The sequence below is a fragment of the Myxocyprinus asiaticus genome, chromosome 30, assembly GCF_019703515.2.
Source record: "Myxocyprinus asiaticus isolate MX2 ecotype Aquarium Trade chromosome 30, UBuf_Myxa_2, whole genome shotgun sequence".
Taxonomy (NCBI): domain Eukaryota; kingdom Metazoa; phylum Chordata; class Actinopteri; order Cypriniformes; family Catostomidae; genus Myxocyprinus; species Myxocyprinus asiaticus.
In genome coordinates, this window is record NC_059373.1 from 28698686 (window position 1) to 28915280 (window position 216595).

Below are 216595 nucleotides of genomic sequence, written 5' to 3' on the forward strand. Positions count from 1 at the left end.
GCAAGAGGCAGCTTGAACTCCTCTCTCATGAACGTGCAAACCACATCTGGCCGGAAGTGAACATTTTTAGTAAAAAAAATTTAAAAAATGTTTTAAATATTTATCTTTTTCTTACACTCACCTATTACCACTGGAGTCATATTGATTACTTTTATGATGGCTTTATGTGCTTTTAGGAGTTTCAAAATGTTGGCACCCATTCACTTGCATTGTGAGGACCTACAGAGCTGAAATATTTTCCCAAAAATCTTTGTTTGTGTTCTGCAGAAGAAAGAATGTCATACACATCTGGGATGGCATGAGGGTGAGTAAATGATGAGAGAATTACATTTTTGGGTGAACTGTTCCTTTAACCCCCAGTGAGCTGTCTGTCTGCACTGGTCTCAGAACAGTTTGAAATGTACCTTATTTTCATCCTAACTCCATATAAAGCCTCTGAAAGCAAAAAAAAAAAAAATTTCAATATGAAAATGCACAGTAAATATAGGATTTCTAAGAGAAAATTAGGCCCACAGTATACGTCAGTAGTCATTGTGTTTAGCAGCGTGCCGTTTTGCGATAAAGCATTAAAATTTTCAAAATGACAAACTAGAGAATCTTTTGACTCCAACAGGTTTAAATGTTAATGTAAACGTAATGAGGTTTCTTACCAGATGTAGTTTTGTTGGCGTTTCTCCCAAAGACAAACTCTGCTGTGATCAGCACCATATCGTTTTGTGACATGACTCCGTACGTCAAAAGTTTAACCTTTTACTGACAGCCCAAAGTGTCCTTAACTGAGATCAGTCAGTTTAAATGAAATTGAATTATGCATAACATATAGCGAAGACAAAACACAATGTCCACACAGAAGGATGCAGGGTCGCACAAGGCTATAAATATCAATTAGTATCAACAATCAAAACGTTTTTAATAACTAAAGACAACTGCATTACAGACATTTTGCATTTAAATAATGTAAAGTATTGTTGTCATACAATTTGAAAGCAAACATGGATGTTTTACACATGCACAAGCACCTGGAAGTGTCACCTTGTGTGTTGTGAGATCATAAAATATCTCAAAGCACACAAGGATGTGGCAAGAACCTGTATTGGAATAAACACTCCAACAAGTTACCAGTCAGCAGCAGCACACTGGGCCCCTGGAGATGGAGGAGGATGGCCTAATGGGGTGTTCTGCTAAAGGATGTAATAAGTCTCCTCCTCTACAAAGTCATCAGGACATCCTCTTTTGCAGCTCCACGTTGACTTCGTCCACGCACATGGTCCACTCTCTCCATTGAAAACAGGTGAGATCTTGAGTGAGGGTAAACTATACTTGATGTTTCATATTCCAACTTCATCCGCTGTGTTAGCTAGTAGCTCGCAGTGTGACTATTGTGTGAAACAACTAGTACGACTTCTAGCTAACAACAGTGGATGTAGATAGAGTTTAAAGATGTTATTTATGTGGGGAAGAACTTAGTTTTGGCTTTAGGGTTAAATAATATTAAACTTATAACATTTGCAAGGAAATGGTGAGGTTCGTAATCTTTGTTTTGCGACTAAACCAGAACAACGTGTCACCTTCCTCGGACGTGTAAAGAAGCCGACCGTACTAGGCACAGTAACAAACAGATAGTTGAGAAATAGACGTGTTTTATCGACCAGATAAAGATAAAAAAAAAAAAACTTATTAAGCAACACGTAAATTAACATTGTTGTCCCTTTTGTCGCTTGGAGGATGCTGTTTTGTTTTGGCGTGCGCGAGTCGCACATTTAAACCCGCGCTCGTGACAGCACGTCGCGCGCTAAAACCCTTAATCTGAATTTATTCACAGAATATTTAAAAAACAAGCAAATAAAAAGCGCCTTATGTTAGTCGATGTTTATCTCACGTATAAATGCGAGGCATTTGTGAGCACATGTTGTGGCTCGTAAGTATTCTCTCAGTACTGGACTGGAATATCACGTAGCAATAAGGAAATGTGACTGTAACACATTGTGTTTTTATAACCAACAAGAAACTAATAGGAAGCAAAGTTGTATTTCAGACCCAGTATTTTTTATAACATTGTAAAACAGTATAACACTGAACGTGAAAGCAATTGTGGAATCTCTATTTGCTAAATCTGTTTGTCATATTTAAATGTGTCAGTTACTATAATGAATTCATTTAATGCATCTACAAAAAGCCTGTTTCCAAAAAGGTTTTGCATTTATCTTTTAGGTCAACTTAATGGAAAAATATTCCATATGGTTCAAATGAACAGTAAGAGCAGAATATCAAAACTAGCTGAAGTCTAGTGTAGGAGGACGTCCTCTTGTCATTTTATGACTAAATGGAGGACTTTATCTCTAGTAGATTTATCTCTAAAAGCAGTTGGTTCTGCAAGTTCATGTAGATGACTTCACACGCTCTGTGCTGGCTTTTATCCTACACTGAGCATACATTTGTTCAGTACTGATGTCACTGCAATAGCTCCGGGCATCAGGTGTCACTAAATAACTGAGGTTAAATTAAATAACTTGTTCTCCAAGAGGGCTTATTAACACTGATGAGAGATTAGGTTATGATTAATTTTTCCTTTTGTAAACCCTAATGTTGTCTTAATTAAACATTACTTGAAATGTCAAGTTTTGGGCTCATACCTCAAATATTTTTGTTCCTTGAACTTGTTTATCTCAAAAAGCTGTAGACGTAAGATTTTAAGTGTTTATAACTCACAAAATTGAGTACAAAATGTAGGCTAGTGGAATAACCATAATCCCTTGTGCTTGAATTAATTATGTATCCTTGGTCAAAGGGAAAATATGGGGGCATTTAATTGTTGTAAAGAATTCATAGAGGTTTTATCTCTTTAAGTATTATTTATGTTGTTTTGTTGCAAATAGTTGTTTCATGTGATGTCACCATTAGGGTGATCTGTGTCCCCTTTGGTCAAGTTGGACACTGTTAAAGGAATGTTCTGGGTTCAGTACAAGTTAAGCTCAATCAACAGTATTTGTGGCATAATGCTGGTTACCACAAAAATTTATTTTGACCTGTTCTTCCTTTTCTTTAAAAAAAGAAAAGGGAAAAAAAAAAAAGAAAAAATGGAGGTAACAGTGAGACACTTGCAATGGAATTGAATGGGACCAATTTCTGGAGGGTTTAAAGGCAGAAATGTGAAGCTGAAAAGTTTATAAAAGCACTTACATTAATTCTCATGTTAAAACTCGTGTATTGTTTGAGCTGGAAAGTTGTTTAAATCATCATATTTACAGTCATTTTAGAGTTTGTTGACATTACATTGTGATGGTAATGAAATTGTAAAATTGGCTGTAACTTTACACAGAAGCGGTTAGTATGTGATTGTATCACAATAAAATCATGTTTACATGCATATTGTTTGTCTTGTGGCTAAACTTTTGAAAAAGTTAATATTTTAACATTCAAAAATTCACTTCCATTGTAAGTGCCTCACTGTGTCCTTGATTTGTGCTTTTTTTTTTTTTAAGAAAAGGAGAAACATGTGGAAATTATTTTTTGTGGTAATCAACATTATGCCACAAATGCTGTCGACTGAGTTTAACTTGTACTGAATCCAGAATATTCCATGTAATGTCCACAAAACCTAAAATGATTGTAAAAATGATGATTTAAACAACAGCTCAAATAATGAGTTTTAACAGAAGAACTAATGCAAGTGCTATTATAAAATTATAAGCTTCACATTTCTGCTTTTAAACCCTCCAAAAATCAGCCCCCATTCACTTCCATTTTAAGTGCCTCAATGTAACCCAGATTTTTGCCACTTTTTTTTTTTTTAGAAAATGAGGGACAAGTCAAAATACATTTTTGTGGTAATCAACATTATGCCACACATGTTGTCGATTGATCTTAACTTGTATTAATCCCGGAACATTGTATATACTGTATGATTGACCTAGAATCAGTTATAATCTTTATTTGAGCTGTTATTGTATGATCTAAATTTGAATCAATACCATTAAAATTGTTGAACTGAAACAACAAATTTAAATAGCAAAACTGAGTTAAGTCTACTTGCATTTAGTTACCTCAACTTAAATAGTTAAGTTCATTCTATATAAGTTTTGGAAACACCATTACTCAATTTAATTGTGGGAACAAGTTTACTGAATCAATTGAGTTAAGTCAACTTTCAGTGTACAGTTTGTTTCCTCTGCTAAGTTCACAATGTTCCTGCTTTCCCTCTGAGATTAATGAAATCATCTTATCATCTAACCAATCAGGACCTTTGCACTTTTTAAACATTGCCTTACTAAAGATTGCATCACTGAATCTATTTGTTAAATACTTCACTTGTATTGCATGCTAAATTATATAGGCATATGTTCATGTAGGAGGATGGGCTTCCCCAGTTGAGTTTGGTTTCTCTCAGTTTAGTTTTTCCCCCTTCACCAACTAAACATCTTATGTTTTTTTTTTTTCCTTTCCATAATCGCCACTGGCTTGCTCACTGTGGCTTAAAGGCATTACAGTATCATTTCCTGTAAAGCTGCTTTGAATCTATATGTATTGTGAAAAGCGCTACACAAATAAAAATGAAATTTTTTACTAGTTCGGGTACACTGGTGTATGGTATTATGTTATGTTTGTACAGGACTACAGGTACCTCGATAATCTAAGGGATATAATTATAGCCGACTGTGAAAGGCTAATTTTTACAGTGACATCTGCAAATAGGAACTAACTTCTGTTTTTGCTTGATTCTGCATTGACGGCACTTGGTGTCACTGCAACATAAACAAAAATATGACTTTTGAAGTATTGTATTATGTTTAACCTGGAACATTCCATTTACTGTATTGCTTTTTAGATTTGTAGCAGGGAGGAAATGAAGATGAGATCCCGATAAAACTCCAGGCTTGAGGTGAACAGACTTCGACATATTCCTCCTTATCTCTGCACTTCTTCTCCCTGGATCCCTGTCTTCTGAGTTCCTCTCCTCTGTACCCTACCTGAGATCATCATGGGGGACTCTGGCTCCACCAACTCCATGCGTCTGAAGCAGGAGATATCCCTGCTGCACGGCGTCTGCCTCATCGTGGGGAACATGATTGGCTCGGGCATCTTTGTGTCCCCCATTGGTGTTCTACAGTACACAGGATCTTATGGTCTGTCGCTGGTGGTTTGGGTTATTGGAGGGATCTTCTCTGTGTTTGGTGCCTTGTGCTATGCTGAGCTGGGCACCACCATCCGCAAGTCAGGAGCCAGTTATGCCTACATCCTGGAGTCCTTTGGTGGCTTCCTGGCCTTTATTCGTCTGTGGACGTCCCTTATGATCGTGGAACCGGCCTGCCAGGCGGTCATTGCACTCACTTTTTCTAATTACTTAGTAAAACCCTTTTTCCCAACCTGCCCAGCACCAAATGAAGCAGTACGGCTCATTGCAGCTCTCATTATAGGTGAGTGCTCTTCCAGATTGTTTTGATAAAGATACATGTAACAGGATCAGCACAATAAACAATGTCCAGAGTGCCATAACAAAGGCCAGATTTATCAGGAAATCTCAACCGTTTACTGTTCACACAGCGCAGTGTTTATGAGATTACTCTGAAGAGGGCACTTGATGTCAAAATGTTGCAAGTTTAATGCCATCCAAACACATTATCACTCCAGGTTTTGCTGCTGCCAAGAAGTACTATTTTTGCATATTGTTCATGGAAAAGACTACATTCAGGCAACTTCTAAATCATGTGACTAGCAGACCCTTTATTCTTATTTGTTTGTTTAATTTCTACTTCACTTATTGTTCTTTTATTTCAATAAACAGCATTTTCTGGCTCACTCAAGATCAGAATATAGTTCATTTACTGAATATACAGAATATTTCTGAATGCTTGGAACTATTTCAGTACCTTTCATATCTGCAATAAACCTATGGTGCACATGGGTAGACATGAATTTCACATTGACTACAGTCACCTTCAGTGTGAGATGCTGTTTTTCATTTAAAACTATTTTATACAGCATTTTCCTAATGCTGATGTAATTGTCGTTTAGTTTTTATGACATCATATTACTGTAATTGAGAAACTACATACAAATATTTGTACTTTTAAAAATACATTTTTATACGACAGGACTGCTAAGAAGTTATTAAAATGGTGAAAAATTAAAAGAAATGGTGACCATTTATGGCACCTACTTATCTATTTCCCTTATACCACGGGTCTGTTGAATGCTTGATTCTGATTGGTTCATGGATGTTCTAAGGTGTGCAGTTATTTTTCAATTGTCTATGAAGTAGTTCCAGGTCACTTCGCCAAATTATTTCAGTTATTTCAAAGAGCCCTACAGGCTACCACAACAAAATAACCAATTAAAACAAAGACATTGGTTAAACTATATCAGTTACGAATGTACATTTATTTCAGTTTTGGTTAAAAAGAGCCCTCGCGCTCTCTCGTCTCACCGGCACTTACACACGCTCACACACTCAGTGTTGCCAACTTAGTGACTTTGTCGCTAGATTTAGCGACTTTTCAGACTCCTTTAGCTACTTTTTGGACAAACCGTATCTACTTTCCATGAAAGAGTCGCCAGTACTGCCGCGTGAGCGCAAGGTCTTGCTTTCCCGTCGTAAGCACACCTCTCTCTGCGTCTACTCTGTTCAGTGAGTGGCAGAGAGGAGCAGCACATTCAGTTGACTGCACGGCAGCTGACAGAGACGTGAATGAGCTGCGCATGTGCAAACAGAGTTGCCAAGGACCAATCAATAATCTGTATTGTTTGCTGCTCCTTTGTTTTAATTTAAACAATTTAATCTGACCATTATTTATCACTCACTGTTACCCAGACGGAGGTTGTGCGCTGTGTGAGAGAAAAAATAAGACATTGTCACTTCTTTCTCTCTGAGTGATAATTTTACATGTAAATATAGCTAAAATCACATGACAGCCATGTCTTTAACTTGTTATAAAATCAGGATTTTAGCAGTGCAGAGCAGCAGCTTGGAAATTGCTTGGAAGTGACTACTGGTTAACATGTAGTCATAATGGGCGCCATTTCAGTCACCATTTCATACTCGTTCAGTTGTCTGACAACAGAAACAGAACAAATATGTACATGAGAAAAGCTTTATTGGGAATTTGGCTGTATTAAAATACAGTATGTGAGCACAGAGAGTAGGAGAGAAGCAAACAAATGTAAAGGGCTGACACAAAGCAGGATGCAAATACAACATGATGATGTCATGAATATGCTTATTAATGCATGACATCATCTAGTGACATTTAGTCACTTTTTGAACAGGCTTTAGCTACTTTTCATTGAAAGTAGTTGGCAACAATGCACACACTGAGATTCAAGTCGCAACATAGAGCCGCATCCCTGCGACTTGATCAGTATAGTTTCTATTATCCGAAATAACTTTTAATGTTTCAGTGTATTTCGCCCTAATCAGCCTCGCATAGCTATAGTGGAAAAAAGCACCGTGCTACCCCTCCCCCTCTCTTTCGCTTTCACACAAACTCTCTTGGTAGCAAAGTCAGTGCTCCCCCACAACTCACTGCATTTGTAAACAGATGTTTAGCAATAGAAAATCTATTTACAAGAATGGCGACACTCGCCGCTGCTGAGACTTACACTTTGGCAATTTGAAGCGATGTTATTCCTGACGAGAGCAACTTTAAACACCGATAATTCAACTCGCGATCTCTCGGTTTCTCTCTTTTTCTCATGCGCACAGGCACACACACACAACCTTGTTATTCCAATGCCGAGAAGCAGCGCATCCTTTGTTGCTAGTTCTAAAGTGATGTTTTTGAACTAGCAACGAAGGCTTGAGCTGTATCAAAGCAAGATACACTTGATCAATACAACAGTTTCTATATTATCTGAAATATCTGTGGGAAACACCCTCGCGCCCCCCTCCCTCTCTCTCACACACACACACACACTCCCACATACATGGACACACAAATTATAAGCATACGCACACACTTTATTTAACCAGGAAATAAAACTCCCTGAGATTAAGAATCTCTTTTACAGAAGTGTCCTGCATTGCAAAGACAGGCAGCCACAGATGTTTACAGTCTTAAATAACATATAAAGATACAAATAAAAATACATTCTCAAAGAAGTTACGAGAATTTTTTTAAAAACATTTACAAATTGATACGTCTTTCTCAAATTCTCAAATAAGATATTTAAAAGTACACATTGACACCAGCCTTTTTATCTTTAAATCATTTTGTAGAGTGTTCCAATCACAGGGGGCAGCATACTGAAAAGCTTGTTTCCCTAATTCTGTTCGAACAATTGGAACCGAAAGGGAATAGAAATTCTGAGAATGTAAGTAATGCTTCACAGCAATTTTTTTTGTTGGGTAAGAGAACAGAGATATGGTGGCAATAAGTCCAAAATGTATAAATGAACAGATACCAATGCTTTAGTCTAGGTGTGGACAATGAGTGCCAAGTGACTCTATTATACAGCTTACAATGATGAGTAGTAAAGTTACAATTTGTTATAAATCTAAGTGCACCATGATAAATAGTGTCTAATGAACATAAGAGAGAGGGTGGTGCAGATTTATACAAAACATCTCCATAATCAAGCACAGGCAGAAAAGTAACTGAGACTAGTTTCTTTTTTGCATGAAATGAAAAACAAGACTTATTTCTGAAGAAAAAAAACTAGCTTTACCTTGAGTTTTGTGTCTAACTGATTTGCATGAGACTTAAAAGATAATGATTCAAGTACAAAACCAAGATATTTATATATCTTATATTGACTCTATCGTAGTACCCTGCAAAGTGTGAAGAGATGCTAGATTTGTTGTTGATTTGAGTTTGAGAAAAACATGGCTTTAGTTTTATCAGCATTTAAAACAAGTTTTAAGCTATAAAGCCTTTGTTGCACAACATTAAATGCAGACTGTAGCTGACACACAGCTTGATGTATAGTGGGAGCACAACAATAAATAACAGTGTCATCAGCATAGAAATGAAAACTACAATTTGTAATATGAAAATCAAGGCGATTAATATAAATAGTAAAAAGTAGTGGCCCCAGAACTGACCCCTGAGAACACCATTGGTGATCTGTAAAGGCGCAGATGAGTGACCTTCCGATCACACCCATTGTGTTCTGTTATTTAAATAGTTTGCAAACCAAGATATTGTGTTATCGGATAGTCCTATATTTTTACATACTCACGAGAAAAACAGTGTCTTCATGTCAGCCACACCTGCATCTCAGTAGGGTTGAAAACAGTTGTTAAGGTTTACAACAGAAATATGGCAACACTCGCTGCTGCTGAGAAGTGCTTAAACTCGCATCTTGCCGATTTTGAAGTGATGTTACTTCTGACGAGAGCTGCAACAAAAAAAAGAAGTAATCCCAGAAACAATCTCTCTCATTTTCTGAGTTTCTTTCTTTCAATCCCTCAAACAAAATCTCACACACAAAATCACACACACACATGCACAAACGCACTACCTCATTACTCCAGTAAGTCCTTGAGTAAAGCAGCGTGAGCCTCGCAATCCTCCGTTTTAGTTCTAAAGTGACGTTTTCGAACTAGCAACAAAGGCTCGGACTGTATTAAAGCAAGACGCTGAATCCATGGCGAAAGAAAGTAATTCCTCTCATAAGAGCGTTTTAGAGACAAAAACAAGAAAATGTCTTGAGATAAAACCCTGAATGATGTCTTAAGTTGTGGTAACTGTGGTATAAGCGGAATAATTGACTCCAGCCAGTTGAATTGTTTAAAAATAATGCACACCTGTGGTAGTAATGCGTTGTACCTCGTTGTGAATTATTTTTCAACAATTCAACGGTCCGTCATCAATTATTCCTTACATTAAGTTGTTTAAATCGTCATTTGTACTGTCATTTTAGGGCTTTAGGGTTTGTTGACATTACATCGTCATGGCAAAGTTGTTGTAAAATTGGCTATATCTTTACACAGAAAAGGTTAGTAAGTGATTTTATCACTAAAATCATGTTAACACACACATTGTTTGCGTCTTGTGGCTATACCTTTGAAACAGTGAGCATTTTAACATTCAAAAATTGGACCCCATTCACTTCCATTGTAAGTGCCTCACTGTACCCAGATTTTTGCTTTTTTTAAAGAAAAGAAGGGACGAGTCTAACTTAATTTTTGTGGTAATCAATATTATGCCACAGATGCTGTTGATTGACATTAACTTGTATTGAGCCCGAAATAGTCCTTTAATTTATGCATAGTCCTGGAATTTGTCTGTGTGTTTTGTCTAAATGGATTGAGTCATGTTGCCACAAGTCTGTAATTTATATGAAATACTTTTGGGAAGTGGACATGTCCTGCTGTACGACATGCTATTCTCTATCTAAAACTATTTCAGCCAAGATTTTTCTAATTCTTTTATAAATCCATTTATTATGGTTCCCTCATTAAATGAGAGACTACATGGAATATTTGTACTTTTCAAAATCCCTTTGTCACACCACAGGACCATTTATAATGAACTAGTGAAGGCAACAAGGCGATTACAATGATCAAAGTACCACAAATATACACTTACCTTAGACATTCATATACATTTTTACTTAAAATCTTGAAATCTTGATAAAAAAACAAACAAACAAAATAAGCTCATGGGCATGTAATGCATCAGCTACCCAATTAAGTGTTTTGTGTACAATACAACTGCTAAATTGCTTTCTAAATCTGAATTGGTTCGGATTATTCAGGAATTAAATTTGTCAAAGGAGTGCCTTCCCTTTGGCCTTGAGTATGTAATTTAACACACAAGCTTGATACCATGCCAACACTTCCACGAGACCCATATGAAGTAGTTGTTGAAGGTTGCCACACTCGGATCATGTGCAGTTTGTTTGAGTTTAAGGGAATTCTCGGACATTTGCCACCTGTGGCATGTTTTGTTTCTTACTGCATATGACAAAGTCCACTCACTCATGTATTTTGATAAACACCCAGCCTGAAACACAAAGCTACAATCCATCAAGCAAGCCCCTTTTGTGATCATAAACTTGCATAACAGTATAATCGTCAAGGGATTATTTTCCTTATTTGTGATTTGTAAGTCTTGTCACAAATAGCACTTTCTTCAGACTTCTAGACTTTAGCCAATGCCACCTTATTCAAATGGATTGTACAGACTAAGATAAAAATGGCACAGAAATATCTTTATCCACTTGATGGGTCGGTCTCCTGGGTAGTGTCCAGTCTTGAAGGCAGATGGAGACACACAAAATGACTTGGCTCTGTGGTTCTGTAGCAATAAATTCTCAGACCCAGAGACCACTGTTATTGCTGAGTGAGTTACTGTCAGACTCTTTCAGACCTGGTTTGCTGGTGGAATTAGATGCCAGTGGTTCCCAGTGCTTGCTCACTATAGTCAGACTTGATTTGCCAGTCAGTGACATAGCTGAGGCAATTTTAATGTAGCTTTACATGCAGACCATCATCCATTCTAAAAAAAAAAAATAATAATAATAAAAAATACAAATCACACATAGCCTATAATAAATTTATAGCCCTGGCCACCAAAATGTGAGCTCATACGGATGTGTTTGATGCATGTGCACTACGACTGCTTTTTTTAATGCTCTCTTAGCATGGTCAATGCCAGGCACATGCACCAAAGATGCAGACTGTCCACGTGCCTAGAAAAAATAGGCTTAGAATCCATGCAAACTGTACCGTTGACGAAATTTGCATCACGCACTCTTGTGCATTAGACGTGCCGGTGTTGTGCCAAAATCTGACTGCCCGCTACCTGATTGGCCCTGATCCCTAAAGCCCACCCCCGCACCTAACCTCATTGGTCACTACCCCTAAAGCCCCATCCCTACACCAACCTCTAAACATAACAATACTAGGGAGTCAAAATTTGGCACTACACCGGCATGCGGAAAACCGATGTATGCTTTGGCCTTACAGCCCTATCAGGTTTTTACTGTAGTAATATCTTTGTCTGTTTCTTCTGCAGGTCTTCTGACCTTTGTGAATTGTATGAAGGTGAAGTGGGGAGCTATTCTTCAGGTCATCTCTACTGTGGCTAAAGTCTTGGCTCTCATAGTCATCATTACTGCTGGAATGATAGTGTTGGCCCAAGGTATGAATACATTGACACTGAAAAATGTGCTTAGAATTTGGAACACACTTTGTGTCCTTGTCAGTCACAATTTCAATGTCTTTTATTGTGTTTTATAAAAAATTATTTTGAAATTGCTTTTGCATAGTTCTGGTTGGGAAGAATTTTAAGCAGTTCCAGGTCTGCTTTGTGTTTGAACTGAGCACACTAACTATGAGTGGGTTAGCTCCATACTAAAACAAACCATTTAATAGGGTAATTTAATTTTTGCTGTTCCTAGCTCTCTTGAGTTGAGTTATTTAAGACCAACTGTTTCATCTTGCTTTGTCTAAATTTTGAGTGATTACATTTTGTTTGTGATATTTAAATGCATTTGCATGATAATGCTACAGGGAAGACAAACAACTTCAGGGATTCATTTGAGAACTCTAAACTGAACGCAGGAGACATGGCTCTGGCTCTTTATGCTGCTCTTTACTCATACTCCGGCTGGGACACACTGAACTTCATCACTGAAGAGATCAAAAACCCAGAGAGGTATGAAAATGTACAGTTTTTGATTTCCTACAAAAATATTGTTCATCTCCTTGTTTGTTAGTAAGGATGCACCGATATAGAAATTTAGTCTGAAAATGATGGAAAATTATGTTAATGCATAGTTGTATAATGCAAAGATTTAAAGGATCATAGTCTAGTACTTTTGAAACCTGGCCTAGAAATAATATACTATTCGAATTAAGCGTGCATCAAAAATTAACCTCATATATGGATCCAGTGTTGGTCTAATTGTAACAAAATAAACTGTAGTATTGGCTAATAGCGATATGGTCATCAATATATCCCTGTTAATTAGTAATTGTACATTTACCCCCATAAAGCTGGACATAATAAAAAAAAAGTGACATTATTAAGATGACAGTTAATGCAAAGAACGTTAATGTTGATGCAAATGCAGGAAGATCAAATATTCAAGCAAAATTTATTTTTTTCTCCACTAAAGGAACCTGCCGCTGTCAATAGCAATCTCCATGCCCATTGTCACAGTTATCTACATCCTGACTAATGTTGCCTATTACGCCGTGTTGGACATAAATACAGTGCTGCAGAGTGAAGCCGTGGCTGTGGTGAGTATGACCTTTTGGTATCAGTAGTTTTAACACCGTTTGATGTTTCAATGGACTTGTTCAACAAAGAACCAAACTTCTATAAACAAGCTATGGGCATAATAATACCTTGTCTTTGATCAGGACACAAATCTCATTTTTAACCCTTATGGTCCTGCAAGTCAAACATGGCAGTTAACTGACAGTGTCTGTTTAGTGTAATTGCTCCAGATTTGATCATGTTTTCATCTCCTGTTACACTGATCTAGTTAAGCAGAGCAGCCTGAGGCAGCATCCTCTCTCTAGAGATGCTCTATAGCATGAGTCTGACACACTGTTGCCTGGTAATTAGGCTAGTGTGCTACTCTGGAAATATATTTTTGTCATATGTGCCTACAACATTTTGTGAGTGTTTGATGTGCTGACAGTTCTGTTTTATAATTTTTTATATATATATATATATATGAACTCAGCAAAAAAGAAACGTCCCTTTTTCAGGGCACTGTATTTTAAAGATAATTTTGTAAAAATCCAAATAACTTTACAGGTCTTTATTGTAAAGGGTTTAAACAATGTTTTCCATGCTTGTTCAATGAACCATAAACAATTAATGAACATGCACCTGTGGAACGGTCATTAAGACACTAACAGCTTACAGACGGTAGGCAATTATGGTCACAGTTATAAAAACTTAGGACACTAAAGAGACCTTTCTACTGACTCTGAAAAACACCAAAAGAAAGATGCCCAGGGTCCGCGCTCATCTGTGTGAACGTGCATTAGGCATGCTGCATGGAGGCATGAGGACTGCAGATGTGGCCAGGGCAATAAATTGCAATGTCCATACTGTGAGACGCCTAAGATAGCACTACAGGGAGACAGGAAGGACAGCTGATCGTCCTCGCAGTGGCAGACCACGTGTAACAACACCTGCACAGGATCGGTACATCCGAATATCACACCTGCGGGACAGGTACAGGATGGCAACAACAACTGCCTGAGTTACACCAGGAATGCACAATCCCTCCATCAGTGCTCAGACTGTCCGCAATAGGCTGAGAGAGACTGGACTGAGGGCTTGTAGGCCTGTTGTAAGGCAGGTCCTTACCAGACATCACCGGCAACAATGTCGCCTATGGGCACAAACCCACCATCGCTGGACCAGACAGGACTGGCAAAAAGTGCTCTTACCTGATGAGTCGCGGTTTTGTCTCACCAGGGGTGATGGTCGCTACACCGAGGCCTGTACTCTGGAGCGGGATCGATTTGGAGGTGGAGGGTCTGTCATGGTCTGGGGTGGTGTTTCACAGCATCATCGGACTGAGCTTGTTGTCATTGCAGGAAATCTCAACGCTGTACGTTACAGGGAAGACGTCCTCCTCCCTCATGTGGTACCCTTCCTGCAGGCTCATCCTGACATGAACCTCCAGCATTACAATGCCACCAGCCATACTGCTCGTTCTGTGCATGATTTCCTGCAAGATAGGAATGTCAGTGTTCTGCCATGGCCAGCGAAGAGCCCGGATCTCAATCCCATTGAGCTCTTCTGGGACCTGTTGGATTGGAGGATGAGGGCTAGGGCCATTTCCCCCAAGAAATGTCCAGGAACTTGTAAGTGCCTTGGTGGAAGAGTGGGGTAACATCTCACAGCAAGAACTGGCAAATCTGGTGCAGTCCATGAGGAGGAGATGCACTGCAGTACTTAATGCAGCTGGTGGGCACACCAGATACTGACTGTTACTTTTGATTTTGACCCCCTCTTTGTTCAGGGACACATTATTCCATTTCTGTTAGTCACATGTCTGTGAAACTTGTTCAGTTTATGTCTTAGTTGTTGAATCTTTTTATGTTCATACAAATATTTACACATGTTAAGTTTTCTGAAAATAAAAGCAGTTGAAAGTGAGAGGACGTTTCATTTTTTTGCTGAGTTTATATATATATATATATATATAATATTAGCTATAGTGGGCAGTGCAATGTATTTACAAATATATTCACAATGATTCTGTTGGCCATATAAAATTAAGCATAATATATTTAATATGAATTAAAAGTGAATGTTGCAGAGGGATTAAGGTGGTTTTAATTTAGCCAGTTATGTTTTCAAGGCTGTTCAAGTTGGCCAGTTTCACATCTTCTCCTTGTCTTACAACGAATGAACACTGAAGCAATGATTTGTTTGTCAACACTTATAAATGTCCACGGAAGTCCATCCCAATGTCCCTTTTTATATTTTTTAAATGTTTTAGTAAAAAATAACAATTTATTGTAAAGTTTTATGTGTTAATATTATTAGTTCACCTTAACTAATGCATTAACTAATGTTAACATATGCATCTTTTAATATAAAGAAATGTTAGTATTTGGGCTGTGGATTAAGCATGTTAATTCAGTAAGATTAATTAATTAAAAAAATTATTATTAAAAAAACTTAATTGCAATTAATCATGTCCCCGGAACGTAATAAGGAATATTCCTACCATCAGAGCAATATAAGCTTGTTTTCAGCAGGGGGCAGTAAGCAAAACATACAGAAAAATACAGACGGCAAACCACACTCAGGTTAGACACTAGCAACATCACAAGATGACGCATTCCTGCATTCAAACCACTGATATACAGTGTGTGTGTATATATATATAGAACTGGATCGCTGATGCAACAGTAAACAGCCAGTAGGAGGTGAAGCCACCGGAAGTGTTTGAGCGGCCATCTTGGTATGCCCAAACTCTCATAGAGCATCAATGACTGACAGGTGAAAACACCCCCGCTTCACCGTCTCTGACCTGCAGATCCAACAGTTGCATTTCGGCCTCTAGTGACAGTCATGATTAATTTATAATTTGCTCATTAGTCAAGTCAAGATTTATTTCTAGAGCACATTTATAAGCAACAGAGTTGCTATAAAACATACAAAACAGGAGCAAATACACAAGTGACTACATTAATAAACAACATGCGGCATACAAAATATACAGTGCATTAAACAGAATGCAGTCTGAGTAACTAAACCATAAAACACTTAAGCTAAAAATTATCAAAAGATAGAGAATACAGATAAGATTTAAGAACAGATTTAAAACTAGCTAGTGAAGAAGCAGACCTCACATGAAAGGGCAGGCTGTTCCAAAGTTTGGGAGCTGCAGCGGAGAAGGCCCGACCACCCTTAGTTTTACAGCGACAACGAGGGACAGATAAGAGAAGTTGATTACACGATCTAAGTGCTCTTTGGGGAGAGTAAGGAATCAAAATGTCACTGATGTACTTCGGTGCGACACCAGATAAAGCCTTGTACACATAGACAGCAATTTTAAAATCAGTTCTATAATGGACGGGAAGCCGATGTAAAGTTGCTAAAATGGGAGAAATGTGATCCCTCTTTTTTGAACCAGTAAGAAGTCTAGCTGCCGCGTTTTGAACAATTTGAAGACGAGAAATAGCAGTTTGAGGCAGACCGATGTACAGAGAATCACATTAATCCAAACTTGATGTTATAAGAGCATGGATTACAGTCTCCAGATCTTTTGGAGAAAGAAACTGTTTTAATTTAGCTACAGATCTTAGATGAAAGAAACTTCCATTTACCTCTGCACTAATTTGTGATTGAACGCTAGAGAAAAAAGAACCCAACTGCAAGGCAGATGGAGGCCTGGGGGAGCCTAAAATAAAAATGTCACTTTTACTTTTGTTTAATTGCAAAAAATGATTTGCCATCCAACATTTAATATCCTCAAAACAGTCACAGAGCACTTCAAAAGGACAACCACTGTCGGTTTTAACTGGTAGATAAAATTGTGTGTCATCAGCATAGCAATGATAAGAAATCTTATATTTCTGAAAAATAGCACCCAGGGGGAGCATGTATAGCGAAAAGAGAAGAGGGCCCAAAATGGACCCCTGAGGCACACCGCAAAAGAATACTTGTCGGGAGTCGACAAAGAATACTTCCCAATGCTCACTGAGAAGTCTTTGAGGTAGGAGGCCAACCACTTCAGGGCGACACCCCAAATGCCCACCACACTATCCAAACGATGTAACAGAATGTTATAATAAGTTGTATCGAATGTAGCGCTGAGATCCAACAAGACAAGCACAACATGCAATCCAGTATCGAGTGCTTGTAACAGGTTGTTACTGACCTTCAGCACTGCATTTTCAGTACTGTGATAAGATCTGAAACCAGACTGAAATGTATCTAAAATATTAAACGCACTAAGATAAGAATTAATCTGATAATACACAACTCTCTCCAAGAGCTTTGAGATAAAAAGGTAGTTTGGAAATAGGTCTAAAATTACTAAGGACCGATGGGTCAGAGAAGTTTAAGCAGAGGGTGAACAACAGCATGTTTAAAACTGGCAGGTACAACTCCATTTACTTGAGAGCTGTTAATAATAGCTGTTACAGCTGGGCTCACGGTTTCAAACATTTCCTTAACATGACGAGCTGGAATAACGTTTGTCTCACAGCTGGAACATTTAGCCTTAGAAACAAGATCAGCTAGCTGGGCAGGGATAAACATATCATAGGGAGATACAATCTTGATGGCTTAATAGAAGCCTTGATCTCCAAGATTTTATTGTCAAAAGTTTTTAGAAAGTTCTCACAGGTTTCCCGAGAAGGAACAGGACATGGAACTGATAGGGGATTTAGCACAGAGTCAATTGTCTTAAACAATACTCTAGGCCTGTTTGCATTTTCAGTGATAAGTTTGGAGAGGAAATTTGACTTGGCCTCTTTCACTGAACTTTGATAACTGGTTAAACATGCAATTAGTGATTCATACGAGACCTGTAGTTTATCTTTTTTCCACTTTCGCTCAGCCTTACGGCACTCTTGTCTGAGAGAACGGGTATAATCATTTAACCAAGGCTGAGCAATGCCCTTTCCCTTAACTTTCCTGGGCTTAAGGGGAGCAACAGTGTCTAAAGAAACAGAACATGATTTAGTAAAAACCTCCATCTCTTCAGTGTCCATACCGTTAAAAACAGCATCTGCAAAATTAGCTTGATAATACTGAGAATAAACTGGCAGTGGAAGAGTGACTAAAACGAGAATAGCTCACAGGCTGTGAACTAGTAGGAGTGGGAGAAGAACAGACAATTGGCAAATGGTCTGAAATAGCAGCAACAATCGCCCTCAGGTTGGTTACAGGAAAACCATGTGACAACATCAGATCTAGTGTATGCCCCAAATTATGATTCAGGCTAGAAACTAATTGTGAAATGTTCATGGATTCAATGAGGTATAAAAAATCTTTCATCAAAGGTTTGGATGGACAACAAAGGTGAATATTAAAGTCTCCAAGAATCAACAATCTATCACAGCAAGACACAATATTAGTTAGAAAATTGTTGAATAAAGTCCTTGTTAAATTTAGGAGGCCTGTATACCAGTGCACATAGTACAGGACCCCCAGTGTCGATCCTCATTAGCTGTACCTAAAAACTGGAATACACATCTGTGTGTAATATTTTGCTCTTAAAATTGTTTTTAAAAACAGTAGCAACACCACCACCATGTCCAGAATGTCTTGGAGTGCTAAGAAGGGGGGGGATTTCTCTAAGAGATGAAAAATCACCCAATTTCAGCCATGTTTCAGTCACAAATAAAAAAATCTAGTGAGTGTGAAATGAAAAAGTCATTTAAAATAAAGATTTAAAAGAGTCATCCTTACTGTCAGTGGCTCTGACTTTTCAGCAGAGGGAGATGAAATCTTCATTAAACAGTGATTTAACGGATTTACTGACCGTTTCTCAGCACCAGAATTTAAAAAAAGACGAGATGAAATTACTGGAATGTAGTCACTGTCCATTGATGGGATCAGTACTCTTTTACAGAAGTTGCGCCGAGATCCTCGGTGGACATATCGAGGACGGCGTAGGATTTCCAGGGAGGCACAGTGATTATATACATCCACAGGTAGACGATATGAAGAATTCAGTCTATGCAAACCCAAGGATGAGTAGATAAAAGCCATGTCGTGACAAATATTATATCCGAGACTGTAGCAGCACAGCGTGATTCCAGGTGCGGGGGGTAGAGTGCAATAATAAGACTGCAACATACAAGAGGAAAGGGCAAATGGCACTTCATCCTTAGCATCACCTCAAGAACCAGATCTTTTGTCCACGTTTGCCAGCATGCCCGCAAGCAGACGCGGCAGCAATATAGCAGGCAGTTGAGAGCAGTTTACCCCAAGCCACCGCAGGCACATCTGGCCACAAGCAAGCAAGTGCCGAGTTACTCACAGGGTAAACCGGCATTTTCATGAATGAAAGGCTGCAGGCAGGTAGTCAAGGCGCTCCACGCAACTAGCAACCAAACATCCAGATAGAGGCTGCTCCAGAGTAAACACATACGCAGCATAAAAATAAAGCATAAAATCATAAAATCCAAATCCAGAAGCTCCAGTTTAAAAGGATCGAGCCGGACAGCAGCGGCAGTCAAACACGCCAGCGTACGCTCTAACGGGAGCAAGTGGGAAAGCTGTCCACAAGTTGTAATGCAAGTAGGAAAAGCTGTAATATCTGCTTGTTTAGGGTGACAGTATGTCCTTAGTACTGAAAGGGACTTTAAAATTTCTAAATCACTTTAAATGCCCGGGATTTGCTTGTTTTTACATTTAAGTGCTCTCTGTAGTCAATTTAATTAATTGTCCTCCAGTCGAACCCGTATCAATTTAATTTGAACCAGTTTGCTTTGCGTGTCTCACTCTCTGCACGCCCGCTGCGCGTGTGATAGAGGGAGAGAGCGCTCTTATTCAAGTGACCGTGAGAAAAAGCCACTTTTTGATGAAAACATAAAACAAGTAACTCTGAACAAACACTTCGATGTTCACAATAAATAACTCTGAAAATGTCTGTTTGTATCTTACCTCAGTTTCAGTGAACTATTTCACATTCAGTTGATCTGTTCACTGATGAAGTTTGTTAGAGGTGGATACTGTTTAATATAGATACACATAACTTGCTCTGGCTTTCAAGAAACTGGAAAAATTCACGACTTAAAATAAATTATAATTACATGTGTAGGACGTTTGCGTTGTAGGAGTGTACATGCAGATTTCAGATATAAAATCGGTGATTAAATGACTAATATTTACTCACTGAAATGAGATGATTTCCTGTTAAGTCATTAGGAACATTGGAATGTTTGGACATAGCAATATGGCGGCTCAGTGGCTTCACTGTTATTACGTCATGAGTGGTTCAAACACAGCTGGATGGAGCGCAGTTCCGAATGCAGGAATCTCGAGATGTATTAAACTGTTTAATTTGACAAAGCAACCTAAAAACACGGTGTTTAAGACATGACACAACCAAAGTGAGACACTCCAAAGCATTCGTCTGACGCATGTGTACATTGATGTTGTGGCAGCGGGGGCATGGTCGAGCATCCGTCGAGGGAGGGAGAGAGCGGTAAGGGTACATACACCTGAGCCAAATTATGACTAACACCTGTCTCTAATTGTAGTGAGATTGGGGAGAGCGGCATAAAAGGACCATGCCAGCACCAGATCGGGAGAGAGAGCCAGAGATCTAGAGTCCTGCTGAGTAGTTGATGTGTTAATGTGAAGCTAAAGAGTTAATGGAAAGCTAATGAGTGATTGTGAAGCTGTAAGCTCAGAAAGTTGTCAATTAAAAAGCCTTACCTGAGACTGAAGAAACCCGGTTCCCTGTGTCCTCCTTCCCTCCCTGTGTGAAGCTTTGTTACAGATGTGTTTTTGGAAAAGCCCTTGTATAAATCTATCTCAGACTGATTGATGAATTCATTTGCAAAATTGATTGCTGTGGACTGAAGGCCAGTGATTAGCTTATGTTCAGTAATATGGAAATAAACAATATATTGACTTCTAAAGCCACTTTTTATACTATCGTATCAGTGCTTTACTTGTCTGCCACAATATAAATCATAATTTTAATAATTTTAATATAAGTAATTGTAGTTATTTGATCATTATATATTGAATAATGGTTATTTATGCATGCGATTAATTTGATTGATTAATCCACATATTATGTAAATAATTTGATTACAAAATTAATTAAATGACAGCCCTAGTTAGTATATGTATAAATAAACACTGACCAAGATTAATAAACGTTTGCAAATAGTTGTTGTTCATTGTTTGTTCATGTTAACTCATGCATAAACTTTAACAAATACATCCTTATTGTAAATTGTTACTAATATAGGAAGGTATACTCTTACTATGCATTACAATGTAAAAGTATTTTGTCTGGTGAACTAAAAACATCTAAATTAACTTTTTTTTTTTTTTTTTTATTGAGCTCAGTAATGCCAATTGTTATGATTATATACTATGAATTATACAGTATATACTGTTTATTGTATTATATATGAACATACTGTATGCAGTATATTGAATATTGTCAAATGGCTGAAAAATATTGAGAGAAAAATATTTTGGATGCTTTGCCCAAATTTAATAGCCTTCAGATTTCTTAAACAGGAATTTGTGGTACATTTAATCTTTAGTGCATTAGCATGAGGAAACTCAAGACAGGATGTAGTAATTACTCAGCACTTTTACACAGTTGTAAGTAACACTATCTATGCTTTCGTATCTCATACAGACGTTTGCTGACTATGTACTGGGTTATGCAAGCTGGCTCATCCCGCTGTCTGTGGCCATCTCCTGTTATGGAGGTTTAAACTCCTCCATCATAGCCGCCTCCAGGTAAGCACCTTGTTTTTCTTGTCTCCTGTTGTTTAATTATCAGTCACATGGTATTTTGCTGATAGATTTTCTGTAGTGGGAGGAATTCAGTTTTTCAAGTTAGACTTGTTTTTGTTCCAGGTTGTTCTTTGTGGGGTCACGTGAGGGTCATTTACCCAACGTTCTCTGCATGATTCATGTCAAGCGCTACACACCTATCCCAGCCCTGCTCTTTAACGTGAGGATCTTAGAACTGGCTCAAACATGCCCATGCTATGTAGCACAACGGTATATCTGCATTCTACACATAAAAACAGAGCGATCCTCATTGTGTGTCTGTTTTTTCTCTCCTCTACTTTAGGGTGGCATGTCTCTCATATTTCTGTGTGTGAAAGATGTGTTCCAGCTCATTAATTACTTTAGTTTTAATTACTGGCTGTTCATTGGCCTTTCCATTGGCAGTCAGATCTACCTGCGCATTAAAGCACCTGATCTGCCACGTCCTGTTAAGGTGAGTTAATCACTCTGTTCCAAAACCTAGTAAACTGCCTTGCTGTCTGCTGCCTACATAGGTAGTATCCTTACCATCATAGAACCTTATAAGTCACTGATTCCCTACCGGGGGTACCCCAGGGTGTACTTGAAAAGATTTAGATCTTGCTATGTTGAATTTATAAAACAAAATGTATGACTTACCAAAAAAAAACAAAGAATATAGATTTTCGAATTACTTCCAAATAAAAATTTTCATCTCAATATCTATTATTAAAATCCCAAGATAGATCTTTTAATGCAAAGTTAAGCACTGAGATCCTTTCACTGCGTGTTGAGTTTGGTTTGACTTCTTCCTGTCCAAAGACGAGATCCATGCAATAATTTGTCATCGAAAATGTCTCTCTTAATATCCTTTCTGTTCTTTACTGTCAAAAACAACAAAAAAGAGACATTTAATTATAATAAAGAACCCGTGCCACTCCACTCTCGCTCTACCAGAACAAAATGTGGTACTGCTTGTTTTCTTAATGAGACAGTACCGTTTTTGCATTTGTTCTACAAATCAGTTTAAATATCAACAGTCAGTCATACAGTATATAGTGCATTTCACAGCAGCTTATTTGGCTTGATTTTGTTGTTGCTGATAAATGGCATAAATTATATTTATAATGGACTAATGAACTTTTAAAAGAGAGGAGAAATGCTTTCCATATATTATTTGTGTTGTTGTTGACTTTAAAGACTGCGTGTTCAATCAAACACGGTTGTTTTGTCTAGGTAGGCAGCTCACTAGGTTCTGGAACAGAATTAATATCTCTCACTTGCAAAATAATTAAATTATTTTTAGTTGTTTTCTGAGTTTATAATGTGATTAATTGACTTACTCTTTGTCTGTTTGTGTAGCTGAGTCTGTTCTTCCCTATAGTGTACTGTCTATGCAGTGTGTTTCTGGTGGTTGTACCGCTCTACAGTGACACCATAAACTCTCTGGTGGGAATCACGGTTGCACTCTCCGGTGCTCCTGTGTATTACATATGTGTGCACCTCCCTCCCAGTGCCAGACCCGCCTTTCTTGGACACATGCTCAGTGAGTTATGCACCCAAACATGCATGAATCTTACATTTGTCTTGTCTCATTTGTATTAGTTCAGCTGGGTTTCTGCAGCACCTACATGGCTCAGATTTCTGCTGCAGCCAATAGAAACATTATTATTTTGAAACATTCTCTTATTGCCTACATCTATCTTCAGTTAGCCTTCTACATTTTTTTTTTTTTTTTTTTTTTACATATATAACATGGTTGTGGTGGTGTATAATGAATTTGATCCTAGGATGAACACACTGGGGAGGATTGTGAGCACATAATGATCCATATGTTCTGCATACTAAAAGCGCTTTACTGAACAATAACCTCACTGTTTTCATCCAAGGGTTAGGGTCCCATGTATAGGAATCGTTCATACAAAATGCGTTCTTGTTCAAAAACAGCTAGACAGAAGTTGGACAGAATAGTTTTGGAGAACAGCATGCAAGGGTCACGTTTTTAAAAGTCGGACTTCTTTCATTTGACATGCTCTCTTAAAAACTGTGAAAACAGTGTGTGAATGACCCCATATGGTTCCATGAATCCAGAGCGCAATACATAGGAAAAACTGAAATATCAGTCATATTTGACCTATTGTTGGTCACACTTTATATTACAGTGTTCGTGATTACATAATTGGTAAATAATAAAACTGACCTACAATATAAACTAAACTTAACTAGATTTTGCTTTTAAGGATACAACAGATGAAAAAATCCCATAGGTTTACATTAAAAGACTATTCTGAGCCAAATACAGGGACCAGAAAATCACAGAGACTTTCCGGTGGATGTTTTTGACTTGGGCCAGTAAGCAATGTCCTGGCAACTGCCCACAACACCCCATCCTCAAGGTGGAGAGTTTTTCACAGACAATCACCACTCACATTTGCTTCAGAAAATGTACTGTAAACATCTAGTTACTAGTTGAATTAATTTTATTAGCATTTTAATATGACATGGACATTGTAGTGTCATGACTTGTTTTTTAGAAATGTTGGTTGTTTGAATTAGTACTTCCTTTTAAATGGTTAATGACACTTTAGCCTCTAGGCAAATGAATCAATACCTTTGTTGTCTTGGACATAAGGACATATCAATAGGTTTCATGCAAGATGGGTAATTCCATGTCAAATCAACCAAATCTAAGAAACTTCTCTGGCTGAAATATTTTATTTTGTTAATACTTTTTCGAACATTGAAATTAGGAGAAAAGTTACGAATGGAGCCACATTGAGAGCCCCATATCTCTGGGATTTAACCATGTAGGACTTATAAGTGAATTTACAAAAAGTTTGTTTAGAACCAGAATATGAACTAATATTAAGATGTCTAGTAATACTTTTACAGTTATAGGCACTCCAACTTTGGAAAAAGACCACAAACACCCCTAGAATATAATGCAAAAAGTGGTGCTGAAGTCAACTGATTTTACGAATATCCCTGCCTATCTCTGTGTGAAAATGTAATAATGTTGCCAACTTTCAAAGGTTATTTTTTTACCTGTAGTTTTGCTCCAAAATCATAGGCGAAAATGGTAATTTTGACCATCCTCTACAAAATAATGGATTTCCCGGTAAATATCAATCCATGGCATTTTATGATTTTGGCTGTTGCATTATTTGTTATCTTTCACCAGCAAACAAAACAAAAATCAAAAACTAAATTTTGAGCTGAGGACCTCTGGTTGAGTTGACACTGAAATGGTTTTTGGTTCTCTTTTTTTTTTCTTCTTTTTTCATATTTTGAACAACAGTCATCATTAGTGTGTTACTCAGATATATTTATTACTGTGAGTGATATGATTTACATCATTTTTTTTATTTTTTAGATACAATGTCGTTGTGCACACAGAAGCTGTGTTTTTGCTGCGTAGCAGAACCTGGTTTGGACCTGGACAATCTGCCTGAGCTGGACAAAAAGAAATAAACACAGGCTCCAAAGGAAGCTAAACCAAGGAAGTTGGATTACAAAGGCTTCTTTGAGAATAAGGCAGAACCTCACGTCTACACTTTCCAGTCCAAGTGTGCATGAAATGGATAAATGAATATACAAGGAGATTATTAGGATTTAAATATTCAGCAGAGTAAACAACTGAAACCAGTGTTATTATAGTTTTGTATTTTTAATTTAGTTTTTATTTCTATTTCATGAGGTGAATATGGGTAAAGTGACACTTAAGGGCACTTAAGCTTCCATATGTATTTCCTTAAATGATTAGAAATCTTTTCTAAACTAATCTTTGGGGAGTAAACAATTAAAGGAATAATTCACCCAAAAATGAAAGTTTTCAAATAATTTACTAACCCTCATGCCATCCCAGATGTGTGTGACTTTCTTTCTTCTGGTTAACATAAATGAAGATTTTTAGAAGAATATTTCAGCTCTGTAGGTCCATACAATGCAAGTCAATAGTGGCCAAAACTTTGAAGCTCTAAAAAGCACATAAAGGTGGCATAAAAATAATGCACACGACACCAGTGGTTACAGTAAATCCATGTCTTTAGAAGTGATATGATAGGTGTGGGTGAGAAACAGATTAATATTTAAGTCCCTTTTTACTGTAAATCTTGACATCAGCAGACTTCTTGGCAATCAGGATTTCAAGTTTGATTATATTTCCCAGCACCATCTAGCACTCTGTGAGCTCTATTAGTAAGTGTAATCGAGCTTGAAATCATGATCATTTCTGTTGACAATTGCAAGATGTACAGTGAAAAAGGAGTTACATTTTGGTCTGTTCTCACCAAAAACAGATTAGATAACTTCAGAAGACTTGGATTAAACCAGTTATGGATTACTTTTATCCTACCTTTATGTGCTTTTTGGAGCATCAGAATTTTGGACCCTGTTGACTTGCATTAGATGGACCTACAGAGCTGAAATATTCTTCTAAAAATCTGTGTTTGTGTTTTGCAGCAGGAAGAACGTCATACACATCTGGGATAGCATGAGGGTGAATAAATGATAAGAGAGTTTTAATTTCTGGGTCAACTATCCCTTTATCTTTTTGAGGTTTAAAACTGATGATTTTACTTTGGGATGTGTGGCAGAGCTCATTTCATGACCACTGGTGGGAAAAGCAGTGGTAAAGAAAATGACAGAATTTGAGGTAAATCTTATGGTTATAAAAAAAAAAAGTAAAAGTTAACTTAATGTTATGATGTGAAAGTGTAGAAGAAAATATAAAAATGAATTACAAATACTTTGCAGATATTTCCTATAATTTTTCCTCTGTCCCACTTTACCATTAATGCTTTTAAAAAATCTGGGATTTGTTTAAAAGAGGATCTTCAAAGCTTCTACATCCCAGTATTGAAAATGTCTTAATTTTTGCATTTGACTAAGGTAGAAGACATCCTAAGCTTTCTTCAAAGGTATAATTAGATTATGTGGCGTTTGGATCATAATTCAATGTGTCAAGAAAAGTAAAATTTCCAGTAGTGTACCACTTTGCCCATATTCACCATATTATGTCAAAAACTAAAATGAATTCAAGATTTCATTTATTTTATTTTTGGAGTTATGAAAAAGCTTTTTATAGTTTCAGTTTTTTCCAATAATTTCAGTTTTAGTTAACAAAAATGATTTTAGTTTTCGTTAACTATAATAACACTGAACTGAATACACAAACATGCATACAAACCCCCGTGCCAATGACTGGGTCCTGTGGGCAGCAGTGGACCATTCGATGCAATGGACCAAATAGAGACTAATTCAGCATTTACAGTAGATGTAGATAAAGGCTATTGGGAATGTAGGGCTGCTAACTGAATACTGCAGCTGTAGAGATGGAATTGTTCCATTAAGATCCAATTGCTGCAATGAATTCTGAGTGTGTGCTTGGAGAGATGAAGAATTGGTACACCAGACTTGAAATGTATACAATCTGAATTGAACTTTACACAATAATATATATATATAATATAATATAATTTTTTTAACTTGTAACCCTATTTTGGAAAAGTTCAATTTAGATTGTGGAGCTAAGCTTGCCATTATATAAAGCTTTTTTCTTCGATTGAAAGTGTTATCGTAAGATAGCAAGAGCTTTGTTATTTCATGTAGACTATGTAAATGTGAGTGTTTTAAAGATAGCTTTTAGTTTTAGTGGCTTGTGTACTTGAACAGTAAGTCTTGTTGTTCTGTTCATTTTAATTACATTACATTTTATGCTGGATAAGTTTCCTTGGCCCCACTAATCACTTTAATTGCAGAAATGGCATGGGAAGCACTGTCATATGGGTAACCCACAGAGGACCTGTAATGGTAATAAACAGCATTTGTTTTTGTTTGTTTTTTTTAAGCACGGGAACAATGGAAATCTCAAAGTGGATGATGCTCCCTAAATGGGGTTTATTTTATATAATACATTCTTATTATGTACACACTGTCATAGTTGTATTAAATGTATGCAGGTTATATCTTCCATTCACCTTGCACAGACATCACTTTACAACCGCTGGGCAGTCGTGATATTTTCAGAGCTGTCATTCGCTAATGTTGCTTTCAATACTTGGACTCATTAGAATACACCAAAGACAATGGGAATGGTAGCTAATGTGTCTTAACTCTGCTGTATGCCATTCCTTTTTTTTAATATATAGATTTTCCACTGCAGCACTTGATTTCATGTACAGTTCATTATTCAGTCCAGCACAGTGACCAAAGCCATCTTTTAATCTGACCAGGATGTGTCCTGCCCTGTGTATCGTTCATCAGGTTCATTGTTTAGTCGCTAGGTTCCGAGATGTTTTAAAAACAAATTGTATAGGTGTTGATTGTCTCTTTGTTTTCTGTTGGGATAAATATTCCATCCAGCTTCTCTTGCATGGAAGTGTTGTATTGTTATTAAAAGTGCCTTAAGAAAATTTGAAATGTACTGCCAGAGATCAATATTTTGTGCAGAATAATCAAATATTCATGTCTGTCGAGCAATGTTGGAAACCTATGCTTTTATAAATGTTTATAAATGTTCTTCCATTTCTATGTGTTTTTATGTTTATGAGGCTGTATGTTACTGTGATAGTTCATTGGTTACTTTATTTATTTTACAGTGTACACACAAAATGACAATAAACACACTAGTAAGATACCTTTTGTCATTCCACTTGTTTGTGGTGTTTTTATAGCTATCCCCTATCATTTTCACAAACTTATTCCAGGTTCAAAACAAATACAGCTCAATCAGCACAAGGGGGCGTCATAGGTCTTCAACTACTTTAGTTAAGTCCTTTAGGGTCATTTGAATGATCAGAAAAAACTATTTTAAGACAATTTTACAATTGTGGAGCGAGTCCGATTTAGTTGTTTTTGGATATGTATATTTTTATATGAAAGGCTCTAATGTTTCTGTGCACATCATTGTTTGAGATTTTTCACTTTCATTCCATTTACTAATTCATAGTCAATTATACAAACAATTCTTATAACATCTTGTTTGTAATAGTGTCTTTAATTTGCAGTGAATTGTTATTTTACTGAAACATGGTCTCAAGCCGTTTTACTCTCCCAATTGTTAAGGTGGGCCACAACACAACAGAATTAACACACCAAAAAAAATTTCAATGTGTTGTGGCTTCAATTTGTTGTGCTGTGGTGCCTATTCCCATTGTGCTGTGGCTTATTTTCATTGTGTTGTGGATTTTCTGTTCTGTTGTGGCTTATCAGTTGTGTTGTGGCTTATTTTCATTGTGTTGTGGATTGTCTGTTGTGTTGTGGCTTATCAGTTGTGTTGTGGATTTTCTGTTGTGTTGTGGCTTATTTTCATTGTGTTGTGGATTTTCTGTTGTGTTGTGGCTTATCAGTTGTGTTGTGGCTTATTTTCATTGTGTTGTGGATTGTCTGTTGTGTTGTGGCTTATCAGTTGTGTTGTGGCTTATTTTCATTGTGTTGTGGATTGTCTGTTGTGTTGTGGATTTTCTGTTGTGTTGTGGCTATCAGTTGTGTTGTGGATTTTCTGTTCTGTTGTGGCTTATCAGTTGTGTTGTGGCTTATTTTCATTGTGTTGTGGATTGTCTGTTGTGTTGTGGCTTATCAGTTGTGTTGTGGCTTATTTTCATTGTGTTGTGGATTGTCTGTTGTGTTGTGGCTTATCAGTTGTGTTGTGGATTTTCTGTTGTGTTGTGGCTTATTTTCATTGTGTTGTGGATTTTCTGTTGTGTTGTGGCTTATCAGTTGTGTTGTGGCTTATTTTCATTGTGTTGTGGATTGTCTGTTGTGTTGTGGATTTTCTGTTGTGTTGTGGCTATCAGTTGTGTTGTGGCTTATTTTCATTGTGGATTTTCTGTTGTGTTGTGGCTTATCAGTTGTGTTGTGGCTTATTTTCATTGTGTTGTGGATTTTCTGTTGTGTTGTGGCTTATCAGTTGTGTTGTGGCTTATTTTCATTGTGTTGTGGATTTTCTGTTGTGTTGTGGCTATCAGTTGTGTTGTGGCTTATTTTCATTGTGGATTTTCTGTTGTGTTGTGGCTTATCAGTTGTGTTGTGGCTTATTTTCATTGTGTTGTGGATTTTCTGTTGTGTTGTGGCTTATCAGTTGTGTTGTGGCTTATTTTCATTGTGTTGTGGATTTTCTGTTGTGTTGTGGCTTATCAGTTGTGTTGTGGCTTATTTTCATTGTGTTGTGGATTGTCTGTTGTGTTGTGGCTTATCAGTTGTGTTGTGGATTTTCTGTTGTGTTGTGGCTTATCAGTTGTGTTGCGGCTTATTTTCCTTGTGTTGTGGATTTTCTGTTGTGTTGTGGCTTATCAGTTGTGTTGTGGCTTATTTTCATTGTGTTGTGGATTGTCTGTTGTGTTGTGGCTTATCAGTTGTGTTGTGGCTTATTTTCCTTGTGTTGTGGATTTTCTGTTGTGTTGCGGCTTATTTTCCTTGTGTTGTGGATTTTCTGTTGTGTTGTGGCTTATCAGTTGTGTTGTGGCTTATCAGTTGTGTTGTGGATTTTCTGTTGTGTTGTGGCTTATCAGTTGTGTTGTGGCTTATTTTCATTGTGTTGTGGCTTATCAGTTGTGTTGTGGCTTATTTTCATTGTGTTGTGGATTTTCTGTTGTGTTGTGGCTTACTTTCATTGCATATTTTTGTTTTTCTGTGGCTTTTCCATTGTATTGTGGCTTAATTTCCTTATGCTGTGGTTTATTTCCGCTGTGTTGTGGCTTATTTTCATTGTGTTGTGGATTTTCTGTTGTGTTGTGGCTTATCAGTTGTGTTGTGGCTTATTTTCATTGTGTTGTGGATTGTCTGTTGTGTTGTGGATTTTCTGTTGTGTTGTGGCTATCAGTTGTGTTGTGGCTTATTTTCATTGTGGATTTTCTGTTGTGTTGTGGCTTATCAGTTGTGTTGTGGCTTATTTTCATTGTGTTGTGGATTTTCTGTTGTGTTGTGGCTATCAGTTGTGTTGTGGCTTATTTTCATTGTGGATTTTCTGTTGTGTTGTGGCTTATCAGTTGTGTTGCGGCTTATTTTCATTGTGTTGTGGCTTATCAGTTGTGTTGTGGCTTATTTTCATTGTGTTGTGGCTTATCAGTTGTGTTGTGGCTTATTTTCATTGTGTTGTGGATTGTCTGTTGTGTTGTGGCTTATCAGTTGTGTTGTGGATTGTCTGTTGTGTTGTGGCTTATCAGTTGTGTTGTGGATTGTCTTAGTTGTGTTGTGGATTTTCTGTTGTGTTGTGGCTTATCAGTTGTGTTGTGGCTTATTTTCATTGTGTTGTGGATTTTCTGTTGTGTTGTGGCTTATCAGTTGTGTTGTGGCTTATTTTCATTGTGTTGTGGATTTTCTGTTGTGTTGTGGCTTATCAGTTGTGTTGTGGCTTATTTTCATTGTGTTGTGGATTTTCTGTTGTGTTGTGGCTTATCAGTTGTGTTGTGGATTTTCTGTTATGTTGTGGCTTATCAGTTGTGTTGTGGCTTATTTTCGTGGATTTCTGTTGTGTTGTGGCTTATCAGTTGTGTTGTGGCTTATTTTCATTGTGTTGTGGATTGTCTGTTGTGTTGTGGCTTATCAGTTGTGTTGTGGTTTCTTGTGTTGTGGCTTATCAGTTGTGTTGTGGATTTTCTGTTGTGTTGTGGCTTATCAGTTGTGTTGCGGCTTATTTTCCTTGTGTTGTGGATTTTCTGTTGTGTTGTGGCTTATCAGTTGTGTTGTGGCTTATCAGTTGTGTTGTGGCTTATTTTCATTGTGTTGTGGCTTATCAGTTGTGTTGTGGCTTATTTTCATTGTGTTGTGGATTTTCTGTTGTGTTGTGGCTTACTTTCATTGCATATTTTTGTTTTTCTGTGGCTTTTCCATTGTATTGTGGCTTAATTTCCTTATGCTGTGGTTTATTTCCGCTGTGTTGTGGCTTATTTTCATTGTGTTGTGGATTTTCTGTTGTGTTGTGGCTATCAGTTGTGTTGTGGCTTATTTTCATTGTGGATTTTCTGTTGTGCTGTGGCTTATCAGTTGTGTTGCGGCTTATTTTCATTGTGTTGTGGCTTATCAGTTGTGTTGTGGCTTATTTTCATTGTGTTGTGGCTTATCAGTTGTGTTGTGGCTTATTTTCATTGTGTTGTGGATTGTCTGTTGTGTTGTGGCTTATCAGTTGTGTTGTGGATTGTCTGTTGTGTTGTGGCTTATCAGTTGTGTTGTGGATTGTCTGTTGTGTTGTGGCTTATCAGTTGTGTTGTGGATTTTCTGTTGTGTTGTGGCTTATCAGTTGTGTTGTGGCTTATTTTCCTTGTGTTGTGGATTTTCTGTTGTGTTGTGGCTTATCAGTTGTGTTGCAGCTTATTTTCCTTGTGTTGTGGATTTTCTGTTGTGTTGTGGCTTATCAGTTGTGTTGCGGCTTATTTTCATTGTGTTGTGGATTTTCTGTTGTGTTGCGGCTTATCAGTTGTGTTGCGGCTTATTTTCATTGTGTTGTGGATTTTCTGTTGTGTTGTGGCTTACTTTCATTGCATATTTTTGTTTTTCTGTGGCTTTTCCATTGTATTGTGGCTTAATTTCCTTATGCTGTGGTTTATTTCCGCTGTGTTGTGGCTTATTTTCATTGTGTTGTGGATTTTCTGTTGTGTTGTGGCTATCAGTTGTGTTGTGGCTTATTTTCATTGTGGATTTTCTGTTATGTTGTGGCTTATCAGTTTTGTTGCGGCTTATTTTCATTGTGTTGTGGATTGTCTGTTGTGTTGTGGCTTATCAGTTGTGTTGTGGATTTTCTGTTGTGTTGTGGCTTATCAGTTGTGTTGTGGCTTATTTTCCTTGTGTTGTGGATTTTCTGTTGTGTTGTGGCTTATCAGTTTTGTTGCGGCTTATTTTCATTGTGTTGTGGATTGTCTGTTGTGTTGTGGCTTATCAGTTGTGTTGTGGATTTTCTGTTGTGTTGTGGCTTATTTTCATTGTGTTGTGGATTTTCTGTTGTGTTGTGGCTTATCAGTTGTGTTGTGGATTTTCTGTTGTGTTGTGGCTTATCAGTTGTGTTGTGGCTTATTTTCCTTGTGTTGTGGATTGTCAGTTGTGTTGTGGCTTATCAGTTGTGTTGTGGCTTATTTTCCTTGTGTTGTGGAGTTTCTGTTGTGTTGTGGCTTATCAGTTGTGTTGTGGCTTATCAGTTGTGTTGTGGCTTATTTTCATTGTGTTGTGGATTGTCTGTTGTGTTGTGGATTTTCTGTTGTGTTGTGGCTATCAGTTGTGTTGTGGCTTATTTTCATTGTGGATTTTCTGTTATGTTGTGGCTTATCAGTTGTGTTGCGGCTTATTTTCATTGTGTTGTGGCTTATCAGTTGTGTTGTGGCTTATTTTCATTGTGGATTTTCTGTTGTGTTGTGGCTTATCAGTTGTGTTGCGGCTTATTTTCATTGTGTTGTGGCTTATCAGTTGTGTTGTGGATTTTCTGTTGTGTTGTGGCTTATCAGTTGTGTTGTGGATTGTCTGTTGTGTTGTGGATTTTCTGTTGTGTTGTGGCTTATCAGTTGTGTTGTGGCTTATTTTCCTTGTGTTGTGGATTTTCTGTTGTGTTGTGGCTTATCAGTTGTGTTGCAGCTTATTTTCCTTGTGTTGTGGATTTTCTGTTCTGTTGTGGCTTATCAGTTGTGTTGCGGCTTATTTTCATTGTGTTGTGGATTTTCTGTTGTGTTGTGGCTTATCAGTTGTGTTGTGGATTTTCTGTTGTGTTGTGGATTTTCAGTTGTGTTGCGGCTTATTTTCATTGTGTTGTGGATTTTCTGTTGTGTTGTGGCTTATCAGTTGTGTTGTGGCTTATTTTCATTGTGTTGTGGATCTTCTGTTGTGTTGCGGCTGGTTTTTGTTTTTGCTGTGGCTTTTCCATTGTGTTGTGGCTTAATTTTGTAGTGTTATGGATCTTTTGTTGTGTTGCAGCTTATTTTCATTGTGTTATGGTTTAATTCCGTTGTGCTTTTTTTTTTTTTTTTCCGTTGTGTTTTCAGCTTTTATTTGCTTTTCTAATTTTGTTGTGTTGTGCACTCCTGGGCCACCGAAGGGTATAAGACCGCACAAACATGAATGAAAAACATTAGCAAAATGTACCTACAGGTACACAAATGAGGCAAAGATGTGGAAGGTTGTGAGTGTGTGTTTCTTTGTCTGGTATCCAGTCGCTCTCTTTGTCCAGGAGACAAGGAGTCACATTTCAGCCATGTATGTGTGTGTCCAGATACTGGCCATGGATAGGTGGTGCTCCTTGGATCAAGACATACTCAGTGCAGTCTGTGTCGCAGCAAAAGAGGGAGTTGGGTTCCATTGACTCATGCATAAAATATAGATCTTTGACAATGCAAACACACTTGTTGAGACGATGGATACTCAGCCTTAGTGAGCCTCACAGAGGAGAGTCCACTCAGAAACCTGGACAGGGACCCATAAAGGGTCAAATGCTTTGTCTGGATATGATCTCGTGGTTTGGGGACAAGAGGAAGAGTTTAGGCTGACACTGGTCGATGACTTCCTGTGGGCACGTTCTGGCGCACAGCCATGGAACTGTCACGAAAGTTGCACTGGATCCGCAACCAGCCCTGGAGGGCCCGGGCTCATCACAGGAAGTTCAGCAGTGAGTGTGATATGTGTGGAAAAAATGGGTGAAGAAATATAATAAGCGGAAAGGGTTAACCAATAGAGTGTTTTGGATTGTTATATTAGCTATAGCAGGGATTGTAAACCATTTTTAGGACCCATGGACCCTTTTGCATAATGTATAAAACTGAGTGTTGTATTTTAAAGGATTAGTTTACCCAAAAATGAAAATGTTCTCACTTTTTTGTTGTTTCAACCCCATATGACTTTCTTTCCTCCATGTAACACAAAATGTAAGTGTTCCACAAAAGAAAGAAAATCATATGGGTTTGGAACAACATAAGGGTGAAGAAATTATGACAGAATTTTGATTTTTGAGTGAATTATATATTATATATCTATATATTATATATATGCCTGGCCTATAACATGCGTATAGTATATTAATGTACTTACATTTAATCATTATTGATGCAAAGAGTAATTTATATATATTTTAATTTTTCTTCATAATACATTTAAATGTGGGAGGGACAAAGAAAATGTTTGATTCTTTAGATTCTTTAACTTTTGCTGGGGTTGATTTTAACATATATAGTATGGTGTATATATATATATATTTGTTAAACATATTTTGTTCCTACAAACAAATTATTAACAATTGATTATCAGTGTCCCATTTAAGACCCTTATGCTCATAATCATATTAGAAATAATGTTTCAAACCTTTTCTTCTGCATGACAGTGACTGACCTAAAATACTGACCAAATACTGTTGGTTTAAGCTTTGTGTAACAAGCTTCTCAATTCAAATGTGTCTGAAATTTTCCACAACATATTTTCTATCCACATTAGTCATGCTGTCTGTCGGTATGTGCCCCTCGTATCTGTGTGTTCACATTAGTGTGTGAAGAGAAGGAAAACATGAAGGGGGTGTGAAGGTACATCATGTTCACAGTAGCTCTTCTTCTAGTCGTGTTTTGCTCAGAGATAAACACCATGGGTGTCCAGGATCAAGTGTTGGTCACACTTTGAGTCATGCTGCGCTATGATTGGCTGAGGACCAGCACTGCTGATTGGTGATATGAGGAAGTGGCTCTAGATTTGTTCTTCAGATTAATGTCAGACATTTTAAGCCAGCGGTGTGAAATAACAAGGACTTTAAATGTGTCGCTGTAACAAGCCTTAGTTTTATATCCAACCGTTTTGAGCCAATGGCTATCAAAGGCTATCAAATTGCACAGATGAAATACAAGCATTTTGGATTTGACCCTATAGGCTAGGTTGTACAGTACTGAAAAAGTGCATCAGTGATTTGAATTTTTTTGCCTTGTTTAAATAGAGTGAAATGACCAATTATTTCATTTTTAATTGAAACAACTCCCATCTCTATTTCCATCTACTTTGTGGTCAGCATGTTTATCCATGATTATCATCATTGCAAGTGAACCCATATGTACTGCAGTCTGGAGTTAAATGCTCTTTTACCTCGTGTAGTTTTGGTCATGTTTTTTCAGGATGAGGGCATGCCACACAATGTCTTTGTTGGCGTTTTCCTAATTTGGCTAGCTTTTACCAAGTGACAGATCAATTTGCACCAGAATTCCAGAGTGTGACATACCGGAGACAGAGAGAGAGAGCGTGCAAAGACATCATGTGATAGCTAAAGATAGCCGAGCACTAAACACATGTGTGCTGAGTAAACTAATAAAGGATTTGAAAAGTGCTCAGAGTAAATCGATGCAGTTTACTCTGCCCTTAGTCATATTATATGCACAGGCAGGGGCGTAGCAATTTCAAAAGTGAGGGGGACAGAACGATTAGCGCAAGACAAACATAAATATATAAGATATATTTTTAAGGCTCTCAATCGATTACATTTTTTTTAATTAAATACATGATTGACCAGTGAATTTTTACTTTTGCATTTACACATTTAGACATTTGCTGTATGAAAGACACAGTATTAACACATTTTCCCTGTGAAAAAGCGCAGGGGACGAACTTTGGTTTTATTGAAAGTGAGGGGGACATGTCCTCTGCATCCCCAGCGTATTCTACGCCTATGTGCACAGGTTAAGGTGCATTTAAAGGTGCACCCAGAAACTTTTCCCCAGTTTTACTCCTATAGAAATAAATTTTAATTTTGAAACATGAATAAAATCATTACCACTCACATGAGATGAGGACTCTAGTCATATTAGTAACCTTATAAATGCTGTTTTTGTCATGGATGGGGTTTGAATGAAGGGAGTGTTTGAATGAAGGACCCAAGCACAGATAGGCAACAATGAGCATTTATTAAATAAAAACAGAAAACATACAAAACAAAACTCTCTCGATGGAGAAAAAACAAAACAACACAAAACTAGAATCAACACTAGAATTACAGAACTGACAGGGAATGCAGACAGCAAACATGAGCTCACAATGACAGGAATAACGAATGAAGTGAAACAATCCAGCAAAGGACAGCATACACGAGGAGCTAATATAGGGAGAGAACAAAAAAAGATTAACCAGGGACAGGTGAAATCAATAAACTAATAATGAGGAGATAAGGAGGCAGGGTGTGACACAAGACTGAGAGACAAGTGGCAATACAGAAACTAAACAAAGCCACGTGCTCTCACAGACACAAAAACCCGAATGACACGAGCACAAATCGCCAGAGACAAAGGCAACGTGTGCCCATGCCAAACGACAGACAAAACGGGACATTTGTGCGAGGGCTTGGCCACAGTTAAACAGGCACCAAGACCAAAGCAGCCGAACCCCAGCACAACATGACAACGGATCGCGACCAGGACGCGCAGCGCAATGCAAAGTGTGACCAAGGTCGCAAGAGACAAACACGAAACAACTGACATGATTGCGTGCCGCAAGGATTATATAAGAGCAATGCACTTGTGCCAATAAGCAACAAGGCGAGAATGCATGACAATGCCAAAAGGGCGAGCCATGCATTTTCAAATAGACTAGACATGACACTAAACATGGGTGTCAGAGCTCAGCCACAAAGACAACAAAAACACAACCAACATAAGTGGCTTAACTCTGACAGTTTTATTCTACATGGGGCAGGGGCGCCTCATGGGGGCTGCCATGTTAGAATCACATGACCAGCTGAATACTACTCACTTAATCTCAGTAACCATCTTGTTATTGGACACTCTCACTCTTGGATTAAATTAATCATGGCTGATTGTGAATAGTGAATTTCTACAATGGCATCTGTAACTGAAAACTATTGATTTTGAATTATGCTGTCTCCACACCACTAGGTGTCACTGCAAGTCCAAGATGACACGAGCAAAAAGTTACTGAGTGCACCTTTAAGCTTGGGAATGATAGTATCATCAAAATTGTTGAAGTATAGGTCTCTGCGGAACAATAATGGGCCTTTCTCAATCTGTGGGTGTTTTTAAATCAGAATGGCAGTTTTCCAACTATCCAATGAAAGTAGGGAATCTCAGTGTAGCAGGCAAATCATGTAAAGCGGTTGAAAAAGCCCATCCTGGTTTGAAAACGCCCACTGATTGGAATACGCCTATTTTTGTTCTGCAGAGACACAAGTCTCAAATTGTTTGTCTTGACCTGTCTTACAGCTATTTAACTGCAGTGGGCACTCTCCTCTTCCATTCTGGTATGCCATGACGCTCTGTTACTGAACAAACAAGCAGTCATGGATGGCTCAGAGGAGCACAACCTTGTGAAATTAATCAGATGCTTATTAAAAAGGACATGATGCTGATTTGCTGTTACTTTTGTCTGGATCTCATCACCGCCATGTCAAAATGAGTACACAGTTGAACATTACTGCCAACTTGCCAAGGAATGAGAGGAAGCAAAAAACAGAGAGACAAAATCCTGTTTTACGTGTGACAGAAAAGATTTAGTTTAGGCTCATCATCCAAATGCCCTGTTGCAGCAGAGGGAACCCATGGCCATCTGAATCCTTTTGCAAAGTTAATTAATGATGACACTGTTTTCATTTTGGAGCTAAGGTGCAAATCAGGCCTCTAAAAAAATAAATCATAATTTACAACTGCTGCTCCTTTGGGAATGTTGACCATATGCAATGAATTCCAGTTCAGTCACTCCCAGATCCGATCTCCAGACAGTGATACATTTATTTCCGCCTGTTTCTCATTTGACAAGCATCTGATCTTTGTAATTCTGTTTATCTCTGACATGCTGCATAATAGTTGGCTGCCACTTTCACAAATGTTTTCCACTAAAATGAGATCATGGTGGCTTTGTGATACAGAATTTTAAGGTCACATGCTTTAACTTGTATTTTACAGTGAGTAGAAGCCAAAAGAATTCTTAGGAACAAGTTTTTGCCTCTGTCAGCTCTGTTTTTCCATTGTTTGTCCATGTAAACATGCTCTAGACAGACATCTTTGACCGTTATCCTGCATCTCGCACAGGAGCTTAGAGTGTTTTAGACACTGTGTCAAGTTAAAAAGGACTTCACCTGTTAAAAACATGTCTTGAGACACCTGCGTTCTGCTCTGTTTGTGACGCTGTGTTTAACATTTTTTAGCGCAAGGACATGTTCGGAATGAACAGTCCCTTGTTGCTTTGTAAACAGTAAAGGCTCAGATACACTCAAGTTTTTTGCTTTTCACTCAGCAAAAAAGAGGGTCATAACAGCTGAGCAACGGTATAGTATTTGCAAACATTCAGACACCGGCCACGCCGCTTGGGGGAGGCATTTAGAGGAGCATTTAAATATGACACTACATGTAAAACATTAACAAATGTGACATGAAAATGTGTTATCAATATAATATATGTGTAATATATATGCAGTAGATAATGTTTAATTTGTCATGTTTACATTTTCCATTTATGTCGCTAATGCTAACATGCCATACGTTGTCATAATATGCAGTGGTTACCCTCTGTTTTTGTTTTTTATCATTAATTGTGAAAATAATTCAAGCAAGATCAAGAAAGTTTTTTTATACATGATTCTTTTATTTTAAAAAAAAAAAAAAAATCAACACTACTGCAAAGATGGGTTTATAAAAGAGCATAAAAACTCTGCACTTCATGTTGACTGATCTCAACTGAGTGAAGAAATTAACCGGGAAAAGATGTTTGAGTCAGATTAGATGGAGCACCGGGTCACACCTACTGATGATGTTGACCAATGGAAGTAAGAACGTGTTTAACAGCTGGTATGAAGTTTTGCTGAAAGCTCGCACTGACAAGCTTTTTCTAACCACCGCAATAAACTCAAAAACACTTTACTTTTGGGCAGATTTGGTTAGTAATATTGTCACACTTGTTGTTTCTTCAAATGAAATAAGGGCTCGACATTAAGGACTGCTCGATGGCTCAGGGCCAGCGTGAGAGAGATTCAGGCCAGTTGCTAGATATTGCCGCCTTAAATCTGAATTGTAGAAGGCAGTAGTTGATGCTAATGCCCGTTATACCGCCCCTTGTGGCAATGCTTAGAATGCAACACTTATGTTTTACATTCTGACACATTTCGGAAATCAATACTTACATAATTGCATAAAGTATATTATGGGCCTAAAGTGACACGATTGCTTATCCAAAACTAAAGAATTGAAGCATAAGCAATAAATGTGCACTCTATTCCAATGCTTTGGTTAAGTCTTGAAATAATTGCTGATCCTAGTGTGCAGCAGCAGCTGTGCGTCTGTATCCCCTTTGTGTCTGAGAAGAGGGTGAAGACTCTGTAGACTGTAGATAAAAAGATAATCTGTGTGAATTGAACTCCTCTCCACCCGTATTAAAACTAATTGTTAGAAACACCCCACAGTTTTTTTGTTTTGAAGAAGAAGAAGAAGAATGAAACACGCACACACAGCTCTGGGGTTGCCTCTTTTCATCTCTGTGAACACAGTAGATCTGGGTAGTCTGGACCATTATTTCAAGACTCACATATAAACATACTGGAGATGTGTTTTTGCCAGCCAGACAAAAGGCAGCGTGGCGTGGGGAGTGAGGACTCGATCCTCTCCACATGAGGGGCTTGAAGGTGTCTGAAGGGTGGGGAAGGACGCCAGAGCTCGAGACTGTACAGCCTGGGGAGTCTCTGGGGCAAGAGCTGTCTGCTGTCTAACAAGCAGACTTCCTGAGTGCCTTACCTGCTGAGACAGTCTTTGAAGAGAACAAGAGAATGGTGGAGGAGAAAAGGTGAAAAAGGATAATGGATGAAGCTCCAACAGAGCATCTGACTAGATGGAAGCTATTGTTGCTAGAGTTCAAATGAGAGTTGGTTGCCTTCAATTTCCTCTAAAGGCTCTTGCTAAAGATTTGGGGAGATGAATGTGGAGCATTGATTCAAGCTTGAGGGAAAGAGAGGTCTTTGTGAGCTGTAAAACCGTCTGACAAGGTACACTGGGTTCATCCTCGAAGAGATGCCTAATTACAGTGATTTATCGGATCTGCTCAACATTGATTTCTACTTTGGTTGCCCCCTGAGTCTTTTCAAGGTCTTGAACAGTCTTTAGAGAAAGTAAGATAGACATGCTCAGTGTTGACTTCCAATATGTTGGTTCAGCAGTGCCAGTTATTAACATAAGGGACATTGCAGACCCCATGAAATCAGAATTGGAGTTTGGTGTTTTTTAGTCCATGTTTGTTAGCTTTAAGGTCATCTACTGTATATGTTAGTGTACTCCTAAAACTTGGCAAAAGTATCCAGACTCATAACAATGTGAATTCGACAACAGTAGGTCAAAAGTTCTGCTGCTGAAATTGGTCTGTGCCTACCGAAATTCGAGCAACTGTGGCCGAAGCTAGAAGTGTTGTTTAACATTGTTTGACACACATACTTAAGTTTCTGGGTGAAATGTCCACAGAGTAGCCCAATAGCGAGTTGTAAAGTTAATTGTTTCAAGTTGTAAATTGTAAGTTGTAAGTTTAATTGTATTTTTTAGTTGTAAAGTTAAGAGGAATAATTTTTTTATTAACACCCCCAAAAAGCACAAACCTAAACCTAACTGTCAGTGCAGTAAAACCATTATTTTAGAGCAAAAATGCAACCTCTGAATCGTGATCACCTTTGTTTTTGTAACCGTGATTACTTCCTGTTTCCTGTGAATCAGAACCCGTGTCTCAGAGGTTGTTCATGCAAAGTACTGTCAGTAGTGGGAAATGTGAACATGCTTGAATTGATGCAAAGATGTCTGTTGGGGGATGGCGCTTGTCAGCAGTCCCGCCCAAACTCTTGACTGGACCCCTGAAACATTGTGGTCCTTTGACCACAGTGTGCCTGCTGGGATATGTTGGTGCGCCGGTATATACACGTGATCTTCGGACATCGTCACACTATTGGGGGTGTTGATCTACCTCTCTTGGCCTACCCTCGGATTACCAATATCAAGTAGTTTATCATTGGATTATGGCTTAGACATTAACTAAATGCTACTGGATATTTCAATATGTCCAGCTCCAACTTCTTATTTCAGTAGGAAATATTGTATGTCTGCACTGAAAAGACTGTGTTCATCAAGCCGTTTCATTGTGACATTGTGGCAAAGTGCAGTTCTAAACAGTTTTTACCCCTTGAAAAAGAACTTGTGCATTGGTCTTTTAGCAGTGACATCTGTGTTTCGTCAGAGGGGGGCTGTGACAAATAACTTAAAAATAGTCCTTTGATAACCCGGTACCCTTCTGAGGAGTCTGAATAAAGAAGCAGAAAACATTATTCTTAGAGTCTTATTTTACACATCTGCAATCAGACAGATTAGCTCTCCGATTAGTGTGTCCACCCACTGGGACTGGAGCTAGCCATAGTTTGATAGATGACAACATTCCCATTAGAGTAGATGTAGATTATCTTAATGGTAAACCTCTGTAGCTGCTGAACAGGAATTAGACTTCATGTTTTGCTAATGTTTTGTATGATTAGGGTCTGGTTCACCCATGTTTTGGTTGAAAAATCAGTTGATATTACCAGAATATCAGTGTGTTTAGGAGATACAGTCAAGCTTTTAGGCAACTACACACACACACACACACACACACACACACACACACACACAGGCATTCAGGCAGCCTAGCATACTGCCACATGGCAGCTGACTGTTTGACACTCAGTGAGTGTTACTTAATATTGCCATTTGAGAACCATGACAATGTGGCAAAAGACAAGTCAAGAGCCCAACCCCAAACCAAGATATTTGATCCCTCCCTCAGTGTAAGTTTATGGATTTTTTTCTCCAGTTTTTTCATCCACCAGGTGAAAATTGTACATTTGATTGCCTAGAAAAGTAATAGAACACCTCTCCTCACCAAGCCACACGATTTGAGGATGAGTTACACTGCAAAGTTTAATAATTGGAGTTAGGGTTAGGGTTAGGAGTTTGTTCAAAAAGTATGAGGAATAGAATTAGTGATGCCTGACTTAGCAAACACTACCAGTTGAACAATCAGCACTTGCTCTGTCTCGGTCAATTGACCTCCCTAAGCATCTGTCTTACTGTTTACAAGTATGAGTCATGCCATAGTATAGCATCTAACACACTGAGAACAACAACTTCAAAACACTGTCAATTTATGTACAATATTGGTTGAAATGAAAACATTTCAGGACGGAGGCCCTTCTACCATGAGGAATGACTGAGCAAGCAGTAAACAAGGTAAAGCTCCCAATGGCATGTTTCCCATGCTGGTCCTGCTGTGTTTGTAAATGGTTGTGAACCATTGGTGCACTTATGCTGTAAGTAGGCACATAAATTCCTTTCCAGCAGGGCCATTCAGAATTAGTGACATTATGATCAAAGACTGTTTGTAAATCCTGACAGCACTGCTACGGTTTATGGTAATTGCTGTGACCATGCATGTTCAAGAGCCCTGACCTGCATCAGCATGCAGGGGTGTAAAGTAATTGAGTAAAAATACTTAAGTATTATTTTTGGGATTTGTACTTTACTCAAGTGCAATTTAAACAGAATACTTGTACTTTTACTTAATTACATTTCCAAAGAAAAAAATAGTACTTTGTACTCATTACATTTTTGCAGATGATTTTTCGAAGTGAAGATATTTATAAGCACATTTCAGCTCTTTTTTCCATACAATGGAAGTATACAGGTGCCATCAGGCTGCTGGCTATTTGATGGTCCAAAAGGCATATTTAGGCAGCATAAAAGTAATCCACACAACTCCAGTCGATCAATTAATGTCTTCTGAAGCAAATCGATAGGTTTGTGTAAAAAATAAATCCATAATTAAAACTTTATCAACAAATAAGCCTGTGAATAAGGTATTTCTACATTGGCACTGGTGAAAAAAACTTTTAATGGTATAATTCACCCAAAAAAAAAAAAAAAATCTGTCATAATTTACTCAACTTCATTTTGTTCCAAACCCATTTGACTTTCTTTCCTCTGTGGAATACAAATGGAGATTTTTTAATTAATATCGTGGTTCGTCTTTTCAATACAATGGCAGTAGATTGTGACTCACTGTACAGCCATATCACCCTTTAGCTCAAGACCGGTTGCCCACTGAAGTTAAGCAGGGTTGAGCCTGGTCAGTACCTGGATGGGAGACCTCCTGGGGAAAACTAAGGTTGCTGCTGGAAGAGGTATTAGGGAGGCCAGCAGGGGTGCTCACACTGCGGTCTGTGTGGGTCCTAATGCCCCAGAATAATGATGGGGACACTACTGTAAAAAGGCACTTTGTCCTTCGGATGAGATGTTAAACTGAGGTCCTGACTCTGTGGTCATTAAAAAAATCTTTAAAAATGATCCAAAATTATCATAAGAAATAGTCCATGATCAGAATCAGAATGAGCTTTATTGACAAGTATGTTTACACACACGAGGAATTTGTCTTGGTGACAGAAGCTTCCAGTACACAACAATACAAAACAGCAACAAGACTTTAAAAAAATAATTAAAATTGAATAAAAAAATTAAAAGAAATAAATATTGAAAAGAAAAGAAAGTATATATAGAATACACAATACACAAATACATATACACACACACACACACACATATATATATATATATATATATATATATATATACACACATACACATGTAAATCTAAATACAAATCGGTTATATACAATGCAAGGGAATGTAATGGCAGAAGAGGTTGAATGTGTTGTTGGATAATATAAAAAGACTAAACTGTGTATTGCACATTAATTATTGCTCAATGGGGCAGTTTTAACTGTTCATGAGATGGATAGCCTGAGGGAAAAATCTGTTCCTGTGCCTGACGGTTCTGGTGCTAGTGCTGATTGTACAGGTGCTGGAAGTGAATTTCCCCTGTCTCACAAGGTGCTGCCTGTCTGTCAGAAAGCTGGTATTCCACTGACAGATAGACGTGGGAACAGAGAGTTGGTGTAATTTAGTTCAGAGAATAGCAGGGATGATGGTGTTGAAAGCCGAATTTAAGTCCACAAAAGGATCTTTGCATATGTCCCTGGTCTGTCCAGATATTGCAGGATATGATGCAATCCCATGTTGACTGCATCATCCACAGACCTAGAAATGGTCCAGTGATGTCCTTCAGGTGGGTCAACATCAGTCTCTCAAATGACTTAATGACCACAGACGTCAGGGCGACAGGTCAGTAGTCATTAAGTCCTGTGATTTTTGGTTTCTTTGGGATGGGGATGATAGTGGAGCATTTGAAGCAGCATGGGAATTCACACTGCTCCAGTGATCTATTGAAGATCTGTGTGAAGATGGGGGCCAGCTGGTTAGCACAGGATCTAAGACATGCAGGTGAAACGCCATCTGGGCCCTATGGTTTCCTTATCCTTTGTTTTCGAAAGACACGGCACAAATCATCTTCACAGATTTTAAGTGCTGTTGAGTAGCAGGAGGGGGGAGGAGGGGGGTTGCAGGATGTGTTGGTGTTTGTGTGAAGTGAAGGTCTGAGTGGGTGTGGGGTGTGAGATTGGGCCTTTCAAATCTACAGTAGAACACATTCAGGTCATCAGCCAGTTGTTGGTCCACCACAGGGTTGGGGGTAGGAGTCCTGTAATTCATAAGTTGTTTCATGCCACTCCACACTGATGCAGGGTTGTTAACTGAAAACTTGTTTTTCAGCTTCTCAGAGTATTTTCAGCCATTCTGATGTGTTCCTGGCCTGATTGTACAAGACTTTATCCCCACCCCTGTAAGCATCCTCTTTGGCCTGACAAAGCTGCCTGAGTTCCACTGTAAACCATGGTTTGTCGTTGTTAAATGTTACATAAGTCCTTGTAGGGCTTTACTGGTTGTTTAGATCAGTGTTACTATCAGAAATAATTAACACTATAATAATAATTAATAATTATTTCTGTAGTTACTAATTAACATTTAAATTAATCAATTGAATCTAACTCATTAAAACCTCATATGGGGCTCCAGTAAATGTAGTGTGCTACGTTTAGGAGCAAGTTTGGCTATTAGCAATAATTTAATAATTATCAAAGATAATTAGTAATTATTAAAATCAATAGAACATTGATGAGAATCAGTGTTAGCTTTTTTTAATCCTTTAAATCAACAATTATCAAAGATATTCGTTAATTGTTAACATCGATGAAACATTAAAATTAACACTAGCTTATTGATCATTCAAATTCAACAAAGATAATTATCAATTATCAAAAATCAATAGAATATTAATAAGGATTAACATTGATGGGGCACCACCCTGGAATTAGGGACTAATAACCAGATAGTAAAACAGTCTCAATATTAGATTGTTTTCTTAGGAAAATCGACATCCGAAGAATATCGATTTTCGGGGAAAAAAAACAATGAATTAAGGCTTGAATCCGAGCACTGACATCCCGTCAGCATGACACAGGTGTATGCAAAACAAACCAAAACACTTCTCTTTGAAGTATAACAAAGTTTATTTATGCAGTAATATCAATTAATAATTAATACAATGCAGTCAATAAACATCCGACTTACAACTACAAACTAAACAGTGATATGATTAGATATGGAAATAAAATAATCCTATAACACATAAGGTGTGTGTGTGTGTGTGTGTGTGTGTGTGTGGTTAGTATGAGAGAGAGAGAGATGATTAAGTGACGGCCCTAAAGCCGATTTCGCGATCGTGGGAGAGAAAGCAGCTGTGTTTATCACTCAGAGACGCGGTGGATGGCTCGCGTTATTTGACTCTTTAATGGATGAACTCCATCTCACCCGCGATGGCGAAATTCGTGATAATTAATACCGAGTATTAATAATGAGCGGACATGACGGTCCGTAAACTGTACAAGCAAAAACCTTGAAACACAAGAATAACACACTATAATATTCTATCTCTGCCCAGACGTAAACCTCTTACTTGAATAGCATGAGGACACAGGTAGAATGTGTTTTCCTCCGTCCTTTAACTCTGACCCGGTTCCTTGAGGCTCGGGTGATGACGGGAGGCCGTTTCCTCGCTCTGTCAGCAGGCGGTACGGCTGTTGATTCTCGGCGGGCTGGTGGAGAACTCAGAAATGTCGACTTGATTGAAGATGGAAGAGAAATCTCTAATCTCTTCACTTCTGTTGGCAAACGGATGAAGATGCGAATTGCTCGGCGGTCTCCTTCGAATCCGTTAGAGTGTTCGGTTGAACACAGAGTAATCTCAACTCGTCCAGCGAGATGGAGATTGTATGGCTACAGTTTCAAGTCGGACGTTACTTCCTTGTGCCACGAGGTTGCACCGGAGAGCAGCAAAGAGTTGCGTCCACACGCTGCAAACAAAGTCGCTGGAAGCGAATTCTGGAAGCATTTTTGAAGTATTTCAACTCCTGATGATGTCATGGTTTGAGGTGACGTTCTGTTGTGTGCCTCATCCAATAGGAGTTGAGAGTTCGATCCTTTAGTGAACAAGCTTCATGGATTTGTAGTCTGTTTTGGACTCCCTTTGTTTGATTTTGGCGCGATTTTTATCAGTAAGATTTATAACATGGAATGTGGGGGCTTGAGTTATGTTTTTACGACTGTGTTAGGCCTGCCTTTGTCTTCTATCTGAATACATGAGGCCCAACATTAGTAGGAATGCACATATCTTCACAGAAACTGATATATGATGTAACAGTATCTGTGAGCTCATCGAGATTGGTGTCTGCAGCCTCAAAAACACTCCAATCAGTGCAGTCAAAGCAGGCTTGTAGTTCCAGCTCTGCTTCATTGGTCCATCTTTTTACAGTCCTTACTACAGGCTTAGCAGATTTTAGTTTCTGTCTGTAGTTTGGAAGAAGATGAACCAGACAGTGATCAGATAGTCCCAAAGCTGCTCTAGGAACAGAGCGATATGCATCCTTTAATGTAGTGTAGCAGTGATCCAGTATATTTCTGTCTCTGGTTGGGCATGTAATGTGCTGTTTGTATTTGGGCAGTTCACGTGTGAGGTTTGTTTTGTTAAAATCCCCAAGAATAATAATAACTGAGTCCGGGTATTGTTGTTCTGTGTCTGTGATTTGATCTGCCAGCTGTTGCAGCGCGGCATTCAAACACGCATTTGGTGCGATATACACCCTCACCAGAATAAACGAGGAAAACTCCCGCGGCGAGTAGACAGTCTTACAGTTAATAAAGAACGCTTCCAAATTAGGACAGCACATCTTCTTTAATGTTGTTACATCTGTAAACCAACTTTCATTGATGTAAAAGCATGTTCCACGCCTCTCGTTTTCCCCGTTAACTCCGCGATGCGATCCGCTCTGAACAGCTGAAAGCCCGGCAGATGTAACGCGCTGTCCGGAATGGCTTCACTCAGCCAGGTTTCTGTGAAGCACAAGGCAGCAGAGGTTGAAAGTCCTTGTTTGTGTGAGTGAGGAGATGTAGTTCATCCGTTTTGTTAGGAAGAGAGCGGAGATTCGCTAGATGAATGCTCGGCAGCGCTGTTAGAAAGTTACGCTGACGGAGTTTGACCAGCGAACCTCCTCGTCTCCCTCGCCTGCATCTCTTGAACAACACAGCCGTGCCTCCAACTAAAATGTCCAGCAAAGCGTCTGAATATTCTAAAACCGAGAAAAGATTGACTGGTATATGCTGTCAAATGTTCAGCAGTTCGTCTCTGGTAAAACTGACTGGAAAAAGATTACTAAACACAGGACAACCAAACAAAAACAACAAAACAATAGGAGCGCTCCACATCAAGGCAGCCATCCATGGCGCCATCATGATGTATACTCTGTGATCTTGAACTTGCGTTGTTTATAGTGCCAAACACTACAAATTGAACGACTTTCTTTCATAGTACTCATGAAACAGTAACGGATGTCAAAATTTTTGCTGATTTGGAAAAACCTGTCCTGTGCCTTCAAAAGACTTGAAACGTGAAGCATGAATCTCAAGGACAATTTTTATGACACTTAATCCCAAGTGTACACCACATGACTCAAACTCGTCTTCTTTGATGTTTTGAGTCGGTGACTGGTCTGCGACGAGAAGTCTTAGATCTCATGACAAACGGTCTTGTTGTGGGCGTACTCCTGTGACATGCTGAGACTAGGAGCAGATGCTACGACAGTTTTCAAAACATCATTAGAAAATAAAACAAAATTTCACCCAAATCTCCCTACCTGCTGTCTTTATTATTTTCAACTGTTTTATTATTTTTTTACTTTGCATATTGGTGCAAATAAGCATAAAAACGGGTGTGAGCCATTCTTTCGTGTTTGTTGAAAAAGAAAAGCAAGGTATTGGGTAACAGGAGACAAAAATAATTAGAAAATAAAATAAAACCACTCACATCTCACTACTGTCACAGTCCGTGTCCATCATCAGCTTCAAGGACTCTTATTTTTAAGTTTTCCCCCGAACTTCATTTCCCATAGTGCACTGCCTTCATCACTTCCATCTGTTTCTTATTATCCTCACCTGTATTCCATTCACTCATTAGTTCCTTTTGTATAAATATTCTCTAGTTTTACTCACTCCTTTGTCAGTCCTTGAAGTGTCACATTGTGTTGATGAAGTGCTACTTTGTGTTTAATAAGTGTTACGTTTAACAGTTTGTTTCTCCTCCAACGATAATAATTAAAGGATTGAATGAATCTACTCCTGCGTCTCCTCTCTTCATCTTCCACTCCTAGACACCCAACTACTCGCTATTATTTTTCCTTTGCAAATGGTGCCATGGCATGAGCCGTTCTTTCATGTTTGACATGTTATAAAGAATAAACTGCGCAAGTTTTTGAATTAATTTCATTATCTTAATTTTAAGATGCATTTTGGGCGATGCGTTTGAAACAGGGCAACACTAAAGGCTGCTATAACGGCCGGTTTTTCACAGGAACATGCAGATTTAAAGGGAAATAAGCATAAGATCGGACAATTTAAAAAAGAGTGCATGAACATGTACAATAGGGACATAAATATGAGCAGCATGCACACTAGAAGCTCAGTTACAGGTACTGCACTAAAATAACTCAGAATTCTGCTCTAAACGTCACGTTTGCGAATAATTACTGAGTGCACCGTTAAAACAATTATTTTTCTCAAAAAGAACACTTTGTCTTAAGTTCTCTCTGAGAGTGACTAAATTAAAGAGATACTGCTAGAGGGTGGAAGATGGTGCAAATGAAGAGAAGGAAATGTACCAGAGAGAGGAGTGTGAATCACATCTCTGTAACCTAAACCTCTCTGAGGTCCATCACCTCCATATTAAGAATCCAGTATTAGCTTCAGAGAGGCGTGTTGCTATGTAGTAGGAAGATGATGTTCTGCCTGTAAAATTCATAGGATAGCACATTAAAGCATAAATGTTCAGACAGAAGGGAAGACAAGAGCAGCGGATAAAATGAGAGCAAATGTAGAGCACAGAGTAATGGTACTATATTAAGCATCATCTTTGTGGCTTAGGGTTAAAAAGCATGAAACATCCTCATTATCAGAGGTGCTAGCAAAAGAAAGCGTCACTTTTGCTATTGCTTATTAGGGAATTTGAACAAACATCTAACCACAAGTTTGATTTTTTTGGTGCACTTTTGTGCTACATGAATTATACCTCAAATCACACAACTTGTTAAGGAAAGATGTGCCATTTTTTTTCTCTCGAAGCAATCAGACTTATGTTTTTCCCTGTTGTACGATAAAATGTGCATATTTCATTGATTTACAATGAAGGAGGGACCCCATAGGGGATGCTCTTCTGACCTAGGCTAGTAAGCAACCACCCAGAACACTCTAGAAACCACCCAGAACTTCCTAGGAACCACCAAGCAATGTGCTAAAAACACTGTTGCCATCACATAGAGTAGCAACAACCTGGAAACCACCCACAACACCCTAGCATCATGATGGCGAGTTTTATCTGAGCGAATACCACTCACATCTTCTTCAAAAATGTACAAATATAGTTTAAACATTTAGAGTTTCATACAATGTTCAGTGGATGCATGGCTGATGAATATTTATCAGTGGTTACCTTATTAGCCAGACAACAGATGGGAGAAAGCTGAGTCTTTATCAGTTTCATTTTGTCTCCAAAAAGACGACAGAGTCAGAGATGAGTCACTCCAATAAATCCAGTCCCAGTCCAAAAGAAACCAACAACAGCCTACAGGCACAATTGCAAAACAACTTTCTGACATATCTGAAACATATAAATCATGCCTGAGCACCAATAGGGTGACGATACCTGGATGAACATTATGTTAAAAAAGTAGAATGGTAAATAGTGCTATTGAAACAGAGGGGACAAATACATTGTGCAATCCTAAGTGAGAGATTTCAAGGGGGCCAGGGTTTTCAAGAGCTCCCTGGTCTGTGTTTCAGAGGCCTTAGGTTTTTGGGAATGTAATTGTCATTGATGGATTCGGGGATGTTACCATGGTTCATAGTTGTTTAAGAGCAGGATGTGGGCCTATTGAGAAATGCCAGGATGCTTGGGTTGGCTGGGCTGAATGAGCAGAGGGTGACAAGCCTCGCCAGGCATGCTGGGAAAGAACATTCTCATGCAGACTGGAAAAGAGCCCCTTGTTTGGAGTTCTGGAACTCCATGTGAGAATCTCATACAGAACACTGGGATGAAAAACTAAAAGTCCAGTACTGGGCAGTTCTCAGCATGCTCAAGGGTAAAGAACATTCAGTTTTTCAAACTATTATACATCTCTTTCATACAAGTGACGTAATAGGTTTGGGGCTGAAAAGGTGTTATAGTTAGGCATTGTTTTGATGGATTTTTAGACTTTTTATTTCAAGGACAGTAGGGGCAGACAGGAACATAGGGCAGAAAGAGGGGGAACGGGACATGACCCAGGCTGAATTCGAACCCAGGTTTCCTTTGAGCCAACAGCTCTTATTTATGTCATAAGCGAGCACTGTTTCAACATGGAAGTAACTGTTTTTTTTATTTTTTATTTTTTTATGTATAAGCTGCTTAAAACAGCTTAAACCAACCTAAGATGATTGACTGGACTTTTTGCTGGTTTCAGCTGGTCTTGCTGGTCTCCCAACCTCACCAGGTGCCAGCTGCACCAGCTATATGTAAGTTACAACTTAGCCAAGTTGTGGCGTAAATGGGCACGTAAATCACAATTTACAAACGACTAAATATTGAGTGTTGTACCATTAAACTTAAGTAGAATGTAACCCTATGTATAAACTAAATATTTATGTAAGCTTCTCACCAGGAGTAATGGATGGAATAAAAAAGCAGACTCATTTAATTATATCAGTGACAGACTTCAATCCTTGATAAAAAATTTTTTTTAAAATCTTAGCGGCTCTTCAGCATGAAACTGAAACAGAGCACTTTCCTTTGTGTATCGTCCAGTGACAAGTATCAACACATAGGCCTACAAAATATATAAAATATTAAAATTAATAAATGTTTATATTTCCAGCCAGTTGTACTAGTATTTATAATTGCCCCTTATTTTAGATACAGTTCCTCAATGTTGTTATTTACATGGGCTAAATATGCCATTTATTAAATCTACTTTTATTACATATATTTCTTTGGGAATATTATTTATTACAGCTGACAGTTATGTGAGCAAACAAGGTTTGAACATGAACTGTAACAAGATCAACCTGAAATGCATGGCTTTTTAACACTTCTGTATGCAAATTTGAAGGCTGCTTATTGGATCAATACAGGTATACATTATATTATGCGAATACGCATTACTTTACAGAGAGCTTATGACCTATATTGACTAGCTAAGTCTTACCTTAAGAACAGTTGGTGCCATCAAATTAAGCACTAACTTAGTTACTAACTGGTAGTTATGAAGCCTTTAGTGTGAAATTTACGTCCCAACTTAAGTGAGACATTACACACCACTGGTGCAACCCTACCCTGCTGACAAGTGCCCAAAACTCCTCTAAAAGCAAACCAGACCAGCCTGGGAAACCAGCTAAGACCAGCAAACTAAAGCTGTTTTTTTATAAATGGTAGTTTTTTCCAGCCTGATCTCACATAAAATTCGGCAAGTGTGTGCTGATTTTTCTTTAGCAGAAATCAGTATACACTGACCGAATTTGAAAACACTGCCTCCAGAGGCTAAAGCAGTAAGTGTTTCAGAGCATATAAACAAGTGTGACATACATTTATATCCAGGAGAGGTCACCAGAAGCCAGTTGTAAAAATAATTGCTTTCAGCTGAACAGGGTGTGAAACAATGAAGAGAAATGCTTATTTTATTTAATCTACCCCACAACCAAAACCCAAATCTAACCCTAACCATTAGCAGAGACAAAATGCAATGTTAGGGATAAAAATGCAACTTCCTTATCACGCTCGTGATTGTTTATATAAATGTGAATACTTCCTCGTTTGAATGGGGATTGAACTATGATCTCCCATGCAACTGACGCAGCGTGCTAACAGTCATGCCACGAGGGAAAGTAATTGTTGTTGAGCCGTTCCAAATATGTCCGATGGGAGATAGGGCATGTCAGTGAGTTGGTATACTGTTGCCGATCCTAGGGTACCGGAACTTCCAGAAACACCATACCGACTTCCTATGTGATCATGTTGGTTTTTTCAGCAAAAGTAGTTTACCAGATTCACACAAATTACTTGCAGCTGGAATATTAACAACACTATTTAATTTACCTGTGCTTTGTTATTGTGTTTTGCAATGTAATATGAACAATAGTTATTTCAGATGCCATTCAACTGTCATCCTTTGCTAGTCAACAGAAAAGCCCCATTCACAAACTCTCCACCTCCCCCTTTCTTTCCCTCTCTTTCTCTCTCTCCAGTATGCACACAAAATACCAAACAAACCATACAAAGTACCACCAGCCATTCAGTACCACTAACACTGCCCTCATTTGTAAAAGCATAGAGACAGAGAGCATGTGTCAGTAGGTGTGTTGGAGTTATCACTGGTGTGACAGTCATTACTGTGATTCTGCTGCACTTGCAGTTTTTCCCTGCAGTTGCACTTTGGGCTGTGCCAGCATTCCTTATTTACCATTGCTTGAAGTGTGCAGGAAGTGACAAATTTGTGACCCTCTGGCACAACTAAGGCATGACCGATATTGGTCTTCTTAACCAACATCAACATGCTAAGAGTTGGATCTGGGTGGTGTGGCCCTTTTTCCTTCCCCTTTTCACCTGTTTATGTGAGAACGGATGTAATGCAAACCACAGAACCTCTCCACCCATACACTGCCCTGCTCATAAAAACTGTGTTGTATTGCTGTTTATGTATCCTTTAATTATCCGCTTGCCTCCAATTAATTGAAGAGCAACAAACTGCTGATTGAAAAACGGTATATATATAGTTGAGTGAATACTGAATCGTGTATTGAAAACCATGAGGATGTCAGCATTTTAAAACACCCCTTAAACATCTGATTATGTAGGGGTTGTTTCCCACAGGTTTTCAAAATAAATTAATCTTCTTCTGCTTGCATCCTTAAGTACACTAGCAAAAAAGTAGCAAAAAGTATCATGATGTTACCAATTTTGTCAACACTTTTTTGGACATGGTACTAAGGTCCATGGTTTTTAGAAATGTTTGTACCATGGTAATACCATGGTATTCTTTGAAGTATCTTGGAGTACCACGTAAATACCATCGTATATGAATATGTTAATTTTTCTAAATGACTAAGTACTGCCACATGTTAAGAAAATGTCCTGGTCCTATTTTACTCCTCACTCAATAAAATAAATAAAAAATAAAAATAAAAAATCAATCAGAAATTATAATTTGTATATAGAAAATTAAGTCTTTTTTAGACTGTTACTATTTTTTACACTGTGGCACAGATTTAACACTTCAATTCTCATTACCGCAACATGAAAAAAAGATGGTCATTATGATATTCTCATTAGCCTAATGAGAAAATAAAGGATATTATTTAAGTTGTGAATATTTATACACCGTAGTAGTGTCCCCTTAGTACTGCCGTTCATTTTCATTGATTTCAATTTTAAAAAATCATTGTACAACTGCCGCTTTTTTACAGTAATACAGTAAAACAAAGAAAAGAAAAAGTGACTGTGCTATGGTAATGAGGATCATCATTTAAAAAAATGGGAATAGGATAAGTAAAACATCCAAATGCATTAAAGTAATGAGAATCGGTACACTGTAAAAAATGTCTGTAATTTTAACAGTAAAAGACTGTAAAAATGCTACAGAAATAAAACGTTAATTGATTAACGAGTATTAACTGTAAAATATGCAGTAAAATTTTTTAATATATTTTAAAAGACAATACAGTCATTTTTACAATAAAATGTTGTAAAAATTAATTTTTTTAGATTGAAAAAGTATGATTTTCCTGTATAATTAATGGTAAAAAAAAAAATTTACATGTTAAACAAGAGAGTACATTTACTTTTTACAGCAAATTATTGTTCAAATTACAGGTATAAAGCAGTAATCGGGTGCTCCCACAATTCCCTGCATGACCCGTTACATTTCATTATATTTTATGGGAATAGTTATGTTTCTTCTTATTTTTAATATCAGTTACATACATTGGGATGTACTGTTTTATATTTGATGTACTTTAGTTAATGTTTACTGCATTATTTTAATTTCACATGTTACCCTGATGGTGTTTAGTATTTGTGTGAGAGACACTGAGCACTGTCTCTACATGTTTATTGGTCATTGCTCCAGAAAGGACCTCTGTTTATGAACTTCATGTCATCATGTGCTCTTCTGTAGGTACAACAAATACCTTATAAATTAAAAAGCAGGTTTTTACAGTTTCAGTAGGCTAATATCAAGTTTATGACTTTTTTTTTTTTTACTGTAAATTTAAAAGAATTATTTTTTTTTTTACATTGCTGTCTTGGTCATGTAAATTACAACAGTTTTAAACTGTAAAATTTACAGGTTGTTCTGTAAAGTTGTTTACATTTTTACTGTATTTTTTACATCATTATTCTGGCAACCACAGCTGCCAAATTTATTTTGTAAAAACAACAGGATTTTTTTTACAGTGTAGGTAAAATGTTCTTAAGTGTCTTGAAAACATATAAAAATGCAAAAATGTAATGGCCTAAATGTAGGCATCTTTTTCTTAATGTAATATATAATAATAAAAAATAAAAAAAAAGATTGATTCAGGATTAAATATGAACAGGACATTTTCTTGACTGGTTTTGTGAAAATTACCCCATACTTTTTCCATCAAATACATCATGGAGCTATTACGCAATAAAATGTTACTAATGTTTCTTGAAAATGACCCTTACTCTTGGCATTTGACCCTAAAAAGCCCCTAGGGAAATGAAAAACAGTTTAGTGGTAAAAACTAATTGATTGAAAACTGACTGAAACCTGGCATGGGTGTGGTACAGCAAAACTGAAACTGAAAGTCAACTGTTTGTCACATTGGTTGTGCCCTCTTTCTCAAATACCCAAGGGTTCTCAGGTTTGTTTGCCTTTGGGTCACTGAGAGTTTAAAATCCTAACAGAAATAAAAAAGACTCCCCCTGTTATGGTTGCATTGATAACATTGTCCTTGTATACAGTTTTAAATAGCTTTTTAGAAAGCATTATCTGGGTATTATCCTGCATATCGCTGTTATTTTGCACAAGTTTACTGTTTGTCAGTTATGGGTGCAACTACAGTAATGCCTTCCAAAACAGTCAGAAATCTAGGGGTAACCATCGATAACAAACTAAATTTCACAGACCACATCTCAAAGACCACAAGATCATGTAGATTTACACTTTACAATATCAGGAAGATAAGACCCTTCCTCTCTGAACACACCACACAACTTCTTGTTCAGTCACTTGTCATAACTAGACTGGACTACTGTAACGCTCTCATAGCAGGCCTCCCTGCATGTGCAATTAGACCCCTACAAATGATCCAGAATGCAGCAGCACGTCTGGTCTTTAATGAACCAAAGAGAGCACGTTACACCACTCCTTGTCTCTCTCCACTGGCTGCCGGTTGATGCACATATCAAATTCAAGACTCTGACGCTGGCATACAGAACAGTCACTGGGTCTGCTCCTGCATACCTAAAATCATTTCTGCAGAGCTTCGCGCCTACTAGAAGCCTGCGGTCGGCTAGTGAGCAGTGCCTTGTTGTACCAACACAAAGAGGCACCAAAACACTTTCCCGGACTTTCGGCTTCATTGTACCATGTTGATGGAATGACCTTCCCAACTCCATCCGTGAAGCTTCAAAAAATGACTAAAAACACATATTTTCCATGAGCACTTAAGTCACAAAATATAAAAAATAAACAAATTTAAAAATTCTTGTTGCACTTTATTCTGTTTTGAATACTATTCTGATGCTAGTGAAACTTTGTAATATGGCACTTTTTCATACCACTGTCTCCTTAAGATGATTCGCTTATATTTTCCTCTTTTGTAAGTCGCTTTGGATAAAAGCGTCTGCCAAATGAATAAATGTAAATGTCAAACTCTAGCTGCTCTTGCTTGGAAAGGTGCTTTATATCTTTTTATTATTACTTTATTACTATATTATTACTTTATTATTACTATATTATTAATATTGAATTGAGATATTGACATTCTGTAATTTACCCTCCCTGACCTTCCTCTAATTTCTCATTGAAATAAACCTCCAGCTAACAGACTCTACAAGGAGCTATTTAGGATGATTGACCATGTGCTAAAACAAGCTTACCTTGTACCTGGACCCCAAATTAGTGACTGAGAATAGCTACTACATAGTGTGGTAGATCCATCAAAATCAATAGTTTTCAACTCAGCTCTACTGCAGTATATTTATCGTTACTATGATGTGGATATTTTGAACTGTTGGTATACTTGGATACAGAAAAAATTATAATGTGACAAAGAAAGAGAACTTTTTCATATCATTTCAACTTCCTTCCTTGTTCTTATACCATCTCATTCAGTCTGAGCACAACCTGTGCTATCTAAAAGACGTTACACATTCTTGCATAAATACAGTAAAAACATAAAAAATACAGCAGAACAAATAAATAGTCTCTCTCTCTCTCTCTCTCTTATCCTGTTGGACAAATTGTAAATATCTGTGGATAGATAATGTGCAGATTAATGTCTCTCCCAAATGTTTCTGTTTGATATTTTTATGCAGTGTGTTGCTTGTTACCTAGGGCAGCCTGTGGTGCGTGGGATGTGTTGATAACAGCAGGTGTGTGTGTGTGTGTGTGTGTGTGTGTGTGTGTGTGTGTGTGTGTGTTTGAGTATGGTATGCACTAATTTTCAGTGATATGAATAACAGCTTACATAACTGGTAATCTCTGACAGCAAAACATAAATACATTAAAATACTTAATTTTTATATTTGTATGGACACAGAAAAGGAAAATGAATGCAATGCAATTATTTGTACCATTGATCATGAGTTGTGTGGCTGAGATGTCATTTGATTCCTTACTTATATCATTGGTAAATACATTTTAAAAAATCTTAAAATTATTTTTTTGAGTGTAGGTATTTAGGATTAGATTTGAGGCCTGCACTGGCATTAGCAATGTAACAGGTATTGTATATGGTCTCTGGTCCAGAGAGTGGTTACTCTTGGCTCCCTCAGGGGTCTTATTACTCTCCTGTCCTGTATTATTCATGCACACAGACCTCAGAAGCACCACCATGAGACTGCAGGCCAAGGGCGAGAGTCAGCCTACCTCCAACTGAACGCATTACACACAGTCGTGTAGATGTTTTACATAATAGCAGGGCATGTTGTTAGAATTGCTGTAGAATCTGAGAGACTCATGGGGATATCAGATGCTGGTGTTGAATTAGCCAGAGGTTTTAATCTCACTAAAGAATAAGCTTTTAATTGACAAGAAAACAGCATGTGAAATGACCCATCTTTTTATGAGTCATCATTATAAGAACCATGTAGAATTACATGAGTCATTCAGTGATATAATGCATTTTAACGTAAAATTGTTTCTATTTTTTTTATGTGTGTGCCAAAAAATAAATTTAGTTGAAATGTTGAAATTGTTATGCAAATACTGTATTAATCAGCATTCAAAAGAAGAAACCAGATTTTTGGATTTTATGAAGAAAATGTGAGTTATGCTTGCCTGAGCAAAGCTCGCCTCAACAAAGCTAGGGTGTTGTGGGTGGTTGCCAGGGCGTTGCTATAGGGTTGCTTTGGTTTTCTGGGTGTATTCTAGGGCATTTCTAGGTGGTTGCCAGGAGGTTGCTTACTGGTTCAGGGGGTATTTACGCTTGGTCACTTGATGTGTTTTTACTCTTACTGAATAAGCACAAGAATCAATTTACACTTGTCCACATCAATGTATCTGCAAAAGTTAACTTGCAAAGCACAGCCTTGAATATGCTAATGCAGGGCAGCGAATTTATGTGATTTATTATTTGATTCCAAGTTAATTTCCCAGCGGGCGGGTATCTGTGTGTTTGCGCACTGTGTATTTCCCCCTCGGGGCTTCTGGTAGGTAAGATGCGTCATGCACATCAGCTGTGCTCATTGTCAGTGTTTAGTGTCAGTTTCGTCAGCGATCTGTATTAAATAAATGAAGAAAAAAGCTCTGTCTCTCCTACAACGTACAATTGTTATTATTTATTGCGCAACGCAACCTCTATGCAAATACTCGGTAACAGTTATGTTTCACGTTATCCCATGCTCATAGCGCTGTTTGGGCAGAGTAAAGTTGACATATGTAGATTGAACAAGTCAAGTCATTTTTATTTGTATAGCGCTTTTCACAACACACATCGTTTCAAAGCAGCTTTACAGGAAATTATGCATTAACAAAAAACAAAAATTAAACTGTAATATCTATAAAGTCTTAGAGTGATCATTGTGTAGTTTGATTAAATATGATTGTAAATTGTATATGAATATATATCATTAAATAATTAAATATTAATTGTATTTAGAATCCCAGTGAGCAAGCTGAAGGCGACTGTGGCAAGGAGCACAAAACTCCAGAAGATGTTGGTTAATGAAGAAAAATAACCTTGGGAGAAACCAGGCTCACTGTGGGGGCCAGTTCCCCTCTGGCTAAACAGCATGAATATAATGCCAATATTAGTTATTTATGTGCAGTGCAAGTCATGGTTTTAATTTTGTAAATTAAGTAAGAGTTAAGGTCCATTTTTTTTACTTTAAGATTAATAACTAATGTCTTTGAAGTCCATCCTGGATTAACTGCAGAAGTTCAAATTGATGCAGTGTCCTTTGTTAGTTGGCTGATGGAGGCTTTTGTTGGCAATTAAATTATAGTCTATGTATTCCATTTCAAGAGTGAAGTCAGTCCATCAATAGACAAAGGTGATGCAGGCAGAGATCAATGAGGTGCATAGCAGTTCAACTGGCAGGTCATTTCAATGAGGTACGGTGGGGTCCATCCTAAACCAAGGTTCAGGCAGTGACATATGAAGTATCCCAAGTCTTACAGTTGGAGTTGGCATCAGTTCATCCTCTGAGGTCAAAAGACTGAAGTGATGTCCAGCTGGAACCGGCTGTAGTTTGTCATTAACTACATTAGTTTGACATTAGCTGATCGCAATAAACAAGAGACGAGGTAATGATCTGAGATGTCATCGCTCTGCGATAGAATTTCTATAGTATCAGCATAAACTCCATATGACAGAATTAAATCTAGCATGTGATTTTGGCGATGAGTTGGTCCTGTCACATTTTGTCTGACTCCAAGAGAGTTGTGAATATTGATAAATGCTAATCCCAATGTGTCATTTTCATTATCTGTGTGAATATTGAAGTCACCAACTATTAAAGCTCTATCTACATTAACTAGTAGATCGGATAGAAAATTAGCAAATTCAAAAAGGAAATCAGAATACGGCCCGGGTGATCTATATACTGTAGCTAGGGCAAAAGACAACAGAGATTTTTTTATTTATATCTGACGGTGTCATATTAAGCATTATTAGTTCAAAAGACTTAAACTTGCAGCCAGATGCATTTACACTTGACAGAGTTTCGAATGGAGGTCTAAGTGATCAAATTTATATCCATCTCGAATCCATCTTGGAGGGCATTAACACTTAGCCTTTTCATGATCGCATAGCAGTCCGATCAGTAAAACGTATGAAGTGACCAAGTGTGTAAATAGCCCATAAGTCTCTATGATATTGGGGTTCCTAGAAATGTCTCAGGTCCATCTTTCAATATAAGTTTATGGGATTTATTTGCAATTTTATCTTCAGCCACATTAAAATTGTAAGTCTGATTACTTAATATAGTAATAATACACCCCTCCACAACAAGCTGCACGAGTTGAGATATTATTTATTGTGTGTAGCTCAGATGAAGTGTGATGAGTTACTCGCTGAAGTTTACAGAAATAAAATACTCAAGGTCAGGCATTTAAAATGATCTTAGCAACCTCAAATAAATATTTTAAAAGATGAAGCAATCACAAAAAGAAAAAAAAAGCATTTCCTGAAAACGTGACGCTGTGGGTGGATCTATTTTGGTTCCTCTATTTAGGGCATATTTTAAAGGAGTTCTGAGGTGAATAATTGCTTTTATGTGACTGTGAATGTGTAAGATGGCCCCTCAGTTAATGAGATTGATGTTAGGTCTATTCCACAGAGCTTTGATCGGAAGCACACCAAAAAGAAAAGCTTTGGTTAAATCAAACCTTTGCAGCCTATTTACTATTTCAGCCTGTTTTAAGGAGTGTAGAATGAGTATAGAATGGCAGACAGATTTAAACACATATCAAATTGCCCTGTTTAAAGCCTTTCTGCATGTGTTACTTCATAAGATTACTCACCTTATGCACCTTAAATCAACTCTTTTCCAATACATACTGTATATTATTTAAAGGGGACCTATTATGCAAAATTCACTTTTAAATGGTGTATGAACATAAATGTGAGTCAGCAGTGTGTGTACACAACCACCCTACAATGTTAAAGTCCAGCCACTCCTCTTTCTTATATTTCTATTGGTTTTCGTTTCTGCTCTAACGTGATGTCACGTTAGAGCAGGCCTCGCCCAGGAGGACTCCACCCTATTATCATAGATCCTCCCGAGTGATCTACACACAGTCCGCCATTTCTTTCCGCGCTGGAGCAGCTATGGTGAGAAGAATAATGTCTCAGCTTCGTAAGTGTCATACGTGTTCTGTTGTTGGCTGAAATGTGAACATAAGATTCTTCATGTACTCCCAGCATCAGAGCCACTGAAGACGCAGTGGACACGTTTTGTTTTTGAAGCAAATGTGCCCCAAAACATACCAAAATTCGTGTATGTTTGTGCAAATAATTTTACACCGGACTGCTTTGTGAATGAGCATCAATATTGTGAAGTTTGCACGGGAAAGGATGAGTCGGGAAGCTCAGACACCGTCAAAGTAAGGTTTTTATTTTCTGCCCTCTGCACAGCCTGTACACTCTCTCTAGTGTTTTCCTGGGTTCACTCAGATAGCTACACCAATAACAAAAACTCTCCATAAATATAATAAACTTCTTAAAAGACATGCAGCTTTTTGACATTCAGGACACACGCCAACACTGGACCGACGTGTCGTTCTCTCTCCTTCTTCTGACGGTGGCGTGGCTGTTTATATGCCGCTCTCCCCAGCTCACTGGAATTAGAGACAGGTGTCAGACATAATTTAGCTCAGGTGTAAGCGCTCTTACCGCTTTCTCTCTCTCCGGACGGGCGCTCGACCACGCCCCCGCTGCTACAAATATAAAGCAGGATTTTCCAAAATTTCGATTTTCAAGCATGAATCAGTACCAACTGTTCATGTTCCAGCTTTAGTATCGCACTTTATATTTTGTGAATGTTTGCAAATCCCTTTGTCGAATGTGCTTGTTAGCTGATTCCACGGCTAATGCAGCTAAAGTTACCATTGTGATTGTATTCACGGAGACCAGAGCTATGTCATTATTTTTACACTTACTGTCTGTATAATAATATCAGCAGCTCATTTGCATTTAAAGAGACACACACGAAAACAGCCTGTTTTTTGATTCTACCCAAAAAGAGGCATTTACAACATGGTATAATAAATGATCCGTGGGGTATTTTGAGCTGAAACTTCACAGACACATTCTGGGGACACCTGAGACTTATATTACATCTTGTAAAAAGGGCAATAATAGGTCTCCTTTAATTTCCATGCGATTTGACATTGGCAGATTCAGACCTCTCACTTAATTCCTGCTGTCTGTGATACAGCTTGCTAATTTATCCCTTTAATCACCAGGGTTTGACTTATTTGGAGATTATTCTGCCTGACCTCTGCTCCACTCGACATAACACACTTAGCAAATTTACCACACACACACACACACACACACACACACACACACACACCATATCCCTCATTCTGACACTCACACAGGATATTATGAAATCAAACTGTTGATGAAACTTGGCCTGGATGGTGTGGGCTCCCACACACCCTCACACACTCACTCTCGCCTTGGTGCAGTCAGTAGAAGAGCGGTCCGTTGCCTTTCGTCTCTCTACTCAGGCTCAAGCTGACAGCGGGCTTAACATTCGCCCGGGAGGTAGAGAATACAAACATTAATTCAATTTTACAGTATAGTTACTGCTCAGATGCAAAGCAAGACAAGAGAGGAAAGGATGGCCTTTTCCAACAACGCGGAGGATGACCTAAATGTATTTATGCGTGAGGAGGCAGAAGACGCTTTTGATGATGGTAGGGTCATGCTGAAATCATGTGGAGAGTTTAGGCCATGACTGTGGCTGTGCCTGAATGAGTGAACGCTGTGGAGAGGGCCTGCTTTACAGGTTTGGGGAAAATGGGTTGTGATTATAATACTGTATGAGTTGGACAAAGATTTTTCAGTCATCATTTACTTAACTTCATGTTGTTCCAAACCCATATGACTTTCTTTTTCTGTGGAACACAAAGGAGATGTTAGGCAGAATGTTAGCCTCAGTCACCATTCACTTTCATTGCATCTTTTTTCCATACAATGGAAGTGAATGGTGACTGAGACCAAACATTCTGACAGTCATATGGGTTTGGAATATTTTTGGGTGAACAAACCCTGAGTTCAATATTCTGCTCGGAAAAATACGTATTTCACATGGAATATGAGATATGTGTCTCTTATCTAATCATAATACAGACTGCATTGAGTGGGTGTATAATTCCTGGTTGTCTTGGAAGTACAAGAGTAGATCTGTTTGATAATGCTGTTACATTATGATTAGAGCATGTCACTGTACAGCTATGCCAGTAAAACTAATACAATGCATCTGTTTGGCATTTTACGAACAAGTATTGAGCAAACATGTTCTCAGTGAGAGGGATATCTGCTGTTTGATTTGTCAAGTGCTGCATCTGCCAAGGCAGAGGAACATGATGCTGTTCGGTATACTGGAGGGCAGCAATTTCCCATTTTTGAAACAACATCGATGTAACAATTTTATGTATACTGTTCTGTTGAGAATCTTTATTCTCAGTTACAATTATTGTTCTATTGTTACTTCTAAGTGACACTGTCATATAAGACCAAGGAGCAGCACAAAATGTACAGTATGTATAATTATATATTTTTAAGAAGATTATAATGGAAATGCTCAAGGCACACTCTGAGGAATAAATATGGTGTGAAACATGCTCTAATGATCATTCCAATTTGGATTCTTTTGGCTTATTGTATATAAAAACTTTATATTCTCATTATGCAGTGAAAGTGTCTTGTTTAAGTCTAGCTGTCGAAGAAATGTTGTGATTCAGATCTGATGTTGCTGCAGAAGCTCTGTTACCCGCTGCCTCACCAGTTTGGGCAAGGCTAACAGATCAGGAAGGAGTGGGTGTCTCTGTGCATGTCAATAGATAGAGAAAAAGAATAGTCGGAAATTAGTTAATTTGAATCAATCTCTGACTATAAATTATGACAGAGGTCTTTGTCTTTTGCTTGGAGGGCTGGGACTGCTTTAATGCCACTGAGTTTATCTGGATTGAGAGGCAATAAATTGCAATGTGCTGTGTGTAATTTTGTGAAGGTGTTGGACATTACCCATCACATGATGAATTAGCTCTTAGTGATCAGTGTTTATCAATTAGAAAAGGTGGAGCGCAATATGGATGGATGGAAGCCATATACCTGAGCCTTCATGTGCCAAATATCACTCAGCAAAGTCATTCATTAATTTTATTTTCATAAACACAATTATATTTACACTACTTGGCCAAAAGTAAGTGGACACCCCCTCCTAATTAACAGGATTGGCTAAATTTCCAACTTTGCCACAAGATATTTAGGGAGGTCCTTTTTTTTTGTTCCAGCATGACAATGCCCCTTTGCACCAAGCCAAGTCCATAAAGAAATTATTTACTGAGTCTGGTGTGGGAGAACTTGACTGTCCTGCACCAAGCCCAGGCCTGAACCCCACTGAACACCTTTGGGGTGAATTGGAATGGCAATTTATCACAACATCTTGTAACCTCATAACGGCTCATAACTAGAGACTGCATTGGTTATTTTCATCTATAAATGCAATTACATTTAGTATTATAACCAAGGCTATATTGATTTTGCAGTATTGGTTGTTAATGTTCTCTTTAATTGTTTGCATACATAGCATAAATTGAATGAGTTGGACAATAACTTCAATTTGGATTTGGCATTTAGTACTTTCTGTATTTTAATTTAAAGGTCTTTGCAGATCTTTTCGAAGTGTTGAGGCAGCTAAGTCTCTAAGTGATATTGTGACAGAAAGAAGATGCATTTCTAAGAACAGCATTTGAGCTGGAATTTGATGAAGATGTTTTCTGTCAATCAAATCCAGTTGCTTGCAAAATCAGTGTCAGGTTTCAACAAACCATTTGTTCACCCCCTGATCTACTTGTATCACACTCAGGCTGGGGAAACTTTATCCTCTCAGGAGCTTTGGCAAAGCTCACCATGGTGGCATTGGATTTCAAAACTGAGCTGCTCCATGTATTGATTCATGCAGAATGGTGGTGCCGGTAGGACTGATTTACTGGTGTAGTCTGGTTTATCTGTGCCATTGGTAGAGATGTTATCAGGCCTGCGGATCAGAGCTGGCACTGTGATATGATGCACTTACTCAATACTACACAATGCGCTCTTCACACTGGACTACATGTCCAAGACTGCCAACAAATAACTATGATGTCAGTGTCTATGTCAGCAGGACATTTGCAGCTCTGAATGGCTGTATGATTTGCATCCATCAAGTGATGGCTTATCATTATCAGACACTGATTTCTTTAGGAGTCAGAAAGTGACGTAAAGTAGCACTGAGAATTTCATACAGCTGTTTAATTCACCACACCAGCTAGAGTCTGTCAGAACGTTAACTAGTTGAAAGTGCTTACTGTAGTTTATAAAACTGATACTTCCGAGACTGACTATGAAATCTGATTGGATAAGCCATGTTCAAAGTCATTGTAAAATGGCTTTGTAAATAAAAAATAAGCAGATCTGACCGCACATCAGTTGAATTCTATATTAAAGGAAAATTCCGGGTTCAATTCAAGTAAAGCGCAATCAACAGCATTTGTGGCGTAATACTGATTACCACAAAAATGTATTTAGACTTCGCCCTCCTTTTTTTAAGAGAAGCAAAAATTGAGGTTACAGTGAGGCACAACAATGGAAGTGAATGGGGCCAATTGTAAATGTTAAAATACTCACTGTTTTAAAAGTATAGTCATAAGATGCAATACATTTAATAAATTAAGATAAAATCACTAACCTTTTTTGTCTGAAGTTATATCCAATTTTATAACTTTGTTGCCATAAAGATTTAATGCATAACCCCTATAATCCTGGAAAATGACAATATAACAACTTTACCACTCAAATAATACATGAGTTTTAACAGAAGATTTAATGTAATTGAAATGATAAGTTTCCCATTCCTGCCTTTTTTTTTTTTTATTCGGCACCTAACTCGTCCGTTTGTCGTACACCCTTGAATGAGGTGTCAGATCGACCAGCTTATTGATGACACCTGTGCTATGACTTTTCTAAGCGATGGGGGGTACGATGTACCACTGGGGGACAAAAAACTGCCCCAATAAAATCCCATTAATTTAACATTGACAAGAAATTGGATCATATATCAGGGCCAGAATGTCCTAGAGACTTCAGGTTTGGCTTGTTTTACTCAGGTTAGCAAGGAGTCTTGGAAACTACTTAGCCACACCTTAGCAACCATTTAGAGCACCCTAGCAACCAAACCCATTGACTTCCTTTCAAAATAACTATCTCTGGATCAGAATGTCATAAAGATCTCAGGTTTGGCTCTTTTGACTCAGGACAGCAAGCAGCCTTTTTAGTATCACCCTGGTGACTGCCTAGCAACCATATGGGCTTACCCTAGCAACCATATAGCAAAACACATATTTCTGCATCAGAACATCATAGAGACTTCCAGGTTGGCTCATTTCAGGTTTACAAGCTTTTTTAGTATCACCCTGGCAACTCCCTAGCGACCACCCAAAACATCCTAGCAACCGCCTATCAACCATCTAGCAATGGTCTAGCAACCACCAAAAACACCCTAGCATCCGCCTAGCAACCACCTAGCATTGCCCTTGCGACCACCAAAAACACCCTAGCAATGCCCTAGCAACCACCCAGAAACCCTAGCAACCGCCTAGAATCCACCTAGCAACACCCTAGCAACCACCCATAATACCCTAACAACTGCCTAGCATCCACTTAGCAACACCCTAGTGACCATCAAGAACACTCTAGCAACCACCTAGCAACCACCTAGCAACGCACTAGTGACCACCCAGAACACCCTAGGAACCACCTGGTAAAGCCCTAGCCACCACCCAGAACACCCTAACAACCACCTATCAACGCCATACCGACCACCCAAAACACATTAGCAACCATCAAGCAATGCCCTAGAAACCACCATGAACACCCTAGCAACCACCAAGGACACCCTAGCAATGCCTTAGCGACCACCTAGAACACCCTAACAACCACATAGCAAAACACTAGCAACCACATAGCAAAACCCTAGCGACCACATAGAACACACTAGCAACCGCATAGCAATATGACCCAGCTATATCTTGGCACCAGAACATCGTGCAGACATGGAAGTGGGCACTTTCAAATTGGGGCAGTTGGTGGGAAATTGTGGTTCCTTCCAAAAAATGGACCCAGTCACTATTACTATTGTAACCTCAATTTTTGCTTTTTAAAATAAAATGAGGGACGAGTCAAAATTATTTTTAGTGTTAATCAACATTATGCCACAAATGTCGATTGAGCTTAACTTGTACTGAACCCAGAAAATTCCTTAAATGTGCTAAATCTACATACAGTGGCTCCAAAACTCAAGCACACTTTTCAAGAAAAATATTTCACAAAATAAGTTTGATAGGTTTTAAATGATACAAAATTAAGATAAAAATGATTTGGATATATGCAAATATGATGAGTAACTATGATGAACCTGCGGTTACACTGCAAAAAATGATTTTCAAGACAAATATTTTTGTCTTGTTTTCCTGTAAAATTATCTAAACTTTCTTAAAATGTGATTTATTTACTTGTCAAGCAAAATGGGATAAGATATTAAGTCTTGTTTTAAGATAAATCTGACCAAATTTAGTGAACTTTAGACTAAAAATAAATAAATAAATAAAATCTGCCAATGGGGTAAGGAAAATAAACTTGTTTTCTCTTTAAATTAAGTTTATTTTTCTTACTCCATTGGTAAACGTTTTAAGCATATTGCATTTGCATATTGCATATTGTAAGCATAAATCTCACTAAATTTGATTAGATTTCTCTCAAAACAAGACCTAAAATCTTATGCCAGTTTGCTCGTCAAGTAAATAAATCACATTTTAAGAATGTTTAGATATTTTTACTGGAAAACAAGACAAAAATACTTTTTTTGCAGTGTAATTTGCTTGGGCACCTGAATGAACTTAAGTAGAAGTGATTACAAACATATGGATGCACATGTAGTTTGAAGGCTGTTCTTTGATTTAGTACATGTTTAGGCTAGTGCGTGTTTGGGGGTTGTCCATAGTAGTATATGATACTCAGGGCAAATGTGTCAGAAGGAGGCAGTCATGACCTGCTCAAAGTGACTCAGGATACAAGTCTTGGGGCGCCCAGAACACATTGCTCTGCCTCAGGGTGGGAAGAGATAAGCAAACGTGGAAACGTCCAAACATGGAATTGTTGTTTTGTTTCAGTCCTGCTACTGAACATGTTCAGTCAGTGAAGAGATTTTTAAAAGGACAACTCCATGAGAGATTGAGGCGTCATATGCTGAAGCATTTGTTTTGATGTGTCGTGGGTGGCGGCTGTGTATTACGTGTGTTGTTGTCTCACCACTATATGATGGAGGCCTCCATTGACCTACTTTAGACCAAACAAGCAGAGCTTTCACAAACATGAGGCTACGACTGCACAGTGGGTGAGAACACACAATGTGGAGAGAAGAAACACTGGTGGGGCCATTGACAGATGAGCAGATCTGCTTGCTGGTTTGCGCTCAAGTCTTTATCTTCGGGTACACACTGCCACGATTTTGGAGTCTGAGACGAATTTCTGGAATCATGAAAGATCTTTCTTTCCTCGGTTTGATCGCTTAGCATGACATGCTCACTAACAGGTGATTTATTGCCTTTGCAATGTATATTAGCCTCCGACAAAGTTCTAACATTGTCCGAAATTTTTCATTGCAGGCCTGTAGTATGAGATAGAGAGAGTAGTTCAGTCAAAAATGTTTATAGTTTACTTTGAAGAACAAACAGTCCACACATTCCATCTTTGGCCCAAGTTAGACAAACTTCAGACACATTTTTTCCCAGCCTGACCTCATGAACATTACGTGACTGTGGTGACATTTTTGCAAAATGATATTATGTGGCTCCTTACATATATCGCAGCAGTTCCAAGGTGAATTGTCCACTTTGTGGCACTAAAATGTAGTTACATTTTCTCCAAAACAGAAGAGATTTTTAAGGTTAATGCTCTATTGAGTTTTCAATTAAATAAAACTCCCTACTCTAAACCTCAACATGACATGAAAAAATGCAATTGCTGAAGCAACCACATTATTTTGTGGTGTTTCTTTGACACTTTCGGCTTACTTGTCGACTTGCATGCTATTTAGGACACGTACCTGGATCGCAAGTGCAATGCTCGATCAGTTGAGCTAACGCAAAATTGCACTGCATTTGAACAAGCTTATAAATGTAGTTGGTTATGTAATGCAAATGCTCAAATGTATATCACCTTACAAGTCATACACTATAGTAAAAGTGTTTAGATTTCATAAGATAGCATTGTGTGAGGAACAGAATGAAACGTTAATGCTAGAAACTGAAACTATGCAGTTGTACTGGTCATTTGTGTGAAAGGAAAATAATGTCATTATTGTTTTAGCGCCTCAAGTATTTATTTGACCAGAACACTGCTGCAATATGTACAACGAGCCATGTAAAAAGCATTTAGCAAAAACAGTCTTATAGAATAATAACCTGATTCTATAAGACCAGGTAAGTTGTGCAGTCTGAATTAAAAGATCATTGATGTCACACAACTATGCAAAAAATATGCAAAATCTCACTGAAGTCATATCGTTACAATCTGACAAGCAATAATCGAAAAAATCAGTTTTAAAAAGAACCAGCATTGAGGTCAGGTTTTGTGTTGGAAAATGTGATCAATTGATCTGGGACCTGCACTCTCAGGCTGAGTCTTTATCTGTCTGTCATTTACTGTATGAGAACTGATCCCAGTCTTAAAGTGAACCTACAGTATTATGCTGATATCTTCATAGTGAACACCTGCAGGCCGGCGGTCCACAGACAGATGTGTGGGTTGGTGTTGTGGGCTGCTACCTGCATCAAGGCCTGTCATTAAAAACCAAGGCAGGAGATAAGCTACAGGGCATGGCACCCTATAATCTTAATCAGACTGACGAACTCTCTTCAAACAAACACTTTTTCTGTGCAGCAGTTTCAAAAAGTTTAAGGAAAAATGTACTGGCACCTGACAATTTACTTTGGGATCTCTAAAAAGAGCTTTTTAAAAGAGACATTTTCTCTTTAAATGTGTGTGGCAGATTTAAGCTAGGGTCATGTGTGTGGTTGCCAGGGGATTGCTACACAGCTGGTGTTCTGAGTGGTTTAATGTGTTGCCATGTGATTGCTAGGGGGTTGCTTGGGTGTTCAGGATGGTTGCCGTGTGGTTGCTTACTGGCTCAATTCAAAAGAACCCACAAGTCTCTATGATATTCTGGTTCCTGATCCCAATTTAAGTCTATGGGATTTTTTAGACATTTTATTGTGCTGCAGGTGAAAATGGAAAGTGTGATCACTTAAAATGCCTCTCTTCAATAATTTGAGATATAATACATGTTTGTTACACAAATGATGCAGGACGAGTTACATGCTGAAATTTAACAATTAGGGTTAGGGGTTTGTTCAATTTCCTTACCCCATGAGCAATAGTAATACTGTGGTGATGTTTGCCTAAGCAAGATTTGTATAATTACTCTGTTTTTTTTCTCCAAGTACACAAATTCAGACCCAAACTCTAATCAAAAAGTATTCTGACATGTTGGTATACTAAACACTTAAAAATGTATGAAGGTCCTTGCATTATGAAGCCAAGCGGCACCTGCAACAATTTACAAATGATGCTAGACCTTCTCTCAGAACTGTCATTTTTGCGATTTCTTTTGACCAACTGCTCACAAAGTCATTTTTAGATATACTATGTCTCTCCCTCAAGTTCATTCAGTTGTAGTTTATCACATTAACTATGAACATGATCCTCTAACATTTGACAGCTAGAATGTGTCCAATTACGTTTTGTACTATCTATCTTTAAAATGAATGCCACTTGGTTTGATATTTTGTTATATAATGTACAGTGATCGCAAATGCATGGAAATGTTTGTTGAACAGAAGTGTACAAACATGTGTGAATGATTCCCGCTTGGTATGTAAGTTTATAAGGCACGGGAAGAGGACAGCATGAAATACCTGGATTGAATACATTTAGAGGGGCATGAGAGGTTGGTGTTTTTAGGTAACAGTTACAAACAACTCATTACAATTTTCACTATCATCAGTTTTACTTAATCCTTCAATGTTTATTTCACTCAAAAAAATGCATGTAAAATCAATCAAAAAAATAATTTAGTTGTTTCAATGAGAAAAATTGTCTTATAAGCTTTACTTAACTTATTTGCATTGGGACAACATGAATATGTTTGCTTTGGTTAACGAAACTGGGCTGGGGATTTTGTAGTTCCTAGCATGTTTTGCATGAGACTCATTGAGGAAAGTAAATGTTTAAATTAATTAATGCGTTATTTAATGTGTCTTTGTGCAAAAATGAATACAAAGGGGGAGACTTATTCGTGTTTAATGTTTTGTTATGTTGAGATTTAGAAGAGTTTCTGTTGTTGTAGTTTTCTGTGGTGGTTACCATCATGGTGAAGAGTGGAGCTCAAGCCTAGGTTGAGGACCAACTCATTTTCAACATTTTAGGTATTGCTTTATCCATTTGAGCAACTGCTGTGCTAATAATAACATTGCCATTGTGACCAAATTGCACTCTGTAGTGCTTCCCAACAGTACTTTGCATGCTAACATTCACTGTCTCTAGCTAGCATGTGATTGAAAGAGAATCATTTGAGTTCCTTTAGTTTTGTTGGGTTTACTTAATTCTGTTAGGTTCTCTCTACTATTTAAGTTAATTTAAGTATTTAAGTTGAAATTACATGGTAATTTTAATTTAAGAAAATCATTTCAACAAAAAAGTTATTTTTTGAGTGTGCTAGTCAACTAGGGCTGAGCAACATATTGAATATTGACAATATAACCTTGATGATTTAGCTGATGATATAAACTAAGCAACACTGTGAATATTACAAAGATTTGAATGCGCTTTTAACTTGGCAATTAAGTTTCCTAAAGACTCACTAGACTAGTTTTGTGAGTATGAAAGCATTAAGAGCTGTTTTAATAGCATCTCTGATACAAAGTTCTGCAGCAGAAACTGCATTAGTGTTTGTAGGTTCATTTTCAATTCATTTCAATAAATCAGAAAATGTCTGTTTCAGTGAATCAATTCAAAACTCTGATTTAATTATTTGTTTACTTTCTCACTCAAAACTGTTCACTGTGTATTGTTCACTTATTAAAATGTTTTAGTAAAAATGTATGTAGGTAAATATTGCTGTTTATCATTATGTATTGTTATATGGCTGCATATTAATGAAAAGGAATAAACATTCTTCAGTTTTACGGTATTTTACTTATTGCATTTTTGTTTTTTTTTTCAACTATTTGGTACAATGGCTGTTTGGTTAAAATGATGGTTCCTCTTATTATTATTTTTTACAAATTTCAGAGCAAATACAGTACATATATTTATATTGATATACTGTATATTTAATATTGTCAATGCGGGTTAAAAATATCAAGATAACATTTATTTTCTGTGATTTGGCCAAGCCCTGGCCATCTGTGTTTGCATGTCCAATAGAAAAGTGCTGTTCCAGTCAAGCAGTCTGCCTCTACGTCAATGATGATTGTCTCTGGATGTGGATGTTGTAACATTCCTTAACTGAATATTAAGTCAGCTATTAGTTTGGTAGAATTTGTTTTCAGTTTTTTTTTTTTTTTTTTTTTGCCTGCTAACCTAGACTAGTCCAGAGTAAAGGAAAAGAGCTCTGCTTTTGCTGGGCTCCTTTCAGCCTGAGAACTGTTTGTGCAGGGCTCCAGTAAATATAGCTTCTCGTTGGGGGCTGCTGATGACAGTCATAATTACAGGATGAGCCGAGTGAGTATCCATGTGGAGGTGTCTGTTCTGCACTGTCCAAGCCTGCCTGGATGCATTCAGCCTGAGAACACCTCTTTTATACAACACATCACACTACATGAGAGTGCTGTACCAAGGTCAGGTTTAAGGACAATTGGCTCAGCAGGAAGACTGGTCTTTAAAGAGTGAGGCATAATGTAAAGTGGCTTTTGTGGTAAAAGTAACCAAATCAGGTGCTCAAACTTTAATGTGTTCTGATTCTGCTATAAAATGCAGTGCCTGCAAGGCACATTTCTTCAGCAAAGATTTTAAGCTGGTGAATAAACTTTTTTTTTTTTTTTTCTAAATATAAAAGAGAAAGAGGGAGAGAAGGGGGATATTTTATGCATAAACAAACTTGATTTAATCAATCGGGAACAAAAAACTGTTTCAGATGCGGAGCAATATTTTACATTTTGAAGATTACAAAGACAATTTGTATTTTATATTGCATTGGAATAGCATGCATCAATCAATCCTCCACATGCATACATTTTAAAACAATAAATAGTGGTGCATATATGCCAAGTAACTTCTTTATATATAAAAGACATAAAGCTAAAATAAATATGGCACATGATTTCATTCACTATAAGCATAATCATTCATAATCATTTGTCATTCATGGTCAGTGGGTATGAATTATCCAATTCTGTTAAGACTTTAAACGTTGGGATTCAATTGTGGGCAGTTTTTGCACTGGTTTCAGTGGTGTGCAGGTTTCACAGGCACACTGAGCTATTTTTGAATATGCAAAACCCCTGCTGACACAGAATAAGCAGCATTTGTTACAGTGTAGCGGCAAGAATATTCACTGTGACAGCTGAGCACATACCCTGTTAATGCCAGACTCTGATGTGCCACACCACAATGTGTTTTTAGACAAGCTTTGAGCCAGTCAAGTGTGAATATTTCATGTAGTTTGACTACACTAATTGGCCCCGCCCACTAGCTCAGCGCTGTCCGCTGATTGGTTCGTTGTGGCTTTGTGGGAGCGCTACAAATCTGTTCTAGTGGACTACATGATTTTGATCCGTTGCTGTCGTGCTGGATGGTATCACTCTGGGAGGTCTGGATTATTGTCATTCAACACTTTCGCTTGCGCTAGTTTTTCTTAATATAAGTAATCAATTTCCGAACCGCTAAAAGGTGAATGTGAGAGTTTGCTTGCATGGATGGAAGTGCACAACTCAAGTAAATAACGTTGACTTGGATAAAGTTTTCTCTCTCTGTTGGTGAGTATTGTCTGTATATTTGATGCAGTTTGCAAAACATTGCCATTAAATGTAGATATTAGGGTACAGTTCACTGTAGGCTACTGACGTGGTGTTTTGTAGGGTGTTTTTTGTTGTTGTTGTTGTTTTGTTTTTTTTGCTGTTGATCGTTAATTGTCACTTATTCGTGTGATAAACTGACTAATTACCACCATTTACAACTCAGCACCACCCAAGTCCAAGATTGCAATATTCCATTATTATATCCATGAAATTATATAATGAAAAAATATACAATGTTTCGATGCATTTGTAAGGAACAGTATGAGAAGCACTTATAATGCGGCAGCTGATCAGTGTTATAAAAGCGTGAAAGTTCTGCATGATGTTTTCGTTTTATACACGATTTAAACACCCGCACGCGCTCAGACACAGACGCTTCAGCGCGCGCTTCAGCTGCTGTTCATGCGGGTGCGATCAAATAAAACCGATTGTGACACGAGATAAGACAGAATGATATCCGTTTGAACATGCTGTGGTAAAGTATACTTTGGCAGCTATCAGTGAAATATTCCATCAGTTACAGTTCATATGACAGAGTCATATGTTAATTTCCATTTATATATATATATATATGTGTGTGTGTGTGTGTGTGTGTGTGTGTGTGTGTGTGTATATATATATATATATATATATATATATATATATATATAATATATATATATATACAATAATATATATTATTGGGTCAGGGTCATTGACAAATAAGGTTGTCAGAGGTGAAAAAAATGAGAAATGGTTTTAAAAATCTGGCTTAAAACAAATGTGTCAAGTTTGTAGACATGTAATCTTTGAGTTCATGTTGTTTTTACAAATTGTTTGAAAAACATTTATAGCATTTTGTATAAAAAATTGACTTAATGACTTTAAAAATGTCATGTAGTGCAACCATCAAGTAAAAGGAATAAAAATAGTTTCCTGGCACATTGAATACATGAGTGTACACAACTTTTCAAACATATTTTTCCAGGTGAAATATATATATATAATTTTTTTTTTTTTTTTTTTTTTGTACAAATATCACATTTTTTAAGTCAAGAATATCAAGAAGTTTTCTCATGGTTGCACTTTTCATTAAAATGTCAAAATATTAATATTTAATGATATGACAAAATTATGATTTGTTTTTAAATCTTTAAATCTTGTTTTTAGACCCATACAATCTTGTGGGTCTAAAGAGATCTGTGTTTTATGATTTTTGTCACATGACAACAAAATTACTACCTACATGTTGGTTGTGCCACTTGGCTTTGATTTGGTGGACAAAAGTTTTTTAAATATTAAATATTTTTTTAAATAAAAGTGTTTCACTGCATTTTTAAAAAAAAGAAATGATAATAAAAGATTAGTCAGAATCAGCACAACTCATGCCAAAATTTATTTTTTCAGGATTTTCAGCTTTTAATTAGACTTTGGATTTTTTTTTTTTACTGTCTCTGGACAGTTGCACCACGTGACATTTTTTTACTTTAAGCCCCAGAAGAAATATCAAAATGACATGTTCATCATAGAAGAGTTGTATTCAAGTAATTTTTTTTGTGTGAATTGCATTTTTTATGTATTTTTTAATAATCTTTAGACGCGGACAAAAAAATTAGCATCATGTCATTGATCCATATATCAAATGGGTCAATAGCCCACTATATCATGGTATACATATTTCAGGTTTCTTAGGAAGAGTGTACATGTGACAGCACAAGGGCCTGAGAGTGCAGCAACATTAGTGTCCCGAAAGTAAAAATCCTATTCATTTTCTCCATAGAGAAATGTATTGACATATAATGACGTATAAACCATTCAAACCATTCTGTGGCAAACCACAGTCACAAGTTATAAACCATTCGAGACAGACCTTCCTTGAGCTCCAAAATTAAGTAATAATAATTCTTTACATGTATATAGCACTTTTCTAGGCACTCAAAGCGCTTTACATAGTACAGGGGGAATTTCATCTACCACCACCAGTGTGCAGCATCCACCTGGATGATGCAACGGCAGCCATAGTGCATCAGTACGCCCAACACACCAGCTATTGATGGAGAGGGAAGAGTAGAGAGATGTAGCCAATTCAGGGATGGGGATTACTTGGAGGCCATGATTGATAAGGGCCAATGGGGGAATCTGGCCAGGACACCGGGGTAACTCTTTACAAAAAGTGCCTTTGGATTTTTAATGACCACAGAGAGTCAGGACCTCGGTTTAACGTCTCATCCGAAGGATGGTGCCTTTTCACAGTATAGTATCCCCATCAATATACAGGCGCATTAGGACCCACACAGACCACAGGGTGAGCACCCCCTGCTGGCATTCCATTAAGTGATGATGTATGATTCCTTAGAAGCCATATATCATTGATTTTCTTTTTTTCTCTTTTTATCATGTTTAACAGCCAAATTACTGGTGAAGAACTACAATACCCATTGTCCTGAAGAGAAATCCACTAAGGAGTGGTTCACACCGTAAGTGCTTTTGCATACATCTGCGCTGTTTAAAAAAAAAACAATTTAACCAAAAAAACTCTGTGTGAACACCCGCTGGACAGACGTCTTTGATAGTTGCACTTCATCCTGCCTTTTTTTCTGTTTTGGCAAAGATCCCCACTTTTTTTTTTAAGAAGCCATGTCGAGTTAAAAAGAACTTCAGCTTTTAAAACTGTGTTTTAAGACTCCTGTGTTCAGTTTCATATATTGCGCTGCGTCTAGATTTTTTAAGCACAAGAACGCGTTCTGGAATCGTCATGGTAATGGAAAAGCAGCAGAACGCTCACCCTAACCCACTTCTATAGTTCATTGCCATTGATGTAATCAGGTCGGACTCACTACACTCTCCTACTTATATATTTGCATATGTTTTAAATCTATTGTTTTTATATAATAATCTCAGTAACTATGATTAAGTAGTTTTATCTTGTCTTTTTTTTATTTGATTACGCCGTTCACAGTGCTTCATGGGATGAGTACATTCGTCATAAAAAATTTAATACAAAGTCTTGTACTTTTTCTTCATATACTTTTGTGCTTCAAATCAAAGTTTGCTTCTGTATGTTGTGATTCATCTCTGATGCTGGTTGGTTTGTTCATGTCTTTAAACTCTTTATTGGAAATGTGGGTGGTCATTGTTGCGCTCTACTGCAGGGGGCTGCCAGATTTTAGAGCTGCCAAATCAGTGAGAAAATAGCATTTCTCAGAACTCTTCTCTCATGATTTTTCTCTTTTGATTTTCTCTCCTTTTCTCCCCAGTATTTTGGAATGTCCAATTCCCAATGCGCAATGCTAAGTCCTCGTGGTGGCGTAGTGACTCGCCTCAATCTGGGTGGCGGACGACGAATCTCAGTTGCCTCCGCGTCTGAGACCGTCAATCCGCGCATTTTATCACATGGCTTGTTGAGCGCATTACCGCAGAGACGTAGCGCTTGTGGAGGCTTCACGCTATTCTCTGCGGCTTCGATGCACAACTCAACATGCGCCCCACTGAGAGCGAGAACCACACATTATAGCAACCACGAGGAGGTTACCCCATGTGACTCTACCCTCCCTAGCAACCGGGCCAATTTGGTTGCTTAGGAGACATGGCTGTAGTCACTCAGCATGCCCTGGATTCAAACTCATGACTCCAGGGGTGGTAGTCAGCGTCTTTACTCACTGAGCTACCCAGGCCCCTCTCATGATTTTTCTCTGAATAAAGCCACCCTTTTCCGTCCCTCTCACTCCAGCTCCCACCCATTCAGCTCCATCTCTTTTCTCTTACTCTTATCTCCATAATTGCAGCCTCTCAAAAATGTGATGTAGTGCAATGCATATCACAACAAGCAAAGATTCAACAGTTAATCAATTTTATCTAGGTCTGCTGAGCCAGTAGGTTTAAATTGTTTGAGTTAGGCAACGTTGTTTTGCATTGTTTTAATGTGATGCATTATGGCTTATTATTTGATACAATGGGTCATTAGAATTCAGACAGTTCTTGAGGAATATAATCTCTCACAGCAAGAATAATAATCGGTGATGTTATAAACTTTTATTTGTTCTCTATTGCATAGAAATGGGATATTTGCCTTCAGGACCTGAAGTCAAAGTTTGTGTCTTCACCAGTACGTGTTATTCCTTATCCAGCAATTTTTAGAATAAGGCAAAGCATGGTGAAACTTGGCATGCGTTCAGAAATGGGGCCACTTTACGGCTAGCTCTCAAAAACAACCAGCACTCTGGAACCACTATGTGCACATCAGCTTTTTGAGTGTAAGTTAAGCTGTTTACAGTAATGTTTAGTCTTACTGTTTGTCTTTAGACTTGAGTGTTTTGAGTTTTCACAGCTGATAGTCATTGACTGTTCCTCTCTTGGTGGTCATCAGTATAATCCCACTTAGGAGACCTTCACCCATTTACTAAACCTCTTGGTCAGCCAGTCTATTGAGATTTGCATTCCAAGCTAAAAGCTGCTCTTATTTGTCTCATATCGCATTCCCTCATTCTCATATTCAGTTGTTGAACTACAGTCAAGCTACCATTTTTAAAAAGTAGCTACACCACAAATGACATACCAACAAAAAGTAGCTTAGTACATTGAAAATATTTAAGGGGGAAATGTCTTTTTAGAGGGTGACAGCACGTACAGTCCTTGAATGTATAAATGTACACTAAATAGACCTAATAAAACTAAAACGCTGAATTAAAAACATAATTCAGTATATAACTATTTATTTTACTACAAAAAAAAAAATGCTGATAGGGCTACACTATTTTGAAAACAGCTTAGCCATTGACACACTACTTTGTTAAGCTTAGAAAAAATTTAAGTTAGAAGCGTCTCTGTTTTTAGTTGGTTAATTTCCTCAACAATGAACGTGTTGACATGCACAACGGTACACTGACTATGCTTAATAACCTGACAACATATAAGGTAATGTAAAGGCATAAGCAGCTTTCCTTTATCGGGGTAAGGTCATAAATGGTGTAAGCATAATCTGATCAGCACACACGTAGATTTTTCCCCAATACCACGAATTCAGCATATTGGTGCTCATGTAAACGCACTCCATGATAACCAGCAAGCAGTGATGTTCACCTAAAGTCAGATTCACCCATGGTTTTGTTCTGCTTCATACAGTTGTATGCAGAACTTGAAATTTACTAAAGGTAACAGGACACTTTAAAGGCATGCACTTGTTTTCACATTTTATTTGAACGAGTTTAGCAGGACACAGTCCTAATGTTTTAGGTCATCGCTTGGAATATCTGAAAGCAAACATGACCAGTTAGAACAGGAGTAGGATCAGGGGCGGACTGGCCATTGGGAGCACCGGGCATTTTCCCGGTGGGCCGCTGGGTAATCTGGTCCGACCTGCAGCTGCACAAGTACCGTCCTGTCCTACAGGCGATATAGGCGGCCACCCTAGGCTCCAACATGCCCGTGCAGACATTCAATAAACTCTGTAAGAGAAAGCCAATACATTAGCTTTCATTTTGAATGTCATTATGGCTTTTATTTTGAAATTGCTTATACAGTGGCACAGTTTCTGAATGTGCGACTTAGCTGTGTAACTCTAGTGGACCTCATTATTTGACATACAAATCACAATAATGGTGACAACCAAATACAATATAAAGTATAAGATGAGCTCTGAATAATCACAAAATGACAAATTACTGCAAGTTACAACAAATACAATAACAGCAGCCTAAATAAAATCGGCAAACAGCAAAGCTATGAGCATTACATAGTCATTTGCATAATTTATTCATACTGCAAAGCATTAGTGGGAGCTGAAGTGCGACTTGCTGAATAATGCTCATGCCTGATAAAAATTCTGAAAATAAGTCATGAAAAATATTACTTTGTGGCTGTTTGAGTCTTTGAGGTTTATTTTGTTTAAAGGACAGCAGAAACAGCACTTGTCAAAGAATAGGGCTTTTCACGTTTTCTCAGGAACAATCTGGGAAAGGAATTAAAACATTGCAGATATAAAGACGTAACAAACTCACATAGAGGGAAAATATGAGCAATTAATCTGCAAAGATATACACTTTAAGAGGTATGTTTATTTACATCTATTTATATTTGTTTATATTTACAGTTGAAGTCAGAAGTTTACATACACCTTAGCCAAATACATTTAAATTCAGTTTTTCACAATTCCTTACATTTAATTGTAGAAAACATTACCTGTCTTAGGTCAGTTAGGATCACTACTTTATTTAAAGAATGTGAAATGTCAGAATAATAGTAGAGAGTATGATTTATTTCAGCTTTTATTTCTTTCATCACATTCCCAGTGGGTCAGAAGTTTACATACACTTTGTTAGTATTTGGTAGCATTGCCTTTAAATTGTTTAACTTGGGTCAAAGTTTTGGGTAGCCTTCCACAAGATTCTCATAAGTTGCTGGAAGTTTGACCCATTCCTCCAGACAGAACTGGTGTAACTGAGTCAGGTTTGTAGTCCTCCTTGCTCGCACATGCATTTTCTGTTCTGCCCACACATTTTCTATTGGATTGAGGTCAGGGCTTTGTGATGGGCACTCCAATACCTTGACTTTGTTGTCCTTAAGCCATTTTGCCACAACTTTGGAGGTATGCTTAGGGTCATTGTCCATTTGGAAGACCATTTGTGTCCGAGCTTTAAGATTAAGTGGTTCTCGCTCTCAATGGGGCGCGTGGTAATTTGTGCGTGGATCGCGGAGAGTAGCATGAGCCTCCACATGCAGAGTCTCCGCGGTGTCATGAACAACGAGCCACGTGATAAGATGCGTGGATTGACTGTCTCAGAAGCGGAGGCAACTAAGACTTGTCCTCTGCCACCCGGACTGAGGTGAGTAACCGTGCCACCACGAGGACCTACTATGTAGTGGGAATTGGGCATACCAAATTGGAGAGAAAAGACGCAGACCCACTGGAGTTGTGATATAGTCAATTAAAAGTGAAATAATCTGTCTGTAACCAATTGTTGGAAAAATTGCTTGCGTCATGCACAAAGTAGATGTCCTAAACGACTTGCCAAAACTATAGTTTGCTAATATTAAATCTGTGGAGTGGTTACAAAATTAGTTTAAATGACTTCAACCAAAGTGTATGTAAACTTCTGACTTCAACTGTATATTCTGGCCAACTTTGTTTTCACTGATTTTTTTTCACTGTTATGTGGGTAATTAAAATGAAATTAAGCATTGTGTCCTGCTGTGCGATACTTTCTTCATCTAACTACTATCTAAGAACATTTTATGATCTTGTACAGCTATATATACATATATAATATATTATTATTATACTTGTTGTTTCCACAACCACATATTAATTAAGACAGTAGTTTATTTGCACTTCTAGAAAAAAGTTGAAAGGTGATTAAGATCTTTAAAAACTTTGAAGAAATGCTTACTTGTCACAGCACCTAAAATACACACTTTCCCTTGTACTTTCTTGTACATTTTAACTTAATATCTGTATGTTGAGAAAAAAAAGTTTCCGGACATGTTATTTGTCTGAGCTATAAAGTGCTTATTTTAGTGCTTTCTCTAAAAATTCCACTCACACTTACATTTACATTGGTTTTATATGTTTTAAAGTTATGACAATTTTTGCACTGGTGGGGCCGTTGTCATGACTAGCAGTCAATAGAAATGTATATTTTTCAAGACAAAAATTTGAAATTGAGCAGGAAAATCAAATCAATGAGCCAGAAATAACACCACCCTCGTGGAGAGAGTTCTCGCGGCCGAAGCTACAGAGGTTAGTTCACTCTCCGTCTCTGTAGCGGATATAATCCGCAAAGCCGCGGGTCCAGACGGCATTCCGGGCCACATCATCAGAGGGTGCGTGAACCAACTGGCTGGTGTTTTTACGGACATTTTCAACCTTTCCCTCTCTTTGTCTGTAGTCCCCTCATGCTTTAAAATGTGCTTAAAAAACATGCTTAAAAAGTGATTTTGGATTGCTTTGGAACAGGCACAATGGTGCCTGTACCAAAGCAATCCAAAATCACTTGCTTAAATGACTGGCGTCCTGTTGCTCTGACCCCCATCATCAGCAAATGCATTGAGAGACTAATCAGAGATTACATCTGCTCTGTGCTGCTTCCATCACTGGACCCATTGCAGTTTGCTTACCGCAACAACCTCTCCACTGATGATGCCATTGCATCTACACTACACACTGCTCTCTCCCACCTGGAAAAAAAAAGAACACTTATGTGAGAATGTTGTTTTGTAGACTTCAGCTCAGCATTCAACACCATAGTGCCCTCCAAGCTTGATGAGAAACTCCGGGCTCTTGGCTTAAACAGCTCACTGTGCAGCTGGATCCTGGACTTCCTGTCAAGCAGACACTAGGTGGTGAGAATGGGCAGCAACATCTCCTCATCACTGACCCTCAACACTGGAGCCCCGCAGGGCTGTTTTCTCAGCCCACTCCTGTATTCCCTGTACACACATGACTGTGTGGCAACACATAGCTCCAATGCCATCATTAAGTTTGCTGATGATATGACGGTGGTAGGTCTGATCACTGACAATGATGAAACAGCCTACAGAGAGGAGGTGCACACGCTGACACACTGGTGTCAGGAGCACAACCTCTCCCTCAACGTCAGTAAGACAAAGGAGCTTGTGGTGGACTTTAGGAGAAGAGATAGAGAACACAGTCCCATCACCATCAATGGAGCACCAGTGGAGAGAGTCAGCAGCTTCAAGTTCCTGGGTGTCCACATCACTGACGAACTCACATGGTCCGTCCACACTGAGGCCGTTGTGAAGAAGGCTCATCAGCACCTGTTCTTCCTGAGACGGCTGAGGAAGTTTGGAATGAACCGCCACATCCTCACACGGTTCTACACCAGCACTGTAGGGAGCATCCTGACTGGCTGCATCTCCGCCTGGTACGGCAATGGCACCGCCCACAACCACAAAGCCCTGAAAAGGGTGGTGCGAACTGCCAGACACATCATTGGAGGTGAGCTTCCCTCCCTCCAGGACATATATACCAGGCGGTGTGTGAAAAAAGCTCGGAGGATCATCAGAGACTCCAGCCACCCGGGCCATGGGCTGTTCTCACTGCTACCATCAGGCAGACGGTATCGCAGCATCAGGACCCGCACCAGCCGACTACATGACAGCTTCTTCCCCCAAGCAATCAGACTTTTGAACTCTTGATCTCCCACGATCAAAATACATCAGCACTGCACTTTATTACCCTTACTCTTATATCTCACACCGGACTGTCATAAATTATATTCTTAACTCTTAACAACACACTGGCAATTTACTATCAACCGACAGCCTGAATGTCAATACAGTACAATACAACCTACTGTACATTTTATACATACTATATATACTATTTTTATTTTATAATGTGTATTCTATATTGTGTGTATTGTATACTGTACAGTGTATGTTATTTGTATATTGTGTTATGTGTAATTATGTGTGTATTAGATTTTAAATTGTGTTGTGTAAATCTGATGTTTATTGTAAATTGGTATATGTCTCATCACTGTCACAACTACTATGTTGCTCGGAACTGCACCCAAGAATTTCACACATTATTGCACTTGTGTATATGATTGTGTGACAATAAAAGTGATTTGATTTGATTTGATTGGTGTGTTATTATATGGTGTGTTGCGGGCTGGGTTTGGTGGGCCGATCTGGACCAGAAAGTCCAGGGCCACATTTTAGTCACAGTCCACCCCTGAGTAGGATAGAACAGGAGAAAAACTTTGTCAATAATTTGTCCGTAATTCATGGAAGTTCAGACTTTATACCCCATTCATTCAAAACTGTACAAAGTTTGCCATTGTTCTTCCATTGTTTAACAGTAGCATTTGTAGTAATGAGGCTATTAGTACAGGTAAGACCATTGATGGCTCCTCATTACTGTGGTAAGGTCAATGTAGATAGTCTTACTAAAAAATAAACTGTAGGATTTGTTATTAAAAAAAAAACTAATAGCCTAAACACATTTAGACACTTTAACTACAACTTTTACAGTTGTAAAAAAATCAATCTAATCAATTCACCCTAATAGATTTAATATGTATCTAATACATTTCTGTTAAAATACCAGTTAGTGTTACTACAGTAAAAAAACATAAGTTTTAGTAAGGGTGATGATGTGTAGATTGAAAAGTCTTAATAATTTCTTTAATTTATGTTGGTACATGTCACAGTGTTGTTTCCCCCTTTTCTTCGTCAGTACTATTTATAATGCCGAGGCTGTCTAGCCGTTTGAAATGTTTGAAATGTTTGACTTTTATCAAAGTGCTGTAACGTAGAACAATCTGTGTAAAATTTTTAATTGGTTGCATAAGTTTTATGATCATTATCGAAGAAAGCCTGGTTGAATCCAACACGTGATCAGCTCTGCGCTATCCTATCTCTGGAGCGCGCAAAATTATAAAGCGTTGATAATAAGGGAAGCCTGCAGACAAGATATATATAATTTAGTTTGCTTTGGTGGCCTGACATTCACAGAATTTTCAGTTCACAAAAAGCCAAGTGGCTAGTAAGAGTGACGGAATGGACGGTTGTTAACGTCAAGCCCAGGTTGTATCTTCACACAGTCCATCATAGAGGTATCTCAGATTCACTACTGAGCACGTGAGGTTTATGTGAGTTTGAAGGTCTCTCTCTTTCTCTCTCTCTCTCACACACTCTCTCACTCTCCCCAGTGATCTTGTACAGACAGATCCCACTAAGATAGTCTGACCTCAAGGGCCTGATGAGAGGTATTTTAAGAAAGAGAGGAAGGCAGAAAAAGAGTGGGGGGGAAAAAAGAGACAGACATATCTTAGAATCTCTTTTAATTGAAGGATTTAGAGGGATAAAAGAGGTTCTGAAAGGCCTGGGTTTTATCTACTGTCGTTCTGTGGTTATGACAGGAGGCAGTGAGAGGCTTCAACCCACGTCACGGGGCGAGCTAAATCAAATCAGCACGGTCAGCAAGGGGCCACCTAAGCGTCAGTGTTACTATAGAATCAGTCTCCAATGAGCTGTGCCTTCCATTGGAATTGGAACCTTATAAGTGACTGTTTAGGAAAGCTCATCATCAGTGTTTCCCAATATTTTTTTTATCTTAAGTACACTCGCACCACGGTACAACTTCACCGACACAGAGCCAAAGATGTCTATCAAAGTCTAAATATCATTTAACGTAGAACACAGTACGGCATACTGTCTGTGTGCAGCCCTGTTTTCTAGACACGTGGACAGTCTACATCTGTGAGCATTGCTGGGGAAAATAGTGCATTTTAAGTAGACCGAACTGTTTTTAACAGTGCTTTCAGCATTGAATGAAATATAAGCACATTTGTAGTCAATTTGTCTCTCTAAATGTTCTGGGATTGCTTTATCTGCAAAGAATTCATGTGATGCTAACTTACAATTTGGCTTAAGTCAGATATCTTAAAGGGTAGCTTTTGTTCAGACAAAATTAAGTATTGAAGGGTTTCCGCGTACTGCTATGTCTTGTGCACAGTTCATGTGATGCAAATTTCATCATCAGAACAGTATGCATGCACTCAGCATGCAACCCAGTTTTTCTAGACATGCAAACAGTCCTTGTCTGTGCGCTTCGTCTGCACATGCACCTGCCATTGTCTGTGCTTAACAGTATCACAAAGAAATCGTAATGTTCATTTGCCGAACGCATACATACGTGCGAATATATATATATATATATATATATATATATATATATATATATATGTGTGTGTGTGTGTGTGTGTGTGTGTGTATATACACTATATTGCCAAAAGTATTCGCTCACCCATCCAAATAATTGAATTCAGGTGTTCCAATCACTTCCATGGCCACAGGTGTATAAAATGAAGCACCTAAGCATGCAGACTGCTTCTACAAACATTTGTGAAAGAATGGGCCGCTCTCAGGAGCTCAGTGAATTCCAGCGTGGTACTGTGATAGGATGCCACCTGTGCAACAAGTCCAGTCGTGAAATTTCCTCGCTACTAAATATTCCACAGTCAACTGTCAGTGGTATTATAATAAAGTGGAAGCGATTGGGAATGACAGCAACTCAGCCACGAAGTGGTAGGCCACGTAAAATGACGAATCACGCTTCTCCATCTGGCAATCTGATGGACGAGTCTGGGTTTGGCGGTTGCCAGGAGAACGGTACTTGTCTGACTGCATTGTGCCAGCTGTGAAGTTTGGTGGAGGGGGGATTATGGTGTGGGGTTGTTTTTCAGGAGCTGGGCTTGGCCCCTTAGTTCCAGTGAAAGGAACTCTGAATGCTTCAGCATACCAAGAGATTTTGGACAATTCCATGCTCCCAACTTTGTGGGAACAGTTTGGGGATGGCCCCTTCCTGTTCCAACATGACTGCGCACCAGTGCACAAAGCAAGGTCCATAAAGACATGGATGAGCGAGTTTGGTGTGGAAGAACTTGACTGGCCTGCACAGAGTCCTGACCTCAACCCGATAGAGCAACATTGGGATGAATTAGAGCGAAGACTGCGAGCCAGGCCTTCTCGTCCAATATCAGTGTCTGACCTCACAAATGCGCTTCTGAAAGAATGGTCAAAAATTCCCATAAACGCACTCCTAAACCTTGTGGAAAGCCTTCCCAAAAGAGTTGAAGCTGTTATAGCTGCAAAGGGTGGGCCGACGTCATATTAAACCCTATGGATTAAGAATGGGATGTCACTTAAATTCATATGCGTCTAAAGGCAGATGAGCGAATACTTTTGGCAATATAGTGTATGTAATATATATATATATATATATAATGTGTGTGTGTGTGTGTGTGTGTGTGTGTGTATATACACTATATTGCCAAAAGTATTCGCTCATCTGCCTTTAGACACATATGAACTTAAGTGACATCCCATTCTTAATCCATAGGGTTTAATATGACGTCGGCCCACCCTTTGCAGCTATAACAGCTTCAACTCTTCTGGGAAGGCTTTCCACAAGGTTTAGGAGTGTGTTTATGGGAATTTTTGACCATTCTTCCAGAAGCGCATTTGTGAGGTCAGACACTGATGTTGGACGAGAAGGCCTGGCTCGCAGTCTTCGCTCTAATTCATCCCAAAGGTGCTCTATCGGGTTGAGGTCAGGACTCTGTGCAGGCCAGTCAAGTTCTTCCACACCAAACTCGCTCATCCATGTCTTTATGGACCTTGCTTTGTGCACTGGTGCGCAGTCATGTTGGAACAGGAAGGGGCCATCCCCAAACTGTTCCCACAAAGTTGGGAGCATGGAATTGTCCAAAATCTCTTGGTATGCTGAAGCATTCAGAGTTCCTTTCACTGGAACTAAGGGGCCAAGCCCAGCCCCTGAAAAACAACCCCACACCATAATCCCCCCTCCACCAAACTTCACAGTTGGCACAATGCAGTCAGACAAGTACCGTTCTCCTGGCAACCGCCAAACCCAGACTCGTCCATCAGATTGCCAGATGGAGAAGCGTGATTTGTCACTCCAGAGAACGTGTCTCCACTGCTCTAGAGTCCAGTGGCGGCGTGCTTTAGACCACTGCATTCGACGCTTTGCATTGCACTTGATGTATGGCTTGGATGCAGCTGCTCGGCCATGGAAACCCATTCCATGAAGCTCTCTTCGCACTGTTCTTGAGCTAATCTGAAGGCCACATGAACTTTGGAGGTCTGTAGCGATTGACTCTGCAGAAAGTTGGCGACCTCTGCGCACTATGCGCCTCAGCATCCGCTGACCCCGCTCTGTCATTTTACATGGCCTACCACTTCGTGGCTGAGTTGCTGTCATTCCCAATCGCTTCCACTTTGTTATAATACCACTGACAGTTGACTGTGGAATATTTAGTAGCGAGGAAATTTCACGACTGGACTTGTTGCACAGGTGGCATCCTATCACAGTACCACGCTGGAATTCACTGAGCTCCTGAGAGCGGCCCATTCTTTCACAAATGTTTGTAGAAGCAGTCTGCATGCCTAGGTTCTTCATTTTATACACCTGTGGCCATGGAAGTGATTGGAACACCTGAATTCAATTATTTGGATGGGTGAGCGAATACTTTTGGCAATACAGTGTATGTGTGTATGTATGTATGTGTATATATGTATGTATGTGTGTGTGTGTGTGTGTATATATATATATATATATATATATATATATATATATATATATATATATATATATATATATATATATTATATACAGGTGCATCTCAATAAATTAGAATGTCGTGGAAAAGTTCATTTATTTCAGTAATTCAACTCAAATTGTGAAATTCGTGTATTAAATAAATTCAGTGCACACAGACTGAAGTAGTTTAAGTCTTTGGTTCTTTTAATTGTGATGATTTTGGCTCACATTTAACAAAAACCCACCAATTCACTATCTCAAAAAATTAGAATACATCATAAGACCAATAAAAAAAACATTTTTAGTGAATTGTTGGCCTTCTGGAAAGTATGTTCATTTACTGTATATGTACTCAATACTTGGTAGGGGCTCCTTTTGCTTTAATTACTAACTCAATTTGGCGTGGCATGGAGGTGATCAGTTTGTGGCACTGTCGAGGTGGTATGGAAGCCCAGGTTTCTTTGACAGTGGCCTTCAGCTCATCTGCATTTTTTGGTCTCTTGTTTCTCATTTTCCTCTTGACAATACCCCATAGATTCTCTATGGGGTTCAGGTCTGGCGAGTTTGCTGGCCAGTCAAGCACACCAACACCATGGTCATTTAACCAACTTTTGGTGCTTTTGGCAGTGTGGGCAGGTGCCAAATCCTGCTGGAAAATGAAATCAGCATCTTTAAAAAGCTGGTCAGCAGAAGGAAGCATGAAGTGCTCCAAAATTTCTTGGTAAACAGGTGCAGTGACTTTGGTTTTCAAAAAACACAATGGACCAACACCAGCAGATGACATTGCACCCCAAATCATCACAGACTGTGGAAACTTAACACTGGACTTCAAGCAACTTGGGCTATGAGCTTCTCCACCCTTCCTCCAGACTCTAGGACCTTGGTTTCCAAATGAAATACAAAACTTGCTCTCATCTGAAAAGAGGACTTAGGACCACTGGGCAACAGTCCAGTTCTTCTTCTCCTTAGCCCAGGTAAGACGCCTCTGACATTGTCTGTGGTTCAGGAGTGGCTTAACAAGAGGAATATGACAGCTGTAGCCAAATTCCTTGACACGTCTGTGTGTGGTGGCTCTCGATGCCTTGACCACAGCCTCAGTCCATTCCTTGTAAAGTTCACCCAAATTCTTGAATCGATTTTGCTTGACAATCCTCATAAGGCTACGGTTCTCTCGGTTGTTGTTCATCTTTTTCTTCCACACTTTTTCCTTCCACTCAACTTTCTGTTAACATGCTTGGATACAGCACTCTGTGAACAGCCAGCTTCTTTGCCAATGGATGTTTGTGGTTTACCCTCCTTGTGAAGGGTGTCAATTATTGTCTTCTGGACAACTGTCAGATCAGCAGTCTTCCCCATGATTGTGTAGCCTAGTGAACCAAACTGAGAGACCGTTTTGAAGGCTCAGGAAACCTTTGCAGGTGTTTTGAGTTGATTAGCTGATTGGCATGTCACCATATTCTAATTTTTTGAGATAGTGAATTGGTGGGTTTTTGTTAAATGTGAGCTAAAATCATCACAATTAAAAGAACCAAAGACTTAAACTACTTCAGTCTGTGTGCAGTGAATTTATTTAATACACGAGTTTCACAATTTGAGTTGAATTACTGAAATGAACTTTTCCAAGACATTCTAATTTATTGAGATGCACCTGTGTGTGTGTGTGTGTGTGTGTGTGTGTGTGTGTGTGTGTGTGTGTGTGTGTGTGCATATATATGAGTATACTTTGAATGGCTAAAAACTCGACCATGCACCAAGCGTAACGGAATACGGAAAAACAAAGTATACTGTAGCCTTTAGAAGGCAGCCTTTTGCTTCTGCCTGGGCAACCTTTTAAAACGGTCTTTGCTTCGGGAGTGTGCCTTTTGATGCCTTGAAAATGTTGTCTAGGTAGGCATCTCACTTGGTTTTGAAACAGGGCTTTTGGACTGTTCCTTTGCTGAGGAGAGATAAATTGATGGTTAAATAACCTGGCATCTCGTCCGAAGGATCTTTCTTTCTTGTTCACTCTCTCTCGTCCTGAACAGATGACATGCTTTTAGGTTTTATCAGTGGGGGTGCTATCCCATAATCCCCCCTGATTAACAGTCTGTGAATCCAGCCGCAGAGAGGACACCCCTCTTGCACCCATGGTTATCACATTGCCCATACGTTCCATAGTGATGAAATCACAAGCTTTCTGCTGTATTATAACCGTTTATCCCTCCAACATAATCTGGTGAAGTGGATGTTTTTGTTTTTCACTGTCTGTTTACTCAGTTGTTAGCAGGTGTGCAGGAAGATGATTGGTTGTTAGGGTTTCTGTCTGAAATTCCATTGGTTGATTGAATGAGGTCCTTGGATGTTGTCATGTATAGCATATTCTCTCTTAGATGATGGCTGTTTTCTTTAGATTTTAGATTAGATTTCCTTAGATGTAATCTGCTTTGTAAAGCCCAATCCTTATGCTTTTTAAAGGGTGCTGTGCTCCTTCAGGGTCTTTGCTGACATACAGACCCCATTTACACCTGGTATTAAGATGCGTATGTGATCGGATCACCCCATGTGGTCAGGTGAGACACATCGCTGTTTACACCTGGTCGTTTAAATGTGTCTCCTGTGACCACTTGTGATCGGATTTGGAAGGGAGGGACTCTGTTTCATGACGACACACATCAGTCACTATGTTAGTGTGTTACTGCATGACATTAAAGTGCAACAAAGTCAGAAAAGACAAGAAAGCTTGAAAAAAAAAACTGTGCAATATTTCTCACAGATGCAGCTGAAATGTAAGCACAAAAGCAACATTTCGAGCAGAATTGTCCATTATTTTAGTGGATTGCCTGTATTAACCTGAGCTGCAGATGTTCGTAATTCTCATATGTGTCCCTGCATGTTGGTATCAAACACACTGAAGAAGACTGAAGTTCTCATGCTTGTGTATGTATTCTGATAGGACGATTATTTCCTTTGAAAGCAGCTCGCAACTGACAAAGTTGAAACTCTTGTTTCTCGTTGATTGACTTGTGAGGGGAGGCGCTTTGCTGCTTCCGGGACACATTCAGGATGGAATAACATTTTTCACATCAAATGTGATGCAGTCACATTCGTATGTGGTTTTTGTGATCCGATCACAAAACGTTTTAGACCCTGTCTAGACCTGTATTTGGTGCTGTATTTTGCGTGAAGTGTGATCTGATCACCAAAAACACATCTTAATACCAATAAATGGGGTCATAGCTATACTTTAGCAGTTATGAAGTGTTCTCCCTTCTGTCAAACCCACAAACAATGTAGATAAGAAAGTGCCTTCATATACTGCTACTAGATTTTTACATTTTCTGAAGAAAATAAGAGTGGTGCTTGCCTGTGCAAAACTCACCTTAAAGAGCCCGCCTCCAGATGTTGTTACTATGGTCCCCAGATATTGCTCAGGTTTCTCCTTTGATGTAAATTTGTATGATTTTTCCTTTTTCTCTCCTCTCAACAAGCTGCATGATTTGTTATGAGTGATCAATTGAAGCTTAAAAAACACTTTCAAAGTATTTTTAGAACACAGTTTGGTTTCATCTTCAGTCTTTATGGATGTGAACTTGTGCATAAAGTGTGCTGTTCTTTTGTACACTCTTTTGAAACTGCAACATGCCATCACTAAATTAAAATGTCTTTTTCAGTCTTCAAGACAGTAAACGGCTTCAATGTTTCATCTGCACGAGTCTGGCACAAGTCAACTGGCATCTTTTTATAGAGACAGATGTTCTAGTTATGTCCAGCTGGCACACTGCAGGGGAGACAGAAATGAAGAGGCAACTCTTACTGCTCTCTCTCTGTCTTTCTCATGCATCTTGCATGGACACACACCCACACAGGTTATGCCAGTTCACTCTGATCTGAACTGCTGTATCATTCTGAAGATTCACCTGCTACAGTGCCCATTTCCTGTGATCTGTCAGCATGGGTCATTACTGGCAAAATTAATTCTGGTCTTTTTCTGTTCTTTAAAGCCAAGTATTATTGTGTGCCATTGGTCAGCTCTGTCTAAACAAAGAGAGCCCAAATTAAGTATAACATGGTTATACTTATTCAGGACTCTCAGTGACAATCCACATTTAATGTTGAATTTTAAAAATGCACAGGCTTTTTAGATGGCTGATCCTTGTTGTACAGTTACAGTTACCAAAAAATGAGAACTCTGTCATCATTTACCCTCATGTTGTTCCAGACTCCTAACTGTGTTATTTACTTTCTTCCGTGAAACACAAAACTAGATATTTTGCATAATGTTTGAGCTGCTCTTGGTCTCCTCCATAGAATAAAAGAATTGCGATGCAATGTTTTATATTGAATGTAAGAACATTTTCATTGAATTATGACTTAAATTTCAGTCTTTTCCTCACAGAAGACTTGAAATATAGCATGTGAGTCATATGGAGTACTTTTTTGATACTTTTATGCAGGTTTTTGTCAAAGTCAAAAACATCTGTGTAACCTGGACCAAGTAACATTCCCCACATGCTCAGACGCTCATCCACGTCCTTATGGGGATGAGTCTGAGATTACAAATGCCATATGTGTCTTTAAGAGGTTAACAGTGGTTAAGTATGATTCAGGCATCCTGAAATAGTTTATTTCTGTCTTCAGTCATGATGAAGATGAAAGTAGCTTGACATTTTAAGTATCTGCTGTTAGATAACTTTCAAGTGCTTTGCAATCTGCTGCCTGCGGAGTATGAAATAAATCCGTCATTAATGGCAAATGTGGGCCAAATGATCTTGCTTAACAGATTCTTGTTCAAATATTTACCTTTTAGCAATTAATTAACTTAAGTGTGTCTTTGTTTTAATGAGCTTCCAGTCAATAGCTTGCAGAATTTGGCGTAGTGTGTGATTTTTCAGTGTTAAAATACTTTGTCATATTCCAGCATAATAGGAAGAGCCAGCTCTTAAGTAAGCCATTAAAAGGTTGGCGGGACTATCTGTTTGACCAATGGAAGACAAGGGAGAGTTTTCAGGAAAACTTGATGAAGCCAACATACTATTATTCTACAGAATTTGTTTTAGATTTTTTTCAAAATCCCTAAACAAGGACCAAAATTGTAACTCCTCCTTCAGCTTTAAAACTACTTCCACTGAACTCAGCACAGACCTTCAGACTGTTCTGGAATAGTGTGCTATCTCTTTCTGATTGGGCTTACAGTTTTCACACAGTGGACAATAAAACATTTAAAAAATGGTCAAATGGGCCAACGGAATGCTCGTGAATTCAAACTCCAACTGTAAAAAATTCAAATGTAAACAACCCCACAAAAAGCCTTTTTATCTGCTTTAAGTTGCCCCCTCTCTCTCCCCCACCCTCTCCCTCTGACCTCCAGAACAGGTCATTTTTGTGCATCAGATAGCCTAAATCAAATGGATCAACCATCTGACAATTGTCACTGTTTCTGCGCTACCACACCTTCATGCTTTTGCTAAGGGGGATGTTGAATTTATAACAGCCTAACACATCAGCTGGATGTGTTGTCAACTACTTCTGTCAACATCCTTTGAATCCTCCAACCTTTACATTGACAGTTATATGTGGACTTTTGACCTTTAAGAAGAGGAAAAGGAAGAAAAGATGTTTCTTTTAAAGTCGAATGTGGAATACTCCTACTAGGGGTGTGCAAAACCACATATTTTCATGATCGACTAGTCAGTAGGTTGTCTGAACGACTAGTTGACTGGTCAGTCTTAAAGCCCTGTATAATTATACTGATTTAGGGTCCACCACACACCGGTGTGATTGTCTCTTAAGGGGCTGTTCACACAGAATGTGTTTTTTTGTATCTGTCGTTACTAAAATTATTTTTCTATGTAATCATGCGCTAGACGGACATTGTGCACTAGACTGCCATGTCTTGCTGCTGTTTTCAGAATATTGTTAATGAGCACCACGTTTTTAAGATGCTGTGTCAGGTTAAAAGAACTTGATATTTTATGCATGCATCTCAAGACACATGAATTCTGATCCATTCATTGCGCAGCATCTAGATTTGACTTAAGAACATGTGAACATTTTCGATCTGAATGGTCTCTGAAGGACCCCCAAGAATGGCAATGAATTTAGAGACTTTTAAAACACTGCTACTAAAACAATCTAGATAAACTAGTTGATCTCACTAATCGACTAATTGGTTGACTAGTCGACAATACAACCATCTTGACCCATCCTTAATTCCTGTGTGAGATAAATGTAGTATCATTCCAAATGGAACACTTCAGTTTTTACTACACGGAAGCATTCGCTGTTTAACAGCTGAAGGAAATGACGTTTCAAATGCATGCAGTGTGTTCCCGCACATTGCATGCTAGCTTTAGTGCATTAGCTAATCTCTGTTTAACACTTGAAATGACGTGTTTTTTTTTTTTGTGCAAAATATTCTCATAAACGGAATGGATATTATTCTTAAGTGGGCTGGAATGAAGATTGACATTGTAAAGCATATTTATCTGACTTTTTTGTAACAGAAATAGTTAAATTACATAGTAATTTAATTGGTATCAAACACACTGAAGAAGATTCGTGAAGTTCTCATGCTTGTGTATGTAACTGCGGAGACTATGAATCAGAATAAAGAAAAATGATTATCACAGTCACTTGAAAAGAGAAAAGTGTCATTTGATAGCGATTACACACCAGATAACATTAGTGTTAGTGAACAATACTGCTCATAACACTCATTTTTATGCTGTGAACTCTTTATTTACTATAGCTTTTACTATTAGATGAATCAATACATAAATTAATTAACGTTCAATTATTAGCTTTTAATTTGCCTTGGAGGAAATGTAGGTGTCCTCGCTGATGTTATACATGCTCATTTGGGAAAGAGGACTGACACAGTTTAATCCATTGTATGCTCTTCTTGACATTTATTTAAAGTTTTGTTTTTAAAGAAAGAAACACACTGCAGGTATCCTCTCTGGGTACCTCGTGTCACTATTTCAAATGACCTGGCAACATCGTGTTTGACATTTTTTGGATCATTTTGATAAAATCCCGCTTAAAACTACTCAAACACACATATCTCCCATAGGCTCTCATTGGAAAATAGCAAACGCATGTCGGCCCGGCAACAGTTGCTAAGACAAGATTGGTCAGAAATGCTTTTAAGGCGGGGCTTAGCAAAGAGTCAATTATTCCACTTGTTCCACGATTACCACACCTTAAGATATCGTTCAGGGTTTTAGTTGGTTACATTTTCATGCTTTCATGCTTTTTGCATCTCCTATATTCCAAAAACATCACCACTATTAAGAAACAGTTTTTCCAATTAGTTTATTAGTTTATTCATCAGCTGATAGACTTACCGTGCCTTCCAGCCTAAAGCAAAACTGTAATTTTTTTAGGACAGTGATAAACAATATCAGCCACTGTCATGACAACATGATCTTTCATCCAGAAAACAAGAACATCCATTCAGTTCTCGGGTGCCTGCCTTAGAATCATGTTTCACTGCGTTAATTATTTTTAGGCTGCTCATAAAAGAGTCCTTTTCTTTGCAGGGATGTGTGTCAGGCCTGCATAGTAGCTAGATGATGGTCCAGTAGATTTAAATTAATAGTTCACTCTTAAATAAAAATTCTGTCATCATTTACTCACCCTCATCCTCACAAAGCCGAATGGCATCTTTTTTTGTTCCACAGGAAAAAAAGAAGTATGATTTTCTTAAGAATTATAAGATTCTCTTTTTAAAGTTGTTATTCACTAAAAATCTTTCCATCCACTGTAGCTATCATTTTCGCACTTCAGTATGATTGGTTACAAGACACGTGAGAACTGATGCTGTTTGGCATCATTCAACCTTGTACGCTGCATTCTGAGTTGCAAGTTACTAATTTTGTTTTTGTGAATAACAGTTTCTTAAGACTTTAGTCTCTTTCTCACAAAAAGTCTGTCAGATTACTTCAGAGGACTTGGAATATAGTGTGTGCTAGGAGTCGTATGAACTTCTTTTACGATGCTTTTTTTTTTTTTTGGTGCTTTTTTGTGATTTTTGGAGCTCGGCAGACCCCGTCCTCATTCACTTTTTAGTGAAATGAGCAACATAAACATTCTATCTGACTTCTTCCTCTTGTGTTCCATGGAAGAAAGAAAGTCATACAAGTTTGGAAAAACATGACGGTCTGTAAATGATGACAGAATTAGAATTTTTCGGTGAGCTTTCCCTTTAAAGATGTGCTGCTCCACTCTCCTGGCCCATTGAGAGACGCTGCTCAAATGCACATTACTACATCATGACTGGACAGGGTCAGTCAGTCACTTCCACATGGTTGACATTAGTTCTCTGATCTGGCATGGAGGCCAGCAGTGAGGTCATTGCTATTCCAGGGCAAGTGTCAACTTGGACCAGGGCAATAGGCAAACTGGACACAAAGCTGCAGGGATGGAGGCTGGGCAGTTTGAACTCCTACCAAAATGCAGAGAGAAAGACAACAGAGTCTTAGATCAGAATAGTGGGAGGAGGCCTGCTGTGGAGGATCCATAATAGCAATGTTGTTGTACTGAACACAACTGTGTATTGTCTGTTGTTACTATAGAAACTATAATTTATACAGGCATTAGGAATCATGCTGCTGTTAACTTGCAGTGTGCTTGTGTGTGAAATTATAGCTCTGTTTTAAAAGCTAGTGGGCCGCCTTGCTGCCTACTGGATACATAGGCCTTCCCTTAACTGAAATGGTACCTCAGAAGTGACTGATGTAGAACGGCTAACAATCTGTCGGTCCACACTGAACGCGAAACACAGCCAATCAGAATATATTAATGCTTAACGTATTAGTTGCGAGATTTTAGACAAAGGAGTGTTCACACTAGACATGGCTACCTGCTGCAACACCACAGAAATAAAAACCAAACAATCAACCTAATGTTCTGATGCTTGGCACTTGTCACGCATGTGACTGGTGTCACATTGTTTGTCGCATTCGTGGCTGTCCACCGCTGTTTGTGCACGTTGAACATCTATCTGCTGTGCAGCGCAACACATTCACAGCCAAGGTTTGAAATTAACTTTTTGGCTCACCGGCCACTGTGGCTAGTAGTTTTCCAAGGTCACTAGCCTCTCAGAATTTTCACTAGCCAATATCCCCCACCTCGCAAAAAAGTGATAAAGGTAACTGGAGACTGTAACTGCATGCATTTGTTTGGACATTTTATTTAAACAAGAATGATATGAGTTCAGCGGGACACAAGCCTAATAGTTTAAGGAACCTATAAAAAAATCCAATGGCAAATGCCAGTTAGAACAGGAGTAGGATTGAACAGGATGAAAATTTTCAGTAATTTTTCCATAGTTCATGCAAGTTACAACCCCTTCAAATTGTGCTTGCCTATGAAAGTTTACTATTGTTCTACCATTGTGTAACAGTGGCATTTGTAGTGACAAGGTCATTAGCTAAGACCATGGGTGGCTTCACATTACTGTGGTTAGGTTAATGTTGATAGTCTTTTCTAAAAAATAAACTGTAGTGTGTGTTATGAAAAAGCTAATAGCCTAAACACATTTAGAAACCTTTAACTACAACTTTCACAGTTGAAGCCTAATAGATTCGCCCTAATAGATTTAATAGGAATCCTTCATGTCGGAGCACACATTTGATGCCTTAAAGGGGTCATGATATGAAGAATTAAATTCTCCTTGATATTGTCACATATTAGGTCATTGTACAATAAAAACATACTGTAAGTTTCAGAACTCAAAACTTCCTCCTCAATGCAAAAAGATAATTTGTTGAAACCAGGCTGCCAAAACGTCTCGTTCTCTACTTCCTCCGCATTGTAATGTCACATTTGCATCTCTCCACCTCCACAACAACACATCAACGCCTACTTTATTATTTCCATAGCCCCGCCCAGTAGTGGTGAGCAGTGAGATGGCAAGGAGAGAGCAGGTCAGTCAAGAGCAGAGGGCCAATCATAACAGTGGCCGTTTACAGTAAAGTCTTAAAGGAGAAGCAGCTCAGAATAAGGGTGAAAAATAATCATGTTTTACAAATATGACTTTTTTTGTGCAAAAAAACTTTCATAATATTATAAGTAAACCACAAGGAACATTAAAATAATAAAAAGGCATGTTATGACCCCTTTAAAATGCTGCTTGCAGAGACAGCTCACTAGATTTTCAAACAGAGAGAATATAAGAATTAATCCAAAGACCGAGGTGCAGAAAGGAAATTAATTGTACAAATCCCTGAGGTTATGTGTTTGATTTGAATCACATACCTCAATCAAAAGAGACTAAATGGATTCCTCTTCTATACAAATGCTTTCCAGATTTTTGGAAAAGAAAGGCACCATGTTGTATTCAATGTACCCATTTCACTCTTTGCAGTGTGTTAGGTTAGTCAGACAGCCAGAATTCATAATGTAGGCTACAGCCTGAGCGGAAACGAGGGACTTGTGCCTTTGCACACATACACACTTTTCATTCAGGACTTCTCCAGCCCTGCTTCGAGACCCCCTCACACCCTTAACAACAGGCCTGACAAACATGGTCCCTGCTGGAGGTGACAAATTAATGAAGCCCCCCTCCCTCGTTCTTTTCTCCCCATCATCTGTCTCCCATCGTGAAAAGTTCAGAGTTGGGTGCCAGGCAGCTGTACTCAGAATATTTATGAGGAGCTGTGCCCGGAGGGACAGGGTTGACGTCGCCCTCATGAGCAGCACTTGAGGAGTGTCTGTGAACCGAGACAGGCAGCCCTGAATAGAACGAGTGGAACAATCTCAGCATGCACTGGCTGGCACAGTGTTGCTTTGTGCTCTTGGAATGCTTCGGGAGACTGAAGTAGGACCTTTTGTTTGTTCAACGCACTGAATGGTTATATAGGTTTCCTTGTGTTGGTTTTGTTGTTTTGAAAAGAAACGACTTAAGCTTAATTACATGCACCCAGTGCTGCATGAACATTAGTTCTTTAGTATTATACTAAAGTATGAATAAAATGGATGCAAATTGGGATACTGAAAGGAAAAATAGTGAAATTGTTTTATAGTTTCTGTACTTAGTTCTCACTTTATCACAATTTTCATAATTGTCTCTTTAGTCAGTTTCAGATTTGTGTTGACTTCATGTTTAATGTGTTCTCCCTGGAATTTTCTCTGTTTTTAACAAATGACCTTTAATTAATGTCTTTGCATGTTATTTACTTCCTGTCAGGGATACATTTGCTTTCTGGGGAATACACATTTTCAAGGGAATGTGTGTAATTTCAGCACCACTAGCATCCCCAAATAAAATTACAAAACAATGTTTTCAAACAGGTTTCCTGAACACTCCAACAAATGTTATTCAAGTTATAACACTTGATTTAAGATCACAGAGATAAAAAATGGAATAAAGTGCACCAATTAATCATTAACAAAAAGACCAGAAACCTGTCTAAAGAAAAGCAAATGGGGTCCATTTTGATTTCATGTTCACTTAAAGGAAAGTATTGGTATTTGAGTTGGGATGCTTTTCGAGGTTAATAACAATGAACATTTGAACAACATGGAAATTTGATATCATTACCATTCTTTAGAGCATATTGCTTTTCTTTGATTGTGTTGGTTACATTTTATCCCTAATTTTGGCAGAATGAATTGAATGCTGCCGACTAAAATTCTTATATTATTCCAGTGTTTTACTTCCCCGGTTATGTGAATGATTAGAGTAATTGTCAGATGATCAAAATACAAAGTACAGAAGTCCACGTTCAAGAGTCAAAGCCAGTGTCTATAAATAGCCTAGCACACGTCATGCAAGGGTCTTTTGTCTTTTATCTGCAATACAAGATCCATCCCAGAACCCTGTTGCTTTCATGTAGCTCCATCTCTGCAGTGATGTATCTATTGCACTGTGCTCTGAGCAGAGACCCAGAGGTGTATGGTTACCCTCAACACACCACCCTTGCACGCAGTGTGTAACCTCAGCCTGGGCATACCATACCCCCAAGAGAGCTACACAAACACAGACCTAATGGGACAGTTTATATCTGTGTACTACAAATTACAGACTATTTAGAGTCATTTGTGCACCAGGGGTGTCTCTAGATTCTTTTAACTATGGCACAAACTAAAGTAACATTCTGCTGTGCCCCAGGAAAATTTTACTGATGAATCCTAATCATGCTAATAGGGATTAGAAGTGAAGAAAAGGTGAGAAAATAAAGTTTTAAAGCACCCTAATGAAGACAGACCAGGAGAGAGACGTAACTGAGGATTTGGGGAGAGAAACGAGAGATTGCAAGTGCAGTGCAGTAATTTATGGGATATTGTTGATTAAATGAGGTTACCAGATCGCAAGACCACAGTGTCTGTTGTGTTTTTCACATTACGAGAGTGGCGTAAAAAAGAAAATCTGAAAACCTGCAATTAGCTCTCGCCAAAGAAGTTCTAGTGATGTCAATGTCACGTTAATTATAACAAGTGTTACAATATTTTACTGAACAGTGACATGGTAACTTGAAGTTTGTTTTAGGAATGATTTTTTGCAATGATTTAAACTTTTCAAATACATTTTTTGTGTGACATTGTGGTCATTATAGACCAAAACTCTGTATAAGTTTCTGGAAAATTGCATCAACAGTGGATAAAAATTGAGCATGACAGTAAAGTTACAACTCGGTGTGTAGTTGTAGGCAGAGAATGAAAATGCATTAGCATTTAGACTTTTGTCAAATTAAGTCGGAATCCCTTCTTTTTTTTTAACCTTTATTTTGGTCTTTTAACGTGGTGTAGAGCTATCCAATTGTGATCCAATCACCAAAAACCCTTAATGGCAGGTGTAATGGGACCAGTACTTAAGAATATGTAATGAATGCTGCTTCAAAAGTCACCAGAATTCAACATATATTCTATTTATTTATATAAATAAAAAATAAAAATCTCCATGGGAACCACACCCCTGGACCCCCCAAGAAAATCACGGGACCCTTTATTACTCGATTGTACCCTTTTTTGGCCTTGGTGTGCACTTCTGCGGTTTGCGGCATAACCCAGATTTTTCCCTCTTTATGCTCTAGATCTCTGTGTCAAGCGTTGTTATCAGAATTGTGCACTAATCTTAAACCAGAATAAGTGTGTCTCTCACATCAATTACCTCACAGCTTCATTAGATCAGGGGTTTGCCTATGCTGTCATCATCCTGCTCTGCTTTGATGTATTATGAGAGATTGGAGATTCGCTATAAGGAGATGAGACTTTGAAGGTTCTTTCTTTACAAGGGAGATTTCCATGTCCTCCCTAGATGATTGCACTTGATTAAATTGAGTGATGCTTTCTGAGCTCCATTAGACCACCTCCTGTTTCAGGACAGCTTTTTTCCACGTCTTCAGCTATGGTGTGCTCCGATGGCTTTGAGCAGTTTATAAAACCCTCTAAATGTCGGCCGTATGGGGTCTTCTCACTCTGTAGTGCTATTTCCAGTAACTGTATACACAAGAGACTAAACGACTCATTGCTTCCTTTTCTGTGTGATTTTCTGCTGGATTTTCATGTACATTTATTCATTGCAGTGAAGACTGTCTTTTCATGAGTCTATGGTTGCATCCCAATTCACATCACTGGTGAGGGGAAAGTGCTTCTGAGTTTCAAGTCAGTGTGCCAATATTGGGACATACTACTGTAACTGCATCATACCATTTTGTTTTGATACCACAGAACTCTTTGATGTGTACTGTTTGTGTTTGCATGTAAGTGTTAGTGTAACAGGAGCAAGCTAGTATGTGATAGCTGTGCGGTATGTGTAAAAACTCACTCCCCTGGCCTCAAGAAGCACACAAGCTGTAGCCTTTAGACTCCTTATTAGTGTGCCTACTTTCAATGCCGGCTGACGCTGGTTCGAATCCCGCTCAGAGTGGATCGAGCAGGACTGGTTACAGTGGTGCCGTGACCCGGATGGGAGTGAGGTTTAGGGGGGTGAGTGTAACGGGAGCCAGCTGGTACGTGATAGATGTGCGGTATGTGTAAAACCTCACTCCCCTGGCCTCAAGAGGCCCAGTAGCGACTGACGCTTGAGGCTGTAGCTGTTAGCCTTCTTGTTAGCATGCCCGCCTCCCATGCCGGCTGACGCCAGTTCAAATACCGCACGGAGCGGTACATTAGCATCTAGCTAAATAGATTTAAATGCATTATTACTTAACTTTTAGGTTCATACATTTAAAAATTGCTATTTCAGCTTTGGCCTTGCAATCCTCACAATTATTTTAAAAGTTTATCTTTTTACAACAAAAAGGGAACCGTCACAAACTCTTCCATAAGTTATGGACAATATTAGCCAAAAAAGCATGCACGGATGCATACTTTAAAAATTTGGCACACTGTTTACAACGCACCATGATTACCATGTCCTAATTCTAATTTTGGATAATAAATAAATAAATAGTTGCCTATATCTTTCAAAAATTACCTGCTTGTCCAACAAATTTAATAATTTGTTCATATCATAGAACACACCCTGAATTTTTGCATTGTTATCTTAATGTAACAGTGTATTGTGAGCTGTTTAAATAGACTACTGGTTTAAAATTTAAATTTAACCAAATGTATTCAGTCATTTCCAACCTCACATCACCCTACACATGCAACCCTTCCCCCTTATCTGTACCACTGACCTCTCTCTTACCCAGAATCCTCCCTGCCCCTTGCAGGAGTGTCATCCCGCTCCCCAGACATCATGGCCACTGGCACTCACTCTCCTGGAGGACCCAATGGCATCATCAGGAGCCAGTCATTCGCTGGATTCAGCACGCTGCAGGAGAGACGCTCACGGTGAGGTCACTTACCCTGTCAGAGGATTAAACCCTTTTATCATTAGTTTTCTATGCATTTGCAAACAAAGTTATGAATAACCATAGTCATGCAAAGTATTGGAAAGCACATTAAAAGCCATATAAGTCAATTTTACAGAATTTTTATTTATTTATTTTTCTCTCCCCTTTTGGAATGCCTAATTCCCAATGTGCTCTAAGTCCTTGTGGTGGCATAGTGACTCGCCTCAGTCCGGGTGGCAGAGGTCGAATCTCAGTTGCCTCCGCATCTGAGACCGTCAATCCACGCATCTTATCACATGGTTTGTTGAGCGCATTACCACGGAGACTTAGAGCGTGTGGAGGCTTCACGCTATTCTCCGCGGCATCCACGCACAACTCGCCACGTGCCCCACCGAGAGCGAGAACCACATTATAGCGACCACGAGGAGGTTAACCCAACGTGACTCTACCCACCCTAGCAACCGGGCTAGTTGGTTGCTTAGGAAGCCTGGCTGGAGTCACTCAGCACGCCCTGGAATTGAACTTGCGACTCACTTTCACAGATTTAAGCCCACAGGAAAGTTGCCGAAAGCTCTGCCACTCTTTTCTATCTGCAAATAATATTGGGTGACTATAGATGCTTTAAAAACAACTGGCATACACGATAATCTCAGGAAGAGCTTTTGATAATTTGCTGTCATGTGGTGGTTTTTAATTCATGCTGCCTTTTCTGGGTGTTTACTCAAAAATGCACCTGATAACTTTAGGGACCAGTGGGCAAGTTCTCTATTATCTCAATTTTGCATTGGTTTCTTTTGGAGTTTCTATATAGAGAGATTCTGTATATGCCCACAGGTTACTAAAGTTGCTCTGTTCATGTTTATGTGAAAAATACACTTACAAATTGTAAAATAACTGCACAGTATGTTCATAGGAAAGATATGCAAATAATTTCCATTAAGACATCACTGGGAAGGTATAAGCAGTGGTTGCAGTAATAGCATTAAAGAATGTGCGTGTATTTGTGCAGTGCACGGTCGCTTATCTTAGCATGATGGAGTGCATCGCGAGTGGATGACCCTTAGGCAACAACATGTGCTAATTGTAAACAATGGCCTAGATTTACTGCAGCAGAACATCCAGTGCTCTTTTTGCTTGCGTGTGTGCGACACATTCAGACATGTCGAGCAACCAACTGCCATTGTGTCATTAAGAAACAGGAATGCAGGATGTTATTAGATGTGGGAGCACTGTCACATCAGAATATACTATAATAAGCACCCTGCTTTTTGACAGAAGTCTTAAATGTCAAGAAGCATTGAGGACGAAAGACATCAGAAATGGGGCATTACAAGCTTTATCCCTACATTTTGTGGTTTTACTGACATAATGACAGGAATTGTTGAAGCTTTAGAGAGCAGAGAAGGTGATTATTTGCATGCATATTGCATAGACAAGTGTTAAGGGCACTAAAATGCCAACATGGACCACTAGCCGACCGCATCTTATATTGTAATGAACCCAAAGTCCCTTTAGGTTCAGTCACTTGGTAGTCATATTCATATTCAAAACATTGATAAAATATCCATCCAAGAACATTCAGTATACAAAGAACTCCAGTCAACATGAGTTGTGGAAAATCAGATGTGATCTAGGAGCTTTGTACAGCTTTATACTGCTAACACGCATGCACATTCTCGAGTAAACAGACTAACAGGCGATTGACTCTTATAACTTTATAGCAGGACTACAGATGCCATATTTAGGCATACATATTTAAGCTTCTTGATAAAATTCTTTTTTTTATTTTTTTTTATACAAAACTAATTTCAAGCATTTAAACATATGCATTTAGATCAAAAGTTATTTACGATGAGATATGGCAAATAAATTCAGTCCATGTGTCTGAACTTTTGATAGGTAATGTATGCTTTGAAGTGAAGGGATTGCATATGTTTGTGTGTTTTCAGGTGTAACTCCTTCATGGGGAATTCAGCAGTGCAGAAGAAGCCTATCTCAAAGCCCAGGAAGCCCCATCTGTCCGGGCACAAGTCCAGCAGTAGCAGCAGCAGCTCACGAGAGCCGCAGCCCAGAAGAGTGGAAGAAGTTTACGGAGCCCTCAAACAAGGCCTGGAGTGAGTCTCCTCTGACTCACATTTCTCCCATCTGAAGTTTTCTCTATTGCTTGACAGTCACATAGATCTCTTTCAGCTCTCCACGCAGTCATACACACATCTTGTTTGAATAATTTTTCAGGTTGGATGTTGTAAAATCTTTGTCATTGTTCAGGCAGCTCTACAGAGTTCTGATGTTGTTCTTTGTCATATTTTCTCTCTTTCAGTGAGTATCTGGAGGTGCATCAAACAGAGCTGGATAAACTCACTTCACTCATGAAGGACATGAAGAGAAACTCCAGACTGGTGAGACAGGATATGACATTATCACCCAGCATTACTGTTATCCACAGTTTTCCTGACCAACCACAGTAATTGGTGCTGGACTGTTTTCTGGTTCCGGTCTCCATAGGTAGCAATGTAAAAACTACTGAAACGAGGGATCCAGACAGAGGACAACATCCATTTTAAGTGTTAGTTGGAGTAAAAATGAGTTCAGGCTCAACTTGTGCAGTTGTTAGCTATGATATCAACTAGAAGTAGTTCAAGATATCAAGGTAATTAACCTCAGGCCATCGCTTCATGTCATCTACCTTCTCTGTAAACTTTGATGGGTAAGACACTGTCAAAAGAAATTGCAACTCTGTAATTAAAAGCACTATGGAGCCACATGCCTTTTTTGGCAATCTAATACGCTAAACATCAAAATATCTGTTTATAACTGATGCGAGTGAAAACATTGGAGACCGGAAAACGAAAACAGGCTTCCGGTATGAATCTTCCGCGTTCAGGAAAAAGTGGATATGCTCTGCTGAAAAGATCAGTTTAGACCAGTGTTCATTTCCATGCTGGTCCATGCTCATTTATGCTGGTTAGTGCTGGTTTAGTTATCCTCTAGCTGGACAACCAGCATGATTCCTTTGTAAAGGTGGCTAACCAAGGAAGTATTGCTGTATAAGCCAGCTTAGAAGCCTGATGGGAACATAAGCACATAAGGGACACCCTCATTTTTAATTTAGAGAAAATAAGGGACACTCTCCAATACCATTTTTCCTATTTGATATTTAAGTAAACCATTGGTGGCAGGTGATGATTGACCACATGGTAAACAAAAATGAAATGCTACACAGTGCAAGTATTCAGCTATGTCTATTTATAATAAAGATTAAGCCACTGCTTGACAGAATCAAGTGCTAAAATGTAATTAATACAGTTTTCAATAACTTTGGTTTTGACTTACTGTTGTATAACTACTAGAGATCGACCGATAATGGATTTTACCGATAACTAAGTTGGGCAGTACCTGCCAATAACCGATTAATCAACCGATAGTTTTTAAAATTGATACTAAATGAAAAAATAACAATAAAATAGTGCTGAAATGTATTACAAAAATAAACAGTACTGACTGAACCGTGAAAATGTATTGTACTTTTTTAAATGAAATAAATATATAAATATTAATATATATGAACTAATATTCAAATTTTAAAGTCAGCTGATTTTTAAATCGACGTTGTTTCCTTAGTCCGCAAGAGGGCGCAATAAATACATAAACCATTCAGCACCATTATATTATTGCACAGAACATTCCTATCCCGGCTGTTAAAAAAGATCATTTCATTTTTAACTAATGTGCATAAAATAAATAAATAAATAATTTTAGTCGGTCCATATTCTCAAATGTTAAGTCAAAAGTAAAATTGAGGGAGGAAAACGCTTCAATAGACAGTTCTCATGGTGTTACACTTGCACTGATTCCTACTACTCCAGACTCAAGCTTCATAATAACAGCAAAATACCACATTGGTTTTTTATTCAGTACAGTTGTATGTAGAGTAGCAATATTCGTAGATAGCAGTGGTATTCGGCTGAACTCGGTGGTGAAGCGGCTCAGACTACAGTATATGCCCAGGCCAGGGGCTGTTCAAATAGACGGAACACAACAGACTGGAACCGAATGCGAGAATCTCAAGACATATATTTCCAAGTTGAACATCTTTCCTGACGAAGCATTTAAACAACTCATTGTTTAATCTGAGAAACGCTTAGAAGAGAGCAAGACGCAATGGCCAGATCCATGAAACTCCAGTGGTTTAGGCAGATCGTTTCAGCAGAGTTGTGATTTAAATTGTTAAAATGTGATTTCTTTGCATTTCCACTGATTTTACGTATTTATTTTTTCTTCAGGGTGTGCTGTATGATCTGGACAAGGTAGGGTCCCTAAACATGCTAAGGCTTTCTTAACCAGTCTTAACCTGTTTTAGAACTTTGGGGGGGGAAATGTGCACCTGGAAAAATAAGCAGCTTTGCATTAATGATGTGCTGCATTCCTGCAGCAGCGATCCGTTATTGCGACATTCTAATCGCTGCAGGTGTCAGTCCCCATGTTTTAAGATTGGGGACTGAACATTTGATTGATCCCTGTGTGAATAACTTATGCCTTTTCATTTTCATCAAGTTTGTAATGTTTTTGTCTTGTCTCCAACAGCAAATTAAGACTATTGAAAGATACATGCGACGACTGGAGTTCCACATCAGTAAGGTGAGGAGTGGTTTAAATCTTTTCTCTCTAATGTGTATGTATATATGACAGTGGCCCCAAAATGTAGATTGACATTTAAGCCACACTTAAAGCATTCACAAACAGTCGTTTGTTAGGATTTAAATGGTAAAGCAATATACTGTTCTATAGAAGTTTTTAGACACTTTCTGTTTGTCAGACGTCAGAAGGACATTTCTAGTTAATGTGATTAGTACACCGGTGTTTGCTTTGCAGGAGCAGCTGTGTGCACTTGAGGGGATCTGACTTCATAAAGTATATCAACTAAAGTGATCTTGGTTTAATATTTTTTTATATAATGCAATAACATTCGTACATTTTTAAATGTGGCTTAAGTGTCCAAATGCTTTTTGGTGCCATGGTGTATATACTGTACTGTACTGTATGTATACTGTCCTTTCATTGTCTGAGGAGTTTTTTTTTAAAAAGAGTAGAAAGATGAGGGCAGTTCACACTTTGAAATTGCAGTTGCATTGTACTGTAGCCAGTGGGTTAGTGTTTTCTAAGGACAGGAGCACTCTGTGTTTGCAATAAATGTCCTGACTTATGTCGAGTCCCCTGGTTTGGCATTCTCCACTCTTTGGAGTCCTGCTGTGTCCCCTTCCTCTTCAGTGTGTTTTAGTGACATACAGGTGGGTGTCTGCAACAAACTCGAGTGCTGATTGGCAACTCTGCAGCACATTTAGTCTCAAAGTAGCCATGGCAACCATGACGATGGGAGCTTTGAGGCTGTTGAAGAGCAATTCATAGCTCAAATTAGCCTTACACACTTGAAATTAGCCCCACATTCAGCTGGCCCACAGGAACACTTTGAACATTGTGATAACATACAGATCTCAGAGAGACAATCGAATCATTATTTTTCTGTTTACGTTCTTTGGGGTTCTAAAGAACATTTTGTGTCTGACTTGTGGTAATTTGAAGAAGTGTTTTGTTTTCCCTCGTGCTTTACGCTGTTTACGATTGACACTGGATCTGGGTCAAAGCAATTCTCTTGAGTGACGAACAAGCCTCTGATGGCTAAATCCAGGGTGTTAATGAGCGTGTGCATGGCTAATTAGGGGGGCAATGTATTTTTTGAGTAGGGAAAGTTCATGTTGTTTTAAACTCTTATGACTTTCTTTCTTCAGCGGAACACAAAGGAGATATTTTAAATGATGTCCTGTTCGCTGATTTCAAAACAATGGCAGTGCTAGTGACTCACATTAAAGGTTAAAAAGTGACATAAATGTAGTTCATGCGACTCGTGCATAATTTTCCAAGTCTTATGAAGGTATACAATAGGTTTTGGTAAGAAACAACCCAAAATGGAAGTTATTTTAAACACTTAATTGTGTAGTTGACCATGGCTAGATAAATGAAGGTACTGAATACAAGTTTTTGCTACAGGTTGAGCAAGTGTCTTCTCTGAGGAAGGGCAACATTGACAAGTTCGATCTTGCCGAAGAATTCAATCTAAACCCAACTAACCCTTTATCTGAACTGAGGTGACCTCATGGGAGACTAAACAAACACCTAAAGAAATATTGACTCATAGGCCTCAGCCTGCAGTCCAGTATCTGTGCTGTCATGGAGTACTATTAAATGGGCAGTTATATTCAAACTACCACAGATTTTTGCGTTGTCGAGCTACAGTCTTAATTTCCCAAGTATACATGACACTATGTGCAATTGAATCGCTGAAAAAGGATGTCAGCTGAGACGTAGACGTTTTCCGGTTGACCTTTTGCAACATAGTAGCGTGTTGAAGAAGTCAGCTAACTAGCTTGTCAACAGCGAGGCGCATGCAGCAGGCACAAAAACATGGAAAACTTTACAGCACATGCATTTCTTACATTCTTCACCCATTGATTTTGGTGCAGGTCAGATGTATGTTATCCGTTGTGTTTATGGTGATGTCCGAAGGCATTCTAACTGTACGATCTCTGCTTTGCTTCACTTTCATCCTTTTAAACTTAGTGTAAAGCATTATAATAACATGTAGACTGAGTAGAGATGTCATGAATAAATAGACGATTAAGAAAATATATGGTTTATCTATATTTTCCTTGCGATCACTGGTATTTAATAGGTTTGTTTTCTGTATACCTGAAACAGTTCTGTATCTGTAATTTGCTTCAGGCTGCATATTCAATAAAATCATGCTTTCTGCCTCATACTATGAATGGAATCCACATGAGAAAAGGAAAAGAAGCTGTTATAACCACTCTGATAATTGAAAGTAAGATATGTGCAGTAGATAATGTGTCATTTGTAATGTTTACATCCTGCATTCATGGCGCTAATGCGTGTGTGCTAACCTTGGCCATAGTATGCATCTGTTATACGCACTTTTATTGTATTTTATGATGGAATTTGTGAAATTAGTCCATGTTATATCCAGAAAAAAGTTTTTATAGTTGTTTTTTTTATAAAGAAAGACATTACTACTGCAAAGGGGAAAGGAGAAGGGAAAACAATCATAGTGCCCATGCTGTAAGATCGCTTCAAACTGAATTTCCAATAAAAATGACTGAAATGGTGATTTTCGAATAAATATAATTTTTTGTGCCCCACACCTTTCATCCCTCCAAAGCTCTCACAAAGTCTTTGAAGGGAACAGGGCATAGGAATAATCACTTCTGAATGAAACCAACCCTGTGTTGTTGTTGTTGTTGCTCTTCTTCTTCTCAGCTTTGTGTTGCGTTCACAAAAACCGGACTGGTACGATTTCAGTCAGACTAATGCATTTACATGACATTATAAAAGGACAAATTATAGCTTTAATCTGATGGAAATCGAAATTTTAAAGTGCATGCAAACACTCATAGTCAGAACTGTCTTGTGTTGGAGGAGGTGTGAATTAGTGGACATCTCTTCTCTGTTCTTCTCCCCCATGCTCTTTGATCTGGCTTTGGCCCCATAAATATGTGGGTGAACTGGAGGTTTTAATCGGTTTAATCTGGCTCTTGCCCCCCTTGTATTTTATAGTAGAGGGCCTAAATCCCTCTTATCACAGCTGATAAATTAGAGAATATTTCACCAGCCAGATTATTTAGTTGCCCTTTTAAAATATCCCCATCATACATGTAAATTTGAGTCATGTTTTGACTGATTGGTTGGGCTTTGCAGAGGATTGCTACCCAGATAGTACACATACATCTCCGAAATGTCTGTTTTTGATTTTTTCATCTGGAAAGCATTGATATCTAATTAACATCTGCTAAACATCTTAAAAAGATCACATATACAAACATTATAAATCATAAACATTTCAAAGACATCTGCTGAATGTCGTATTGACATCCGAGAGATGCCTATTGATATGTGTCTTAAAGATGTTTTGCAGATGAGCAAAAAAAAAAAAAAAAAGTCTTCCAATTGTAAACACACATCAAATAGACATCTGGATGATATTCGTGTGCTATCAGGGTAAGGTGTTCTGGTCGTTGCTTAATGGCACAAAAAGCCTCTTATGATATTCTGGTCCTTAGATATGGCTTGAGGTCCCTCCTTTAATTTAATTCTGTGGGATGTTTTTGCCCATTTTATTATCTATCAGGCAAACATTATCTGAGTCCTTAGAAAAGTAATAGGAACCCTCTCCTCAATAAGCCACACAATTTTGAGGTATCATTCCTGTTCAGTATAAGCAATAATACTAGTGATGCATGCTTAGCATGTATGTGTGCATTTGCAGTGTCTTCTATGGTTTTTTTCTTTATATGGGCCAGCTGCATACTCCTGGCTTGTTATTTGACTCAGTAGGCCTAATCTAATCTCCCACAATTGCGATGGACAGAGTGCTGCCAAACAGCTGTTCACATGCATGCATGGGTTGGTCGAGTCACGCCTTGGACCGCTGCTGTCAACTGAAAAGAGCTCATGCCCAAGTAGATCAGAAACACTCCCAGTGGGGATGACTGTTTGCAGAAATGTGTTCTGGGTGTGTGTCATTCAGTACGCCCTAAATGCATCATCTTTCCAAACGCACCACTAATATAGTAATACACACTTTTTCTATGACTTCAGCCATATTTTCTACAAAGGTTGGCAGCTCACTTGGCCTGTTATAAAGAAAAGTATAACTATATATGTAAGTATAAGTATAACGAAAAGTGAAGTATAATAAAAGCCAGCCTCTCTGCCAATCTAATGTGGCTCCAAACTTGATGGGAACTGACTTCATACACTAAAATTTACTTTAAGACAAGTTGGTTACAAGTAATTGCAGAAATGGCTCAGAAAAGTAAAGTCAGCTCTGAGAAAGTGATGCTACAGTGACCAAATACTTATATTGAGGCCATAGTATCTTCGTCAGAAGAAGTGGGCATACTGCTCAGTGACTGCAGGGCTGTCTGTCACCCCAAGCTCTGCCTCTGAGAACAATTGCTGTGGGCACAGCAGATGAGAGAGTAGTCAGTCATTGAGTGGACATGAATATTTAACTGTGGCAGTACAAGTCTGGCAAAGTGTCAGCTGAAAGTGGATTGTAATAGCTCAATGCCGTTTTTCTGCTGTGTCTATATCAAAAGGCTTCATATGCACTGTTCAAACAAACACAAAGCTTTGCCAAACGCCCAAGCTGAAACCAACGGCTAACCTGAGCCTGTTAGTTACGAGTCACTCCTGGTTCGACTCATTCCATGCATGCCTTTTGGTCAATTTGGGAAGCCATTAAGTATTGGTCTGAGGACATTTGTGTGAGTGCCCTGTGGATAACACAGTAACACATTCCTACATAATAAATTCATTGTTTTAAAGGGTTTGATTCTAAAGGGGGTCGCACACCGGACGTGTCAGGCAGACAACATACGCTGTCCTAAAATCAAAACCATTGTTTTCAATTAATGGTCGCACACTGGTGCTACTGTTTGGTGTCCATCGATGACGCTCAGCTACAACATCGGGGGCTGCTCAGAATGCTGTCGCTTACATAGTTTTCCATTAAATTCAACCCAAATCGTTGTCATGGGACAATAATAGATTATTTACTGTAGCCATGGCTAGAACATACATCGTGGATATGTGTATTTCATATAGCCTACACAATACATGTTTAGTATCAAGGATGTGTTTTTGTGGTTTGACAGTTTAAATAAAGCCTATTCAAGGCTACATACAGAGAAAAACCTTGATATGTAACTTGTGTGCACAATGACTAGATTTATTGTTTTGCACTTGCCACCTCTATGCACTCGACTTACGCATCCTATGTGCAGTACCTGTACCTTGTCCTACCTGTTACTTGATGCCGTGTGGCGCTTCTCATCCGATGTGCGACTCGCTTAAGGTTCAGAGAGAGCGAGAGAGGGTGGAAAATGGTCATGACCAACTAAAAAATTGTTTTACTTAAATTGTAAGTGGACCTCAGGGGGAACAGTGAAATTATAAAAATGTATGATGGGACTCATTTAAATGTAGGACTGATAGCTGGAGTTGTGTTTTTCCTTTGGCTTATTTATTGTCAAAATGCTGCTTATAAAAATTCACCCATCAGCCCACACTCGTCAGACAGAATGAAGCAGGCTTTGGGCAGTCATGGTGATTCATTTCCCATGTTGCTTAGCTGCTATGGCAGATGAGAGGAGTCAGACAAGGGGATTTTAGGGAGCCAAATAAACAGGCAGCTGTTGTACCACAGCAGGGCTACGATTGGTGAGTGTGTGCGTGTGTGCGTGTGTGTGGTACGGGGGGGATTATTGTGTATGGTGGAGTTCTCCAGACTTGGGTTGGGTCTTTCCTCTCAGTGTAATTAATCCCACAGGACCACCGTCCAGACACTCTCCACACACACACACACATTGCTTAACTATGTAAATTGGAACACACCACTGACTTCTATTTAAAAAAATAAATAAAATAATAATAATTATAATTAAAAACTATTATTTACTACCTCGTAACATTACTTTAATCTCGTAATGCTACAACTTTAATCTCATAATTCTACAAAAAACATAATTCATAATTCCACAACTTTGTTCTCATACATAATTTTGACTTTATTCTCAAAATATTACTACTTGAATCTTGCATTATGACTTTAATAATTTTAATAATTTTGACTTTATTCTATAAACTTTATGAATTTATCTCATTAAAGGCCAATAATGAGATTATTTCCTAAACATTTCAACTTTATTCTCAAAACATTTATGATTTTAATCTTGCAATACTACAACTTTAATCTTACATTTCTGCAACTTTATTCTTGTAATTTAGAATTTTCTTAAAATATTACTAATTTAATCTTGCATCGTTATGACTTTATTATAAAACTTTATGACTTTATTTTCATAAAAGGCCAATGAGTTTATTCCCTAAACATTACGACTTTATTCTTAAAACATAATGACTTTTAATCTTGGAATACTACAACCTGAATCTCATAATTCTACAATTTTATTCTCGTAATTTTTAGTTTATTCTCAAAATACTAATACTTTAATTCTGTAATGTTTTAATATTATTCTCAAAATCTTCAATTTTTATTTTTTATTTTAACGTGGCTCTAAAATGCTGTCATACTATAGACTGTTTTCTCCACCCATAATGGAGACTTTTGAAAACGATCTCCATAACTGCATACTTTGGACAACAATGACATAAACGGAGTTTTCAAACTTAAATGGATTAGTGTGGACGTAACCCTAAACCAACTTCTAAATGTTTTAAAAATATTTGCTTTATTTATTTAATATATTCCAAATTATTTTGCAATTGAGGATGTCCCTAAAGGGATGTTTTGTCAAATTTAGCTCACTTTAGGGGACAATCTGGATACCAAACTAAAGCTAAGTATGCGCGCGCACACACACACACACACACACACAGGCAAAACACAGCTAACTGTTTCTCTAGTGTATGCCAATTATCATTAACCACCCCCACACATTGTAATAGACACATCCACATCACATCCACATCCATCATACACACAGATAATATACCCACACAAATTGGATTAGATTGTCCCATTTCTCCCCCTCTCCCTCTAATGAAAGACATAAAAAATGCAGCACATCAATGTTTTACGTCTCTTCCCTGCATGTGTTTGAATATTTCCTATTGATTTATCATCTTCTTGACATGTTTTGTTTCCCCTTGCTATACAAGAAGAATGTGTACATTATTTAGGGACTGTATTGTAACCAAGGAATACTTGCAGAAAAGAGCTCGAGTGAGCACGTAGACGTAATCATGGCATCAAAGCAGGGTTCCCTGCAGCTGTGTGGGCAACTACTAAAAACCCTGAAATTGATTCTATCAGCCTGCTAAACAAAAACAATATTATTATTTTTTCCAAAATATAATTTTTGTTTTTAAAAATAACATGTATTACAATGGTATTTATAATATGATTTATTATATGCATCTTTAAAGGTGAAGTGTGTAATTATTGTGCCTCTAACGGAATTGCAAAGATAATGATAAACAGGTTTTCCAAACACTCTTGCCATTGGTCGACACAGATAGTTCCATCCAAAACTGGTACCATTAGTTGAGCCGGCGTTGCCTTGTCAGGCTGGTTGGGATGCTCAAACAAAAAGAGCAATGTTTTGAAAGGTTTTCAGGGGAATCAACATACAAATGGCTTAGTTATAGTTTCTTTGTAGTTATGATGAGTTGCATATATATAGTTGAGATAGGAGAATTGATTATAATAAAGAAAAAATAACACACCTCACCTTTAACTACATGTTGTCTAAGGCTGCAACTAACGATTATTTTGATAATCGATTAATCTATCGATTATTAGAACGATTATTCTGCGATTATTGCAATGATTAATCATTAGCTCTTAACCGATTATTCAGCTTGTGCCCCAACTTAAAAGGTTGTATTAAACGTGCTTACTAACAATAAATAGGACAAAATCATCTTTTAAAAATACCTCTAAATGACATTCACTGAATTAAAGGGAAAAAATAATTTTTATTAAGTTTAATTCAGTAAAGAAATTCATTGCAAAAAATCCTGTTGTTATCAAATGATTTTGTCTTGTTTTCCATTTTAAATAATCAAAAAATACTTAAAACAAGACACATTTACTTGAGAAGCAACATATAAGATATTTAGACTTGCATTAAGAGAATGTGTCTTAAATATGTGTATACTGCACTCGCAGAAGTATAACCAAGTGAAAAAAAGACAAAATATACTTATACTCAAGATCTATTCTGTAAAAGCAAGTCTAAATATCTTATATGCTGCTTCTCAGATGAATGCATCTTTTTTTTTTTTTTTAAAGGATTTTTAGATATTTTAAAATATTTGTATTTTTAATATTATATTCAACATTCTCAGATAACAATTTTTCTTCTGCAGTATAGCTGCTAATGTTGTTTTAAAGGAGATTTAGATATTTATATTGGAAAACAAGCAAAAAACAAACAAATCAAAAATGTATTTTGTTGCAGTGTATAATGGTGCGAAGACTACCTCTCTCACATTTCTTTCACTTCATTCCGACTCAGACAAACTCTCTCTTATTAATAAAGCTGCGTATTGCCAATTTTCTTCACGATAAGAAATGCACAGTGACATATATTATGATTCAATAAGTCGTGAGCAATCACGTTATAATCTAGCTGCATTAAGTGTGCGCGCACGAGGGATGAGCATCCCCGTGACTGAGTGTGCATCAGCAGTTTCAGTCTCTCCCCCTTAGATCGGGACATTCGCGCAACTCATAGAAGAGGCGCTGACTGCACAGAGAAATGCCAGTTTCGGAGTTTGTAGTTATTTACATGATCTGCTTCTATATTATTTGAACTTTAACAAAGCTATAACACATTAAATATAACTGCATTAAAGATGTAATGACAGGGTGTTTCCTTTAAAGACGCTCGACACGTAAGTTTTGCTTCAGCAGATCGGCAGCTCCAGCTCCACTTATTCCACAACGAGAGTGCTTCAGTATTTACTTATTTTGTATTTTTGCATTATAATTCCTTCATACTTTGCGATCTACATCACCTGAAGCTGTTTTGAAAGTTTAGAGTGTATCTGGACTGTGAGCTGTGTAATTCATCCTCTCCTCAGTCAGGCGTGAACTGCAGTGCTGCTCTCGTGCCTCATCATTAGAGTTTCATATGATCTCATGTTACATTAAATGAGATCAAACGACTATTCAACAATGAACATTTTTGTCAAAATGTTTTTGTTGACGTTGTCAAGAACGTTGAGTAATCATTTCAGCCCTAATGTTGTCGAAGAACTGATTTAAGTTTCTTTAACCTTACAGTTTTTATTGCTTAGAGAGCAAGTAAGGGGCTGTTCACACCAAGCATGTTTTAGTGTCCATCCACGCTGTTTTTCTATTGTTTTCCTATGTAAACATGCGCTAGAGAGATGTCTTTGAGCATTCTGCCATGTCTTGCTGTTTTTTCAGCGTCTCACGCAGGAGCGCCATGTTTTTTAGACTTCATGTTAAAAAAACGCATCTCGAGACACCTGTGTTTTGCTCTATTGGTGGTGCTGCGTTTAGCTTTTATTAGCACAAGTATGCATTCAGTGTGAACAGCCCCAGTGAAAAAGTCAGTTGCTCAGTCCATGATTCAGACCAATATCTCTGATTCGTCAGTCAGTTTTACTGATTTATGAAAGAGAAATGCACCAATTGAGTGATTTGTTTGTGTATTGAACACCAAGCATGTGTAATTAATTGCATGCAGTCATTGAGGACAACAGAATAGTAATGCAACATAAAGCTAAAATATGTTTTAGTGGTGCAGGAAACACAGCATCACCGAAAGTCACTACTGGATCTCGCATTTAGCTGCAGTCTCCATCTCTTCCTGTTTGTTCTATTTTTCTCTACCATCCTTCTCTAGTTGCCCCTTTCAGCTCAGTTGTTCTGTCACTTGCAGTCCATCTCCTCACCCCCATTTGCCTCTCTCTCTCTCTCTCTCTCTCTCTCTCTCTCTCTCTCTCTCTCTCTCTCTCTCTCCACCATTTGTAGGATTAGTATAGCTAATTTGAGCTGCCCAGTGTTCAGTGAGTTCAGTGAATGTGCTAAATGTGCATTTCCATGATAAAGGCTGTCGCTCCAAAGCCGCTCGTCCATCACAGAAGTATGGCATAAGCGCTTGTCCTGAGGGCCGTTGAGCCACATCATTGTGTGTTTGCTTTTGAAGTGTTCAAATTCATTTCTCAACACTCTGTACAGTATTCTTCTCCATTGTACTGCTGAATGTTACAGTAGATTGTAAAAGCCACGTTTCAGTGCTGAATGGGGTTCTGTAATAAAATATGCCAGCGTTTTAGACATCAAAGGTAGCATTTATGCAATCTTTAGTGAGCACTGCCATGTGTATACATGTGCTGCTTTTATGTAACAGAGTTCCCTGTGCCAATACTGTGTGTGTTTTCATAGGTTGATGAGCTGTATGAGGGGTTTTGTATTCAAAGGCGGTTACGTGATGGGGCCAGTAAGATGAAACAGGCCTTCACTGCTTCACCCTCCACTAAAGGCACACGTGAGAGCCTGGCCGAGGTCAACCGCCGATATAAAGAGTATACAGAGGTACACCATATACCTGTTTATGTCTGTTGATCTACCCATTTCATTTTGGCTTCATTCACACAGTAGCAGAATATGAGACCGGTTTGGAGTGCTAAGTAAGGCTATCTTTATACAATTCATTTGAATTGAGTTCAAAATGGCTTTATTGGCATGACAGTGTACCATACAATATTGCCAAAGCAATATGTTTATTAATAAATATGTTTATTTGAAAATTATTTAAACAGCTGATGACCAGTGTTGCTCTTTAAAGGCAAAACATGGTTAGGGCACAGATAATACACAAGGGTAAAGTCTACCCACTGACTTGCAGGCTGCTATATGTTAAAAGTATATAGCAAGGGGGCCTGGGTAGCTCAGTGGTAAAAGATGCTGGCTACCACCCCTGGAGTTCACTAGTTCGAATCCCAGGGCGTGCTGAGGGACTCCAGCCAGGTCTCCTAAGCAACCAAATTGGCCCGGTTGCTAGGGAGGGTAGAGTCCCATGGGGTAACCTCATGGTCACTATAATGGAGTTCGTTCGCGGTGGGGCACGTGGCGAGTTGAGCGTGGTTGCCGCGGTGGATGGCATGAAGCCTCCACACATTATGTCTCCGTGGCAACGCACTCAACAAGCCACGTGATAAGATGCGTGGGTTGACAGTCTCAGACGCGGGGGCAACTGGGATTCATCCTCCGCCACCTGGACCGAGGCGAATCACTACATGACCACGAGGACTTAAAAGCACATTGGGAATTCCAAATTGGGAGAAAAAGGGGAGAAAATCCCCCCCCCCGGCTCTCTGGAGTACTCGATTCTGATTGGTCAATGGTGCCATCTAGTGGTCTGATATCTCCAAGTAACAACCAGCCATCCACGTATCAGACCGCTCATCCGGGTATTTGCGAGCCTGTACGTACCTACAAGTAGCTAATAAAATAATTTAAACTCAAAATCAATGTTTCATGTGCATTTATTTATGTATTGACAAGTAGTCTTGTAATAAGATACATAATGAGCAGTCAGATGTTAATTTTTTAAACTATAAACACCAACAGAACTCTGTAGCAAACCAGAGGTGGATTTCAGCTGTTCGGCGATTTTATTTCTTCACACGTAATTACATAATTTCAGCGCAAATCAGTATTTTATGTCCTTGTATTTTCTGTAGTTATTTGGTTAGTAGCCGTGTAATAAGCAGGAAAATGTAGAGTCAGCTGGTTGTTATTGCAAAATAAACTCTGATACGGTAATAAGGATCCTGATGCGAAGAGACAGTTAGCTTATGAAAAAGAGTGACCGTTTTTAGGAGTCACAACCAAATTTTGAGTGCAAGTTTGGTTAGTTGCCATGCCATTTAACTTATGATGTGAACTACTGTATTCCTGCCAACTTTCATTTATTTATACTATTATTTTACAAATATTTTACTACTTTAGCTGAAAATGGTTTATTGCTATCGCGCAGTATTCAATCCGCTGCGGCCTTCTGTAGTATGCACAGGGCAAATTGAGTCACACCTGTTAGTAAATATTGTTGTCAATCCCAAAGACTAACTGTGTGAATGTAGCCTCTGTATTTAATTCCTTAACTTTTCAGAACCATTTCTCAATAGGCTCTTTGGAATGTCAGTGATTGTACTCCGGTCTTCCGAGTTAAAGTGGAGGTAATGTATATTTAGCTTGTAAATGTCTGTTCCCTTTTTCTCAGAACATGAGCACTTTTGAGGGTGAGCTGGAGAACCTGCTGGGAGAGTTTCATATCAAAATGAAAGGTATTGGAGTTCTGTATGAATCCTCTTTGTTTTAATGTTTGTGTAAAAAAACTAGGGCTGGCAATCGATTTTAATCTAATTAAAATACATGATGTGCTGATTAATTAATCAAATTAATCACACATCAATATTTACTGTAAAAACCCCCAAAATAAAATGATTTATTCTATTTCAAAATAGAAAATGATTAAAGTAATTATAAATGTATAATAAATATTATAATTCAGACAACTTAAAAACATGACATTGTATACATATTTTGTGGCAACAGACAAGTAAAGCACTCAGACAATACAATACATTTTTTAGGATGATGTGCCAATTTAAACGTAGTTTGAAACTTTGAAAAACAAGTCTTGAGATCCCAGCACGGTCCAGCTGTCCAGTACAAAAGCGTGTTTTGAAGGCTTTGCTGCCTGCTCTTGTTTGCCTGTACAGATGAAGCGCTAACTGCCCCCTACTGCATCAAGGTGGTACATCAAACTTAAACTGACCTGATAATAGGAACTTTCCTTATTATGTACATCGTATGCAAATTCGTACATGTCGGGGCCATTCATTAATCACACTACCTTTACACATTAAATTGACAGCCCTAGTAAAAACTATAAAAACATTTGAATTGGATTTCATTATCTTACTCACAAAAACAAACTTTTCCTCCTGTGCTTCCCGTCTCAGGATTGGCTGGCTTCGCCAGGCTTTGTTCCGGTGATCAGTATGAGGTGAGTTGTTTGGAAAGTCTGGCTATTTAATCCAAAGCTTCATTCAAAAGGTGCATTTTTCTTCCAGTAATAAATTCAAATGGATACATCTTTCTTGTACCAAATAAGTAAATGCTTGTAGTAATTGTCTGCCGTTCTGTCAAGTACTTGAAGGACATCAATAATAACAGTTCTTCTAGTAACATTTTCTCTTTTGTTCCACAAACATGTACACCCACTCAAACCAATTAGATAGATTTTGTAAAACTGTATGACACAAAAACTGAAAGCGTTCTCTTTTACTGTTGTGGCACAATGATTTATGAGTTTGTTCTGTCCCCCTCCAACTCTGTAATATTTCACTATCTAAAACATTCCTACTTCCTCCCTCTCGCTTTCTTTTTTTTCTGTTTCTGTCCTCCTGCCAGATTTTCATGAGATATGGCAGACAGCGATGGAAACTGAAGGGGAAGATTGAAGCAAACTCCAAGCAGAGTTGGGATGGGGAGGAGATGATCTTTATGCCCCTCATCACAGACCTGATCAACATCAAGGTGGGCAGAGTCACAACACTGTCCACTTTACTTACACAAATGAGTCCCAATGTTTTTTTTTGGGGATTTTTCCCCTTTTTCTCCCAATTTGGAATGCCCAATTCCCAATGCGCTCTAAGTCCTCGTGGTCGCATAGTGATTCGCCTCAGTCCGGGTGGCGGAGGACGAATCCCAGTTGCCTCCGCGTCTGAGACAGTCAACCCGCGCATCTTATCACGTGGCTTGTTGAGCGCGTTGCCATGGAGCAGCAACCACACTCAATTCACCATGCGCCCCACTGAGAACAAACCACATTATAGTGACCACGAGGAGGTTACCCCATGTGACTCTACCCTTCCTAGCAACCGGGCCAATTGGTTGCTTACGAGACCTGGCTGGAGTCACTCAGCACGCCCTGGGATTCGAACTAGTGAACTAGCGAACTCCAGGGGTGGTAGCCAGCGTATTTTACCACTGAGCTACCCAGGCCCCCAATGAGTCCCAATGTTAATTGTTTCTTAACTTTAACATTTGGTCTCTCCCAATCTTGAATATTTGGGTACATTCTTGATGACAGAAAAAAAAAAAATTATACCTATGAAGAATTGGTATACCTATGAACATTGATCTATCTTTATTTATCTATTAGGTGACAGAGTTGAAGGGTTTGGCCACTCATATCCTAGTGGGTAGTGTGATCTGTGAAACCAAGGACCTGTTCACTGCTATGCCTCAGGTGGTAGCTGTAGACGTCAATGACCTGGGAACCATTAAACTTAACCTAGAGGTCGCCTGGTTGTAAGTGACATTAAGTAATAAAATGAAATAAGAAGTGTGCTGTTTCAGCCGGTTTAGTCACGGTTGCCCACTGCTGGTCAGTCAAGGAAGTGATGCTGAATTACTGACTAAAATGCTTTTTAATGGCCACTTCACATACTTTAATACACATTTTCCTTTCTTGATAATAATCTTATAGGTTATATGGTGTACATGAACAAATGTCTGACTTGTTCTTGCAGTCCATTTGATGTGGAAGATCTGACCCTGTCCTCGGGAAATGTGAGCAAAGCCACCGCCCTGCAGAGACGAGTGTCTGTGTACAGCCAAGGCACACCTGAGACACCCACTTTCCAGGACACCTCTTTCTTTGTGAGTGCCCATCTACAAATTCCAGTTCTTTTCCTGGCTAGAAGACAGGATTTGTTATTTATTGAACTAATGAACTCTTTCTCTAGGGACACATTGGCATTCAGAAGGCCCAATACCATTTAGAGGACCTTCAAACACTGCATCCAATTTCACATATACTTAAAGGAATATTCAGGGTTCAATACAAGTTATGCTCAATCAATGGCATTTTTCACATAATGTTGATTACTAAAAAAAATGATTTTGGCCTGTCCTTCCTTTTCTTTAAAAAAAATAAATAAATACATCAAAAATTGTGGTTACGTTGAGGCACTTACAATGGAAGTGAATGGGGCCAATCTGTAAACATTACGGGGTTTTCATACCTGTAGCTCATTTGATTTGTTCCAAAACGGGCTAAAATTGTTACAATGTTGCATTTTCTACTTGGTTCAGTTCGCGCAAGGCAACATTTCAAAACGGACCAAAATTGTGTAAATAAAAGTCACATGTGAGCATGCTGTCCCTTCATTGGTCAGAATGTTTGTGCGCTGTTTCGGGATTTAACTGATACAATTACAAACCGATATACAGTATTAAAATTTTTTTTTTTAGTGTCCTGCTTTGGTGTGTCCTATTCAGAAATTATCTTCCCTGTGCCCTATTTCCTTCGAAGACAATTACCCTATTGACCCCAGAGTAGCTGATCTGGATTCACTGTGTTCCATTTTGCTTGCAACTTGCGTGTGAATGTGCCTAATCCACACTGTTGTGTCTAACTGTAACCACCCTGTGCCACCTTGTCCATCGTGGCTGCTGTATGTGTGTTGATGTAAAAGAAGTGGCAGCCTCGGTGGTGGGAGGGTCAGCGTCTTTCGTTCTTGCACATGCTCAGAGAGACGCTCATAGAGAAACTGAGACGTAGCCACTCTTTTGGCGATCTGGCTACACTGAGACCTCGCTCAAGGTCCAGTTTGGAAGTCTATGTGAGTCAGGTTACTATGTGCCTTTCCATTCTGAGTGAGCGTGTGTGTGTGTGTGTGTATTAGTGTGTAGACTTTAAATTTTGTCTTTTTCTTGCTGGCATGTTGTGCTTTTATCATTTGGTACATTACCGTTATTCACCCACCTCCTCACCCATTTATTCTCATTTCTATACACACACACACACACACACATTTTGATTTCACTAAATTAGTAAGGATGGACTCACAGACACATTACTTATCATACTGAGATAATGATATTTACTTTAACCTAGCTTTTTGCTTAAGAATTATAATTTAAAAAATGAACACAGAGTTACAAAAGCTATATTATTGTTCCAACAATAAATAATTTCCATTAAACATGTATTGGATCTGTTAAACACATGACAGGCCAAAATTTGAAGAGAGCCACAATGAAAGATAAATACAAGATAAAAATATAGCTGCAAGAGGAAATTATTGGGGGCTAAGCACATATGGAAAAATGAAAAAAATAATCAGATTTGATAGAAAAGATCCTGTAGAACCCTAACCCTAAATCAAACCCTAACTATCTTAAACACAGTAGCACAAATAGGACTTTAAGTTATTGTGCCACCTAGCATGACATATGGAAAAATGATAAAAATAATCAGATTTCACAGGAAAGATCCTGTGGAACCATAACCCTAACCCTAACTGCCTTAATCACAGATGCACAAATAGGATTTTCTTAAATTATAGTGCCCCCTAGCATCAAACATTGATGAAATTTTGCATGTGACCTCAGAATGTTCCCTTGTCCATGTGTTCTAAGTTTGAAGTTAGATTTTTTTTGCCCATAAGATACAGGCAAATTAGTAATTATAGGCCACACCCAAAAAACGTATTTGCTAATATATTACGAACGACATAATGAATCAAAATTATTTTGGTAACTTTTTGAGGGTCTGTAGATGATGTACACTTAATTCCATGTGAACCAAGGAAATGGCCTAGGAGGAGTTCGAAGAAGTAGGTTTTTCAAAAAAAGTGGTTGAAAAGTTTTCATGTGGAAATGGAAATCCGTGTGACCATATGATTTGGGGGGCACTGAAGTATTTGGAGAAGTTAAGAAAAATTATTCTAGCCTATATGGTTCCGGAGTTATTAGCAAAAACACAAATGAGCTTATTATAGCACCACTGGTGAAAAGTTTGGAGATATGTAGGTCTTGGCTCAAGGAATCAGGGGGGAAAATAATTAAAATTCTAGCTTTTACGGTTGCAGAGATATTAGCGAATACGCAAATGTGCTTATTAGAGCGCCACCTAGGGACAGGTGCGTGTGTGTGCCTGAGTAGTGGGGGGGGATTTGGGACCATCCTGCCAATTTTGGTGACTTTTTCCCTTATGGTTTAGAAGAATAAGAAAATCAGTACAAATACAATAGGATTCCAGCACCTTTGGTGCTTGGCCCCCTAAAAAAGATAAATAAATATGACAACATGACAGTTGATGTGGGGGAAAAAAGTTATTTTTGCACTTCTGTTTTTGCAGTTCAAAACAACAGAAGTAACATTTGACATATTATAAACATTACAGATTCATATTATGCATATTGCACATGCTTATTCAGATTTAATTTATTTTGGTAGGTGTTTCTTTACATACATATAAAAAAATAGGTTGAACTTTATTATAAATATACCTTCAATTTTTCATATCTTCATTTTCATGCTTAAGACAGAGTTGCCAATGATTTTAATTTGGTTGTTAATTGGCCATAAATACTGGCTTATACATCGGTGCATCCCAAATAAAAATGTTTTCAGTCCATGTTTTATAAGCTTTGAGCTCATCTATATGCTTGCATACTCTTCAGAGTTGAAAAAACAACTACTTTTAGCTGTTATACAAATGTAAAATTTACAGTTGCAGTTTCCTGTTTCAATAGGTAATTTGTCAACACAGGAAAGAAAATTGCATTTATCCAATCATTTCATAATGTCTTTAATTCCTCTCTTGCTCTTTAATGTGTTGCAGTGAAATCTTTAAGACCAGAAATGTTGCACGCATCTTTAGTCCACTAAAACTACAGAAACAATATTTGAGAGCCAATATTTACCTTCCTTTGTTATCTCCTTTTTTTTCTCTTTTCTTCACATAGTCCACATTACCTGATGACGTCTTTGAGAACGAAGGTTGTGATGTCGCTGAGTGCAAACGCCTGTCTTTCAGCTTCTCAGACACCTCCACCTCAAGCCCCGCCCCTATCCAGTCAAACCCTGAGATCACTGTCACGCCCCCAGAGACAGACCCACCCTCTGAGCCGAGTCCCACCTCTGAGGACCAGCCGCTTCAGGAAGAGGGGGGTGAGGAAGCAGAAGAGAGCTGCAGTGTGAGTGCCAATATGGCCAGTGCCAGTGATGCAGACCTGGAGTGGGATCCGGTTGAGGGTCAGGTCCTCGTCACAGGCTCTGGAGCCAACTCTCTGTGCTCTGAGAGTCAGCTGTCTGCGGTGGGACCAGAGGATGTGGTATACCTGGAGCCCAACATGCCTGATGAAGCCTCGGAGCTGAAGCCAGTGGAGCTGGATGGGGAGGAAGGCAGTCTAACCAGGCAGCTGGTGAGGAGGCTGACCTCGTCTGACATGCTGCCCGAGACTGGAACTCTGAGCTGGGCCGGAGAGGGCAGCAGGGCTTTCCTGGAGAGCAGCCTGGAGGAGGCCATTCAATCCCTGCTCCTGCAGCTGGAGAGCTTGGGCCAGCGCTGTGGGGAGCTCCAGGACTTGGAGCAGGAGGTTATGAGACTTGAAGACCTGCTCAAAGTGAGTAATGGCCCGGGTATACTGTTTTTGTGCGTTCCGGATTGGATCGGCCTAGTTGACCGCATTACCTTTCAAATTATACTCTTTCTGACAGAGAGCGAATACAAACGCGTTCAACGGATGCACACTACAACTGCTTTGTGATGCTCTTTTAGTGCAGTCAATACCAGGCACATGCACTGACAATTCACACAGATGAGACCACGTCCGCTTGTTAAGAAAATCTGGGCCTGGCGTGGGCCGTGCTGATGGTGAAATTTGAGCGATCAGCAACACAGACAACCAAAGTATAGTTTGGCCGTAAAGCTGAAGTATGTAACTTTTTCTGGGTTAAAATACTTTCTTCTATCCCAGCCCAATATGCAGGGACAACTCTAAGTAAGCCATTTATAGGTTAATTATCACGAAAACTGTTTTAAAAATAAAGTTTATTTTGGCAGTTCGGTTTGGTGGCGCTAGTGTGCAGAAATTCCATACTTCACCTTCAAGATAGATTGTGATGGATAACATGCCTGTTGTCCTTCATTTCCATGACTTTTAGCAAGTTTTAGGTTCATTTTTTGATACAGTCTGACTTAGGTTTAATTTGTTTGATTAGTATGAAAACTGTCATCTAAACTCAGGTGCACACTAAGGAACCACACTTTGCCAAATTGAAAAGGGGGTTTGGGGTTTCGGATCATCACCGCAGGGTTCCCACACTTTTTAAACAATTAATTTCCATGGCTTTTCCATTCATTTTGGATCTCTGGATTTTTACAAATTATATTGATTCAGACTGATTCACTAATGAATTGTTTAGACCAATTTGTGAACCATTTTGACCAATAAACTGAAAAGAACCTACTCAAAAGAAGGATTCACTCACAAATCGGACATGAATATGGCTTGTGAGTAAATTATATTCTACAAAAGCTCTAACCAAGAGCAAGATTAAGTGATGAAATCTTTTAAAGCAGAGCATAATTAGAAAATGTATATTCAATATAGAAATGTCTTTTAAATTCCCCCAGAACTGCCTTGACGAGCGCTGTTGGATTTGCTGTTTTGACATATTTCCTACTGAAACAGGAAGTGGGGGTGGGACATGTCAAACGACTCGCCCCATTTTTTTTAAATAGCCAGGAGGCTTTGGTTTGTAACCACACACACCCCTTTCCATCATGCTGTCAAGCTAGAGCACTCTTACAGGGGAAACTTGAGAAGTGATCTTAATATCAGCCAGCTTTTCCAAATATTTGAAAACCGAACGATGATCTAACAGTGTCAACATGACTACATAACCTGCACACAAACACGGTCTTTGTTTACAACGAGGTGGGAGCCATTGTACAGATGAATGAAAAACAAGGGAGTAAAAGATAATATATCAATGCTTTGAATCATAGTACATCAAGCATAATGAATATTGAACACTTACTCCAACTGTACATCCTAAGAAATCTCCGGCTGCACAAAAAAATATAAACTCCAGGCACTTGTCCTCGCTTCTAGCTCCTGTTTTGGTGTGTCCCATTTAGAAATGATCATCCCTGTGCCCTATTTCCTTCAAAGACAATTACCCTTCACTGTGAGATCTTCAGAGGGGTGAAAGATGATAACGATCAGTTAGAACTTATTTTTTTAAGAGATTCTGTTTGGAACGACCATAATTCATGGTTTGCTCCCTTCAATGAGCTCTGCAAAGACATGATCAGCAGCAGTTAGAACACAGCCAGACACGCTGAAATGTTGTAAGGGGAGGGTGCGTTTTCATTCGAAAAAGCATTTGATTTAGCAAAGTTTGATGAAAGTCTGAAGTGCAGAATGAGTCATAAAATTTGATCTATATTGGTGGAAGAGAAACTGCAGATTTTAAATGCTAATATCTTCTGAAAACACATTTTGTCAATGTTTAGAAGTGCACTAACATATAGATGACCTTAAAGCCAATAGAAGCAAGCAGCTTTAAACATTTGTTAATTTCCATTTTACTTTTCAAGGTCTGGAAAACACAATTATTGTGGTATTGTGGTAAAATTCCATGGTATTTGCAGGTTTTCCATGACTGTGGGAACCCTGTCTACAGTTTGTGATTTATGTGAACACAATATGGAGGCGAACTAGTGTTGTTTACATACAGTTAGAGCCTGACCGATACCGATTTTAGAGGGGGGGAATTCACCAATTACCGATATGGTGGCCGATATAGTTAATTTTTGAGCTGGAATGAAAACAGACCTGTTCTATGTGGATTGTTCACTGATTTTGCACCAATATGACTATGCAAAGGTACACAGAAGGCTGCTTTCTTAAATATTTTTATCAAAGAATATAATGTCAACAAATTCTAGAAATGAACACAAATAAAGAATAAATAAAAATACAATAAATAGCTTAAAAAACATCAGTATTGTTTGTTCAGTAACAGTCAGTTGCTGACCATTAAAATAAAGAATAAATACAAATAAAATAAATAGCTAAATAAACATCAGTACTGTTTAGTATCAGCCAAATGCTGACTATTTTAATACTGCCGGTCAATTATTGGCAGGTTGTAAAACAAGAAGCATTTACACCTGCCGAGACAAGAGATAAACAGCGGCAGCGGTGTTACACCGTATTCTGCTATACAAGTTCAAGGTAAACTTTCAACGGTGGAAAACCAAACTTTTAAATATTACATTTTATAAATGCAACGACTGGAATTGTTCAGTTGAAGGGGGTACCAAACTGTGAATCCTGAACAAAACAGTTTGGTGAATACATGTTTACACATTAGCTTCCACTCAGCTGACAAGCAATGAAAGTAGCTACATGGTTAGCTAGTTAGCTATAAGCTTGTTGTCATGGAGAGTAAAAGATGGACCAGCATTGCATCTCACCAACTAGGTAACAGTGTAGCGTGAAATCAACACTCAACAGACATAATCCACCACTGCACCGATGTCTAATGAGCTGCAAAAAGATGCTCTGATGTTTAGCTTTCAATCTGCTACATTACTGACTGCACTGACAAACGACAGCTGGCTGACAGCAAACAGACATGAGTGACATGGTTGTCAGGGACAGGGTTAAAGTTATATTAGTTATATTGAAAAGGGAAAATGATGGGGGTCATTGTTTGTTAACTTTCCAGTATGTATTTCACAAACTAGTTAGCAACTTACCATGAAGACACCGCTCAACTCCACACCGCTTAACTCTGTTTGCAGAGCCACCGTCAGTTCAGAGTCAGCTCTGTAAACAATGGAGTCGGAGCGCGCTCTACTGGACAAACTACGTAATGACACCAATTCTAAAGCATTGTTTTCTGCATTATATGTTCTGAAAAAGGTTTTCATATCTGCCGATATATCGGTCAGGCACTACATACGGTATATTTTGATGATAAACTTCAAGTGGTACTTGAACTGATGAAAGTACTTTGTAAACAAAGTGCAGGCTGGAATAACAGAACACAGTGTAAAGGCAGACTAGTGGGTGTAGGAGGACTGATCAACTCCAGCAGTCATACCTAGTGTGAAAATGAGGGTTTGGGATGGATAAATTGTCCACTTAAACCCATTGGTCTCGAACAAGGAACCTGTAACGTCAATGGCCAGAGTGTGTGGGGTCACGATAATGTCCTGACCACGTACATGTCTCTCCTCAGTGTCGGGTGCCTGCCCATAGGAGTCGTTCATCAAGTCTCAGTTTGACTGTGGAGAGTGCTCTGGAAAGCTTCGACTTCCTCAACACCTCCGACTTTGATGACGATGACACTGGAGACGATGCAGGCACCCTCTCACGATCTGTCTTCTTTGACATGGAGTCAGAGAGAATTGGGTGGGTTGAACTTTACACCCTTCATTGACCTATTCGCACTTGGTGTCCCTAAAAGGTGCACTCAGTAACTTTTGTCTTTGTGTCATCTTGGACTTACACTGACACCTAGCGGCGTGGATGTAGCCTCATGTCGTTTCAAATGCCATTGTAAAAATTTAGTATTCACAGTCAGCCATGATTAATTTAATCAGTGAGTGAAAGTGTCAAATAACAGGACGGTTACTGAGATTAAGCGAGTAGTATTCAGCTGGTCATGTGATTATAAAATGGCAGCCCCCATGTACAGACCATCTCCATGTAGAATAAAACAGCTTTTATAAGGTTACTGATATGACTGGAGTCTTCATTTTAATGTGAGTGGTCATGATTTCCTACATACAGGTGCATCTCAATAAATTAGAATGTCGTGGAAAAGTTCATTTATTTCAGTAATTTAACTCAAATTGTGAAACTCGTGTATTAAATAAATTCAATGCACACAGACTGAAGTAGTTTAAGTCTTTGGTTCTTTTAATTGTGATGATTTTGGCTCACATTTAACAAAAACCCACCAATTCACTATCTCAAAAAATTAGAATATGGTGACATGCCAATCAACTCAAAACACCTGCAAAGATTTCCTGAGCCTTCAAAATGGTCTCTCAGTTTGGTTCACTAGGCTACACAATCTGCTGATCTGACAGTTGTCCAGAAGACAATCATTGACACCCTTCACAAGGAGGGTAAGCCACAAACATTCATTGCCAAAGAAGCTGGTTGTTCACAGAGTGCTGTATCCATGCATGTTAACAGAAAGTTGAGTGGAAGGGAAAAGTGTGGAAGAAAAAGATGCACAACCAACCGAGAGAACCGCAGCCTTATGAGGATTGTCAAGCAAAATCGATTCAAGAATTTGGGTGAACTTCACAAGGAATGGACTGAGGCTGGGGTCAAGGCATCAAGAGCCACCACACACAGACGTGTCAAGGAATTTGGCTACAGTTGTCGTATTCCTCTTGTTAAGCCACTCCTGAACCACAGACAATGTCAGAGGCGTCTTACCTGGGCTAAGGAGAAGAAGAACTGGACTGTTGCCCAGTGGTCCAAAGTCCTCTTTTCAGATGAGAGCAAGTTTTGTATTTCATTTGATAACCAAGGTCCTAGAGTCTGGAGGAAGGGTGGAGAAGCTCATAACCCAAGTTGCTTGAAGTCCAGTGTTAAGTTTCCACAGTCTGTGATGATTTGGGGTGCAATGTCATCTGCTGGTGTTGGTCCATTGTGTTTTTTGAAAACCAAAGTCACTGCACCCGTTTACCAAGACATTTTGGAGCACTTCATGCTTCCTTCTGCTGACCAGCTTTTTAAAGATGCTGATTTCATTTTCCAGCAGGATTTGGCACCTGCCCACACTGCCAAAAGCACCAAAAGTTGGTTAAATGACCATGGTGTTGGTGTGCTTGACTGGCCAGCAAACTCACCAGACCTGAACCCCATAGAGAATCTATGGGGTATTGTCAAGTGGAAAATGAGAAACAAGAGACCAAAAAATGCAGATGAGCTGAAGGCCACTGTCAAAGAAACCTGGGCTTCCATACCACCTCAGCAGTGCCACAAACTGATCGCCTCCATGCCACGCCGAATTGAGGCAGTAATTAAAGCAAAAGGAGCCCCTACCAAGTATTGAGTACATATACAGTAAATGAACATACTTTCCAGAAGGCCAACAATTCACTAAAAATGTTTTTTTTTATTGGTCTTATGATGTATCTAATTTTTTGAGATAGTGAATTGGTGGGTTTTTGTTAAATGTGAGCCAAAATCATCACAATTAAAAGAACCAAAGACTTAAACTACTTCAGTCTGTGTGCATTGAATTTATTTAATACACAAGTTTCACAATTTGAGTTGAATTACTGAAATAAATTAACTTTTCCACGACATTCTAATTTACTGAGATGCACCTGTATATTGCAAAATTACAATTCATGTCTTTAGGAGTTTAACTTATTTAATGAGGAAAAAATTACTGAGAGCACCTTTTAGTACATGAAAGTTCATGATTGTTGGTTTTATAGATGGACATCACAGTGATGAACAGTTTTAACAAAATCTGGAATGTACTGTATTTCTACATTTGGCCTCTGGAAATGTTAGTGTTATGTAGCGCCCTCTGGTGGTGACTGTTTATCTTACGTGTCCAATAGGCCAGGCCAGCATCCAGAAGCAAGAGGCCACCTGAGTGAAGCCCTGACAGAGGACACCGGTGTGGGGAACAGTGTGGCTGGCAGTCCCTTGCCTCTCACCACAGGAAATGAGAACCTAGACGTGGCAATTGTTATTCATCTACAATACTGCAATCATCTCATTCAGGTGCTGCTTTATTTACATCATCTACAACTTCCTTTCCAACTTCCTCTTTGTATCTCAGACAAACTCTGTAATATGCTCTTTCTTTGTTTGTTTAGGAGTATTATTGCATATTTTTGCATTAAAAGACTAAAGTTTCTCTGTGTTTGGGATGTAGTTGTTGAACTCAGGAGGAAGCTCATCGCAGCATAAGGCATACTTGCACAAATTGGCAACGCAAACACTCCTATTGGAGGAGCTCAGTGAGAAAAACTTTGAAAGATCAGGCAGCTTTACCACAGCATCTGATGGTTAGTACATCCTAGTATTTGCTTTTTTACACACATCATTTAAGCTGTTTCAACAGCTTTGACTCCATTTTACTTCTAATATTTACTTTCATATAGCTTTTTAAAGAATATGTCTGTTGAGCATAGTATTTTTGTCCAAAAGTTAAAAATAACTTGCAAAAAACATTGTGGTGCTACCATGGTAGTAGTGATAGATAGTATCAGATACTGTTGTACCATCATGGTACATATCTAAACAAACATGAAATCACCATGGTAGTTTTTGGTACTTTTTTGTGTTAAATTATGTGGGATATGCTTGAACATATTATAGCAATATAACATATAATATTAAAAGTGCACTTTTTTGAAGTATGGCTTACACTGACACCTAGTGGCCTGGAAGCTGCATCATTCAAACACGGTCGTTTTCAGTTACCAATGCCATTGGAAAAATTCACTATTCACAGTAAGCCAAGATTAATTTACTCCATGAATGAAAGTGTCCAATAACAGGGCAGTTACTGAGATTAAGCGAGTAGTATGCAACTGGTCATGTGATGCTGACATGGCAGCCCCCATGAGGGCACCTCCGCCCCATGTAGAGTAAAAGAGCTTTTATAAGGTAACTGATATGACTAGAGTCCTCATCTCACATGAGTGGGCATAATACATATGTTTCAAAATTACTCTTCATTTCTTTTAGAAGTAAAAGTTTTATATGAGGAAAACAATTACTGAGTGCACCTTTAAAGCACTCTCTTAATGCTCCCACATGTCTTGGTTTGTTAAACAGTGCTGCCTGGATTAGCGGAGCAGCCGTTGCTGATGTCTCTGTGGTCAGACTGCAGTAGTGGCTTGTTCCATACTACACTGGACCGAGTTTTTAAACACATGCATCTCAGCTTTGCCTTACCACTGCATGAGATTCTCCCTCATTCACCAGACTCAGGTGAAGTTAGTCCTGAAAAAACTCTAGCATCATTTGTTTGCTGATGCCACTTAGTTTGGTATTGTGTTATTTAATGGAATGACATTAATACATAAGTATGGTGTTTTTCACTTAAGTGTCCAAATTGACAGGGCCAAATGAGAAATACATATAAGCTGTCTGTTTAAATAGTAATTGTGGTTTGATTGTGGTAGTTCCATTTATATTCATCGTCTTTGTTTATATGCAGTGATAAGGATGGCGGTTAGTGAGATGGTGGACAGGAGTGATCTGGCCTCATCCCCGTGTCCATCACCATCCTCTCTGTCACAGGATGTACTTACCGTATTTCAGTTCCACAGCTACACGGTTGAACACAATATCACAGACATGGAGCAACACCTGCTGGATTTAGCCAAAGAGGGTAAGAAGACACATTTTTGTTGAATTGAATGTGGCATGCTGGCGTAAGTCTCTGCTTTATAGATCAAGGGTCTTCAATAATTTTCCTACCAAGGACCCCTTGGTGGGTAGAGAGACGGAGCCGGGACACCCATTACATATAGTATAAAATTAAGTGCTGCGTTTTATGCCTATAAGAATGTGTATGGTAGGCTACCATATTATTGTATGTACATACTTTATGATGTTTATATTGCAAAGCAACTGAAATATCATTCAATAATGTACAGCAGGGGTCTGAAACTTTTCTGACATGAAGTGACATTTTTCATTTTCCTTGTCAATCACTGTTCTATACCCCCTCCTTAATAAAAAGAAAAAGACAGTTAGATAGACAGATAGACATAGACAGAGAGATAGACAGATAGATATACAGACAGACCATGTAAAATATTTTTTTTTTTATAAGGTTACTAATATGGAGTCTTCATCTCATGTGAGTGATCAATTTTATAATATATTTTAAAATTAAATTTTAGGAGTAAAACTTTACAGTGAGGAAAACAATGACTGAGTGCACCTTTAATGATGTCGTTTTGAGAGTCACCGTCTTGTGTGTGTGTGTGGAACATTAAGGTCCTTGTATGCCAGTTTGATAATCCCAGCGGTAACTATTTATTTACAACAGGCAAGTAGGCTATTTTTCTGAAAGCAAAATACAACTAATAATAAAAGAAACTGTAGGCTGTCATCTGCTCAACCACACAACATGACCAACACAAAGCAGATGCATTTACTCACGCGATCCTCTAATGCAGCGCTGCTGAACCTGATGTTTGTCACGCTTTGAGTGGCTCATGATGAGCATGGGCGCTTGAATGGTTTGTCCACGCTGCACACTTCTGTTGACTAGCTCAGTTTCGTCACACTTTAATAGTGTATAGTTCCAATCAGTTCATAACTAAATAAAACAGGATGCGCAAATATGAGCAAGTATTAAAAAGAAAGAGGATGATTTGGCATGCAGGTGTGTGGAACTTCAAAATTTTGATGAATTAAAATACATACACTTATCTCTAGCTATCGCTCACTTGTGAGTGATTATTACAAGTGCCAGTGGTGGATCAAAATATTTTGCGGACCCCCTGTTGAAGAACCTTGTTATAGATTATTATAATCTTTTTTATATAATTTAATATAGTATTTTTAAATAAGGATGTTGATTTAACGCGTTAATTCAGTGTGATTTGATTATACAGATAATGACACTTTTGAAAGAATTAACGCAAGTAGTCATGCCCCCAGACCGAACATTTATACTAAGCAGACGATATATCGTGCCGATAGTTGCGGAATTTAAAAAAATATATTAAAAATTCCTCTGTGGCCAGTGCTGAAGGAGTCCAGGGTTTACGACTTGGCTCAACAGTTTAACAGTTGCCTGTAGAGGTGAAATAAAAACAATCACTGACACCTTGTGGGGATTTGCTGTATATAAATCTTTTATCATTGACAATAGTCATCCATATTTTTATCCTCACCACTGCATATTATGTCATTTTGATTAGAAAATTAAGTGTTCTAAATTGTAACGAGGGCAAGTAAAGAAAAATGTGACTCTATGGAATTGTGCCCCGTCAGCACATACATCGTATATCCAACTTCATATTTTGTAAATAATAATAAACCTGATTCCTTGTTAAAGCTCATCTGGTGATATAATATATACACTACTGGTCAAAAGTTTTGAAACACTTACTCATTCTTTATTATATATATATATATATATATATTTTTTTTACATTTTAGAATAGTAAAGTCATCAGAACTATGGAATAACATAAATGAAACTATGGGAATTATGTTGTGACTAAACAAAATCCAAAATAAATCAAAACTGTGTTATATTTTAGCATCTTCAAAGTGGCCACACTTTTCTCAACCAACTTCTTGAGGTATCACCCTGGGATGCTTTTTAAACAGTATTGAAGGAGTTCCCTTCTATGATGGGCACTTATTGGCTGCTTTTCTTTATTATTTGGTCAAAGTTTTTTAATTAAATTTTAGTTTTATAATGAAATAAATTAATATGGTGGCACAGTTATATTTCTGTCTAAAGCATACGCCTTCAGATCAAAAGATTTTTAAGATCATGAGAAACATTTCAGTCAAGTGTTTCAAAACTTTTGGCTGGTTGTGTGTGTGTGTGTGTGTCTGTCTGTGTGTGTGTGTGTGTGTGTGTGTGTGTGTGTGTGTATATATATATATATATACACACACACACACACAAAACCATTAATCTGGTGAGTAAATAGGCTATAAAATTATTTAATTTGTTTAATACTTAAAATAGAGCATTGTAATGGGGCCAAGTTTCCATTTCAAAATAAGAGTCTGAGGTGTATTTTGAGCTTGTTTATAGTGAAAAGTCCTGCGTTATGTATTTTTTTCCAGTTATTATTGGGATTTTGGTTTAACAACAAACTGCATCTGGGATTTTATTCATTTTGGACTCCTGAAGCCTCTATGTCTATGCCCGTCATAGTAAGGAAAGAATACAATTGTTTTTTAACATTTGATAAATCGATTTTAAAAAAACTATCGGACGATTAATTGGTTATATCCTTTCCCACCACCTTAGTTATTGTATCAGCAGAATCCACTATCGGTCGACCTCTGGTTTCTACCGTCAGAGCAATTCAAACTTGAAGTACCAACTGCATGTTTTTGTGAGACCCAGTCAGCAGGGGACAGTAATTGCAACGCAACCAAAGTGAGAAGCGCCTAATGCATATGTACATAGACATGTCCTTAGAAAAGCCTACATATAATAATATATAACATTGTTTAGATTGACGAATTAAATTGTAAACTGGTTTGCTGTGGACTGTAGGCCAATGATAGGCTTATGTTCAATAATATGTAAATAAACAATTATGTTGCCTTTCAAAGCCACATTTTGAATTGTCTTATCAGTGCTTTACTCGTCTGCCACAATAATGTTATGTATTTTCATTATCTGAATTACAGTTGAAGTCATTAAAACTAATTTTTTAACCACTCCACAGATTTAATATTAGCAAACTATCGTTTTGGCAAGTCGTTTAGGACATCTACTTTGTAGATGAGTAATTTTTCCAACAATTGTTTACAGACAGATTGTTTCACTTTTAATTGACTATATCACAATTCAAGTGGATCAGAAGTTTACATACACCAAGTTAACTGGGCCTTTAAGCAGCTTGGATCAGAAAATGATGTCATGCCTTTAGACAATTAGCCAATTAGCTTCTGATAGGAGGTGTACTGAATTGGAGGTGTACCTGTGGATGTATTTTAAGGTCTACCATCAAACTCAGTGCCTCTTTGCTTGACATCATGGGAAAATCAAAAGAAATCAGCCAAGATCTCAGAAAACAAATCGTGGACCTCCACAAGTCTGGTTCATCCTTGGGAGAAATTTCCAAATGCCTGAAGATACCACGTTCATCTGTACAAACAATAGTACGCAAGTATAAATGCCATGGGACCACGCAGCCATCATACTGCTCAGGGCGGAGACGCATTCTGTCTCCTAGAGATGAACATAGTTTGGTGCGAAAAGTGTAAAACTATCCCAGAACAACAGCAAAGGACCTTGTGAAGATGCTGGAGGAAACAGGTAGACAAGTATCTATATCCACAGCGAAACGAGTCCTATATCGACATAACCTGAAAGCTGCTCAGCAAGGAAGAATCCACTGCTCTAAAACTGCCATAAAAAAGCCAGACTACAGTTTGCAAGTGCACATGGGGACAAAGATCTTACTTGTTGGAGAAATGTCCTCTGGTCTAATGAAACAAAATTTAACTGTTTGGCCATAATGACCATCATTATGTTTGGAGGAAAAAGGGTGAGGCTTGCAAGCCGAAGAACACCATTCCAACCGTGAAGCATGGGGGTGGCAGCATTATTTTGTGGGGGTGCTTTGCTGCAGGAGGGACTGGTGCACTTCACAAAATACTGTAGATGGCATCATGAAAATTATGTGGATATATTGAAGCAACATCTCAAGACATCAGCCAGGAAATTAAAGCTCGGTCGCAGATGGGTCTTCCATTTGGATAATGACCCCAAGCATACCTCCAGAGTTGTGGCAAAATGGCTGAAGGACAACAAAGACAAGGTATTGGAGTGGCCATCACAAAAAGCGTGTGCAAGCAAGGAGGCCTACAAACCTGACTTGGTTACACCAGTTCTGTCTGGAGAAATGGGCAAAAATTCCAGCAACTTATTGTGAGAAGCTAGTGGAAGGCTATCCAAAATATTTGACCCAAGTTAAACAATTTAAAGGCAATGCTACCAAATACTAACAAAGTTTATGTAAACTTCTTACCCACTGGGAATGTGATGAAAGAAATAAAAGCTGAAAGAAATAATAATTCTCTCTACTATTATCCTGACATTTCACATTCTTAAAATAAAAGTGATCCTAACTGACCCAAGAAAGGGAATGTTTTCTACGATTAAATGTCAGGAATTGTGAAAAACTGAGTTTAAATGTATTTGGCTAAGGTGTATGTAAACTTCTGATTTCAGCTGTATAAATATATATATATAATACAAATGATTTAATCATTATATATTTAATTATTTTTATTTGTGGAGCCTTTCTCTGCAAATATTAATGGAACAGTTCAGGAAAGGATGATGTGGGAACGGGAGTAACAAACAACAAGATTTGAATTAACACAAACGCTGAACTGAAAACATAATGACACATCGACGAACACACACACACACACACACACACACACACACACACACACACACACAGAGCGGACGCATGTCTCTCTCTCTTTGGCATCCCCGGCTCCTCCTTTATCCCTCTCCCCTCATTGGGCAACTCCGCGCCGGGCGTGCATCCTCTTGGCCCGACCACGCCCTCTTCCTCGTCACATACCCCCACCTCCCGATTCAGGCCAGGGAAACATCCGGTCTGACTTACTCCCCCCACTGGAGGGGAGGAGTTGCCCCTTCGGCCATTCCATCACCAGTTGGTCTTCCCCGCCTCCTGGGAACCTGGGTAAGACGAGGGGAGGGAAAGGGGAGAGGGAAAGAGAATGGGAGAGACAGAGAGGGAGAGAGAGAGAGAAAAGGCTCTTCTTCGGCTCCCACAGGCACACCACCCACACGGTCCGCAGTGGCTCCTCTGTCCCCTGGCAGACAGCAACAGCTCCTCCGCCTCCCAGTGGACGGCAGTGGCGACTTCTCAAGGACAGCATGCTCTTCCTCCTTTCCCTGGTTTCAGCACCAGTGTAACAGTTCGGGAAATGATGATGCGGGAACCGGAATAACAAACGACAAGACTTTAATTTAACACAAACACTGAACTGAAAACATAGTGACACATCAACAAACACACACAGCTGTGCGGATGTGTGTGTGTGTGTCTCTCTCTCTCTCTCTCTCTGGCATCCCCGGCTCCTCCTTTATCCCTCTCCTACTGATTGGGCAACTCAGTGCCGGGCATGCATCCTCTCGGCCCGGCCACGCCCTCCTCCTAGTCACAATTAATTAATCAGCATATCATGTAATGAATAAGATTACAAATTTGAATCGATTGCCTGCTCTAATAATAAAATAGCTTATAATTTCATAAAGTAGAATAGTTTAATATTATATATAATATACAGTATATTGAATATTACATTTTTATTATATATTATTTTTTGTGTCCAAATCAGTTATGTTCACCGAGGCGCTCAGCTGTGGCGATACAGAGCGTACTCTCAAAGAGCTACAGGACATCTCCATCACCTCACTCCAGCCCCGCCCTCAAACCCTGTGGGCTGTGGCCGGCCTGCTGACCTCTGATGACCCTGAACTGAGCGAGGCTGCTACAGCCTTCCTGTCCTCTGCTGCCTCACACAAGCCGTTCAGGTCAAAGGTCAGTCTTATTGGACCCTTTTCCAGAATACACTTGACACTGATTGACACTGAAGTTTGCTTTCATGTAAATCCACACTGTAATAGTATGCACAGAATGCATGTATAAACCTCTGCTGTCTGTACCGGCAAACAATTGTTTGGGGACACCTGGAGAAAATCAAAAAGTTAAATTAAATCTATATTTGTGTGTCTTTTGTGTATGTATACTGACAGGCCGTGGATTGTTACACACAAGCCTTATCAGAAGCAGGGTTACACACACCAAGAACCACATGTGCTGCTCTGAGTTGCCTGCAGGTCAGTTTAACGCCTTGATTAGATCGTAGAACATGACTGTGATTGTATACATTACTGTTGCAAAACATCTCTGTCTTCATTTTTTCAGGCTGTGGAGAGCATTGATGCTGTGGTGTCACTGTGTGACTCAGCAGATGAAGAACTCCACCAGGTTGCCATAGAAACCCTCCTCACTTTTGGTAATACAGTCATTCTAAGCCAATACAAATGATACATGCAGTGCACTATCTATAAGTCAGAGGCGGAAACATATTGAGGGCCTTTTTATTTTTAAAGTAAAGGCACTAGCCTGTAGTTTATGTCACAGCCCTGACAAACAACATTGAAGGGATAGTTCACCCAAAAATGTATATTCTCTCATCATTTACTCACCCTACTTTCTTCAGCAGAACACAAATGAAGATTTTTAAAAGAATACTTCAGCTCTGTAGGTTCATACAATGTAAGTGAATGGTGATCAGACCTTTGTAGCTCCAAATATCACATAAAGGAAACATACAAGTAATCCATAATATCCATGAAAGTAAAAATATAGCACCACATGTGACTTTCAGATGTAAAAGTGAAAGTGGAGAGTAAAAAAGGACTTACATTTTGATCTCTTTCTCACCCACACCTATTATATTGCTTCTGAAGATCTGGATTTAACCACTGGAGTCGTATGGATTACTTCTATGTTTCTTTTATGTGATTTTTGGAGCTACAAAGGTCTGATCACCATTCACTTGCATTGTATGGACCTACAGTGTATGGGCCTACAGAGCTGAGATATTTTTCTAAAAATCTTCATTTCTGTTCTGCAGAAGAAAGAAAGTCATACACATCTGGGAGGCCATGAGGGTGAGTAAATGATGACAGAAATTTAATTTTTGGGTGAACTATCCCTTTAATGTTGTTTTTAGGGTCTGTGACATGAACTACAGGCTAGTGCCTTTACTTTAAAAATAAAAAGGCCTTCGATATGTTCCGCCCCTGACAGTCTCTCCTACAACATCCATCTGTTTACATATGTTGCTTGAACAGACAGATGAATTTACACTTGACCGAGTTTTGAATGGAATTCATCTCAGACAGCCTCCACAGGTCTAAGTGATCGAATTTATATCAGTAAATCAGTAAAAACACATGAAGTGACCAAGTGAAAATACCCCCAAGGATGTTGATCCAGGAACATTTCCTGCTTGACAAAACCATATTCACTGAATCTATTAAGGTTGCTGTATCTTACAGAACTTTGTTTCTGTTCTCAGGTGAAGAGGGGCGACTGGCATACGAGCAGCTGGACACAGTGCCGAGAGAGATGGTGCGGCTGGGAACTCGCCGTGGTAACACTGTGACCACTACATTTTAGAAAATGTAGTTCACACAAGAACCCGTTTCTACTGTCATCCCGACTTCACCTGTTATTACCCTGTGACCCAGCACGCTTAACTCGCAAAAGGAAAAGTGACAAAGGGCTTGAGGCTTCTCCTTTGATTCAGACCCATATCATGAAACCTCTGCTGAAGCCACCTTGTTCAACACACGATATTTTCATTTACACTGTTCTTGTCTCAGCGGTTATGAGTAATTGTTGCTGATTTAACAATAAAGGCGTTTATTTAGTTGTCTACTAATTTCCAAATATCATTAAATTGCACTGTCAGAGGCATGTAAATAGTCAGGCTATCTGTTTATCAGAGCTGCAAATCTCATATTAATTTTATTTTCCCCCACTGTATGTGCTGTTCAGTTTCAGGGATATAAGGGACAGTTTTGATGCTCCCCGTTAGAGTCTGTTTGTATTTTTGCCTGGACAGAGTGACATTTCTGCCTATGTGGAAAGATCTGAGTGTACTGTTCAAAGCCCTAATTTTCTCTTTTCTTTGCTGGTCATATGGACTGCTGAATGATCATTGTGGACAGTGGACCACTGACTTATAGACTGCTCGCTTGCCTTTCACTTGTCAGTGACAAATATGTCCATAAATGTAACTGTGAGGAGCATAAAGTGAACTGCCACTTGTGACAGAGGAAACAGGGTGGCTGGACGACACCCCAGATTGTACTGAATCCATTGCATTAACAAGGTACTAATGCCTGGGCACATGGGATCTTACATCTGAGGGCTCGAGGACAGACTGGGCCCTTGCAGAGTATCTGAAAATGCACTTTTTAATGCTATATTCAGTCAGAGAAGATGTGATGCATTACTGTGAATTTTGGTTCATGCATAAATGAAGACTGGAAGTATAGTGCTCTATGATCTAACTTGCTTCTGTGCCTATTGTTACTGTACTACTGTGTCACATGACTATAATGAGTAATATTTCTTTTATTTATTTTTTCATCTCTATAAACGGTAAGATGCTGATAATTTTTTGCTCTTTTTAATAATGAGAACAGATTGTATTAAAGATGTACTACAGACTTATTTGTTTTTGGTCTGTTCACAATATGGTTAAGTACGGTGTATTAGAATTTGGTCTTGTTGAGAGGGTGTTTCCCATGAAATGTTAACTCTGATAGCAAGGTTTTTTTTTTTTTACATATAGAAAGTTGTATTGATCGATATCGTGTATGTGTATTTGCTGAGATTTCCACATGTGAAAGTTATACAGTATTTGTGTTCGAGGAAAAAATCCAAAAATGTCTTTTCAGTATGCTTATGGGCATGAAAAATGAGAGAACGCTCTTTGCTAACAGAACGCTTGCCTTGCTCTGTGCCGTTTACACAGCCAGTGTCAATATTTAAAGCTTGCAAATGTGAATTCCTGTTTATGCAGCAATTAAAATGTAATTTTGTAGATTGCCCCATTGTAAGAATTGTCATTGTGACCTATGTTCACAATAAACATTTTTCTACCACTTTAAGAATTGTACCAAAGTAGGGCTTAAATCCATTTAACAAAAGAGCACATACATATTAGAAGAATGTACTGAGTACATACAAGTTTGGAACTATATGCATCAAAAGCACAACTTTTTTGGTAAGATTGTTTCTTAACATGTTAAACATGTTATCTGGCATCTACTGCAGAAAGTCTTAAAGCCATAATGATACAAAAGCAAATATACATGGATCAGCCACAACATTAAAACCACCTGCCTAATATTGTGTAGGTCCCCCTCGTGCTGCCAAAACAGCACCAACCCGCTGAGATGCTATTCTTCTCACCACAACTGTACAGAGCTGTTATCCGAGTTACCGTAGACTTTGTCAGTTCAAACCAGTCTGGCCATTCTCTGTTGACCTCTCTCATCAACAAGGTGTTTCCATCCGCAGAACTGCCGCTCACTAGATGTTTTTGGCATCATTCTGAGTAAATTCTAGAGACTGTTGTGTGTGAAAATCCCAGGAGATCAGCAGTTACAGAAATACTCAAACCATTCCGTCTGGCACCAACAATCATCCATGCGATTATCTAATCAGCCAATCGTGTGTCAGCAGTGCAGTGCATACAATCATGCAGATACGGGTCAGGAGCTTCAGTTAATGTTCACATCAACCATCAGAATGGGGAAAAATGTGATCTCAATGATTTGGACCGTGGCATGATTGCTGGTGCCAGATGGGCTGGTTTGAGTATTTCTGTAACTGCTGATCTCCAGGGATTTTCACACACAACAGTCTCTAGAGTTTACTCCGAATGGTGCCAAAAATAAAAAACATCCAGTGAGCAGCAGTTCTGTGGATGGAAACATCTTGTTGATGAGAGAGGTCAACAGAGAATGGCCAGACTGGTTTGAACTGACAAAGTCTACAGTAACTCAGATAAACACTCTGTACAATTGTGGTGAGAAGAATAGCATCTCAGCGGGTTGGTGCTCTTTTGGCAGCACGAGCGGGACCTACACAATATTAGGCAGGTGGTTTTAATGTTGTGGCTGATCGGTGTATATTCAAGGTTGTTTTGTTGTTTCTATTTATCAGCATTGTCTATAACAGAATTTAAAAATAAAAGTTTTTGTTTTCTGTATTTAGTTACTGAAAGTATAACCATAGCTTTGGCTATATTTTCCTCTTGCTTTGCGAGTTTGTCTAATTACCACCGTTGCAGTATTTGGACTCTGGGCATTGGTAATATCTCAAGTGAATTTATTTGCACAGAAGTTTCAAATGAAAAGGTACAATTAAAATGTTTTGCCTTTTATTCATCTCAGAAAAAAAGCTGTGATATTAAACTGCATTTTAATGTTGTCACAAACCTCATTAGAAATGTAAATCAATGTTTCTTGATAGGAATTAGGAAAGTTATTATTATGGTGTGTGAGTGTGTGGCAGTAAGTGCTGTTGATGGCTTGAGCACACAGCTTGCTGATGCAATCGTTTTAACCACTACTGTTTTAAATGAATGCACATGCACAATTTCACTTGATGTCATAATGAATTTGCTAATGTTCCCTCAGTTTTTTTTTTGTTTGTTTGTTTTTTTGTTTGTTTAGTTTACTGTATTTTCTGTCTGCTGAAAGTGGCAATAAAATTTATTTTTGCATAATTATCAGATATATATATATATATATATATATATATTTTTTTTTTACCTTTTCATAGATTTACCATAGTAAATAGTAATTGTTTTTGCCAAAATACCATAGTTTCTATGGTTATTATTGCCACAGTACAATTGTGCTGAGAAATTAAAATGCAGTTTTTTCTTGTTAAAAATGGCAAGGTTTCTGAACCTTGTCGTACAGTTTTTTGATGTTTACAAAGCCTTGCCTGAAAGTTTAAAGTTTTAAAAGCTTGAGGTTTGAAGGTTTAAAAGACCTTACAATTAAGACAAGATAGCTAGACAGACAGACTGTCAGACAGACAGACAGTCAGACACTCAGACAGATTGATAGATAGTCAGACACGCAGTTTGATGGATAGACAGTCAGACACACATACAGACAGTCAGACACTCAGACAGATTGATAGACAGTCAGACAGACTGTCAGACACACATACAGATAGTCAGACAGACAGACAGTCAGACACTCAGACAGATTGATAGTCAGACACGCAGTCTGATGGATAGACAGTCAGACAGACTGTCAGACACACATACAGATAGTCAGACAGACAGACAGTCAGACACTCAGACAGATTGATAGATAGTCAGACACGCAGTCTGATGGATAGACAGTCAGACAGACTGTCAGACACACATACAGATAGTCAGACAGACAGACAGTCAGACACTCAGACAGATTGATAGATAGTCAGACACGCAGTCTGATGGATAGACAGTCAGACACACATACAGATAGTCAGACAGACAGAAAGATAGACAGTCAGACACACAGATACAGTCACACCGACTGACAGATTGATAGTCAGTCAGACAGACAGATAGGACAGTCAGATTGATAGAAGGGGGTTTCTTAAAGCAGATTAAAGGCCTTGTGCATATTTGTATAATTTTGAATGTTTTGACAGTTGGAGTTTGAAGAGCCCATCAATGCAAGTTTGACACTGTATCATAAGAACTGTATATCAGCATGATTAGGTTTCTATCCTCGTACAATGATTATATCAAGTCTTATTTCTACCATGAAGTAAAATAATCAGATCAAGACCACAGAATTCTGCATCAGAAGAAGATCTGCATGGCTGGTTAAATTGTCCAGGACACAGAGCTGCCCACAACAAAGAGAGTGGATGCAGTTCATGACCTGGGGATCTTGGGTTATACAGATAGTGACAACTTTTGAAATGTAACCATATTAAATAGCACATTCTGACTTGTGTAACACACGCACAACATTTTTTATTTAATCAATCGTGTGTGCATATTAACAGTCAATAATTTGTAAAAACAAAAGCTACACTAGTCTCCAGTTTTTGTCAGTTGAAAACTCCTTATTGGTTGACCGGGGGCAATATAAAATATAGCTGCGAGTTTCAACTTACTCAAATATCTAATGATACAAATGTAAAAAAAAAAAAAAAAAAAAAAAAAAAAAAAAAACTTTTTAAAGTGGTTCAAATGTTGACTTTTATCTTACTAAAATGTGATTATATATAGTTTATACTCTTTATTATATACAGAAATGGACCATGGTGAAAATATTTAGACAGTTTGTGAACCCTGTTTTGTTTTCAGACAGTTTAAAATAACTTTCATAAAAGTCCAGTACAAACGTTACAGACACTTACTGGGGTGGCCAAGATGGGGCACAGACCTAGTGTGGGGTGGTGATACCGGGAGAAACTTTCTGAATGGCACATGATCAAAATGTGTAAATATCGCATTGCTTTGCTTCAACATCTACACATGTAGAATAAATTAGTTCTTAAACTCATGTTAGCATTCACTGAATTGTTTGTATTCAATATCAGACTGTTGTTTTGACATTTGACAGTTTTCTATTCCGGTTCTATTTCAACCTATTACAGTTTCTGGGAATCTCTGGTTATTTTAACATAACATCCATTTTTAAATCAGTAATTGTTTAGGAAAAGTCAGTTACACATTTTTAAGAGCTATTCTCATTGTAGAGAATTAATCTGCGTATAACATCAGGTATAGTGTATAAAGATACAAGTACAGGTGATAACTGATTGAGGCGCAATTCAATCAATCATTCAATCAATTATTCATTCATTTATTAGCTATAACGGCACTGTCCAGCAGAAATATTGTTAAATTGGGTACAAATCAGTGTGTGAAATTGGCTACGAGGGCTTATAGGTGTCTGTCTGGAAACCCCAAAATTGCAGATTGAGCTCTGTAGTACAGTAAAAAACAAAACTCTATTTACAGTGTCTACTCAGGTTTATTTTCCACATGTTCTGATAGATTTGATTACTTTGAATATTACCAAATAAAATAGTTAGTCAAATCATTTGTGGCATTTAAGTGCAATTTGCCCTGCCTCTGCATTTTTAAAATGTCAAATAAAGTATAAAAACTTTAAAGATTTTATTGGTCTGACTGACCAATAATACACATAAAGAGCTCATAAATAACTCATGAAAAGATTTAAAGTACAGTCACAGCACAAACCCTTCCATTTCACACACAGGTTAGCCATATATATAACTTTAGCTATTGAACATATACATCTGTAAAACGCTTTACACACCTCCGTCATTAAATCAGAAAACATGGCATTTAATATTTCATGCAAATATAAAGATAACATGCTGAATGTGGTGTAGGGTCTTGCTTACTCTTTAACCTAGCTACTGTAACAATGAAAAAATATTTTCACATTCACATGGAAATTCGGGATAAATTAAACGTTAGATTAGATGAACATACCTCTCAAATAACAGCTTTCTTTTTGACCAAAAATCGACGTCGTCAACTCATTGGAAGTTGGAGGTAGACGCTAGCTCGTGTCAGCTTCGTGCTTCTGACCGACCATTATACTCCAGACCTGGCGCCCGCGACCTGCGGCACCTGCCTGGCCACCCGCGGCCTGCCCCTCCCCCCACTGATCAAAGATCAGCTCACACAGCTTCAGTCCCATCACTACTATAATGGTCAGAAATATAAAACTGACCCTGGGTCAGTGTGGCTCTAAATCAACAAATTACCTGAGATGTCATCTTTGATTGACAGGTGTTTCTATTGGTTCTTCGTTCTTGTGTTGATGAACATGATGAACTACCAGTCAGTTCTGGGGTGGCCACAGGGTGGCCAATGAGATTTCAGGGGTGGCCTAGGCCACCACAGGCCACCCCCTAAAATCGCCACTGCTTCGAAGGATGCAGCCTTTGAATTGGGACACAGCCATTGTGTGTATGTGTGAAACACCACGTGATTACAGAGGCGTAAAACTCGTTAGCGCCATCCATTGGCCGATTTATTTCAAATTTCTCACAGACCTCTAGGGCCAGGAGTCGAACAGGCCCACCAAGTTTTGTGCCGATCAGCCTCCGTTAACCTTGTCTAATAAGTGCTCAAAATTCATTGGCCAATGGCAGCCATGTTTTTTGAGATACGCCAATGTCCTCATAGACAGTCATGGCACCTTGGACAAAGACACTGCATGCCGATTTTCAACTCAGACTAACAGTTGCGTAGTTAGAGCTGTTTTCATGTTTTTTTTTTCCTGTTACAGCGCCACCAAGTGGTCAAACTCCGCAGTTTTTGATATGGAGACTCCATAGAATCATTTGGCACTGATTTGGTTCCAATAGGACGAAAAATCTAGGAGTAGTTCGCAAAAGTAGGTTTTATGAAAAAACCAAGATGGTGGAACATTTTTATAGGCAGAAATGAAATCGGAGATATACGTTTTGTTTGAGCCAAGGATTCCAATGGTATAAAGCACTTGAGTCTACGACAAACGGTCTAAAAGTTATGAGCAGATTCGCGTTTTTGATCGCTGTAGCGCCCCTATTGACCGATTTGGCCGAGTCCAAGTTTCTGAGTAGCGAGCAATACTACTACCACCATCTGACCAAGTTTCAAGTCTCCAGGCCTGATGGGCCGCTCTGCCTGATCAGTTTTATGGCGGAATAAAACTAATAAAAATCTTAATTACAACAGGGTTTCAGCGCCAAGCGCTTGAACCCCTAATAAAAGGTGCTGTAAGCGATTTTTCATGGAAGTATGCAAAACTTTCCTAGTCCCTTAAAGATGTTAATGAAATGTCCTGAGATATCTCACCAGTCTCTGCTACAGCTGTAGACTTTGTAAACAGCAAACAAAAAACAAGTGTCTGCAGACATTGACGCTTTTCACCTGTCAATCATTTTGCTCGTTCTCATAGAGTTGTAATTGAAGTGGATCATTGAGGCTGTGATTCATAACATTTGTCAGTTTGAGGGTGCTATTGTGCCACTGTTGAATTTGACACACAGGAACAAATCAATAGACCTTTTTCTAGACTATGACGCGTTTCCACTTTCAGCGTAAATCTCAAATTTTTCTTTTACATTATACAATTAAAGTGTAAATTGATAACATTATGCTTTGTGTTATTACCCTGGAATTAGTTAAAAACACCCTACCACAGCGAGGGGGTTTCTATTACAGATGCTAAGACAGTGATCCACGGTTGTCCATTTTTTATTTTTTTTCCTTCTTCTGGAAAGTCATTCAAATGTAATAGTGGATTTTTTCTGTTGGTCTTGGAGCAAATGGGTAAATAAACAATATTTGCTGTGATCTCCCATTCACCACTGTCAAAGTTTACCGTGCAAAAATTTACGTACATGTTCCAAAACAGGAGTGGGAAAAGGGTCTATTGCTCTTTTGCTTGGTTTTGGTCTCAAAATTATCTTTGGAGGGTGGGGTTTTGGAATGAGGGGGGTGTTGCTAATTCAACAGCTCATGAACGCTTCAGAATGCTTAAAAAAAAAAAAAAAAAAAAAAAAAAAACACACACACACAACACACCTTTAATTATTAAATCCAGTCTGCACATTGGATGACCACATTAAAGTATTTAAATTGAAGATGCCTTCTACCAGGAAACAGAATTTTAGCTCCACATTAAAAATGATGCAGAAGGGGTCAAAAAACTAAAGCACACTTGTACAAAATGAGTTTATTTCCATTGCATTCAAGTTTACATATGTACACTGGCAGTGAACATGCACAACTACTGAAAATGAAGCTCATTTACAGCAAGGAAAATAAAAATTAAAACAAGGTGCACGTTTGTTCTGCTGGGCAAACAAGCTTAAAAAAAAAAAAAAAAAAAAAATAAAATGAGTCATTTCAGCTTTCTTCTGTGCAGTCATCCTTATCTGGCACATCATGGTCAGATGTCTGTTCTGGGCACAGTTTCACACTTTCTTGGCCCTCATAATCTTGCTCATCTTCATGTTGTTCATCATAATCATCCGCTTCATCAACCGCTATCTCTCGCAGCTCCTCTAGATTGTCCGGACTTTTACCAGTTAATCTCTTAAGAGAAAAAGTATAAACCGAAGAAAATTAAGGGCAGTAAGCACCATAGACATGCCAACCACCAATATATCCATTAGTGGTCGATTTATTTGTTGTCTTACTTCAATCATGTCGGCCATGTGCTGTACATGCTGTGCCAGCTCTTGTAACTCCTCGTTCTCGCTCTTCAGCTGAGCAATCTGTTCATCTTTGGCTTCAATGTCTTTGTGCAACTAATTTTGAAACAAATTCAGACCAGTGAACATTAATGCTCCACTTCTTAAAATAAAACAAAATTAAATATGTTACTAGAGAAATAAAAAAGTAGACTTAAATTTTTTTTAAAAACCCCCACACCTTTAGCACCAGAGGTAACTCTTAACAAGGCTGATGACTGATTCAGCAGCCCTGTCAAGGGAGGTGGAGAAGGATGGCTAAACATTAGCATTCACCTTTTAGTGATTAACTCACCTTTTCATTCTCCTGGAGAACACTGAACAGGGCTTTTCGCCTCTCCTCTGCTACCTCTTTCCAGTATGAGGAGCCAGGAGTTTCTGGAGAGAACACAGAAGTCATGTAATTTGCATAAAATTACAAATCTCAATTCCCGTTACAAGAACATCCCATTTCTATCCATCTTTAAATATAAAAAAAAAATTTGCAATAATGTATACCCAATCAATTCCTCTGAACTGTGCACCTGTGATAAATTACCTTTGATCATGAGCTCATAGGCTTCTTGAGTGATCCCTTCAGGGTAGTTGTCATTTTCTAGATTTGTGGATTTTACAGCCACCTCTGCTTTGACTCTCTTTGAGCTCTTCACTTGCTCAGCACTCCACATCTTCCTTTTGGGAACTGCTTTGCCATTCTAAAAACAGAGAACAAGAGACGTAAAATAAATTATTAATATTAATATTATATGAAAACAGATGAAATCAAGCTGGGGGCAAATGCTTTTTCACAACACTATATAAAAATAGGTGGTCGATTTAACATGTTAGTGCAATTATAAAAAGATAGAGATATGCATGTATATATACACACACACACACTATATTGCCAAAAGTATTCGCTCATCTGCCTTTAGACGCATATGAACTTAAGTGACATCCCATTCTTAATCCATAGGGTTTAATATGACGTCGGCCCAACCTTTGCACTATAACAGCTTCAACTCTTCTGGGAAGGCTTTCCACAAGGTTTAGGAGTGCATTTATGGGAATTTTTGACCATTCTTCCAGAAGCGCATTTGTGAGGTCAGACACTGATGTTGGACGAGAAGGCCTGGCTCGCAGTCTTCGCTCTAATTCATCCCAAAGGTGCTCTGTCGGGTTGAGGTCAGGACTCTGTGCAGGCCAGTCAAGTTCTTCCACATCAAACTCGCTCATCCATGTCTTTATGGACCTTGCTTTGTGCACTGGTGCGCAGTCATGTTGGAACAGGAAGGGGCCATCCCCAAAATGTTCCCACAAAGTTGGGAGCATGGAATTGTCCAAAATCTCTTGGTATGCTGAAGCATTCAGAGTTCCTTTCACTGGAACTAAGGGGCCAAGCCCAGCTCCTGAAAAACAACCCCACACCATAATCCCCCCTCCACCAAACTTCACAGTTGGCACAATGCAGTCAGACAAGTACCGTTCTCCTGGCAACCGCAAAACCCAGACTCGTCCATCAGATTGCCAGATGGAGAAGCGTGATTCGTCACTCCAGAGAACGCGTCTCCACTGCTCTAGAGTCCAGTGGCGGCGTGCTTTACACCACTGCATCCGACACTTTGCATTGCACTTGGTGATGTATGGCTTGGATGCAGCTGCTCGGCCATGGAAACCCATTCCACGAAGCTCTCTACGCACTGTTCTTGAGCTAATCTGAAGGCCACTTGAACTTTGGAGGTCTGTAGGGATTGACTCTGCAGAAAGTTGGCGACCTCTGCGCACTATGCGCCTCAGCATCCGCTGACCCCGCTCTGTCATTTTACGTGGCCTACCACTTCGTGGCTGAGTTGCTGTCATTCCCAATTGCTTCCACTTTGTTATAATACCACTGACAGTTGGACTGTGGAATATTTAGTAGCGAGGAAATTTCACAACTGGACTTGTTGCACAGGTGGCATCCTATCACAGTACCATGCTGGAATTCACTGAGCTCCTGAGAGCGGCCCATTCTTTCACAAATGTTTGTAGAAGCAGTCTGCATGCCTAGGTGATTCATTTTATACACCTGTGGCCATGGAAGTGATTGGAACACCTGAATTCAATTATTTGGATGGGTGAGCGAATACTTTTGGCAATATAGTGTATGTGTCATTATATATATAAAAAAAAAAAAAACCCAACTCATGCCAACTGTCGCATACGGAAATCCCCCCAGTACATGCGTTTTCACAAGCCACGTCAATACAGTAGATGACAGCATGCCTCAGACCTCACAAGCAGCAAAACCACAGAATGAGAACCGCTCACTGAGAAAAGTATAACCGAATACAGGAATCTTGATGTGATTTTCAAAAAGGTTCCACTACTTGAAACTTGAACGCAGGAAGCCACTTGTGTATCATCTAAATCAATGCTTTATTCATCTGCCACAATAATGCAAATTTCTCTCAAACTGAATTTCAATCCATATTGTAATTATTCTATGTCCTACATATATTTATAAATATTTGAATTAGTATGCATCATTTAGATGACTTCTTTATTTGGGGACCAATCTCCGCAAATAATGTAGGCGATTAATCAGCATTTCATGTAATTCGATGACAAACTTTAAATTGTTTGACAGCCCAACACACAAACATAGAATATAATATTAAATGAAAATGTACATTGTTTTAAAGGAGATTGATATTTATATGGGAAAACAGCCAAAACAGATCCAAAACATTGTTGCGGCGTATAACGGGGCGAAGACTACCTCCCTTACCTTTGTTCACTTCAATCCATCTTTAACTAAAAAAAAAAATAAAAATAAAAAACCTGCATATTGCCAATTTTCTTCACGATAAGAAATGCACAGTGATGCATTACGAGTCAATTCGCGAGCAATCAAGTTATAATCTAGCTGCATTAAGCATGGGCGCACGAGAGACGAGCGTCCCCGTGACAGTGCGCCTCAGCCGGGTGCAGTTTCAGGGTGCTTTCACACTGGCAGTTTAGTTCGAAACAGCACGAGTCACATGAAAAATTAGTAATGTGAAAGCTGTCATGCGGACAGGGGAGCGTACTGCGGTACTGAACCAGAGACTACCTGCAGGAGGTGGTCCGAGTTCGGTTGCAATGGAACTGTAGCGCGATTCGCGTGAATGTGAAAGCAACTAGACTTGGGTGCACACTCGTTCAGGAAGCAAGCCACCTTCCCCTGGACATCTGATGAGTTACGCCATGAAGCGCACATATACGCAGTTGTCGTTCACTCTGCTGTGCATAATGGCACCAAAATAACAAAGTATGACGAGTCGCGTAGTGTTCTCCATGCGTGTTTATGACGCAAGATGAACGCAAATGGACCGGGATTCAATTGAATCAAGTGAGTGTGAAACCAGACCAACGCTGCGGGGGGCACCGGGAACAAATCGCACTCGGACCACAGCAAACGTGCCCAGTGTGAAAGCCCCCTCAATCTCTCCCCCTTAGATCAGGACAGTCATGCAACTCAGAGGCGCTGACCGCACAGAGAAATGCCAGTTTGAGTCTGTAGTTATTTACATGATCTGCTTCTGTATTATTTGAACTTTAAAGCTATATGCAGTAAATAACTGCATTTAAGATGTAACGCCGGGGTGTTTCCTTTAAGTGGAGAGGCAGCTCCAGCTCCACAATGATAGTGCTTCTGTATTTTTGTATTATAATTCCCCTCATACTTTGCGATCTACATCACCTGAAGCGGTTTGGAAAGTTTAGAGTGCATCTGGACTGCGAGCGGTTTTCTTCCTCTCCTCAGTCAGGTGCGAACTGCAGTGCTGCTCTTGCATTATTCATCATTAGAGTTTGTGATCATGTTACAATAAATTAGATCAAATTTTTGTCGTTGAATAGTCGTTTTTGGTCTACATTGGTCGATAACTTCAACTAATCGTTTTCAGCCCTAATGACATGAGAATTTGGGGGAATATGCTTGTCAATGCTGTAATGCATTTACAAACTTTACATTTTACAAAATATAGCTCCTTTTTTCAATTTACATCTTGTCACTGTGGTCTCTAGGCACGATCATGATTTCAAGCTCAATTACACATCCTACTGTACACATGCGCAGAGTGCTAGGAAGTTTAAACAAGCTTGAAATCATGAGTCAGAGACACTGCTGGTGTAAAGATTTATAATGAATAAGGAGTTATAATTTGGTCTGTTCTCACTCACACCAATCACATTGCTTCAGAAGACATGGATTTAACCACTGGAGTCATATGGATTACTCTTATGCTGCCCGTGTGCTTTTTGGAGCTTAATTTTGGCCACCATTCACTTGCGTTATATGGACCTTAGGGGTGTAAATCAGACGTTTCATCACAATACGATCTTATATCGATTCTCTTGGCCCGAGATCTGATATTTGCCGATACTTCAAAGTCTGCCGTGTTAAGACTTGATTAGATTCAGGGCCCGATATTATGTGCCATTTTACACACTTTTTCTGTGTGTCCTCAAATGCACCCAAAATATATTTCATTGAGCTCTCTGAAAAGTGCAAATTTAGTATCCACACTGGGACATCCACAACAAAATAAGGTACTACAGATGTTGACAAATTATACTAATAAAATTTAAACACTATAAAAATACAACATCAAGCAAAAGTGATCAATCATTTAATGACAGCTTATTTGTCAGTTTAATCCAATTCAAAATACTTCCCCATGACTTGTTTCCAACTATCCGTGCTATCCCCGGTTTTCTTGGCTACAACATCCACAGTTGTAATGAAAAATTCGGTTACAGTTAACTGGGATAAATTAAGGGTGTTGATGTGTAAAGTCTTATAACTGATGCTAGTGCAGAGCAAGAGTTTCTCTTTCCCTCATTAGGGCTGCATTTGTCGCGAGAGCTCACATTAAGGAGCACGCGGTTGGCACGCGCGCACTGATCCGGTCACTTGTCTGGAGCTCGCGTTTCGTGGGAAGCCCAGTTGACGCGCGCACACGGATAGCAGAGCACAATTTGGCTTCACAGTCCCTGCGCACATCCTTGTCCTACATGAAAACCGTATTTAGCGCTCAAAGTGAATGTAATAAGGTTGCCTCATCACCGGACGGAAATGCGTACGGACATGGCTGACATGAGTTAAAATAAAGGTGCATCTTATAGTCTATCAATAACATTGGATCGATCCAGATCGATGGATCGTTACACCCCTAATGGACCTACAGAACAGAGATATTCCTCAAGATCTTTGCGTTCAGCAGAAGAAAGGCATACACATCTGGGATGGCATGAGGATTAGTAATCAAGAGAATGTCCATTTTGGGGGTGAAATATTTCTTTAATAAAAAGTGTCATTTCTCTTTATTTTGGGTAAAACGACATGGAAATGTTCTTGACAGGTTTTGTACCTCAACTATCCGTCCCGGGTTCTTATTTACTTCAGATGGCTGAAGGACGTGGAGTGTTCTCCTCCCTGATCCAGATATTGGTGCTACAAAGAATTTCTGAGAGAGAAAAAAAAAAAAAGAAGTTATACAAAAACATCATATCAAATGAGAACACTTGGTGAGAAGTAAAGCTGCTCTACCCAGGTACACAGTAACCCAGGCTGCATTCACCTGCCTTAACAGTCACTATTCTCCCATTACACTCTTGTTAAGCTGTCAATAAGATAACGACAAGTGAAGTATCTGAGCAACTCTAACAAGTTAGACTCTAACAAGCTCCGTTCTAACAAGCGTGGGAAAGGGGCAGGACGCACATCAGCTGCATGGGGTAAACACCTTCAATTCCCACGGGCGTCGATTGGTCCGTTCACATTATTAGCTTACTGCAACATTCTTTAACCTGTAATTATCGTGGGAACTCGCCACAGAACACTCCTTATGAACAACAGCAAGTTTGGAGTTGGTTAATGTTTTCAATCGTAAACAATACAGTGGCAGACAGAACCACGGTAACTGAATTTCTACACTTAAAGCAGAAAAAGTCAAGGTTTGTGCACACAGGCAATGATTAATTCAGAAATGATCAATGTCTCAAGTCAGTTTATCCTAGCTGGGAAACCATTAGGATAAAGCAATTTATTGACCCCATTCATTCCCTCTTTGATAAAGCCAACAATGTTCTTAACCCTCGTGCGACCTTCGGGATTTGTCTTTTTCTATCATTTTGGCTGTGTTAATGCCAACAGCATAAATTGCCAAAAGAGTGTATTTGGGGAATTTTTATATTTCAATCTCAGTTCCTATAATAGATCTATCATACACACTGTACACAAAACAGTTACACTCAGGACCTTCAAGACAAAACTGTCCCCACTGAAACCCATTAAAACTGCAATATTTGATCCCAGTGCCATTAAAGCATACAATCATGAATTCTATGATATTATGCTTTCACTCCGGAGCCCTGGCTTCAAATGTTACATTTTTTATATTTTCCACCAGATAGCGCCATTTTTCTCATGTTTAGCATATGGAGCAAATACATGCTTTTCCTATTTTATGTTTGCTGTATTAGAGCACTGCAGGCCAATTGAATAAATGATGCAGCTAAGATTGTGTGGGTGTGTTAGTATGGATGTCAGAGTGTGTTTTGTATGTGTGCATTGAGAAGTGTGTGGGTGTGTGTGTGTGAGAGAGAGAAAAAAAAAAAAAAGTGGCATTATGTAAACAAACTGTCATTTAAAGGGTTAAAAACCTGAAAATGAATAGTTATGATCAGGACAGATGTTGGTTTAAAAGAGTCAGTGAAAGTTGAAAATATTAATATTATGGCAGTTTTGACGTAGACATTTTTGTCCTCGAAGGACCTCTGAGTAGCTTTGATGCACAAGGGTTAATTAACCAGAACACCGAAATTAAGGATTACAGTTACAGCCATATACCGCTACAGCCCTCACAATCATTAACCACTAACTTTTACGAGGCCATTAGCCCGTTTATGGAGATTCTGCAATCGAATTTTAAAGAAATGCTCCGTAATCCCATCACCTCAGAGACAGTCGAATTCTAACGGACACAATTCTATTAATGGCCTAACTGAATTAAAGATGACGTTGCAGAGTCAAACACGGAGTCGAATCAGTCCACATACCTTGATGTTTTCAGAGGGATTCTCTGTATGCTTGATTCTTCTGATGGAACTCATGTTTCACCTAAAAAACAAAGTTTGCAATCTCAGATTCATCACAACAGCCTAAAGACAAACTGGAAACATGCCCATGCTTTTTTCAAGATTTAAGATTAAATTTACGTGTAAGGGAAAGTGTAAATATTCATCATAAATATTCACTTAAGCGTCACCAGTTCACGTTTTTCAGCATATGGATGACATATTCCCCTTTTAAAGTTCATTTTAAAAAGGTTCTGAGGTGACAAATGACTTGAGTACAAATGAGCTCAAACATCATGTACAGTAACAATAAAACACTCGGAATATCACAACAAGACACGGCTAAAACTACTCAGACCACGTTGATTCAAGTCTGGCCAAAGTTAATGTGATAAAACACCATTAGCTGGCGACAAAACATAATCATGTCATCTCCAGAAATTAAAAGCCAATGCATCCATTACCATCACTCATTCATCAGCCAAATAAAACTCTACTCCGCAATAAAAATCACAAGCCAAACCAAAAAAGGCTGACTAGGCCTCTGGCTGTGTTCAAGCACGCTGTGTTAATTCACACTCGCACAAATGTAATAAGCAGAAAGCAGCCACAACTAAAGAAGTCGTAAATAACTAACGCAAAACCAGAAATAATACTAACCGCTATGGAACAAATGTAATTCAATCCTATCAAATTGCTCCACTAGTGTTGTTTGATTTGTGTGTGAGGTGCGCGCCACTGGCTTAAGTACTGCCCTTGTACCGTCACGTGACTGCAGAATTCGCGCTTTAGAGAGACGGAGTAAACAAACACCACCCCATATGATCTGTTCATTTCCTTTCGCTTCTCAAAACAGTATATGAATATCACCAGAAGGGGAAAATAGGCTAAGCGTGTTCCAACTTTCATTCAGTTAATTCTATCTGTTTAACTACTTTAAACAGATTTTTTTTATCCTTCAAATTTAGACACTTTCAGCCTCATTTATGAAACACGAGAAGAACTGAAGAAGCCTACTGTTTCATAAACTAATAAAGCCCAAGTTCTCAACATGTACACACTAACAAAAGAGGACCAAAAGGGTAGTTTTGGACTTGGTATCTGTAAAAAGTAACATATAAACATGAATATTAACATATTAACACCTTGTACTTTCACATACATACCACACATTCACATACATCTAAGGAGTACAGATTGGAAGGGATAATCGTATTTCAGAATCAGAATCAGAATGAGCTTTATTGCCAAGTATGCTTACACATACAAGGAATTTGTCTTGGTGACAGGAGCTTCCAGTGTACAACAATACAAAAACAGCAGCAAGACACAGATAATAATAAAAAATAAAAAATAATTATACACATACGTACATACACACATACACATGGGTAGTGCAAATCTAATACAATCTGTTATGTACAGTGCAAATACAAATCTGTTATGTACAGTGTAAATGTTTTTTTGTTTTTTTTTTCAGAGAAATGAAATGGCAGAAGAGGTTGGATGTGTTGGATAAATATAAGAAAGACTAAACTGTGTATTACACATAGTTATTGCTCAATGAGGCAATTTAACTGTTCATGAGATGGATAGCCTTGGGAAAAAACTGTTCCTGTGCCTGACGGTTAGAGTTCTGTCTGAACCACTATAGCCTCCCTTCATCCTAGCCCATTTCATTGCTATTTTCCAAATCCATGAGCTTCAAGGTTAGAAGCCACATGCATAATTACATGCAGCGAGTGGACTCCCCCTGGTAGCAGCGGAACTGGCCACACCGGCGCAGTGACCCACGGTGAAGGAGACGCTTAACAAATATTGAATATCCATGAACCACAATTGCAACCAAGGATAACAGTCCAGCTCTCTGAAGACATGGCTCCCACCCCACATGGGATTGCACACTGACTGTGGATACCCAGATGGTGGAAGGCCACTGCAAATTCAGAGAAGAGGCTTTTAACCATGACACAACTTGAGGACTAAAATATGTCATAAGGGACAGAACAACATATGCAAAAATATTCACTTTTCCTTTTTTCTCCCACTACACCAGAACTGCATTTCATATTTACCAAAAGATACAAAATACTCCACACAAACCAAAAAATTTAATCTGCATTCAAAACACACACACACACACACACACACACACAAACAAACACAAAGATCTCATATATATACTATATGAGATCTTTTTTTATTATTTTTATTTAGATAACAACCTCAACGTTATTACCACAGGAGAGCATAACGGTAAACTAGCGTGTTACGACAGTAAGTTACTGTTTGCGGATACCACTCAAATTAATGGGGAGAGCCGTAAACTGACACATATCTGTCACAAAAATTCAGTCTTCTCTTATAAACAACAATTGTATCATAGTAAATGCCACATATAGTTCATTCTAAAAGGATTGTTTAGCGTAAAACATATTGTTGAAATAGCCATCATGATGGCGCCATGGATGGCCGCCTCGGTGTGGAGTGCTCCTACTGTTTTGTTGTTTTTGTTTGTTTGTCCTGTGTTTAGAAATCTTTTTCCAGTCAGTTTTACCAGAGACGAACTGCTGAACATTCAACAGCTTATACCAGACAGTCTTTTCCCGGTTTTTGAATATTCAGACGTTTTGCTAGACATTTGTTCAAGAGACGCAGGCGAGGGAGACGAACAGGCGCGCTGGTCAAACTCCGTCGGCGCAGCTTTCAAACAATGCTGCCGAGGATTCATCTTGCTAATCTCCGCTCTCTCCCTAACAAAACGGACGAACTACATCTCCTCACCCGCACAAACAAGGACTTTTCAACCTCTGCTGCTTTGTGCTTCACAGAAACCTGGCTGAGTGAAGCCATTCCGGACAGCACGTTACATCTGCCGGGCTTTCAGCTGTTCAGAGCGTATCGCATTGCAGAGTTAACGGGGAAAACGAGAGGCGGTGGAACATGCTTTTACATCAATGAAAGTTGGTGTACAGATGTTACAACATTAAAGAAGATGTGCTGTCCTAATTTGGAAGCGCTCTTTATTAACTGTAAGCCTTTCTATTCGCCACAGGAGTTTTCCTCGTTTATTCTGATGAGTGTGTATATCACGCCAAAGGCGTGTGTGAACACAGCGCTGCAACAGCTGACTGATCAAATCACAGACACGGAACAACAATATCCGGACTCAGTAATTATTATTCTTGGGGAATTTAACAAAGCAAATCTCACACATGAACTGTCCAAATACAAACAGCACATTATATGCCCCACCAGAGACAGGAATATATTGGATCACTGCTACACAACAATAAAGGATGCATATCGCTCTGTCCCTAGAGCAGCTTTGGGACTCTCTGATCACTGTCTGGTTCATCTTCTTCCAACCTTCAGGCAGAAATTAAAATCAACCAAGCCAGTAGTAAGGACCGTAAAGAGATGGACCAATGAAGCAGAGCTGGAACTACAAGCCTGCTTTGACTGCACGGATAGGAGTGTTTTTGAGGCTGCAGCCACAGACCTGGATGAGCTCACGGATACTGTTACATCATATATCAGTTTCTGTGAGGATATGTGCATTCCTACTAGGACTTATTTAAAGTTCAACAACAACAAACTGTGGTTTACAGCAGAACTCAGGCAGCTTCGTCAGGCCAGAGAGGATGCTTACAGGGGTGGGGATAAAGTCTTGTACAATCAGGCCAGGAACACACTGAACAAGGAAATCAGAGTGGCTAAAAGAAGATACTCTGAGAAGCTGAAAAACAAGTTTTCAGCTAATGACCCTGCATCAGTGTGGAGTGGCATGAAACAACTCACAAATTACAGGACTCCTACCCCCAACTCTGGGGACCAACAACTGGCTGACAACCTGAATGTGTTCTACTGCAGATTTAAAAGGCCCAATCTCACACCCCACACCCATTCTGACCTTCACTTCACACAAACACCAACACCTCCTGCAACCCTCCTCTTCCCCCCTCCTGCTACTCAACCTGCACTTAAGATCTGTGAAGATGATGTGAGCCGCATCTAAAAGACGAGAAAAGCTTCAGGCCCAGATGGCGTCTCACCAGCGTGTCTTCGATCCTGTGCTAACCAGCTGGCCCCCATCTTCACACAGATCTTCAATAGATCACTGGAGCAGTGTGAAGTCCCATGTTGCTTCAAACGCTCAATCATTATTCTTGTCCCAAAGAAACCATAAATCACAGGAATTAATGACTACAGACCTCTCACCCTGATGTCTGTGGTCATGAAATCATTTGAGAGACTGGTGTTGGTCCACCTGAAGAACATCACTGGACCCCTTCTAGATCCCCTTCAATTTTGCTTATCGAGCAAACAGGTCTGTGGATGATGCAGTCAACATGGGATTACATCATATCCTACAACATCTGAACAGACCAGGGACATATGGATGGATCCTTTTTGTGGACTTCAGTTTGGCTTTCAACACCATCATCCCAGCTATACTCCAGAATAAATTACACCAACTCTCTGTTCCCATGTCTGTCTGTCAGTGGATTACCAGCTTTCTGACGGACAGGCAGCAGCTTGTGAGACAGGGGAAACTCACTTCCAGCACCTGTACAATCAGCACTGGTGCCCCCCAGGGATGTGTGCTCTCCCCACTACTCTTCTCCCTCTACACCAATGACTGCATCGCCAAGGACCCCTCTGTCAAGCTCCTGAAGTTTGCAGATGATACCACTGTCATCGGCCTCATCCGAGATGACGATGAGTCTGCATACAGAAGGGAGGTTGAACAGCTGGCTGTCTGGTGCAGTCAAAACAACCTTGAGCTGAACACACTCAAAACGGTGGAGATGATTGTGGACTTTAGGAGGAACACCCCAACACTGACCCCCCTCACCATTCTAAACAGCACTGTTGCAGCAGTGGAGTCATTCAGGTTCCTGGGCACTACCATCTCACAGGACCTGAAGTGGGAGACCCACATTGACTCCATTGTGAAAAAGGCCCAGCAGAGGTTGTACTTCCTTCGCCAGTTGATGAAGTTCAACCTGCCACAGGTGCTGCTGATACAGTTCTACTCAGCAGTCATTGAGTCTGTCCTCTGCACTTCAGTAACTATCTGGTTTGGTTCAGCTATGAAATCAGAAATCAGAAGACTACAAAGGACAATTGGGACTGCTGAGAGGATTATTGGTTGCTATGTATGTGCAACCAGTCCCTGACATCACAAACAGACAAGAATTCAAACCCTGATAGCACATGTCCCAACATAGCACACGTACATCTTCGAGATGTCTGTTTTTGATCTTTTCGTCTGGAAAGCATCACAATCTAATAAACATCTTCTAAACATCTTAAAAAGATCAGATTTACAAACATTCTAAAGCACGTATGTGTATGTGTGTATGTATGTATGTGTGTGTCTGTTTGTGTATGTACATATGTGTATAACTTTTTTATTTTATTTTATTATTATCTATATCTTGCTGCTGTTTTTGTGTTGTTTTTGTATTGTTGTACACTGGAAGCTCCTGTCACCAAGACAAATTCCTTGTATGTGTAAGCATACTTGGCAATAAAGCTGATTCTGATTCTGATGTTGAATATTAGCAGACAGGTTCATTGTCAGTTCATTAAGTGATGAGCTGTTTCCTCACAAAAGCAGTTTATTCAGCACACTGATGTTTCTCCTTCATAGCCATTTATAAAATAAAAAAAAAAATCTATGCAATGCCTAGCGAAGTGCTAAAACATGCTAGCATCAGGCTAACACATTTTAGCAATGCCTAGTGAAATGCTAAAACATGCAAGCATCATGCTAACACATGTTAGCAATGCCTAGCGAAGTGTTAAAACATGCTAGCAACATGTTAGCATCATGCTAACACACGCTAGAAACGCCTAGTAAAGTGCTTAAACGTGATAGCAACATAGCGCATGCTAGCAATGCCTAGGGAAGTACTAAAACATACTAGCTACATGCTAGCATCATGCAAACACATGCTAGCAACATGCTAGGATCATAATAGCAGTGCTTAGCAACATGCTAGAACATGCTTTGTGATGAGTTCTGCCACGGCAAGCACACATTTTTCAAAATTTTACCCCACACAGAAACCCCATTTGGATTTATTCTGTCTAGACACAAGTCTCTATGCATTCTTGGTTGGCTCTTAAAAGGTATTTGGTCTGGTCCACTTAATCGATGGGAAAGGGATTCTGTTAACTTTCAGAGATTTTTGTATCAACTACAATCTATATTGTGAACATAAACAATCTGAGCGTGTTTTAAATGTAATTCCAAAATTTTCTTCTTTTAGTGCAAAACTCCCTTGATGGCTCATGCGAACACCCATCCCTTCTATTTAATGGTAATGACCTTATGACAATGCTTCCTAACAAACTTTTATTAATGTGACGTTTGTCCTCTGTAAAAATTGTATTCATAAATTCAAGGGTATGAAGACAAAACCTTACTTTTCAGTCTTTAAAAGAGGTTTTATTTGCAATTATTTTCCATCCATTAGATGTTAAAAAAAAAAAAAAAAAAAAAAAAACACGAAGCCAGCAAATTTGTCAATTATATAAGACCTAAATTTGTTAGAAGTAAATATACCCTCTTTGTTGTTGTTTTTCTCATTACAGTTTTAATACCTTTGTCTTGTCATTTTATGTTTTAATGTATGTGCCTTGCTTTATTTTTTATTTTCTATTTTTTTTTTTTTTCATTCACGTTTTAACTGCCATGTTTGGATATATTAAAAAAAAAACTCCCTCCTCCTCCCTGTCACATGTGCACAGCTGAGTAAAGCGCGTCGGCCATTTTGAGTTGTTTGTTCAGCGAGGAGTGCTTGTTATTTTCCCGACAAACGCAGATCAACGGACCGAAACACTTGAAAGACATTTCACCCTTTCCCTCCATCATTATGGGTCCACCGCGATGCAGATCCCGACGTCTGTCACCTGAGAGAACGGAGAATTTCGGTCGGTTTGTCAGTTTATCTTGACATGGCATTCGGGTGTGTGACGACTGTAGAAAAGCTCGAAAACAAACGAAGACCATCCAGCTAAACCTCCAGCGGGGGCAAGGTTTCATTGCACTGATATCTGTGTATTAAGACGTGGGTTTCTTGTTAGGATCGTTTTGCGGTGCTTTCTCGGTTCGCAACGGGCTTGGAAGAAAACTCGAGAAAATGAGGAGACATAATAGCTAGCCAGTTAACCAGCCACGCGTCAAAGCCAGTCTCTGCTAGCTCGAGATAAATAACGGGGCAAAAACAAAATGTAACTGTCAGACCATTGATTAATATTAGCTTGACTGCTCTTGTAGATATTAAAGTCATATAGGACCCGAAAGAGATGTAGCTCCCTTCAACCAGGTTGTCAGTTAGTGGCAAAAGTGTTTATTTAGCTTAGCTAGCATTAGTTTGCTAGCTAGCCACAAAACAGAGGCCTCGCAATGACACTCAACCGTGGCAGAACGGTTCACGGGCCCATTTTATGTCCTTAAACCCCAAAATGTCCAGCAAACTCCGTGTTCTTACTCAGTGCCAAGATCTCATGGCATCTGCATTTCTCTGCCATGGTTGTCTTTCTCACCTGTCATTCAGATGTGCTTTTATGAGACGTTTATTATACAAAGATATGGATACAAACCAGAAGAATCGATCCTGGAAGAGACTTTCCAAAGTCCGCAATAATAAAGTCTCTCTGTCAGCTTTTTAGACAACGTTAAGCAAGGTTTATTTAACAAAGCCAGGGATCTGACCCCTTTCACACACACACAGACACGTACAAAAAACTCTATATGGATTTTCAGTGTAGTAGGCATTTGTGTCACCTTGCCTTATTTCAGTGCTAAAACACAATCGACCATATAACGATTTAATATTTGGATTGAGTCGTGTTATACCAGCGGGTTTCCTTATTTACACCTAGACTGTTCGGCCTTTTGTTTAAATTTTTTTTAAAAAAAATGGTGTAACACACGGAAACGTAATTAATCAGGAATACATTTCAAATTTACATGGCACACGAGCGCTACCCACATTGATCTGAACATGACTTGATTTGTTTTAGCTAAGTTTATTCCTTAATTCGAATTAGTATGTGCTGCAGGTAGTGCTTGGTTATAGCTTTCTTTAGTTTTTAAAAGCTTTTGAAAAGCCACTTAGTAAAGAATACAAAAAGACAGAAAAAAACAAACAAAAAAAAAACAGTGTGAATAAGAACCATTATTACTGTCAGTAACAATGGGAGACCCAAATTCTCGAAGGAATCAAACGAGAAACCGACTCCGAGCCCAGCTACGAAAGAAAAGAGAATCTCTGGCCGATCAGTTTGACTTCAAGATCTACATTGCCTTTGTATTCAAGGAAAAGGTACATTTATGTGGGAATACGTGCTTTGAATAAGCATCCCAGATAGCACACATACATTTCTAAAATGTCTCTTTTTGATCTGTTCATCTGGAAAGCATCACAATCTAATAAACATCTTAAAAAGATCAGATTTACAAACATTCTAGATTGTAAACATCTCAAAGACATCTGCTGAATGTCAGATGAGGAAACAACCTTAACAATACGTATTCCAGGTGTAAATACATGTCTGCATGATGTTCCCCTGATATCACACGTACATCACCCAGATATCTATTTGATGCGTGTTCACATCTGGAAGACGTTTTTTTAGGTTGTTTGTTCATCTGCAATGCATCTATAAGGTGTTTCATCTCAGATGTCTTTGAGACGTGCGTGCTTTAGAATGTTTGTAAATCTGATCTTTTTAAGATGTTTAGCAGATGTTTATTAGATTGTGATGCTTTCCAGATGAAAAGATCAAAAACAGACATCTCGAAGACATGTGTGCTATCTGGGACATGTGCTATCAGGGTTTGAATTCTTGTCTGTTTGTGATGTCAGGGATCATTCTAATGTGCTTTTGTACCACTTTTACAGAAAAAGAAGTCTGCGCTCTTTGAAGTAGCTGAGGTGGTACCTGTGATGACCAACAACTATGAGGAAAATATCCTAAAAGGCGTGAAGGATTCGAGCTACTCATTGGAGAGTTCTTTAGAACTTCTCCAGAAAGATGTTGTGCAGTTGCATGCGCCTCGTTACCAGTCAATGCGTCGAGTAAGTATTGTGACACAAACTGGTTCTCTTTCAGCAGTGTCAAAGATTGAGCTATTATCAACTGCATTACAATCGTAATGCTGTATCTTGTCCAGAAATCCAGAAATGTAATGTCTCACCATTGTTTCTGAATAGGATGTGATAGGTTGTACCCAGGAGATGGACTTTATCCTTTGGCCCCGCAACGATATTGAGAAGATTGTCTGTCTCCTGTTCTCTAGATGGAAAGGGGCTGAACATGAACCATTCAGGCCTGTTCAGGTATGGTTTTCTCCTGCCTAAAAAGCATAACTATTGGTCATCCTTGGGGTCAGGGATTTGAACAAACCTCTAACCCTAATTATTAAACATTGGCATTTAACTCACCCCGCACTGTTTGTGCAACTGACATGAATATTTGTGGAGATGTGTGCTTTTACTTCTCTAAACAATTGCCTGATGGATGATAAAACGGGCAAAAAAGATTCCATAGACTTAAATTGAAGGAGGGAATATCATAGACCCCGTTTACACCTGGTATTAAGATGTGCTTCAGGTGATCCGATCAAAAGTGGTCAGCGTTAAATGCAGGGGTTAATGGGATGCAAAATGTTTTGAGCGGATTACAAAAACCACATACGGAGGTAGTCAAAAATTCATGTGACCACATCACATTTGAAGTGTAAACGCTATCTGTCCTGTATGCGTCCCGGACAGCAGTGAATCACCACCCCTCCTCACCTGTCAATCAACCACTGTGCTAACTTTGCTGGTTACGATTGACTTTAAAAGGAAATAACCGCCCGAACTGATACATATACAAGCATGAAAGCTTTACGGTAGAGATCTGCATAGACTGTTTTTTCCATCCCGTTCCCCTAACGCTCCCGCTGAATTTTACTCCATGTTTACCTGCTTTTTGCCCGCAGTGATTTTCTTCTTGACCGCTCCCTCGTAACCCTGCATGTTTGTTCCACATGGGGCAAAAGCCATACAAATAGACAAGTGTACACCAAGAACGTTTTTATTTGTCTGTTATTGCTGTTATCAGATGACGTGTGACATGATGCCCATTTGACTTGCCTGAGGTTTATTTCTTAACACTAAACATGCTTTGCTCTGCCGTTCTTTTTAAGCCCTGTTGACTATCTGCATAGTCTGCTCTAAAGATTGGATAATTGATTCATGTGCTGTGTGCACATTTTTACGTCGTATTTTCAGTTATTATAAAAAAAAATTGTGAAATAATATATATATATATATATATATATATATATATATATATATATATATATATATATATTATTTTTTTTTTTTTGCATTCACAAATTAATAACAAAAAAGATCCACATTGGATTTGTCAGGCTCTTCTGACCGCCCACTTCTGAACAGCACTCATTAGAAGTACCGTCCGCTACCGCCTTCAATTCGGAAAGTTAATCCCGTACCGCAAGAAATCTAATTGGGTCCCGCAGAACTGTAGTCCTCTACTTTACGGATCTTCTTTAGTGTGTCTGATATCAACATGCAGGGAGACAGATGACAAGCACGAACATCTGAATATCCTTTAATATATTTACTCCACAAAAATAATTGAGAATTCTGCTTGAAATGTTGCATTTGTGCTTTGATTACATTTCAGATGCACCTAAGGGAAACCGTGTGCCGGTTTTATTTGCGCTTTATTAGTATGCAGAAACACACTGTCATAGTGATTGATGTTTGTATTGATGTAATCAGAGACCCTCCCCTCAAAATCCCAACACAAGTGGTCAAGAGACACATTTAAGCGACCAGGTGTAAATAGCCATGTGTCTCGCCTGACCACACTTGATCACATCACCCGAGATGCATCTTAATACCAGGGCTAAACATTGTCAGATAGACGGGGTGGTGGGCTCTTTTGACTTGGGCCAGTAAGTACACCCTAGCAACTGCATAACAACATGCTTACAAGGGCTGTCAATAGGGCTGATAAATTTAATTTATATTCAAATTGTGTAACAGTGTAACAAAGTCATATTTTTGCAACCTTTGCTCTTTGCAACCTGAACGTCTTCAGAATGTAGAGTCTTTGCAAACCTTGTTCTAAAAAGCTAGACTCAGCAAAACGAATGAATCAGAACACCAGTGTCTCGAGATGCGCTCATAAAAATGTAAATCCTTTTTAACCTGACACAGTGTCTTAAAAATGTGGCAGCCCTGCATGAGACACTGCAACAAAAAAAAAAAAAATACAGCGAGATGCGGTGCAACGGTAAAAGATGCTGTGTAACGCATGCTTACATTGAAAAACAATTTAAAAACAGCACAGACGCCCGCAAAAACACATGAACAGCCCCTAACTCGCCCTATGATTGAAAAACTGACGCAAACCCAGCCCGAAACACGGGTCAGGTTGCAAACCTCTGTTGCACGTGTGGAATAACTGAATACTGATTTTGGTGTTTGAATAGTGGGGTGTCAAATTGTTCACCGAATGTCGACTGTGTACATCCCTAATTTTTAAATCATCGATGTTGTCTTCAGTCAACAAGATGGCGCAACAAATAAATGTAAACCCAAGCACCATGTTACATTGTTTATTGCAAAGAAAAGTGCCTTCCATTTAAAACTAATGTGCATAAAATTATAAAATCTGAAGATTTAGCCAGTTCATATTCTCAAATCTTAAAGTATAAAAAGTAAAATCAGAAAAGAATGCTCACTAGACAGTTCTGTTAACTTAGTCTTGCACGGTATACCAGTGCAACTGTACTACCATGGTAATCAAACTTCAAAATACAGATGGTACAACAGAGTTTTTACGTTGTTTTTAGTTGTATGTACAGTAGTAATATTCCCAGATAGTAGTGCTAGTCAGCTGGACTCTGTTGTGAAGCAGGATTTGCGGCTCATACTCTGCCTCACCATGGTGACAGCGTGTATCTGAAGCCCAGTGCTGCAATAGACGCTGTTCAAACAGGATGCCAGACGGAGCACAACAGAACTGAACAGAAAGCTGGGATCCTGAGACGCTGATAAGAGCAATGGTCCATGACCTCCATCTAAGTCATTATTAGTGCTCGACACACATATAAAATCGGAATGCACAGTTTTTGTATTCAAAGGTGCATTTTACCTTAAATTCAAAAATATTCTAATTTTAATATCGGAGCCTTTCCAGCAACCACTCAAAACACAGTAGCAATCACATAGCAATGCTGACAACCACTAAAAACACTATCAATGAGGCAACAAGTTTAGCACAGGCAAACACCAATCTTTTCTTTAGAAATTGTCAACATCAGTTTACAATCTAAGACTGTAAATATAAAATAAGACTCAAAAGTAGTTACATTTGTATGTTCACAGGCCAAGTTTGAATTTCACCACGGAGACTACGAAAAACAGTTTTTGCATGCTGTTGGTCGGAAGGACAAGGCTGGCATGGTTATGAACAACCCCAATCAGTCTGTCTTTCTCTTCATGGACAGACAGCACTTACAGGTTAGTTCCAAAAAACATGAAGAGTAAAGGTTAACAGAAAATAATACACCTTACAAAGCTCTAATATTTACTTCCTTCTACAGACTCCAAAAACCAAGCTCACAGTTTTCAAGTTGTGCAGCCTCTGTCTCTACCTGCCGCAGGACCAGCTCACCTGTTGGGGGGTTGGAGACATTGAGGACCACCTCCGTCCATACATGCCTGACTAGGAGAAATGCATGGAAGACACCCTTCAAGGCCTTGAAGCAAGTTGTCCTTATCTACACATCCCACAGTTGAATAGAATTGAACTTGTGCTTGGAACTCTCCTTTTTGTTAACCACTCATTTTCATCTTGAGATTTAGTTGTTTGTTTTTTCTTTTTTAAAACCCCTCCAACCAATCTTGGTTTGGTTCACCTCATTTACCCTCTGTGTGATTATTATTTTTTTTTTTTACTGCATGAACATTGATTTTGAGTGGTTGTTCTCTTGGAGCTGCACCGTCAACAATACCAGTCACCAAAGGAGCTCTTTCCGTTAAGGAAAAAAACCCACAAAATGACCCAAAAAATGGAAACCAATTACAGAGATCTCTCAAATGTGGTCCTCTTGTGTTGGACTGGCTTTAACATCAGTGTCATGAAGGGATAGTTATATTGTCTCTAATATTAGGAAAATTATAGTAGGGATTTCATGAGTAACAACAACCAGTGACATAGGACAAAAGAGCCTGGGTAGTCTTCCTTAAAAGGCTTCTATTTAGAAGGTGAACAATACTTGTTAAAACTCATTTGTTGTAGGCATTGCTTCTTTCTCTGTTACTGCCTTAGTTTTTGCTGGACATTTTAATTTGAGTGTCATTCCTTGCCTATAATATGACAAACCTTATTTGATATATTTTTTTATATTTTCTGGAGGGGTGGTACATCAAGGGGATGGAGGTGTGGGGTGTGATGTATATGCAAGAACGTTGACAAACTGTCACGTCTGTTGGAAGATTTTTGATGCTGTTTTTTTTTTCTTCTTCTTCTTGGGGTTGGGATGGTAATGGTCACCAATCAAGCACTATATACCTACAAGCTACTGATAACAGATTTGATCTTTGGTGGTGGGTATGTGATGGGAGACTAATGTTCAAGCTCATGTACCTAATGAGAAATTTTGTGGTGATCTTGAAATGGATAATTATTATTATTATTATTATTATTTTTAAATAGACAACCCTGTTCTGAGAGTACTAATTATTGCAGTGCTTGGGGACTTGTATCTGTAAGCCATCTTCTTTGGGTCATATGGCATAAAATCAATACTTTATTGCCCACTTTGAAATTTTAAGTTCACAGCAAAGGGGAAGGGTGGATGTTTTTGTCTTTTATGTACCCTTTGTTTGAAATAAACACTGCTGAACATATCCTAACAGTGCAAAACATTTTTATGTTGGAGTTTATTATATACCATCAAGAAAATGTAATATTTACAGGACATGTACATCATTAGTTGCCAAGGTGTTTAGTTTGTCTTCCCTGAGCAACAGGCTTTCCATTTGCTTTGTTAGTGAGATATACAATTACAAATGCCAAAGTACTTGTTTTAAAACCTGTGCAGTTATCAGGATGTCTTCACCGAGTTTAGCAGTATTCATGTATCTGTTAATCAGTAAGAGAGAGAAAAAAAATGTCCTTGAGGAATAGCAAAAACCGTTTTTCATGACATAAAAAAAAAATAAAATGTGAGACCACCATACACATTTTAATTGTAATACAGCTACACTACCAATCAAAAATTTAGACACACTTGATTGAATTTGTTTTTCATTATATTAAAACTAGGGATGTGCAAAACTACCAATTTTTATCACCGACTAGTCAGCGTTAATGATAATGTGTAATTAGGCTCCATGTTCACATGACCCCGATCAGACACATTTCGGAGGGATATACGGACACTAAGCGCAGCACATCAACATGGTAACTAATAGATATTCAACAAAAATATAGTCCTTATAACTATAAATCTAATAGCACAAAACTATCAAAGTAACAGAAAAAAATAAGAAAGCTCCAATACAGAGTGGCACAAAACCGCAGATGCGTATCCTGAACGCAGAATGATGCGCTTCAGTGTAACTAGAGAACTTGGTTATGGAGGACGAAATGTGACGATAATAAAAATAAATAAATATATCTTCAAATACATGTAAAAAGTGTACATATCTATTCATAAATGTTAAAATCTGACAAAGCATTTTTACTTTTATTTCCTTATGTATAATTGTATTAATTTCAATTAATTATTTATACATTTATTTCCATATTTAATTTCCACTTTTATATATTTCCACGGATATGTATTTCTACATTTATTTATTTCTACATTTCTGTGTCCGTATGGTAATGAGGGGGGCGTGTTTTATCCCTGAGGCATAGCAGTCGAGCTCAGAGTGCTCTAGAGTGGAGCTTGGAGGCCACAGTGACATCTTGTGGTTAACAAAATGGAATACAATTGAAACATACAGATCACAGATGGGTGTGGGCATGCATAAGAGATTGTAAAATGTACCTTGGCTGTGAGTTGAGCGAGTTTAATATGAAATACATTTTCTGTATTGAATGAATGACATAATGGTCTTATATCAAAATCTTATACAGAATTACTGTCAAAGTGTTAATACAAATATACCGGTACCTACAATGCGTGACATGTATGAGTATGACAGGTTGTGTTGTGTTTCACTGGATACTGTCCTGTATGGAGAAGACAGGTGTATGCGTGAGATCGGTTAGAATGAAAAACGCTCTTTAGTAATCAATATCCCATCAGTATCCAGTATATTGGAAAAGAATATTGGCAAATACAAATACGTTTTGTATTTTAAGCATTTCAATTATCCTGCCTCCTATCGCCTCTCTCCAATTGAAAATGAATTGGGACTCTTGGTTACCGCGTACCATGTGTCCACTTGATGGGCATCTTGTTGAATTTCAGTTCTGCACAACTTTACAGTGTGTGATACGTTCATTCCTGTTATTCCTGTGCATATATATGATGATTTTATTGGCCGTGTACTATACGGAAAGCAGTCTGGTAGACAACAACGTTTGCTGTTCATGTTAGAGACGCACCTCAAAGCAGCAACTGTTTAGGGTTGTCAGCAACTGTGGGCATTGAGCTGATTTTCTCTTCCGAGCCAGTGGACACGTATCCTACTGTAGAGTGGAGGGACAGGGTGGGTAGACCGAAGGAGAGTAGTTTGGTTACTATTAATAACATGTTGATCTGGCAGTGATAGTTCCAAATGAATAGCCATGCGCCACTCTCTTTCTATCTCTCCCCTGCCCTTTTGCCACTCTCGCTGGGCTGAGCTGCCTAGTTCGGCTATACCTATTCGGCAGGCTCTTATCGCTAACATCCACGCATTTGCATTCAATATGATACTGGATCTTTTCACATGCACACCCTGCTTTTGACAATGTCAAAATGTCTGTTATCAGATCAGCTGGAGTTGTTGAGCGTGTTGCCACAGAGACATAGCGCATGTGGAGGCTTCACGGCATCCACGCTCAACTCACCACGTGCCCCACCGAGAACAAACCACATTATAGCGACCATGAGGAGTTTACCCCATATGACTCTACCCTCCCTAGTAATCGGGCCAATTTTGTTGCTTAGGAGACCTGGCTGGAGTCACTCAGCACGCCCTGGGATTCGAACTAGCGAGCTAGCGAACTCCAGGGGTGGTAGTCAGCGTCTTTTAACACTGAGCTACCCTGGCCCCTATGGTAAATATTTTTTTTATATCTGTGATGTGTGGATTGAAACCTTACAATTTCTGTCTGCTCATTGTGCAGATTTCTCCTTTATTCCTTTTCAATGCTGTTTAGAATGTTGGGGCCGTTTAATACAATTTTAAACTGGCTTAATCACCAACACATTATGGACTTTGATAGAGATTTTAAACAAATAATCAATGCCGAATTCGCGACCCAGCCCGTGCTTCTCACAGCTCTGTTTATGATGATCTGAGCACTCGAGACCGGTCCACGTGTAAATGCACGTCTCTGCGCTGATCTATCCATTGAGCAGCGCTGACTGATCTGGGTAAAGCTGTTTCCTTTCGCGTTTGGAACATCTGCCATTTGATATTTCTCATACGGTACAAAAAACGACAGAGCACAATCAGAGAGTCAGCCAACTTTATAGTCGCACCAATGCGACCTCTTGCAAAGTTTAATCGTGCTGTTAGGAAAAATGATTTAAAAATTAGTCTCAGTCCAGAGCCCTGATTTATTTTGTGGAATCTGTTCATTTTTCACGGCACACCTGACAATCTTTCACGGCACACTAGTTGGGAAACACTGCTCTAGAGCACTCTGAGCTCGACTGCTATGTCTCAGGGATAAAGCACGCCCCCCTCATTACCATACGGACACAGAAATGTAGAAATAAATAAATGTAGAAATACATAACCGTGGGAATATATAAAAGTGGAAATTAAAAAATATAGAAATAAATATATGTAGGGAAAAATAAAGGAATGAATAAATGTATAAATAAATTGTGGAAATAAATGCAATTATACATAAATAAGGAAATAAAAGTAAAAACGCTTATGTCAGATTTTAACATTTATGAATAGATATGTACACTTTTCTTCTTACATGTATTTGAAGATATATATATTTATTTTTTAATATTGACACATTTCGTCCTCCATACTTGGGAGTCTTAGGGTGGTCCTCGCTGCGCATTCAAAAGCGCAGAACTGCAAGAGAATGATGCGGGTACACATCTCACGACATCAAGCAGTTTCAACCTTTTCTAATGCAACAATTTAGTTAAGCAGTGTCAGACAGAATCAGCAAAAGAATTTCATCTCTCCAAAGCACCTCACAAATGGGAACATTACTGACAGCAGAGAATTTAACTTCTGACAGTGATCGTCTTGAATCGTTGATGACTGAAACAGCAGCGGTACATAAATGGACTACATTTAAAGCATCAAAGAGACGAAACTTCTTGCAGAAGGTTTAACTGTGCTGACTATCACTTTTAATCACGCAAAAACGCTCTCCAAGTAGTTTCGTCACAGTTAATTTAAGAATTGCGTCTTTCATTAAAACAACAACCGATCACAATATTAATGTCAGTAGTAGACTCCACTAATCGACTAAAATACAAGATAGTTTGATGTAACATTTTTGGTCTCTACATAATTCCCACAGTTCTATTTGTGTTATTTCACAGGATTTATGACTTTAATATTACTCTAATATGAAATGATTTAGAAACTCAAACATGTACAGTGAAGGACCTGACGTTATATTGATGTTGATTCTGACTCTAGGTGCTCCTCTCTCAGTGTACATGATGACAATAGTGGAGATCACATCCACCAGTGTGGCTGTCAGTCCTCCGTGAAGAGTGCCTCCTCTGTTGGTGTTCTCCCAGGGGCTGCAGAGACTATTTCAACCTGGTCACAACATGAACGGCTTACTATGCTTGTCGCATGTTGAACTGGTTTAGTTGGTGCGCATTTCAACTTGTGGATCTCCAGTCACTGACTTCATTCAAGAGTGAACACTTACCTTCTTTAAAACCCTGTCGAATCCAGGTCTGTCCACCACCATTGCTGATTTCGCACGTACCAAAACACAGTGAGAGGCAAGTTCACTCTGGGAAACGTTTGAAAGTTAGCCCAAATAGTATACAAATTAAGAGTATTGTTTTTTTCTGGGGTATATCACGATAATTCACGTTGATTTCCCCTGCATAAGTGAACTATATCAAGCAAATCAAGAATAATATTAGAAGCTTAAAGATTAACCTTTCGCCTGTGCAGACTTATATTATATAAATGTTAAGTGAATCCGTTCAGTACTGCGTTTAAATGTTTCCGGAAAGCCACCAGTCCAATAATAATAGTTCCTCATTTTAACGAGTACTGTCTGGATGCAAAGTTTATTATAAAAATTACGCTAATAATACTTAGTTGCGATTAGCTGTATAGTTTGAATGAAGTAAGTCGATCGACCACAAGTCTTGAGTTTTTTTTTTTTTTTTTAATTTTTAATTTTTTTATTTTAACAAACGCAAAGAAACAATGCAATAACAGGCAGTAATAAGTATCTCGAAATATACAGTAAAAAATTATTATGACAAAAACAAAAACATGTATTCAATGTCAGAAACAAATAACAGACAGACGTTTTTCCACTCTTGGTTAATTGAAATGAATATTCCAGGTTTAATATAAATTAAGATGAATCGGCAGCATTTGCGGAATTATGTTGATTACCACAAAAAAAAAAAAAACATATATATATATATATATAATTTTAACTCGTTCAGCCTTTTATTAAAAAAAAAAAAAAAAAAAAAAAAGAATACAGCTTGGCACAATGGAAGTGAATGGGACCATTTTTTTTTTTTTTTTTTTTGAGGGTTTAAAGGCAGAAATGTGAAGCTTATAATTTGATAAAAACGCTTACATTAAATCTTCTGTTAAAACCTGTGTATTATTTGAGCTTTAAAATAGTTAAAATGGTTGTTTTTATGGTTGTTTTAGTGTTTTAGGGTTTACAGCTTTACGTCGTCATGGCAACACAGTTGAAAAATTGGATGTAAATTTTCACAGAAAAGGTTAGTAACTGATTTTATCACACTAAAATAATTTTTACACGCATATTGTTTACATCTGACTTTTGAAACAGTGACCTCAATTTTTGCTTTTGCTTTTTTTTTTTTTTTTTTTTTTTTTTTTTTTTTTTAAGAAAAAGAGGGACAAGTCGAAAATTTTTGTGGCTATCAACATTATGCCACAAATGCTGTAGATTGAGCTTAACTTGTATTGAACCCGGAACATCCCTTTAAGACACAAGCTCGTTACACCCGGAATATTTTTTTCGTTGCACGTATTTACCCCGGCATGTCCCGCCGTTACATTTGAACTGCGAAGTGTGAACATTTCCAACACTGTCATGTCAGGTTGTCACATCGACCAACAACAAATGGCTTCTCTAGAGGAGACGAGGACGAGTCTTTGCGAGCAGTTTGCCTCTGTTTCTGGGGCGGATAGTGCTGTTGCTCAGTGTTATCTAGCAGAAAATGATTGGGATATGGAGGTATACCATTGCCACTACTAGCCTATTACTGTACCTTAGACACATTTCAGAGGATTTAAAGTTTAAAGCAAACACATTTTATTTGTAGACAGAGGGAGACAAGTATAGTCTCTCCTATTTAAAATCAAACTTATGTACACTGTTTTCCATCTGCTCCTATTAAAAAGTACATTTTACTGTATGTGTTTCTATCAGAGAGCATTGAACTCTTTCTTTGAGGCTCATATGGATTCAGTCTTTGATGTTGAAGATACAGAGGAAACTACAAATGTGTCTGGGAATAAGAGAAAGGAATTGACTACTGAGACGACTGATGCGTCGGGATCAAAAAAGAAATTTAAGATGGACAAGGCGGATTGGTGATGTTCTCACTATTACGTTTTGTTAGGACAGAGTTTCAGCCATTGATGGCTGGATATGTTCTATCTACTTTAAATAAGCACCAATGTATGTTATTAATGCAAATATTTTAATTTTGCAGTATTGATTTGACAGTGGAGGAGCCCACCTGTTCCAGCAGCAACTCCAAAGCGAGTCAGGCTGATAGTGGTGCGTCCCAAACTGATACCGAGGATAGCAAGCTGTCTGTCATCAGCTGGAATGTGGATGCTTTGGACACACTGAATCTGGCTGAGCGTGCCAGAGGCTTGTGCTCATATCTAGCTCTGTGAGTTCCTTAGATGACCACTAGATGTTCTTTTTTTCATGTAATATATGACAAAAAGAGAGTTTTGCCTGTTATTTATTTACTTATTTATTTATTTTTGCAGATATACGCCAGATGTGGTTTTTCTTCAAGAACTCATTCCAGTTTATATCCAGTATCTTAAGAAACGTGCTGTTAGCTACCAGTTTGTTGAGGGTAAGGGATTTTTTATGTGCTCACTAAAGTTACTTTCTGAGTTATTTAATGAATAATACAATTCTCTGGCATTATAGGAAGTGATGATGGATACTTCACAGGAATCATGCTGAAGAAATCAAGAGTAAAGCTTTTGGAAAGTGAGATCATTTGTTATCCCACAACACATATGATGAGAAACCTGTTAGTTGTTTGGGTGAGTTTGTGGTTTATAAGCATCATCCAAAATTGTTATTAAAGTGTTAGTTCTCCCTAAGATGAAAATTCTCTCATGATTTACTCAACCTCATGTCATCCCAGATGTCTATAACTTTCTTTCTTCTGCAAAACAGAAATAAAGATTTTTAGAAGAATATTTCAGCTCTGTAGGTTTATACAATGCAATTGAATGGTGACCAGAACTTTGAAGCTCCAAAAAGCACATAAAGGCAGTATAAAAGCAAGCCAAATGACTTTAGTGGTTAAATCCATGTCTTCAGAAGCGATATAATAGGTGTGGGAGAAATAGGTCAATATTTAAATCCTTTTTTACTATAAATCTCCACCTTTGACCAGCCCCGACCACTAGGTGGCGATATGCACGAAGAATGTGAATCACCAAAAAAACAAAAGAAAAAGTTGAGATTTATAGGAACAAAGGACTTAAATATTGATCAGTTTCTCACCCACACCTACTATATAATTTCTGAAGACATTGATTAAACCACTGGAGTCGTATGAAGTATTTTATGCTGCCTTTATGTGCTTTTTGGAGCTTCAAAATTGTGGTACCCACTCACTTGCATTGTATGGACTACAAGAGCTGAGATATCATTCTAAAAATCTTCATTTGTGTTCAGCAGAAAAAAGAAAGTCACACATCTGGGATGGCATGAGAGTGAGTAAATGATGAGAATTTTCATTTTTGGGTGAACTGTCCCATGGTGAATGGCATAGGTGTAACTGGAAGTTTGCTGGTTTAAGTTACTCAAGTAGTGATCCAGATCAACATTTTGCTCTTGAGCAAGGCACTTAATCCCAAGCTGCTCCAAAGAGATTGTCCTTTTAATAAGTAAAGTTGCTGTTAAATGACTTTTTACTTATTAACTTACTGGTTTTTCTTGATTGGATTAGAGATATCTATACATTAATCTTTATATTTCTTTATTGCACAGTTTACCTGCCTCTCTTACTCCATATACAGTACACATTCATTTATTTCTTGACTCTGGTTTGATATTAAGGTGACTTTCTTGGGTCAGAAGCTCTGCTTGATGACTTCACATTTGGAAAGCTGTAAAAACCAATCAGAGGAGAGAATGAAACAGCTGCGGGTTGTTTTTCAAAAAATAGGAGATACATCAGATGATGTGGCTGTCATTTTTGGCGGGGACACCAATCTCAGGGACTCAGAGGTAAATTAAAGTCTTTATAGGTGCACTTATTTAATGTGTATTTATGGCTGTGTCCGAAAACTGAAAATTGCTGCCTTCAGAGGCTGTATACGGAGACAGGTAGGCAACAAGACAAGTCTGAGTCCAGTGTTTGGATTCAAAAGGAAATCTTAGGCAGAATATTAGCCTTAGTCACCATTCACTTTCATTGCATGTTTTTTTTCCCCAGCCATAAAAGTGAATGGTGACTTAAGCAAATATTTTGCCAACATCTCCTTTTTTGTTTTATTTTTTGTTTTTTTTTTAAAAGAAACAGGTTCGGAACAACATAATGTGAGTGAATAATCATAGAATTGTCATTTTTGGGTGAACTATCCCTTTAAATCTATGTCATGTCTGTGTAGGTGGTAAAGGTTGGAGGTTTGCCTCCAGGTGTCAGTGATGTGTGGGAACAGCTGGGCAAACAGGAGCATTGCAGATACACCTGGGACACTAAAGCAAACAGCAACAAAGCTGTGCCTTACGTCAGCAGATGTCGCTTTGACCGCATCTACCTTAAGTCTGCTAAAAACGGACTTAAAGTCACTCCTGATCACATGGTCTTGATCGGAATGGAGAAAGTGGACTGTGGCCGTTACACAAGTGATCACTGGGGTATTTACTGCACTTTTAATACATGATTATTATATACCAAAAACTATCTGTCATTGACTGGGTTCTGTATGGGATGTAGTTCATTTAAAGAGTCTTTGTACTAGATTTAAAGGAAAATTTCACCTAAAAATGAAAATTCTCTCATCATTTACTCACCCTCATGACATCCCAGATGTGTATGACTTTCTTTGTTCTGCAAAACACAAATTAAGATTTTGAAAAGAATATTTCATCTCTGTAGGTCCATACAATACAAGTGGATGATGACCAAAACTTTGAAGCTCCAAAATGCACAAAGGCAGCATAAAAGTAATCCATAAAACTCCAGTGGTTAAATCCGTCTTCAGAAGTGATTGATTCGATTTGGGTGAGAACAGGCCAAAATGTAACTCCTTTTTCACTGTACATCTTGACATCAGCAGTCTCCTTGGCTATCATGATTTCAAGCTCGATTACACTTTCTATAGTACCAACTAGCACTCTGCGCATGCGTCAAGCACCCATTGTACAAAGGTGCCTCTTTTTGTTCCTGATAGGCAGCAGAAAATAATAGAGCAAATAATAATAATTATTGTTATCTCACCCAAATCGACATTGATTAAACCACTAGAGTCTTATGCATTACTTTTATGCTGCCTTTATCTGCTTTGTGGAGCTACAAAGTTGTGGTCATCATTCATTTGCATTGTATGGACCAACAGAGCTTAAATATTCTTCTAAAAATCTTCATTTGTGTTCAGCAGAGGAAAGAAAGTCATTCACATCTGTGATGGCATGATGGTGAGTAAATGATGAGAGAATTTTCATTTTTGGGTGAACTAACCCTTTAAGAACTCTTTGAAGGAATTGAAAAGTGACTACAGATCTGTTTAAGAAACAAACAAATCTAGATATTTATAAGATAAACAAATGGGTATAAGCAAATAAAGAAATATTAAGTTTGAATCAATGTGATTTCTTAAGAACTGGTCACTATAGTATTTTAATGTGTTCTTGTGGTTAATTTTGTTACCGCATCCCATGATTATTTAGTCATGACTATTATCTACTCTCCCAACTTCCTAACTTGGTGCAAGTGTCTTGCAGGTATGTAATATGATTTCCCCTTTTCTGTTTTCTTTTTTTTCTTTTTTGTGCTTTTTGAAAGTGTGAAAGTGTTGACTGAATTATTGTATTTTAATAAATAAGCACTTTATTGTGGTAACATGATGTGTGTCCTGTATTTTACCACAAGAGGTCAGTATTTTTCAAACTATGCCCTTTGCATAGAAAAAAAATAAAAATCTTTTTACACTTTCTGTGGAAATTGTGAGTGGTGCTTGTCTGTGCAAAATGTACCATCATTATGCTAAGGTGTTATGGGTGGTTGCAAGGACATTGTTGTGCAGTTGCTAAGTGTTTACATGGGTTTGTAGTGTATTGCTGGGGTGCTCAAAGGGGTTACTAGATGGTTGCTTACTGGTCCTTGTCCAAATTCCTTCCTTAGTCCCTCCTTTAATAAACAGTAATGGGATTTTTTTGCCAGATTAAAAAAAAATAAAAAAAAAAAAAAAAATCTACCAAGCGAAAATTGTTAGTCTGATCACTTGGACAAATAATAGCACACATATCCTCAACAAGTGACATGATTTGAGGCATCATTCATGTCCGTAGCGCAAACGGTGCTGTACTTGGTAACTGGAGTTAACTAATTTTAATACTAATGCTAGTAGTTTTTTCAACACTTTTGGAAGTCACTGGAACAGTGATTACTTTTTGAAGTGCACAGTATTGCCTATTGAAACTACTGTACATAGTAGTAGTAGTTGGTATATGCAGGAATATTATATTCTGAATGGGTATACAGATTCCTGCTTCGCAGTCTTTAAGTCAAATATTAAATCACAGTATGTCGTTTGCCGTAACGCTACATGATTCTCAAGCTACCAGGGTTTAAGATAACTGATCTACGCCACTTTAAATATTGAAAATGTGCTTTTTATTCCTATTGCAGTGTGAGAGACATTACTGGTGACTAACTGTCCTAACTGTCCTCAATTAACTGAAAGCATAGGAGTGTCAAGGCAGCAGCTGTCTTAAGCAGGGTAGACACGTGACTCCAGACAACCTTGAAAGGCACCCCACTGCCAAGGCTTTTGCATGGTCAGATGGGTAAATATTACATCTAAATCAGGTCAAACTGCCATGAGTTTCAAAACTGGTCTGTCCACGGGGTCTGTATGACTGGCTTACAGAGGTCTGTTTCACAACACTGCTTGTGGCACAAACACACGCTCTCCTTGACCCTCTGTCACAAATAACATTAATTACCACTTCTTGTTTAAAGGGCCAGTCCTATAATTGATTTTGTTTGAACGTTCTGCTCATATTTACTTTTAGTTGAAAGTAGGCCTTGTGGATTTGTATGAGAGAGTTTTATGGAGTTGATTTGTAAAAATGTCAGTAATATTTTCGGTATAAATGCTACAGTAAAAAACAAACAAAAAAACATGACAATACATGTACTTTTAATGATGTCAAAAGTATGTTTTTACCGTGTAATTAACAGAAAAAATGTTATGATGTTTAACAAGAGAATAGGCTACATGTACTTTTTACATTCCGAGAAGTCCCTGTGTGACCCATCACATTTCATTACATTTTATGGAAATAGTTACGTTTCTTCTTTTTAAAAAAAATTTGTGTACATTAGGGTGTTCTGTGTTATATTTTATGATGTTCAGTTAATGTTTATTGTATTATTTTAGTGTCACATGTTACCCTGATGGTGACTTGTGATTGTGTGAGTAACAATGTGCACTGTCTTTACATGTGTATTGGTCTTAGAAGGGCTACTACTGATCATCTATAGATCATCATGTGGAATACAGTGTTACTACAGTGAAATGCAGATTTGTATAGTTCAAGAAGGTTGGTATACTGAATTTATATAATTTAATAATACAAACTGTAGTGAACCATAAAATATGCAGGCAAACCACAGTTTCCAGTATTTTACAGTAAATTTAACAGATTTTTTACATAATCCTAACCACATTTTCAGGTTTGGTGGGACCAAATGTAATAGTTTTAAGGGATAGTTCACCCAAAAACGTACTTACTCTCATGTTGTTCCAAACCCATACGACTTTCTTTCTTGAATGCAATAGGCTACAAAGGGAGTTATCTAGCAACATTATGGAGCGCAACTGTGCGTGCCCACATTTTCAGCTGTCTTGGTTGTCATTTACTCACCCTCATGCCATCCCACGTGACTTTTTTTTCTTCTACAAAACACAAATTAAGATTTTTGAAGAATATCTCAGCTCTGTAGGTTCATACAATGCAAGTGAATGGTGACCAAAACTTTGAAGTTCCAAAAAGCACATAAAGGCAGCATAAAAGTAATCCTCCAGTGATTTAATTAATGTCTTCAGAAGCAATCTGTTTGAATTGGGTGAGAACAGACCAAAATATAACTCCTTTTTCACTATACATCTTGACATCAGTAGTCTCCTTGGCGATCGTGATTTCAAGCTCGATTACATTTTCTATGGCTTCCTATAGCCCTATAGTCTTAATCACAAACCACAGAGTCAAGAAATAAATATGTGTAGAGGTAGATAAACTGCAGTACAGAAATATATATATATTAATGAATAGATATCTCTGATCCCATCAAGTAAAACCAGTAAGTTAGTAGGTAAAAAGTCATTTTGCAGCAACTTTACGAATGACGTAATCAAATTAAAAACGATGGGGATACTTATAATCAACTTTGAATCAGTAGTATAGAATCAATATACGTACCTATATTGCAAAATACTCAGAAATATACAAATACATAAGTAGTTGAGAGTAAAGGGAGAGGGACTCTATTGCATCATTCGCAGTGTATCATGGGAGTGTGCTTCTGGGCCCTTTTGCTGCAGTTTGCCGCAATTCTCTGATTGGTGAATTTTCCCTCTCAGCATCATGGAAATCAGAAATTCCACTATTAAGCGATTTTTAGAAAATTAAGTTGAAATAATGTGTGCTGATGCTTCAACAGGAGCATACAGTATTTCATCAATTGACTACCTCAGGGCTCAGGGTAAGTCTGTCTTTAAAGATTTATAAAAAGTGATTGTTAATAATCAATTCTCCTATGGAAAAAATGACTGGGATTTTTCCATTCGGAACCAGACTGGTGTGCTCTATTTCCAAGCTGCTTTCCATACATTGGAAGCAAACGGTGAACACAGCTTTCATTGTATGGAGTTTCATACAAGAAAGTCATACAGGTTAAGAACAACATGAGGGTGAATAAATGACGACAAGTTACATTTTGGGTGAACTGTTACTTTAAAAAATTCATTGAAAAACTACTATACCATGCCATTTATGCAATCACTGATAATGCGCTGCAGAGAACATTTTGAATTTGTTTGAGAAGATAAGCTTTAAGAGTTGGGATGTCCCATTAATTTCACAGTTCAGATTGCATAATTTAGGCTAGATAATAGTATAGTTTGGACCATGTCACTGTAAACCCGAGATAACAGGGAATGAAAGTGGCATAGGGAACGCATGGAACCACGTGGAGTAAATCTTAATGTAAGACACAATTATGTAATCAGAGTACAGCACTGTAAATATGGAACTAAACCAAATGTATCAGCAAACAATGTGTCTACAGTTAGGAGCCCTTTCTAAGACATATCCCCTACCCTGACTAATTGTATTAAAGTAAATACAGGGTATATTTACAGTGGCCTCCAAGAATTTGTACACTTAAAAGTTGGCATCTAGAAACATTTTCTCAGAACTATCTCCACTTTTCTGAGACATTTTTGCAATTACTTTGAACCAACAGGTCCCAACGGATGTATGGAGTCAGCTGACCTCAAAGTTACACGTGTATTTCACTCAGCAAAAAATGAAACGTCCTCTCACTTTCAACTGCTTTTATTTTCAGCAAACTTAACATGTGTAAATATTTGTATGAACATAAAGATTCAACAACTAAGACATAAACTGAACAAGTTTCACAGACATGTGACTAACAGAAATTGAATAATGTGTCCCTGAACAAAGGGGGGGGGGGGGGGGGGGTCAAAATCAAAAGTAACAGTCAGTATCTGGTGTGGCCACCAGCTGCATTAAGTACTGCAGTGCATCTCCTCCTCATGGACTGCACCAGATTTGCCAGTTCTTGCTGTGAGATGTTACCCCACTCTTCCACCAAGGCATTTACAAGTTCCCGGACATTACTGGGGGGAATGGCCCTAGCCCTCACCCTCCGATCCAACAGGTCCCAGACGTGCCCGGTGGGATTGAGATCTGTGCTCTTCGGTGGCCATGGCAGAATGCTGACATTCCTGTCCTGCAGGAAATCACGCAGAGAACGAACAGTATGGCTGGTGGCATTGTCATGCCAGGATGAGCCTGCAGGAAGGGTACCACATGAGGGAGGAGGATGTCTTCCCAGTAAGGCACAGCGTTGAGATTGCCTGCAATGACAACAAGCTCATTCCTTCGACGATAAAAGCGAGTCCGACCATCACCCCTGGTGAGACAAAACCGCGACTCATCAGGTAAGAGCACTTTTTGCCAGTCCTGTCTGGTCCAGCGATGGTGGGTTTGTGCCCATAGGCGACATTGTTGCCGGTGATGTCTGGTAAGGACCTGCCTTACAACAGGCCTACAAGCCCTCAGTCCAGCCTCTCTCAGCCTATTGCGGACAGTCTGAGCACTGATGAAGGGATTGTGCTTTCCTGGTGTAACTCGGGCAGTTGTTGTTGCCATCCTGTACCTGTCCCGCAGGTGTGATATTCGGATGTACCGATCCTGTTGAGGTGTTGTTACACGTGGTCTGCCACTGCGAGGATGATCAGCTGTCCTTCCTGTCTCCCTGTAGCGCTGTCTCAGGCGTCTCACAGTACGGACATTGCAATTTATTGCCCAGGAAAATCAAATTATCCTGGCCACATCTGCAGTCCTCATGCCTCCATGCAGCATGCCTAAGGCACATTCACGCAGATGAGCAGGGACCCTGGGCATCTTTCTTTTGGTGTTTTTCAGAGTCAGTAGAAAGGTCTCTTTAGTGTCCTAAGTTTTTATAACTGTGACCATAATTGCCTACCGTCTGTAAGCTGTTAGTGTCTTAACGACCGTTCCACAGGTGCATGTTCATTAATTGTTTATGGTTCATTGAACAAGCATGGAAAACATTGTTTAAACCCTTTACAATAAAGATCTGTAAAGTTATTTGGATTTTTACAAAATTATCTTTCAAATACAGTGCCCTGAAAAGGGACGTTTCTTTTTTTGCTGAGTTTATATTCACTGACAAAGTTCTTTTTGTGAAATGTTTTGCTTAAAAAGTGCATGTGCTATTTTTCTTTAAAATAAATGCCACTTGGTTTGATATTTTAAGTAATGCAATGACATAAATACATTTTTAAGTGTATCTTAAGTGACAAAATATTTGGGGCCACTGTTATGCATAGCAAAACATTTTTATTTCATATATAATACTGAACAAGCACGGTACAATGATAAATATTAATTTACTCATTGCAAAATTCTCTGTATACAAAATCCAGTGTATGTAAAATACACTTGTCAAATGGGTAAAGAGATTTAATTACAGTTGTACTTTAAAAAAAACAAACAAAAAAAAAAAAAACATGAAGGGCCATATTTAACAGTTGCATTGTTGCATATTCCATTCATTAATTTGAAAAACAGGAAAATAAAAGACATCACACTGATACTTATCCTCAACTTGTCATTTATTTGTTTTCTGATCAATTTGTATGCAAGTTTAAATTCTTATGATTTCTACATTTTTTGGCATTTGACATCCCAAGGGTCTCCAGATGTTTAGTTAACAGAATTTCATGCCTCTTCAAATTAGAGTCTGAACATACTGCAGGCAAATGTCCAGTTTCAATGTCTTAGGCAGAAAGAGGTACAAGGCAGGTTGACATCGTAACACAAGACCGGGATTGTAGGAGCTCTCCAATGTAACTCAAGAGTCAGAGTGGCGAGTCAGCATGTTCAGCTTAGTTATTGCTAAATTTTAGAAAACAGAGGGGCTATTCCATTTCCTTGAAAAAAAAAAAAAATCCTGATACATATCAAAACCAAAAAACTAATTTTGAATGTAAGGAATGTGTCCATTTGTGCATCAACACTCTTTAAAATAAATGTAACAACTTGTTAGAAAATCTTATCCTATTTATTTGCACAGATAGCTATGTAAGAAAAACCCAGATGGTAGTAATAAAATTGCAATATTAATTTGAGCCCTTGTCAGCATTTCACTCAGACCCTACAGTCTAAGAAGCAGCAAAACTATGACTGAAAACTAACAAGATGACATCGTTCTTTAAAATGAGCAACATGCCAGTGATCATGGATCCGTTGATTGTCAGATTATGGCAATGCAGTTGTGTTGATACTGTAAACCAAACAATGAATCTTATATGACACTGTGAATAAAGTCACCACCAAGTATACATTTCAGTTAATGAGAAAACCATTAGATAGAGCATCTGATTCCTAAACTCAACTTAAATATGTGAAACAATAGATTAAGATTCAAAACCATTACAAAAAAGCAAAACAAAAAATACATTATAAAAGGTATTTTCCAACTCAATACCACAATACAGCAACAATGACTGTATTTGCAGTATAATACAGTATAATGTTAAACAGTTCTACAGTATTGTAGACCACTGAGCATGGATGAATGTAGTGAGAAGCATATGAAAGGACAAAACCAAACCAGGCACCAGGATTCGTGTAATTCTGTGCACTGGGGGAATTAATGTTCCAAAGGCCAATCAACACAGGAGATACCTAGTGTTGAAGCTGCGAGTTCACTGCGGCTCTGAGCTCATTAACAAAAGCCTGTACTAAATTATATAGCCGGAACCTAAATACATCAGTCAAGGCTCTGGAGTCTTTCGTTTCTAATTTGGTGAATCTCTACTGAGTGATCGACAGACATTTTCCTGACATTATTATGTAATAATATTTCAGTTTTAGCTTGCACTTTTGTATGTCATTTGTAGCTAACAGTGGGTAACTGTGCAAAGGAGGGTTTATGCTGAATTTTCACATATTTCAAAGAAAGAAAAACCGAGATGGATGGATTTTATGCAATTGTTAACATTAGTAGCTCAATACCAGCAACAATTCAGACTGATAACTCTTGTGTTGAACGTCTGCTCTGATACATAATAATAATATAAAAATAATAATGCACTAACTTATGGAAAAGTTAACCAGTTTCCTTCCCTTTATATATGGGTGAATATCATTTTTCAAGAACATGTCCAGATCACATTTCACTTCAAGGAAAAAAAAAACATAAATAATAATAATAAAATATATATTTAATTATATGTTGTAGAAAGAAAATAAAACCTTTTAAGAACCATCAAGATTTTTGCATTGTGACATTTTCATGACAATTAACCAAATTTACCTTACTGTAAAGCAAAAATCAAAACTATATTTAAAATTAAGTATTTATACATTGTAATATTTGTTGTACTGTTTACTGGTAAATTAAATAATTGTATTACAGTATGTTTTTTTTTACTGTACCAGAGTAAAAAATACTGTATTACAGTAATAGGAATCAAAGGAGGATCATAATTGAGAATAACGCATTTCGGCAAAGTGACACATCCAGTTTTAGCATAAAGCTTTATGTTAAATATTCATTTTTAACAAAGCACATGGGTGGATATGATATGATTCTAACAATTAATACATTAAAGAAACAAATGTGATATCATAAAATACTAACAGCCCTATAATAAAGCATTTGGTTAAATCATACAAAAAAGAAGGCAAAGAATTTCAGTCCTCTCAATATGAGAATGAGAAATTAAATAGATACGATCATACCACTGAGCTAAGCATGCTATACTAAAAGTTCTTGGCAGGACATTCCTAAATTTCCAGCTAAGAAAATTTCCTTACCTCCATCTGTTCCTTACAAAACTGCAGAGTTCCAAAAGTGTTACCAGCTTGGCAAAAGCCACTATGTTATCCAGGTGGTGCAAACTGATAGAACATTTTTTCTCACTCTTGACATATGAAAAGAAAATATCCACCAAGCAATACCCTTAGTTAAATTCTGAGAAGTATCAAACTAATTAAACATAACTCTTCATTTATATACCAAATGACAGTATATTTATATATATATATATATATATATATATATATATATATATATATATATGTGTGTGTGTATGTGTATGTGTCTATTTATATATATATATATATATATATATATATATGTATGTATGTATATGTGTGTGTGTGTATGTATATATATATATATATATATATATATATATATATATATATATATATATATATATATATATATATATATATGTATACACACACACACACATATATATACACACACACACGTATATATATATATATATATATATATATATATATATATATATATATATATATATATATAGTACATATACATATACAGTGTATATACATATAAAATATATATATACACATGTACACTGCCGTTCAAAAGTTTGGGGTCACTTGCCTGAAATGTTTCACATGATCTTAAAAATCTTTTGATCTGAAAGCGTATGCTTAAATGTTTGAAATTAGTTTTGTAGACAAAAATATATTTGTGCCACCATATTAATTTATTTCATTATAAAACTAAAATTTTATTTAAAAAAAAAAAAGTTTTTGAAATTGATGACTTGGATCAAATAATAAAGAAAAGCAGCCAATAAGTGCCCAACATAGATGGGAACTCCTTCAATACTGTTTAAAAAGCATCCCAGGGTGATACCTCAAGAAGTTGGTTGAAAAAATGTCAAGAGTACATGTCTGCAAATTCTAGGCAAAGGGTGACTACTTTGAAGATGCTAAAATATAACATGGTTTTGATTTATTTTGGATTTTTAGTCACAACATAACTCCCATAGTTCCATTTATGTTATTCCATAGTTTTAATGACTTTACTATTATTCTAAAATGTGGAGAAAAAATAATAAAGAATGAGTAAGTGACCCCAAACTCTTGAACGGCTATGTATGTATGTATGTATGTATGTATGTATGTATGTATGTATATATATATATATATATATATATATATATATAAATAATCTCTGAAGCATATTAACCTGATATATTTGTTGGGCCATCTGCAATATCTAATTACAATTCTACAACATTACCCATTCATGCTTTAGACCTCCTATAAAGTTTTATATAATTTATATTAGTATCATAAAAAAAGAAAACGTACCACAAAAACTAACATCCCAGTCAATCTCATCAGTTTTCCCGCTGAATACTGTCCCAGGGTCCCAATCTTTGGGCAAAGTTTCCATCAAAGGCTGATAGTCCATCATGGTTGGTTCTTCGGCTTTCAAAGTCCATTGCTGCTCCATCTAGACCTCCATTATATCTAGAACAGCAGGTTGGGGCAGTAGCGGCTTCTGATGCACGCAGGGACCCAAATACCCTGACGTAGCCTCTGCATTCCAGTCAGTACAGCAAAACTGATGGAAAAGGGGGTTGAAATGTGTTCCTCAACAGGACAAATGTTGATTTAGCAATCAGACTACATTGATGCCCCCTCCTACAGCAGCCCTTTTGTTGCAGTAGGTCGAGCTGCTGTGGTTCGCCATGATGCCGTTCATGTACGATGTCTTCAGCTCCATCTGGCAGGCAGCGATGGCGGCGTTCAGTTCTACTTGTGCTCGATGTACAACGTAAAACATTAGGCCGATGCTGATGAAAATCTGAAAAGAGGAACAGAGAGAGTGAGTCACTGGACTGATCTGCTGACTCCGCTGGATTGATAATTTTTATATTGATGGTTGATAAGATCCAGATGACTTAAAGGTGTGACTTAAAATGAAGCAATATTTCATTTTTTTGGCTTGTCTATTGCAACAGTACGCTTCACTCAAGAGTCCATTATCGGCATCTAACATACAATTTCACAATCTCAAGGGAATGGAGAACTCGTGCTACAGTATATTTTTACAACACGGATGAGCTAATACCAAAAAAAACACACATTTGTCAAAGCTCTGCCAATGACTTCCTATGATTATGGTTTACTACAACTATATACACAGGAATGACCCCTACAATCTACACTGGACATAACATAAATGGGTGTTTGCCTCAGGCAATGTCTCAGGCGCTGATTTTTATTAAAACTTACAGATTTAAACTTTTTTCTTCTTTCAACTTAGAAACTTTTAGACCTAGAAACATTTTACCATGTTTGCATAATTTTAAATGCCTTTCATGTTTAGATTTTATACATTGTCCCAGACCCAGACATTCAATATTAAACAATGAAAATCCATTATCAAAATACAAATTACTACATGTTTGATAATCTAAACAAAGAGTGACAAACCTTACCTGTAGACTGAACACAAAGTATCCACTGACGCTCTGTTCTGCGATCACGTCCTCCATTGTGCGGAGGGTGGTACCCAGATATGAGTTAAGGAGTTGCGTTGGGAGAAGTCCTACTGACGAAGCCACTAAATAATTTGGCAAGGACACATCTGTGATCTGTCAAAGAGAGCAAAGACTCCAGTTGGTCATAAAGTGTCAAGATTAATTGCAGTGGCTCCTCATCGCCTGCAAGAATGTGTCATCAACCCCATGTAGCCCTGCGCTGTCCTTCACTTGTCTTAGGTTCACTTTAGTACTTCTAGCACTGGTGCAGTGAAACTGAAAATGAATATTTGACACCACATAATGTGCCCATGGTCTTTAAAAAAATAAATAAAATTACATCAAGAAGATTGTTAAAACTTATGTGAAAGTATTAGGGAAAATGGTAACACTTTACAATAAGGTTCCATTTGTTAACATTAGTTAATGCATTAGGTTCTATGAACTAACAATGAGCAATATATTTAAAAAAAATAATGTATTAATCTTAGTTCATGTTAGCTCATAAAAAACACAATTTTAAGGAATAGTTCAACAAAAAATTTAAATTCTCTCATCATTTCCTCCCCCTCATGCCATCCCAGATTTGTATGACTTTCTTTTTATCTTCTGAACACAAACAAAGATTGATCTTTGATGATCAGACCTTTGTTGCTCCTAAAATCACATAAAGGAAACATACAAGTAATCAAAATGACTCCAGTAGTTAAATCCAGATCTTCAAAAGCAATATAATAGGTGTGGGTGAGAAACAGATCAATATTTAAGTCCCTTTTTACTCTAAATCTCCACTATAACTTTCACTTTCAGATGTGAAATCTGAAATCTATGGCAATCTAAGACTACATATACATATATATATATATATATATATATATATATATATATATATATATATATATATATATATAGCAGAAATTGCAATTACAGTGAGGCACTTATAATGGAAGTGAATGGGGCCACTACATAAACATTAAAATACACACTGTTTCTTAAGTATAGCCACAAGACGTAAACATTACACGTTAACATAATTTTAGTGTGATAAATCCAATTACAGGGTTTACTGGTGTTGCGTCATCTTGGCAACGAAATCGCAACATCTGATAAACGTTACCTTGGATGTTAGTAAGTGATTTTATCACACTTAAATCATGTTAACACATATAATGTTTATGCCTTGTGGCTATACTTTTGAAACAGTGTTTTTTTTTTTACATTTATGGACTATTCACTTCCATTGTAAGTGCCTTAATGAAACAATGCTTTTTTATTTATTTTTTTTTATTTATTAATACATTTTTGTTTTGTTTTTGGCTATCAACAAACTCCAAAAAATATTTTAGCATTTTTGATTTATTTATGCATTTCAAATTCATAATGAAAATCCATCAAATTAGTTGTGTAATGTTTAAGTAAATTAAATTATTAAAACTGTATTTTATTATAGAATCTGATTGAATTTTATGAAATTGAAATGTATAAATGTAAAATTATTATTTTTTTGAGTGCATTATGTCATAAATGCTATCAACTGACCTAAACTTCTATTAATCCTGGAAGAATCCTTTAAGATTTAAAAAAATGTTTTTGCCTCCACTAGTTTATTTTAAATGGTCCATCCTGCAGTGTGACAAATGATTTTTTTAGCAGTACAAATATTCCACGTCTCTCCATTATTCTGAAGTCATAAATGTCGCATGCATAATAATTCAAAAAGAATTAGCAGATTAAAATAGTTTTACATGGAGTATAGCATGTAACACTGCTGGACATCCCAAAGTATTTTCTCGTTTGACATTTTTAATGATTTCCTTTTCTTTGTCATCACAAGCTGACATGCTAACTAAACAGGTAAATTATTTCTCATACATTTTACATTCATAGTAAATATAATGACATCTGTGGAAATGCAATGCACTGGTTTTTAGGGATGCACCTATAAGAGGTTTTACCGGTTGTACAACATTCAACTACTGCTATGAAAGAATAAATATTTAAGCAGCTGTTCAATTCTTTGAGTCTGTTAGTCTCTGAACAAATACTCACTCACAACATTTGCCCTATATATAAACCATCTACGGTTTATGAAATAAAAACATTTGCTCAAACATAGTTCAAAGTGTTCAACTCTATGACTTGACAAACCATGACTACATTTTTGTTCTTTAATAGCCTGCAGAAGTTACAGGCAGTGTGGGTTTTGGGATGGAGTCAACTTATTAATATTCATGAATACAGTAAAATGATGCATTCTTGTTCTGAGTAGGTGCTTCACTGTAAATGCTTATTTTTTTTTTTAAGTATGCAGACCCGTGCATTGTGTTGGGTTACCTATATAACACGATGCATTCTGCTTCAGCAGAAAATGCAGGGCACATTGAAATATAGCCCCTTCTTTAGAACTTGCTTACTCCTTAGTGTGTGAAATATAATTCCAGTGTGACCTGTTAAGTACCTATGTCCATCATACCCTTGGACTTCGATCGCCTCTGTTATGTTAAAAAAAATGAAAAGCAAAATACCAATTAGAGACATTGGGTTTAGCATATACAGAAGGGTTGATGTTAACTCTCTTTACTCTTATATACTGTCTTATATGGAAATATGGCTGTAGAAGAGAAACAGGATCATCAATATGCAGATATTGATAGCCAAGTAGGTCTATGGGCATCTGTAACCTATTGGGTTAGTGTGCTGACTCATGGTATCAGATTCAATCCCAGGTAAAAGCAAACTAGGAACTGAAGAGTTACTGTAGGGCTTTGACTGCCCTAAAGGTTCCTTGAATAAGAACCTTAATCTAAGGTTGCTCCAAGGGGAATGACCCTGACACTAGCATAATGTAGTTCACTTAAACTCAATGAATGACATTGAATGACAAAACCAGCTCTCGGTTTAACATTTAAACTCTCTGTTAATCTTTTAAATGACCAAAACTCCCAGCAGGTGCTCTCCTGAATCCAAAAGTCAGAGCCCTGCACTTAGAGATAAGCCACCCACTGTAAACCAAACTTCTATGTAGTCAAGTGAAAAAAATGTAAATCATTCAACCTGGATGAAGACATCTGTTCATCATCACAAAGGGTAAAAACAACTTCAAAGGAGCTGGAAGACATTAACAAATGAATCATTCAGTGCATAAATTATGCAAATGGTACACACAACAGTCAAATATGCTCCAGACAAACATGGCTATAGCCCTGAGTTCAAGGAGTTCATATCAATTTCCAAATTAAGTCATTCTGAGTAAGTCTGAGCAGGGCAAATCTAATGTAACATGAGCAGATGCATATAAGCCTAAACGTTAAATCTGTTAAAATGTAATTTAAGGACATATATTAAGATATTGCCCACTGAAATGTCCGATAAGCGTTTACAATTAACGAATTTTCACTGAACTCACATTTAACACCAAGAAAAATACAGTGTTATAAATAATAAAATAATTTTTAAAATGATCTAGTATCAAATTAAAATGTTGCAGTATGTGTTTTTTTTCTTTCTTTTTAATCATGTTTATTTATGTGTGTGACCATGCCTGTAGTTAAAAAAACTAGGTCATTAATAATTCATTCAAAGCTGAGTAAGGTTAAAAAAAGATGATATATGCTTCACACTGCATTCAGTCTGTACCACTGTTCTATACTCTCCTTCGTTATTCTTAATGGAGGCAGATTTTTCTTCTTATATGACAGTTAATTAAAAATGGATTATGTTGGTGGTGCAAAGCTTAATATAACAATGTACACTGAGACCTGTCTTTACCCTTGATCATGCATGAAGAGCAGTCATGTTTGATTTAAATCCCGCTCTTGAGTAGGATGTCTTAATTGTTTAATTCCAGCTAAACTGGAAAAAGCAACCTGGATGTCCCTTAAAGATTAATCAGCAATTAATCAGAAACGTCTGAGCTGTGTGCCATTTACCTCCAGAAAAACATAAATAAATACATTTGATATAAACAAAAATTACATAAATCTAAACAAGTAAAATCTTGTATAAAATGGGGCTTACATTTTATATATATTTATTTATATTATACACATATAATTAAAAAATTGTATATATAAAAATAATTAATAACTAATCAATTTACTGCTATTCTGGAGGTAAAAATAAGTCAAATAAAAAAAGAAACATTTCTAAAAGGTAACACTTTATAATAACTTTCTTAATAACAAACAATGCATCACAGATCAGTTGATGTACATTTAAATATGCAGAAATGCCAAGAAACATCATATTTCTATAAATGAATATGAGTATGTAATATTTGTTAATGACTAGTACCGTTGTTGAAAAATACAGTGCTCAAAATTTGCATACCCTGGCAGAAATTGAGAAAATTGGCATTGATTTTGAAAATATGACCTGATCATGCAAAAAAACTGTCTTTTATTTAAGGATAGTGATCATATGAAGCCATTTATTATCACATAGTTGTTTGGCTCCTTTTTAAATCATAATGGTAACAGAAATCACCCAAATGGCCCTGATCAAACGTTTACATACCCTTGAATGTTTGGCCTTGTTACAGACACACAAGGTGACACACACAGGTTTAAAAGGCAATTAAAGGTTAATTTCCCACACCTGTGGCTTTTTAAATTGCAGTTAGTGTCTGTGTATAAATAGTCAATGAGTTTGTTGGCTCTCACGTGGATGCACTGAGCAGGCTAGATACTGAGCCATGGGGAGCAGAAAAGAACTGTCAAAAGACCTGCGTAACAAGGTAATGGAACTTTAAAAAGATGGAAAAGGATATAAAAAGATATCCAAAGCCTTGAAAATGCCAGTCAGTACTGTTCAATCACTTATTAAGAAGTGGAAAACTTGGTAAAAAAATAGGTAGACCAAGAAAGATTTCAGCCACAACTGCCAGAAGAATTGTTCGGGATACAAAGAAAAACCCACAGGTAACCTCAGGAGAAATACAGGCTGCTCTGGAAAAAGACGGTGTTGTGGTTTCAAGGAGCACAATCCGACGATACTTGAACAAATATGAGCTGCACTGTCGATTTGCCAGAAAGAAGCCAATGCCACAAAAAAGCCCGGTTACAATATGCCCGACAACACCTTGACACGCCTCACAGCTTCTGGCACACTGTAATTTGGAGTGACGAGACCAAAATAGAGCTTTATGGTCACAACCATAAGCACTATGTTTGAAGAGGGGTCAACAAGTATTGTGCTCCTTGAAACAACCACACTGTCTTTTTCCAGAGCAGCCTGTATTTCTCCTGAGGTTACCTGTGGGTTTTTCTTTGTATCCCGAACAATTCATTTTGGTTTGGTGAATACATGTTTACACATTAGCTTCCACTCAGCTGACAAGGTATGAAAGTAGTTACGTGGTTAGCTAGTTAGCTATAAGCTTGCTGTCATGGAGAGTAAAAGACATTGTATATTTACTTTCCAGCATTGCATCTCACCAAAAAAATAACAACGTAGTGTGAAATCAACACTCAACAGACACAATCCACCACTGCACCGTTGTCTGCTGAGCTGCAAAAAGATGCTCTGATGTTTACCTTTCAATCTGCTACGTTACTGACTGCACTGACAAACTACAACTGGCTAACATAACAAACAGATGTGATAAACATGAGTGACATGGTTGTCAGGGACAGGGTTAAAGTTATATTAGATATATTGAAAAGGGAAAATGATGGGGTCATTATTTATTAACTTTCCAGGAAGTATTTCACAAACTAGTTAGCAACTTACCACTTAACACCACTTAACACCGCACTGTCTGCATAACCACGTCAACTCAGCTCTGTAAACAATGGAGTCGGAGCGCGCTCTGCTGGACAAACTATGTTATGACACCAATTCTAAATTACCCCAAGCATTGTTTTCTGCATTATATGTTCTGAAAAAAGTTTTCATATCTGCGCATATCAGAATACATATGCCGATACCAATATATCTGTGAAAGGCTAATATCGGGCAATAATATTGGCCTACCGATAAATCGGTCAGGCACTAGTAGCGCGTGTGGAGGCCCATGCTATTCTCCGCAGCATCCATGCACAACTCCCCACGTGCCCTACCGAGAGCGAGAACCACACATAATAGCAACCATGAGGAGGATACACCATGTGACTCTACCCTCCCTAGCAACCGGGCCAATTTGGTTGCTTAGGAGACCTGGCTGGAGTCACTCAGCACCCCCTGGATTCAAACTCACGACTCCAGGGGTGGTGGTCAGCATCTTTACTCGCTGAGCAACCCAGGTCCCCAGTCTTGTCACATTTTAACTTTTAACAGATGTAATAAACCAACCTCACACAACTTCAGCAGATCCAGTGTCCTGTGGAGTGCTCATTTATTTACCTCTAAAGCATGTATTCTAGCAGTCACTCCTCAACAGTTCCATGTAACTTTTCTAGTTTAAACAGATGTAATTCACGAACCTCACGAAAATCCAGCGTTTTCTTCCCACAGAACGCTCGTCTAATATCTTCCCCTGAAGCATGTATTCAATCAGCCAGAATCAAAACTTCAGGACCAAAAGTTCCTCTGATTCAAAAATCATGACGGTCACTCCGTGACAATCCAAGCAGGTGATCCAAGCTGTTTAAACTGTCAGGAGATTGCTGCTTGCGCTGGATCTGCACGAGTGCAACTTCAAGGTAAAAGCGCTTCACGTGTGCTATGAGTAAATGTCTTATTCACTATGCACTGTATGTGCAATTGGTTTGATTCTGTATTTTTTGAGAAAATGCAATTGCTAATGTGGACATGTCATCCATGGTTGCTGGACTACTGTGTGTACTGTTATTTCCTTCTTCCTAATTAACAATTTCTTCCTGTGCAAATAAATAACAAAAATTTGACAACTAAACAGAAATCAGAAGAAACTGCTTTCTACCATTTAAAATACAATATTATTTTTTTAATGATTTTTTACAAGTTTTAAACAAGTTAAATTTTTGCATGAAATTGAGTAAATAGTTTATAATTATTTATTTATTTTTTTAACAATTTTACGTTTGTTATTTACTATATTAAATTGTGATATATCGGCATTGTATCAGCCTATCGGCCACCCTGCTCTCTGGATATCGACATCAGCCATTAAAAAAAAACCCATATCGGTCGACCACTAAGCATAAACAACAAAATGTCCACCTACATGTTGGTTACAATGCATTACTTTGTTTTGGTGGACAACATTTTTTCAAATATTAATAATATTTGTGAAATATCACTGCTTATTTTTAAAGAAATATTAATAAAATATTTTTTCTCCACAACTTTTTTTTTTTTAAAGAATTCCAGCTTTTAATTAGACTTTTTTTACCGTCTCTGTCTGGACGGTTACACCACATGACATTATTTACTTTAAGCCCCCCCAAAAAATATAAAAATGACTTTGAAATCAGAAATAGAAAACATGTTCATCATAGAAGAGGTGTATTCAAGCAATTGTTTTGTGTGAATTGCATTTTTTTTATAGACTTTTGAATAATTTCATAGATCTGGGAAAAGGCATTAAAGGGATAGTTCACACAAAATCCCAGATGTGTATGACTTCTGCTGAACACAAACAAAGATTTTTAGAAGAATATCTCAGCTCTTTTAGTCCATACAATACAAGTGAAATAGTGACCAAAATTTTGAAGCTCCAAAAAGCACATAAAAGTAACCAAAAAGACTCCAGTGGTTAAATCCATATCTTCAGAAGTGATATGATAAGTGTGGGTGAGAAACAGATCAATATTTAAGTCCTTTTCTACAATCTCCACTTTAACATTCTTCTTCTGTTTTTGGTGACTCACATTCTTCGTGCATATCACCCCCTACTGGGCAGAGATGAGAATTTATAGTAAAAAGGGACTTAAATTTCGATCTGTTTCTCACACACTCCTATCATATCGTGTCTGAACACATGGATTTAACCACAAGAGTCTTACGGATTACTTTAATGCTTCCTTTTTGGACCTTCACCATTTTTAGATATTCTTCTAAAAATCTTCATTTATGTTCTGCAGAAGAAAGAAAGTCATTCACATCTGGAACAGCATGATGGTGAGTAAATGATGAGAGAATTTTCATTTTTGGGTGAATTATCCCTTCAACGCCACGTCACAGACCCACTTTTACTGTTGCTATCATCATTAATAATCATAAAGCAATATTGAAGCCAATGATGGCCAAAATAGACTTACCGAGAAGACTGCGTTCTGGAGACCGAAGGGTATCGGCGTGAGTCTCGCCAAGGCCACAACTTTGAGTCCACTCCCACCCTCCACCACGCGAATAACAGCACTCAGCTGTTCACTGCTCCCGATCTTACTCGAAACCCAGTTCGTCAGTAATCTCTTGCACACCACATGAGCTATGAACGTCCCGATCAAAACCCCCACCATCACCAGCCCCATACCCAACACAAACCCATAGAGATACCCCGCGGCCACGTTTAACACGATATACCCCCAGCCGCAGGGGAAAGACACCGTGATCAAGCCCACAATGAAGAGCATCGCTCCCACAAAACTGTCCAAACTCTCCACCCACAGTAACACGTCCTTCAGGTACTGGCGCACGAGTGCCACGGATGAGAAACACACAGCTGTCAGGATGCACGCCAGCAGAGCACTTTTAAAGCAACAGGTGGTAATGCAACACGGATGTCTGAATTCAGGGGTGAACGACACGCCGGTGTCGGTCAGGTTCTCAGGGTCTGGATCAGACCTGCCGCCGCTTCCTCTCTCGTCAAACACATTACAGATCAAGATGTCAGTCTTGTCGCATTCCAGCGAGTCCGGGCTCCGCTGCAGCCAGCGGGTCATCTGGATCTGACCTTTACCCGCAGCGTGCTTCAGGGCTTTCAGCACACCCTGCACTGACCCTGAGCTCCACATCTTCAGCCCTTCATGTGATCTGCATACGAGTTCACCCGATTGATTGGACGTCCAGTGCGATTTGTTGACCCTTGATTCTCCACGTTGCCAAGCGATCGCTTTAGATAACAGCCTGAGCTCCTCTGGCAAATGAGTCAGCAGGGGAAACGCACGGGACAGTACTTCTCCCAAAAGTCTAGTGATTTAGAAAGTGTTTATCTTGGAAAAACTGATGTGGAGTCGTACCACCACAAGGACTTCAGATCCAAACGTGTGAGCTGCTGCTGTGCACTTATTATCGCCATTCTCACCCAGTGTCCCATCACAGCCCTGTCAACATCAGAGGAGTAACGTCCCCCCCAGACATCTCAGATGACCAGGCAGCTACTTGATTTGATCAGGCGTGACCAGATCGCTACTGGCATTGCGTCCGGCTTATAAATCACACACACGCTGAACTTTCCAGACTCCACACATCGCCGCAGCGCTACGTCCAGAGTCCCGCCGCCCGTCCAGCCCAACGTGACGCATCGCTTGCCCCGAATAATCACAATCAACAAAGCGGTGACGTGACAGTCGATACGTTATTTTCCGTGTCCTTTCAGCGAGCTCTTGATGTTACGCCTGTCGTTATTCACAACACTGTTTGTTGCCCAGTATTCCATGCGCACGCCATCACGTGACCTCATCGCCAAACCCTTTCTATCACGTGCGCGCGCCACTGTGAATACCGCGAGAGCATATTACAACAAGATAAACACGTGTGTGTATTTTATAGCTTCATGGTTTGAACATGAATACTGATATCTTTATTGTCTAAGTGAACTATTACGTTCATACAGAGACATTTATTAAAAATACACCTAGATTTGACTTCAACTAAAAATAAAAGATCAAGACCTCATTGCTAAATTGTTGTAATGAGGTCTTTCTAGAGCCAAATGGACCTTTAAATTTATTATGTTCACCTTTTTAGACTCTATTATAATGTTTATTTTTATATTCCCTGCTGAAAAAAGAAAGAAAGAAAGAAACCGCTAAATCCGGCCTAAACTGGTTGGCTGGTTTTAGCTGGTTGCCTAGCCTGGTCTTAGCTGGTCAGGCTGGTCTTAGCTCATCTCCCAGCCTGGGCAAGCTGGTGCTTAGCTAACCACTCTAAAACCAGCCAACTGACCATGCTATGACAGCCTGACCAGCTTAGGCTGGTTTCAGATGGATTATTTTTTTCCAGCAGGGATCCATTTATTTTATATAGCCTGTAAACATATTTTATTTAGCCTGTGTCTTTATACATATAATTTTACTTGGTTTTGCATTTTATTTATTTACTTTAATTAAAAAAAGGGCATGACTTCATATATTTCAAAATGCATTTGTGTGTGTGTGTGTGTGTGTGTGTGTGTGTGTGTGTTCTTTAGGTGACAAGGTGCAAACATGACTTTGTGCAAGAGAGTCCCAATTGACATAATCTGCAAAACATTTACATTGTACTCACTGAATGCATCATTCTCCCATTACATACTCACAGTGGTGTCAGCAGCATCAGCACAGTTTCTTATTTCAGCCAAAATTTCTGTAATTGAAAAAATGTTCTCTTTCTTTTTCATTTGTTTTGCCATTTTGTCTTTGTCAGTGTGTGTTGATCTTTCAGTGCAAAATACACTGATTCTGGAGAAACAAGAAATATTTTGTCCCATGTTTTGCCCTCAGCAAACTTTCAACAGGGCCTCAAGAGGATTTAAAATGATATGTTAATATGCTATATTATAATATACTAACTCAATGCTAAGAAACCCTCTAAAAATCAAGGTGTACAACATGTAAACTGACATATTTATTTTAATTCAACAACTTCCTTTGACCATTTTTATTAAAGAACATACCATTTTGGAAAGTTCTGGAATCACAAAATTAATCATGATTACTTATTTCATCTATTGAAAGTCCTAGTTTCTGTTAATACATTTTTCAAACAAACAGCTCTTTACAGCATCTTAATCTACATGGGAAGGTCTTTGAATATTGTCTTGGACATCGGGGGTCCTTAGAGTCAAAAAGTTTGAGAACTGCTGATATACTGTAAAAGATTCGGCTGTTTATTTCAAGAAGGGCCCAAATCTGCTGTCTTGATTTAGTCCTTTCATCTAAAAACTGTAGTGAAATCTTGTTGTCATTTAGCCTAGGTGAAGTAAAGATATAAGTACAATTTGATATAAGATCTTAATTTGATTACAGATAAAAGTATAGTTTGTCCGGTCAATCAACAGCACTAACTTTAGCCTACATACTGCTAAACAGAAATGTTATCGAGCAATCAAAGTAGGCATAATTTGCATTGCAGACCCACTGAAGCACACCGATGGGTTGAAAAAACATTGTTTCCCTATTTTGTATTTTCAAAAAGATTTGTAAACACCTTTTATTGTGTTTCAAAGGAGCAATAATTCAAATCCGATATAGAAAGCAAAGTAACTGATAGCTAAATATAATGCAAAAATAATTAGTACAATGTAATGATAGGCATTGAGATATACTCAAAATTCACTAAAAAAAATCAGAAATAGACATTTTTGACAAGACTGTCAGCAGATTTTGGAACTGACAGAAGGGGGAGGTAAAACTCCTGTTAATCTGCCAAATGGACATTGGACGATATCTCAAAATGACCAAATATTGTGTGATACGTTAATTTGATCACTATTTAAACTTTCAGTTTACAACGGAAATGTTTTTTTTTTCTTTTTCTTTCTTTCTTTCAGTTTTAAGCATGCTCACTCACTCACTATATTTTCAGGGCCCCATTTTTATATTAAGAAGCGGACTTCATTCAACTAATCTTTTATAATTCTAATAAACATAAGGACAGGATGGTGAAATGTACCGAATGCCTCTATAATAGCTAACCAAAGGCATGCTGCCTCATCAATGTCCAACATATTTATATTTACAGATGGGTTTAATTTTCTAACCAAATAAAAAAATATTCAGTGTCATCATTATATGTTAAATACTCAAATTTAATTAATAATGAACATACAGTAAGTGTTCAATGTAAATAACTAGATTGTAGTTTTTTTTCCCCTGCAACCTACAGACAAAATAATAGAAGCAGCAAAAATATTTTCATATTAATGACCTTATATGGAGTAGTCACCCTTAACCTTTCAAACAGGTTTCTGCCCTTCTCTGTATGGTGTCGTTTAAATCCTTAACTGTAGTACTGTTGTACAGTATATTGCACAATTATTCAAGAAAAAGACGATAAGAGATAAGCCTCTATTTTAGGCAGATAAAGGGGGTGTCTTCTTTGCACTCTGCACTCCAGAATGGCCCATAAATGTTCAATGATGATGATCTTATGAGGCCATCTACGGCATTGGACTTTACTCTGGATTTTTATGAAACTACTTTTGAATTAGTTTATCAGCTTATCAATGGGAGAATTATCAGTCTGGAATATGGGAACGTCATTAGTATTTGTATCACATTAGGTGCACCTACCCATGCAAAATGGTGTTTTTAGCCATTACCATTGAGTAATCATCAGACCTAATCTCGTGTATCTGACCTAATGACTGTCATTATATTTCCTGTGTTTTTGCTTAGACTTTTATTTTGAAATTCTTATTTAGTTCCCCGTTCCTTTTTCCTGTTAATTTTGTAGTCCTGTGTAGTTTCTTTTCATGATTGGTTTTCCCTGATTGTTTTCCCCAGGTGTTCCTCGTCTCCTTGTTTGTCCATTTGTATTTAAGCCCTTTTTTCCCCTGGTTTCTTTGTCAGTCTTCACATGTGTTGCCTGGTTGCCTGGTGTTTATTTTGTGTGCTTTGGTTTCCATTAAAAGCTGCATTTAGATCCTCATTCCTCGCCTGCCTCCTCACAGAAAGACTGACCAAGGAATGGATCTAGCGGCTGTCAGAATTCTACTCCAACAAGGGGACCATCCAGTTGAGGATCATGTCCGTGAGTTTTTAGAGCTGGCAAATGAAGTGCACTCTCCAGACCGCTCTCTGGTGGTTTTCTTCCAGGCCGGTCTGAATAGTGCACTGAGGGAACTGATGCCTCTGGCTGATCCTCACTGGACGATCTGCGAATATGTGGAGAAGGTTGCGCAACTTTGTGGATCCCATTATACAGTGGATTATGGCGGCGACCCCTGTCCGAAGCCTTCCACGGCTTCCCTGTCTCGAAGCCTTCCACGGCTTCCCTGTCTCGAAGCCTTCCACGGCTTCCCTGTCTCGAAGCCTTCCACGGCTTCCCTGTCTCGAAGCCTTCCACGGCTTCCCTGTCTCGAAGCCTTCCACGGCTTCCCTGTCTCGAAGCCTTCCACGGCTTCCCTGTCTCGAAGCCTTCCACGGCTTCCCTGTCTCGAAGCCTTCCACGGCTTCCCTGTCTCGAAGCCTTCCGATCTCCCACTGATGTCGGTGCGTAGGTCCATGAAGACCCTACCTTGATTGTCTGCGCCCACGCCTGCCACGGCCAATGAGCTAGAAGCCTCATACCCCCCAGGGCCTGCGTTGCCAACTTCGGCCATCCGGAGAAAGAAAAAGTTTCTGTTCCCGAGTCTCTTCCCACGACCACAGAGGTCATTCCCGAGTCTCTTCCCATGTTCGCAACCACTGAGGTTGTTTCCCATTCATCCAGGACTCTTTGTCTTGAGCCTGCCACGGCTCAGTCTTCCACGGCTCCACCCCGAGTCCCCACCTTGAGGTCATCATCTGGCCGTCCGCCTGATCTGCTCTGGTCTACTTGTTCCTCTGAGCCTGCAGCATCGCCCTGGCTCTCCATCCCTCTGACTCTGCCTTGGTTCCAAGCCTCCCTGACTTTGCCTAGTTCCTCTGCTCCACTTGCCCCTTGTGCCCCTCTGAACTACATGGTTTTTATTTATTTATTTTTTTCCCACAGCCCATGGACAACTTGTGTTTTGTTTTTGGAGCATCTGGAATCCGCTCCTTTGAAAGGGGGGCTCTGTCACGTATTCCCTGTGTTTTTGCTTAGACTTTTATTTTGAAGTTTTAGTTCCCCGTTCCTGTTAATCTTGTAGTTTCTTCATGATTTGTTTTCCCCAGCTGTTCCTCATTTCCTTGTTTGCCCATTTGTATTTAAGCCCTTTGTTTCCCCCCCCCTGGTTTCTTTGTCAGTCTTCATGTGTTACGTACTGTGCCTGGTTTCCTGTGTTTTTAGTTTTATTCTGAATACTTCGCTTTCCATTAAAAGCTGCATTTAGAGCCTCATTCCTTCCCATATGGTAAAAACATTTTCCTAGCCAAAATATTTTAAATATGTTGTAACTAAAGCTCAATAAAATATATTTTTGAAATTGAAAATATTTAATTTCAACCTTCATTTCACAAAATATTTTGAAATGTATTTCAGGGTCAAGAAAATACATTTCCAATCTTACAGAATGTGGATTGAGATCAAAAGTATCCATTATTTAAAATGGAAAAAAAAAACTGTTAGAGTTATATTCTAAAATAGTTTACAGTAGAGTAACAGGAATATTTTATGTACAACATCAAAATTTAGTTGGCTACAAATAAAAACAGAGCCAAAGGTTTAGCAAGAATAAGATAACAGATCAAGTTTATTTATTTGCTTGTCACATTACAGAATATCTCACTACTAATGTAGTGTACGGTTGACTTTGACATTAACTGTCAGGGATACAGTAGGACATTTAATGATAACAAGGCAGTAAGTGTACTGTATGATGTTTTGAAAAGGAACCAGAACAACGATGCACTAAACTGCAATGTACACTTTAATGTTTTGACATTAATTCATTAAGGGATACAATATAACACTTTAATGGTAACACACAAAGTATTAAAATCATTGGTATAATTTTCTGTTTAAAATAAACAGAGCAACAATGAACAATATATAATACTGCTAATGTACCGTACATTTGACTTTTTGCCATTAAATATTCAATTAAGTTTGTGGTTTTTTTAACCTATTGATGAAATTAAGATGACAAAATAAATGATAACATTGAGGATTATTCGTAAAACACAAACGGTAAACATTTGTAATAAAGACAATGTTATTTATTGTGAAATCTATGCTTACCAAGCAGTTTTCCAGGGAATTCAAAAATGCATCGTCTTGTTGCAGGATCCGTATGATAATTGGCTCACGCAGCACAGTCTGCGCATGCGCATTGTCTTGTTAGAGTGATGTTAGAGACATAATTAGATTTTAAAAATAAAAACTAAAATATTTAAAGAATCCTAAAAATAAATAAATAAAAAAAAAGTGCAAAGTAAAAAAATAAATAAATCAAAATTTCTGCTCATGAAAAAAAGCAGCTTGATTACGTCGTTTAACTTTTTTTTTATTTTTTATTTTTTTTATTGTTTTTAAATAACCGTTGCCTGAGGCGCGAATTCCGACCGTGACCGCACGCTGGAAGACACAAGCTGATTATGTTCTCGTTAATTAAGTGGGTGGAGGATGAAAAATTCTCAGTTCTGCCCACTGAACATATTAGAAAATTTGATGAGGATGAATACTCTGCAGGTATGGAGGAAAATGACGTTTACTTGGTGGAGTGGCGCCAAGGCGTCAAAGAGCCGAAAGGAGGATGGCCGGCCTATGAGGCCTCCATCATCAAGATAGCAGGTGCCTATTTTTATTATCCTATTTCCAATATAATACTCTTATATTATCCTCTATTATTCTGTGTACCGCTTGTAGATTTATAACAAGACGTCAGTAAAATATTCATTTTGTTATATATATATATATATATATATTACATAATTACATATAATTGTACTTGTTGACAGTCAATGATGTATGTCTAAGGTACACCTCACAGACCTACCAAATGATCTAAAGGTGTGGAATGAAAGAAAAATGAATCATCTACAGCGTGTGATAAATCAGCTGAGAGAAGAGAACAAGAATCTAAATAAAGAGAATGAGAGGCTGAAAAATGAAATACTTGAAAGTAAGTGCTGTACTAATTAAAAAAAATAAAAAAAAATAAAAATAAAAAAAATATATATATATATATATATATATATATATATATATATATATATATATATATATATATATATATATATATATATATATACATGTATATGTATGTATGTGTGTGTGCGCTTACACTAACCACAGTTTGGTCTTTCTGCTGTTTTTTTTATTTATTTATTTTATTTATTTTTTTTTTTTCAAAATGTATTCACATTTAATTTTACTTTCACAGAAATCCCATCTATCCTCCTGGCTACAGAGCACTTACTCCAGGAGGTTAGAATTGTTTACATAATATAAAGCACAGTTACTAATGACAATGTTCCACATTTCCTTGCCTTTTTAAACTTAAGACCTTTGGAGTTTTTTGGTTGCTCAGTAGTAATATTTCTGCCTGTTTATTTCAGCCCATGAAATCAAATGCAGATGTTCCTGAAGTAAGATTTAAATCTAATTTATTAATTTGTTTGTCATTATCATTATTATTGTTGTTGTTGTTTTTGGTGCAGTTTACAATAGCTGTTGCAGATGTTCATGATGTACATTTTACATGTTGTTCATATCTATGAACATATGATATAGATAAAAAAACAAATAAACTAGTGCATTGTACTTAGGGCCACGATCACCAACGGATGGGGGGGAGGGGCTTATACTAACTTGCACTGGGCCCAGCACCATGCTTGGGTCGTCCCTGATTTTTCTTGTACATTGCATCTGAACAAGGAATAGTCTGCTATGTAAATATTTTTCTGATGTACAGTATTAAGTGACTTGTTTCTAATATATGAATTTCTCTCTTACAGATGTCTAAGACTCCATCTCATGTTCCCCTCTCACATGCTCCTAAAGTAAGTATTAGCTGCTTTTTATGTAATGTCTGTGCTACATGCTATTATGTCACATACTAAGCATAACTATTAAAATAATGACTGTTTTCTTGAGATCATTAGATAAACTTATTTTGTAACAACAATTGTCCAGTACTATTGCTAACATATATCCATTTACTGTATTAATATTAGCCTTTGGAATCAAATGCAGATTTCCTTGATGTAAGTTATGCATTTTTAACTATTGTTTTTATTTTATGTTTTTACATTCAAATATACATGTACAATCAGGAACTTTATTCATAGCATCCTAGTGATTTGAACTGTGGTAGATAAAGAATAGTTCACCTAAAATGTATATTTCTCATAATTTACTCACCCTTGTGTTGTCTCAAGTTTGTATGACTTTTTTTCTTCAGCATAACAGCAAGATATTTTCTGATGGAGATATGGTGAGTATATGCATATAGACATACAGTCCTAGTGCTTAACACATGCACAGAGCACTAGGTGGAACCAGGAAGTTATTTAATTAATCATGATCATGAAGTTGATTGCTGATGTCAAGATTTATAGTAGAGGTATATTTTGGAGGAACGTTTTGGTCTGTTCTCACCCAAAATCAAGAAGACATTTGCTTCAGAAGACATTTATTAAACTACTGGATTCTTATGGCTTACAATTAAGCTTTTTATGTCTTTTTCAGAACATGAAACTCTGTACCTATTCACTTGCATTGTATGGGTGTATTCAAGTCATACCTCCATCAAAATATAAGTCACATGACTTACAAGCAGTAATGTTTAGATAGTTGTGCAATGTTGTGATATTCTGATACATCTACAAAGATTTTATGATGCTCAGTGTTATGTGTATTGTTTTTAATCTATCAATATTCAGCTTCACAGGTGCTGAAGGCTCCATCCAAGGCTTCTCTGTCTGGTTCTGCCAAAGTATACACCTGGAAACAAGACAAAAAAATCATTTTTTGCAGTGTACAATCTCTTTATGAAAGTTTTGAAGCGTCAAATTGGTAGTTGTGTGGACTGTCAATGGAGGGACAGAAATCTCTCAAATTTCATAAAATTATCTTATGGGTTATATTATGTTTTATGGGTTTGGAACAACATGAGGATGAGTAATTAATGACAGAATTTTCATTTTTGAGTGAACTATCCCTTTAAAATATAGCTGTGATTTTTGTCTCTTACAGTGGCAGTGAAGAAGAGGTTTCCCAATGTGTCCAGAGGAGCTTTGGGGATTGCAGTGAATTCTAAGCTGGGGGAACTGAGACTGCTTGAGGGAAAAAAAAAAAAAAAAAGTTAATTTTTTGAAATTTAAAGTATGTTCCTTGCTTGATTTTTATTCAAATGTGTTACATACATGTTCACATTTTAGACATCAAATAAAGATTTTCTTCAAATGTTACGTGTGTGTATTTTCTTGTATTGAAATATATGGAGGGCAAAATATATTTTTGGCCATTTTTTTACTGTATGGGTTGCCTGCCTCACAATATTACTGCCATTTCTATAGTAGATCTTTTAATTAATTTAACTTTTTTTAATTATCACACATTTGCACATACACAGTGAAATCCTCTTTTTTCACATATCCCAACTAAGCTGGGGTCAGAGTGCAGGGTGAGCCATGATACAGCACCCCTGGAGCAGACAGGGTCAAGGACCTTGCTCAAGGGCCCAACAGTGGCATCTTGGCAGTGCTGGGGCTTGAACCCCCGACCTTCTGATCAATAACCCAGAGCCTTAACCGCTGAGCCACCACTGTCACCGAAATACAAACACAAGTCTGAATACAAAGACATAGTATAAAGACTTATCAGACTACATTTCATACATACACACATTGCTATATGTTACAGGCATACCAATTATGGGTCATTTTGCGTTGGCCTTGGACAAGGGGTTTCTGAATCGCATTTCTGTCATTCCAGCTCCGCACACATTTTATATGAGTGTGTCTGGGTCAGAGTTACTCCTTCAATTCGGAGGCAATTTATGTGGCTGTGCTTTTTGAGACATTTAGCAGTTAGCTCCAAACCTCATATAACCGAACATTTGTCATTGTTTTTCTGAATTAGTTTTGTGTTCCCTCTCAATAAGTTGAGTGCCCTCACAATATATTTTGTTACTTCGCAATGATTCTTAGTGTGTGGTTTGGATGCAACAATTACCATGGTTTTACTACAGTAATACTGTATCTGTACAAAACATGGTTATACTATAGTTATATTGTAGTAACAATGACTGCAGTAACATGGTCAATCTTGTGGTTACCATGGTTTTTACTACAAATGCCATTGTTATATAATAGTTACTGTAGTAAAACCATGGTTAATTTTCATCAGGGCGGATCATGGTTTCACTAGTTACCATCTAGTTGAACTTTAGTAATTGTAGGAAAACCATAGTAACCACAAAAGTATGATTTATATTACCATAGTTTTCATTTTCCTGTATTATAGTTTTACTAATACTATGGCTGAACTATTTACTATAGTAAAATCGTAGCAAATTTCGGAACGCAAAACTTGTTGCGATGGGACGCAAAACTATTTTAGAAGAAAATACCTCCTTGTCCTCTAAGGGGCTCCGTACATTTCTTCATGTTTGTCATTGCCAAATTTTACCACAAGGTGTCGCTGCTGTTTTACTTTCAAGTCACTTCTCAGGGAACTGCCGTCTGTCATGTAGACTAGAAGTTAAAGTGATTTTTTTTTTTAAACTGTACTTTAAGGAACAAATGCAACTAATAAAACCGTTTCACCCTTTTATGAAACACAAACATAATGTGAATTGTGCGAACAAACTTTTATTTATTTATTTTTTAACTGTAACATATATGTGAAATTAATGTGACCCTTAAATGTAGTTCTCTTGTATATAATACAGCCAAATGACTTCATGGTGGATGCAAAAAATAAAAATAAAAAGAATAAAAATAAAAAAAGAAAGTAAATAAATAAATATATATATATATATATATATATATATATATATATATATATATATATATATATATATATATATAAACATTTAAAAAACAAAACAAATCTATTGGTAGGCTATAATAAAAAGAAAAATGATAGCCTATGGTGAGATAATAGATACATAAGAATTCCAGAACAGTAATACTGAGAATAGTAGGGAGGGAATGATGATTTGCGCGCAGCGCACATTCAGTATCAGGAGACCTGTGGCTCATCATTGGAGTAAAAGCGGGATATTCCTTTCACGCGCATTACATTGACATTGTGCAGATCGCGCGCTCACTCTGATTGCACGCTCAATTGTGTGGATGATTGAGGGTTTACGATACTAAACAAAGGAAAGAGTTACAGATTATTATTTATCACAAGGAATAAATATGGATTGTTCTGAAGAGGTCCAGCCACTTTCAGATGAAGCCAGTACTCCCATCGAGTTAAAGAAAGGAATGTCAATATTTTTGGATGTAAGTATATTTTTAACGAGTTGTGTGTTTTGTTTCGTTTTTCAATTCTTGTCTCACAATTAAAGTACTTAATAATTGTGTCGAAAAATAAAGGGAAAATAGAGAGGTTTAAGAGAACTTACCATGAAATATTTCAAAGACCTGTTGATAGATCTATTAGTGCTGATTTGGGGTTTTATCAATCATCTTTACCCTAAAATCGCTCACCGGTCCCCGAATTTGGATAATTTGCTCTACAGCAATCTATTAAAATTTTGGGTTGAATTTTACATTATTATTTCGTTCTTAAATCTTCTCTGGCTATGTCTGGAACTAGTTGGACATCTATTTCGTGGACTGAATGATTCATTGATGAATTGATTAATGTCTGTATAGGTGGATTCAGACTTTTAGGCTACAAGTATATAGTAATGGTACAATTCAGAGTTTTCTCTGATGAATAAAAGCTATCTGTTTCAAAATTGGGTTGTCATGTGAACTGATCTCAGGTCTTGGTTGAATCTTGAAGTCATGTCCAGGTGATGTGAGACAAACATCCTCCACAGATATTCACGTTAGACTCATGTAATGCCCTGTGCTTAGTGCATTCATCATTCAGATCAATGCATATTTAAAATTTCCGTGCGTTCTTGCATTTTAATTTGTTGCCTTGTTTACAAAATGTATTATTTAATAGTAAATAATAGTAATCTAGTAAATAGTAAATCTCTTTTTCTGCTCTACAATGGTTACTGATCTGCTTTAACCATAATAACATTCTCTCTGAAAGACCAGTTGTGAGGTTTCAGTTCCTAATTAAATGGTAGTATGCAGTCTAAAAATCTTCCCTGGATGAGGTGTTTATTGTTAATTATCATATTGGACAAACTGGTGGCATAGTTTTTTTTCTTCACTCCTCTAAAGAGGAGGCTAAATTCAGCAAAGTCTCGGCATGTCTACCAGCAGACCATATTTAGAGTGTGAATATTCTTGCTGTGAATTGGGACCACATCCACCAGACCGCCACAGCGTCCCTGAGCTCAGACTGGGTGTTCAAAGTCAACATAGCCATCATGACTTTTTCTTTCATCTCTGCACTTTTTAGGGCTCGACCTAAATAATTTAGAGCGCTAGCATCCCTTTACATCATCAACACAGCATGAATTTTCCATATCCTTTGGTTTTGTACTCATATTCTCCTATTTGCTTTCAGATATTGAGAAGAGCTGACAAAAACGGTAAGACACCATTTGTTGTTCACCTGCATGATAAACTGTGTTTTACACACTGGTGCACATTTCTCATATGGCGCTTCCATATGTTTAATTGGTTGTCCCTTCCCAGCCATGGCTGGTGCTCTGTTGTCATGGAAACACAAGCCTGTCCATGCGTTCTTTAATGATAGTCAATATTTTAGTACAGTGACACCAAACAAATGTCATCGTGCTCCTCCCAACTGCCCTCTTCGCTTCGGTTTTTGGCGCTAAACTTCTTGGAGGGTGTGAAATTCAGATAACATTGATCAGCATTGTTTTTTGAAGTTCAGTTCATGCCTTGCAAATTAAAATTCCATGCTTTTGCTTCTCTTGTTCAGCATACATGGTAGTTGAATATTATTCAGTCTTAACTCTGTTATTTAACTATCAGGAGAGTCAATATTAAGTCTGAGAAATCATGTGTATTGAAACACAAATCTATCTCTATTTTTTTTTTTCTCCCCAATTTGGAATGCCCAATTCCCAATGCGCTCTAAGTCCTTGTGGTGGCGTAGTGACTCGCCTCAATCCAGGTGGTGGAGGATGAATCTCAGTTGCTTCCGCGTCTGAGACGTCAATCCGCGCATGTTATCACGCAGCTTGTTGAGTGCGTTACCGTGGAGACGTAGTGCGTGTGGAGGCTTCACGCTTTTCTCCGCAGCATCCACGCACAACTCACCACGCGCCCCACCGAGAGTGAGAACCACATTAAAGTGACCATGAGGAGGTTACCCAATGTGACTCTACCCTCCCTAGCAACCGGGCCAATTTGGTTGCTTAGGAGACTTGGCTGGAGTCACTCAGCACACCCTGGATTCGAACTCGTGACTCCAGGGGTTGTAGTCAGCGTCAATACTCACTGAGCTACCCAGGCCCCAAATCTATCTCTATTTTAATTTTCTGGGACAATTTAATCAGTCTAATTTTATGTGTGTGTGTGTGTGTGTGTATATATATGTATTTCTGTAAATACTTTATTTTTGAAGTACATATCAACACATACTCAGAGACTGTCACATTAATCCATAAATGCAATTTCAATTTAATTGCTTTTAATGAACCTGAACCTATTGTCAGGCCCAAATACATTTGCACATTTGCATTGTCTTTTCTTCTCTCTGGGATACTTATATTACATTTTTAATGAATTAGTACGTGTAAATCATGCAACATGTGCAGCAGTACATTTATTCTATTTGAAGGATAGCTTTGCATACCTGAATTTTTGTCCCTGCACAAACTGACATAATCCTCAGCCCTGTCACAAACATGATCTTGTAGCATCTGTGTCTGCTGGTGCTGTTCTAACACCTGAGATCTGACACGTATGAGCTGAATTGTCACAGTCTGAAGCAGTGTTAAAATTAACTTTTGGCTGAGGCTATTTGCACTTAGTGCAAATAGTGTCAGATACTATTTGCACCCCCAAATTTCATATATTCTTATGTAAAGTTTGGTTCTAGCAAATGTACATTCTCTTACGTTTGCATAAACAACGAAATGTACAGTATTGACATATTGACAGCATCTAAATGCCATAATGTGACATATTACACACAAATGTTTACGTGTACTGTTTGAATTGTTTAATATTGAATAATTCATAGAATTAATCAGTTAATTACATTTAATTTTTAAACAATGAGATTAGTTAAATCACATTTATTTAATGCAGTTGACATAATAATATGATATTTTAATGGTTTAATTCAGTTCTGTGTGATTTCTGCTGCCCTATACAACGTTTTAAAGGATTATATCACTTTAACCAAAACTAAACTTTAAAATGTTAAAATGAATAAAAACTCTGTAATAGTTTAATCATTTATTAAGCATTTCATTTAATTTTTGTTTGCCATGGGACACAAAAAGAGTTTTCAGAATATGTGAAAAACAAAATAAACCACAAAAAGCACCATAAAACAATAAAATTAATCCATAAATTTGTTAGCTATAATCCAAATCTTCAGGCTGCTTTCTGCCTTTTATTCAACGATCTCCATCTCAATCTGCCTCAGCGCCACCATGCCCGCCGTAATTGTCAACATGCATTGGTTTTGTTTTCAAAATTAAAAAATTGCAAAAAACATTATGACCAGCAGTTTTACGGCAGTGATGTCGAATGCTCATTGGCTCTCAAGTGTCTCGTGACCATTTGCGACATGCCATATTCTGCGACGTATATGATTGAATGAGGTATCACAGCGCCGTTACAGGGTGCATCAGGAGAAGATTTACAGCGATTAATAATTTTAATTTCACTCACTACCTCACACTATGCTATTGTATGGCCTTTGGACTTTTGTACTGAATTTTACAATTTTTCGGAATAAATTATTGAGATTAAATTTATCTGCCTGTTACGTGTTTTATATGCTTAAGAAATGGTTATTATGGAGTATGGTAATGCCATGCGAAGGGCAGACGTGTGAGAGACAGCTCTGCGCACTTTGCTAATTTTTAAAATTATTTTCATGAAATAATCAGGTGAAATTCGATACACCCAGTTACACATTTACTGTTTGAGGTAAACATGGCAAAGAAGTCAAAATCGTCGGGCTCTGAAGACATTAAAAGACACTTATGGGTTCAAGATGAAAGCCCAGACAGGCCTGTGGACCGGGACTCGATTTGGATGGCGTGGCAGGAGAAGGAATCCAGCGTCAACTGTCCAACATGTCGGTGATGTTGACGAAGGTACTTGCGGACTTGGAGGATCTCGCTGTGATACGTCGATCGATTACGGCGACGGAAAAAAAATTCTCTGAGCTAGTCACAAGAGTGACAGATGTTGAAAAACGAATCGATTATTTGGAGTCATCAGAGAGGGAATTAGCCGCTAATCCGCCCACGACCAAAGTTGATTTGGAACGTGTTCTTGAAAAGCTTGAAGATCTTGAAAATAGAAGCCGCAGGAATAACATTTGAATTGTTGGAATTCCTGAGCATGAGGAGGGCAGAGATATGGTGAAATTCCTAGAGGAGCTTTTCCTGAGTCTGCTCGACATAAAAGGCCACAAGCTGGAAATCGAGCGAGCTCACAGAGTCCCAGCTCACAGATTTGCTGAGGGAGGAAGGCCCCGATCGATTCTGGCCAAATTTTTGAAATCATCCGATAAAGATCTTGTGTTGCACCAGGCGAGGAGCAAAGAAAACTTTCTTGGAAGAATTACAATATTTTCTTGTTCCCGGACTTTGCGAACTCGACAAGAGAGAAATGCGATCGGTTTAGGGAATGCAAGAAACTCTTACATCAGTGGAAGATCACTTTTGCTCTGATGTTTCCAGCCAGACTGAGAATAAACACCAAGGACAGCAGCAAAGTATTTACATGTCCCAATCAGGCA

At 38.2% G+C, this 216595-nt stretch overlaps 7 protein-coding genes, 1 long non-coding RNA gene and 1 pseudogene across 14 annotated transcripts in view; 5 read left to right on the plus strand and 4 right to left on the minus strand.

Moving 5' to 3' along the window:
* The first annotated feature begins 1155 nt into the window (after positions 1–1155).
* On the plus strand, positions 1156–25798 carry LOC127421126 (Y+L amino acid transporter 2-like). The gene is made up of 10 exons (XM_051663909.1): positions 1156–1291; positions 4826–5414; positions 11958–12083; positions 12455–12599; positions 13063–13186; positions 21769–21872; positions 21993–22089; positions 22213–22362; positions 23250–23433; positions 25261–25798. The coding sequence occupies exons 2-10, from the start codon at positions 4979–4981 to the stop codon at positions 25356–25358; spliced, it is 1464 nt and encodes a 487-aa protein (XP_051519869.1). The 5' UTR covers positions 1156–1291; positions 4826–4978; the 3' UTR covers positions 25359–25798.
* An 8581-nt stretch (positions 25799–34379) lies between these two features.
* LOC127421119 (rho family-interacting cell polarization regulator 2-like) lies at positions 34380–142129 on the plus strand. 7 transcript variants are annotated; one of them, XM_051663893.1, is made up of 22 exons: positions 34380–34470; positions 103603–103723; positions 105675–105839; positions 106046–106124; positions 108009–108032; positions 108310–108363; positions 118742–118891; positions 120582–120645; positions 121327–121370; positions 121778–121903; positions 122532–122680; positions 122902–123031; positions 126127–126786; positions 130421–130593; positions 132777–132942; positions 133097–133229; positions 134005–134160; positions 134390–134563; positions 140269–140471; positions 140687–140770; positions 140859–140949; positions 142021–142129. In XM_051663893.1, the coding sequence occupies exons 1-22, from the start codon at positions 34395–34397 to the stop codon at positions 142119–142121; spliced, it is 3123 nt and encodes a 1040-aa protein (XP_051519853.1). In that variant the 5' UTR covers positions 34380–34394; the 3' UTR covers positions 142122–142129. The 7 variants fall into 7 exon arrangements, 6 of the variants coding, with proteins under 6 accessions (XP_051519853.1, XP_051519849.1, XP_051519850.1 ...); XM_051663889.1 differs by lacking the exon at positions 34380–34470 and adding an exon at positions 63175–63319 and having other exon boundaries at positions 103582–103723; XM_051663890.1 differs by lacking the exon at positions 34380–34470 and adding an exon at positions 63175–63319.
* An 8099-nt stretch (positions 142130–150228) lies between these two features.
* On the minus strand, positions 150229–158630 carry LOC127421150 (geminin-like). Its single transcript, XM_051663959.1, has 7 exons — positions 158505–158630; positions 157827–157887; positions 156137–156232; positions 151300–151456; positions 151057–151139; positions 150708–150818; positions 150229–150603 (listed from the first exon to the last, which is right to left on the minus strand). Exons 2-7 carry the CDS (start codon positions 157878–157880, stop codon positions 150415–150417), a joined length of 690 nt encoding a protein of 229 aa, XP_051519919.1. The 5' UTR covers positions 157881–157887; positions 158505–158630; the 3' UTR covers positions 150229–150414.
* A 5974-nt stretch (positions 158631–164604) lies between these two features.
* Positions 164605–171802, plus strand: LOC127421149 (uncharacterized protein C6orf62 homolog). The gene is made up of 5 exons (XM_051663958.1): positions 164605–166186; positions 166766–166942; positions 167078–167203; positions 170276–170410; positions 170494–171802. Exons 1-5 carry the CDS (start codon positions 166058–166060, stop codon positions 170617–170619), a joined length of 693 nt encoding a protein of 230 aa, XP_051519918.1. The 5' UTR covers positions 164605–166057; the 3' UTR covers positions 170620–171802.
* LOC127421156 (acyl-coenzyme A thioesterase 13-like) lies at positions 170572–176025 on the minus strand (annotated as a pseudogene).
* Positions 176026–177246: 1221 nt separating this feature from the next.
* LOC127421134 (tyrosyl-DNA phosphodiesterase 2-like) lies at positions 177247–181672 on the plus strand. Its single transcript, XM_051663927.1, has 7 exons — positions 177247–177512; positions 177708–177871; positions 177994–178179; positions 178283–178374; positions 178452–178570; positions 179598–179768; positions 180152–181672. The coding sequence occupies exons 1-7, from the start codon at positions 177369–177371 to the stop codon at positions 180425–180427; spliced, it is 1152 nt and encodes a 383-aa protein (XP_051519887.1). The 5' UTR covers positions 177247–177368; the 3' UTR covers positions 180428–181672.
* An 8834-nt stretch (positions 181673–190506) lies between these two features.
* On the minus strand, positions 190507–201839 carry LOC127421138 (transmembrane protein 64-like). Its single transcript, XM_051663931.1, has 3 exons — positions 200047–201839; positions 191825–191980; positions 190507–191187 (listed from the first exon to the last, which is right to left on the minus strand). The coding sequence occupies exons 1-3, from the start codon at positions 200740–200742 to the stop codon at positions 191002–191004; spliced, it is 1038 nt and encodes a 345-aa protein (XP_051519891.1). The 5' UTR covers positions 200743–201839; the 3' UTR covers positions 190507–191001.
* Positions 201840–209362: 7523 nt separating this feature from the next.
* The window catches only part of LOC127421161 (uncharacterized), a 74444-nt gene continuing 67211 nt past the window's right edge, over positions 209363–216595 (minus strand). The window contains exons 2-3 of the long non-coding RNA XR_007893942.1: positions 209751–209835; positions 209363–209500 (exon numbers count right to left, since the gene is read on the minus strand). This is a non-coding gene — a long non-coding RNA (uncharacterized LOC127421161). The remainder of the gene's footprint in view (positions 209501–209750; positions 209836–216595) is intronic.
* The window catches only part of necab1 (N-terminal EF-hand calcium binding protein 1), an 87704-nt gene continuing 82899 nt past the window's right edge, over positions 211791–216595 (plus strand). Inside the window, exons 1-2 of the mRNA XM_051663929.1 lie at positions 211791–212013; positions 213206–213230. Coding sequence (XP_051519889.1) covers positions 211927–212013; positions 213206–213230 — 112 coding nt within the window. The 5' untranslated portion in view covers positions 211791–211926. The remainder of the gene's footprint in view (positions 212014–213205; positions 213231–216595) is intronic.

Bases quoted from the DNA above. Each gene is read 5' to 3' on its own strand.
- LOC127421126 (XM_051663909.1), top strand. From the start codon at position 4,979: ATGGGGGACTCTGGCTCCACCAACTCCATGCGTCTGAAGCAGGAGATA. The intron at 5,415-11,957 runs GTGAGTGCTCTT...TTTCTTCTGCAG, and splicing joins CATTGCAGCTCTCATTATAG to GTCTTCTGACCTTTGTGAAT. The intron at 13,187-21,768 runs GTGAGTATGACC...TATCTCATACAG, and splicing joins AGAGTGAAGCCGTGGCTGTG to ACGTTTGCTGACTATGTACT.
- LOC127421119 (XM_051663889.1), top strand. From the start codon at position 63,190: ATGGTGTGGGCTCCCACACACCCTCACACACTCACTCTCGCCTTGGTG. The intron at 130,594-132,776 runs GTGGGTTGAACT...CGTGTCCAATAG, and splicing joins ATGGAGTCAGAGAGAATTGG to GCCAGGCCAGCATCCAGAAG. The intron at 140,472-140,686 runs GTCAGTCTTATT...GTATACTGACAG, and splicing joins ACAAGCCGTTCAGGTCAAAG to GCCGTGGATTGTTACACACA.
- LOC127421150 (XM_051663959.1), bottom strand. From the start codon at position 157,880: ATGAGTTCCATCAGAAGAATCAAGCATACAGAGAATCCCTCTGAAAAC. The intron at 150,819-151,056 runs GTGAGTTAATCA...TTTCAAAATTAG, and splicing joins TTCTCCAGGAGAATGAAAAG to TTGCACAAAGACATTGAAGC. The intron at 150,604-150,707 runs GTAAGACAACAA...TTTTCTCTTAAG, and splicing joins ACATGGCCGACATGATTGAA to AGATTAACTGGTAAAAGTCC.
- LOC127421149 (XM_051663958.1), top strand. From the start codon at position 166,058: ATGGGAGACCCAAATTCTCGAAGGAATCAAACGAGAAACCGACTCCGA. The intron at 166,943-167,077 runs GTAAGTATTGTG...GTTTCTGAATAG, and splicing joins GTTACCAGTCAATGCGTCGA to GATGTGATAGGTTGTACCCA. The intron at 167,204-170,275 runs GTATGGTTTTCT...GTATGTTCACAG, and splicing joins AACCATTCAGGCCTGTTCAG to GCCAAGTTTGAATTTCACCA.
- LOC127421134 (XM_051663927.1), top strand. From the start codon at position 177,369: ATGTCAGGTTGTCACATCGACCAACAACAAATGGCTTCTCTAGAGGAG. The intron at 178,571-179,597 runs GTGAGTTTGTGG...TTTGATATTAAG, and splicing joins GAAACCTGTTAGTTGTTTGG to GTGACTTTCTTGGGTCAGAA. The intron at 179,769-180,151 runs GTAAATTAAAGT...ATGTCTGTGTAG, and splicing joins CCAATCTCAGGGACTCAGAG to GTGGTAAAGGTTGGAGGTTT.
- LOC127421138 (XM_051663931.1), bottom strand. From the start codon at position 200,742: ATGTGGAGCTCAGGGTCAGTGCAGGGTGTGCTGAAAGCCCTGAAGCAC. The intron at 191,981-200,046 runs GTAAGTCTATTT...TCTCTTTGACAG, and splicing joins TCCAGAACGCAGTCTTCTCG to ATCACAGATGTGTCCTTGCC. The intron at 191,188-191,824 runs GTAAGGTTTGTC...TCCTCTTTTCAG, and splicing joins ACTTTGTGTTCAGTCTACAG to ATTTTCATCAGCATCGGCCT.